We start from the raw sequence: 288358 nt of genomic DNA, 5'->3' as shown, positions 1-288358 counted from the left end.
GTCCACGGGAATGGTACCGGAGGATTGGAGGGAGGCGAATGTTGTCCCCTTGTTCAAAAAAGGTAGTAGGGATAGTCCAGGTAATTACAGACCAGTGAGCCTTACGTCTGTGGTGGGAAAGCTGTTGGAAAAGATTCTTAGAGATAGGATCTATGGGCATTTAGAGAATCATGGTCTGATCAGGGACAGTCAGCATGGCTTTGTGAAGGGCAGATTGTGCCTAACAAGCCTGATAGAGTTCTTTGAGGAGGTGACCAGGCATATAGATGAGGGTAGTGCAGTGGATGTGATCTACATGGATTTTAGTAAGGCATTTGACAAGGTTCAGATTATTATCTGAACCGTGGCCGATTAGGAAAAGGGGAGGTGCAACCAGACCAGGGTGTCATTGTACACCAGTCATTGAAGGTGGGCGTGCAGGTACAGCAGGCGGTGAAAAAGGCAAGTGGTATTGTGGCATTCATAGCAAAAGGATTTGAGTACAGGAGCAGGGAAGTTCTACTGCAGTTGTACAAGGCCTTGGTGAGAACGCACCTAGAATATTGTATGCAGTTTTGGTCCCCTAATCTGAGGAAAGACATTCTTGCCATAGAAGGAGTACAAAGAAGGTTCACCAGATTGATTCCTGGGATGGCAGGACTTTCATATGAAGAAAGACTGGATCGACTAGGCTTATACTCACTGGAATTTAGAAGATTGAGGGGGGATCTTATTGAAACGTATAAAATTCTAAAGGGATTGGACAGGCTAGATGCAGGAAGATTGTTTCCGATGTTGGGGAAGTCCAGAACGAGGGGTCACAGTTTAAGGATAAAGGGGAAGCCTTTTAGGACCGAGATGAGGAAAAACTTCTTCACACAGAGAGTGGTGAATCTGTGAAATTCTCTGCCACAGGAAACAGTTCAGGCCGGTTCATTGGCTATATTTAAGAGGAAGTTAGATATTACCCTTGTGGCTAAAGGGATCAGGGGGTATGGAGAGAAAGCAGGTACAGGGTTCTGAGTTGGATGATCAGCCATGATCATACTGAATGGCGGTGCAGGTTTGAAGGGCCGAAGGACCTACTCCTGCACCTATTTTCTATGTTTCTATGTTCCACACGGTAGGCTTATTCAGAAAGTCAGAAGGCATGGGATCCAGGGAAGTTTGGCCAGGTGGATTCAGAATTGGCTTGCCTGCAGAAGGCAGAGGGTTGTGGTGGAGGGAGTACATTCAGATTGGAGGGTTGTGACTAGTGGTGTCCCACAAGGATCTGTTCTGGGACCTCTACTTTTCGTGATTTTTATTAATGACCTGGATGTGGGGGTAGAAGGGTGGGTTGGCAAGTTTGCAGACGACACAAAGGTTGGTGGTATTGTAGATAGTGTAGAGGATTGTCGAAGATTGCAGACAGACATTGATAGGATGCAGAAGTGGGCTGAGAAGTGGCAGATGGAGTTCAACCCGGAGAAGTGTGAGGTGGTACACTTTGGAAGGACAAACTCCAAGGCAGAGTACAAAGTAAATGGCAGGATACTTGGTAGTGTGGAGGAGCAGAGGGATCTGGGGGTACATGTCCACAGATCCCTGAAAGTTGCCTCACAGGTAGATAGGGTAGTTAAGAAAGCTTATGGGGTGCTAGCTTTCATAAGTCGAGGGATAGAGTTTAAGAGTCGCAATGTAATGATGCAGCCCTATAAAACTCTAGTTAGGCCACACTTGGAGTACAGTGTCCAGTTCTGGTTGCATTATAGGAAGGATGTGGAAGCATGGGAAAGGGTACAGAGGAGATTTACCAGGATGCTGCCTGGTTTAGAGAGTATGGATTATGATCAGAGATTAAGGGAGCTAGGTCTTTACTCTTTGGAGAGAAGGAGGATGAGAGGAGACATGATAGAGGTGTACAAGATATTAAGAGGAACAGACAGAGTGGACAGCCAGTGCCTCTTCCCCAGGGCACCACTGCTCAGTACAAGAGGACATGGCTTTAAGTTAAGGGGAGGGAAGTTCAAGGGGGATATTAGAGGAAGGTTTTTCACTCAGAAAGTGGTTGGTGCATGGAATGCACTGCCTGAGTCAGTGGTGGAGGCAGATACACTAGTGAAGTTTAAGAGACTACTAGACAGGTATATGGAGGAATTTAAGGTGGGGGGGTTATATGGGAGGCAGGGTTTGAGGGTCGGCACAACATTGTGGGCCGAAGGGCCTGTAATGTGCTGTACTATTCTATGTTTTATGTTCTATGTTAAATTCCAATGCATTTCTCCATAATTATTGATTTCAAAGAGCTGTTTGCACTCTGAAGCACTGAGATATGTGTAATTTGTGTGAATAATGTAAATGTTGTGGGCACAATTGATAAGTTTGCAGAAGACACAAATTCAGGTGGAGTTGTTGATAGTATGGTAGATAATCTTAGGCTGCAGAGAGATATTAATGTCTTATTGAGATGGGCTGAAAAATGGCAGATGAAGATTAATCTGTAAGATAATACATTTTGAAGCACTAATAAGGCTAGGAGATGCACCATGACTGGTGGGGTCTTAGGGAATATTGAGGAACAGAGGGGGCCTTGGATTATAAAACCATAAATCATTGAAGGTAGCAACACATGTAGATAATGTAGTTAGGAAGCTATATGGGAACTGGCCTTCACTATGAGCTTTGAACAGAGAAGTGAGGAAGTTAAACTGCAATTTTATAAATCTTAGTCAGATCTCAGCTGAAGTATTGTGTGCAGTTCTGGCCACCATGCTATAGGAAGGGTGTGATAGTGCTGAAGAGGGTGCAGAGGAGATTCAGCAATTTTGCCTGGGATGGAGTAGTTCAGTTAGGAGAGACTGGAGAAGCAAGGTCCACATAGATTACAGAGGTTGAGGAAGGCTCCCCATAGCTGAGATAAATAAAACTAGAGATCATAGATTTAGGGTAAGAGGGTAAGAATAGGGAATATGAGGGGGACCTTCTTCACCCAGAGAGCGGTAAGTACCTGGAATGAACTTCCTGGGAGAGTGGTTGACGCTGGGTAGCTGACCGTATTTAAGGAGTGCCGAGATGAACAACTGCATTGCAGAGAAGAGAAGGCTTGGGAGAAGTGCTAGGAGAGTGGATTATTACAGAAAGTGTACGGTATTGGCATGGATGAATTGGGCTGAACAGCCTCTTTCAATCATGCAGGATCCCATTACCAGGATAAACCCTGGTACACGTATAAAGCTTGTCCTCTTCTTCAGGTGGTTATCTAGTGTCCTCCTTAAAGCCTCTATGCTATTTGTCTCAGTCATTTAGTTCAGTAGAGGTGTTGGTGCGTTTTCTTGGTCAGGACATCGATGTGGTTGGACAGGACAGGCTATTGGTGATGTTCACTCCAGGAGCTTGAAACTCTCGACCATCTCAATCTCAGCACAGTTGCACATGCACTGCCCTCCTTTCTGAAGTCAATGACTTTTGTTTGCTGACATTGAGGGGAAGTTTGCTGTCGTGACGAGGCTCTCCATCTTCTTCATGCAGTTTGACTCATCATTATTTAAGATGAGGCCCAACAGCAAATCTGCAGACAGAGTTAGAGCAGAATGTGGTGATGTCGCGTCGGTGAGTATACAGGGAGTAGGGAGCGGGTGATGCAGCCCTGTGAGGTGCTGAGAATAATGACTGCGGAAATATCGCCGCCTATTCTTACCGATGCGGTCTGCTCAGCGGAAAATCAAGGATCCAGTTGCAAAAGGAGGCATTGAGGTTTAGGAGCTTGGCGAGGGGCTTGCTTGGAATTAGTATTGAAGGCGGAGCTGTAGTTAATAAGCAATAATCAAATGGAAGTGGCTTTACTGCTCCAAAGATGAGTGCACCACCAGGGAGATGGACCCATCCTGCGGTTTCCTCCAGGTGCTCCAGTTTTCTCCCACATTCCAAAGACACATGAATTGGAAAATGTTTTGGGAAGTTGAGTGCACACTATGTTGGAACCTGAAGCTTGCCCCCAGCACAAAAGCAAACTGTGTATTAAAGCAAATGACACATTTCCCTGTGTGTTTCAATGTTTCAATGTACATGCAAAAAGAATGCTAATCTTTATATTTATTTATTTTCCTGAATTTTCATCCTATTTATGTTGCCTTTCCAGACATTTATACCAGTTCAAGTACCGAGTATTAGCAGCTCACTTTGTTAGATTAGGTGCTATGCCAATTCTCACTTGACTGTAGTTCTCCTCCTTCTTACACCACGCTTTAAAACTTTTCCATTACTGTATTCACTCATATTAGGCATACTTTAACTCCGTAGTGGAGACCACTGCTGGCCGCATGTCCTTAGGACATGTACTTAATGGATACAAAGAACTCACATTTACATTACTGATGCACTATCAATTACTCCAAAAGGCTGGAAGTAGAGTAAATACTGAAAGGCTTTTATTAGCAGTAAAATGGATCCACGTCCATGCTGTATGTCTGCCCTGGAGGAGCAGTGACACAATCACCTTTATACAGGGGTCTGTGGGAGGAGCCACAGGAGCAGTCAGCAGGAGGGTGTGTCCAGACAGATAACCCAGTTACAACCTATATACGTGGTTTACCACGCTCTGCCTCTGCCTGGAGCCTCTGACTCTGCCTCTGCCTCTGCCTGGAGCCTCACCCTGTTTGGAACTGTCTGCCTGTGTCCATGCCTTCGCTAGGTAGGTCTGGCCATTTGCCGCTACCTAGCTTTGGAAACTGTTTTGTCGTGTTCAGCGTTCAGAGTAATGAGTCCCGGCCCTACGTCCTGTACCCAAGGAAGGGTCCCCGCTCGATGTTCCATGTTCCTGTTTCTCCCTCGGCCAAGGCTCTGAGTTCTCATCATGTCCATGTGCCTCGCCCAGCACAGGAGTACCTCGCCCAGCCCGGTGCTGGGATTCCCTCGTCCTGTGTTGGGGTTCCCTTGTCCAGGAGTCTCACGTCCAGTCCTGTTGTCTCTCCCTCGACCAAGGCTCTGGGTTCTCACCATGTCCATGTGCCGCGCCCAGCACAGGAGTATCTTGCCCAGCCCGGTGCTGGGATTCCCTCGTCCTGTGCTGAGGTTCCCCTTGTCCCCTCCAGGAGTCTGACGTCCAGCCCTGTGCCTCTCCTCGTCCTGTAGCCATGTCTTGTCCTTGCTGGTTTCTGGAGTCCGAGCCAGAGTCAAGACCCAGGTTGCGGGTCCTTGTCCAGTCTCTGGCTCGGATTCTAAGCCCAGTTCCCAGTTCCATGTCCTGGTTCCCTATCCTAGTCAGGTCCTAGCCCAGGCTCGGAGTCCTTGTCTCATCCGGGGCTGGTGTCATGTCCAGCATCTTTTCTTCCTCTCTTCCCCGGCTTCCTTCTCACGCCTAGTCCTGTTCCTGGTAGTTCAGTGTCTGTGTCTTGCTTTTGGGTCCACTCCCAATGCCCCCCCATTATGACAGACATAACTGCAGAATTGGGCCATTCAGCCAATCAAATCTGTTCCACTATCTTATTATGGCTGATTTATTAACCCTTTCAACCCCATTTCCCTGCTCTCTCTATAAACTTTCACGCCGTCTATTTAAGAACTTATCAACATCTGTTTAAGTATACCCAATAACTTGGCACCAAAGCTATTTCTGCCAATTAACTCCACAGATTCATCACCCTGTATCTGAAGAAACTCTTCCTCATCTGTTCTCAAGGGACTTCCTTCTTTTCTGGTTCTAGGCTCCCCTGCTAAAAGGAAACATCCTCACCTCATCCATTCTACCTATACCTTTCAATATTCAACAGGTTTCAGTGAGATTCCATCTCATTCTTCTGAACTCCAGTCATAAAAAGCCATAGAAATGCTCCTCATATGTTAATCCTTTTCGACTAAGGATCATTCTCATGAACTTCCTCTGGACCATCTCCAATTGACAGCATAGTGGTAGCACAACACTTTACAGTACCAGCAGCCAAAGGCAGGAGCAGATAAACGTGCAGAAACGTCTGCCTTCACTGCCAAAAGCCAGCGCTTTCAGGCTTGACGCGACTAAGGAGGTCTCTGCCATGGGTGGTCCAAAGCCCAGCTGTGAAAGGAGGAGGGTTGGTCTGGGGCTAGCAACCCTGTCCCATAAAAACACAGAGCTACAGAAACACCAGCAGAAGCTCCAAAGACCTCATTCCTGGGAGGGGAAGGACTTTCGACTGATAGGCATAGGAAGTCATGTGGTGAAAGCAGAAGTCAGAGGGCCAAGCAACCTTTGGCCCAGGACAGAGGACCCTGGTGAGCTTCTGTCGGTGAACTATGCCCCATTAGAGGTGATGGGCTTAGGAAGAAAAAGAAGAGACTAGGGACCTTTTTCCACTCATTATTACACATTCCACCTTGTTTCTTTCGTAAACATCTTTATGTCTCATTGATGAAAAATATTTCATCTGAGCTGAACACTCTATTCCCGGAACACTACCAAAATTGCCCTCAGAGAAAAGGATCTTGACACACAATGTTGACTATCAGTTTCCCTCCAACCAACCTCCAGTAAGATGGCGATGTGTTTGGATGCAGTAGCCCCTCGGGGGGCCTACCAAAGGTGTTATTTTTCTTTGTTAAATGTCCATATTACAATAGCAAGACAATTCTAGACTCCAGGAAATCCTGGGTACTGCAGATCGGCTCCATCAGTGAGCAGCTCGCTGGTGGAGGTGCTGGACTGGATGCCGAAGGCGTTGCTGCCTGCTGCAGAAAGGCATCGAAGGCATTGGAGTTGACGTGCGAAGGTGGCGTACGGAGTAGCTGTGGGTAATTTTCTTGGATGTTTCTCTAGCGATCGCAAGGCCCTGTCAAACATTGGTATTGTAAGATGTCACAGTCCTGTTTCCCTTATTTGGTGGTGCAACAGATAGTGGGGGCACTGCATGGCCTCGGTTGTAGCGAGTACTAGGCCTAAGCTGTGGACCTAACTACTGCTGCAGTCCAGGAGAGGAGACACCAGTGGTGGTGTAGCGTGGTATCCTTGCTCTGTTAGGGACTGCCTCAACCACCAGGTCCAAATGTGGCAGATATAGGAGACTGCAGATTCTGGAATATGGAAGAAATGGAAAAATGCCCATGGCAAGAAATGGAAAAATGCTCAACAGGTCAAGCAGCATCTGTGAGAAGTGTTAGGAATCATCCACATTTCAATCGCTTTAGCAGTTCAATTTTTTCTTGCGATGGCAGGAATTTGGGAAAGAACCACTTGAGGTTTCTGTATGGGAAAAAGTCATTTTAGTGTCGATGATTCAGTCGACTAATTTTGTGTCAGTCTTCATGGTGGGTTTATGTCTAAAATGCCAAAGAGAGATGTTAAAGATGCAATGGGAGTGATCCAAATACTGTCACTATAGACGAAGTGATGAGGAATCTCGTGGGCCCACAAGTAGACAAGTGCCCTGGTCGTGATGGGATGCATCTCAGAGTACTGAAAGAAATGGCAGAAGTTACTTTAGATTCATTTGTGACAAATTATCAAAATTCTCTGGACTCTGGGCAGGCCACAGAGGATTGTCTGACATTCAATCAAATCAGAATCAGGTTTTACAAGGGGTGATTGATAAGTTTGTGGCCTAAGGTAGAAGGAGTCAATTTTAGAAAACCAAGCACATTTATTTTTCAACATAGTCCCCTCCTACATTTATGCACTTAGTCCAGTGGTTGTGGAGCATATAGATCCCTTCTTTGTAGAAGTCGGCTTCTTGGACCTCCAGAAGTGGTCCACAGCAGGGGGGATTGGTACGTTTGTGGCCTACAGTGGAAGGAGATGAGTTATTATTCTGCATAATCATAAAGAGTTGAACTGCACGTGCATGTAACAAGAGCTGTATAACTCATCTCCTTCTACCTTAGGTCACTCAGTGCAATTAGAGCTGAATGACAAAGGGTGTGTGTGTGTGTGTGTGTGTGTGTGTGTGTGTGTGTGTGTGTGTGTGTGTGTGTGTGTGTGTGTGTGTGTGTGTGTGTGTGTGTGTGTGTGTGTGTGTGTGTGTGTGTGTGTGTGTGTGTGTGTGTGTGTGTGTGTGGAACAGGAAACCTGTCAGGAGAGTTTTTCAAAGCCATTGCACTGGGACAGTTATCAAAGTCCAGGTCCAGTGATATGAGTAGTCATCAGAGCTGGGGAACCCTTGGTTGCATTCGATGATCATAACTTCTTTTGTGCCATGTCATGCTCTTCACTCTCCATGGAGCATTATAGAATGAAACAACTTCCTGGCCATGGAATTTCACTGTAGATGTGATCCACCCAGTCCACCAAAGCTGACTTCACATGCTAGGACAGGCATGCCCCTATCTCACCTGGGTATGAGTCTGCTGCCTATCCTTGCCTGTTTTAGCCTGCATGTGGAAGCGGTAAACTGGGGTGTGGATGCTGTTGCATGCAATCAGCTACTTGGAAACACAGGTGAGAGCTGAGTGTCTAGTGGAGACCAAAGGAGAGTCAAGTGTCTCAATGGAAACCAGAAGCCCCTTTCACATTGTTGGTAGCTAGACTAGTAGCCAAAGACGCTCCAGTCGGTGTCATGCATCAAAGGTAGAGAAGCAACACACATAAAATGCTGAAGGAACTCAACAGGCCAGGCAGCATCTGTGGAAAAGAGACCATCTTGAACTGAAATGTCGGCTGTTTACTCTTTTCCATAGATGCTGTCAGGCCTGGTGAGTTCCTTCAGCATTTTGTGTGTGTTGCTTGGATTTCCAGCATCTGCAGTTTCTCTTGTGTTAAAGATAAAGAAATGTTTTGCGACTTCTGACCATTGCAGGTTGGTGTCGGATTGAAAGTGAGGGTATTTGTTGAATGCCTACGAGATGGCTTTTTAGAGCAACTTGTGCTTGAGCCTACTTGGGAAAGACTGTCTTAGACTGGGTGTTGTGTAATAACCCAGAGCTTGTTAGGGAGCTTAATGTAAAGGAACCCTTAGGAGACAGTGATCATGATATGATTGAATTTTACTGAAATCTGAGGGAGAGAAGGATACGTGATATGTATCAGTATCATAACGGAATAAAGGGAATTACAGGGGCATGACAGAGGAGCTTATCCAGGTGGATTGCAGGGGGATTCTGGCAGGAATGAGGGCAGAACAGAGGTGGCTCTGGTTTCTGGGAAGAGTTTACAAGGCGCAGGATAGATATGTCCCACAGAAGATGACGTTCTCAAATGGCAACCATGACTGACAATGGAAGTTAAGGACTGCATAAAAGCAAAGGAAAAGGCATATAAGGTAGCAAAAGTGAGTGGGAAGTTGGCTGATTGGGAAAAATTTGAAATCCAACAAAAAGCAACTACAAAAGCTACAAGAAGGGAAAAGATGAAATATGAAGGCAAACTAGCCAATAATATAAAGCGAGAGACTATAAGTTTTTTTTTCAATTATATAAAGAATAAAAGGGAGGTGAGAGTTGATATTGGACCACTAGAAAATGATGCTGGGGAGGTAGTAATTGGGGGGGGGGGGCAAAGAAATGCCAGAAAAACTTAATAAGTACTTTGCATCAGTCTTCACTGGATGACACTAGTAATATGCCAGAGGTCTGTGAGTGTCAGGAAGCAGGAGTGAGTGCCATTGCTATTACAGAGGAAAAGGTGCAAGCCAAACTCAAAGGTCTTAGGGTGGACAAGTCACCTGGGCCAGATGGACTACATCCCAGAGTCCTGAGAGAGGTTGCTGAAGAGACACCGGATGCATTGCTCATGATCTTTCAAGAATCACTCGATTCTGGCATGGTCCCAGAGGACTGGAAAATTGAAAATATCACTCCACTCTTTAAGAAGGGAGGAAGACAAAAGAGAGGAAATTATAGGCCAGTTAGCCTAAGTGTTTGGGGAAAGTGTTGGAGTCCATTATTAAGGACAAGGTCTTGAGGTACTTGAAGGCTAATACTAAAGTAAGTCAAAGTCAGCACGGTTTCTGTAAAGGGAAATCTTGCCCGACAAATCTGTTAGAGTTCTTCAAGGTAGTAACAAGCAGGGTGGACAAAGGAGAGGCAGTGGATGTCATTTACTTGGATTTTCAGAAGGCATTTGATAAGGTGCCCCACACGAGGCTACTTAACAAGATAAAATCCTATGGCATTACAGGAAAGATACTGACATGGATAGCGGAATGGCCGACAGGCAGGGGGCAGCAAGTGGGAATAAAAGGGGCCTTTTCTGGTTGGCTGCCAGTGACTTGTGATGTTCGTCAGGGGTCAGCATTGGGACCGCTGCTTTTCACATTGTTTGTTAATGATTTAAGTTGTGGAATTGATGGCTTTCTGGCAAAGTTTGCGGATAATATGAAGATAGGTGGAGGGGTAGGTAGTGCTGAGGAAGCAATGTGATTGCAGCGGGATTTAGACAAATTGGAAGAATGAACAAAAAAATGGTAGGTGGAAGACATTGTTGGGAAATGTATAATAATGCATTTTGGTAAAAGGAAAAATAATGTGGACTATTATCTAAATGGGGAGAAGGTTCAAACATTAGAGGTGCAGAGGGACTTAGGAGTCCTCATGGAAGACTCCCAGAAGGTTAATTTACAGGTTGAGTCTGTGGTAAAAAAGGCAAATGCAATATTGGCACTTATTTCAATGGGAATAGAGTATAAAAGCAAGGGGATAATGCTGAAGCTTTATAAGACACCAATCAGGCTGCACCTGGAGTGTTGTCAACAGTTTTGGGCCCCATATCTCAGTAAGAATGTGTTGTCATTGGAGAGAGTCCAGAGAAGGTTCACAGGAATGATTCTGGGAATAAAGGGGTTAACATATGAGGAGCATTTGGCAGTTTTGGGCCTGTACTCACTGGAGTTTAGAAGAATCAGAATCAGAATCAGGTTTATTATCACCGGCAAGTGTCATGAAATCTATTAACTTAGCAGCAGCAGTTCAATGCAATACAATAATATAGAAAATAAATAAATAAATGTATATTGAGTATATGTATATTGAATAGATTAAAATTGTGCAAAAAAAGAAATTATATATATTTTAAAAAATTAGGTAGTGTTCACGGGTTTGATGTCCATTTAGGAATCGGATGGCAGAGGGGAAGAAGCTGTTCCTGAATCACTGAGTGTGTGCCTTCAGGCTCCTGTATCTCCTACCTGATGGTAACAGTGAGAAAAGGGCATGCCCTGGGTGCTGGGGGTCCTTAATAATAGACACTGCCTTTCTGAGACACCGCTCCCTGAAGATGTCCTGGGTACTTTGTAGGCTAGTACCCAAGATGGAGCTGACTAAATTTGTGACCCCCTGCAGCTTCTTTCGGTCCTGTGCAGTAGCTCCCCCCCCCCCCCCCCACCCACCATACCAGCAGTGGTGCTCTCCACGGTACATCTATAGAAATTTTTAAGTATTGTTGTTGACATACCAAATCTCTTTAAACTCCAAATAAAGTATAGCCATTGTCTTGTCTTCTCTATAACAGCATCGATATATTGAGACCAGGTTAGATCCTCAGAGATCTTGACACCCAGGAACTTGAAGCTGCTCACTCTCTCCACTTCTGATCCTTCTATGCGGATTGGTTTGTGTTCCTTCGTCTTACCCTTCTTGAAATCAATGATCATCCCTTTCATCTTACTGACATTCAGTGCAAGGTTGTGGCTGCGACTTCACTCGACTAGTTGGCAAATCTCATTCCTGTACGCCCTCTCGTCACCACCTGAGATTCTACAAACAATAGTTGTATCATCGGCAAATTTATAGATGGTGTTTGAGCTAGGCCTAGCCACACAGTTATGTGCATAGAGAGAGTAGAGCAGTGGGCTAAGCACACACCCCTGAGATGCACCAGCGTTGATCATCAGCGAGGAGGAGATGTTATCACCAATCCGCACAGATTGTGGTCTTCTGGTTAGGAAGTCAAGGACCCAATTGCAGAGGGAGGTATAGAGGCCTAGGTTCTGTATCTTCTCAATCAGGATTGTGGGAATGATGGTGTTAAATGCTGAGCTATAGTTGATGAACAGCATCCTGACATAGGTGTTTGTGTTGTCTAGGTGGTCTAAGGACAAGTGAAGAGCCATTGAGATTGCATCTGCCATTGACCCATTGTGGCGATAGGTAAATTGCAGTGGGTCCAGGTCCTTGCTGAGGTAGAGTTCAGTCTAGTCATGACCAACCTCTCAAAGCATTTCATCACTGTCTCAGTGAAACCTACCGAATGTTGAAAGGGCTGGATAAGGTGGATGTGGAAAGGATGTTTTCTCTGGTGAAAATATCCAGAACTGGAGGGCACAGCCTCAAAACTGAGGCGTGACCTTTTAGAACAGAAGTAAGGGAGAGTTTTTTTTAGCTGAAGAGTGGTGAATCTGTAGAATGCTCTGCATCAGACGGTGGCGGAGGCCAAGTTCAAAGCGGAAGTTGATAGATACCTGATTGGCATCATATCAAGGCATATGGTGAAATGGCAGGTGCATGAGGTTGAATGGGATGCAGGATCAGACATGACAGAGTGGACTTGATGGGCTGAATGGCCTAATTCTGCTCCTATGTCATATAGTTTTACAGAGATGCTCACTTCTCATTGCTGCCATCAGGAAGGAGGTATAGACGTCTCAAGGTACACACACAGTGATTCAGGAACATCTTCTTCCCCTCTGCCATCCGATTTCTGAACGGACATTGAACTCGTGAACACTGCCTCACTACTTATTGTTTTTTTCACTATTTGTTTAATTTAACTATTTAATAAACATATATGTGCATATAGTTACTGTAATTCACAGTTTTGTTTTCTATATTATCATGTATTGCATTGCACTATTGCTGCTAGGTTAACAAATTTCAAGGTACATGCCCAGTGATGTGAAACCTGATTCTGATTCTGTACTTAGATTTTCAGAAAGGTTTTGACAAGGTGCCCCAGATGAGGCTGCTCTACAAGCTAGGGGCCCATGGTATGATCGGAAAGGTAGTAGCAGTTGCTAATTGGTAGGAGACAAAGAGTGGGAATAAAAGGAGCCTTTTCTGGTTGGCTGCCGGTGACTAGTTGTGTCCCACAGGGTCCGTGTTGGAACTGCTTCTTTTTATGTGATATGTCAATGACTTGGATGATGGAATTGACGGCTTTGTTGCCTAGTTTGTGGACAACATGAAGATAAGTGGAGGGGCAGGTAGCTTTGAGGGAGTAGAGAGACTGTAGAAGGACTTTGATTAAGAGAATGGCAGATGACACAGTGTCGGGAAGTGTATGGTCGTGCACATCGGTAGAAGAAATAAAAGGGTAGACTCTTTTCTAAGTGGAGAAAAAAAATCAAAAATCTGAGGCACAGGGTTCCCTGAAAGATTAATTTTCAGGTTGAGCCAGTGGTGAGGAAGGCAAATTTAATGTTAGTATTTATTTCAAGAGGACTAGAATATAAAAACAAGGATGTGATGCTGAGGATTTATAAAGCACTGGTGAGGCCTCTCTTAGAGTGTTGTGAGTAGTTTTTGGCCCCTTACCTGAGAAAGGACATTCTGAAAGTGAAGGTTTAAAGGAGATTTATAGAATGGTTCCAGAATTGAATGGCTTATCATTTGAAGAGAGTCTGATGGCTCTGGGCTTTTATTCACTAGAGTTCAGAAGAATGAGGGTTGACCTAATTCAAATCTATCGAATGTTGAAAGGACTTAATAGAGCGGATGTGGAGAGGATCTTTCCTTTGGTGGGAGAATTAAAAACATGACCTGCAAATCGAGGGGTATCCTTTTAGAACAGAGATGAAGAGGAATTTAGTTAGCTAGAGAGCGGTGAATCTATGTAATGCAGTTTAAAAGAAAGAGGTTATTTCTTTAAGATTGTTAAACACAATAAGAACATTTTACAATGAATAAAATGCAGTCTTCACATGTTGCTTTCAATTCATTTATTAGCAGAAGGATAATAGGGATGCAACACACACAAAATGCTGGTGGAACACAGCAGGCTGGCAGCATCTATAGGGAGAAACACTGTCGACTTTTCGGGCCGAGACCCTTCATCAGGGATGTGTAGCATTACAGAGGATATCTCAGTCAAAAGCTAACATATATATATATAGAGAGAGAGAGAGAGAGAGAGAAAAGCAAAAGGATGTTATTTACATTGTGTAAACAGTGACTCTCATTTATGACAAACTACCAAAAAATTCACTGTACAACATACGAGGAAATCTGCAGATGCTGGAAATTCAAACAACAACACACACAAAATGCTGGTAGAACACAGCAGGCCAGGCAGCATCTATAGGGAGAAGCGCTGTCGACGTTTCGGGCCGAGACCGTCAGGACGAAGGGTCTCAGCCCGAAACGTCGACAGCGCTTCTCCCTATAGATGCTGCCTGGCCTGCTGTGTTCCACCAGCATTTTGTGTGTGTGTCACTGTACAACATGTTGGTTTGGAGTTTTAAACAGATTGGCTTAAACATGAGATCAGTTGTTGAAAAGGCTGCGTATAGTTTTTCAGTTCAGGAGGTAACTAAGACAGTCTTCAGCAGTTCTGCTTAAAGCAAGAATATAAGGCATTAGTCCATGTAGTTCTTTTATTAACTGAAGCTATTTACTGTCAGAAATGTTCCAGCCTCTTTTAACAGGAAGCGTGTAACAGAAAAATTGTTCCCCTCAAACCCTCATCACAAACCGTCTGTAGCTGTTTTCATCCAGGACAACTCAAACAGATGTGGTGAAACTATTACAAGTACGGGACACATTGAAACCTCCCCAGCATTTCTCTTTTGGGGTATTATTTGGGATGGCAGACTTTAATTAGTGGAATGTGTAACTATAAAATGCTTGGTCCTGGCTATTAGCAACTTTTCAATAATTGGTTGAAGGTGATTGTAGAGTTAAGGAAGGGGATTCTAGGGTACGCACTTAGTAAGGTGTCAGTCCTGGGAAAGGTTCCTGGGTGTCAACAGTTCAGATCTATCCAGAGTCCAACAGACTGATGCAATGATGAAAAGGGCACGACAGCAGCTATATTTCATTATAAGTTTGAGGAGATCTGCTGTGTCAGTAAAGACTCGAGCACATTTTTACAGAAGTATTGTGGAGAACATTCTAACTCACTGCATCACTGTCTGGTATGGAAGGGCCACTGCACAGGATTGGAAAAAGCTACAGGAAGTTGCAAACACAGCCTGCTCCACCGTGGGCACTTCAGCCTCCCAGCATCGAGGCCATCTTCAAAAGACTATGCCTCAAAAAGGCAGCATCCATCATTAAGGAGCCCCATCACCCAGGACATGCCCTTTTCTCATTGTTATCATCAAGGAGAAGGTACATGAGTCTGAAGACACACACTCAACATTTTAGGAACAGCTTCTTCCCCTCCACATCATGTTTCCTCATGGACAATGAGCTCATGAACATTTAATCCAAAGTATTTTTGTTCTCATTTGCACTATATATTTAATTTTATATGTATAAATATATCTTATGGTAATTTATAGCATATTTCACAAGTTGCACTGTCCTGCTGCTGAAAAACAAGAAATTTCACGACATATGTGGGTGATGATAAACCTGATTCAGATTCAATAACTAGGGAAACTCTAGTTTGAAAGTATTGCCACAACTATATTTCTATCAAATTCCAATGGGACCGTGCCAAAGTGAAGTATTTGAGTTGTTTTCAAAAGTCATGCACTCCAGCTCGATGCCAAGATGTGCACTGGTCCATTTCACAGGGACTGAAAGGCTCTACATTCGTAGGAAAGAGCTGCTGTAAGGGGGAATGACAGGTCATGCAGCAGATATTCTATCCCTAACTGTGACTCACAGTGCTATTGAAAGGAGCTCACTGCTTAGAGAGTGAATTCTTTAGTTTGACCTTATAGCTGTCTAGCATGGCAGAGGAGTGAACTTGGTTTCCAGAGACTGTCAGGCAGATGATAAACCCATTTACCAAATACAGGAATTCTCTTCTTTTAAATCCATTCTGGTGTGTGGGTATTGCAGGCAAGTTCACTGTTTAGTTCCTGTTCCTTATTGCCCTCTAGTGTTTTCTTCTGGAACTGCTAATTTCAGAGATGATTCAGTTTACAGTAGTTCAAACCTAATTTAAATGCAAAGATCTTATTCTGAACGGCAAGGCACTGAGCTTCAATGAATACAGATGCATAATTTCTTGAAACTGGCATTGCGGATAGATAGGGTCATGATGATTACTTTTGGTACATTGGCCTTCATAAATCAAAGAATTGAGTATAGGAGTTGGGAAGTAATGCTGAAGTTTTATAAGACATTAGTGAGTCCTAAGTTGGAGTATAGTGTGGAAATTAGTCACCTACCTACAGGAAAAATTATCAAGCAGATTGAAAGAGTACAGAGGAGATTTATAAGGATGTTGTTGGTACCTGAGGATCTGATTTTTAAGGGAAAGCTTGAATAGATTAGAACTTTATTCCCTAGAATGTAGAAGATTGATGGGAGATTTGATAGAGGGATACAAAATTATGAAGGGTGTAGGGAGAGTAAATGCGAGCAGGCTTATTCCACAGGAGTTGAGAGAGATCAGAAAGTGAGGTCATGGGTGAAGGGTGAAAGGTGAAATGATTAAGGGGAACATGACATGAAACCTCTTCACCCAGAAGGTAATGAGAGTGTGGATTGAACTGCCACATCATTGTTATCATCAAGGAGAAGGTACAGGAGTCTGAAGACACACACTCAACATTTTAGGAACAGCTTCTTCCCCTCCACATCATGTTTCCTCATGGACAATGAGCTCATGAACATTTAATCCAAAGTATTTTTGTTCTCATTTGCACTATATATTTAATTTTATATGTATAAATATATCTTATGGTAATTTATAGCATATTTCACAAGTTGCACTGTCCTGCTGCTGAAAAACAAGAAATTTCACGACATATGTGGGTGATGATAAACCTGATTCAGATTCAATAACTAGGGAAACTCTAGTTTGAAAGTATTGCCACAACTATATTTCCGCCTAACATTATGAAGAAACTTGGTTTCCACCATAGTCTATGGCAGAGCAGTCCACAGATTTACTTCTCGTTATCTAAAGAAAATTCCTCCTTTGAGGCTATGCCCTCTAGTTCTGGATACATCCAGTCTTGGAAACATCCTCAGCACATCCACCCTATCTAGTCCTTTCAACATTTGGAAGGCTTAAATGAGATCCCCTGCATTCTTCTAAATTTCGATGAGTACAGGCCCAAAGCTGCCAAATACCCCTTTCATTCCCAGAATTATCCTCTGGATTCCCTCCATTGACAACACATCCTTTCTGCGATATGGGGCCCAAAACCATTGACAATACTCCAAGCATGGCCTGACTAGAGTCTTACAAAGGCTCAGCATTATCTGCTTCCTTTTATATTCTATTCCCCGTAAAATGAATGCCAACATTGCGTTTGCCTTTTTTACCACAGACTCAACCTGTAAATTAACCTTCTGGGAGTCTTGCACGAGAACTCCTAAGTCCCTCTGCACTTCTGATGTTTGAACTTTCTCCCCAGTTAGATAATAGTCTGCACTGTTGTTCCTTTTACCAAAATGTATTATCATATACTTCCCAATACTGTGTTCCATCTGCCACTTTTTTGCTAATTCTTCCAATTTGTTGAAGTTCTGTTGTAATCACATTGCTTCCTCAGCACTACCTATCCCTACACATAAAAACCAAAGAGAGGGTATATAATAGAGCAAACATTTCTGGGAATTTAGAGCACTGGGAGGCATTTAAAAACCAACAGAAGGGGCAACTATGCAGTCATTAAGAAGGTTAAGATAGAATATGAAGGTAAGCCAATCAATAACATTAAAGAAGATACTAAAAGGTTTCTTCAGATACATAGAGTGAAAAAGAAGATGAGTGAGGGTATTGAACAATGCTGAAGAGACAGTAACAGGGGGCAATGAAATGGCTGATGATAATTACTTGGCATCAGTCTTCAATGTAGTATGGCAGAATTTCCAGGTGTGAGGGGTTATGAAGTGTGTGAATTTACTATAACTAGGGAGCAGGTTCTAGGGAAGTTGAAAGATCCAAAGGTAGATAAGTCACCTGAACTAGATGGTGTACACCCCAGGGTTCTGAAAGGGGTGAATGAAGAGATTATGGAGGCATTAGTAATGATCTTTCAAGAATCACTAGATTCCGACATGTTTTCAGAAGAGTGAAAATTGCGAATGTGATTCCACAATTCAAGAAGGGAGAGAGGCAGAAGAAAGGAAATTATAGGCCAGTTAGTCTGACCTCAATGGTTGGGAAGATGTTGGAGTGGATTGTTTAAGGATGTGGTACTTGGAGGCAGATGTTAAAATGGGCCATAATCAGCATGGTTTCCTCAAGGAAAACCTTGCCTGACAAATTGGTTGGAATTCTTTGAAGAAATTGCAAGCAGGATAGAGAAAGGAGAATTGGCTGATGTTGTGTACTTGGATTTTCAGAAGCCCTTTGACAAGCTGCCATATATGGGGCTGCTTAACAAGGTTTGAGCCCGAGGTATTACAGGAAAGATTCTAGTATGGATACAACAGTGTCTAATTGGCAGGAGTCAAGGTGTGGGAATGAAGGAAGGCTTTTCTGGTTGGCTGCTGGTGACTAGCTGTTTTCCACAGGGATCTGTGTTGGGACTTATTCTTTTTACATTATATGTCAATGATTTAAACAATGGGATTGCTGGCTTTGTTGCAAAGTTTTCAGATGATACAAAGATAGGTTGAGGGACAGGTAGTTTTGAAGAAGTAGACAGGCTACAAAAGGACTTAAACAGATTAGGTCAATAGGCAATGAAGTGGCAGATGGAATAGAATGTCAGGAAGAATATGGTCATGCTTATACAGTTTGGTAGAAATAATCAAAGGGTTAACAATTTTCTAAGTGGAGAGAAAATACAAAAATATGAGGTGCAAAGGGACTTGAGTGTCCTTGTTCAGGATTCCCTACAGGCAGGTTGAGTCTGTGGTGAGGAAAACAAATGTGATGTTTGCATTCATTTCAAGAGGACCAGTATATAAAAAGCAAGGATGTAATGTTGAGACTTTACAAAGCACTGATGTGGCCTCACTTGGAGTATTGTGAGCAATTTTGGGCCCCCTCTCTTCGAAAGGATGTGCTGAAACAGGAGACGGTTCAAAACAGGTTCACAAATATGATCATAAACAGGAGAAAATCTGCAGATGCTGGAAATCCAAGCAACACACACATAATGCTGGAGGAACTCAGCAGGCCAGGCAGCATCTATGGGAAAAAGGGCAGTCGACGTTTCAGGCTGAGACCCTTCGGCAGGACTGCAGAAAAAAAACTGAGGTGTAGATTTGAAAGGTGGGGGGAAGGGAGAGAGAAACGCCAGACAATAGGTGAAACATGGAGGGGGGGTTGAAACAAAGAGCTAGGAAGTTGATTGATGAAAGAGACAGAAGGCCATGGAAGAAAGAAGAAGAAGGGGGAGGAGCTCCAGAGGCAGGCTATGAGTGGGCAAGGAGATGGGAAATGGTGAAGGGGGGGTAGAGACATTACTGCCCCTCAACCTATCTTCGTGTCATCGGGCCGGAGGCCACCCAAATGGAATATAAGGTTTTGTTCCTCCAACCTAAGTGCGTCTATGTCTTATCTTGTTATGGTCTTCTGTGTTGAGTGGTAGAGTAACTCAGCCATGGTGGTATGGTGGAACAGACTCATGGGGCAAATAGCCTTTCTTCTCCTATGTCTTATAGTCTTTTGCTCTATTGTTTCCAAAGTGTTTCCATTAGAAACTCTTCAACTGAACACTGGGAACATTAATATATTGTGAAGGCCAGTGAAATCAAGATGAACTTAAGCACTGTATATTTAATAAGGTAAACTTTACTGCTAAAAGTCCCGAGAAGAGAGATGAGGAAGATTTTCTTTAGCTTGAGGGTGATGAATCTGTGGAATTAATTGCCAGAGATGGTTGTGGAGGTGAAGTCATTGGGCAAATTTAAAGTGGAGGTTGATAGGGTTTTGTTTATAAGGGCATCAAAGATTACAGGGAGAAGACAGGAGAATTGAGTTGAGAGGGATAATAATTCAGTCATGATAGAATGTCAAAATAAACCTGATGGGCTAAATCTCCCAGATGTGCTCCAATGTCTATGGTCTTATGGTCTTGTACACGACTCCACATACTAGAACATGGATCAGCAAGTAACTGTGGAAAGAAGTTGGTGGATCAACCAGCAACAGAGGTTAACCATTCCATTACATGATACCTGACAAAATAGTGAGTATGTCATGAAACTCAATAGGCATTGCATTAGAAACTCTTCAACTGCTCACTTCCCATGTTAATATATTGCGATGGTCTCCGAAATCTAGATGAATTTAAGCACTGTATATTTAATAAGGTAACCTGTACTGCTACACTGGGCAGAGAACTCCACTGACTCTCTTCTCTCTGGTAGAAGCCATTTATCCTCAGCTTTGTCCTAAATCTATTATGCTGAAATATGAGGCAATATTCCCTTATGGTGTTCTCATTCCCAGTCCTGCCTCCATCTTATCTACCCATTTCATCATTTTCAAAGTTTCGTTAAGAACCCTCTCATTCTTTTACATTCTAGTGAGTATTGCCCTTGCCCAAAAAGTTCAACATACGAGGGATGTTTGATGACTCTGGGCCTGTGTTTGCTGGAGTTTAGGTGAATGAGGTGACGGATATACCTGAAGCGTATTGAATATTATAAGGCTTGCGTCGAGTGGGTGTAGGGGAATCTAGGACCAGAAAGCACAAACTCAGAATAGAAAGATTTCTTTTCAGAAGATGGGTGAGGAGGAATTTCTTTAGCCACAAGCTGGTGAATTATTTGTTACAGAGGCTGTGGAAGTAAAGTCATTGGTTGTATTTAAAGTGGAGTTTGATAGATTGTGACTAGTAAGGGCTTGAAAGGTTACAGAGAGAATGGGGTTGAGAGGTAGGTTAACTTAGCCATGGTGGTATAGTGGAGCAGATTTGATGGGGTGAATAGCTTCACTCTTCTCTGATGTCTTAACGTCTTTTGCTCTGTTGTACATGTAACCAGCTATATCATCTTGCTCCCCAAGCCCTGCCCTGCCACCTCTTACTCGGTTCTTTTGTTCTCTAGATTTTTCAGATAATCCATTGCAGCTTCCACACTGAGTATGCTGCTGAGCTGATTGGCGAAGAGGGCATCAGAGGTTCGCTTTGCTATACTGCAACGAACAAAAAAGGAATTCAATGGCCTGGCTGTTGTTGGTAGAAGAAAGGACGTTCTGGCATTAGGGAGACTCCAGAGGAGTTTCAGGAGAGTGATTCCGTGACTGGGAGGTTGAATTATGAGAAGCGTTTGATGGCTCTGGGTCTGCACTAATTGGAATAATGAGAGAGTGGAAGGGAGGGATATAATCTTATTGAAGAAGATCTTATATTGTAGATAGAATGGACATGAACAGGATGTTTCCTACAGCAGGGGGTCCTGGGACCAAAGGGCACAGCCGCAGAATACAATGACATCCCGAGAAGAGAGATGAGAAAGAACTTCTCGAGGGTGATGAATCAAGTTAAATGGTTGTGAAGGCCAAGTCAATGGGTACATTTAAAGTGGAGGTGGATATAGGATTACTAGAAAATGAGGCAGGAGAAATAATGATGGGGGACAAAGACATGACAGATGAACTAAATGAGCATTCTGCATCATTTTTCACTGTGGAAGACACAAGCACTGCGCCAGATGTTGTAGTGTGTGAAGGAAGAGAAATTGGTGCACTTACAATTACAAGGGAGAAGGTGCTTAAAAAGTTGAAAGACCTAAAAGTACATAAATCATTGGACCAGATGAACTATAGCCTAGGGTTCTGAAAGAGGTAGCTTTAGAGATTGTGGCAGCATCGGAAATGATCTTTCAAAAATCATTGGACTCTGGCATGGTGCCAGAGGACCAGAAAAATGCAAATGTCTCCTTTCCTCTTTAAGAAAGGAGGAAGGCAGCAGAAAGGTAATTATAGACCAGTTAGCGTGACCTCAGTGGTTGGGAAGATGTTAGAATCAATTGTTGAGGACAAGGTGATGGAGTACTTGGTGACACAAACAAGATAGGACAAAGTCAACACGGTTTCCTTCAGCAAAAATCCTGCCTGCCAAACCTGTTGCAATTTTTTGAGGAGATTACAATTAGAATAGATAAAGGGGATGCAGTGGATGTTGTATATTTGGACCTTCAGAATGCCTTTGACAAGGTGCCACACATGAGGCTGCTTACTAAATTAAGAGCCCATGGTATTATAAGAAAGTTACCAACATGGTTAGAGCATTGGCTGATTGGAAGGAGGCAGCGAGTAGGAATAAAAGGATCCTTTCTGGTTGTCTTCAAGTGACTAGTGATGTTCCGCAGGGGTCATTATTGGGACCACTACTTTTTATGCTATATATAAATGATTTAGATGATGAAACAGATGGATTTGTTGCCAAGTTTGCAGATGATACGATGATTGGTGGAGGAGCAGGTAGTATTGAGGAAACAGAAGGTCTTGGACAGATTAGAAGAATGGGCAAAAATGTGGCAAATGAAATATAATGTTGGAAAATGCATGGTCATGCACTTTCATAGTAGAAATAATTGTGCTGACTATTTTCTAAACAGGGAGAATATCCAAAGCTCTGAGATGCAAAGGGACTTGGGAGTCCTTGTGAAGAACACCCTGAAAGTTAACTTGCAGGTTGAGGTGGTGGTGAGGAGGGCAAATGCAATGTTAGCATTCATTTCAAGAGGTCGAGCATACAAGAGCAGGGATGTGTTGCTGAGGTTTGGAAGTCATTGGTGAGGCCGCACCTTGAGTATTTTGTATAGTGTTGGGCTCCTCATCTTAGAAGAGATGTGCTGGCCTTGGAAATGGTCCAGAGGAGGTTCTCAAGGATGATTCCTGGAATGAAAGGGTTATCATACGAAGAATGTTTGATGACTGTGGGTCTGTACTCACTGGAATTTAGGAGGATGAGGGAGGATCTCATTAAAAGCTTTCGGATGTTGAAAGGACTAGACAGAGTAGATGTGGAAAGGATATTTCCTATGGTGGGAGAGTCTAGGACAGAAGGGCACAGTCTCAGGATAGAGGATAGTCCATTCAAAACAGAGATACAGAGAAACTGCTTTAGCCAGAGCATGGTGAATTGGTGGAGTGTGTTGCCACATGCAGCTGCGGAGCTCAGGTCGTTGGGTGTGTTTAAAGCAGAGATTGATATGCTCTTGATTGCACATGGCATCAAAGCCTATGGGGAGAAGGCTAGAAAACAGGTTTGAGTCGGAGAAAAAAAGGATCAGCCATGATTGAATGGCAGAGTAGACTCGATGGGCCAAATGACCTAATACTGCTGCTATATCTTAATAGTGTTATCCTATATCTTATATATATAAGAGATATATCTTATATCTTATAGCCTTCCCACCAGGAAGGCCTCAAAGCTTTCCGTTTCTTTCTGGACACCAGACACAACCAGTTCTCCTCCACCACCCCTCTCCTCCAGCTAATAAAACTTGTCCTCACTCGAAATGATTTATCCTTTGGGTCCTCACACTTTCTTCAAAGAAAAGGGGTAGCCATGGGCACTCGCATGGGTCCTAGCTATGCCTGCCTATCTGTTGGCTAGGTGGAACAATCTATGTTGCAAACCTACCCTGGTGACCGTCCCACACTTTTCCTATGCTACATCAACGACTGCATTGGTGCTGCTTCCTGCACCCGTGCTGAACTCGTTGATTTCATCCACTTTGCCTCCAACTTCCACCTGGCTCTCAAATTCACCTGGTCCATTTCCAACACTTCCCTTCGCTTTCTCAATCTCACTGTCTCTATCTCTGGAGATAGCTTATCCACCAATGTCTATTATAAACCAATGGGCTTTCACAGCTACCTAGACTACACCTCGTCCCATCCTGCTACTGGTAAGAATGCCATCCCCTTCTCTCAATTCCTCCATCTCCACCTTTTCTGCACTCAGGATGAGGCTTTTCATTCTAAAACGTGAATGTCCCCCTTTTCCCCTTCCTCTACCATCAATGCTGCCCTCAGCTGCATCTCTTCCATTTTACGCACAACTGCTCTTGCCCGATCCTCCCGTCATGCTACCAGGGTTAGGGTTCCTCTTGTCCTCACCTACCACCCCACCAGCCTCCGCATCCGGCACATAATTGTCCGAAAAGCCCGCCACCTTCAACTGGATTCCACCACCAAAAACATCTTTCACTCCCCGCCCCTCCACTTTCTGCTTTCCACAGGGATCTCTCCCTACTCAACTCCCTTGTCTATTCGTCCCTCCCCATTGATCGCCCTCCTGTCACTTATCCTTGCAAGTGGAACAACTACTACACCTGCCCCTACACCACCTCCCTCGCTACCAGCCAGGGCCCTGAACAGTCCTTCCAGGTGAGGTGACACTTCACCTGTGAATCTGTTGGGGTCATTTACTGTGTTTGGGGCTCCCGGTGTGACCTCCTGTACATCGGTGAGAACAAAGTAGATTGGGAGACCATTTCACTGACCATCTCCGCTCCTTCCGCCAAAAGAAGCGGGACTTCCCAGTGTTCACCCATTCCCATTCCGATATGTCCATCCATGCCCTCCTCCACTGTCGGGATAAGGCCACACTTAGGTTAGAGGAACAACACCTTATATTCCGTTGGGGTAGCCTCCAACCAGATGGCTTCAACATTGATTCTCCAAACTTCCAGTAATGCCTCTACACCCCCCACCCTTCAACATTTCCCATCCCCTTGTCCCCCTCTCATGCTATCTCTTTGCCCACCCATCGCCTCCCTCTGGTGCTCCTCCCCACCTATCTTCTTTCTTCCATGGTCTTCTGTCTCTTTCCCAATCGACTTCCCAGCTCTTTGCTTCATCCCTTCCCCCTCCAAGTTTCATCTATCACCAGGTGGTTCTCGCTCCCCTCCTCCACCTTTCAAATCTACTCCTCAGCTTTTATTCTCCAGTCCTGATGAAGGTTTTCGGCTTGAAACGTCGATTGTACTTTTTTCCATTCATGCTGCCTGGCCTGCTGAGTTCCTCCAGCATTTTATGTGTGTTTCTCAGAAATATGGTTCCAGGATTATCATATGAAGAGCATTTGATGGCTCTGGGTCTGTATTCGACAGGAGCAGACTTGATGGGCCAAATGGCCTTTTTCTGCTCCTTTATCTCTGGGCCTATACTTGCTGAAGTTTAGGAGAATGAGGAGACAGATATCATTGAAACCTTTTGAATATTGAAAGGCCTAGTTAGAGTGGAAGTGGAGGAGTCTAGGACCAGAGGGCACAACCTCAGAATAGAAGGATTTCCTATTAGAACAAAGGTGAGGTGGAATTTCTTTAGCCATGGGCTGCTGAATTAATTGCCACAGATGGCTATAGAGGTCATGTCACTGGGTATATTTAAAGCGTAGGTTCTTGATTAGGAAGAGATTCAAAAGTTACAGGAATAGGGAAGGAAAATGGGGTTGAGAGTTATAAAAAATCAGCCATGGTAATATGGCAGAGCAAACTCGATGAGGTGAATAGCCTAATTCTTCTCCAATACAGTATCTTATAGTCTTTTGCTCTACTGTATATGTAACCAGCAATACCACCACACCCCCTGAACCCTGCCCTGCAACCTCTTACCTATTCATTCCCTCTCTTCGCTTTGCGAGGTATCTTTTGCCAGCTTCACTGCTGAGAGATTTGTTGAGCTCACCGGTGTCAGTGATATCAATCTGTCGCGTTGCTCTATTGGAAGGAACAAAGATATAAATTAATAGAACTTGGTGATTCTGGATTAGGTGTTACGTAATGAATCAAGTTAGATTAGGGGGTTTAAGGGAAAGGAACACTTAGGAGGCAATGATCATAACATGATAGAATTCACCCTGCAATTAGAGGGAGAAGATAAATTCATATGTATCAGTATTACAATAAAATGAAGGGAATTCCAGATGTACAAGAGAGGATCTGGCCAAAGTTGGTTGAAAGGGGATACTAGCAGGGATGATAGCAGAATAACAATGGCTGGAGTTTCTGGAGACAATTTGGAATGTGCAGGATAGATACATTGCATAGATGAAGAAATATTCTGAAGGGGAGATGAAGCAATCATGGCTGACAAGGGAATTCAAAGACCACATATAAGCAAAAGAGAGAGTGTAATGCAGCAAAAATTAGTGTGAAATTAGAGGATTGGGAAGCTTATATAAATCAACAGAAGGCAACTAAAAAGCCATAAGGAGAGAAAAGATAAAATATGAAGGGAAGGTAGCCAATAATATAACAGAGGATATGAAAAGATTTTTCAAATATAAAAAGAGCAAAAGAGAGGCCAGAATGGAAATCAGACCACTGGAAAATGATGGTGGAGAGGTAGTAATGGGGGACAAAGAAATGGCAGAGGAACAAACTATTTTGTGTCAGTCTGCACTGATTTTGATTTTCCAGCAGTATGTTAGAAATTCATGAGTGTCAGAAGGCAGACACTGTTCCTATTGCAATGGAGCAGATGCTTGGGAAGATGAAAGGTCTGAAGGTACATAAATCACCTGGACCAGATGGACTACACCCCAGGGTTCTAAACAAGGCAGCAGAACAGATTGTTGAGGCATTAGTAATGATCTTTCAAGAATCACTAGATTCTGGAATTGTTCTGGATGACTGGACAATTGCAAACCTGACTCCACTCTTCAAGAAGGGAGAGAGGCAGAAGAAATGAAACTATAGGCCAGTTAGTCTGATCTCAGTGGTTGAGAATATTGTTACAGTCCTTTATTAAGGGTGAAGTTTCCAAGTACTTGAGGCACGTGATAAAATAGGCCATGGTGAGCATGTTTTCTGAAGGGAAAATCACCACTTCCCTCACTACCAGCCAGGGCCCTGAATAGTCCTTTCAGGTGAGTTGACACCTCACCTGTGAGTCTGTTGGGGTCATTTACTGTGTTTGGTGCTCCCGGTGTGGCCTCCTGTACATCTGTGAGACCCAGCGTAGATTGGGAGACCATTTCATTGAGCATCTCCGCTCCTTCCGCCAAAAGAAGCGGGACTTCCCAGTGTTCACCCATTCCTATTCCGATATGTCCATCCATGCCCTCCTCCACTGTCGGGATAAGGCCACACTTAGGTTAGAGGAACAACACCTTATATTCCGTTGGGGTAGCCTCCAACCAGATGGCTTCAACATCGATTCTCCAAACTTCCAGTAAGGCCTCTACACCCCCCACCCTTCAACATTTCCCATCCCCTTGTCCCCCTCTCATGTTTTCTTTGCCCACCCATCGCTTCCCTCTGGTGCTCCTCCCCACCTATCTTCTTTCTTCCATGGTCTTCTGTCTCTTTCCCAATCGACTTCCCAGCTCTTTGCTTCATCCCTTCCCCCTCCAAGTTTCATCTATCACCAGGTGGTTCTCGCTCCCCTCCTCCACCTTTCAAATCTACTCCTCAGCTTTTATTCTCCAGTCCTGCTGAAGGTTTTCGGCTTGAAACGTCGATTGTACTTTTTTCCATTCATGCTGCCTGGCCTGCTGAGTTCCTCCAGCATTTTATGTGTGTTTCTCAGAAATATGGTTCCAGGATTATCATATGAAGAGCATTTGATGGCTCTGGGTCTGTATTCGACAGGAGCAGACTTGATGGGCCAAATGGCCTTTTTCTGCTCCTTTATCTCTGGGCCTATACTTGCTGAAGTTTAGGAGAATGAGGAGACAGATATCATTGAAACCTTTTGAATATTGAAAGGCCTAGTTAGAGTGGAAGTGGAGGAGTCTAGGACCAGAGGGCACAACCTCAGAATAGAAGGATTTCCTATTAGAACAAAGGTGAGGTGGAATTTCTTTAGCCATGGGCTGCTGAATTAATTGCCACAGATGGCTATAGAGGTCATGTCACTGGGTATATTTAAAGCGTAGGTTCTTGATTAGGAAGAGATTCAAAAGTTACAGGAATAGGGAAGGAAAATGGGGTTGAGAGTTATAAAAAATCAGCCATGGTAATATGGCAGAACAAACTCGATGAGGTGAATAGCCTAATTCTTCTCCAATACAGTATCTTATAGTCTTTTGCTCTACTGTATATGTAACCAGCAATACCACCACACCCCCTGAACCCTGCCCTGCAACCTCTTACCTATTCATTCCCTCTCTTCGCTTTGCGAGGTATCTTTTGCCAGCTTCACTGCTGAGAGATTTGTTGAGCTCACCGGTGTCAGTGATATCAATCTGTCGCGTTGCTCTATTGGAAGGAACAAAGATATAAATTAATAGAACTTGGTGATTCTGGATTAGGTGTTACGTAATGAATCAAGTTAGATTAGGGGGTTTAAGGGAAAGGAACACTTAGGAGGCAATGATCATAACATGATAGAATTCACCCTGCAATTAGAGGGAGAAGATAAATTCATATGTATCAGTATTACAATAAAATGAAGGGAATTCCAGATGTACAAGAGAGGATCTGGCCAAAGTTGGTTGAAAGGGGATACTAGCAGGGATGATAGCAGAATAACAATGGCTGGAGTTTCTGGAGACAATTTGGAATGTGCAGGATAGATACATTGCATAGATGAAGAAATATTCTGAAGGGGAGATGAAGCAATCATGGCTGACAAGGGAATTCAAAGACCACATATAAGCAAAAGAGAGAGTGTAATGCAGCAAAAATTAGTGTGAAATTAGAGGATTGGGAAGCTTATATAAATCAACAGAAGGCAACTAAAAAGCCATAAGGAGAGAAAAGATAAAATATGAAGGGAAGGTAGCCAATAATATAACAGAGGATATGAAAAGATTTTTCAAATATAAAAAGAGCAAAAGAGAGGCCAGAATGGAAATCAGACCACTGGAAAATGATGGTGGAGAGGTAGTAATGGGGGACAAAGAAATGGCAGAGGAACAAACTATTTTGTGTCAGTCTGCACTGATTTTGATTTTCCAGCAGTATGTTAGAAATTCATGAGTGTCAGAAGGCAGACACTGTTCCTATTGCAATGGAGCAGATGCTTGGGAAGATGAAAGGTCTGAAGGTACATAAATCACCTGGACCAGATGGACTACACCCCAGGGTTCTAAACAAGGCAGCAGAACAGATTGTTGAGGCATTAGTAATGATCTTTCAAGAATCACTAGATTCTGGAATTGTTCTGGATGACTGGACAATTGCAAACCTGACTCCACTCTTCAAGAAGGGAGAGAGGCAGAAGAAATGAAACTATAGGCCAGTTAGTCTGATCTCAGTGGTTGAGAATATTGTTACAGTCCTTTATTAAGGGTGAAGTTTCCAAGTACTTGAGGCACGTGATAAAATAGGCCATGGTGAGCATGTTTTCTGAAGGGAAAATCACCACTTCCCTCACTACCAGCCAGGGCCCTGAATAGTCCTTTCAGGTGAGTTGACACCTCACCTGTGAGTCTGTTGGGGTCATTTACTGTGTTTGGTGCTCCCGGTGTGGCCTCCTGTACATCTGTGAGACCCAGCGTAGATTGGGAGACCATTTCATTGAGCATCTCCGCTCCTTCCGCCAAAAGAAGCGGGACTTCCCAGTGTTCACCCATTCCTATTCCGATATGTCCATCCATGCCCTCCTCCACTGTCGGGATAAGGTCACACTTAGGTTAGAGGAACAACACCTTATATTCCGTTGGGGTAGCCTCCAACCAGATGGCTTCAACATCGATTCTCCAAACTTCCAGTAAGGCCTCTACACCCCCCACCCTTCAACATTTCCCATCCCCTTGTCCCCCTCTCATTCTATCTCTTTGCCCACCCATCGCCTCCCTCTGGTGCTCCTCCCCACCTATCTTCTTTCTTCCATGGTCTTCTGTCTCTTTCCCAATCGACTTCCCAGCTCTTTGCTTCATCCCTTCCCCCTCCAAGTTTCATCTATCACCAGGTGGTTCTCTCTCCCCTCCTCCACCTTTCAAATCTACTCCTCAGCTTTTATTCTCCAGTCCTGCTGAAGGTTTTCGGCTTGAAACGTCGACTGTACTTTTTTCCATTCATGCTGCCTGGCCTGCTGAGTTCCTCCAGCATTTTATGTGTGTTTCTCAGAAATATGGTTCCAGGATTATCATATGAAGAGCATTTGATGGCTCTGGGTCTGTATTCGACAGGAGCAGACTTGATGGGCCAAATGGCCTTTTTCTGCTCCTTTATCTCTGGGCCTATACTTGCTGAAGTTTAGGAGAATGAGGAGACAGATATCATTGAAACCTTTTGAATATTGAAAGGCCTAGTTAGAGTGGAAGTGGGGGAGTCTAGGACCAGAGGGCACAACCTCAGAATAGAAGGATTTCCTATTAGAACAAAGGTGAGGTGGAATTTCTTTAGCCATGGGCTGCTGAATTAATTGCCACAGATGGCTATAGAGGTCATGTCACTGGGTATATTTAAAGCGTAGGTTGATAGGTTCTTGATTAGGAAGAGATTCAAAAGTTACAGGAATAGGGAAGGAAAATGGGGTTGAGAGTTATAAAAAATCAGCCATGGTAATATGGCAGAGCAAACTCGATGAGGTGAATAGCCTAATTCTTCTCCAATACAGTATCTTATAGTCTTTTGCTCTACTGTATATGTAACCAGCAATACCACCACACCCCCTGAACCCTGCCCTGCAACCTCTTACCTATTCATTCCCTCTCTTCGCTTTGCGAGGTATCTTTTGCCAGCTTCACTGCTGAGAGATTTGTTGAGCTCACCGGTGTCAGTGATATCAATCTGTCGCGTTGCTCTATTGGAAGGAACAAAGATATAAATTAATAGAACTTGGTGATTCTGGATTAGGTGTTACGTAATGAATCAAGTTAGATTAGGGGGTTTAAGGGAAAGGAACACTTAGGAGGCAATGATCATAACATGATAGAATTCACCCTGCAATTAGAGGGAGAAGATAAATTCAAATGTATCAGTATTACAATAAAATGAAGGGAATTCCAGATGTACAAGAGAGGATCTGGCCAAAGTTGGTTGAAAGGGGATACTAGCAGGGATGATAGCAGAATAACAATGGCTGGAGTTTCTAGAGACAATTTGGAATGTGCAGGATAGATACATTGCATAGATGAAGAAATATTCTGAAGGGGAGATGAAGCAATCATGGCTGACAAGGGAATTCAAAGACCACATATAAGCAAAAGAGAGAGTGTAATGCAGCAAAAATTAGTGTGAAATTAGAGGATTGGGAAGCTTATATAAATCAACAGAAGGCAACTAAAAAGATAAAAAGAGAGAAAAGATAAAATATGAAGGGAAGGTAGCCAATAATATAACAGAGGATATGAAAAGATTTTTCAAATATAAAAAGAGCAAAAGAGAGGCCAGAATGGAAATCAGACCACTGGAAAATGATGGTGGAGAGGTAGTAATGGGGGACAAAGAAATGGCAGAGGAACAAACTATTTTGTGTCAGTCTGCACTGATTTTGATTTTCCAGCAGTATGTTAGAAATTCTTGAGTGTCAGAAGGCAGACATTGTTCCTATTGCAATGGAGCAGATGCTTGGGAAGATGAAAGGTCTGAAGGTACATAAATCACCTGGACCAGATGGACTACACCCCAGGGTTCTAAACAAGGCAGCAGAACAGATTGTTGAGGCATTAGTAATGATCTTTCAAGAATCACTAGATTCTGGAATTGTTCTGGATGACTGGACAATTGCAAACCTGACTCCACTCTTCAAGAAGGGAGAGAGGCAGAAGAAATGAAACTATAGGCCAGTTAGTCTGATCTCAGTGGTTGAGAATATTGTTACAGTCCTTTATTAAGGGTGAAGTTTCCAAGTACTTGAGGCACGTGATAAAATAGGCCATGGTGAGCAAGTTTTCTGAAGGGGAATTCTTGCTTGACAAAACTGTTGAAGTTCTTTGAGGAAATAACAGACAAATAGACCAAGGAGAATCAGTGGATGTTGTTTACTTGTATTATTAAAAGAACTTTGACAAGTTGACACACGAGGAAAGAAAAGAGCCCATGGTATTACAGGAAATGTACTAGATGTATTGAAGACAACTGACTGGTGGGAGTCTAAAAGTGAGAATAAAGGGGACCCTTTCTCGTTGACTGCTGCTGACTAGTGGTGTTCTGCCAGGTCAGTTTTGGAACCACTTTTTTCACATTTGATGTGAATGTTTGGATGACAGAATTGACGGTATTGTGGCCAAGTTTGCAGAAGGTGGAGGGGCAAGTAGTGCTGAGGAAGCAGAGATTGCCGAAGGACTTATAGATATTGGGAGAGCGGGCAAAGAAGTGGCAGATGGAATATAGTCCGGGGAGTATGGCCATGCACTTTGATGGAAGGAGTAAAGTCATTGATTATGTTCTGAATGGGCAGAACATTCAAAAGTCAGTCATGCAAAGGGGTTTCTGGAGTCTTGTGCAGGATTCCCTAAAAGTCAACTTTTAGGTTGAGTTAGAGGTAAGGAAGGCATATGCACTGTTAGCACTTTTTTTGAGAGGGCAAGAATGTAAGAGCAAGGATGTGATGCTGAGGTTTTATAAAGCATTGCTCAGGACATGCTTGGAGTACGGTGAGTGAGGTATAGTAAGTAGTTTTGAGTCCCTTAACTCAGAAAAGTCGTGTCGGCATTTGAGAGTGTTCAGAGGAGGTTCACAAGAATGATTCTGGGAATGGATGGTTTAACATACGAGTGTTTGATGGCTCTGGGCCTATACTCACCTGAGTTTGGAATAATGAGTGAGGATCTCACTGAAATATATTGAATATTGGGAGGTCTAGGTAGAGTGGATATGGAGAGGATGTTTCCTATAGGGAAACACACACACACACACACACACACACACACACACACACACACACACACACACACACACACACACACACACACACACACACACACACACACACACACACACACACACACACACTTTAGCATTCATTTCAAGAGGACTCGTATATAAAAGCAAGGATGTAATATTGAAACTTTATAAAGCACTGGCGAGGCCTCACTTGGAGTATTGTGAGCAGTTTTCAGCTCCTTATCTTTGAAAGGATGTGCTGAAACAGGAGAACGTTCAAATGAGGTTCACAAATGTGATTGCAGAATTGAACGGCTTGTCATATGAAGAGCATTTGATGGCTCTGGGCCTGTGTTCAATAGGAGCAGACTCAATGGGACAAATGAGACACCTATTCTGCTCCTACACCTTATGGTCTTATCTTGCTGACTGTATTTTGGGAAAGCATGCTGACTGTACTAGACTCGGCCGACACTTATTGGATGGGTTTCATAGACAAAACGTGAAATCGAACATCTGGCTGTACAGAGCATAATAGAGAACAAAGGGATGAGGAGAAGGAGTCGATCATCTGCCCATCACAGCTGCTTCAACATTTAATAAGATTATGGCTGAGTTGACCATGGTTTCAGTACACCTACCTGTCTTTTTCCAAAACCCTCAATTTCCCTGCTATAAGAAAATCTATCAAAGCATGTCTTAAGCACTGTATATTTAATAAGGTAACCTTTACTGCTACACTGGGCAGAAAACTCCATTGACTCACTTCTTTCTGGTAGAAGCCATTTCTCCTCAGCTCTGTCCTAAATTTATTATTTTGAAATATGAGGAAATGTCCCCTTCTTGTGTTCTCATTACCAGTCCTTCCTCCATCTTATCTATCCCTTTCATAATTTTAAATGTTTCGATAAGATCCCTCTCATTCTTCTACGTTCCAGTGAGTATTGCCCCTGTCAGAAAAGGGTCATCATACGAGGGCTGTTTGATGACACTGGGCCTGTGCTTGCTGGAGTTTAAGTGAATGAGGAGGCGGATATATCTGAAGCCTAATGAATATTAAAAGGCCTGGATAGAGCGGGTGTAGGGGAATCTAAGACCAGAGGGCACAACCTCGGAAGAGAAAATTTCTTTTTAGAAGAAAGGTGAGGAGGAATTTCTTTAGCCGCAAGCTGGTGAATTAATTGTCATAGATGGCTGTGGAGGTAAAGTCATTGGGTGTATTTAAAGTGGGGTTTGATAGATTGTGACTTGAAAAGGCAGGAAAGGCTACAGGGAGAAAGGTTACAACTTGAAATTTGATCGGGAGAAAGTCTGACGTGGCGGTACTTCAAAGGAGTGAGGGAAATTACAGTGGTATGACAAAGGAGTTGGAGAAAGTAAATTGGAAGGAGCTGCTGGTAGGGATGTCAACAGAGTAGCAATAGCGTGTGGGAAAAATGAGGAAGGTGCAGTACATGTGTGTTCCAACAATGGAGAAATACTCAAATGGCAAAATAGGACAACCGGGGCTGACAAGGGAAGTCAAAGCTAGTGTTAAAACAAAAGAGAGGGCATGCAGAAAGCAAAAATTAGTGGGAAGACAGAGGATTGGAAAGTTTTTAAACACCTACAGAGAGCAACTAAAAGAATCATTATAAGGGAAAAGATGAAATATGAAAGCAAGCTCGCAAATAATATCAAAGCATTTTCAAGTATGTAAAAAATAAAAGACAGATGAGAGTGGATATAGGACCACTAGAAAATGGGGGGGACAAAGAGATGGCGGATGAACTAAATGAGCATTTCACATCAGGCTTTACTGTGGAAGACACAAGCAGTGTGCCAGATGTTGTAGTGCGTGAAGGAAGAGAAGTGGGTGCACTTACAATTACAAGAGAGAAGGTGCTCAAAAAGCTGAAAGACCTGAAAGTACATAAGTCATTGGACCAGATGAACTGCACCCTAGGGCTCTGAAAGTGGTAGCATTAGAGATTGTGGGAGCATTAGAAATGATCATTCAAAAATTATTGGACTCTGGCATGGTGCTAGAGGACTGGAACATGGCAAATGTCATACCACTCTTTAAGAAAGGAGGAAGGCAGCAGAAAGGAAATTATAGACCAGTTAGCCTGAACTCAGTGGTTGGGAGATGTTAGAGTCAATTGTTAAGGACAAAATGATGGAGTACTTGCTGATCGAGAACAAGAAAGGACAAAGTCAGCATGGTTTCCTTAAGGAAAAATCCTGCCTGACAAACCTGTTGGAATTATTTGAGGAGATTACAAGTAGGATACATAGAGGAGATGTTGTATATTTGGACTTCCAGAAGGATTTTGACAAGGTGTCACACATGAGGCTGCTCACCAAGTTAACAGCCCATGGTATTCCAGGAAATTATTAACATGGTTAGAGCATTGACTGATTGGTAGGAGGCAGTGAGTGGGAATAAAAGGATCCTTTCTGGCTGGCTGCCAATGACTAGTGGTGTTCTGCGGCGGTCGTTGTTGGGACCGCTTCTTTTTATGTATATACAGTATAAATGATTTAGATGATGAAATAGATGGTTTCTGGCCAAGTTTGTAGATGATACAGAGATTGTTGGAGGGGCAGGTAGTTTTGAGGAAACAAGTAGGATGCAGAAGGTCTTAGACAGATTAGGAGAATGGGTAAGAAAGTGAGAAATGAAATACAATGTTGGAAAATGCATGGTCATGCACTTTGGTAGTAGAAATAATTGTGCGGACTATTTTCTAAATGGGGAGAAAATCCAACAATCTGAGATGCAAAGGGACTTGGGAGTCCTTGTGCAGAACCCCCTAAATGTTAACTTGCAGGTTGAGTCGGTGGTGAGGAAGGCAAATGCAATATAAGCGTTCATGTCAAGAGGTCTAGCGTACAAGAGCAGGGATGTGATGCTGAGGTTTATAAGGCATTGGTGAAGCACAAGCAGATGTTGTATTGTATTGTGTACAGTTTTGGGCCCCTCATCTTAGAAGAGATGTGCTGGTTTTGGAAAGGGTCCAGAGGAGATTCACACGCATGATTCCAGGAATGAAAGAGTTATCATAAGAGGAATGTTTGATGGCTTTGGGTCTGTACCCATGGGAATTTAGAAGGATGGGGGGGGGGGATCTCATTAGAACATTTGGAATGTTGAAAGGACAAGACAGAGTAGATATGGTAAGGATGTTTCCCATGGTGGGAGAGTCTAGGACAAGAGGGCACAGGCTCAGGAGAGAGGACCGTCCATTTAAAACAGAGATACGGAGAAATTACTTAAGCTGGAGGGTGGTGAATTTGTGGAACGTGCACGTGCAGCTGTGGAGGGCTGGTCGTTGGGTGTATTTAAGTCAGAGATTGATATGATCTTGATTGGACATGTCATCAAAGGTTATGGGGAGAAGGCTCAGAAATGGGTTTGAGGAGGAGAAAAAAAAGGATCAGCCATGATTGAATGGTGGAGCAGACTCGATGGGCCAAATGGCCTGATTCTGCTCCTACATCTTATAGTGTTATATGGTCTTATGCGTTGAGAAGTAGAGTAACTCAGCCATGGTGGTATGGTGGAGCAGACTCATGGGGCGAATAGCCCTTCTCCTATGTCTTATAGTCTTTTGCTCTATTGTTTCCAAAGAGTTTCCGTTAGAAACTCTTCAACTGAACACTTGGCACATTAATATATTGTGATGGCCACTGAAATCTAGATGAATTTAAGCATTGTATATTTAATAAGGTAACCTGTACTGCTACACTGGGCAGAGAACTCCACTGACTCTCTTCTCTCTGGTAGAAGCCATTTCTCCTCAGCCCTGTCCTAAATCTATTATGCTGAAATATGAGGCAATGTTCCCTTATGGTGTTCTCATTACCAGTCCTGCCTCCATCTTATCTACCCCTTTCATCATTTTCAAAGTTTCAATAAGAACTCTCTCATTCTTCTTCGTTCTAGTGAGTATTGCCCTTGCCCAAAAAGTTCAACATACGAGGGATGTTTGATGACTCTGGGCCTGTGTTTGCTGGAGTTTAGGTGAATGAGGTGACGGATATATCTGAAGCGTATTGAATATTATAAGGCTTGCGTCGAGTGGGTGTAGGGGAATCTAGGACCAGAAGGCACAAATTCAGAATAGAAAGATTTCTTTTCAGAAGATGGGTGAGGAGGAATTTCTTTAGCCACAAGCTGGTGAACTATTTGTCACAGATGGCTGTGGAAGTAAAGTAATTGGTTGTATTTAAAGTGGAGTTTGATAGATTGTGATTAGTAAGGGCTTCTACGTTCCATGAGTATTGCCCTTGCCTGAAAAGTTCAACATACGAGGGATGTTTGATGACTCTGGGCCTGTGCTTGCTGGAGTTTAGGTGAATGAGAAGATGGATATATCTGAAGCCTATAGCATATTAAAAGGCATGGATAGACTGAGTGTAGGGAAATCTTGGACAAGAGGGAACAAACTCAGAATAGAAAGATTTCTTTTTAGAAGAAAGTTGAGGAGGAACTTCTTCAGCCACAGGCTATTGAGTTAATGGCTGTGGAGGTAAAGTCATCGGGTGTATTTAAAGTGGAGTTTGATCTGTTGTGATTAGTAAGGGCATGAAAGGTTACAGGGAGAATGGGGTTGAGAGGTAGATTAACTTAGCCATGGTGGTAAGGTGGAGCAGATTTGATGGGGCAAATTGCCTCATTCTTCTCCTATGTCATAAAGTCTTTGCTCTATTGTACGTAATCCGCAATATCACCACACTCCCCAAATCCTGCCCTGCGACCTCTTACCTGGATCTTGGGTCCTGTAGATTTTCCAGGGATTTTGTGTCAGGATCCTGGAATACTTCCAAAGGGTCGGAGACTTCTCGCTTTGCTGACCTGGAATACATGGGGTACATTTAAAATGGAGACTGATTGGGTTTAGATTAGTAAGGGCATCAACAATTACAGGGAGAAGGTAGGAGAGTTGAGTTGAGAATGATAATAATTCAGTCATTATAGAATGGCAGAGTGAACTTGATCGGCCCAATATCTCAGTTGTGCTCCAACGTGTTATGGTCTTGTACATGACTCCAAATGCTAGAACATGGATCAGCAAGCAAGTGTAGAAAGAAGCTAGTGGGTCAACCAGCAGCGGTGGTTAACCATTCCATTACACAATACCTCACAAAATACTCAGTCTGTCATGAAACACATTAGGCATTCCATTAGAAACTCTTCCATATTTACAGCAAAACAACATTCCTCTAAATGCTGTTCAAAGCAAAAAAAGAGGTTTAAATTGTTTATAGTGGAGTGCAGTGACAAATAGAGTAGTGCGATAAGGGGAATGATTTGCCTTCTCTCCAAAGGCAAACATCTGAAGGCAGGGTAGTGGGATTGGGAAGGGTGATCAATCAGTCATGCTGGAATGGCAGAGCAGACTTAACTGGCTCATTGGCATAAATCCGTTCCTATGTCTTATGGTGTAATGGCCTTCTGGTCAATAGGTGTTCATTACCAGGCATCCTCAATGTGAGGAATTAACAAATTGCATTCAGTAACTGGAATCTATAGCATTCAGGCTACTTTAGAAAGGCATAAACACCTGGGTAACAGATCAAAATGTTCGAGGAACTCAGCAGTTCAGACAACATCTGTTGAAATGAATGAAGAGTCAATGTTTCAGGCAAGACCCTCCTTCAGGACTCAGCAGGATTTCTTCATTGCTTTCCACAGGTACTGCCTGATGTGCTGAGTTCCTCTGCATTTTGTCTGTGATACTTTGGATTTCAAGCACCTGCAGATTCCATTGTGTTTTTGGACCAAGTCATATTTTGAAATACAATGTTACCATGGACAAACTCACAGGGCGCATTGCCTACCTTCGGTCCGAGCTGTTATCCTGTGCCGGAAAGGCCGATCCCTGGAAGCAGAAGAAGTTGAGGAGTGCAAGAAGCGTCACCAAGCAGGAGCTGAATTTGATCCCCATTTCAAAGAGTTCTGTGATACAAAACAACACTTAACTCAATATTCCCCGTTCGCCCTTGCCTTCTCCTCCCTTTCCCTCTCTCCTTCAGATCCCACTCCAATGACCTTTTCTGCTCTGGACGTTGTACTGAACATAGAGTCACAGAGCGCATCTAGTCCGTGCCTATCTACTAAGCCGCTTCGTCCCACCGACATGAGCTCGAACCATAGCCCTTCATAGCTCTCCCGTCAATGTATTTATCCGAACTTCGCTTAAATGTTGAAAACAAACCACTCTTTGGCAGCTCGTTCTACAGTCGCACAACCCTCGGTGAAAAAATTCCCCCTCATGTTCACCTTAAGCATTTCACCTTTAATAATTAACCATGACCTCTAGTTTTAGTCTCATCGAACCTCAGTGGAAAAGAGACCCGTTTCCATTTACCCTATCTACGCCCTTCATACATTTCTATGTCTTTGTCAAATCTCCGTCATTCTCTTACATGTCAATCCATTTTTCCCAGGCACGGGCGTAGGGGATGGGGGTGGTCGGGACGGACAAGCTGAGTTCAAGCAGAAAGAAGAAAGGAGTGGCGACGGGCTCGTCTCGTGCTTAATAACGGCCGTTTTGCATTCGAGATCCATAATGGAAAAAGTTCGTTCGCAAAACTTACGGAAAGGAAGGCGTGTTGCTGTCCGAAGGAGTCGCGAAAGATTTCAGTATTCTCCGAAGCGAAATTCCTGACCGAGCCTCTTTCTCTAGAAGTCTGACTAACAACAGCCTGAAAAACGCTGGTTTTCAAACCGCAGACTCGCCTCCGTCCACAAAGGGCGGTCACATTTTCGTTCCAAGGAGAGGTAACTGATGCCCGGCCAAAGAGATCATCCGCATTCCACCTGGAGCGGAAGCATCTCGGCAGAGCGGAATGACACTTGACATCAAAACCAGACACAGTCGCCGTGAAGTCTAATTGTTTCTCTCGCCAAATTACAACCGCCGCCAGTTAGATCTTCCAATCGCATGACCGTTCCAAGTTCTAAGTTTATTGTCACCTGTCTGTACATATATGAAACCAAATGAAACAATGTTCCACCGGACCTCGCAGACGTACAGCACAGAAAGAAGCAGTTTCGCCCACTATGTATTCGTTAACTCAGTTAGTCTGTTGTAAACTAAGTCTCCCTCCTTCCACACCACCTTCACTGCACCACTTTTAATTTCTACCTACGTCCCCAAGCATTTTATCCAACTTTTTTGTAATTTTTAATCTACATCCGCTTCCCTCCCTGTGCCCTAACATCAGAATTGGAACTACATCATGGGCCAAACTGCCTGTCTTGAACTAGGCTGTTCTATCTTAGACAATAGACAATAGGTGCAGAAGTAGACCATTCGGCCCTTCGAGCCTGCACCACCATTTTGAGATCATGGCTGATCATCTACTATCAATACCCGGTTCCTGCCGTCCCCATATCCCTTGATTCCCCTATCCATAAGATACCTATCTAGCTCCTTCTTGAAAGCATCCAGAGAATTGGCCTCCACTGCCTTCCGAGGCAGTGCATTCCAGACCCCCACAACTCTCTGGGAGAAGAAGTTTTTCCTTAACTCTGTCCTAAATGACCTACCCCTTATTCTCAAACCATGCCCTCTGGTACTGGACTCTCCCAGCATCTGGAACATATTTCCTGCCTCTATCTTGTCTAATCCCTTAATAATCTTATATGTTGCAATCAGATCCCCTCTCAATCTCCTTAATTCCAGTGTGTACAAGCCCAGTCTCTCTAACCTCTCTGCATAAGGCAGTCCTGACATCCCAGGAATTAACCTTGTGAATCTACGCTGCACTTCCTCTACAGCCAGGATGTCCTTCCTTAACCCTGGAGACCAAAACTGTACACAATACTCCAGGTGTGGTCTCACCAGGGCCCTGTCCAAATGCAAGAGGATCTCCTTGCTCTTGTACTAAATTCCCTTTGTAATAAAGGCCAACATTCCATTAGCCTTCTTCACTGCCTGCTGCACTTGCTCATTCACCTTCAGTGACTGATGAACAAGGACTCCTAGATCTCTTTGTATTTCTCCCTTACCTAACTCTACACCGTTCAGATAATAATCTGCCTTCCTGTTCTTACTCCCAAAGTGGATAACCTCACACTTATTCACATTAAACGTCATCTGCTAAGTATCTGCCCACTCACCCAGCCTATCCAAGTCACCCTGAATTCTCCTAACATCCTCATCACATGTCACACTGCCACCCAGTTTAGTATCATCAGCAAACTTGCTGATGTTATTCTCAATGCCTTCATCTAAATCGTTGACGTAAATCGTAAACAACTGTGGTCCCAATACCGAGCCCTGTGGCACCCCACTAGTCACCACCTGCCATTCCGAGAAACACCCATTCACTGCTACCCTTTGCTTTCTATCTGCCAACCAGTTTTCTATCCATGTCAATGTCTTCCCCCCCAATGCCATGAGCTTTGATTTTACCCACCAATCTCCTATGTGGGACCTTATCAAATGCTTTCTGAAAATCGAGGTACACTACATCCACTGGATCTCCCTTGTCTAACTTCCTGGTTACATCCTCGAAAAACTCCAATAGATTAGTCAAGCATGATTTACCCTTGGTAAATCCATGCTGGCTCGGCCCAATCCTATCACTGCTATCCAGATATGCCACTATTTCATCTTTAATAATGTCAGAAGTAATTTCTCTCTGAGAAACTAGCTGCATGGGGAAAAAAGTAACATTCTGCCCTGGGATTAGTACCTGTCATTTTGAAAGCGAGTGTAACGCTTCAAAGTCAAAGTATAATTTCTTGCATGTATTTACAGGAAAGTAGAGAAATACAATATAATACAAAATAATTCATGAAACATATATAACATGAGAAACGTCATGAAGGATCCCACCCACTCTGCTGATTGACTATCCCACTCCCATCAGGGAAGAAGCTACGCAGCGTCCAAGCCAGGCTCACTCGACTCAAAACCAGTTTCTTCCCCGATGCCGACACGTCCACCCACTAACTGGCACCACAACCTCCCACCACTATTTCCATTTTATCATTTTTTGTTAGTCATCTTATGTTCAGATAATAATGCAACTACTGTCATTTTATGTTGTTACGAATGCGGAGCAACTCTGATGGGCCGAAGGGTGCAAAGTCGCCCCCTCCTTTTGGAGAATCGCAAATCGCTACTATTCCAATGCTGTTATCAAGGGAGATGAGAGAGACAGGATAACAGCAAAGGTAGTTGTTATAGACAACGCAGAATACACAAGGTGGAATGTCTCCTATTGACAAAGAGAGAGATTACTGCTATTGTCTCTTGGAGATGGAATTGTGTATTGAGTACTGTACTATTCATTGAAACCCCTCAGGGGGCAACCAGAGTGGTCTGGTTGAGGGATTGCGTCATCCCAACCTGATTGACATCTGAGACCCCGTGAGTGAGGATAAAAGTCGGGTCTGGGGAACACCCCTCAGACACACCAGGAGAAACGCTACGAGATCGGTGGGGGTTTGTGTGTGTGTCCACCCTTGCCTGGGTGACGAGTCCTCCATGGAACAGTCTAGCTAAAGGACGGATACGGATCAAATTCGTAACAAGGAAAGTCGACAAGTTTCTCTCTCTCTCTCTCTCTCTCTCTCTCTCTCTCTCTCTCTCTCTCTCTCTCTCTCTCTCTCTCTCTCTCTCTCTCTCTCCAACAATTGCCACACGGTGATCAGCAACGACGGCAGCCTGTATGAACTGAACTGAACTTTATATTTCCATCGGACAATTCATTATCCCCTAGACAACGATAGAGCTTATTTCTTATTGATGATTATTATACCTGCACTTTTAGGTTTAGTATTGATGACGTATATTATCTGTATATTTGCATTGATATTTTTGTGTATTTTTACTAATAAATACTGTTAAAAATAGTATCATCAGACTTCAACGGCTACTCCTATCTTTGCTGGTAAGACACCCAGTTACAGGGTTCGTAACAACGTACATACAACCAGTCTATGTCGGTAAACTGATGTTATGCATATACAGCTATACTCAACAGTCACTTGTACATTGTGTTAGATAGAATCAATATTATTTTTATAATTATTATGTTTTTAAAAACATCCAATCCAGAGTAGCAATCACGTTGTTCTCCTTTATACTTGTGTACTAAGAATAACAATAAACAATCCCAAACCCTGAATCTCAAATAAACAACTCAGACACATTTCCAAATTTCCACATGTATTCTATTCTCTTGTGGTTGAATGCCACAATTTGCATTTCAAAACTTCCATTTCCTAGGTGAAATGTCCCTGTTATTGAACCAAACTAAAATTGTTGGGGGGTGGGAACCGAACTGAAGAGACTGGGGAAGAGACGGTTGGCTCACAAATAGAGAAAGCTTGGAGACAGTGTGTGAGGGAAGATAGGCAGGTGATAGAGAAGGGACACACTCAGACTGATAGTTTGAGATGTGTCTATTTTAACGCAAGGATAATCCTAAGAGCTTCTGTAGGTATACTAAGAGCAAAAGAATAGTAAGGGATAAAATTGGTCCTCTTGAAGATCAGAGTGGTCGGCTATGTATGGAACCAAAAGAAATGGGGGAGATCTTAAATGGGTTTTTTGCATCTGTATTTACTAAGAAAACTGGCAAGGAGCCTATGGAAATAAAGCAAACAAGTAGTGAGGTCATGGAACCTCTACAGATTAAAGAGGAAGAGGTGCCTGCTGGCTTGAGGCAAATCAGAGTAGATAAATCCCCAGGACCTGACTGATTGTCTACAGAGTCTCTGTGGGTGGAGATTAGGAACAGGGAGGGGGTCAATAACTTTACTGGGTGTTTTTTATAGGCCGCCCAATAGTAACAGGGATATCGAGGAGCAGATAGGGAAACAGATCCTGGAAGGGTGTAATAATAACAGAGTTGTAGTGATGAGAGATTTTAATTTCCCAAGTATCGATTGGCATCTCCCTAGAGCAAGGGGTTTAGATGGGGTGAAATTTGTTAGGTGTGTTCAGGAAGGTTGCTTGACACAATATGTAGATAAGCCTACAAGAGGAAAGACTGTACTTGATTTGGTATTGGGAAATGAACCTGGTCAGGTGTCAGATTTCTCAGTGGGAGAGCATTTTGGAGATAGGGATCATAATTCTATCTCCTTTATAGCAGCATTGGAGAGAGATAGGAACAGATGTGTTAGAAAAGCATTTAATTGGAGCAAGGGGAATTATGAGGCTATCGGGCAGGAAATTGGAAGCTTAAAATGAGAACAGATGCTTTTAGGTAAAAGTACAGAAGAAATGTGGCAAATGTTCAGGGGAATGAATAATTTACTTCAGTATTCACTATGGAAAAGGATCTTGGTGATGTAGTGCTGACTTGCAGCTGACTGAAAAGCTTGAGCATGTAGATATTAAGAAAGAGGATGTGCTGGAGCCTTTGGAAAGCATCAAGTTGGATAAGTCACTGGGACTAGATGCAATGTACCCCAGGCTACTGTGGGAGGCAAGGGAGGAGATTGCTGAGTCTCTGGCGATGATCTTTGCATCATTAATGGGGACGAAAGAGGTTCCAGAGGATTGGAGGGTTGATGGTGTTTAGGACTTTCAATTATAAGTCTATCCTTGTTCCTGAATTATCTACCAAGTCTCTGGGTACAACCCCCTTTGGAACCCTTCCCACACTCGCTAAGACGGCAGTGTCCCCCTCCTTGGCCTCTGCGCCTGTGTTGAGCACCTGGGTTTGTTCCACTGCCACGTCCTTGCAACACCCTGGTCAGAACTGGCACCCACTTGGAGTACTGTGCTCAGTTCTGGTCGCCTCACTACAGGAAGAATATGGAAGCCATAGAAAGGGTGCAGAGAAGATTTACAAGGATGTTGGCTGTATTGGAGAGCATGCCTTATGAGAATAGGTTCTCCCCTTTACTCGCACCATCAATGAAGGATCAACTTTATTCACATCAGCCTGGATTTAGTCCCTGGACTGAGATTTCTAGCTGTAATCCAAGAGATTACGAGGCAAAATAAAAGTGCTGGGTCTGCTTTTGTTTGACATCTATATCAACGATTTGGATGATAATGTGGTTAAATGGATCATCAGATTTGCAGATGACACCAAGACTGGGGGTGCAGTGGACAGTGAGGCTATCGTAGCATAAAGAGTGACTTGGATTAGCTGAAAAATGGTAGATGGAATTTGTTGCAGGCAAATGTGAGGTGTTGCTCTTTGGTAGGACCAACCAGGATAGGTCTCTTACAGTGACCAGTAGGGCACAGGGTAGTGTAGTAGAACAAATGGATCTGGGAATACAGTCCCATAATTTATTGAAACTGGCATCATAGGTGAAAAGCTTTTGGCATTGTTGGCCAGAAAGAACACCAGTTTACAAATCAATGAATTTTGAATGAATTGGGGACAGTGGAGGCAGTCAGACTATTTGTATTTGTTCTTGCTGTGCAGTTGGGGATGGAGGCTGCCATTTTGTGAAGACACTCTGTTCTTCTTTTTGTGAATTTGAATTGCTTGGTTTAATCAGTGTTTTAAAGAAGATACAAAGTTGCTCTAGGTAATCTGCAGAACTAGGGATCATTTTCAAATAAGAAGTAATTTGTGAGGAGTTCTTTGCTTGGATACAACATGCAGGTTTGTGAATGTTGGTGTCTGTTAATTGTCTGGAGTTACTCAAGCTGGTTGCTGATTGAAAACAAAAAGGCATAAATTATCAATTGTCACTTGCTGAGAAGAGGGCAATAAATGAATACTGAGCTGGAGCAGAGCCAATAACAAGGTGTCAACGGTTCACTCAGAGGGTGGTGAGAGTGTGGAATGAGCTGCCAGCATAAGTGGGTCATGTGGACTTGATTTCAGCATTTAAGTGGTTTGAAAAGGTATGGAGGACTTTGGTGGTTGTCGAGGTCAATGGGAGTAGGCAGATTTAATGGTTACAGCCAAAGGGTCTGTGTCTGTGCTGTACTTTTCTGTGACTATATGACTATTTTAAAAGCAAAGATGAAATACTGAGGCATTATAAAGCATTCTTCAGACCACCCTTGGGATTTTGAGCAGTTTTTGGCCCTTATCTAAGAAAGGATGAGTTGACAAGTTTGGCCAGGTGGTTTCAGAATTGGCTTGCCTGCAGAAGGCAGAGGGTCATGGTGGACAGAGTACATTCAGATTGGAGGGTTGTGACTAGTGGTGTCCCACAAGGATCTGTTCTGGGACCTCTACTTTTCGTAATTTTTATTAACGACCTGGATGTGGGGGTAGAAGGGTGGGTTGGCAAGTTTGTAGACGACACAAAGGTTGGTGGTGTTGTAGATAGTGTAGGGGATTGTTGAAGATTGCAGACAGACATTGATAGGATGCAGGAGTGGGCTGAGAAGTGGCAGATGGAGTTCAACCTGGAGAAGTGTGACGTGGTACACTTTGGAAGGACAAACTCCAAGGAAGAGTACAAAGTAAATGGCAGGATACTTGGTAGTGTGGAGGAGCAGAGAGATCTGGGGGTACATGTCCACAGATCCCTGAAAGTTGCCTCACAGGTAGATAGGGTAGTTAAGAAAGCTTATCGGTTGTTAGCTTTCATAAGTCGAGGGATAGAGTTTAAGAGATGCGATGTAATGATGCAGCTCTATAAAACTCTAGTTAGGCCACACTTGGAGTACCGTGTCCAGTTCTGGTCGCCTCACTATAGGAAGGATGTGGAAGCATGGGAAAGGGTACAGAGGAGATTTACCAGGATGCTGCCTGTTTTAGAGAGAATGGATTATGATCAGAGATTAAGGGAGCTAGGGCTTTACTCATTGGAGAGGAGGAGGATGAGAGGAGACATGATAGAGGTGTACAAGATATTAAGAGGGATAGATAGAGTGGATAGCCAGTGCCTCTTCCCCAGGGCACCACTGCTCAGTACAAGAGGACATGGCTTTAAGGTAAAGGGAGGGAAGTTCAAGGGGGATATTAGAGGAAGGTTTTTCACTCAGAGTGGTTGGTGCGTGGAATGCACTGCCTGAGTCAGTGGTGGAGGAAGATACACTAGTGAAGTTTAAGAAACTACTAGACAGATATATGGAGGAATTTAAGGTGGGGGGTTATATGGGAGGCAGGGTTTGAGGATCAGCACAACATTGTGGACCGAAGGGCCTGTAATGTACTGTTCTATGTTCTATGACATTGGAAATGGTCCAGAGGAGGTTCACAAGAATGATACTGGGACTGAAAGAGTTACCTTATAAATAGCATTTGAAGACACTTGACCGGTACTCACTGCGGTTTGGAAGATTGAAGGAGGATCTCATCGAAAGGGCTTGATTAGTGAGGGGAAGACAGGAGAGTTGGGTTGAGAGGGATAATAAATCAGCCATGATGGAATGGAGGGGCTGAGTGGAAGGTCTGAATGATCTAATTCTGCTCCTATGTCTTATGGTCTCTAGGTAATATGTTTTTGTTTGCAACCAACACAACCAGTGTTGTGCTTAGTGCAGCCCGTAGGTGTTGCCACACATTTTGGCGGCCAGCATAGCACATTCACCGTGATCAGCAGAACATTTTCACCCGAAAAGCCTGATCCTGCAACAGTCGCACACAGAAACTGGTAAATGTAAAACTGAGTAAGTTAGTAAATATAACCCACAGTGTTGTGCCAAACCAATTAAATGCCCAACTGAACTAATCCATTCAGTCTCCACCACTGCATACCCATGAACTGATCTAAAAGCTTGCTAAGCCCTTTATCACCTCCCCCTCAGGCAGCCCATTCCAGCCACCCACCACTCTCAGTGTAAAAAAACATGCCAGCACATCTTCTTTGAAGTTATTTCTCTCGCCATAAATGCACGTTCTCTTGTATTATACATTTTGTCTCTAGAAAAAAAATATTTTGCGTCTGTCTATATTAAAAATGTCTAACTTTCTGCCTATACAACATCCATAGTCCTCCATTTTCTGCACATCCATGTGCCCAGATAAGAGACTCTTAAATGCCTCTATCGTATTTACCTCCACTACCAACCCTAGCAGCTCATTCTAAGATTCGACTCATTCTCTGTGCAAAGAAAAAATCCCTTGGACATAGAGGTTGTAACAAAATCATATCTGACATTGAGAGAGGATTCTGTGCGCAACTGTTGCAGGATCAGGCACTTCAGGTGACAATGTTCTGCTGATCATGGCAAACGTGCTATGCTGGCTGCTGAAAAGTGTGGCAACACAGCACAACACTAGTCGTGTTGGTTACCAACAAAAACAACGTATTACCATAAGACCATAAGACATAGGAGCAGAATGAGACCATTCACAACTTCCCTTGGCTCCTCTCACCAGCAGCAGCAATTTTTTAAAAGCAGGTGGGGAATCTCAAATTTCAGACAGTCTATGCGGAGAGGTTAAGGAGGTTGCTGATCACAAATGCATCACAGCTCTCATGCATTGGTGTTCTGGAAATGAATTATTTTACAGATTGGTTTAGATGGCTTGCTTACAGGCAGTAACAGACCCCTCACAATAAGTTACAGGCTAGAATCTAATCAAGTTAGATAGTTAATGTAGAGAACAATGGATACCTGGATTGAGTTTTTATTTTCTGTTTTATTTAGAGATATAGTAGTAATACAATCACTTGAGTTGAGTATGACTTTCTCCCAAGGGTTTATTCCTTTAATGAAGAACATGACTTTGTTTAACATGGGGAGGCAGATAGGTCCTTGACAATCAGGGTCCAGTGGCATGGAATGGAAGGCAACTGGGGACCCTTCCCTGCTACAGCCTCCTCCCTCCTTCACTGCCATTGTGATGAGTCATCACTCTCCGCTAGCTCCACTGTTGAGGTCTAGGTTGGATCGCTCTTTGTCTGGAACTTCCCCCTTGACCTTACCATCATGGGTGACCCTACCAGGAGCCAAGTGCCAGATGACATCACTCTCAAGATCTCAGGCACTCACAAACATCTCCACCACAAGTGGTGATCTTCAAAGAGTTTTTGAGATACGGTACAGTAACAGGCCAATCCAGCCCAGCCAGCCAGCGCTGCCCAGTTGCACTCATGTGATCGATGAACCTACTAATCTTGTCTGTTTTTGTAATGCAGGAGGAAACTGGAGCAGCTGGAGGAAACCCACATGGTCAGAGTGAGAACATACAAACTTACACCATCTAATACAAGAATTAGATGGTGTGGGTGTGGAATAAAGAGTATATAAAAACTTGGAATTAATTCAAGAGGTGAGTGGTATTTATATAGAGCAGCATGGATATTTAAGTGTCTTTGTCCTGAATATTGACTATTTATCCCTCTATAGATGCTGCCTGGCCTCCTGAGTTCCTCCAACATTCTGTCTGTGTTGCTCTGTATTTCCAGCTTCTGCAGAAACCCCTGTGTTTAGAATATTTCATTAGTGGCTATCGGTTGGTAGCTGAGAGCCAGTGACTGCCATCAGAATTCTTTGGAGTTGGTTCATTTGTTGAAGCAGGAAACATGAATGTGCAGGGAAAGAAGGGATATGGACCATGTGGAGATGGAAGAGAAGATGTTTAATTTGGCATCTTGTTTGGCACAGACATACTTGTCTGAAGGATCAGTTCCAGTACTGTAGTAGAACATATTGTTCCTTTCATGTGCTATTACAGTACAGTAATGGGAACTGGCTCTTCTCTGTATTGTCCTATTCTTCTGAATCAAGATGAAAGTTGGAACTTCTCTCCCTTGTGTGTAAGTCCAGTCTGTGCTCCAGCTGACCAGTTGGACAGTCGATGTCCACAACCAGAGTCTTGGCTTAGACATTAGCTGCACATGGTGTGCTCATTAATTTCACAGTGCTGGGCATAGGTTGTCTCCTTGTCTTTCTACCTTACAATAATGAATCCCTAAGGCCATAAGACAAAAGAACAGAATGAGGCCATTCAGCCCACTGAGTCTGTTCCACCATTCCATACTGGCTGATTTATTTACCCTCTCAATCCCATTCTCCTGTTTTCTTCCCAGAACGTTTGTCACCCTGACAAATCAGGAAGCTATCAACCTCCACTTTGAATATCCTCAACAATTTGTCCTCCACAGCTCCCTGTGACAAAGAATTCCACAAGTTCATCATCCCCTGGCTAAGAAATTCCTCCTCATCTCTGTTCTAGAATATTTTGGATTCATTATTTATGGTTGAATTTCTAACCATGAACCTACATCTATGGTAAAACTTCAAATATGATTGTAACTTGAAGTTTCTTCCCAGTTGATATTAAGAATGATTGCATATGGGGGCATCCTTTATTGTATCCACTCATGAAAGTTAAGTCTAAACATAGGTTTATACAGTCAAAATGATACCATTAGCATATTTCCTTTATATTGGTTAACAGGTTAATTTCAAACGTCAAAAGACTATGCTAATAAATCATCAGCTTATGAGCATTGTCTTACGATTTAGGTGAACATGGTCCTCCATCTGTCTTTAACATCCCCTGAACACCGTTGTTCTCATTCTTTTCTCTATGCATAACCGTAATTGTTCTTTTCTACAGAAGTGGCTTGCCATTGCCCTTTTCTGGGCAATGCCTTCACAAGATGGGTGACTCCAGCCATTAACAAAACTCTTCAGAGATTGGTTGCCTGGTGTCAGTGGTCCCATAAGCAGAACTTGTGATATGCACTGGTTACTCATACAACCACCCACCACCTGCTCCCATAGCTTCATATGACCTTGATCAGTGATTGGGGGGGGGGGGGGGTTCCTAAGCAGGTGCTCATTCAATATTGAGGAAATGGCTGAGGCTTTGAATGACTATTTTGTGTCAGTCTTCATGGTGGAGGTCATATCTAAAATGCCAAAGAGATATGATATAGATGGGATGAGAGGTGAGGACCTCGATACAATAGCTATCGCTAAAGAAGTAGTGCTGAGCAAACTTGTGGGTCTGAATTTAGATAGCAAAGCAAATTGTGCAGGAGATGTAGAGAGTCTGCAGAGTGATATAGATAGGTTAAGTGAGTGGACAAGGGTCTGGCAGACGGAGAACAACTTTGGTAATTGCAAGGTAATTCACTATGGAAGGAAATGTGGAAGATCAGATTATTTAAATGGTAAAAGATTGCAGCATGCTGCTGTGCAGAGGGACTTGGGAGTGCTTGTGCATGAATTGCAAAAGGTTGGTTTGCAGGTGCAGCAGGCTATCAAGAAGGCAAATGGGATGTTGGCTTTCATTGCCAGAGGGATTGAATTTAAGAGCAGGGAAGTTATACTGCAATTGTACACGGTACTGCTGAGGCTGCATCTGGAGTAATGCGTGCAGTTGTGGTCTCCTTAGTTGAGGAACTGGCTTTGGAGGTGGTGCAGAGGAGGTTAACTAAGTTGATTTTAGAGATGAGAGGACTAGACTATGAGGAGAGATTGAGTCACCTGAGACTGTACTAGCTGGAATTCAGAAGGATGAGAGGAAATTTTATAGTGTCACGTACCCCGTGACCGGATGGTACCCAGTGACCATCAAACTGGCCACTCCCTGCTGTCTCAGCAGGAATGTTAACGAGCAAAGAAGTGTCCTTGTAGCAAAAGGTAAATAATCAGTGGAGAAGCCATAATATTAAATCATATGTCTCTCTCTTATCTGTATCAGATGCCTCTCCCTCTGTTCTTCATCTCTCTCTCTCTCATTAGCAGCATAGTTCACGGGGGTGGGGGTCAACTCTGGATCCCATCTCCATCTGGTTTTCTCATCACAGATAACACCCCACCCTTAAAAGAATTTTTACCGGAGGGGGAAAAATTCAATAGTAAGGCACATTACAGAGTCTAATATAATACAGAAGTAGTCATTAACTAACAGAGTAACACAGATATACTTTCAAATCTAACACCTAGATAAACAATCAGCAATTACATTGTCAGTACCCTTTACATGTTGTATTTTAATATCAAATTCCTGTAGCAACAGACTCCAACTTAATAACCGTCTATTTTTATTCTTCATGTTAGTCAAAAATACCAATGGGTTGTGATCAGTATAAAGTATCAATGGCTTCTGTGCCGGACAAATGTAAACCTCAAAATGCTGTAACGCCATAATATGTGACAGTAATTCTTTTTCTACAGTGGAATAATTTCTCTGGTGCACATTGAACTTCCTAGAGAAATAAGCCACTGGGTGTTCAATTTCGTCCTCAGCTCTCTGCAGTAGCACTGCCCCGCAGCCTCATTACTTGCGTCGGTTGCCAGGGAGAAGGGTTTCGAAAAGTCAGGTGCTTTTAACACAGGGTGGTAACATAGTATAGTTTTCAGCCTCTCAAAGGCTTCTTGGCAAGGATTGCTCCACACAAACTTTTCATTCTTTTGCAAGAGCTTTGTAAGAGGAAGGGCAATATCCGCAAAGTTCTTACAAAACTTCCAATAGTACCCCACCATTCCCAGAAACCTTCTCAGTGCCCTCTTATCAGTCGGGACGGGAACTTCAGAAATAGCCTGTACTTTCGCCTGCACAGGGGCCAGCTGCCCCTGTCCTACCACATACCCCAGGTACGTGACCGTGGCATGGCCGAACTCACTTTTGGCGAGGTTCACTGTGAGATTGGCTGCAGACATTTGTTTAAACAGTTTTTCTACCAGCTTGCTTTCCTCCAAGGTCACTCTGTAGGGATGCTGCTTAATAGCCTGGCCTGAATTTACAATCACTTCATGCATTGTACATGTGCACAGTCTTAGAATATCAGGGAATAAACCTTTATACTTGTCAGTTAAGGTCTTCAGTTGTTTTTGCTGCTTTGACTGCAAATGTTGAATTTTTCCATCGATAATTTCCAAAACATCAGACATTCTGAGTCTTGTGAAAACTACAGGGTGTTCAGTAAAATGAATTGGTACTCCAGTACTAGACATGACAATCTCCTCCATTGTCCTAACAGTACTCACTGGTGCAGGGTAGCAGTCATAATAACCCTTAATCACATTTTCATTCTGATCTGACCATTGCTCTCTCAGTAAGGTCAAAGGTGATACAATATGCTTAGATCTCAACTCTTTAACTATCCCCTGGAATGTTCTCCATGTGAAGATACTACCCTGGACAGATCGGATTCCTTTAGGTAGACCTACCTGTGTAGAAAATTTTATAAGTGCTTTTACCACGGTCTGGGCCTTGGTGTTCCAGTGAGGCACCATTCCATGGAACCTAGACACAGCACACATGATGGTTAACAGATACTCGTAGCCAGCTGCAGTCTTTGGCAATGGGCCCATACAATCCACTATGACCCTGGAAGATGGTTCACCAAGAACAGGTATTGACCTAAATGGTACTGCTAGGATCACCTGATTAGGTTTTCCTGCACCCTGACAGGTATGACAAGCCCTGTGCAAGTTCACAACATCCTTCCTTAAATTAGGCCAGCAGAATTCCTTCTCACTTCCGTTTACTGTCTTTTCCACTTCAAAGTGGAAGACATATTATAAGCCACATTTAAAATCTCAGCCCTGTAAACTTTCGGGACCATCACTTGATGTTCAATCGCCCAGTCCTCATTTCCAAACCCAGTAGGTGGTCTCCACCTCCTCATCAATATCCCATCTTTCAGGTAATATCCTGCTGACCCTCTCTGAACCTCCTCTTTTGTGAGAGCTGTCTTCTTTAATGCAATAATTTCAGAATCTCTACTTTGCTCTGCTATAAATTCATCCTTTGACAAAGACAAGCCTTTCTCATCCTCCTTACTCTCCAAATCCTGCTGTAACATGAAAGGTAGAAAAGTCTCTGACAAACTTCCATAAATTAAACTCTTGTCTCTGCTAACTGCGCCAGTATCTGTGCGTGGGTTGCCAGCCACGAGCTTGCTCGTTAGCCGTTCCGCTGACTTAATTTCACCCTGGATAGGTGCCAATTTAATGTTTACCAAGCTCAACACCATCTTATGAAAACCATGTTTACATTCTGGAAATTCCCAAATAAACCATCTAATCTGTTTCTTCGACTTTTACTTCGATTCGTCCCCATTGTAATGCAGTTAGGTGGTCTCCCAATCCCAAAACAATCCTTTTTCTCTACATTGTCATCTTGAACAACTGTTCTCCGACCTTGGAGTGGTTTACTTTCAACTTCTAAAACAGAGTTTAACAAGCTGACACATTCTTCAACAGACCATTGTCCTGCAAGCAGGGTCAAAGGTCGTGAAACCAGTCCAAGCTTCTCCAGTTCTTCATTTAAAAATCCAGACACAGCTCCTTCCTCACTATTGTCCATTAAATTCACTTCACCAGCTTTCATCTCATCACTAACTTTTAGAACACCATCTAACACAAGTGACTGAGAATCCTCACTTTCCACTGGTGCCAGGGTTAACCCCTTACTCACTGAACCAAGTCCATCTGACCCAAAAGCATTCCTTTTTAACCAAGTCAGACACCTCAGACCTTAACTGAGTTTCACCACAAGGTTCAGTACCCTGTGAATTCACAGGTACTTCAACAACCTGCACACAGGCAAATGGGACATCTGCCTCTTCTAGGCTTTCAATACCAGTCCCAGTTTCAAATTCCAAGTTCCCCTGATCCTCCCAGTTACACTCTGGGAAACTCCTATCCAGAGTAAACTCAACCTTGCGGGTTAAAACAACCTCGTCTGCTAACCCAGCAGACTCCCTCAAGGTAGCGGCATCCTTTTCAACTCAGAATGCCTTTTCATCATTGGGAACACACTTCTTAAATTCATCAATTACAACCAACTCTTTCAAGCTATATACATCATCAATGTCAAACACTGGACCTCCCAGCTGCAATATTCTTATCTTTTCTAGCTCAAACTGCCTTTTTTCTCTTTCCTTCTCTGCCTCCAGCTTCCTTATTCAGAGCTCATGCTCCCTCTTCCTTTCCTCCTCCTCCATCCTTAATCTTTCCATCTGAAGCTGGAGCTCAACCCCGTTAGGTTTACTTTCCGGAAACAGCTCCAATACTTCTACCTGGAACACCTCCTGGGATACATAATACGTGGCAATTGCTTTCTGTATCTCCGCCTTTCTCATTGCCGGTTTCACCGTCGAGAGTTTCAACTGTCTCGCAATATTCAACAATTCCAACTTTCTGGCATCCTCTAATGCCCCTGAAGTTGGTTCCCTTAGAAATTTGTCAATCTCCATCACTGCTGGTTTCCTTTCTGGTTTTCCACACAACCAGATCAGATAAGGGAATTCACCCCAATCAATTCACCAGCCCCCAATTTGGTAATCAAATCCCAGATGAGCCCCCAATCTGTCACGTACACTGTGACCGGGTTACCAAACCAGCAGAAATGGAATGATATGTTGGAGTCTGGTGGTACTGTAACTAAAAGTGTTTATTAGTAAACTAAGTAATACGGTGTCAAAAATGCAAATATACAGGTTAGGATGATAAATACAGAAGTGTAGGAATAATAATCAAAACCAAGCTCTATCAAAGTCTAGGGGTAGATGAAAAGTCTTAAGATAATGCAGAGCTCAGTTCAGTTCAGTTTGGGTTGAGGTAGTTGCTGTTGTGATGTTGGAGAGAGAGAGAGAGTGAGCGAGACGTGAGCAGCTGCTGCAGGCAAACCCTCCATTGTACTGATGTGGTCATTCGGTTATGACCCCTCTGTTCTCAGCTAGACAGTTCTTCCATGGTGGACTCGTCACTCTGGCGTGAGTGGACACACACACAAGCCCCCACCGGTCCTGCCATCACACTGTGAGCTTTGTGACCGATCTCCCGATTCGGTCCTCCAAGCCCCCACCTTCCTGTGGGTGCACAACACTCTTGCAGTGTCTCTCGGTGTCTCAGCAGACCCATCTTTTATCTCCCCTGATGGGGTATCAGCCATCCATCAACTCCGTGTCCATCAAACTGGCCACTCCCTGCTGTCTCAGCAGGAATGTTAACGAGCAAAGAAGTGTCCTTGTAGCAAAAGGTAAATAATCAGTGAAGAAGCCATAATATTAAATCATGTGTGTGTCTCTCTCTCTTATCTGTATCAGATGCCTCTCCCTCTGTTCTTCATCTCTCTCTCTCATTAGCAGCATAGTTCACGGGAGGGGGGTCAACTCTGGACCCCATCTCCATCTGGTTTTCTCATCACACATAACAATAGAAACATATAAAATTATGAAAGAGGTAAATAAGGTAGAGGCAGGAAAGTTGTTTCCACAAGTAGGTGAGACTAGAACTAGGGGACATAGCCTCAAGATTATAGGGAGTAAATTTAGGATGGAGATGAGGAGGAACTGCTTTTCCCAAGGAGTGGTGGATCTGTGGAATTCTCTGCCCAATGAAGCAGTGGAGGCTGCCTCAGTAAATATACTCAAGACAAGGTTGGACAGATTTTTGCATTGAAGGGGAATTAGGAGTTATGGGGAAAAGGCAGGTAGGTAGAAATGAGTCCATGGCCAGATGTGCCATGATCTTATTGAATAGCGAAACAGGCTTGACAGGCCAGATGTCCTAATCCTGCTCCTATCTCTTATGCTCTTAAAACAGCCCATTATTTTGAATGGGGTGCATGAGATGTCCAGGGAAGTGTAGCACTTTGACTCAAAGAAAGCTGTAGCACAGAAACAAGCCCTTTCTCCCATTGATCTGCACCCAGACCATAGCTCTCCATATCCATCCCATCCATATATCCATCCAAACTTAAGCTTTGAAATCAATGCCGCATCGACAGCTTGAGCTGGAAGCTCATTCCACAATCTCACCACGCTAAGAGAAGGAGCTTCCCCTCATGTTCCTCTTGAACATTTCACCTTTCACCCTTGACCCATAACTGTTGGTTGCAGTCTCACCCAACCTCAGTGGAGAAGGCCTGCTTGCATTTACCCTATCCATTCCCTTCATAATTTAGTATATCAAATCTCCCCTCAGTATTCTACATTCTATGGAGTAAAATTCAAAGCAGTTCAATCTTTCTTAATAATGCAGGTCCTCCGGTCCATGCAATAGCCCTGTAAATTTTCTCTGTATTCTTTCAATCTTATTTACATCATCCCTCTAGAAAGGTGATCAAAACTGCACACAATACTCCAAATTAGGCCTCACCAACATCTTATACAATTTCAACTTAACATCCCATCTTCTGTACTCCATACTTTGACTTATGAAGGTCAATGTGCCAAAAGCTTTTTTACGACCCTCTCTACCCATGACACCACTTTCAAAGATTTATGGACCTGTATTCACAGATCCCTTTGCTCTACTGCCCTCCTCCATGCCCACCACTCATTATGTAATGGTCCTCCCAAATTGCAACATTTTGCACTTGTCTGCATCAAATTCCATCTGACATTTTTCAGCCCTTTTTTCCAGATGGTCCAGATCCCACTGCAAGTTCTTTTAGTTTTTCATACTCTCCACTACACTCCCAACCTTGGCGTTATCTGTAAATTTGCTTTTCCAGTTAATTACATTATCATCCAGATCATTGATACAGGTGACAGGCAAAAATGGACCCAGCATCGATCCCTGTAGCACTCCACTAGTCACAGGCCTCCAGTCAAAAAGGCAGCCATCACTACCACTTCTCCCACAAAGTAAATGCCACATTCCATGGAAGAGAACCCAATGATACAAAACTCCGAAGCTCTCTCTCTTACACAAACTCCTTAGCCACATGTTAAACTGTATAATCATCCTTCTGGCCTCACTGGCTCATGGCACTGCACCCACAACCCTGGAAGTATTGTCCTTTAATTTAGCACCTAATCTCCTGACCTGTCTTTGCAGAACCTCAGTAGTCTTTCTCACTAGTCTTCCTGTACTTATATGGTCGAAATAATTACTTGTGTCACTAGTACTTACATAGACCACGACCTCTGGCTGCTCACCCTCCCACTTATGAAAGCTGAACACTCGATCTGAGATGTCCCAGACCTTGGCACCCAGGAAACAACATCCCATCAGGGAATCCTATTCTCATCCTCCCTTCTGTTCTCCTAAGTGATGAATTCCCTATCTTCACTACTCAGCTGTTTTCCCCTTTCTCTTCTGAGCCTCTGAACCAGACCCAGTGCCAGACACCTGACCACTGTGACTTTCTGCTGTAGGTCATAACCTCAACAGTATCCAAAGCGGCATTCCTGATGTTGAGAGAGGTGACCACAGGGATACACTGAACAGGTTGTTTATCCCCCTTCAACTTCTCGACTGTCACCCAGTTTCCTGTGACCTGCACTTTGGGCATTAACTACCTCTCAATACGTCCTGTCTTGTCTATCACCCCTCATCCTCCTGAATGTTCCAGAGGTCATCCAGTTCCAGTCTCCAGCTCCTTACCATAGTCTATTTGAAGCTGCAGCTGAACATGCTAGAGGTCTCCCTGCCTCCACATCCTACAAGAGGAACATTTAACTATCCTGCCTGGCATCCCTACTACTCTAACAGTGCAATTATAAAGAAGGAAACAATAAATAAATTGAAGAAAATCTACCTACAGCTTTTCACTTTCTCTTAATCATGTTTTTCAAAGATAAACGAACAAATGATACTTGAAGGCAGAGATTATGTTGCATAACTGGTATATTGACATCTAACATTCCCAAATGTTTGTCAGATGGCCTGGTCCTCCAATCCCAGAGAATGTGGGTGGAGGATGTGATCTAGTGATCTGATGGGTGGAGGCTGTGATCCAGAGATCTTGTAGATGGCATATGTGATCTATCGATCTGATAGGTAGAGTATGTGATCTGGCTTGAGGGATCAAGTTACTTGTTTCCTGCTTCAACAAATGAACCAACTCCAGAGAATTCTGATGGCAGTCACTGGCTCTCAGCTACCGACCGATAGCCACTAATGAAATATTCTAAACACGGGGTTTCTGCAGAAGTTGGAAATATCAGCGTTTGTGCATGACTCCACCAGCACCGCTGGCAGCCCATTCCAGGAGCCCACCACCCAGTGTGTACAGAAAGCATTACCTGTACATCTTTTTTACACTGTAAACACAAGAGATTGGAAATCCACAGTTATGCAAGCATGGCTCATGTGAAGGGTCTCGGCCTTAAGCATCAACTGTTTATACCTCTCTGTAGGTGCTGCCTGACTTGTTGAGTTCCTCTAGCATTTTGTGTGTCCTTTAAACTTTCCCCACTCATTGCACGACACACAGTCCTGCCTGCCCTAGCACGCGAAATCTGCTCAGGCAAACTGGGCGATGAGATCGACAGTGAGGGCCAACGGCCAGGAAGGTGGTTCTGCAACACTTCATGGAGAGGGAAAAGCATGACAAAGCGCAGGAATTGTAGTGATCCACTGCAATTGATGAAGACCCCAGTTATGATGACTATTTCTAACACTGTATTCAAACTTCTGAGGTTGAGGGAATGGAACTTCCCCAGTGGAGCAACTTTTCCACTTTAAAAACTCTCCCATACAGGTGTCATCATCAGATACAATGGACAACCAATCGCTCAGAGTGCAAGGACAATAAATTACTATTAAATAAATAAACAGTGGAGAAAATAGTAAAAATGAGCTACCACCAAGGAGACATACAGTCAGTTGTCTAGTTACAGCCTTTCCTCTTCCACCATCTGGTTTCTGAATAGACAATGAACCCATGGACACTACCTCACTAATTTTGTTCTAACTTTTTCACTACTTATTTAATTTTTTTTATAGATGCAGTACATATTTCTTATTGTAACCTTTATTTTCTTTACTTTATGTACCGTACTGCTGCTGCCAAGCAAAAAATTTCAAGACGTGAATGAGTGATATTAAACCTGATTCTGGTCTTCAACTTTAATCATCAGGCCAAAAGCATTGACTGCATATTCCTTCCCATAAATGCATTGTGATATCCTGAGTTCCTCCGATGTTTTGTGTGTCTTGCTCTGGAACTCCTGTAACTGCAGAATCTCTTGTGTTTAAAGTAACTTGATTTAAAAGATGATATTCATTTTTATCTTGGCCTTAGTGGGCAACAGGTTGGTGGTGAAATGTAGCTTTCTAATTAATGCATGGACCCTTGACGTTTGAGATACATGACTTGGATGTGAACGTGTGCTCCATGATTAATAAGACTGAAGATTACGCAAACATGGTGTTACAGGCAATGAGGAAGGATGTCCAAAGATAGATTAGCTGGAAGAATCAGAAATTCTTGGCCCAAAAGATAGAGTTCAACCCAGATAAGTGTGAAGTGGTTCATTTTGGTAGGTCAAATATGATGGCAGAATATAGTATTAATGGTAAGACTCAGCAGTGTGGAGGATCAGAGGGATCTTGGGGTCCGAGTCCATAGGATGCTCAAAGCAGCTGCACTGGTTGACTCTGTGGTTAAAAAGGCATACTGTGTATTAGCCTTCATTAATCATGGAATTGAATTTAGGAGCCGAGAGGTAATGTTGCAGCTATATAGGACCCTGGTCAGACCCCACTTGGAGTACTGTGTTCAGTTCTGGTCGCCTCATTACAAGCAGGATGTGGAAGCCAGAGAAAGGGTGCAGAGGAGATTTACAAGGATGTTCCCTGGATTGGGGCGCAATCCTTATGAAAACAGGTTGAGTGAACTCAGCCTTTTCTCATGCAGGTACAGCAGGCAGTGAAGAAAGTTAATGGCATGTTGGCCTTCATAACAAGGGGAGTTGAGTATAGGAGCAAAGAGGTCCTTCTGCAGTTGTACAGGGCCCTGGTGAGACCACACCTGGAGTATTGTGTTCAGTTTTGGTCTCCAAATTTGAGGAAGGACATTCTTGCTATTGAGGGAGTGCAGCGTAGGTTCACAAGGTTGATTCCCAGGATGGCGGGACTGTCATGTGTTGAAAGATTGAAGTGACTGGGCTTGTATACACTGGAATTTAGAAGGATGAGAGGAGATCTGTTTGAAACATATAAGATAATTAGAGATTGGACACGCTAGAGGCAGGAAACATGTTCCTGATGTTAGGGGAGTCCAGAACCAGAGGCCACAGTTTAAAAATAAGGGGTAGGCCATTTAGAATGGAGTTCAGGAAAAACATTTTCACCCAGAGAATTGTGGATCTATGGAATGCTCTGCCCCAGAAGGCAGTGGAGGCCAATTCTCTGGATGATTTCAAGAAAGAGTTAGATAGAGCTCTTAAAAATAGCGGAGTCAAGGGATATGGAGAGAGGGCAGGAACGGGGTGCTGATTGTGGATGATCAGCCATAATCACATCAGATGGTGGTACTGATTCGAAGTGCCAAATGGCCTACTCCTGCACCTATTGTCTATTGTCTATTCTCTTTGGAGCGGCGGAGGATGAGAGGTGACCTAATAGAGGTGATTAAGATGATGAGAGGCATTGATGATGTGGATAGTCAGAGGCTTTTTCCCAGGGCTGAAATGGTTGCCACAAAAGGACACAGGTTTAAGGTGCTGGGGAGTAGGTACAGAGGAGATGTCAGATACAGAGGAGATGCTGGGAAGCAGCTGAGAAATTGAGGTGAGTGTGCTTTGAAAGGAGCGCGCAGTGGGGAGTCGGGACAGTGTGATCGTGGGACCATCACAGCAGGAGGAGGAGTGAGTGGCTCGGGAGAGCGCTGAGTGCTGGGAAGCAGCTGAGGAGCTGAGGTGTGTGTGCTTTAAAAGGAGCGTGGAGGGCAACTGAAGGGTTAAGCAGAGTGTTGATTAGTCGATTAGAAGGAGTGAGTACTTGAGATAATTGGCAGGGACAAATAAAAGGAGGGGTAACTGAAGGGGAGTGGCTAGTGTGTGAGTAGCTCAGGGTAGGAGTGGAGATTTGAGGCTTTGGCTCGAGAGGCTTCGGTGAGCAGATGCTGAGGATGAGCTTGCTTCCAGTGAGGTAAGGCCAGGCAAGTTCCTCTAATTAATTTAGGAGTAGGTAATGGAGGCAGCAGTTAGGACAATTGGGTGCTCAGTATGCAGTATGCGAGAAGTCAGGGACAGCACAATTGTCCCTGATGACTACTCCCGTAAAAGGTGCATCCAGCTGCAGCTCCTGACAAACTAAGTTAGGGAACTGGAGCTGGAGCTAGATGAACTTTGGATCATTTGTGAGGCAGAGGCAGAAATAGGCAGGAGTTACAGGGAGATTAGGAGACAGGTAGCTGGGTGACTGTCAGGAGAGGGAAGGGGATTAGACAGAATGAGCAGAGCACTCCTGTGGCCGTTCCCATCAACAATAAGTATACCGTTTTGGCTACTGTTGGTGGGGATGACCTACCAGGGACAAGTTGCAGTGGTCATGTTGCTGGCACCGAGACTGGACCCTCAGCTCAGAAAGGAAGGAGGGACAAGAGGAGAGCAGTAGTGATAGGGGATTCGATAGTTAGGGGGACAGATAAAAGGGTCTGTGGGAGAGATCAGACAAACATACTTTATTGATCCTGAGGGAAATTGGGTTTCATTACAGTCGCACCAACCAAGAATAGTGTAGAGATACAGCAATATAAAACCACAAATAATTAAATAATAATAATAATAATAATAATAATAATAATAATAATAATAATAATAATAATAATAATAATAATAATAATAATAAGTAAATTATGACAAGTGGAAATAAGTCCAGGACCAGCCTATTGGCTCAGGGTGCCTGACCCTCCGAGGGAGGAGTTTGAGAATCCCGAATGGTCTGATGCCTTCCTGGTGCCAGGGCCTGCGATATGTCAGATTGAATTCTTGGCATTCTCAGGAGGGAATGTGAGAAGCCAGATGTCGTGGTCCATGTAGGGACCAATGACATGGATAGGAAGGAGGAGGAGGTCCTGCAAAGAGAGTTTAGAGAGTTAGGTGCAAAGCTGAAGGACGGGACCCCCAGGGTTGCAATCTCAGGATTGCTCCCCGTGCCAAGTGCTAGTAAGGCTAGAAATAGGAAGATAATGCAGCTAAATACGTGGCTAAGGAGATGGTGTAGGAGGGAGGGCTTCATGTTTCTGGACAATTGGGCTTTGTTCCAGGGAAGGTGGGACCTGTTCCGATGGGACGGTTTGCACCTGAACTGGAGGGGGACTAACATCCTTGCGGGTAGGTTTGCTAGTGCTGCTCCGGGGGGGGGGGGGGGGGGTTTAAACTAGATTTGCAGGGGGAGGGGAACCAGAGTGTTAGAGCAGATAGTGAGGTGGAGGAATAGAAAGGCCATGCGAGGATTGCATGTTTAGACAGAAATCAAAGGTTTGTACGTGATAGAAATGTTCTCACGTTCATCTATTTCAATGCAATGAGTATTGTAGATAAGGCAGATGAACTTAGTGTGTGGATTGGCATGTGGGATCACAACATTATTGCTATTATGAGACTTGGTTGCAGGAGGGGCAGGACTGGTAGCTTAATGTTCCGAGGTTCCGTCATTTCAGACGTGATAGAGGGGGAGGGATGAAAGGGGAGGAATGACATTACTAGTCGGGAAAATATCACAGCTGTGCGTAGACACGACAGCCCGGAGGGCTTGTCTACAGAGGCCATATGGGTGGAGCTGAGGAGCGGGAAAGGTGTGACCACACTAATAGGGTTGTATTATAGACCGCCCAATAGTCAGAGAGAATTGGAGGAGCAAATCTGTAGAGAGATAGCAGATAGATGTAAGAAACAGGAAGTTGTAATAGTAGGGGATTTTAACTTTCCACTTATTGACTGGGACTCCCACACTGTGAAAGGGCTGGATGGCTTGGGGTTTGTCAAAGTGTTCAGGAAAGTTTTCTAGATCAATATATAGAGATACCAACATAAGAAAATGAAATACCTGATCTCCCATTAGGGAACCAGACAGGTCAGGTGACAGAAGTATGTGTAGGCAAACATTTTGGGTCCAGTGACCATAATGTCATTAGTTTCGAGCTAATTATAGATAAGGATAGGTCTGGTCCTCGAGTTGAGGGTCTAAATTGGAGAAAGGCTAATTTTGTGGAAATGAGAAAGGATCTAGGAAGAGTGGATTGGGGTAAGTTGTTTTTTGGTAAGGATGTGTTCAGTAAGTGGAAGGCTGTCAAAGTTGAAACTTTGAGAGTACAGTGTTTGCATGTTCCTGCCAGGGTTAAAGCCAATAGGGAACCTTGATTTTCAAGGGATGTTGGCGATCTGGTTAAGAAGAGGTGTATAGCAGGTATAGGCAACAAGGAACAAATCAGGTACTTTAAGAGTATACAAAATGTAAGAAAATACTAAATAACGAAATCAACAAGGCAAAGACAAGACATGAGGTTGCTTTGGCAGATAATGTGAAGGTAAACCCAAAGGGTTTCTACAAGTATATTAAGAGTAAAAGGACACTCTTAATATTGGTTCCCTAGAAGATCAGAGTGGTCGTCTATGTGTGGAGCCTCAGGAGATGGCGGAGATCCTAATCAGTTTTTTTGTATCAGTATTTACTCAGGAAATTGGCATAGCGTATATGGAATGAAGGGAGCAGTAGTGTCATGGAACATATAGAGATTAAAGAGGAGGAAGTGCTTGCTACCTTACAGTGAATAAACGTACATAAATCCCCCAGGCCTGACATGATATTTCCTTGGACCTTGAGAGAGACTAGTGTGGAAATTGCAGGGGTTCTAGCAGAAGTATTTAAAATGACCTTAGCCATGGGTGCGGTGCCGGAGGACTGGAGAGTAGCTCATATTGTTCCGTTGTTTAAAAAAGGCTCCAAAAGTAAACCAGGTAATTACAGGCCGATGAGCCTGACATCAGTAGTAGGTAAATTATTGGAAGGTGTTCTGAGAGATCAGATATACAAGTATCTGGACAGCCAAGGGCTGATTAAGGATAGTCAGTGTGGCTTTGTGCATGGTAGGTCATGTTTAACGAATCTTGTAGAGTTTTTCGAGAAGGTTACTAAGAAAGTAGATGAAGGAAAGGCTGTGGATGTTGTCTACATGGACTTTCGTAAGGCCTTTGACAAGGTCCCACATGGGAGGTTGGTTCAGAACGTTCAGACACTAGGTATCCATGGAGAGGTTGTAAACTGGATTCGATATTGGCTGTGTGGGAGAAGACACAGAGTGGTAGTGCATGATTGCTTCTCAGACTGGAGGCCCGTGACTAGTGGTGTGCCTTAGGGATTTGTGCTGGGACCATTGTTGTTTGTTGTCTATATCAGTGATCTAGATGATAATATGGTAAATTGGATCAGCAATTTTGCTGATGACACTAAGATTGGAGGAATTGTGGACAGTGAGGACAGCTTTCAAAGCTTGCAGAGGGACTTGGAGCAAATGGAAAAATGAGCCAGAAAATGGGAGATGGAATTTAATGCAGACAAGTGTGAAGTGTTGCATTTTGGAATGACAAATCAATGTAGGACATACACAGTAAATGGTAGGGCACTGAGGAGTGCGGAGGAACAAAGGGATCTTGGAGTTTGGATACATAATTCCCTGAAAGTGGCATCACAGGCAGACAGGGTTGTAAAGAAGGCTTTTGGCATCCTGGCATTCATAAATCAAAGTATTGAGTATAGGAGTTGAGATGTTACGGTGAGGTTGTATAAGACATTGGTGAGGCCAAATTTGGAGTACTGTGTACAGTTCTGGTCACCTAATTATAGGAAGGATATCAGTAAGATTGAAAGAGTGCAGAGAAGATTTACTAGAATGTTGCTGGGTCTTCATGAGTTGAGTTACAAGGAAAGATTGAACAGGTTAGGACTTTATTCCTTGTAGCATAGAAGAGTGAGAGGGGATTTGATAGAGGTTTACAAAATTATTAGGGGTATAGACAGAGTAAATGAGAGTAGGCTCTTTCCACTTAGATTAGGAGAGATAAATACGAGAGGACATGGCTTTCAGGTGAAAGGGGAAAGGTTTAGGGGGAACATTAAGGGAAAATTCTTCACCCAGAGAGCGGTGGGAGTGTAGAACGAGCTGCCATCTGATGTGGCAAATGTGGGCTCACTCTTCAGTTTTAAGAATAAATTGGATAGATACATGGATGGGAGAGGTCTGGAGGGTTATGGACTGGGTGCAGGTCAATGTGACTAACAGAATAAAGTTTTGGCAAAGACTAGAAGGGCTGAATGGCTTGTTTTCTGTGCTGTAGTGTTCTATGGTTCTATGATAAGTTTTTTACTCAGAGAGTGGTGAGTGCGTGGAAGGGGCAACAGTGGTGGAGGCGGATACGATACGGTCTTTTAAGAGACTTATGGATAGGTACATGGAGCTTAGAAAAATAGAGGGCTATGGATAAGCCTAGTAATTTCTAAGGTAGGGACATGTTCGGCACAACTTTGTGGGCCGAAGGGCCTGTGTTGTCCTGTAGGTTTTCTATGTTTTAAAACTTCGACAGCTTATTCTGCTGCCTGCCCAGCTGAGTTTCTCCAGCATTTCTCCAGTATGTGATGCTTTGCATTGCCAGCATCTGTAGAGTTTATGAAATTATTTCCTGATTGTTCTCTCATTTCTGGACATTACAAACCATTTAAATTACCTTCCTGCCCCTTTGGACAACAATTCAACATCCACATTAAGGTTGCTGCACTGAATCACCCCCTGGACCCAGTGATTATCTGTCAATGTGTAATGTGTGTGCAGGAAAGATATCTGTTTATGATGAGTAAACACCATATATTCTACAAATGCTGGAAATCCAGAGTGCTACGCACAAAATAATGGAGAATCTCGGCAGGTTAGGCAGCATCTATGGAGAGGAATAAAGAATTGACACTTTGGGCCGAGTCTCTTCATCAAGTTTATCAAAGTGCAGTACAGTTAACCCTTGCATTCCTGCTCATTTACCTCCCAGCTGCTGTATCCACTTCTATCTTCCCCTTCCCCCAAATGGCCTCACCCTCCCTTTCATTTTTTGTCTATTCACATCCATCATCCACCTGCCTCTGTATCCCAACTCCATCCCTTTCCCTCTCCTACCTAGCTCAATCTACCTATCAAACTCCTCATTCCACCAGCACCCACTGGCTCCTTGTCTCACCACTTCATTTCTTCCCTTAGTACCAGCCATCTCCCCTCTCCACTCTCAGTCCTGATACAGGGTTCCAACCCTGGTTGACAATGGTTGACAATCCATTTCCCCCACAGAAGCAGCTCAACCCATTGAGTTCATCCAATAGATTGTCTATTGCTCCAGATTCCAGTGTTTGTACTCTCTTGTATCTAAATATAATTTTAATAACACTTATTAAATACTTATTAAACACTTATTATAACACTATTGCATGTGCCTCAATTAGCCTCAGGCAACCAAGTCCAGCTCCTGGCCTTTCTGTGTGGTTTAGGTACTAAGCTCAGGAGAACCATTCCTACTGACAGCGGAAGGGGGAAAGGCGGGTTACTGGCACCAGTCACGTCGGGCAGATGGTGCTTGTGGTTGGTAGCTCAGCTAGGAGAAAGAAAACTTTGATCTCAAACCTCCACTGCCTTGCAGCTGTAACAGTTGTGTATTTAATATTTGAGTAATATGTGAAAATATTGTTTGATTAAATATATGTTGTTGTTTACATATTTAATTATGGGTTATATGTCAAAGTACAATAATGACCTATGTCATCACAGCACCATATTCTGTTTTCCTTTCAGTTACGTTTTGGAGTCACAAAACACAAGAGTGATAGTAAAAGAAGTTTTAAAACAAACCCAAGACAGCTATCTATTTGTTGAAGTGTAGTGAGATGTCCGAATTTTTAAAAATGCATCACATGGTTTCTTTGGAAAAGGAGAGAAATGGTCAAGTTTTAAAAAAAGGCAGAAAACGGGGTTCGTAAACAGTGAGCACCAGGTGATTTTAATCATATATTTAAAGAAGCAGAAATGACTGGCTTCATCAGAAAGATAGATGTGTTCAAAAACATAAAGAGATAACTGGTTGCTGTATAGTGAACAGACTGAGCTGCATTTTGAAGCAAATGAAATAGCCAATGAGAAAAGAAGTCCAGTTTTGCTGAGTGCAGTAGGTGAAAAGGCATAACATTTGCTTAGAAGCTCGACTGCTCCAACCAAATCAGTCAGAAAGAGCTTTTCTGATTTCATAAACGTAATGCAAGAACATTCAGAACTGTTGTTGATTGCAGAATTCTTCAGATTAATAAGTGAAATTTAAATGGAGTCAATTTCAGCATTCGTGGCTGAATTGAAGGAATTTTCTGAGTATTGTCAACCCACTAATGGGTTAATGATGCACTGAGAAATTATTTAGTTTGTGAAATCTTACAAGAAAGCACTCAAGAATTGCTCCCAACCGAAGCACATCTCACATTTAAAGGAGCAGTTGAAGCAGCCGACAGAGATGCGAGTGAGTTGCATCCAGGAATGAAAGTGAGTGTCAATAAAGTTTCAATGCCTGGCTGAACAAATTGTGTCGCTGTTTTGGCAGGGGCTCGTATACACCAGACCAATGAAGACTGGAAGGCAAAACTTGCAGAAACTACAACAAAATAGGACATTTACAAAAAGAATGCTGGGCAGACAAAAATAAATGAACCAGGGAAAAGATAAACTCCTGTGAGAATGGCATTCATACCAGTGAGCTACAACAACCACCAAGCCACATTGGGCTTGTATATAGTAAAGACAGGAGGACTAGCGTCGTGGGTATGTGATTGGCTGAGACAACTAAAACTTGATTGGACACCCATCCACTATTCGCATGCCACGTCCCAGGAAATAGAGCAAATTGAAAAAGAATTAAGAAGGGTGCTGAATGATGCCCCAGAAGTGTTCAAGGATGGCATTGGAAAACTCAAACAGATCAGGAGCAGAATATGAGAGTAGATTGATAAGTTTGTGGCCTAAGGTAGAAGGAGTCAATTTTAGAAAACCTAGCACAGTTATTTTTCAACATAGTTCCCTCCTACATTCACACACTTAGTCCAGCAGTTGTGGAGCATACAGATTTTGGACCTCCAGAAAGTGTCCACAACAGGAGTGATTGATAAGTTCGTGGCCTAAAGTAGAAGGAGATGAGTTATACAGCTCTCATTACATGCACATGCAGTTCAACTCTTCGAGTGATTATGCAGAAAGTTTGAAGTTAATAACTCATCAGTTAATAACTCATCAGGGGTGATTGATGTTCGTGGCCTAAGGTAAAAGGAGATGAGATATTAAATGATTTATAAGATTATGGACTCAGAGCACAACACAACTAATGTGAATATTTTAAACCAAGCATCACTTACTGAGATCACACCACTGACACAAAAGGATTACACAATTGTGCTGAGAAAATTCAAGCAGTGGTGGATGCCCCAAGGCCAAGGGATGTGTCACAGTTGTGGTCCTTTTTAGGATTTGTCAATTACCTGGCTACTGTGCTTTGTCCCTTGAACTCTTCACTACAAATTTGGAAGTAATAGCAAGGCACAATGCAGTATGAGTTGGCTTTCCAAAAGATAAATGAAATGGTGACATCAGGCACTGCACTCACATGTTATGATCCACATTGTCCAGTGAGGCTTGCTTGTGATGTCTTGCCTTATAGTATAGGTGCAGCCTTGTCACAAGTGAATGACCCATAGTCATTGCATCACGTTCCTTACCACTTCAGAGAAAAATTATGCACAGATTGACAGAGAGGCCTTGAGTCCGGTTTAGAGTGTAAAGTATTTCAACCAGGATCTGTATAGAAGAAGGTTTATCCTTATTACTGATCAACAACCACGAGTCTCCATTTTCATTCCACAGAAGGGTATTTCACTAAGAGCAGCAGCATGAATACAGAGGTGGGCTTGGAGATAATAGATCCAATTCAAGAGGATAACTAACTAATCGTGGAAATCCTGATGGATTGTACCACTTACCCTTGTAAAGGAAATACCTGAAAATTTAGAAAATTGGGCACCCCTCTTGATGAATTCCCCTTAATAAAAGCTGAGAGCTATATGCTGCTCAACTAGATGGAACCAAAGTTAAAGCATTGGCTCAAAGTTTTGCCTGGTGTCCCTGAATAGTTCAGCAGATCAAGCAGCTTGCCATGCACTGTTCAGGATGCTAACACATCAAGAAGGAGCCAAGAACATTGCCTCTCCATCCCTGGGAATGGCCAGAATTAACCTGCCGAAGGATCCATGGGGATTTTGCTGGACCGTTCATGGGCACAAATTTCTTGGTGGTAGCGGATTTAACTAAAAGTAGTCAGAAGTGTTCACAATAGTCTCAGACGCTGTTGATGTGTTGAGGAGCTTCATCTCAAAGACTGGTGTTCCAGAACACTTAGTCAGTGAAAATCAGCCTCAGTTTGTTGCAGAACAGTTTCAATCATTATTGAAAATGAATGGAATAAGATATATTACGTATGCACTGTACTACCCAGCTACAAATGGCTTGGTGAAAATGTTTGTCAAGAGCTTGTCCAGAATCAAAAGAATGCACTGTGAGCAACAGAACACATGACACTGACTCTGAATCAGAAGCTCACCAATATCCTCTTTGCATACTCCACAACCAACAATTCACCAGCAATGCTGGTCCTAAGTCACCCTTTGTGCTTCTGCTTGTACCCCTCAAACCCAATCTCAGAAGGAGTGTGCAGCACAAGCTGAGGGCTCCTCAACTAAGAAGGTTTGATGTATCACTCCTGGATAAGCAGTCCTGGTGAGGGACTACAGAGGTGGTCAAAAGTGAGCACTTAGCAAGGTTAAGAACAGAACCGGATTACTCTCCCATGCAGTGGAAATTGTGTCTGATATAATCTGGAGAAGGAAGGCACATGGATCAGTTGAGGGGAGCAATTGCTCAAGAAGCAAGGAGTGCAGAGCTGTCGGAATCACTTCCTGCAGTCGTAGAGTCAACTCCAAGAACCATCACAGAGGAGGTCCCAGAACTTGAGATTGTTTCATAGCCACAACTCTCACCCAGCAAGCAGAGAGATACCCCTTGTCGGAAAAAAATTTTCCCGCAAGAGGAAGAAATCCTCCCCAACGATGAAATCTTTTGGCCTGAATGGGTCAATTTAAAATTTACTATTCTACGATTCTGTGAAGTAGTTGCGCTGTATAGAATACTGCGCATGAATATGTGAGTGTGTATATAAAACACATAACAAGACCCATTCATGGGGAAGGCTTCAGAAATAAACCCTGAGAAAAATCCAGAGCTGGCATCTGTCTTTGGCGTCTCAAGTGTTGGAACACTACAAATCCAAAATTATTGATCTCGAAGACAGAACCTGAGGATAATCGGGCTCCCGGAAGATGTCAAGAAGGGCAAACCTGTTGAATTTTTCTCTAAATTCTTAATGGATGTGTTCAGTTCAAAGGTTCTGGATACTCCTCCAGTGATTGACCGTGCGCACCGCATTTCTCGCTTAAAACCAGTTCCAGGCAAAAGACCAAGGCCAGTTATCCTCCGTCTTCACTATGCTCATATTAAAGATCGTCTGATTCGAGTTGCCCGACAGAAGGGCATGATCAACTTTCAAGAATTCAAATTTCATATCGTGGAAGATTTTAGTCCTGAAGTTTTGAGGGAAAGAATGGCTTTTAAATTGGTGATGTCAGAATTCTTTCAGAAAGGCTTCAAGCAAGCGTTGTTATTCCCAGCGCAACAGAGAGTCGTTCTTCCTGATAATTCTCGCCGGCTGTTTAAATCTCCAGCTGACGCCCAAAGATTTCTCGAGGAACATCACCCTTCTGCTACAAGCTGATGAACGTATTGTATTTTTATTATCTGTCTTTAACAGTTTTTTTATTGTTTTTGCTCTTTTTTTAAGCTAAAAATTAGCTTATAGATTCGGACCTTTCATAATTTGAAGGTCCGTGTGTGTTGACTGATAGTGCAACTACTTTTTACATGTCCAAGTAAACATTTGTTTTTGGTCTCTTTTGAGACTTTTTTTTATTATTATTATTATTATTATTATTCTTTTGATTTCGAAAGCTACTAATTAAATGTTTTAAGTTTGAATTTATTTTTGTTTTATATCTTTTATGTTGGAGCATTCAGACTTTTTAAAATTTCTTTTTTCAAGATGTCGTTTCTTCTTCCCATAAGACCTTAATTTCTTGGACACGTCTCATCTGTTTGGGTATGTCTGTATGAGAGTGCTGGTGTCTTATCGAAATATTAGTATAATGTTACCCTGTTGTATGCTCTAACAGTTTAGTTTTATTCCTCTTAATCTTGTCTTTTTTATATTAATTTTACAGTCTTCTTGTTATAGTAACCCTTTGTTTTGAATATGGGTGGTTTGTGTCTTTTTTTCATTTTTTTGAGCTGCTGTCTTACGAGATGGGGGTAAAATTAGTGTTAGTCTGCTTGCTGGCCCTTCTCTGGCTCTTTCTTGGGATTTCGCGGATGGGGGGAGGGGGTTTCTCTTTTTCTTTTGCTTTTCGCTTAGTTTTTCCTTCATGGGCTGACCTGAAACTACCAAAATGTCTGAAGAGTCGTATCTTCCGGTTCCACTTTGAACCTGCTCTCCTCTTCTGGATTCATGAGTTTACTTTCTGTTTAACCTTGTGCGTTTATTACGATAAACATTAGCAATATGGATAAGACTATTAACTTTGTCTCTTGGACTAAAAATGGTCTAAACCATCTGATTAAACAGAAAAAAAATATTTAAATTATTTCATAGAATGAATGCTAATATTATTTTTGCACAAGAGACTCATGTGAGGAAAGAGGATAGTCAACGATTTTTAGGTTTTGTAAGGGACAACAGTGCTATTTGAATTCCCAAGCTAAAGTGAGAGATGTTTCTATTTTTACAGAATCTTCAACCTCTTTCATTCATTATGAAACAATTTCAGACTCACAAGTTAGATTTTTGCTCCTCACTGGTTTACTTTTTAACCAAAAAGTTGTTTTGGTTAACGTCTATGCCCCGAATATTGATTGTCCCGAATTTTTTAAGTGTTTATTCACATCCCTTCCTAATTTAAATGAGTATATGTTGATAATGGGTGGGGACTTTAATTGTTGTTTAAATCCCTCGATGGAAAGATTTAAGTCTAACCAGGTTCTTCCAAATAAATCGGCCTCTCTCATTAACTCCTTTATGGTTGCTTCTAGAATTTCTGAAATTTGGCAATTTCTACATCCTAAAGATAAAGAATTTTCATATTTCTCTCATGATTATCAGAATTGAATATTTCTTTATTGATCATCAATTTCTTACAGACGTTATTGACTGTAACTATGATTCTATTACTATCTCTGACCATGCACCTTTGAAACTATCTATTAAGACAACGGATTGATCCTCAAGTGTTAAACCATGGCGGTTCAACTCTACTCTACTTCAGGATTCAGACTTTCTCAACTTTATTAGACAACAAATTGATTTGTTCTTTTCAACAAACTCTACAGAAGAGATTTCTAGTGGAATATAATGGGATACCTTTAAAGCATTTATCCGTGGACAAATTTTTTCATACTCTGCTGGAGTCAGAAAACGAATTAACACTGAAATACTTATATTGGTTGATAAGATTAAAGAAATTGATAAGACATACTCTGTGACTCCTAGTAAGGAGCTTTATAAAAAGGGAGTTGAACTTCAAATGGAGCACAGTTTGCTATTATCCTCTTTGATTGAAAATCAATTAATTAAAACTAGGACTCAGTTTTATATACATTGGGATAAATCTGGTAAATTATTGGTTAATCAATTGAAAACTGCTTCGGTTAAACGTCAGATCGTTAAGATCCGTAAATGAGATGGTACTCTGACGGTTGATCATAAAGAGATAAACGAAGTCTTTCAAGTATTTTATAACTCTTTATATCAATCAGAATTGTCTGATGATTCTTCCATAATGAAAGAATTTTTAAGGAAACTGAATATCCTGAAATTAACAGCCAAGGATTGTGTATCATTAGATGCACTCATTACAGAAGCTGAAATAAAAGAGGCTATTTTTTCAATGAATTCAGGTAAAGCCCCTGGTCCGGATGGTTACATTGCAGAAGTTTTTAAATCTTTTTCTTCTATACTTTCTCCTTGGTTATGTAAAATTTTTAAGGACACATTAACTGTAGGTAAATTACCACAATCTTTTTATGAAGCTTCCATTTCTCTAATTCTTAAAAAAAGACAAAGACCCTATTGAATGTGCATCGTATCAGCCCATACCTTTGCTGAATGTGGATTCCAAGATTTTTACCAAAATTTGGCCACCAGATTGGAAAATATACTACCTCAAATCATTTCTGAGGACCAGACTGGATTTATTAAAAATCATTATTCATCTTTTAACATTAGAAAATTAATTAATATAGCTTATACTCCTTCATCTAGAATCCCAGAATGTGTTATTTCCTTGGACACTGAGAAAGCGTTTGACAGAGTTGAATGGCCATATTTATTTAGTACGCTTCAGAATTTTAATTTTATCCCGACATTTATATCATGGATTAAATTAATATATTATAAGCCTTTGGCTTTGGTTCTTACCAATAATCAAAGATCTCCCTTTTTTCAGTTGTTTCGTGGCACGAGGCAAGGCTGCCCTTTAAGTCCTCTACTATTTGACATTGCTTTGCCATTGCTATTTGTGATTCACCTAACATTTTTGGTATTACCCAAGGGGATGAGACATATAAGTTATCATTATACGCTGATGATTTGTTACTATATATCTCTGACCCTGGGAGATCTATTCCTGCTGTTTTATATTTGCTTGCTCAGTTTAGTAGCTTTTCTGGCTATAAACTGAATCTCAATAAGAGCGAATTATTCCCATTAAATATGCAAGTTTCAATTTATAAACATCTACCATTTAAAGTAGTTACAGATAACTTTACTTATTTGGCTATTAAAATTACCAAGAAACATATGGATTTATTCAAAGTTAATTTTTTACCTTTAATTGACCAGATAAAGCAACTTGTTACTAGATGGTCCCCATTGTCTTTGTCATTGGTTGGTCGAATCAATGCTATTAAGATGATAGCTCTACCTAAATTTTTATACTTATTTCAAGCATTACCAATTTTTATTCCTAAATCTGTCTTTGATATTATTGACTCTAAAATATCTTCGTATGTATGGCAGAATAAAAATCCTAGATTAAGTAAAAAATATTTACAGAAGTCTAAGAAGGAAGGTGGTTTGGCTTTGCCAAACCTAAGACTTTATTATTGGGCAGCTAATATTTGATGTTTAATATTTTGGACACAGGACTCGGTGGCAATACAGAGCCCACAATGGGTAAATCTGGAGTGTAAATCTGTACAAGGTTTTTCATTGGTCTCTATCTTAGGGTCTTCGCTTCCCTTTGTCTTCTCTAAACTGAATAAACAAATGATTAACCCTATAGCTAACTATACATTATAAATATGGTTTCAATTCCGTAAATTTATTGGTTTGAATAAGTTCATTTTATCAAGCCCTATTATATCTAACTTTCTTTTTCAGCCCTCTGTTATGGACCAAGCCTTTGTGCTATGGAAAAAGAGGGGTCTAACATGTTTTCGTGACTTATTCTTAGATAATTGTTTCATGTCCTTTGAACAGCTGCCTAATAAATATAATTTGCCTAGAGCCCATTTTTTTTTAGATATTAACAAATTAGAAATTTTTTGAATAATATGTTACAGTCCTTTCAGAATTCATGCCCAATTGACATTACGGAAAAAATTCTAGGTTTAAATCCCTATCAGAAGGGTTTAATAGCCGTCATTTATAATATGATTATGAAAATACAGCCAGGGATGTCAGATAAAATTAAGAATGAACGGGAAAAAGAACTTCAATTTCCCTTACCTACAGAGCAATGGGAGAAAATTTTACAGTTAGTTAACTCCTCTTCTATATGTGCCAAACATGCCCTAATACAATTCAAGGTGCTACATAGGGCCCATATGTCTAAGGACAAACTTGCTTGATTTTATTCCCACGTTAATTCCATTCTGTGATAGAAGCCATTCTGAAGTAGCCTCTTTGACCCACATGCTTTGGTCTTGCCCTTGCTTGCAAAAATACTGGAAAGGTATTTTTGGTATCATTTCAACAGTTATTGAGTATTAATTTGCAACCTCAAGCAATATTTGGCTTACCAATGGTGGATAACAGTTATTTATCCCCTTCAGCTCGGTGGATGATTGCATTTGTTACATTAATGGCTAGAAGATCCATTCTATTGAACTGGAAAGAGATTAATCCCCCAACTACATTTCAATGGTTTTCCCAAACTATATCTTGTCTGAGTTTAGAAAAAATCAGAAGTGTCATTTTTGACCCTTCGGTCAAAACCTGGATACCATTTATTCAACATTTTCATATGAGTTAAACTGACCTTTCCCGAACCTTTTTCTTATCACCTTTAGTTATTTGGATAGAGGTGTGGAGTTATTGACACTACTGTGTATACCTGATATGATACAATAGCCCATGTCGGTTAGGTTAGCTGTTGTTAGTTTTTTTGGGGGGTTTTAATTTTGTAATACACTATGAGTTTGGGAGGTTATTATGTCAGTGTTATTAACTGTTTGTATTTGCATTCCAACCTTATTAATTATGTACTCTCAAGCTCTCTGTATTTGTTGTTTTTTTTCTTATGTTTTGTTTGAAAATTATTTAAAAGATTTAAAAAGAAAAGGAAGTGAATTGGTCCAACACTATAAATGTCGTCTGCACCTGGGTGAATTTCACCTGGACCAGCATCCAGAATGGGTACAGGTTGAACCACAGGGAAAGTCAAGAATTATTTCCCTGCATAACATCACTTCCTTGGTGAATGTCTCAACCGTCAGCTGTTGATTGCAAACAATACAGTTCAGGGTGAGAGGTTCTGTTTTAGATCTGAGACCAACAAATGAGACCCCACTGGCATTACAACAATAAGGCCATAACATATAGGAGCAGAATCAGGCCATTTGGCCCATTGAGCCTGCTCTGCCATTTCTGCATGGCTGATCCAATTTTCCTCACAGCCCCAATCTCCTGCTTTCTCCCCATAACTCTTCATGTTCTGACTAATAATCTATCAACCTCTGCCTTAAATATACATAGAGACGGTCTCCACAGATAGAGGTTGTATCCTCTGGTCTTAGACTCTCCTACCAGAGGAAACATCCTCTCCACATCCAGTCTATCAAGGTCTTTCACCATTCAATAGATTATGTGAATTAGGTCACATCTCATCCTTATGAATTCTAGTGAATACAGGCCCAGAGCCATCAAACTCTCTTCATATTCTTTATTTATTCATTTATGGGTTGTGGGCATCACATATATTACCCCTCCCTAGTTGCCCTTGAGAAGGTGGTGATGAGCTGACTTCTTGAACCGCTGTAGTCCCTGAGGTGTAGGAACACCCACAGTGCTGTTAGGGAGGGAATTCCATGATTTTGACCCAGCGACAATGAAGGAATGGTGATATGTTTCCAAGTCAGGATGGTGAGTGACTTAGAGAGGATTTCCAAGTGGAGGTGTTCCCAGGTATCTGCTGTTCTCGTCGATCTAGATGATAGTGTTCATGGGTCTGGAAGGTGTTGCCTTAGGAACTTTGATATGTTGTTGCAGTGCATCTTGTAGATACTGCAAATGTTTGTCAGTGGTGGAGGGGATTGAATGCTTGTGGAAGGGGTACCAATCAAATGGGCTGCATCGTACTGGATGGTGTCAAGCTTCTTGAGTGTTGATGGAGCTGTACTCATTCAGGATTCCATTACACTCCTGACCTGAGCTCGTAGTTGGTGGACAGGCTTTTGGGAGTCAAGTGGTGAGTTACTTGCCACAGGATTCCTAGCCTTTGACCTGCTCCAGTAGCCACAGTGTTAATATGGCTAGACCAGTTCAGTTTCCTGTCAATGGTAACCCCTAGGATGTTGATAGTAGGGGACTGAGAGATAGTGATGCTACTGAATGTCAAGGGACAATGGTTAGAACCTCTCTTGTAGGAGATGGTCATTGCCTGGCACTTGTGTGGCTCGAATGTTACTTGCCACTTGTCAGCCCAAGCCTGGATATTGTGAGGTCCTATTGCACTTGGGTATAAACTGCTTCACTATCTGAGGAGTCATGAATGGTGCAAAACATTGTGCACTCATTTGTGAACATCACCACTTCTGATCTTATGACGGAAGAAAGGTCATTGATGAAGCAGTTGAAGATGGTTAATCCTAGGCCAAGCTATTCAATCCTGGAATCATTTTCTTTGAACTTCCTTTGAACTTTCTCCAGTTTTTGCACATCCTTTCTAAGATAAGGGACCAAAAACTTCTCACCGTACTCCAAGAAACAGAGCCGAGTCAGCTCACGGAAGACCCTAGAGATCTTGCCATTTTACATCGGAGATGGAAAATGAAAGTCCCACTGTTAAGCAGAGCTTACTTGGCTTGGGGATGAAGGGAAAGGAAGCTATCATGGAGTCCTGGCAAAATCTCACCCATCAGGATCCTGTAATGTGTTGGGTTGTTCCTGTTTTTTCTCGGCATTTTCTGCATTTATTGTCTTGAATTTGTTGATCTTTTGTTATTTATTTTTGACAATTTTTTTGTGTTAACCATCTGGTCCTGTTTTGCCACAATGAACCACCTGATCTGGGGATAATAATTATTATTTTTATTATTATTACTTTTTTTCTTTCATTTGTACTTGCACAGGTTTTTTTGCATATTGGTTGTTGTTGGTCTTTCAATGATTCAATTGTCTCTCTCATATTTACTGTAAATGCCCACAAGAAAATTACTCAGGGTTGTACCTGGTGACATACATGTAGTTTGAAAATAAATTTACTTTGAACTTTGACCTTTGAACATATTAGTGATGCTTTATTCACGATCCCTCTGTGGTACATTCTGACCAGACCAATTGAGTAGAACATCTACAATCTAGTGAGAAATACTGTGGCTATACTTTATTAAGCATTTAAGGAAACTGGGTATATCACCAAAGACTTGCAAACTTGTACTGATGTACCATGGAGAGCATTCTAACTGGTTGCATCACCATCTGTTATGGAGGGGCCACTGCAAAGAACTGGGAAAAAACTGCAGTAGGTTGCAAACTCAGCCTGCTCTGTCATGGACACTAGACTCCTCAGCATCCAGGACAGCTTCAAAAGGCGATGCATTAAAAAGATGACATCCATCACCCAGGACGTGTCCTCTCTTTAATGAGGTGGTCCAGGAGCCTGAAGACACACATTCAACATCTTATGAACAGCTTCTTCCCCTCTGCCATCAGATTTCCGAATGGACAATGAACAGATGTATGCTACCTCTCTATGTTTTTCTTTATTTGCTCTTTCCTTTTAGCACTACTTACTGAATTTAATTATATATATATATTTCTTATTGCAATTTATAGTTTCTTATGTATTGAAATGCACTGCTGCCAAAAAGTAACAAGTTTCACAGCATAAGCCTGTCGTATTAAACCTGATTCTGATTCAGATTCCTGACATTCAAAGTCAGGGCACTGGGGGGGAACTGTGGTTGCTCATTCCTTACTAGCTGAGTAGGTGTTACGCTAGGGTCCTATTGGATAGCTCCACGACAAACTTGTAGGCAAGTGGCAGGGTCTGTGAGGGATGGCAACCATAGCTGCCTGCAGCCTTCCGAACAGTGGTGTTCCTGTGGGCTGAGGCTGCAGTTCAGGCTGGAAGAGGTGTCAGCGCAGAGCAGGGCGGATGAGGATGGAATCCCGTCCAGCGGATCTTGGGTGAATGGGTGGAAAGTGAAGGCTCGGAAGTTCTGCTTCCTGTCATAGCTGTCGGCGTGGTCCTGGGACCACTGACATTGGAAGGTCAGAGTGCTCGCCAAGGGCAGGTTGCTGTCTCCGTGCCTGCCGTAGCTGTTGGTGCGGTAGAAGCTGCTCTGTGTCAGCACTCTTCTGAGTGTACCTCTTCCCTCCCTGATGCACCATCAATAACTCTCTGAGACGTGAGGCGAGATATCGGCTTTTATTGACCGGAAGAAAGAACAAGCAGCAATTGACCACCATGCTACATCCTGGAGACTGAGAGGCAGGGCTCAGGCCCCAATCGCCTTTATACCGGGGTCTGTGGGAGGAGCCACGGTCAGTGGGAGGAGCTACAGGAGCAGTCAGCAGGGGGGGCGTGTCCAGACAGGTATATGTAGTTCATCACACTCCCACAATCTAAAGACGCACACGTTACTAGGTTAAGTGGTCACGTAGTTGTAATTGAGTAGTGTGGGCTCATTGTGCCAAAGGGCTTGGCACAACGTCGTATCTCTAAATAAACAACTGAAGTCAATAAGTACAATTCCATCTTTTGTGGTGATCTCCACTCTTCCCTCCCTCCACATGGTCCTTTCTTCCCTCTCCCTACAGGGCAGTACTGCAGTGTAGCTTTACAGTGCCAGCCACATAGCTTCAATTCCCACAGCTGTTTGTATGTTCTCGCCATTACTCCCCATGTTTTCTCCAGTTGCTACGGTTTCCTCCCACATTCCAAAGACGCAGAGGTTAATTGGTTAGTGAGTTGTGGGCATTCTATGTTGGCACTACAAGTGTGGGGATGATTGCAGGCTTCCCGCAGCACAACCTTTTATTGTGTTGGTTGCTGACGCCTGTGATGCATCTCACTGTATATTTTGATTTTCAATGTACAGTAGGGACTCTAGATTTTTGTTTCTGGTTTCAGATACTATGGTGGACACAGAGCTCTAATCTGAACATCTTCAAGGCTCTCTGGGATCAGCCGGAGAGACAGAAGCAAGCGAGACAGCCAAGGCCGGCAGAAGTTCTGTGGCAAATTCTCCGAGATGTTTGAAACAATCTACCAGCTGATTTTCTTATAAAGCTGCATGACTGTGTACCTAAGAGAATTAATGCAATTCTGAAGGCAAAGAGGGTGGTCACACCAAATATTGATATGATTCAGTTTTTTTTTACTGTTCACTGCTCTTTATAATATTTTATTTTGGTATTTGGGTAAATTTCAATCCATTATTTTTGACTGCATCTTAACTTTCCAAATTTTTTTTTTACATGTGCCTAAGACTTTTGCATGGCACTGTACGTGGGGTAAATAAAGGCAATCTTTAATCTTTCTTCATCATTTACTCTTCATTCCAGTGTTGGTTTGGTACTGACATTCCCAATAATTTAGTACCTAGCAGTTACTGGTTTTCACCCAGGTGGCCTCAGTCCAACTCCTGGTATGGGAAAGGGATGGCTTGGTAGCATGGTGGTTAGAATAATGCGATTACAGCACCAGTGACCCAGATTCCATTCCGCTGCAGTCCGTAAGGAGCTTGTAAAGATGCAGAGGTCCATAGGTTAATTGGCCCACATGGGTGTAATTGGACGCGCGTGGGAAGCATGACGACACTGGCAAGCTGCTCCCAGCACATCCTTGGACAGTGGTATTCATTTACGTAAACACAGAATTTCACTGTGTGTTTCAATGTTATGATGTGCATGTGACAAACAAGGCTAATCTTGAATCTTGAATCCTGACGAAGGGTCTCGGCCTGAAACGTCGACAGTGCTTCTCCTTGTAGATGCTGCCTGGCCTGCTGTGTTCCACCAGCATTTTGTGTGTGTTGCTTGAATCTTTAAGCTTTCTTTATTACCTAGTCTCCATGTAAAGTTTGGATTGGTGCCTGACATTTCCAGTAATGCCAGGAATTCTAAAAATCCCAATAATTTACCATCAAACATCATGGATAGCTTTACACTATTACAGTGCAAGTGATCTGGATTCAATCCCTGCCCCAGTTTGGAAGGAGATTGTACATTCTCCCCATAACTGCATGGGTTACCTCTGGGTGCATTGAAAATTGTAAAGTGTGAATATAAGACTAAAGGTGTTATATTTGAATATGCTCAGTATACGGAATAAGGTAGAGAAATTGTAGCACAGTTACAGTTTGGCATTTATGATGTTGTGGACATCACTGAATTGTGGCTTAAAGAAGACTAAAGCTGGGAGCTTAACGTCCAAAGGCACACATTGTATCAAAAAGACAGGCAGGTAGACGAAGGGGGTGACATGGCTTTGTTGGTAAAAAATGAAATCAAATCATTAGAGAGAAGTGACACAGGGTCGGTCGGTGTTGCATCATTGTGGGCAGAGCTAAGGAACACCAGGGACAAAATGGCCCTGATAGGAATATATACAGACCCCAAAACAGTACAAGGGACATGGTCTACAAGTTACAAAAGGAGATGGGAGATGCATGTCAAAAAGGTAATGCTACGATGGTCATGGGGATCTCAGTGTGTAGGTAGATTATGAAAATCAGAGTGGTGCGTGGAGCCCAAGAGGTGGGAGTTTCTAGAATGCCTACAAGATGGCTTTTTAGGACTGCTCATGGTTGATCCCACTAGGGAATCAGCAATTCTAGATTGGGTGCTGTGCAATGAATTACAGTTGATTAGAGAGATTAAGGAAAAGAAACACTTAGGGTAAAGTGATCAAATTCACCCTGAAATTTGAGAAGGAGAAGCTAAAGTCAGATGTACCAATATTACAACGGAGTAAAGGGAATTACAGAAGCATGAGAGAGGAATTGGCCAGAATTGGTTGGAAAAGAACATAAGCAGGGGAGACAGCAGAGCAACAACAGCTGGAGTTTCAGGAAGCAATTTAGAAGACACAGGATATATACATCCTAAAGAGGAAGAAGTATTCTAAAAGCTAACAAGAGAAGTCGAAGCCAACATAAAAGCCAAGGAGAGGGCATATAATAGAGCAAAGATTAGTGGGAAGCTTTTAAGAACCAACACAAGGAAACTAAAAAAGTAACTAAGCAGGAAAAGATGGGATGCGAAGGTAAGCTGGCCAATAATATTAAAGAGGATATCAAAATTTTCATCAGATTCATAAAGTGTAAAAGAGATGTGGAAGTGGATATTAGGCTGCTGGAAAATGATGCTAGAGAGGTAGTGATGGGGGTCAAGGAAATGGTGGCCTAACTGTAAAAATATTTTGCATCGGTCTTTGCTGTGGAAGATATTAACAGTATACCAGAAGTTTGAGAGTGCCAGGGGGCAAAAGTATGTGAAGTTTCCATTTCGAAGGAGAAGGGTCTTTGGAAACTGAAAGGTCTAAAGGAAGCCAAGTCAACTGGACCAGATGGTGTACACCCTAGGGTTCAGAAAAAAGTGGCTGAAGAGATTGTGGGGGCATTGGAAATGATCTTTCAAGAATCAATTAAATCTGGCATGGTTATGGAGGAATGGAAAATTGCATATGTTACTCCACTCTTTAAGAAGGGAGAGAGGCAGAAGAAGAAAGGAGATTATAGGCCCATTAGTCTGAACTCAGTGGTTGAGAAGATGTTAGAGTCAACTGTTAAGGATGTGGTTTCTGTGTACTTGGAGGCACATGATAAAGTAGGCCATAGTCAGCATGGGTTCCTCAAGGGAGAATCCTACTTGACAAATCTGTTGGAATTCTTTGAGGAAATAACAAGCGAGATAGACACAGAAGAGGCAGTGGATGTTGTGTACTTGGATTTTCAGAAGGCCTTTGACAAGGTGCTTAACATGTTAGAGATCATGATATTGCAGGAGAGATTCTAGCATGGATAATGCATTAGATGATTGGCAGGAGGTAAAGAGTGAGAATAAAGGGAGCCTTTTCTGACTGGCTGCCGGTGAATACCGATTCATTTTACGTTATATGTCAATGATTTGGATGTAGCTAAGTTGGCAGATGATACAAAGGTAGGTGCAGTTTTGAGGAAGTAGAAAGGTGACAGAAGGATTTAGACAGATTAGGAGAATGGGCAAAGAAGTGGCAGATGGAATACAGTGTTGAGAAGTGTAGGATCATGCACTTTGGTAGAAGAAATAAAAGGAATGACTATTTTCTAAACAGAGAGAAAATACAAAACTCTGAGGTGCAAGGAGACCTTGTGCAGGATTCACTAAAGGTTAATTTACAAGGTGAGTCAGTGGTGAGAAAGGCAAATGCAATTTTAACATTTATTTTAAGTGACTGTAAGACATTGGAGCAGAATTAGGCTTTTTGGCCCATTGTCACTGCTCCGCCATTCAAATATGGTTGATCCATCTTTTCCTCTCCTCAATCCCACTCCCCACCCTTCTCCTCATAACTTTTGATGCCATGGTCAATCAACAACCTATTAATATCTGTCTTAAATACACCCAATGACCTGGCCTCCACAGCTGATTGTGGTAAAAAATTCCACAAATACACTACCCTCTGGCTAAAGAAATTTCTCTGCCTCCCACATTTAAATGGATGTTCCTCTATCCTGAGGTTGTGCCCTCTTGTCCTAGACTCCCCCACCATGAGAAACATCCTTTCCACATCTACTCTGTCTAGGCCTTTCTAAATTTGAGTGGTTTCAATGAGATCCCCCCTTCATACTTCCAAATTCCAGCGAGTACAGGCCCAGAGCCATTAAATGTTCCTCAAGGAATAACCCTTTCATTCCTAGAACCAGCCTTTTAAACTCCTGCTTTGCCTTCTTCACCACCAACTCAAACTGCAAGTTAATCTTTAGGGTGTTCTGCACAAGGACTCCCAACTCCCTTTGTATCTCAGTTAATTTGGATTTTCTTCCCATTTAGAAAATAGTCTGCTCATTTATTTCTTCTACCAAAGTGCATGACCATGCATTTTCCAACATTGTATTTCATTTGCCACTTTCTTACCCATCCTCCTAATCTGACGGTCCTTCTGCAGCCTTCCTGTTTCCTCAACATTACCTGCCCCTCCACCAATCTTTGTATCATCTGCAAACTTGGTAACAAAGCCATCTATTCCGTCATCTAAATCATTTATATACAGCATAAAAAGAAGTGGTCCCAACACCGACCCCTGCGGAACACCACTAGTCACTGGCAACCAACCAGAAAAGGATCCTTCTATTCCCACTCAATGCCACCTACCTATCAGCCAATGCTCTTAACCATGCTATTAACTTTCCTGAGATACCATTGGCTCTTAACTTGATAAGCAGCCTCATGTGTGGCACCTTGTCAAAGGCCTTCTGAAAGCCCAAATATACAATATCCACTGCATCCCCTTTTTCTATCCTACTTGTATTCTCCTCAAAGAATTCGAATAGGTTTGTCAGGCAGGGTTTTCCCTTAAGGAAATCATGCTAACTTTGTCCTATCTTGTCCTGTGTCACCAAGTATTCCATAACCTCATCCTTAACAATTGACTCCAATATCTTTCCAACCACTGAGGTCAGGTTAATTGGTCTATAATTTCCTTTCTTAAAGAGTGGAGTGACATTTGCAATTTTCCAGTCCACTGGAACCATGCTAGGGTCCAATAATTCTTTAAAAAAGCATTACTAATGCCTCCACAATCTCTACCACTACCTCTTCCAGAACCCTAGGGTACAATTCAACTGGTCCAGGTGAGTAATGTTCCTTTAAGTCTTTCAGCTTTTTGAGCATCTTTTCCCTTGTAATAGTAACTGCACTCACTTCTCTTCCCTCACACCCTTCAACACCTGGCACACTGCTAGTGTCTTCCACAGTGAAGACTGATGCAAAATACTCATTTAGTTCATCTGCCATCTCCTTATCCCTTGGTATTGTTACAAATGTGCCACAGCTCTGAGGGGCCGAAGGGTGCGGGGTAGCCCCCTCCTTTGTGAGAATCGCAAGATCACTATTAAGTCAGTTCAGGAGACCCAGGAAATGAGAGAAAGACCTGCAGAATCCACAAAGAGTTGGAATGTGTCCTGGCCTCCGAAAGGCGGACCCATTGATACCGGCTATTGTCTCTTGGAGATGGACTTGGGTATTGCATCCCGTACTATGCATCGAAGCCCCAGGCAATGAACCGAGGGGGGAGGTTGGTGGAGGGATTGCATCATCTCAACCTGATTGACACCTGAGACCCTGTGAGTCAGGATAAAAAGAGGGTCTGTGAGAACAGCCCCTCAGACGCACCAGAAGAAACGCTAATGATCCCGTAATAGCAAAACCCAGTGGAAGGCCACATTTGTCCTTTTCCGTTTGCCCTGGAATCGGTGGGCCCTGTACCACGGCAGAACGGTTTTTAGCTAACAACGGAGAAATCAACTCCCAACGACTCTCGAAGGATTGACATCATAAAAGGAATGGGCAAGTTTTAACCCGTCTTTCTCTCCAACCCAAAAGCTGCAGCTTGAATGAACTGAGTGACTTTTATATTTCCATCAGACAATACATTATCCCCTAGACAATGACAGAACTATTTCTTATTGATTACTATTAGACCCGCGCTTTTAGGTTTAGTATTGACGACGTATATTATCTGTATGTTTGCCTTGATATTATTTTGTGTATTTTTATCAATAAATACTGTTAAAAATAGTACCATCAGACTTCAACAGACCTCTCTATCTTTGCTGGTAAGTGACCCAGTTACGGGGTACGTAACAGTATTATTTCTCCGGGTTCATTTTCTAGCAGTCCTATATCCATTCACAAACAAGAGAAAATCTGCAGATACTGGAAATCTGAGCAACACACACAAAATGCTGGAGGTACTCAGCAGGCCAGACAGCATCTAGGAAAAGAGACCAGTCGAAGGGTTTTGGCCCAAAACATCAACTATACGCTTTCCCTAGATGCTGCCTGACCTGCTGAGTACCTCCAGCATTTTGTGTGTGTTACTTATATCCACTCTCATTTCCCTTTTATTTTTTATATATTGAAAAAGATTTTTCTATGCGCTTTGATTTTGTTAGTTAGCTTGCTTTCACCTTTCATCTTTTCCCTCCTAATGATTCTTTTAGTTGCTTTCTGTAGGTTTTTAAAAGCTTCCCAATCCTCTGTCTTCTCGCTAATTTTTGCTCTGTTGTATGCCCTCTCTTTCGCTTTTACATTAGCTTTGACTTCCCTTGTCAGCCACGGTTGTACTACTTTGCCATTTGAGTATTTCTTTGTTTTTGGAATACATTTATCCTGCGCCTTCCTCATTTTGCCCAGAAACTTGAGCCATTGCTGCTCTGCTGTCATCCCTGCCAGCATCTCCTTCCAATTTACTTTGGACAACTCCTCCTTATACCACTGTAATTTCCTTTACTGCACTGAAATTCTGCTGTGCAAGACTTTTCTTACTTTCTATCAAATTTCAAGATGAGCTCAATCATATTATGATCACTGTCTCCTAAGTATTCCTTTACCTTAAGCTCCCTAATCACCACCAGTTCGTTGCATAACACCCAATCCAGTATAGCTGATCCCCTAGTAGGCTCAACAACAAATTGCTCTAAAAAGCCATTCATAGGCTTTCAACAAATTCACTCTCTTAAGATCCATTACCAACCCGATTTTCCCAATCTACCTGCATGTTAAAATCTCCCAAGACTATCATAACATTGTCCCTTAGACACGCCTTTTCTATTTCCAATTGTAATCTGTAGACTTTGTGTCCATCTTCAGATGCAAAAAATCTATCGAAAGTCTCCACCATCGTTTTCAAGTTAAGTCAAGTCAAATCACTTTTATTGTAATTTCAACCATAACTGCTGGGACAGTACATAGTAAAAATCAGACAACGTTTTTTCAGGACCATGGTATTACATAACACAGTACAAAAACTAGACTGAACTACGTAAAAAAACAACACAGAAAAGAAACTACACTAGATTACAGACCTACCCAGGACTGCATAAAGTGCACAAAACAGTGCAGACATTACAATAAATAATAAACAGGACAATAGGCACAGTAGAGGGCAGTAAGTTGGTGTCAGTCCAGGCTCTGAGTATTGAGGAGTCTGAGAGCTTGGGAGAAGAAACTGTTGCATAGTCTGGTCGTGAGAGCCCGAATGCTTCAGAGCCTTTTCCCAGATGGCAGGAGGGAGAAGAGTTTGTATGAGGGGTGCGTGGGGTCCTTCATTATGCTGTTTGCTTTGCGAATGCAGCGTGTAGTATAAATGTCTGTAATGGTGGGTAGAGAGACCCTGATGATCTTCTCAGCTGACCTCACTATCCGCTGCAGGGTCTTGCGGTCCGAGATGGTGCAATTTCTGAACCAGGCAGTGATACAGCTGCTCAGGATGCTCTCAGTACAACCTCTGTAGAATGTGATGAGGATGGGGGGTGGGAGATGGACTTTCCTCAGCCTTTGCAGAAAGTAGAGACGCTGCTGGGCTTTCTTTGCTATGAAGCTGGTGTTGAGTGACCAGGTGAGATTCTCCGCCAGGTGAACACCAAGAAATTTGGTGCTCTTAATGATCTCTACTGAGGAGCCGTCGATGTTCAGTGGGGAGTGATCGCTCCGTGCCCTCCTGAAGTCAACAACCATCTCTTTTGTTCACATTCAGAGACTGGAATATAAAAGCAAAAATGTAATGAAGAGTCTTTATAAAATACTGGTGAGCCCTGACTTGGAGTATTGAGAGCAGCTGTTGGCACCTTAGCTGAGAAAGGATGTGATGTCATTGGAGATGTTTCAAAGGAGGTTCACAAAAATGATTCTGGGATTGAAGGTCTTGTCATATGAAGAGCATTTTTATGGGTCTGGGCTTGTACTCACTGGAATTCAGAAGACTGAGGGGTGACCTCATTGAAACCTATTGAACGCTGAAAGTCTTCAACAAAGTGGATTTGGATAGGATAATTCCTAAAGTGGGAATTTTAAGATAAGGGGACGCAACCTTATAATATAATGCTATCCTTTTAGGACTGAAATGAGGATGTATTCCTTCAGCAAGAGAGTGGTGAATCCTGAGTTCAAAAATCCTCACCACAGGTGGCTGCGGAAGCCAAGACATTGGATGTATATAAGGCAGAGTTTGATACATTCTTGACTAGCTTGTGCATGACAGGATATAGAAAGAGGCAGCAGATTGTGGCAGAGAGGGAAATTGGATCAGCCATGATGAAATGGTGGAGCAGACTTGGTGGGCCAAATGGCATAATACTTCTCCTAAGTCTCATGGTCTTATATATTATAGATCACACAACAGTCTGCAGGATTTACAGTTACAAATTTGTAGAGAGATTGCAGACAGAAATGTAAGTTTGTTACAGCAGGTGTTTTTAGCTTTCCATATATTGACTGGGACTCCTGTACAGTAAAAGGGCTAAATGGGATAGGGTTTGTCAAATATATTTAGGAAAATTTCCTTCATCAGTACATATAATCCCAACTAAAGAGTGTGTCATACTTGACTTGCTATTAGGGAATGAGACAGGGCAGGTGACAAAATTTGTGTAGTGTTACAATTTAAGTCTGGTGATCATAATGCCATTAGTTTCAAGTTAATATGGAAAATAATTGGTCTAGTCTGTAGGTTGAGATTCTAAACTGAAGAAAGGCCAATTTTGATGATATCAGAAATGATCTGGCAAGTGTGAATTGGGGACAGGCTGTTTTCTGGCAAAGGTGTACCTGATAAGTGGGAGACCCCCAGTAGTGAAATTTTGAGAGTACAAAGCTTGTGCATGCTTGTAAAAACAGCAGTTTTAGAGAACTTTGGTTTTCATGTGATACTGATGCACTGGTTAAATAAAAAGGGAGGTCCATAGCAGGTATAGGCAGCTAGGTCAAATGAAGTACTTATGGGGTATAAGAAATGCAAGAGAAGACTTCAGAAAGAAATCAGGAGGGATAAAAGGAAGCATGAAGTTGCTCTAGCAGACAAGCTGATGGAGAATCCTAAGGGATTCTACAGACAGCTTAAGAGCAAGGGACAAAATTGGTCATCTGGAAGATGAGAATGGTAATCCATGCATGGAGTCAGAAAAAATGGGGGAGACCTTAAATGGATTTTTTGCATCAGAATTTACTCAGGAGCTGGACAGAGAGTCTATAAAAGTGAGGCAAATCAGCAGCAATTAGGGATAGACAGCATGACTTTGTGTGTGGTAGATCATGTCTGACCAATCTTACAGCTTTTTGAGGAAGTTAACAGGAAAGTGGATGAAGGGAAGGCATGGCTGTTATCTATAGGAAAGACTACATGGAAAATTTACAAGGATGTTGCTGGGACTGCAGGGCCTCAATTATCCAGAAGAATTGATACTTAGAAGATTGAGGGGAGATTTGCTAGGGGTGTGATAAAGTATAAGGGGTATAGATAGGGTAAATGCAAAACTGTTTCGAGTTTCTGGGCATCATCCTCTGCCACTGAACCACAGCTGAATAATTTTTCTCTTTCCACCCCCTCCCTTACTTTCTCCTCGTAATCTCTGACAACCTGACTAATCAAAAATTTATTAATCTCTGCTTTAAATACATCAAGTGATTTGTGCCAATGAATTCCACAGATTCACCACTATCTGGCTGAAGAAATTCCACCAAAATGATACAATGCAGATGATACAAAGATAGGTGGAGGGGCAGGTAATTTTGAGGAAGTACGGAGGCTACAGAAGAAGTTATGCAGATTAAGAGAAAGGTTAAAGAAATGGCAGATGGAATACAGTATAGAGAAATGTATGTTCATGCACTTTGGTAGATGAAATGAACTGGTTGACTATTTTCTAAATGGAGAGAAAATACAAACATTTGAGGTGCAAGGGGACTTGCAAGTTCTTGTGGAAGATTCCTGAAAGGTTAATTTACAGGATGAGTCTGTGTTGAGGAAGGCAAATATGATGTTACCATTCATTTCAAGAGGGCTAGAATATAAAAGCAAGGATGTAATAATGAGGCTTTATAAAACACTGGTGAGACATCACTTGGAGTATTGTGAGGAGGTTTGGACCCATTATCTTAGGAAGGATATGCTGAAACTGGAGAGGTTTCAAAGGAGGTTCACAAAAATTATTCTAAGATTTACCTGTTTGTCATATGAAGAGCGTTTGATGGCTCTGGGTCTGTATTCACTGGAATTCAGAAGAGTGAATTGTGACCTAATTGAAACCTATTGAATGGTGAAAAGCCTTGATAGAGTGGATGTGGAGAAGATATTTCTTATGGTGGGAGAGTCTAAGACCAGAGGACACACCCTCAAAATAGAGGGGTGACCTTTTAGGACAGAAATGAGGAGGAATTTCATCAGCCAGAGAGTGGTGAATCTGTGGAATTCATTGCCACAGGTAGCTGTGTAGGCCAAGTCATTGGGTATGGTTGAGACAGATGTTGATAGATTCTTGATTGGTCAGGGCATAAATGGATACAGGGAGAAGGCAGGGGATTGGGGCTGAGATGGGAAAAGGGTCAGTCATGATGAAAAGGCAGAGCAGACTCAATGGACCAAATGGCCCAATGTGCTCTTATATATTTTAACCATCTTATGGTCCTATAATAAAGATAATATTGAAATATCTTTCACCGCATACTTTATATTCATAATAATAAAGCTGATTCTGATTTTGATCTTTTCATGGGCATTTTGCAATTGGTAGCGGAGAGAGCCAGCAACTTTAATTTTCTGGGCGCTAACAATATTGGATGACCTGTCGAGGGCCCAGCTCATAGATGCAATTATCGGGAATACACGTTAGCATCTTAAGTTTCTGGGGATGTACGGCTTGTCACTGAACACTCTGACAAACTTCTAAAGATGCACTGTTGGAAGAGTCCTGACTGGTTGCATCATGGTCTGGTACAGCAATCAGAAAGCATAGGAACTTATAAAGCTGCAGAGAGTACTGATCGGTGTACAGTCTATCCAAGCTGACCACAATGTCTTTTCTTATCCAGTCCCATTTGACGATGACTATCTAAGTGACTGTAAACTGTGCAAGTTGGTAAGGTTGTTCAGAAGGTGTATGGTGTGTTGTCGGGAGATTGAGTTCCTGAGCCCTGAGGTAACGTTGCAACTCTATAAAAACCTGGTTAGACAACACTTGAAGTATTGTCTTCATTTCCAGTGACTTCATTACAGGATGGGTGTGGACACTTTAGAGAGGGGCCAGAGGAGATTTACTAGGATGCTGTCTGGATTAGAGAGCATATCTTATGAGGATAAGACATAATAGCACACCTGATAGAGTAAGGTGACTTGATAGAGGCACAGACAGCCACTTATTTCCCAGGGTGGAAATAGCTAATATGAGTGGAGATATTTCTAAGGAGATTGAAGTAAAGAATGGGGAAGTATGTCAGAGGTAGGACTGGACCGGACCGGCTATTTGTCCCATCAGTGAAGAGGCTACATAGCATAAATGCCAGGACCATCAGCCTCAAAAACAAGCAGTTTTTCCCCAAGCAGTAAGATTGATTAACACTTCCCTCCACTAACCCACCCCACCCCATCCCCAATTACCACTACTTTATAATTTCCTGTCAGTCACCTTATGTAGACACTCCTGTGTCTCGCATCACTTTATAGACATATAATCAATTGATGCATGTAAATTATTTCAGCGATTTATATTTATTGTTTTTTTAAAATATCGTGTTCTTTGTGTGTGTTTTGTTTTGTGTTGCAGCAAATCTAGAGAGAGAATTATTTCGTTCTCCTTTACACTTGTGTACTGTAAATGACAAACAATCTTGAGATCAGTCATTATCTTCCTAAATGAAGGCGGAATCTTAGGGGCTAACTAGTTCACTGCAACTTCGTAAAAACTCAAATGGCATTATCAGGAATATTTGTCAATCAAACGTCACTAGTTGGTTCCTTCTAAGTTAGATAGCATTTATAGAAGGAATAAACTGTCGACGTTCTTCATCTGTACTGGAAATCCTTAATTCTTCATTCCTTCCTTCCGCTTCTCTCAGCCCGTGGGGCGTGGTTAGTACTGGACCGGTCTGACGTCACTTTTTTGCCCACAGTAAAGATGGCGGTTAATCTCGCGAGGTTTCGTGCCTTTCAACCGGCGTGGACCTCTTCAGCTTTGGCAGTAGGTGAGGCTTCGGTGAGGCTGTTCGGCGGCATGAATAGACACTAGTTGAGCGAAGTTGGGCACGGATTCGCCGGCATGTTGATCTCCGGGTTAATGCGCGTGTGTCGCCCGAGGTGTTGCACAGATTTCGGTTCAAGGGTAAGGCGGCTTTGCGGCCCAGGCGGGTACCGGGTTATAAAGGGGCGGACGGTGACCTTGCGGTTAACGTGTTGTTGAGCTTTCCATCAAATCGAATACAGCCGTCTAAAACGTTTCCTTTTATCCCAGTCAGTTAAGAAGCGATCTCCAGTTCCGAGGTTGAGGGTTGAACATCAGTCCTCAAACTCTGCCAACATAATCCCTCATTTGCTTTTCTACCCGCTGTTCCCCCAGCAGGCTGTGTTTTGCTCCAGATTCCGGCATCTGCAGTTCCTTATATCCTAATCCTTCCTTTGTTGTGTGTCAGTCTGGTTCCCCTTGGTGTAGTCAAGTTTGGGGACCAGTCTTGATTTAGCGGACAGTGCAGGAAGACGTACCCAAAGCAGTTCAAAGTAAATTTATTATTTAAGTACATACGTCACCATATACAATCCCATAATATAATCAATGAAAGACTGCACCCAACAGGACAGACAACAACCAGAGTGGGGAAAAAATCCAACAAAATATACAAATGCAAAAATAAAGAGAAAAAAGTAATAATTAATTAATTAATTAATTAAGCAGTAACCAAAGTGTTCCCTTACACATAGTTCTGTCACCTGTCCTAACTCGTTTCCTAATAGGAGATCTAATATTGCATCCTCTCTAGTCGGTACCTCTATATATTGATTTAGAAAACTTTCCTGAACACACATTACAAACTCTAACCTGTCTAGACCTTTAACAGTATGGGAGTCCCAAACAATATGTGGAAAATTAAAATCCTCTACTATCACAACTTTATGTTTCCTGCAATTTTCTGCTATCTGCAGATTTGCTCCACCAATTCTCGCTGACTATTGGTGGTCTATAATACAACCCCATTAAGTAAGGCCTTTGACAAGGTCCCGCATGGGCGGATAGTTAGGAAGATTCAGTCACTAGGTATACGTGGAGAGGTAATAAATTGGATTAGAACATGGCTCAATGGGAGAAGTCAGAGAGTGGTGGAGGCCTGTGACTAGTGGTGTGCCACAGGGATCAGTGCTGGGTCCATTGTTATTTATCATCTATATCAATGATCTGGATGACAATGTGGTAAACTGGATCAGCAAATTTGCTGATGATACAAAGATTGGAGGTGTAGTGGACAGTGAGGAAGGTTTTCAAAGCTTGCAGAGGGATCTGGACCAGCTGGAAAAATGGGCTGAAAAATGGCAGATAGAGTTTAATACAAACGAGTGTGAGGTATTGCACTTTGGAAGGAAAAACCAAGGTAGAACATACAAGCTAAATGGTAGGGTACTGAGGAGAGCAGTAGAACAGAGGGATCTGGGAATACAGATACAAAATTCCCTAAAAATGGCATCTCAGGTAGATAGGGTAGTAAAGAGAGCTTTTGGTACATTGGCCTTTATAAATCAAAGTATTGGGTATAAGAGTTGGAATGTTATGGTGAGGTTGTATAAGGCATTGGTGAGGCTAAATTTGGAGTATTGTGTGCAGTTTTGGTCACCGAATTACAGGAAGGATATTAATAAGGCTGAAAGAGTGCAGAGAAGGTTTACAAGGATGTTGCTGGCACTTGAGAAACTGAGTTACAGAGAAAGGTTGAATAGGTTAGGACGTTATTCCCTGGAGCGTAGAAGACTGTGGGGAGATTTGATAGAAGTATATAAAATTATGTTGGGTATAGATAAGAGTGAATGCAAGCAGGCTTTTTCCACTGAGGCTAGGGGAGAAAAATAACAGAGGACATGGGTTAAGGGTGAAGGGGGAACAGTTTAAAGGGAACATTGGGGGGGGGGCTTCTTCACACAGAGTGGTGGGAGTGTGGAATGAGCTGCCAGATGAAATTGTAAATGCGGGCTCACTTTTAACATTTAAGTAAAACTTGGACAGGTACATGGATGAAAGGGGTATGGAGGGATATGGTCTAGGTGCAGGTCAGTGGGACTAGGCAGAAAAATGATTCAGCACAGCCAAGGAGGGCCAAAAGGCCTGTTTCTGTGCTGTAATGTTCTATGGTTCTAATAAATATTGAGATCATAAGATGAAAAGTCCTTGAAAGTAAGTCCATAGTTTGTGGGAACAGTTTAGTGATGGGGCTAGTGAAGTTATTCCCTCTGGTTCAAAAGCTTGATGGTCGAGGGGTCATAACTGCTCTTGAAACTTCTTCCTGATGGCAGCAGTGAAAAGAGAGCATGGCCTAGATGATAGGGGTCCTTGATGAAAGCTGCTTTTCTGTGACAGTGCTCCATGTAGATGTGCTCAATGTTGGGGAGGGCTTCCCTGTGATGGACTTGGCCACATCCACTACTTATTGTAGGCTTTTCCGTACCAGGCTGTGATGCAACCAGTCAATATACCGTACTCTTTCCCCCACATGTCTGTAGAAGTTTGTCAAATTTTTAGATGATATGCCAAATCTTCGCAAACTTTTAAGAAAGTAGAGGCGCAGCCGTGCTTTCTTCGTAATAGCATTTACATGCTGGACCCAGGACAGTTTCTGCAAAATGATATTTATTTTACTTTTATTTATTGAGATAGAGAGCAGAATAGGCCCTTTCAGCCCTTCGAGCTTCGCCCAGTAATTCCCCCATTTAACCCTAGCCTAATCACGGGACAATTTACAATGACCAATTAACCTACCAACTGGTACACCTTTGGACTGTGGGAAGAAACTGGAGCATCCGGAGGAAACCCACACAGTCTACAAACTCCTTACAGGCAGCGGTGGGAATTGAACCTAGGTCGTTAGTACTGTAAAGCGTTGTGCTAAGCACTGCGTTACCAGGCCACCGCATATTTAATGACGTTCTTAAAGAAGCTCCAGCAAAAGAACTGCATGTGCTTAATCAGTATACAATACACCAGCAATCTTACAACCAGTGGGTCAGATGCAAACTCTACAGTACTTCCACAGATAATTGTAAAAGTTGTTTAACAGTTGTTGAGATAAGGAGACTGAAAGACTATCTTGAACTGTAATTGGACCCAACATCATCCTCTCAGCATTTCTGGATGAACGTTGCAGCAGTGTTTGTCCAGAAATGTTGAGAGGATGATGGATTTCAGCTTCTTCCTGACAGAATCAGAGTCAAGTTTATTATCACTGACATGTGTTGTGAAATTTGTTGTTTTGTGGCAATAGTGTTGGGCAATACATAAAATACTATACATTACAATAAGAAATATATATAAATGATTTTATTATATAAAATAAATATTAAAAAATTAAGTAGTACAAAAAGAGAGCAAAAATAGGTAGTGTTCGTGGATCATTATCCATTCGGGAACCTGATGGCACAGGGGAAAAGATATTCCTGAATCATTGAGTGTTTGTCTTCTGGCTCCTGTGCCTCTTCCCTCATGGTAGCAATGAGAAGAGGACATGTCCTGAGTGGTGGGGGTCCTTAATGATGGATGCCACCTTATTGAGGCATTGCCTTTTGGAGATGGCCTCAGTGGGGGAAAGTTAGTGTTCAGGATGGGCTGGCTGAGTTTACAGTCTTCAGCAGCTGTTTCCAATCCTGTGCAGTGGCCCACTCCATACCTGTCTGTTGTCACAGAAGGTGGACTTAAGGCAATTCAAATCACTCCATGTGATTGTCAGGAAGCCTGTGAGGGCGATGGCTATGGAATCTGACATCAACACCGCTAAAGTATGGTACTGTCATTTATTCAACAATGATAGAAATTGCTCAGTTATATCCTGTCCCATCCAAAATAAAACAATCTGATTACTATTTACTTCCAATTATCAGCAAAGCAATTTAAGTTGTCAGTGGTGCAATGCTCACCCAGTTTAGGTTTTGTCAGTTTAGCTTGGTAGGTTATCTCATTATAAGGTGGACCAAGGGGCAGAGTTCAAAAGATGAAGTGAGAATGGTTGCTCTTTACGTCAAGGCAGCTTTTGCCTGATTGTGGCTCAAAGAGGCCTCTACTATTCAGTGGGCATGATTTTGCAAAACTCTCCATTAATTATGTAAGGTTGACTCCTATGGTTCTAGTTTATTATTCCAGCTCTAGGATATTATTGCAATAGTTCCTTTGTCAATGTCCTAAGGATGCATGGAAATACTATGAACTTGGGATTCCCCTCCAAGTTATATAACATTCTCCCGTTAAAAACAATTCCATTTCACCATCATCAGTGGGACTATATCCAGGAATTCTGATAAGAGAACCTGCAGCAAATCTAAGAAATGACTTAACCACCAGCTTCTCAGGGCAAGTAAGAATTGAGCAATGAAGACTTGTATCCAAAGGGCTCACAGGCTTATTCTCTCCTGCCCATATACTAGTGTGGTGTCTTCTCTGGGTTCTGTCCTGCTGTTCGGACAAGACTTAATTCGGGATTGTAATGTGATCAGGTTGCCAGCTGTGATTCTGTGAGGATGATTATCTTTTCAGCTTATTTATAAATGGTTGTTCCCTTATTTTAATTTTTGTGATTCTAGATACCACAACTAAGGGAAACATATACTTGATATTCAGATTCATAAGTCTTGCAGGATTTTTGGTGTTAATGACTCCTCCAGAGTTCAAAGAACAAGAGATTAAAAGCCTAATCCATTGAATATATCATATATCAAACTAGTCATCCCTGAAATCGGTCATCTTGCCAAGCTATAAATAATTGGATTAAGAGATCATTACTCCTGTATTCAAATCCAGTTGTCTTCCAACTCTCCTGCTAAGACCTGTGAACTATTTATTTCAGTGCTTGTGTATCAAGACACCAATATCAGGATCCAAGCATCAACTTTTCCCAATTTTCTCTAACTAGAGAAAGATGCTGCTTTTCTTATAGAAGTGGATAATCTTCAATTTTTCCACATTATATTCCACTGTAAATTGTATAATTTTTCTCGACTGCAAGCAAAGTGGTAATTTCTGAGATATCTGTAGAAATTTGTTTTTTATCTATAGTAGTTGCGCACTATATGGAATTCTTTTCAAGCACCTTTTTCTCCATGTTCTTACATAAAAACTGGTTGACTTTTTGTTATTCCTTTTCATTGACTGAATTAGTAATTTACTCATTTTATATGCCATAATTTTGTTTCTCTTCTGACATTCCTCTTATCCTACTATCAATCACTGCATTTTTTTGTATTTGTTAATTATTTTTACAACTTCCCAATGATAATCGCAGTTTCTTTGTAAGTTATTAACAAAGAATGACTTTCTGTAAGAAACATGCATTTATAGAACTTTTTTTGTAATTTATTTTTTATTGAAGTTCATCTCAAACAAACATTTCCATAAGATGTATTTCAGACATTGTACATATATATCATATAATCATATATATCACAAATCTCCACAAAGTATTTATCTGAGGTATACACGTATAGAAAAGAGTGGAAAGAAAAAAACAAGCAAAAGGAAAAAACTATGTACAAATAGGGAGTGATCTTTTTTTTTACAACATATTCATTGATTTGTGAGAATAAAATCAGGCCTATGAGGCATTATGTAGTTAAACCATTTTTCCCAGGATGAATCAAATTGTTCCAGCTGATGATTAACAGATGCTGTTATCTTCTCCATTTTGTAAATGTCCATTGTAATTTCCATCCATGCATTTAAAGTTGGGCTCTCCTGTGATAACCATTTCCTAGTAGTCTTTTTACCAGCCACCAACAGTATATTCATTAAATATTTATCTCTTTTCAACCATTCTTGAGGAATATATCCAAAAGATATGGTCTTACTCTCTAAGGGTATTTCACATTTAAAGATGTCTTGTAGGGCATTGTGTATCCCCCTCCAATAGTTTTTGATAACAGGGCAGTCCCAAAAAATATGATAATGATTTGCATTTTGATTTCCACAATTTCTCCAGCAAACAGGGAGGTTACTATCATAATAGGATTTCTGAGAGGGTGTAATAAAATATCTTATCAAGTTTTTCCATCCAAACTCCCTCCATTTTTCTGAATTGGTACACTTCCATTGATACTCCATATTATTATCCATTCTTCCTCAGATATAATTATCCCTCCTTCCTTCTCCCATTTTGTTTTAATGTATGAAGTCAAATGTGTTTTAAGATTTGACAACCCCTTATACATGCTTGAAATGATTCTACTACCATTATCTGAATTATATGCTTTTCTAAAGAGCTCTATCAAGCATGTACTTGCCTTGGTTACATTTTTAAGCATCTTATTAACATATTGTCGCATCTGCAAATACTGATGAGAAGCTTGTTTTTCTAATAAGTGTTTCTCTTTAAGCATTTCAAAACTGAACAGTGTTCCGTCTTTCATTATGTTACAAAGAACTGTTATTCCTTTAGCTGTCCAGTCCTTAAATCTAGCATCCAATTTATTTGGTGTAAAATCAGAATCATATGCACACCATTTAAGAATTGCAATATATCCCTCTAGATTATATTCTTTTATAGTAGTTTTCCATATTTTAAGAGTCAATTTCACCCATGGGTTATCAATAGTACTTATGTACCTTTGCAGGTTGTTATCAGCTAAAATTGCTTGTATGGGGATGGGGAGTACCCGCTTCTCAATGTTTGTCCATTGAGTGTCATATGATGGGTTGCACCAACATATCACAGCTCTCAACTGTGCTGTAAAATAATAATATCTAAGAGAAGGTAGGCCCCATCCCCCCTTTTCCTTGCTAAATGCAAAGTTTTGAGATGAACTCTGGGCCTTTTACCCTGCCAAATATACCTTGATAACATCTTGTTCCATTCATTGAGTTGATTTTGGTTAACCTCTATTGGTAGGGGCTGAAAGAGATATAACAGTCTGGGCAGTATATTCATTTTAATAGACCCAATCCTTGAACTGAGACTGAAAAAAGGAATCCGGTTCCATCTTGCCATAGCTTCCTTAATTTTTTTTATATAAAGGCTGATAATTACATTCTGATAATTTTGCCAAATCTTTTGGCATAATGATGCCCAAATATTTGAAAGACACTGTGTGCCATGCCCAGGGATATCTACTTTCAATTTCTCTTGGTAGGCTATAGTAATATGAAAGTAATTGGGTTTTATCCATGTTGATCTTGTATCCTGATAATTGACCATATTGTTCAAAGGATTGCATCAATTTAGGTAAAGAGTATGTTGATTGCCCTAGATAGATCAAAATGTTATCCAGCGTAACTTGCCAATTTATGCTCTGTCCCTTTAATAGTAATTCCCCTGATATCTTCATTTTGTCTGATGTATTGAGCTAATGGTTCCAGATATAATGCAAAGAGTAGCGATGACTATGCACAACCCTGTCTCATGCCCCTTTCTAGGGTAAGACTATTTGATAAATATCCATTGATTTTAATCCTAGCAGTAGGGTTGTCATATAGTGTCTGTATAGTTTTAATAATTGTGTCTTGGAAACCAAATCTAAGTAAAACTCTGTAAAGAAAATTCCAATTAACCGAATCAAATGCCTTTTCAGCGTCCACACTTATCACTATTGCTTCGACTTTATTTTTTTTGTATATGATCCATAATGTGAAGTGTCCTTCATATATTGTCTTGTGTCTGGCGTTGTCATATAAAACCTGTCTGATCATTACGTATCAGTATGGGTAGAAACTCCTCTAATCGTTTGGCCATGATGGAGGTAAATAATCTACAATCTACATTAAGAACAGATATTTGTATAAATGACCCGCATTCCATTTTATCCTTGCCTTCTTTCAGTATAGCTGAGATTATCGCTTCCTTCCAACTGGGTGGCATTTGTGCCTTTTTTAGAGCCCAGTTCAGTGTGGGGAGTAAAGCAGGAATTAACTCATTTTTAAATTCTGTGTACCACTCTGACGTATACCCATCTGATCCTGGTGACTTGCTTAATTTAAGCCTAGTAATTGCAGTTTTTAATTCAACTTCAGTTATGTCAGCAGTCTTCGTTCTATTTTGTTCTTTGCTTAAAGTGGGTAACTCTAGAGAATTCAAGAAGGTGTCAATTTGGGTTATGCTTCCCCCTGGAACTTGGAATATAGAGTTTTATAAATCACTTCAAAAGCTTCTTGAATTTCACTTAGCTTATTTTTTATCATTTTCATTCTTGGGTCCCTAATTCTATGAATTGTATTTTCTGCGAATTTTTTTTCAGTTTCCACGCCAGTATTTTCATTGATTTTGATCCATGTTCATAATGTCTCTGTTTCAGAAACATTAAATTTTTCCTGATTTCTTGCATAGCCAAACTATTAATTTCATTCCTAATTCTTTTAATTTCCCCTAATGTATCCTGTGCCAAATTCAATTTGTTTTTTCTCTAGTTCCTTCAGCCTATTTTGTAATTCCTCTAATGTTTTATTCCTTATTTTTTTCTTGTATGAAGATATCGCTATAATTTTCCCTCTTAAGACATCCTTCAGAGTATCTCATAAAATGGGAGGTGAAACCTCTCCATTATCATTAAATTCTAAGTAGAGACCAATTTATTTTCTACTTTGTTCCTTAAAGTACAGATCATTGAGTAGACTTGAATTTAGTTTCCAAATAGTATTCTTTGTTTGTAGGTCAAAATCAACAGATAATCTTTCAAAACTTCTCAATTAGCTGTAACAGTATGCTCCAAAAGTGGGCATAGCTGTGATGTGGGAAATTGCCAATTATTTTGCACAGAAGATCCCACAAATGACAATTAATATTGATCTGTTAATTTGCCTTATGATGCACAGAATGCAGATTAGAACTTCCTTACCTTTCATATCTCCAAAGAGCTTCTACATCCACCTGAGAGATTAGGAGGAAGCTTGGTTCAAGATGTCACATGAGAGATGCATCTCTGCTGGTACATTAATGTCTCAGCAATGCATTTTAGTGTCGGGCCAGATTTCCTTGCATGAGTATCAACATTGAGACCTAACCCACAATATTATGATCCTGGAAAAATTGCTACCTTTGAGCTGTAGATGACATTTATCACTATATCTGGAGATATTATTGATAGTATTTCTAAGATTCTCTTCCTGGATAATTAACCCATCCATTACATTGCAGAGAAAATGTCTTGAGGCAGAGGATAAGATCTATGCTTACGCAAGCACAATTGGCTGTCTAGACCACTGAAATTTTGTTTTTTATCACTATCAGGCATTTTGACTACACATTATGAACTGTACAACATAGTATTATATGTTCAAAGTAAATTTATTTTCAGAGTACATAAATGCTACCATATACAACCCTGTGGTTCATTTTCTTGTGGGTATGCTCAATAAATCCAATAACCATAACAGAATCAGTGAAGACCAAATCAATTTGGGCATTCAGCCCATGTGCAAAAACCAACAAACTGTCCAAATACAAAAAGAAAGAAATAATAGAAATAAATAAATAATAAATATCGAGAGCATGAGATGAACGGTCCTGAAAAATTTCAGGATGTATATTGTATACATTCCTCTGATATCAAATGTACCTCTTGAAAGTGAGTCATAGGTTGTGGGAACATTTCAATGATGTGGCAGGTGAAGCCTTGGTTCAAAAGCCTTCTGATTGAGGGGTAATAATTGCTCCTGAACCTGGTGGTGTGAGTCCTGAGGCTTCTGTACCACCTTCCTGATGGCAGCAGCAAGAAGCAAGCATGTCCTGTGTGGTGTGGGGAGTCCCTGATGATGGATGCTGCTTTCCTGCGACAGTGTTTTCTGTGGATGTGCTCAATGGTGGGGGAGGGCTTTACCAGTGATGGACTGGCCGTTCAAGCGCATTGGTATTTCCATGCCAGGCTGTGATGCAGCCAGTCAATATATACTCCACTACACATTTATAGAGGTTTCTCAGAAAGATGGAGTACCTCAATCAGGTACTCCAATATAATAACAGAGGAATTTAAAGTTGCAAACCTTCTCCACCTCTGATTCTTTGATCCTACAATAAGGACTAGTTTGTGGACTTCTGGTTTCCTTCTCCTGAAGTCAATAATCAGCTCCTTGATCTTGCTGACATTGAGTGAGAGATTGTTATGGCAATTCTTATAGTTTTAAGTTAAAACTCTATAAATTGACACATCTATTAACCAGTCTCTCTCCTTCCTTCTAGTGATTCTCATTTTTATGTTGGAGTAAACTCCCTCTGCTCCCCTTCCCCAACAACCATTAAACAATTTTAAATTTTATTCAGGATACCCAACTCTATCCAATGATATTCCATCTGAGTGAAACCTAACCTCAGTTTGGAAAACCAATGATCAATTTAAACTCCTGTATCACATTAGTATCATATCCAACATCATCAAAATCAATGTATTTGATTGCAATTGTTATAATCAAAGATGGGCATTAGACAACTAAAATATTTTCTGTCATATACAGTGGATTCTGTTTATTTGGGGCACTATGCTGCTTAATTGGGACAGAAGACTGTTGCCGAACAGTTTCTAAGTACTGTACCATCAGTTGAATGCACCTGTGTGGTTGTTAGACACAACACCATGCTCAGAGCAAACAGTTTTTAAATAGTGTCAGTTGCACATGTTTGTGTTCAAAAAGCAGTGATCTTTGTCACTGATAGCTGGTGAGAAATAAGCAGTAAGACAATTCACAACGGTTTTGCTCACTGTGGTTTTAATCATTCACGCTTGAAGATGCTAGAAATGGTGGAAGTGAAAATGAAATAATTTCTCTTCTTCGACAAGTTAGGAACTATGAAGATTTGGAGACCCCAGTCATCGATAGCATTGTATGAGGCAGTATCTGCATTAGGTGTCTGTGCTGATTTTGTTCATTTACAGTCAATCGAAAGAACATGGCAGCATACAGTGGATGAATTCCTCCATCAATAACTATTAGCAACTAATACACTTTTATACTACTGTCATAGTGTTCCAACTTGTTCTGTATTTCATTTAAATACTTGATCTGTTACTCAGTTAAATAGTAGTTTGTCATTTTTATATCTTTTTAACTATTTCCATGAGACTTTGGCTAATTGAGTGGCTGCTTAATTGGGCCAAAATGTACTAGTCTCAATTAACTGGAATTCACTGTACTTTTTCAAATATCTGTGTAATGTTTTCTGGATATTGACACTTTTTCTCTATATTTTAAAACGTATGATATTGAAAGCATTTTGGAATAAAATTACTTGATATTCTTTAACTTTTGCCTTTGGTCAAAAGCAACCTTATTTTTAGACAATTAGTTCAATAGAATTGTGTGTGTCTGATGACAGTGGGGTGATATTTGCACGTTTCTGTTGGTTTATTTAAAGATGTTCTTTTGTTCCTCTTGACATAGTTAATGTCCATTCTATCTGGAGGAAATGATTTGCCATCGAATCTCCGTCTCCAAGCAAACTTATTTCAGATTGAGAAGAAAGGTATGCTGTTTAATGTTACTTGAGCTAATTAAACTTCAGCACATGGTCAGATGAATATTGAAAGCAAAATACCACATGACAAATCTCAGTTTGCTGCTCCTTAATTTGTAAGAATCATTTGACTTCAGTTCTGTTCCTTCAGTTAGTGAGGAGAAAATTACAAGCATCATCGTGGATAGACATTTGTCTGTCTTGTTAGATTGTCCTAGGTTTCCATGCTTGTTCCTTCACTAAGCAAGTACCACTCGGTACAGAAATTCTATCAAGGTGCTTGATGCATGCATCCTTTTTGTTTTTGGTTCTCAAGTATGGTTCACTTTCTCACAGAGGTGGAGTGCTGTTCAACAGTGTGCAATTTGTGTCTGGATTGTGTTCCCTTGAATTTTGTCTGTTCATGCTGTGGAGCACACAAAACAGGGCTCTCAAATCTGCAGGCTGGTCCCAGAGATGCTTACCAAAACAAACATCAAGTGCTGCTGGTAGATCATTAGCTTGCTCCAAACTTGATGATCTTCCACTACAATGAGACGTCACTGACTGGCACATTCCACACTCCAGTGCTTGCTAAGGGATCCACTATATTGGTGCAGGCAATGCAGACAGAGGCTTAGTGGAGGATTGCAGTCTAAGGTCCTTCTGTCACTGGATATTGAGAGGCTGAGCCCCATGTAGAAGCCACTCAACCACTGGAAATTTGTAGCATCCCAGGAAGCCTCTTGAGAGCCGATAATGCTCTATGCAGTTTGTGTAGTACTGGTAACACTATAATGTATCGACTGAACAGCACTGAGTATAAAGAAAGCCATGTACTTTGGTATTTGTTGATGTATTTTTATGAATAAGGCTTAATTTTGAAATACAAAATTCTCTCAAGGAAATACGGTCTGCCTCAGGAATTGCTGCTGCAGTTCTACACTGCAGTCATTGAGTCTGTCCTGTGCACCTCCATCATTGTGTGGTTTGGAGCTGCCACCAAGCAGGATAGAACCAGACTACAGCGCACAGTGAGGACTGCCGAGCGCATCATTGGAGCCTCCCTGCCCTCTATTGTGGACCTGTACTCTTCCAGGTTGAAGAAGAGGGCGGGGAACATCATAAAGGACTCCTCCCATCCTGCGCACGGACTGTTTGATCTGCTTCCGTCTGGTAGGCGCTTCAGATCCCTCCAGACTAAGACTAATAGGCACTGGAGAAGTTTTTTCCCTACTGCGGTCACTTTGCTGAACAGTTAACTGCCGGTTAACTGTCGGCTAACTATTACTTGGATTGCACTACCTGTATGTATAATCTATATTTTCATTTATATTTATCATTATTATTGTTATGAGCAGAGAGACAACATCTGCCGGAAGTAAATTCCTTGTATGTGCATAGGTACTTGGCGATTAAAGTCTGATTCTGATTCATCTTAACATTTTCAAGTTTCCAGAATTTCTAGGCCCATACTTACAAAAAAAAATTAGGTCTGCATGCAATAAGTGATTAATAGGGAAAAAGTTATTCAAGATGGTAATGAAGTGACAAATAAAATTGGCTTCTTGAAGACAAGGGTTTCAAATTACAGTAACTTGGTTCTTAGTCATTTATTGTGGATAAACTTACCAGCTAAAGCTTAATTACTAGGGTACACTGAGATCAGCCTGAGGCAATGTGTATTTTTTCAGGTTCTTTCTTTCAAGAATTATTACAAAGATCAATTATATTCAACAGATACTATGCATTCAAGAACAGGTGTGGGCAAGATTACTATCATACTCATATTCCACCTAATGTATTTCAGAACCATCCCCAATTGATTCTGGGGCGCCAGTTTTGAGAAAGTGTGAAATTGCTATTCCTTCGCATCTAAAGCCCAGTCAAGTTTGGCTGGAGTCTCTGCGGGGCTATGATGCTGAGAACTTGGGTGTCGTTGAATTACATCCTGATGTCTTTGCAGTACATCCAAGGTATCATAATTAATACTTTTTGAGATTATAATTGAAATGTTAATTATTTACGATTATCTTCATGCTGATGTTTCATCTTCTAATTATAATTTTATTGGTTTAGTATTATTAAAATAAGACTTGAGACAAAGGAATGTCTTCTTTGAGGGTTGCAAATCTCTGGAATTCTCTGCGCCAGATAGCTGTGTGCTAAGCCATTAAGTATATTCAAGGCTGACAATGTTGTTGGAACATAAGCAAATTACGAGTAATAGAGATCAGAGAAAAATGTAGATGTTGCTAATAATCAGCCATGATTCTTAACTGTACAGGTGATGATATGAAATACAATAATTTTTAAAATTTTAAAGATTTAAATTTTTTTAATATTTCAGACTGTTTCAGTTATAATTATTTTTCTGGAAGATGTTTATATTTGTTATTTATTTAATCATGAGGGGATGGGTGAAGAGAAGTGGAGATTTTATTAAATGCAATATCATGGAAAGCCGAGGCTTCCTTTTACATTCTGTAGACAGTTTTCTTTATTATGCTTGTTGAATAAGGTTACACACTGGGATATGTTGCCTAAAATGGTTTAATGATTTATTGCAGTGGATCCTGGAACTTGAATCCACTGTATAAGCGTTTTACCATTTAAATGTAATTTGCTGTTGTTTGAGGAAAGTATATGCTTAGGCTAATTGAATATGTGCTGAACAAATCGCTTCCTGTCTTTGACGTTTGGGAGGGGAAGAGTATGATAGAAAAAATGGTCAAGGCAGTTCCATGAAAAGTTCCTTTGAATGCAGCAAGTCTTGGAAAATGTCTTGAACATTTTACCTGAAGTAGCACCCTACCTTATGTGAAGCAATGATGGTCATTGTATATTTACTGTTGCTTTTTAAGAGAAACTGATACCAAGGATTTTTATGTGCTTTTAAACAGAATTGACATTCTACATGAAGTTGCAACTTGGCAGAAAAACTTTAAAAGAATAGTAAGTAGTCTGCTTTTAATTATTTTTGTAAAATGCTGACTGTTCTGTTCAAAATCAGATTTGATCTCAAGTTTTAAGTGCTCTAGAAATAGAGGTAAGTTATGTAGCTCCTTGAACCCATTTCATTGTTTAATTAAATTATGATTGATCTGTTCACTAATGTTACTTATTGCCTTTCTCCATACAAAATGTATCAAACTCTGTCTTTAAATATTCAGTTGACCCAAATCCACATCCTAGAGTTCTGGGTATTCACAACCTTTTGAGGAAATATTGTATCTGCATCTAATCCACCCAAAATGTAACTTTAAATTCAAGTGGTTGTAAGCTGCTATCAAAATTTATCAATGATGTAAATGAGGACTAGACAAATATTGAGTGGGGATAAATAAGGTGTATTTCTGGCTTGTTTTAACATTTGTAGAGTCATGCTAAAGTGAAGACTCGAGCTGAAGTAAGAGGAGGAGGTAAAAAGCCATGGCAACAGAAAGGAAGTGGTAGAGCACGCCATGGAAGTATCCGATCACCAATATGGAGAGGAGGTAATCATCTATTACTTTAAGCAATTATACAGGGGCTCCCCAGTTTACAACAGAGTTTTGCTCTCAAGAGGTGGTCATAATTTGAAGTTAGAAATGCAGCTGCCTGGCAGTATATTTAATTAAAATCATAACCCAACCAACACTACTGTGTCAAAATCGTGGAATCCCTTATTAGCAACAATCTAGAGTTCCTTCATTGGAAATCTCAGAATGGTCCAAGGAGACGGCTCCATCATCAATTTCTCAAAGGCAGTATTTGATGGGCAATAAGTGCAACTTCACCAGCATTGCTAGCATCAGTTATATAAAATAAATAACCGATGACTTTTTTCACCATTGTTTTCAAGGGTGTCTATTTTTATGTGGACCATTTCTCACACCTCCTCCTTCTTTGGATATCTGTTTTCAACTCAGGAGGCAAACTATCCACTAACATTTATTATAAATTCTTTGACTCCCATATCTACCTGGACTACACTCTTCCCGCCCTGTTGCTTGTAAAGAATGTCATTCCTTTCTTCAATTTCTCTATGTCAGCTGCATGTACTCTCAAGATGAGGCTTTCCATTCCAGGATGTCTTAAATGTCCTTTTTCAGGAAATGTGTCTATTTTTCTACAATAGTTGGAGACGCCTCTCTCATTTTCTTCATTTCTCAGACTGCTGTTCTCACCCCATCTCACTATTCCTCTCTTTTCACCCTACTAGCCTCCAGTCAGTACATCATTTTTAATCTTTTCCTTCAGCCGTAACAATATCCCACCACTAGCCACATCATCTCCTCCATCCCTTTCCACAGATAAGCAACTCTACAGTTCTCTGCTTTTTCCATTTTCATGTAAGTTCTTATGCCTTAAAATTTGTAACACTGTTATTTATATTGAAACAATTGATGCACAACAGCTTTACAGAGGGTGGGTGGGTGGTCTGGGAAAGAATTGAGTAAGTGATAAGCTGGACAAAGATCTGCCCCAAGCACAATAAGCATTGTTTTTTTTCCATAGGTGGTGTTTCCCATGGTCCTCGAGGGCCAACTAGTTATTATTACATGTTGCCCATGAAAGTTCGCGTACTGGGCATGAAAGTAGCTCTCACCATGAAGCTTGCACAGGTAAGTGCATTTTTCATATTCTGATTTACAAAATTTGCATCAGCTTCTTCACTTGACTGTATATCTGGTGCGCTGTCTTTCTAGCTGTGACGCAGAGGTATATTTAACCAGAGTGATTATATTTATAATTACATGTAGAGCAGTTGTTCTTATATCCTGCTCACCCACTTAATGTACTGTCATTCATGTAATGTGGATTAATTAAGAAAGCACCTGACTTAATTTATGATGTAACTTTTTAATAAAGATGTACTGTACTTTTTGAGAGAAATAATTTATTTTGCAAATGTTTTGTAATAGTGAGATCTGGATGCATGGCATTTCTTCTATAAAAATTATTTCTAATAAAGCAAATGATTAGAATCTGCACAAAATTCTATTCATTGCAGTGATTAGATTTCTGACTGAAAAAATTAAGCTATTTAAAAATGTATTCTAATTTCATAGAAATTTATGTGGGTCACCTAGGGGCGACTTGAGTAGCAGCAGTACTATAAATGGATACGATTAAATATTCTTGTTTCAGCCTGATACAGCTAAAAAGCACAACTGCTTCCAAAGCCAGTATGGTCAACAGATGTCTTAATGCGTTTTAATGAACTTTTGCTGTTTAAAACTAATGGAAACAACACTGATTGTGGATGGAAGCACGTACGTATGATTCCACAGAGGAAGCATGGCTGTAGATCAGGGATACAAGTGCGTTTGAGGAAACAGGGTTTTGAAACTACCGATACCGAATATCTTGCTGGTCAACGTGCAGTCTCTGAATAAAATCGATGATCTCAGAGCAAGGGTGCTGAATCAGATGGACATTGAGACCACGTGTGTCCTTTGTTTCACAGAATCCTGGTTAACCCCTTCCATACCGGATGCAGCAATTCAGATCGACAGGTTTTCTATACACTGTCAGGATAGATTAGAGTCGCTCAAAAGCAGAAGTGGAGGAGTATGCCTCATGATCAACCCTTCTTGGTGCACAAATGTATCAGTGCTGTCCCAATCTGCTCACCAGACCTGCAATATCTAGCAGTTAAGTGCTGTCCTTTTTACCTACCACGAGAGTTCTCCGGGGTCATTTTGGTAGCAGTCTACATTCCACCTCAAGCCAATGTCAATCAGGCTTTAAATGATCTGAACAATGGGATCAACACGCATGAAACAGTGCACCCTAATACCCTCACCATCATTTTAGGAGATTTTAATCACGCCATTCTGAAAAAATCACCAAGCAATTACCATCAACAGACCACTTGCAATACTAGAGAAAACAACACACATTGCTACACCACCATCAAGAATGCCTACTGTGCTATTCCACGCCCTCAGTTCAGGAAGTCTGATCACCTGGCTGTACTACTACTGTTTTGAGTATAAGCAGAGATTTAAGGCTGCAGCATCAGTAGTGAGGACCAAGAAAGTATGGACAAGGGAAGCACAGGAACACCTACAGGACTGCTTTGAATCAGTGGACTGGACTGTATTCAGGGATTCATCTTTGAACCTGGTTAAGTATGCTACAGTTGTTACTGATTTCATTAAAACCTGTGTGGATGAGTGTGTGCCTACAAAGACTTGCTGTACATTCCCAAACCATAAACCGTGGTGAACCAAGAGGTAGGTCGTCCGCTGAAGGCTAGATCTGTGACATTCAAATCTGGCGACCCAGACCTGTACCAGAAAACCAGGTATGATTTGTGGAGGGCTATCTCAAGGGCGAAGAACGTGGTTGGAGGTGACATCGGATGTACGATGATCTGGTAGGGTTTGCAAGAGATTACTTCCTACAAAGTGAAACTCAATAGCATGAATGGCAGCGATGCTATTCAACACTTTCTATGCCCGCTTTGAAAGGGAGAATATAACTACAGCTGCAAAGATGACTGCTGTACCTGATGACCCTTGATCTCCGTCTCTGAGGCCAATGTTAGACTATCTTTAAAGAGAGTGAACCCTCGCAAGGAGGAAGGTCCCGGTGGAGTACCTGGTAAAGCTCTGAAAACTTGTGCCAACCAACTGGTGGGAGTATTCAAGGACATTTTCAACCTCTCACTGCTATGGGTGGAAGTTCTCACTTGCTTCAAAAAGGCAACAATTATACCAGTTCCTAAGAAGAATAATGTGAGCTGCCTTAATGACTATCACCCAGTAGCACTCACATCTACAGTGATGAAATGCTTTGAGAGGTTGACTAGACTGAACTCCTACCTCAGCAAGGACCTGGGCCCATTGCAATTTGCCTATCACCACAATAGGTCAATGGCAGACGCAATCTCAATGGCTCTTCACATGGCTTTAGACGACCTGGACAACACAAACACTTTTGTCAGGATGCTGTTCACCGACTATTGCTCAGCATTTAATACCATCATTCCCACAAACCTGATTGAGAAGTTTCAGTACCTGGGCTTCTGTATCTCCCCCTGCAAGTTGAGCATCAACTTCCTAACCAGAAGACCACAATCTGCGCAGATTGGTTATAACATCTCCTCCTCGCTGATGATCAACACTGGTGGATCTGAGGTGTGTGCTTAGCCTTCTGCTCTACTCTCTATATAGCCGTGACAGTGTGGCTAGGAATGACTCAAGTTCCATATATAAATTTGCTGATGCAACCATTGTTGGCATGTCAACATTGTTGCTGGTGATGAGAGGGCATACAGGAGCAAGATATGCCAACTAGTGGAGTGATGTCGCAACAACTTGGCACTCAACGTCATTAAGACGAAAGAGCTGATTGTGGACTTACGTAAGGGTAAGACAAAGGAACACATACCAATCCTCATAGAGGGATCAGAAGTGGAGAGAGTGAGCAGTTTCAAGTTCCTGGGTGTCAAGATATCTGAGGATCTAACCTGGTCCCATCATATCGATGTAGTTATAAAGAAGGCAAGACAGTGGCTATACTTCATTAGGAGTTTGAGAAGATTTGGTATGTCAACAAATACACTCAAAAACTTCTATAGATATACTGTGGAGAGCATTCTGACAGGCTGCACTCCTGTCTGGTATGGTGGGGATGGGGAGCTACAGCACAGGACCGAAAGAAGCTGCAGAGTGTAGTAAATGTAGTTGGCTCCATCTTGGGTACTATCTTCCAAAATATCCAGGATATCTTCAAGGAGCGATGTCTCAGAAAAGCAGTGTCCATTATTAAGGACCTCCAGCACCCAGGGCATGCCTTTCTCTCACTGTTATCATCAGGTAGGAGGTACATAAGCCTGAAGCCACACACTCAGCGATTCAGGAACAGCTTCTTTTCCTATGCCATCCAATTCCTAAATGGACATTGAACCCTTGGACACTACCTCACTTTTTAAATCTATATTATTTTTGTTGTTTGCACAATTTACTTATTATTACTTTTTTTCTCTCCTATATTATGTATTGCATTGAACTGCTGCTGCTATGTTAACAAATTTCATGTCACATGCCAGTGATAATAAACCTGATTCTGATTTATCTATTTAATGACCATATGCTAGCTACTAAGTGAGATGTCTTTTCAGATTCTAAATCCTCCCACCATTGATGGGTTAGAACACAAAACATAGAAATCTACAACACATTACAGGCTCTTCGGCCCACAATGTTGAAAGAGACATCTGTCAATATTTCTAATCTCTGCTATATTGTCCTGATTTAAGTTGGTCATTTTAAATAATTTTAAACTTTTTAACTACCTGCAAGGCTTTAAGGAATAACTTTAGAAAATAAAGATTTGCCAGCATAACTGGACTGGTGCATCATATTCTCAAAGTGTTTCACCAGTTCATTAGCCTTCTGTTTTTATTTTAAATAACATCCACCATCACAATTCCTGTTAACTACTTATTGTTTGGTTTTTAGGATTACCTTCATATTATTGATTCTTTGGAGATGCCCAGCCCAGATCCTCAGTATCTTCGTGACTTGGTATCACATAGGCACTGGGGAGATTCTGTTCTTATTGTCAATGTGTGAGTACTTTTTTTTAATGATGTGAAGGTTAAATCTTTTACAAGCTGGAAGTTAATTTAATTTTAAATCTTGAGAATTGGTACAAGCGTTTTAATTATATGAAAATGTTTAAAGCTGACCCCTTCTATAGTGCCAGTATCTGGTTCTTTCACTTTGCCCTACTCTAACCCTATTTTGTCATTCACAGAACTCCTACCTTGAATCAGACCTCTTCCCTGCCACAGCACCCAAGTGTTGTTATCAAAATAGCTAATGGGAAACTGTAACTTGTCACCCTCTTATCTCTCAAACTGTCTTGTTGATTGATATTCTTGCAATTATTATGGGTATACAAAAGTTACCTATTTGAGGTACACAGAAGATTGGACATGCTGGCTATTGCAGCAAAAATCAAACTGCCTACCATTAACCGAGGGGTCCATGGACACCCAGGTTGGGAACTCCTGGAATAGAGGGATGTCCATTTAGAATTGAGGTCAGAAGGGATTTCTTTAGCCAGAGGGTGGTGAATCTTTGGAATTCATTGCCACGGACAGCTGTAGAGGCCAAGATATTGAGTATATTTAAAGTTGAAAAGTTCTTGATTAGTCAAGGCATCAAATGCTACAGAGTCAACAGAATGGGATTGAGAGGGATAATAAATCAGCCATGATGGAATGGTGGGGAAACTAGACAGGCTGAGTGGCCAAATTCTGCTCCTTGCATGGATGTTAGTAAGGCATTTGACAATGTCATTTATTGTAGGCTTATCAAGAAGATTAAGATGCATGGGAACCATGGTGAATTAGTCATTTGGATTTAGAATTGGTTTGCCCATAGGAGACAAGAGTTAATGGGACTTATCCTGTCTGGAGGTCTCTGACTACTTGTGTTTTACAGGGATCTGTACTGGGATCTCTGTTATTTGTATGTGATGTGGATGAAACTGTAGATGGGTTAGCAAGTTTGCAGATGATGCAAAAATTAGCAGTCTTCTATGCTATCCAAAATACAACTAAAGGATACAATGGGATATAGAACAGATGCAGATATGCACAAGAAACGACAGGTGGAGTTTAACTTGGCCAAAAATGTAAAGGGACATTACACTGTTAATGGCAAGTCCATTAAATGGTGTTGATGCTCTGAGCTCCAAAAAGTTGCTACACAGGTTGATAGGGTGTAAAAGACAGCTTATGGCATGCTTGCCTTTATTAGTTGAGAGAAACTGACTTCAAGAATTGGGAGGTTTTATTAAAAGCTTTATAAGCTGTAGTTAGACTGTGGCTGAAGTATTGCATTCTTTTCTGGTTTCCCCATTATAAAAAATGTTGGAGTTTTGGAGAGGGTACATAAGAGGTTTACCAGGAAGCTGCATGGATTAGACAAATTTAGGTTGTTTTCTGTGGAGCAGCATATGCTCAGGAGAGAGTTGATATAGGTTTATAATATTGAGCATAGATACAGTCGACAACCAGTATCTTTTCTCCCAGAATTGAAATGTCTAATACCAGAAGAGATGCATTTAAGGTGAGCTTGGGTAAGTTCAAAGATGTACAAGTCAAGTTTTTTTAAAACAAAGAAGCAAGTACAAATGGGTCTTAAAGAGGCTCTTACATCAATGTGTAGGAAATGGAGTGATAAGGACATTGTGTAGGCAGAAGTGATTGAGTTCAGTCAGGCATTTGACTGCTAATTTAATTAGTTCAGAACAACAATGTGGGCCACGGGCCTCTTCCTGCACTCTGTAAATAATGGCCTGAAAATGTCATACTTAGTTCTTGATCTGAAGAAAAATGTTTTCCACCCCATTAATACAAGGAGAAAATCTATATGTTTACCCAACCTATTATAAGAAGATATTTTAAATTTAGATGAATCAATTAAATTTTCTATATATTGTGAAATGTATTAACACTTGTTTATTCATTTAGTAATGAAAAAATGCCAGAAAATATTTTGGAAGCAACAAAACATTCCAAAACTATAACAGTGATGCCTGTCTTGGGTAAGATTGTTACTTTAGTATTAACATTGTTTGGTAAAAGTAATTTTGTTTCAAAAAAGGTGCAGAGGGAAGAATAACACAACAGCTACCATATTCAGAACTCTCTTGAAGCTGAATTAAATGATTGTTTCCCAAATTGCACTTCATCAAAAACAATTCACAGAACACTTTATTCCAATTTTTCAATACCAGTTCTAATTCAAAAGTGAATGGCGTTTTTAACATGTTGCCATTCATGAAATTTCTTTTCCTAATTCATTTTGGATTAGGTTTTCATCAAATGATAGGCCAAAGATATTATGATATCAGATTGTTTCAAACAAAACCACAGGCTATAAATTTCATAGAAAACCTACAGCACAATTCAGGCCCTTTAGTCCACAAAGCTGTGCCAAACATGTCTTTACCTTAGAAATTACCTAGGCTTACCCATAACCCTCTATTTTTCTAAGCTTCACATACTTATCCAGGAGTCTCTTAAAAGACCCTATCGTTTCCGCCTCCACCACTGCTGCCGGCAGCTCATTCTACGCACTCGCCACTCTCTGCGTTTTAAGAAAAACACAACTTACCCCTAACATCTCCTCTGTACCTACTTCTAAGCACCTTAAAACTATGCCCTCTCTAGCTAGCCAATTCAGCCCTAGGAAAAAGCCTCTGACTATCCACAAGATCAATGATTATTTCAGATACTAATTTCTGTAAAGACCTAATATCTGAAACTGCTATCCATTTCCAATCTCAATTTTGAAAAGGGAGTGAGGGGAAAACTCACCTTCCAACTATTGTTCCAAGAAAGATCATTTCATGCCATTTTAGATTGCAATTATTTCTGGAACAGGCTCTATTAATTAAAGAAAATGTACAGAATTCATGGCAAGATCTTGTTCATTAACAATAGCTATAGGCTACCCCTGTATTACAGCTATTCAGATTATACAAATTGTCCTTACACACTTCCTAAATCACAAGCTAAACAGTTGAGATAATGGAAAAAAAAATCTTGTAAGGAATTTTTTGTGGGGAAGTAAAACATAAACATTAAATAGGTAATTTATTTCTTTCAACTTACATTTTTGGCACACCTGCAGATGACATATTTGCTTTACATAAAGTCATAACAATACAACCTAATCCCTTCCCTCCACATCACCAAGTAACAAAATGGTCACATAATTTGTTTCTCAATTAAAAAGAAAAAATTCTGGTTGGATTAACTAATCAGAATTGTATCTGAGTAATCAATCACAAGTTTTGTTGGCCCTAATTCAAAAAGCTGCATTGGCCAAAATGGTCAGAGCTCAGTTGCCAGACTATTATTCAAAACAAAATTGTTGCACATTGCTGTGAGCCCCAGGAAGTGTAATCTTGTGTGAATTTGGTACATCAAGGAGTATTATGTCTTGTATTAAAACTTTCGCACATCTTTAATCAAGTCTGCGGTTAAGTTGTATATTACTACAAATTATGGCTTTTAGCAGTGTTATGCAAATTATATTTGAATTTGAGTTAGTTCAGAAATACTCAGAATCACCTATTTTTCATTAATATTTAATAATAACCATCATTCCTTACTGTGTCTTGTGACACAGCAGGCAGCAACCTTGCCCATTTCTTTAGTATTTTGTCTGTTTTTTTACAAGTCTGAGTTGCTAGCATGATGCAGCTGATTTAGTAAAAACAGATGAGAAAGCAAATTATTAAATGCCTTCTAGGAATTGAGATGAAAAACTGGTCAATGTGAACAACCTCTTGTGTGCACTACTGTATAAGCTTAGGTCAACCTGTAATTTAAAAGTAATATTATCGTAACATTGATCACAGCTTTCTGAAATTCTGCTGCATTCTCTTACAGCACTGAATGTTTACAGCATGCTGAAACATGAGACCTTGGTTCTAACATTGGATGCAGTTGGTTTTCTAGAGAAGAAGCTTTTGTGGCATGATACCAGATTCTCCCCCATCTATCCATTCAAACTACCTTACAGTGACTTTTCTTGAGAATAAAATGTAAAAATGGGTTTTAAAAATAAGCTTTTATTTTATTTCAATAAAATAATTGAATTGATTGTCTGCCTGTGTAGCTACAAGGAGCAGAAAACCTTCTGTGGAATAGTTCCATTTGCCAATTCATGTCTAATCTGCCATCGTAATGCAGATCTTTTCTTGTCCGTTGGTACAATGTAGTTATTGGGAACATAAACATGTTGAGGTTTCTGAAAAGCAAAAATCAATAAGTGTTATGCTTTTGATAGTGCCAGTTATCTAGAAGCTTGTATAAAAGCCAAATTAGCAATAAAAAGGAAATCTATTTTCAATAATGTAATTTCAATTAAATAACATGCCAAATAACTATTTGCCAAGTGATATTCAAACATCTTAGAGACATTAAAATGATTTAGTGATTAGAGTTCTATTACTTATCAGATTTTTAAATGATGTAAATCAAATTATAATGACAATCATGATTCAAGTCAATTTGTCCTCTAGCAGTGATTGTGGAAAACTGATGCAGGAAGGCAGTAAGAAAATTTAAAGTATTACATACCCGAGGTAGTTGACTTTTATAAAGCATTTGTTCCTGAAAAAGAAAATTCATAATTGAGGTTTATCCAATAGTGCTAACGTTTTAGACAATGCTATTTCCTTAAGTAGTTTACATACCCTTATACCCCATCGTAATTCTTTCCTATCCTTTTCTCCAGGTGTTTTGAAAGTTTCCCAGTTTCGCTTGTATTCAAAATATCTGACAATAAAAAGTGAAATCTGCCAGTAAAATCCATGTTCAGAAGACTGGATATGAACATTAGCTCTTAAATTTGTCCCCAGTTTATTTAAGAACTCAACTGCAGCATCATAGATACACAAAAAAATTGGGTCTGAAGTTTGTATTAGTGAAAATGATTTGGATGAAAATGTTCCAACTCTGAATTTTTTTCTGGAATTCTTTAGTAACATCATACTTTTAGTCATGGTAGTCAGAATCACACATGGAATCAAGGTGATAAGTACCAGAAACAAACTATGAATTAATTTTACTGCAAAGTATGTAGCATTCATATTTATCACAACAATGGTTGTATAGTTAACAAATTTAATTCTCTCACCTCTACATTCATTTCTTTTCCTTTTCCCTCAGAGTCCCCTAACAATTATCTTTTCTCCTTACCCAAGAAAATAGTGAAAAGGCTAACCCCAATTTTGAAACTGTCAAATACAGCAATTAAACTTGATCTTTCAACTGAGACAAGTCAGGGTCAACATTATTTAAAAGAAATAGAATGTCATTGTGCACGAGATTGTGCTTTGCCTTACAGCTGTAGTAGCCCATGTTCACTGCTGATCCTAAGTGCCATCTATGAAGTTTAAACATTGCCTTTATGACTATGTATGCTCCTGGAGCTTTGCTTTCCTCTAACACCCCAAAAGCATACTGGTTGATAGATTAACTTTTATTATAAAATTATTCTTATGGCTGTTAAGAGAATCAGCCTAATGGGTGTGTGGAAAAATAGGTAGATAAAGTAGCCTCCAGTGATACAAGGAAATATATTGAGAATATGGATTGAGTTCTTTGGTAAAGTAGCTGTATTTGGTCTTGGACACTGAATGCATCTGAACTACTTCATGAAAGTGTAATTGACAGATTAGAGTGATGTGAAGGAAACAGTAGGTACATATAACAATTGTCAAACAGAAAAATAATCCTCAATTGAATTATACATGGAATAGAAATAATTAAAGAAGCCAACACTCACTTTGCCACAGGATCAGTTTTCTTTAAGTTTCTTGTGTGAGGATGATCCATTATTGGTCTTATAACTGCCATATATTAATTTTGAAAAAGGTAAATAACAATGAGAATTTCCATCACATACTAATATCTCAAAGCATAGGTAACAAATTACCAACCATTTCAAGGTTTATTCTAAGCAATTTCCAGATCTCAGTCCTACAAACCAAGTTAAGAAATGTCTGAAGTTTAATGGGATCTTATGCCCAAATAGTTAGTCACTTTTCCCAAACTTCAAAGCCTCACAAAAAAATAGGACCACTGGCAATACTGACCTCAATGTGCCCAGGCTTAGAGAGAAGTTAAAGCTAGAATTTATTTTTATAGGAATGTTACCAAAAACTATTACATCTTCCATAACAATATTTCCATGGGTCAATGAATACACTACACAACTGAGAGCCAGCTTCAGGGAGCAAGTAAAGGCAATATCCTTAATGCAGTGAAAACTAAAGCAAAAATAGAGAACTAGTTCAATGTTTCTGATGACCTTTAAATTTCGATAATACCTTTAGAAAACATCTTTTGACAATTTGTCACACAAACAAGAAGATCTGCAGCAATCCAAAGCAACACACACAAAATAGTGGAGGAACTCAGCAGGTCAAAAGCATCTGTGGTAAAAAGTAAACAGCTGACATTTTGGGCTGTACCCTTCTGCAGGAAAGGAAGGAGTAAGAAGGTATGGGGTGGGTGGGGACAGAGAGAAGAAGTACAAGGTGGTAGGTGATAGATGAAAATGGGGGAGGTGGGTACAGGTGTCCCTCCCCCTTTACAAAGGTAGAACGTTCCTATGAAACCTTTCTTAAGCCGAAATGGCATAAAGCGAAGAACCATTAATTTTCATGGGAAAAATTTTCCTAAAAGCAAAAATCCTCTTTGTAATGCAAAAACAGGTTAGTAATGTAGGTCTTTTGTAAAAGCGAAGTTGGATCAAATGAACATTTGTAAAGCGGGAGATACCAGAGCTAAACGGCTGGAGAAGGGGGAAGTCTGACAGAAGAGGACAAAAGGCCATGGAAGGAAGTGAAAGGGGAGGAACACGAGAGGGAGGTGATGGGCAGGTGAGTAGATAGTGACGGGGAAACAGGAATGGGGAATCGTGAGTAGAGGCAATTACTGAAGTTTGAGAAATCGACGTTCATGTTTTTGATTGTCATCTTTGTTTACATAATTCATTACAGACTATATTCAAAAGTATGTGAATGGCATGCATCATCATACCACATCATATTTACACACCTCCCTGAAAAGTAAAATGAAACTAATGTTATCCCAGCACAATGTTTTTCTTTCAATTAGTTTTATGTTCTGGAGTTACAATACATAAGACTAATTCCAGCAGTTATCGGAGGTTCAAGAAATCAACATTCATGCTATCAGGTTGGAAGCTACTGTTATGATACCAGCCCCCTCCTTTGTGAGAATCGCAAGAGCCCTAGTGAAGGGGGGGGTTCAATGACCCAAGAGAGAGAGAGACGTGCTGAATAGCCACAGGAAATGGGAGAGAGAGGGAGACGTGCTGAATACCACGTTCCACTGGGATGCAGAATAAAGCGACCCTGACTATTGTCTCATGAAGACCACGTGTAAAGCCCTCGGGCAAAGTGGGCTGGTTGAGAGAGAGATTGACACCTGTGATCCCATGAGGAAGTATAAAGGAGGGTCTGGGGGGGAACGACCCCTTTAGACGCACCAAGGAGACACGATAGCGATCCTGTCGTAGCGGGAAGCCATTCTGAAGGAAGCCACGTGCGTTAGATTACGAATCGGGAGTCTGTGGCTGGAATCACGGACAATCGCTTTGAACTAACAACAGGAAAGCCTGCTCTCCTGATTCCACAGCTTTGCTTCGTAAGGACCTGGGCAAGTGTTCCTTTTCTCACCAATCTCTCTCTCTCTCTCTCTCTCCAACACGGGAAACTCAGCGGTTCCCAAACGGCTGAAGCCTGCCGACTTTTGAATGACTGTTATATTTTTCCAAATGGACAAGATATTATCCCCTAGACAACGATAGAGCTTATTTCTGATTGATCATTACTATACCTGCGCTTTAGATTGAGTATTGACGACGTATGGTATCTGAATGTTTGTATTAACCTTCCTTTTGTGCCCCTGTATAAATAAAAACATTTAAAAATGGTACCATCAGACTTCAGTGGACCTCTCTATCTTTGCTGGTAAGTGATCCAGTTACGGGATACATAACACTACCCAGCCAGAATACAAGGTGTTGCTACTCCATCCTGAGTGTAGCCTCATCATGGCAGTAGAGGTGGCCATGGACTGACATGTCAGAATGGGAATGAGATGTAGAATTTAAATGGGTGGTTATCCAGAAATTACACTTTTTGTGGTGGACGAAGCAAAGGTGCTCAACGACGCAGTCTCTCAATCTACGTCGGGTCTCACCGATATACAGCAGGCCACACCGGGAGCACCGTACACAGTGAATAACTCCCAACAGATTTGCAGGTGAGGGAAGAGATGTAGGGGCAGGTGTGGCACTTGTCCTGCTTGCAAGGATAAGTATCAGGAGTGAGATCAGTGGGGAGGCACAAGTGGACAAGGGAGACAGCTTTTCTAACAACTTCTTGCTTTCTGCAGGGATGTCTTCCTAACATGACTATCCCTTTCTCTTTCACCAATCAAATTCCCAGCTCCTTACTTCACCCCCTTCCCCTCTCCCAGTTTCATCTATCACCTGCCACCATGCACTTTTTCCTCCCCTCCCCCACCTTAGTCTGACTCCTTTCTGGACCTGAAGGCAGCTGGAAACATCAACTCTGTAATTTTTTCCATAGATGATGCCTGACCTGCTGAGTTCCTCCAGCATTTTGTGTATGTTGCCTTTGAGAATTTGTACTTTGTATAAGATTGAAATGTGCTCTTAAATTAGAAGAGCATAATTATAAATTAGAAAACATAAAATGTAATCACTCACATGACTTTGGTGCATTTGAGAGACAATTGTAGCCTTCGCCTCCTATAAGATTTTGGTTCCACTACAGCAGAAAGAAAATTATTATTTTTTTTTAAAAGTGACAAGGCTTGTTAGAATGGTCTCAGCAAGCTTTGGAAATGTAAGTTTTATCAGCACAAAATCCCTTTACCATGCAAGTTTAGTACTAAATGTACATCAAGTTAATGGGGTTTGTCAATACACTCCATAATGTCTCACATCTCAAAAGTTATTTTCCATTACTCTATTTCTATATTGAAAATATTACTGATTAAATGGACATGTATAAACTACACAAAGAATTTTATATTGCTCAGCTATCAAATGTACTAGACAAATAACGTCCTTTCCCAAAAAAGCAAGACACTTCAAATTATTTACCAGATCTTTTGTGAAGAAAGGCTGGGCAGAATTTGGTCGCCTTCCGAACACGCTGCTGAATTCTTCACTTTCTGTGTCAGACTCTGCTATATTGCCAAGGGGCTGAAATCTGATCTGTCCAAATTCACTGCCTGCATCTTTTAAAGAAAGTTCGTGAAACAAAAGTTACTTTTGAATTGAATTGACTTTATTACTTACATGAGGAGTAAAAATCTTTACGTTACACCTCCATCTAAATGTGCAATGTGCAATTTATAATAAATAATACGTACAACAGGACAATTGTATCTGTGTGAATTAATCAGTATGGTAGCCTGGTGGAAGAAGCTGTCCTAGAGCCTGTTGGTCATTTATTTTAGCTGCGCTACCGTTTCCCGGATGGCAGCAGCTGGAACAGTTTGTGGTTGGCATGACTCAGGTCCCAATGATACTTTGGGCCCCGTCTTTTTTTAAAAAAAACACACCTGTCTTTGTAAATATCCTGAATAGTGGGAAGTTCACATCTATAGATGCGCTGGGCTATCTGCACCACTCTCTGCAGAGTCCTATGATTGAGGGAAAAACAGTTCCCATACCAGGCAGTGATGCAGCCAGTCAGGATGCTCTCAATTGTATCCCTGTAGAAAGTTCTTAGGATTTGGGGGCCCATACCAAACTTCAACCATCTGTTGTGCTTTTTACACCACACAGCCTGCAAACACAGACCACTCAAACACAGATCCATTTATGTCAATAGGGGTTAGCCTGTCTCCATTTCTGCTGTAGTCCACAACCAGCTCCTTTGTTTTTTGAAATTGAGGGAGAGGTTGTTTTCTTGACACCACCATGTCAGGGTGATGACTTCTTCTCTGAAGACTGCCTTGTTACTATTTGAGACTAGGCCAATCAATGTAGTATCATCAGCAAATTTAATTAGCAGATTGGAGCTGTGGGTAGCGACACAGTCGTTGGTATACAGAGAATAAAGGAGGGGAGTTAAGACAGCCCTGAGAGGGGCACCTGTGTCGAGGGTCAGAAGGGCAGAGTCCAGGGAGCCCACTCTTACCACCTGCTGGCATCTAAAGTCCAGGATCCAGTTGCACAAGGCAGGGTGAAGACTGAGGACTCTGAGCTTCTTGTCGAGCCTTGAGGGAATTATAGTGTTAAATGCTGAACTGTTTGTCCAAGAACAGCATTCTCAAGTAAGCATCCTTCTCCAGATGTATAAAGACAGTGTGTAGAGTTGTGGCTATTGCATCATCTGTCAATAGGTTGTGTTGGTATGTCATGTTTATATTAAAAACAATGCAAAAGTTCTCCAGTATTTTTATAACAGGATTATAACTGACTGAGCAATAGTGAAGAACTCAAATTCCTCTATGTACATGAAAAATCAACTGATGAAGACCATCTTTCTGCCCAAAGAACCACCAAATTTTGCCTTTTCACTCTGAAGTGTTTAATCCAGGCTGTTAAATTTTATACAAATGTTTGTATTATCACAGTTCTCAACAGAACTGTTTCATGAATTAAATGCTTTGCCTTACATATGTATCTACTGCAAATTATTTGATATGAGACAATACAGATGATCATGTTCTGTGACAACTAGAATAGTAGATAATAAGGCAGATTCTTTTTAACCTTCACATGTCTACTATTTCTCATTCTCCTAAAGGTTGCACATTTCACCACTTATGGCTATCTATCTGGAGATTGGAGCAGAGGCACAAGGAGTGGATTAAGTGCAGAGATGTTTTGTCTAAATGTATGCGTGACCAAACAATTCCTTCTGCAATTAATAGACAAGCAAAATGGACACCTAGCACAAGACACCCCTCATCTTGGACACAAAACTGACTCTGGCTATGAGGTTTGAATGGTTCTGAGTGTAGTATCCAAATGACTCGACTTTAACTAGGCAACAGGGTTTCAAACCTGTGACTGATTGCAATGCAATGATCTTGTCTTACGCTTTTAAACACAAGGCATTTATTATTATAAAGATTACCAAGGAGCTTGTAACTCATTTCAGTTATTCCCAAATTAAGGATATGTACAACAAAACATAAAATCCCCTCTAAATAAACAATGATTGTTTCCAAAAGGAAGTTTGAAAAATGATTCACGTTTATTGAGAATAAAATCCTGACCGAAACGATAGTAATGGACATATTTTTAAATGCTATTCAGGACAAGCATGAGCATCAGGTTAAAAGAACTGATTGAAGTATACCTGGTCTGATCCTGTGAATTTATACTGTTTTGACTCAAAATATCTACCTCCTGTCAAAAGAAGCCCATTCCTTTTAACGTCTCACATACATTTATCATTTCAGGACATAGACCAGTACAGCATATGAAAAAGTTATTAAATTAGTAATCAAATGGACAACTAAACTATCTCTTCTGCCTACACAATGTCGATATCCTTCCATTTTCCTCACATTCATGTGCCTATGTAAAAGTCACTTATGTAGCAGCCTCTACCACTAGCACATTCCAGTAACCCACCACACTCTGTAAAAAAAACTTGTCCCTCACACCTCCTTTGAAATACCCTTTCTCACCTTAATGCATGCCCTCTGATATTACACTCCAACCCCTGGAAAAAGATACTGTTTACTCTATACCTCTCATAATCATACAAACCTCATCAGATATCCCCTCAGCCTCCACTTCTCTAGACAATGCCACCAAAGTTTGTCCAACTTCTCGTTTAAGCAAATGCCCTCTAATCAAGGCAGCATCTTTGCAACCCTCTTCTGCACCCTCTCCATGCCTTGACATCATTCCTAATAATAAAGCAACCAGAACTGTTTGCAATACTCCAGATGTAGCGTAACTACAGTTCTATAAAACTGCAACATAATATCCTGACTTTTGAACTCAATGCCTTAACTAATAAAGGCAAGCATGCCATATGCCTTCTTAACCACCCTATCAACCAGTCACTTTCAGGGAGCTGTGAACTTGGACTCCCAAGATTCCTTTGCTCATCAACACTGTGAAGGTAATACAAATTGTTCTATCTTCTTGGCTCAGTTTGTATAGTCCAAAACAAATATTATTTTTATTATCATTGCTATTGTATTGATTTATATACCATTATTTTTTTTAACAATTAGACACTCAGCTTATTTTTTTAGTTGACACCAAGCAACACATTCAGCAGATGGACAGGCTTAGTAGCTCTTTCACAAGGAAAATAACAGTGTAAGAAGCTTACAAGATGATTTGAACGACTGAATTACTATAGATCCAAGACTTGAACAGACAAGCATATCTTATTTTGGGCAATCTGCCTAATGGATTAATCTGCACTATAATAATGAGAAAGGATATGTGTTCATCCAGGAGAGAGAACGCAACCAGCCCATGGCACTTACCAGACTCTGTTTCAGTGACTGTCGACTCATCATAAACATGGAACTGTCCATTTTTCTTACTGCAATGAATTACAGAAATAGATACGTAATGAGTTTTCTAAGTACTCCATAGAAGTAATTGCATCTAATTCCTGCAAATGAAAACTGAAAATCATATACAAAAATGAGAAAATCAGTTACCATATTTTCATACCATTTCCTTTATGACCAAAATTCCTCACCCTATTCTTGAGATTGTGCAGATTTTTTTTTGAGGACGGGGAGACAAAAATAAGGAGAGAAAAAAGCCAACACCATTTAAACCATCAAATGGTATTTATAAAGTGAAATTATGTATAATGTACAGTAAAAAATTGTTTCCCTTTTATCAAAAAGTGGTTGCCAAAATATGTATATTGAAGGATGTATGTTAATCATCATAAGGCTGGCATTAATCGAAACATGTACCCAATTGCAATGTTCAGTTACTTTAGTTGCAGTTGGAATTATGTATATGAATAGCCAGAGAACTGGACAAATCTAGAATTGTGTTAGTATTTAAAACATCTTCAAGAGATTTCTTCAATGAAGAAATTAATTCATTCATTTAATTTACTGCTTACAGAAACAAAATCATGAAAATGTCTACGTTTGCAGAACAACAATGCAATTAGGAAGACTCCAAGAACATTTTTACCATGGAAATAATATATAGCAAATTTTTAATTTGGATATTCACAAAGAATTTTGTGGCTACTTAAGTATTATAAGCGTAACTTTGTAAATTATTAAAATTCTGATTATTTCAATGCTTCAATTTAGTTGGAAAATGTTATTGAAAATTATGAATCCAGTGGTATGAAAATTTAAATGCCATTTAAATATAGATTAATAAATCTTCCTGCTTTCACAAAATCTTTAATCACTAACAAAACTTTAATTGTCAGCTTACATACCGCAATACTTTTCTCTTAATATTAGGTCTTCTGTTGCTTTCAGGGAGTGTTTCAGGGCTGCTTGTCCTGCTGTTCTCAGATTGCATCTGACTGCTGTTACTCTCCTGATCTGGACTTTCCTGGATAATTAACTTAGATGGTGCTGATGTGCTTCTGCACAGATTTGGGGCAACTGTATACCTGCTGCTCTGATGAAATTTTGAAGGGTAACCATGGAAAATATCCCTTTTATATGAAAACTGCAAGCATTAGAGAAGAAGATACAAATTTTAAAATATAATTTATGCATAACCACATCATAAGCAAGTCACTGTACTCAGGTTCTATGGATTAATTCAGATCTCAAGACATAATCTCAACAAGCTGGTGCATTTAGACAGTGTTAATAAATATATTAGGAGAAGTAGGCCATTTGGTCCCTTGACTGTACTCTGCCATTTAACAAGTTCACGGCTGACCTGACTGCAATTTCAAATCGTCTAATTTGAAAATATTCAAGGAATCTGTTTTCATTGCCCTTTGATGGAATTCAAAAGAAATTTTACTTTCATCTCTCTTAAATGGACAACTCTTTCTCCCTGAAAGACATCCCAAAGTATATTACAATTTTATAAACAGTTTGCAGATTTTAATAAAATTAAATCTATGTTCTCTCTCATGTTTTTCTTTCCAGAAAACAATATTTTACTTACCTGATTCTCTTTTTCAGAGCTGAAATCTTGTTGCGGTGTACACTGGGTGGCTAAAATGGGTTGTTCCAAAGGTCTATTTCTCGTCTGTGAAACTTGATAGGAAGTAACCACATCAACTTTCCAAAATAAAAAAAGCAGCATCCTTTCTTCTGCAAACCTTTACCACTTAGTGAATTTAAATACATTACTACATATTCTGTCATTAAACACAACTACATATTCTGTCATTAAACACAAAACGGAACATTTTTTGTTAGGGATGAAATCCTGCAGCCATATAACAAAAACTTAAGATTAGGTACAAGGGACATCAAAATGTACAAGTAAATTGGTTTGAATAATTAAATTTTTGCTTCAAAATTTTCTCTTGGGCAACTTTATCATTATATTTTAAAACGCTATCTGGAATGATTTAAACACTATTGTGTATTAATATAAAAACACTTTTTTGAAATTGATGTGAAATAGGTCAAGAAACACTAGATGTGCATGAACATTCCAGATTTTGAGGAAAGCATGATGAAACAACAGTTCTCCTTTAGCAACTGTTCTTTTCACACATATGCACACAAATGTCACTCACATTATCCTGCTTCCATTCAGGTTTTCTCATGTGGAATCTTTAAATTGAAATGGGTGCAAACAACTTAATCCCATTCAGTTTGTGAAAAGTAATAACAATAATTAATGCCTTAGTAAATGTATTATTTTAATTAAGTATTTTCAATATAAACTACTGAATTATTTAAAATAAAATGTTTGAAATGCACAGCAAGTCAAGCAACATCCATTGAAAGTAAAGCAAAGTAATGTTACAGATCAAAGGCCCCTATTAAATCTAGCCATTTTCCTGTTAAGCAATTTATATTATAAAGAGGAGACACAAGGGATTGTAGATATTGGTTAAAAAAAGTGAGCTGCTGGAGGAATTCAGCACCTATAAAGGAAAATGGACAGTTGACATATGGATAGACATGCTTAGGTGGACTGAAAGAAGGATGATTCATAGTATAAAGATGGGGGGGGGGAACAGAGAACTGGCCAACAATAAATGGATACAGGTGAGGAGGGATTGATTGATAGATGGACTTAGGTTGGGGAGATACAGACAGAAATTACAAGATGCTGAGAGGTGACTGGTGGAGGCAGCAAAGGGCTACAGATGATAAAATCTGACAGGAAAAGGTGATGAAGAGAAATTAAATACGGAGGTATGTGGACAGTTGGGATCCAGTGGGAGGAGGGGAAAGAAACCAAGAGATAGCAGTCTGGGTGGTGGTGGCTTGGAAAGAATGGTGTGTATGATAGGGTCTGGGTTAAACATAGAAAAGTAAAGCACAGTATAGGCCCTTCAGCCCATGATGTTGTACCAACCTTCTAACCTATTCCAAGATCAATCTAACCCTTTCCTCTCTCATAACCCTCCATTTCTCTTTCATCTATTTGCATATCTAGGAGTTTCTTAAATAACCCTAATGCATGCACCTCAACCACCACCCCCAGCAACACATTCCATGCACAATACTATGCAAAAACCCTACTTCTGACATCTCCCCTATACTTTCCACCAATCACCTTAAAAGTTATGTCCTCTCATATTAGCTCATGCCACCCTGGGAAAAAGACATTGGTTGTCCACGATATCTCATCGTCCTTCAAAATTTCTCATTAGACATGTCTCTATCCAAACAGATTCCTAGTAAATTTCATCTATACCCTCTCTAAAGTTTTCACATTCTTCCTGAGGTGACTAGATCTGAACACAACACTCCGAAATGAGGTCTAACCTGAATTTTACAGAGCCGCAACACTACTTGCAGTCTTGAACTCAATTCCCTGACTAATGAAGGCCAACACACCATATGCTTTCTTATTCACCCTACAAAACTGCATGGCAACTATGAAGGAAACTAAGGAGTTGGAGCACAAGATCCCACTGTTCCTTCACACTGTTAAGGATCTTGCCATTAATTTTGTACTCTGCCTTCAAGTTCAACTTTCCTAAGTGTATCACTTTACTTTTCTAAATTCATCTCCATCTGTCACTACTTAGTACCGCTCTGCATCCATTCAGTGCCCTGTTGCAACCTACCATCAACCTTCTACACTATCCATAACTCCACCAACTTCTGTGTCATCTGAAAACTTACTAAACCATGCTTCCACTTCCTCATCCAAGTCATTTGTAAAAATCACAAAGAGCAGCATGGAACAATGTTAGTCAAGAATCTTTATGCAGAAATATTCCATAAACTACCACACTCTGCCTTCTGTGGACAAGCCAATTCCAAATCCGCACAGCCATGTTTCTCTGGATCCCCTGCCTCCTGACTTTCTGAGTGAGCCTGCCATGTCGAGTGCTCACCACATCCACTATTCTACCATCAATCTCTTTAGTCACTTCCTTGAAAAAGTCAATCAGGCCGGCGATGCACAATCTGCTCCTCACAAAGCCACGCTCACCATCTCTAACCAGACAATGCTTCTTCAAATGCCTTTAAATCCTGTCTTTAAAAATTCTCTCCAATAGTTTGCCCATTATTGAAGTGATCAGGAGAGTGAAAACGACAGGTGAAATTGTTTCATTATATTCATGTAAAATGACAGCAGTGGTGCTATGGTGCAGCTAGTACAATGCTGTCACAATCTTTATCTTAGGTGCGTTTAAGCACAGTTTGCACATTCCCCCTGTAACTGTACAGTATCCTTTGGCTCTTCAGTTTCCTCCCTCATCTCCACAATGTGTGGGGTTGGAAAGATAACCAGCACTACAAATTGCCCCTAGTATATAGCTGAGTAATAAAATGTGGATACAGTTGATGAGAATTAGGCCCAAATAAAAATAGGATGCACATAGCATAAATATGCAACTGATTTTATCAGTGTTGAAGAACAGGTTTCCACATTGTACATCTCCATGACTAAGTAGTGTTACAATCTACAGAATTCTAACTCCCAGTCCCTTCAAATTATGGAATAACATGCTTACTAATATTTTAATAACCCCTATAATTGTAACATCTGTCCAAAGCAAGGAATATTGATGGCTCATAGAAGTCCTTCCAACTACTGATACTCTCAAACACAAAATTAAATCTATATTTAAATACAAGTTGAGAAGAATTTTTCACTATTTACATTTAACTTACTTTATCCCAATTTGATTGACAAATAACTTTTTAAAAATCAAAAACTGAGAAAAACTGATTTCAACAAAATTAATTGATGGCTTTACTTTACCACATGATTCTGAACTGGCATTACTGGAGCCTCGAGGCTTTGAATACTCATGTTTGATCAGTTCTTCCAGATCTGAGGAAAAGAAACAGCAATAACATTTAACTGTGGCAACAAATTTTGCTTGCAGCATGACACGAGATCATTATTAATCTGAACTATTAGTTATTACAAGTGGACCACTGATTTTCTGGCACCCTCAGTTCCAGAGCCTTGCTGGATTAAGATTTTTGCCAGGTTAAAAGAGGTCACACAATAATAATGGCAAAAATGGGCTGTAGAAGCTTAAAAAGGATTATTAAACAAAAATTTAATGTAAATTTACTAATTACTGTGCTTACAAAGAATGTTGCTTCTCAGTTATCTTTTTAAACATTTCATTCAGGTGAAGTTGTTGCATGTGATTTGATCTCTCCCTATCTGTTTCTCTAACCCTTTGATTATATCACCAAAAGAGAAAAAAAATACCATTCTATGTAAACAGTGTTTCGCTAAAGCAAATGAGTATTAGAAAAGCAATGAAAGTTGGTAAGAACACTGAGCAAGATCGGGTGATGATTGAATGGATGACAAACCAATCCCATACAAGTTGCACAGCTTATGCACAGAAACACCTTGGTCCACATTATTCAATATTTCAACCTTCTCTTGGATCGATATGGACCGCTGTTTACATTTGACACGACCACTGGTACTTGCACTTACCTTAAAAGCCATAGCTAGCGTTAAATTTAAGTAAAATAAGCAAAAATTAAGCACAAAATATTGGGACTATCACCAACAAGTGCAATGTAAGTAATAAAAATAGCATGCTTTTGTCAAAATGAGTCTCGCCACAGATGGTGCTGTGTGATAATAGAAAATAGGTGCAGGAGAAGGCCATTCAGCCCTTTGAGCCAGCACCGCCATTTGCTGTGATCATGGCTGATCATCCACAATCAGTACCCCGTTCCTGCCTTCTCCCCATATCCCTTGACTCCACTATCTTGAAGAGCTCTATCTCTTTCTTGAGAGCATCCAGAGAATTGGCCTCCACTGCCTTCTGAGGCAGAGCACTCCACAGATCCACAACTCTCTGGGTGAAAAAGTTTTTCCTCAACTCCATTCTAAATGGCCTACCCTTTATTCTTAAACTGTGGCCTCTGGTTCTGGGCTCCCCCAACATCGGGAACATGTTTCCTGCCTCTAGCGTGTCCAATCCCTTAATAATCTTATATGTTTCAATCAGATCCCCTCTCATCCTTCTAAATCCCAGTGTATACAAGCCCAGTCGCTCCAATCTTTAACATATGACAGTCCCAGCATCCTGGGAATTAACCTCATGAACCTACGCTGTACTCTCTCAATAGCAAAAATGTCCTTGCTCAAATTTGGAGACAGACCAAAATTGCCCACAATACTCCAGGTGTGGTCTCAGAAGGACCTGCAGAAGGACCTCTTTGCTCCTATACTCAGCTCTCCTTATTATGAAGGCCAATATGGCATTAGCTTTCTTCACTGCCTGCTGTACCTGCATGCTTACTTTCAGTGACTGATGAACAAGGACAACTAGATTCTTATTGTACTTCCCTTTTCCTAACTTGACACCATTCAGATAATAATCTGCCTTCCTGTTCTTGCCACCAAAGTGGATAACCTCACATTTATCCACATTAAACTGCATCTGCCATGCATCAGCCCACACCCCCAACCTGTCCAAGTCACTGTATTCTCATAACATCCTCCTCACATTTCACACTGCCACCCAGCTTTGTGTCATCTGCAAATTTGCTAATGCTACTTTTAATCCCTTCATCTAAATCATTAATGTATATTGTAAATAGCTGTGGTCCCAGCACCAAGCCCTGCGGTACCCCACTAGTCACTGCCTGCTATTCTGAAAGGGACCCGTTAATCCCTACTCTTTGTTTCCTGTCTGCCAACCGATTTTCTATTCATGTCAGTACCCTATCCCCAATACCATGTGCTCTAATTTTGCCACTAATCTCCTATGTGGGACCTTATCAAAGGCTTTCTGAAAGTCCAGGTACACTACATCCACTGGCTCTCCCTTGTCCATTTTCATGACCGTAAACCACAAGACCATAAAACATAGGAGCAGAATTAGGCCATCTGGCCCATCGAGTCTGCCCCGCCATTCACTCGTGGCTGATCCTTTTTTTCTATCTCCTCCTCAACCCCAGTTCCCAGCCTTCTCCCCGTAACCTTTGATGCCATGTCTAGTCAAGAACCTATCAATCTCTGCTGTAAATACACCCAATGACCTGGCCTCCACAGCTGCATGTGGCAACAAATTCCATAAATTCATAACCCTTTGGCATCTCTGTTTACACAGGACGCTCCTCTACCCTGAGCCCTCGTCCTAGAATCTCGCACCATGGGAAACATCCTTTCCACGTCTACTCTGTCTAGGCCTTTCAACATTCAAAAGGTTTCAATGAGATCCCCCTCTCATCCTTCTGAATTCCAGCAAGTACAGACCCACAGCCATCAGACATCCCTCATATGATAATCCTTTCTTTTCTGGAATTATTCTTGTGAACCTCCCCTGGACTCCCTCCAATGCCAGTACATCTTTTCTAAGATGAGGGGCCCATTGATTTGTGAATCCAGAACTGGCTTGCCCACAGAAGGCAGAGAGTGGCTGTAGACGGGTCATATTCTGCATGGAGGTTGGTGACCAGTAAATTTGCTGATGACCCAAAGGTTGGAGGTGTTGTGGATAGTATGGAGGGCTGTCAGAGTTTACAGAGGGACATTGACAGAATGCAAAACTGGGCTGAGAAATGGCAAATGGAGTTCAACCCAAGTAAGTGTGAAGTGGTTCATTTTGATATTCAAATATGATGGCAGAATATAGTATTAATGGTAAGACTCTTGGCAGTGTGGATCAGAGAGATCTTGGGGTCTGAGCCCATAGGACACTCAAAGCTGCTGCGCAGGTTGACTGTGGTTAAGAAGGCATATGGTGTATTGGCCTTCATCAATCGTGGAATTGAATTTAGGAGCCGAGAGGTAATGTTGCAGCTATATAGGACCCTGGTCAGACCCCACTTGGAGTACTGTGCTCAATTCTGGTTGCCTCACTACAGGAAGGACGTGGAAACCATAGAAAGGGTGCACAGGAGATTTGCAAGGACGTTGCCTGGATTGGGGAGCATGCCTTATGAGAATAGGTTGAGTGAACTCATCCTTTTCTCTTTGGAGAAACAGAGGATGAGAGGTGACCTAATAGAGATGTATAAGATGATGAGAGGCATTGATCGTGTGGATAGTCAGAGATTTCTTCCCAGCACTGAAATGGCTAGCACAAGAAGGCACAGTTTTAAGGTGCTTGGAAGTAGGTACAGTGGAGATGTCAGGGGCAATTTTTTTTTAATGCGAAGTAGTGAGTGCATGGAATGGGCTGCTGGTTACGGTGGTGGAGGTGGATACGACAGGGTCTTTTAAGAGACTCCTGGATAGGTACATGGAGCTTAGAAAAATAGAGGGCTATGGGTAACCCTAGGTAATTTCTCAGGTAAGGACATATTCAGCACAGCATTGTGGACTGAAGGGCCTGTATTGTGCTGTAGGTTTTCTGTTTCTATAAAACTATTCACAATACTCAAGGTGAGGTCTCACCAGTGCCTTATAAAGCCTCAGTATCACATTCTTGCTCTTGTATTCTAGACCACTTGAAATGAATGACAACATGGCATTTGCCTTCCTCACCACCAACTCTACCTACAAGTAGGGTGTTCTGCACAAGGACTCCCAAGTCCATTTGTATCTCAAATTTCTGGATTTTCTCCCCATTTAGAAAATGGTTTGCATGTTTAATTCAACTACCAAAGTACTCGAACATACATTTTCCAATATTGTATTCCATTTGCCACTTTCTTGCCCATTCTCCTAATCTCTCTAAGTCCTTCTGCATCCTACCTGTTTCCTCAACACTATCTGCCCATCCACCAATCTTTGTATCATCTCTAAACTTGGCAACAATGCCATCTATTCCATCATCAATATTATTTATATACAGCATAAAAAGAAGTGATCCTAACACCAACCCCTGCGGAACACCACTAGTCACTGACAGCCAATCAGAAAAGGATCCTTTTATTCCCACTCGCTGCCTCCTACCAATCAGCCAATGCTCTAACTACATTAGTAACTTTCTTATAATACCATGGGCTCTTAACTTGTTAAGCAGCCTCAAGTGTGGCACCCTGTCAAAGGCCTTCTGAAAGTCCAAATATACAACATCCACTGCATCCCCTTTATCTATTCTACTTGTAATCTCCTCAAAGAATTCCGACAGGTTCGTCAGGCAGGGTTTTCCCAGAAGGAAACCATGCTGACTTTGTCCTATCTTGTCCTGTGTCACCAAGTACTCCATCACCTCATCCTCAACAATTGACTCCAACACCTTCCTAACCACTGAGGTCAGGCTAACTGGTCTATAATTTCCTTTTCGTTGCCTTCCTTAAAGAGTGGAGTAACATTTGCAATTTTCCAGTCCCCTGGCACCATGCCAGAGTCCAATGATTTTTGAAAGATCATTTCTAATGCCACCACGATGCTACCACTTTCAGAACCCTAGGGTGCAGTTCCATTGGTCCGGGTGACTAATGTACCTTTAGGTCTTTCAGGTTTTTGAGCATCTCTTTCTTGTAACAATTACTGTACCCACTTGTCTTCCTTCACACACTACAACATCAGGCATACTGCTAGTGTCTTCCACAGTGAAGATTGACGCAAAATACTCATTTAGTTCATCAACCATCTCCGTGTCCCCCGTTATTGGTTCTCTTGCCTCATTTTCCAGCTGTCATATATCCACTCTCATTTTTCTTTTACTTTTAACATACTTTTACTATCCACTTTGATATTACTTGGAAGCTTGCTTGCATATTTCATCTTTTCCCTTCTAATGATTTTATTAGTTGCTCTCTGTAGGTTTTAAAAAACTTTCCAATCCTGTATCTTCCCACTAATTTTTGCTTTGTTCTTTGCCCTTCCTTTTGCTTTTACAATAGTTTTTACTTCCCTTGTCAGTGAAGGTTGTACTATTTCACTATTTGAGTATTTCTTCATTTTTGGATACGCATGTCCTGCCCCTTCCTCATTTTTCCCAGAAACGCACGCCATTACTGCTCTGCCGACATCCCTGCCAGCAGCTCCTTCCAATTTACTTTGGGCAATTTCTCTCTCATACCACTGTAATTTCCCTTACTCCACTGAAATACTGCTACATCAGACTTTACTTTTTCCCTATCAAATTTCAAGTTGAACACAATTATATTGTGATCACTGGTTCCTAAGGGTTCTTTTACCTTAAGCTCCCTAACTGCCTCTGGTTCATTACATAACATTCAATGCAGTATAGCTGATCCCCTAGAAAGGCTCAACGACAAACTGCTCTAAAAAGCTATCTCTTAGGCATTCAACAAACTCTTGAGATCCACTACCAACTAGATTTTCCCTACAGACCTGCATGTTACAATCTCCCACATGCCATCTGGTGGCCATCCAGAAAACTACATCTCGTAATTTCATCCAAATTAAAAAGAGACACTGTACCATCAGTTTCTTGAAAATTGGTGGTCAACCTGTACTACCATACCTTATTAGCCTTTAGCTGGTTGGTGGCATACACACCAGACTTTGAGGCAAGTGGTCCCAAGGTCGAATTCAGCTAGCTTCATGCGTGCTTTCCGTTAGCACTGGGCTGAGCATTGAGCTAGCAACTTGGCCTTGTAAAAATGTCAAAAATGCTGAAGAAATGGCAAGGTTGCCACCCAATGTGACACAAGGCACAGGATGGAACAACAACCAACCTTAATAGCCTTATTTTACCTTAAAGAAAGGTATTCCAAAATTTGGTGGAGGAGAAAAGCTAGGAATATTAATCATGCCTGGCGCTGAACTTAATGGAGTTCTTCAGTAAATTAACAGTTCACGATAGCTGTTATAGTGTAACAAGCACCTTCTCACAAGAGGTACTGCATGGTGCTTGATCTTAGAATCAGTCAACAGCACCTCATATTCCACTTACCTAACCTTCTGCAGTCAGGTTTTAAGCTGAATTTTAAACACCAATAGTTTAAAATAATCCATGTAGACTTGGAATGGCAATTTCTACAAGATCATATGATCTGCAATACTCCATTAATTATCTCCTTATTCAGGATAGAATTAAAATTAGAGACCCATCCCTAATTCACCCAATGGTGACTTTCTAAGGGTGTAAAGAGATTACTCATGGGAACAAAGTTATTGTGTACAACTACTGTTCGGTGTAATATAACTAAATTACCTTTTCTGAACTCTCGAAGTTGATGTTGTGGGACATTGTGGTAGCCCAACAAACTCAACTGCTCTTGAATATCTTGATCAGTGAAGTTAAGTGCAGCCATTACTGAAGAAGAAACAAATAAGTTTTGACTTATCAGTTTTAGTACTTTCAGAATCAGAATTTATATCACTGCCGTATGTCGTGAAATTTGTTTTGTGGCAGCAGTACTTTGCAACACCTAATAAAAATACTATAAACTACAGTAAGTATATATACTGTATATTAAAAAATAGAATTAAAATTAGAGACCCATCTCTAATTCACACAATGGTGAATTTCTAAGGGTATAAATAGCGTACTCACGGGAATAAACAACTACTGCTCAATGTTATGTGGCCTGGGGGAATCAGAGGATTGGGGCAAAGTCAACTACCTGAATAAATTTTAATTAAAACAAGAAACAGTGGCAACATCTGAAGAATCAAACAGGGGTAACAGATGACGATGAAGTAGCATTTACATTAGTAATCGTGCATAAATACTGCTGACTAAATTTCCTGCAGCAGATCCATCCCTTTTAAATTGTTTAAATTATTTTAAAAGCGTTGACTGCGTCAAATACCCAATTCAATTCGTTTCCATAAAGTGATGGAATGTTGTACATTACGGCTTAAAAATCCTTCAGATGTCCCAATACATCTGTTTAAAATATTCATAGTGTAAGTCTCATACTTAGAGCAACAAAACTTTGACGTCTCGTGGGTCTACCGACTTTGTTTGGATAGCCACCAGTGCCGATTGTGGACATCAAGATTCTAAATTATACAAGAGTTTAGTTTTAGCATTCACTGATCATGTCCTGAAGCAGGGTTTCGGCCCGAAACGTCCACTGTTTACTCGTTTCCATTGATACTTCCTGATCCGTTGAGTTCCTCCAGCATTTTGTTGTGTGCTGTTTCGGTTTCCAGCATCTGCAGACTTTCTCGTGTTTATATTTTAATTGTTTTACTGCCCCCTGACTAAGTACACAACACCATCGCCAACTCACCTCCGCGTCCACCATCTCAACACGACATTACATTGCCGCTTCGATCGCCCACCCTCAATTATAACCACCACCACTCCTCTCTCACCCACCCCATCAGTACCGTCATCGACCGTTCCGGTTCTGCGATGTGTCCGGGCCACGGTCCGCTCGCTCACCGACTGCGGCAGGTCACCCTTTGCTTTCCTGTCCCAACAAGACCAGCCGCCGGCGCGGGCCCACCCGCGGGAAGGCACCAACGGTTCAAACGCCGACCGTTGAAACCAGCCGGCCGCCGGCGTCTGCGCATGCGCCGCTCCCGCAGCCGCGCCTGCGCGGATACGTTGCCACCGGCAACCGGACGGGAGCGACCCCGGCGGCGCTACCGGTCGCATTAGCTCCAGGCAAGTCTCCGGTAGAGACATCCCATTCTTAATGCGAGTAAAACAAAATGTTTGTTCGGATGACATCTCAGATTGCAAATAACTTCCACGTAGCAGGGTCATGCAATCAGCTCGTCAATGCCTCAGAATACCACCACCAACGTTACCTCTTTTCATATCTTGCAAGTCAGCTCTCAATGAAGCAGACATCAAGGATGAAACCCCAATTGGTAGCCACGGTATTTGGGGAATAATCATTGGATCAAGCATCAGAAGTCCACAACTTTTCAAAGAACGCTCTGGTACCTATTACCTTCATTTTATCTGTAAACTGGGAGTTTAAATACCTTTTCCAAAACGTGCAACCAATAAACAATCAGAGTAATACAGAATGGAAACAGGTCCTGCAGCCCAACACGACCATGATGCCCACCAAACTAGTCCCATTTACCTTCATTTGGCATATAACCCTCTAAACACCTCCTATCCACGTACTTATCCAAATATCTAATTTCCTGTAAATGCTTGAAAATAAGCAAATCTCAAGGTGACATATACGTACTTTGATATTGTACCTGCCTCAACCACTGTCTCTGGCAGCTCATTTCACAAAGTTGTCCTTGGGTCCCTTTTAAACTTGACACTTCTCACTTTTTATTCTGCTTCTGGGGGGAATGGGGATTCACCCTATCTATACTCATCATGATTTTATCACTCCTCAATTTCCTGTGTTCCAAGGAATAAATTGCCAGCCCAACCTCTCCAGATAACTCAAGCTCTTGAGTCCTGGCATCAGCCTTGTAAATTTCTGCACTCTTTCCAGTGTAATGCCACCTTTCCTGTAACAAGGTGACCAAAACTGCACACAATACTTCAAATGCAGCCTTGTAGAACAAAAAGTGTTTATACAAAAATTACATATTGCACTGGCCCAAATAATCTGCACTGTTCTCCTCCTTTTCATTTATAAAGATTAACTTTATTTGTTACATATGCATTAAAACATGCAGTGAAATGTCTTGTCATCATGGATAACACAGCCTGAAGATGTGGTGTGAGCAGCCCGTAAGTGTCATCATGCTTTGGGCACCAACATAACAGTCCCACAATTTACAAACCCTATATCTAGACACTAGACACTAGACTACAACAGCATAGTACAGGCCCTTCGGCCCTTGATGTTGTGCCCACCCATATATTGCTTAAAAAAAGTACTAAACCAATTACCCCGTAACCCTCTATTTTTCTTTCATCCATGTGCTTCTCCAAGAGGCTCTTAAATACCCCTAATGTTTTAGCCTCCACCACCATCCAGGCACCCACAACCCTCTGTGTAAAAAACTTACCCCTGATGTCTCCCCTAAACTTCCCTCCCTTAACTTTGTACATATGCCCTCTGGTATTTGCTGTTTGTGCCCTGGGAAACAGATACTGGCTATCCACCCTATCTATGCCTCTCATAATCTTGTTAGATAAGGTTCTATATCTTTGGAATGTGGGATGAAACCGGAGCTTTCAGAGGAAACCCATGTGGTCACAGGGAGGACATAGAACTGCCTTACATATAGTGGCAGATATTGAACCTTGATCTTCCAGTCTCTGGCGCTGTAAAGCTGTATGCTAACTGTTATGCTACTATGCCACCCAGATGGGCCTTACACTAAATACCAGCAAAACTAAGGTCCTCTATCAGCTCGCCACTGCCTCAGAGTCCCGCCACCAACGTTACCTCTTTCCATATCTTGCAAGTCAACTCTCAATGAAGCAGACATCAAGGATGAAATTTGTTGTTTCGATGCACCAACAAAACCATTGCTTTCAGACAAAAGGGTGCATGAACATTAACGTCTTCCCCCAGGCTAGCAATGTCAGCATCAAGGCCTGAATTGTACTCACCAGGCTTTGATGTGTAAGTTACATCATTTATATCCCTTACTCTGAAAATAGGTCAATCAGATTTGAGCTTGATTAATCATCTCTAGAGAATACCAGAAGGACAGACGAAACGATTCATCAAAGTGTAAATATGAAAAAATGTAACACACCTCTGAATCATGAGAATCTCTGGCCTATGGCTGTGTTATTTTGAAACTCAGTGAAAATGGTAGGAAGACTCATTGACTTGCAGAACACCCACCCACCTGCCTCTTGTGACAGGATTTGTGTACACTGGCCTCCCCAGCCATGTCAGATCCCATAATACCAAATGAAAGGATTAGATTTTTGTTCTGACGAATTGTTTTAGAAGTAGTAACCAAACACAGTTTGTTAAAGGATGATAGGAGAGGGGAGCAGAGCAGATTTCTTAAGAAAACAAAGCAAATTGTTTTTATTTGTGATGTACTCCATTACAATGGAGTAGGAACAGAAATGTTAGTAACTTGAAAGGGAAATTGAAATAGAAATCATACAGGGCTATGAGAAAGGCCTCCAAGAGGACCACAACCTTTTCATAGTTTGAAGGCTTGCGTGCCTCAATGACTTGGAGAGCTATATTGGCTGGAGTCAGGGCCTTGTGCTATGGCTCTTATAGGGTTACCCATGCCAAACAGGTCAAAGTGTAGAGGACAGACTAAGAGTGGTCCACCGGTCCTCCAGGTTAGGGGTTTAGCTCAGGTCTCACAACACAGACTGGTAAAACAAAATTGTTATGGAAACAGCAATGAAGAATCCTTCTACATCTAAGTATGACAGTATTCCTGAGTATCCATGCAGGTCTTGCATGACTGACAGGAGTGAAAACTGAGAGGATGCTACTGACACAATGAAAGAAGCTCTGAACATCACTAGTGATGGTGAACCTTCATTGCTGCTCTAAATGCCAGCAGTGTTAGAGGCAGTAAGTAAGTATGGGGAAAGAACAATCCAACGGGATTAAATGGGACAAAAGCCTTTATGCTGCAAGGTTCTCTAATTTTATAAAGTCTGGTTTTATCATTATTTTGAATAACGTACTATAGTATTGTATAATAGAATCAATCTGACAGAATAAGTGATTTGTACAAAATGCAGATTATTAATTAAACCTACTTGGTTCAAGAGCAATACCAGGAATTATATCAGTTCGGTCTGGAAATAAACAATCTACCTGTAAGATAATTATGAAACAGCAATCAGTACAATGAAGATAGTTTACAAATAAACTTTAGATAAGAAAAATCTTATCTTTGCTCAACATATCTGAAATATATAATTTGATTCATGTGAATTACTTGCTGGATTCTTTTAATATCATTGAAAGTATCCAGTAAATAATTCACTGGGCATGCTGGATACTTTCAATGATATTGTAATTATCACAAATATAAGTGAATTACAAATATTCACTTATATCAAATTATTCCAAAATATGAATTTTAGAGTTTTAGTAAAAGGCAGTGCCTAGCTGTGGAATACATTGTATTGATATATAAAATGATCACACCCAATTAACTCTATAAAGAGCAACACACACACAAAATGCTGGAGAACTTTTGAAAGTCAGGCAGCATCTGTGGAAGGGAATAAACAGCTGAGATCCTTCCTCAGGACTGGAAAGGAAGGAGGTAGAAGCCAGAAAATTAAGTTTGGGCAGGGGGAGGAATACAAGCCAGCAAGGTAAGATCAGATGAGGGGGAAGATAGGTACAGCCTCTCTACATCAGCGAGACATGACACAGATTGGGGGACTGCTTTGCTGAGCACTTTCACTCTGTCCATCACAAAAGACAGGATCTCCAGTGGCTACCCATTTCAATTTGATTTCTCATTGCCGCGACATGTTTGTTCATGGCCTTACTGCATTGATGAAGCCAAACTCAGGTTGGAGGAGAAACACTTCATATTCCATCTGGGTAGTCTCCAACCTGATGGCACGAGTATTGATTTCTCTAGTTTCTGCTAATTACTCTCCTCTCCCTCTTCTTTCTCTTTTTTTCATTCCCATTGTGGTTCTCCTCTCATCACTGCCCATCATCTTTCCTTTCTCTCATCCTTCCCTTTCTTCCATGGACCACAGTCCTCTATGAGAGTCTTTCTTCTTCAGTCCTTTACTTCTAACTATCAGCTCCAAGTTTCTTGCTGCCCCCAACACATTACTGACTTCATCACCTCCAGAGATCTCCCATCTACAACCTCTAATCCCATAGTTCCACTGCCCACATGACCACAGTCTACCCTGAGGAAGGGTCCCAGCCCAAAATGTCAACAGTTTACTTCTCTCTATAGATACAGCCTAACTTGGTGAATTCCTCCAGCATTCTGTGTGTTTCTCCAGATTTCCAGCAACTGCAGAATCTCTAGTGTCGACAACTCTATATTGAATCCAGAGTCTGACTTTAAATTGTGAGCATTGTTGTTACAGAATTGAGTCGCTCTGCTGTTATGATCCTTGAAAACAGAATCATATCCATAAAATAACATTCAAGGTTCCTTTTACATCATCCTTAGGGTCCAGCCTCAACCCCTGCCTTCTTCAAATTGACTCAAGATCTTATGAAATCTTTTATCTTGAAAGGAAACTTGGAATAGGAAATCTCTGCTGAATTCTACTTGTCATTTGCTCATCAGTAATCAGTCTGGATTAGAATAAGGTTTAATATCAACTGGCACGTGTCTTGAAATTTGTTGTTTTGTGGCAGTAGTACATTGCAATACATAATTTAAGAACTATAAACTGCAATAGATATATAATTAAATAAGTAGTGCAAATAGAGAGCTAAAAGTAGTGAGGTAGTGTACATGGATTCATTGTCCATTCAGAAATTCAATGGCGGAGTGGAAAAGCTGTTGCTAAAACTTTGAGTGTGTGGCTTCAGGCTCCCTGATGGGAACATGTCCTGGATGACAACACAACAACTGGAACTTAAATCAAAGTACAGATGTCATAATTCTGCCATGGATAGCCCAAAGCATGGCTACAAAAGGAGGAGGGTGGCATGGAGCTAGCAACCCCTTTCCTTAAAAACCTAGAACTTTAGAACAACAATAGTTTCAACAACCTCATCCCTGGGAGAGGAAGGATACATATGAAGATGGGCTACATCTGAATACTGGCCCTCTTGTGAGCTGCTTTCGGCGTCTTATGTCCCAGTAAGGTGATGGGTTTAAGAACAAGATAGATACCATCCAAAAATGAACAAAAAAGCCAAATTTCATGGCATGATCTTCATCAATTTTCCTACCATTAACATTCTGAAAGGTCATCATTGATGAGAAACTCAACTGCTCCAGTAGGAACACACATAAAGTACTGTATTAACTCAGCAGATCATGAAGCGTCAGTGGAGAGAATGAACAGTCGATGTTTCAAGCCAAGGTCCCTTCTGAATGCATTGCCCTCCATTTTCTCCTTCCTAATCCCAATCTCATCATCAAACGCACAGATAAGGATGGTGCTGTTGTAGTCTAGCAGACTGACCTCTAACTTGCTGAGACCAGACAGCAGTTCTTAGACATCTCCTCTTTCCCCTGAACCAGGAATCCACTGAGAAGCTTCAAGCAACCATCTACTACACATCATTCATCACTTCTCTCTGTAGCCTCCAGCATCAGCTCCTCTGCCTCACTGCCTGTTTCTATCCCAGTCCTGATGCAGAATCTCAGCCCAAAATGCCAATAGTTCATTTCTTTCATAAATGCTGCCTGACTTCGTGAATTCCTCCAAGTGTGTTTTGCTTCACATTTCCAGCATCTGCAGTCTCTTGTATCACTGCTGAGTTTGCTGAGAAAGCGGTCATTTGTCTTTGATATCTAATTAAAATATTATACATAAAAATTATAAATAAAAACATAAAATATTATACTAAATTAGAAGCACTAAACTCATGAATTTCATCAGAACTCCCTGTGCAACTGGATCCTTCATTCCCTCACTGGCAGACCCTAGTTAGCACTGATTGGCAACCACACTTACCACAAGGACAGGTACACCATAGGGCTGTGTGCTTAGCTCCCTGCCACACTCGTTTAATACTTACGATTGTGTGGCTAAGTACAGTTCCAGCCCTATTTTAAAGTTTGCATTGTTGTTGCTGAATCAAAGGTGATCACAAATTGGCATATAGGAGGGAGACTGAAAATCTAGTTGAGTGGTGCCACAACAATAACCCCTCAGTCAAAACAAAAGCTAATTATAGTAAAGGAGGAGGAAGAAGAAGAAGCCAGCGATCCATAGCCAGACTTCATTAGGGGAACCGAGTTGGAGAACCTTAAATTCCTTGGCATTAACATATCGGAGATTCATTTCTGGGATTAGTATGCAAGTGTCATCACAAAGAAGGCATGACAGTGTCTCTACTTAGAACTTTGCACAGATTTGGCATGCCACCAATAACTTTGACAAACTTCTATAAATGCCCAGTGGCGAGTTTCCTAACTGGTTGCATCAAGACCTGTTATGGAAACACCAATGCCCATTATTGGAAAAAGCTACAGGAAGTGGTGGATACAGTCCACTCTATCACAGGCAAAGCCCTTCCCACCTTTGAGTACATTTACATGGAGTGCAGCAACAAGAAAGCAGCATCCATCATCAAAGATTCACACCAACCAGGCCATGCCCTCTTCTCGCTACTACCATTGGGCAGGAGGTACGAAAGCCTTAAGTACCACACCACTAGGTTCAGTAACAGTTATTACCCCCACAACCATCAGGCTCCTGAACCGGCATGGATAACTTCAATTACCACTTCTCTGAACTGATTCTATGACCTACAGACTCATTGTCAAGGACTCTTTACAAGTCATGTCCTCTGTATTTTTTTATTTGCACAATTTTTTTGCATATTGGTTGTTTCACTTTTCATCTGTTTATAGTTTTTCCTGAAATTCTTTTGTATTTCTTTTTTCCTGTAAAAGCTGTCATACTGCATACATACTTTGATAACAAATTTATGTTGCACTTTGAATTCATTGGGATTGTCCAGGGAGCTATTTCTATAGGTTTTTCCTGTATTACATGTTGGCATGCAAATCATCCATCAGATACAATGCCCTCTTGGAAGTTTTCATGCTTTGTTGTTTTACATCATTGAATCATACTGGATTTAATTTGGCTATTTTTTATACAATCAACAGAAAAAGACTTTTGTGTCAAAGTGAAAACAAATCTCTACAAAATAATCTAAATTAATTACAAATATAAAACAGAAAATAGTTGATTGCAGAAGTACTCACCCTCTTCAAGCCAGTATTTAATAGATGCCCTTATCTCAGCCACTGAAGCTTGTAACTCCTCAAGTTGTCATAGGCCTTCTTCACTAGTCCCCTTCTTGCATGGTCACTCAGTTTTTGAGGACAGCTATCTCTAGTCAAATTTACAGCTGAGCCATATTCTTTCCATTTTGTGATGACTATTTTAAATGTACTCTGTAAAACCATAAGACGTAGGAGCAGAATTAGGCTATTCAGCCCATCAAGCCTGTTCTGTCATTCTATCATGGCTGATCCTGGTTTCCACTCAACCCCTTACACCTGCCTTCTTGTCATATCCTTTGATAGCCTGACTGATCAGGAAATTATCAACTTCTGCCTGAAACAGACCTAAGGACTTGGCCTCCACTGTAGTCTGTGGCAGAGCATTCCACAGACTCACTCCTCTCTGGCTAAAAAAAATTCCTCCTTACCTCTGTTCTGAAAGCTGGCTGGTGGCGTAGTGGCATCAGCACTGGACTTTTGGGCGGAAGGTCCAGAGTTTGAATCTAGCCGGCTCCCATGCACACTTTCCATCCGAGCTAGCAACTCGACCTTGTAAAAAAGAAATTGCCTGCTACAGAAAAATCAACAGCAAAAAGTTGATGGCCTATGCTCTTTCGTGAGTTGAAAGGCAATTTCTCTTCTCTCTCTCAGTTCTGAAAGGTTCCCCCTCAATATGGAGGCTGTGCCCTCTAGTACTGGATAACCCCACCAGAGGGAATATCATCTCCACATCTACCCTATCTTGTCTTTTCAACATTTGGTAGGTTTCAGAGATCCTCCTACATTCTTCTATATTCCAGTGAGTACAGGCCCAAAGCTCTCAAACATTCCTCATATCAAAAGAACACCCCTTCTTTCCTAGAATCATCCTTGTGAACCTCCTCTTGACTCTCTCCAATGACAACACATCCTTTCTGAGATATGGGGCCCAAAACTGTTGACAAAATTCCAGGTGTGGCCTGACTAGTGTCTTATAAAGCCTCAGCATTATCTCCTTGCTTTTATATTCTATTCTCCTTGAAATAAATGCCAACATTGCATTTGCCTTCTGTTAGGTACCCCTAGGGTTTATATTTTCTGTGGACAACCACTTTAAAATGTCGGGAGAATGAGAATGGCTTTTTGACACTGTTTATGCTGCTAACGAGAGAGAGAGAGAGAGAGATTATTTAGTATTATGGCTTCTTCGCTAATTGTTTACTTTGCTTCAAGGACACTTTCTTTGCCTGCTTGTGTGGATTCCTGCTGAGACAGCAAGGTGGTACCAGGTGATGGACAGCTGATGAATGGCGGGTACCCTGTCAGGGGAAATAAAAAGCAGGTCTGCGAAGACACAGGCAGACACACCACGGGACACTGAAAGAGCATTGTGCACCCACATGAAGGTGGGGGTTTGGAGGATCGATTCGAGGGAATCGATCAGAGGCTCACAGTGTGTGAAGGCAGACTGGTGGGGGCTTGTGTGTGCGTCCACCCTTGCCTGGGTGACAGGCTTACCACTGAAGAACGGTCGTGCCTGGTACGAAAGGGTCACAGTCAGTGACCACAACAGGACAATAAGACAACAGAAGGTTTGACGGCAACTGCATCACCTCTCACTCTCTCTCTCTCTCTCCAACATTACACCAGAACTATCTCGACCTAAACTAAACTGAACTCTGCACCATCTTAAGACTATTCATTTACCCCTAGACTTTGAAAGAGCTTGGTTTTTGATTCCTATTTCCACACTTCTGTATATATCATTGCTAACCTGTTTTATACATATTTGCATTTTATAGTACTGTATTACTTCATTTACTAATAAACACTATTAGTTTAATACCAGACTCCAACGTATTATTCCATTTCTGCTGGTTCGGTAACCCAGTCACGGGGTACGTGACACTTCTTTACCACAGACTCAACCTGTAAATTAATTTTCTGGGAGTCTTGCCCGAGCACTCCTAAGTCCCTCTGCACCTCTGATGTTTGAATTTTCTTCTCATTTAGATGGTTTGAGATGTGTATTTTATGGCAAGAAGCACCATGAACAAAGTGGATAAACTTAGAGCATGGATCAGTACTGGGAGCTATGATGTTGTGGCCATTACAGAGATTTGGATGGTTCAGGGGCAGGAATGGTTACTTCAAGTACCAGGCTATAGATGTTTCAGAAAGGACAGGGAGGGAGGCAAGAGAGGTGGGGGCGTAGCACTGTTGATCAGAGATAGTGTCATGGCTGCAGAAAAAGGGGAAGTCATGGAGGGATTGTCTACTGAGTCTCTGTGGGTGGAAGTTAGAAACAGGAAGGGGTCAATAACTCTACTGGGTGTATTTTATAGACCACTCAATAGTAACAGGGACATAGAGGAGCAGATAGGGAGACATGCTCTGGAAAGATGTAATAATAACGGGGTTGTTGTGGTGGGAGATGCTAATTTCCCCAATATTGATTGGCATCTCTCTAGATGGGGTTTAGATCGGGTGGAGTTTGTTAGGTGTGTTTAGAAAGGTTTCCTGACACAATATAAGCCTACAAGAGGAGAGGCTGTACTTGATCTGGTATTGGGAAATGACCCTGGTCAGGTGTCAGATTTTTCAGTGGGAGAGCATTTTAGAGATAGTGATCACAATTCTATCTCCATTACCATAGCATTGGAGAGGGATAGGAACAGACAAGTTAAGAAAGCGTTTAATTGGAGTAAGGGGAAATATGAAGCTATCAGGCAGTAACTTGGAAGCATAAATTGGGAACAGATGTTCTCAGGGAAATGTATGGCAGAAATGTAGCAAATGTTGAGGCGATATTTGCGTGGCATTCCGAATACGTGTGTTCCAATGAGACAGGGAAAGGGTGGTAGGGTACAGGAACTGCTGTGTACAAAGGCTGTTGAAAATCTAGTCAAGAAAAGAAGAAAAGCTTATGAAAGGTTCAAAAAACTAGACAATGATAGAGATCTAGAAGATTATAAGGCTAGCAGGAAGGAGGTTAAGAATGAAATTAGGAGAGCCAGAAAGGGCCATGAGAAGGCCTTGGTGAGCAGGATTAAAGAAAACCCCAAGGCATTCTACAAGTATATGAAGAGCAAGAAGATAAGATGTGAGAGAATAGGAGCAATCAAGTGTGACAGTGGAAAAGTGTGTATGGAACCAGGGGAGAGAGCAGAGATTATTAATGAATATTTTGCTTCAGTATTCACTATGGAAAAGGATCTTGGCGATTGTAGGGATGACTTACAGTGGATTGAAAAGCTTGAGCATATAGACATTAAGGAAGAGGATGTGCTGGAGCTTTTGGAAAACATCAAGTTGGATAAGTCTCTGGGACCAGATGGAATGTACCCCAGGCTACTGTGGGAGGTCTGTGAGGAGATTGCTGAGCCTCTGGCAATGATCTTTGCATTATCAGTGGGGACAGGAGAGGTTCCAGAGGATTGCATGGTTGCAGATGTTAGTGTATATGGATTTTAGCAAGGCATTTGATAAGGTACCCCATGCAAGGCTTATTGAGAAAGTGAAGAGGCATGGGATCCAAGGTGACCTTGCTTTGTGGATCCAGAATTGGCTTGCTCACAGAAGGCAAAGAGTGGTTGTAGACAGGTCATATTCTGCATGGAGGTCGGTGACCAATGGTGTGCCTCAGGGATCTGTTCTGGCACCCCTTCTCTTCATGATTTTTATACATCACTTGGGTGAGGAAGTGGAGGGATGGGTTAGTAAATTCGCTGATGACACAAAGGTTGGAGGTGTTGTGGATAGTGTGGAGGGCTGTCAGAGATTACGGTGGGACATTGATAGGATGCAAAACTGGGCTGAGAAGTGGCAGATGGAGTTCAACCCAGATAAGTGTGAGGTGGTTCATTTTGGTAGGTCAAATATGATGGCAGAATATAGTATTAATGGTAAAACTCTTGGCAGTGTGGAGGATCAGAGGGATCTTGGGGTCCGAGTCCATAGGACACTCAAAGCTGCTGTGCAGGTTGACTGTGTGGTTAAGAAGGCATATGGTGCATTGGCTTTTATCAACCATGGGATTGAGTTTAAGAGTCGACAGTTAATGTTACAGCTATATGGGACCCTGGTAAGGCCCCACTTGGAGTACTGTGCTCAGATCTGGTCACCTCACTAAAGAAAAGATGTGGAAACTATAGAAAGAGTGCAGAGGAGATTTACAAGGATGTTGCCTAGATTGGGGAGCATCCCTTATGAGAATAGGTTAAGTGAACTTGGCCTTTACTGCTTGGAGCGGCGGAGGATGAGAGGTGACCTGATAGAGGTGTATAAGATGATGAGAGACATTGATCATGTGAATAGTCAGAGGCTTTTTCCTCAGGCTGAAATGGCTAACACGAGAGGGCACAGTTTTAAGGTGCTTGGCAGTAGGTACAGAGGAAATGTCTGGGGTAAGTTGTTGTTGTTGTTTTATGCAGAGAGTGGTCAGTGCGTGGAATGAGCTGTGGGCGATGGTGGTGGAAGCGGTACGATAGGGTCTTTTAAGAGATTCCTGGATATGTACATAGAGCTTAGTAAAAGAGAGGGCTATGGGTAACCTTAGGTAATTTCTAAGTACATGTTCAGCACAGCATTGTGGGTCAAAGAGCCTGTATTGTGCTGTAGGTTTTCTATGTTTCCATTGTTCACTTTACCCAAATGCATTATCATACATTTCCCAAATTCCATCTACCACTTTTTTTGACCATTCTTCCAATTTGTTAAGTCCCACTGCAATTGCATTGCTTCCTCAGCACTACCTACTCCTCCACCTATCTTCATATCATCCACAAACTTTGCCATCAATTCCATTATCTAAATCATTGACAAATAATGTGAAAAGTAGTGGTCTCAATACTGACCCTTGAGGAACTCCACTAGTCACTGGCAACCAATCAGAAAAGGCCCCTTTTATTCCCACTCATTGCCTCCTGCCAGTCAGCCATCCCTCTATCCATGCTAGTATCTTTCCTGAAATGCCATAGAATTTTACCTTGTTAAGCAGCCTCATGTGTGGCAGCTCATCAACTGCCTTCTGAAAATCCAAATAAATGACATCCACTGCCTCTCCTTTGTCCACCCTGCTTGTTACTTCCATAAAGAATTCTAACAGATAACTACATGCTCCAAAGGATATTTAGTGATGTGGAAAATTTCTTGCATCCATCTGCTGACTTGTGCTTTTTGCGGAGTTTCTTGGAGTGTATTTTTGTCTTCATGGTGTGGTTTTTGTCACGATACTTACTCACCAGCCATTGGACCTTCTAGATGTATTTTTACCACAATCAATTGAACAGCTTAATTGCACATGGTGATCTCAATTTAAATAATTATGTAATAATAAAATAATATAAATAAATAAATAAAATAATAAAAAATTAAGAACTTTTTAAAAGCTATTATTAATGCTTTTTGAGATAGTGATTTAGATGCATATCATATTTTTTACTGAGTTAAGTATTGTATGTAATTAGTTTTGCTACAACAAGTGTATGGGACATTGGAAAAAAAGTTGAATTTCCCCATGGGGATGAATAAAGTATCTATCTATCTATCTATCTATCTATCTATCTATCTATGTGCCCTAAAACTGATTGGCTGTACCGGTGATGATTTGGTATTTCATTTTAAAGGGGCTGAATATGACTTATACAATCAATTACTTTGTGTTTTATTAATTAATTTAGATCACTTTATAGAGATTTATTTTTCTTTTGACAAGAAAGAGTCTTTTTCTGTTGATCAGTGTCAAAAAAGCCAAATTAAATCTACTGTGATTCACTGTTGTAAAACAATAAAATATGAAAACTTCCAAGAGGGGTGAATACTTTTTATAGGTTTTGTATTGTGACAGAGAAGTAATAGGTGTACAGGAAATATATGTAGTTTCTCAAATCATTGATGTGCACTTTTATGACATCAACAATTCAATCTTTGAAGTTATCCAATCATCTGTACCTTCTAACTTTCTTTCATCTTATTTCTTAATTTATTCTGTAAACTACTTGACACCTTTGCTTCTCATGTAAGGTGCACTTTGATGGCTACATACTCAAGTATTCTGATGAGAATCACACAATGCATCACGCATGACTCATTCTTTTTCCTTCTAATTGTAATCTTTTCACTATTGTCTCTAAAAACAAATTATTGTCAAAATGAGGGTTAAAGTAAGTCAGTGACAATAATTTAAATGAGGATATGGATCATATGCAGTTGTCTTTATTGTTGTAGGATATTCATTTACAGACATTTTTGTTAAAATTTTATTTAGATTTTCTACTTTCTGTCATGGTCTGGACCATGGATTTCTCATTCTTATTTCTTTTTTCCCGTGTTCCATTGGGCGCCTTGATTAAGGCACCTGATCCTCACTTTGAACTGGCAGCTTAAAAGGATCCAGGGACAGCTGTTCATTGCTGGGCCATCACCAGAAACACGTCACCGGAAACCAGTCATCTCACCTTAGCCGCTGCGGCTATGTTCATCCTGGGACTGCCGAGACTTGTGGACTCTAGTTGCTCTGGTGCCTGTGGCTGCTTAGCGAATTCAGTCGTTTTCGTGTCCAGCTGAATTGCCGGCTGTTTTGCCGCTGCTCTGAGTAAGGTATGAATTTTTTCGTTCTCATGGCCGGCTGAAGACTTGCTGGCCATTTGCTGTCACTCTGAGCAAAGATACAAATGGACTGTCGTTGTGCAGTTTTGTCTCTCCTCATTGTCCAAGTCTTTTCCAGCTGAGTAGATCTGGCTGTTTGCCGCTACTCTGAGTTGGGTATTCTGTCCCCTCATTGTTCAAGTCCCTTCAGCTGCGTAGGTCCAGCTGTTTGCCACTACTCCGAGTTGGCTATTCTGTCTTTTCATGGTCCAAGTCCAGTCCAAGTCCAAGCTCATGGTCCAAGTTCTGAGTCCTAGTCAAGATCCAAGTTCCGAGTTCAAGTCAAGATCCAAGTTCTGAGTCCAAATTGAGATCCACGTACCGAGTCTGAGTCGAGATCCAAGTTCCGAGTCCAAGTCAAGTGCAAGTCCAAGTTGAGATCCAAGTCAAGTTCGAGTTCAAGTCGAGATCCAAGTCAAGTTCGAGTTCAAGTCGAGATCCAAGTCAAGTTCTGAGTCCAAGCCAAGATCTAAGTCAAGTTCTGAGTCCAAGCTGAGATCCAAGTTCTGAGCTCAAGCTGAGGTTCAAATTCCGAGTCCAAGCTGAGGTCCAAGTTCCAAGCCAAGCTGAGGTCCAGGGTCCAAGTCCAAGTCGATTCTGGGTCCAGGTTCCTAGTCCAAGTCAAGTCCGAGTCCAGGTTCCTAGTCCAAGTTGAGTCTGAGGCAAGTTCAAGTCCAGGTTCCAAGTCCAAGTCCTAGTCCAGGTTTTACCAGTTTGTTATCTAATGTTTACGTCCATGTTGACATTTAGTCCTCCATCCTGGCCTTCCTAGTAACTATCAATAAACCCAATTCTGTTTATACTATTTCTGTGTCCTGTACTTGAGTCCACTCCCAACGCCCCCTTGTAACACTTTCTGCATTACCCTCAGACAAAGAATACTAAAAGGTATACTAAAATTGTAATTTGCATCCATAAAAATATGTTGCAATCTTTATCAAAAATATTTAAACTACATTATGCAGCAACAAACTTCAATGTATGTTAGTGCAGACAAATTGTGTGTGTGTGTGTGTGTGTTTGTTTATGGGTGGGTGAGAGGGAAAAAGGGGCTTGTATACCTGTTGTTTTGTTGCTATTAAGTTACCATAGAACCATAGAACACTACAGCACAGTCCAGGCCCTTCAGTCCTCCATGTTGTGCCGAGCCATATAATCCTTAAAAAAAAGTACTAAACCCACACTACCCCATAACCCTCTATTTTTCTTTCATCCATGTGCCTGTCCAATAGGCTCTTAAATACCCCTAATGTTTTAGCCTCCACCACCATCCCTGGCAAGTCATTCCAGGCACTCACAACCCTCTGTGTAAAAAACTTACCCCTGATGTCTCCCCTAAACTTCCCTCCCTTAATTTTGTACATATGCCCTCTGGTGTTTGCTACTGGTGCCCTGGGAAACAGGTACTGACTATCCACTCTATCTATGCCTCTCATAATCTTGTAGACCTCTATCAAGTCCCCTCTCATTCTTCTACACTCCAAAGAGAAAAGTCTCAGCTCTGCTAACCTTGCTTCATATGACTTGTTCTCCAAACCAGGCAACATTCTGGTAAATCTCCTCTGCACCCTCTCCATAGCTTCCACATCCTTCCTATAATGAGGTGACCAGAATTGAACATAATACTCTAAGTGCGGTCTCACCAGAGATTTGTAGAGTTGCAACATGACCTCTCTACTTTTGAACTCAATCCCCCTGTTAATGAAGCCTAGCATACCATAGGCCTTCTTAACTACCCTATCAAATTGCACAGCGACCTTGAGGGATGTATGGTTTTGAGCCCAAAGGTCCCTTTGTTCATCCACACTCTTAGGTAACTGACCATTAATCCTGTACTCAGTCTTCTGGTTTGTCCTTCCAAAATGCATCACCTCACACTTATCCAGATTGAACTCCGTCTGCCATTTTTCTGCCCAACTCTGCAGCCTGTCTATATCCTCTTGTAACCTTCAACAACCTGCAACTCCATCCACAACTCCTCCAATCTTCGTGTCATCTGCAAACTTATTCACCCATCTTTCCACTTCTACATCCAGGTCATTTATAAAAATCACAAATAGTAGGGGTCTCAGGACAGATCCCTGCGGCACTCCACTAGTAACCGAGTTGTTCTCTTGAACAATGTGGGTATGCCATGTGTGACAATATATGTGGGTTGCCCCATTGTATTAGTTGTTAATGCAAATTATGTATTTCACTGTATGTTTCAAGTACATTATACATTAATAAAGTTTTGGAATGATTTCAATCAAATGTTAAGTTTCTAATTTTCTTGATAAATTCTTAGAACTGTGGTTATTATCTTAAATTATTCATTATGTCAAACATCCCATTTGTATTATTAATGTTTATTTAAGAAAATGATGGAAATTTGGCAACTATTTATTTTAAAATAGTTCTTTGGAAAAGATGCATTAAATCAAGTCATTTGTCAAGGGAGGATACATAATGGGTGCTATTCTGACTCATACTTTGTTGAAAGCTTAGCAACTAGGTGATGTTTTTCAAATGCACAAATCTATTGGTAGTATTTTTCATAATTAAATATTTACATTATTCAGAAAGAAAGCATAATAAACCACATAATATTTAAAACTTCTAATCTGTAAACATATAAGAGATTATTTAATTAAATACTTTGTCCAGTAAAGAGAACATCATTATAAAGGACAAGAAAACTCTTGCAGAATCTAACACGAGGATAACATTAGCTTTTGCAGTAGTCCACCAAAAGCATGTTTAAACAACAGCAAATAACCCTGTGGATTTGTACTGAAGTAAATAAAAATGCATTTCAACAAAATAATCAATGAATATGTTCAAATCACAAAAAAATCAATTAAGAATTTGAATTTTGAGTTAAAATGTTGTCGAAATTGCTATCAGGAAAAGTTACCATCACTCTCTTAAAATACATCTGGTTCACCAATCCTTTTAAATTTCTGCCTCAAAAGGAAACTTCTTAGATTTATCTCCTTCTCATCTTTGTGATCCAGAGAAATTCTTCACTAATGAGGTTCACACTATCTTTTCCTCTGAGGTACTCAATTATATTAGAGCACTAATTAGACAAATAGGATACTTACTTTCTTGGAATAACCTTTAAAGGTGTATAATTATCTAGTTTGAGTTAGGAGGATCATATTCAGTGGCTTAGAGTGGTGACATAATAAATATGGATTTCTGCATTGGAGGATATCCAATGTGACCCCACTTTACTTGAAAAGAGGCAGAGAGAGACACACACAAACAGAGGGAGCAAAAGAAAGAAAAAAATAAGAAAGAAAGAAAGAAAGAAAAATAAGCATGGAATGTTAGCTTAACATTAGTACATGGGAATGCCGAAATTTGTAATGAAGTATAAAATAACAGAATGCCTTGAAGAAAACACTGGGATTGAACAGAGGCCAGCTAGATTTAGGAAGGGAACATTGTGTTTGATTAATACACAGGAATTATTTGAGGACATGACTACCAGGGTACATTAAAAGGGAACTACTGGATGTGGTGTACATGCGTCTCCAGATATATGAAATTACTATTTCTCAGCTACTTATTGTTGAAGGGCATCGTGATGCAGTCTGAGTAGGTTGGAAGAGGACCTTTGTCTTGAAAGTAAGGCCCATCCTGTCCAATGCTTCAGTGAAGAACCTGACGGTAGAATGCTGCTTAGCCTCCAAATGGGTGAAAAAAAGAGATCTATTTGCATTCTATATTTGACTACTGATGTTCTGGTGACCTGGGTTTTGGAGTCCAGCCCTCATCAAAATGTGTTTCCCACTTGTTCTGAAGATGAGCTCCATTCTTGTGGAAAAATTGTTGAAAATAAGTTGCAACATTGCGGTCATATAGTCAAAACTCAGTATAACAACAATTCTGCCATTCCCATTTTACACTTCCTCAAGACAAATCTTTTGTTATTTTCACTGTCTATTTATCACCTCCATTTCCCTTGCACTTCATCATTTTGCTATTTAATCTCTCCCACTTTCCATTATACAATTTGAAAATGCTGGAAGCATTCTACAGACCAAGGAAACATGATGTTTCAAATCCAGACCCCTTGTTTGAACTGGGAAAGAGAGAAATTAAGTTTTCATCAGCAGACAAGTACTTTTATATACGTATATTTTCTCCTACCTTCCAGTTTGTCACAAGCTCATTTTAAATTTTTTTCTGTTTATCCTCCTTGCTTTCTAGGATTTAAAATTTCTCAGTCATTGTCATTGAAACATTAATTCTGTCTCTCCCTCCATATATTTTGCCTGACCTGTTGATTATTTCTAACAAAAGTTCAGAGGTATATTTCCACTGTGGGCTTCGGTACGAAGGATTTTGAGCTCAAGGGAACGGGCACATATATTGGGAAAAATCTGCTACATTGGTCTTTCAACAAAACAACAAGATGTGAAACAAAATGACTTGCGACAAAGATTCAGAACAATCCTAACTAACATTAATCTAATTCTTAGGGTTCGTTCATTCACGCGATAAAAGGACGAAGAGGATCTGGGCGAATTCCGTCTCGAGGTAGATTATTGAAATAAATATCAACGAACACGTAACAGAAAACATTTATGTTTAAATAATGAAATCGAAATATTTGCGGAGGGTATTACTTTCGCTCGGTTTCATAATCCGATTTAAAGCAACAGTGATAGTTCGTGAGCCTCATTCTGTTCACCTGAATGAGGTGAATAACTACAGAGAGCGCGCGTCCGCCAGAGTACCTCTCGAGAACACATTGCGCATCGCACGATGAAGTCCCAGGAAGTGGAGTCCCATTCATATACATACCTCTCCACACCTCCCGCTTCAGTTCACTTCCAGCAACGTTCCCAACCGGCCTCTAAAGATCGCTCGCATGGCGACTCTTGATTCACTGGACGCTCAAGTGTCTGGAGGTAATGTTCACCTGTGCTGCGGCTGTTGCTGTTTGTGTCACGGTTTGATTTTTATCTTTTTTTTTAAAAAAATAAGGATAATGCGCACAAGCTACGTTGTATTTTGATGCGTATGGTCTTACATTAAGTCTGACATTTCAGTCGCTTTCCTTTGTAAGGCGTTTATTGGTGTTTACTTTCATTCCAATGCGTAGAAGCATAGAATGTGATCACTTTTAATTTGTGCAACGATGTCATGTCAGTCGTCGTGTGTTGGTGATTATGAAGAAAAAATGTGTTTGATTTAATATTGCACTTCCCCATTATCCGTTCTTGCAAGGAGGTGTTTAGAAGGTCCTTGCTTTCCAGCATTTACTCTTCTAATTAAACTCCTGCTCTGATAGAATAGAAATAAATTCCACTTAATTGCAAACAAAGTTTTTTTTACTTCTACTAAGTACTTTTACTAATTCTTTTATATTGCTGTTACAGGCAGCAATTAACCCAATATAAAACAAATGTAGCTGTTCCCCAAGTTAAATATTTTGAGTGAACCAACACAAAACTTTAGCTGCAATTAGAATGTTCAAGACAATTTTAATTACAGTATGACAGAAAGCCAAAGGTTTGGTACAGAAGTGATTTAGCAGAATACACTATAGGATGAGGGATTTCATTCACTTGGATAAACAGGAGGAACAAAGTAAACTGTATCTGTTTGGCAGAATGGCTGAGAATGAGAGGGCACATTTTAAAAATGACCAAGAAATGAGCCAGGTATCATGAAGAAATAACTTAATGGCCTGAAAGGGAAGCAGATTTAATTGTTGCTTTCAAAAGGATATTGGAAAGATGTTTGAAGAAGACAAAAAAAAAGCAGGGCTTGTTAAAAGATTGACTGGTTTGCTCTTGCAGGAGATTGATCTGGGGCTGATGGAATGAATAATGTCACCCTTCTTAGTGCAGATTTTGTTTGTAGTACTGTTTCCACAAACTATACCATGTAAAAATGCTAGTTTTACCTGAATTTTGTAGCTTAACAGAGTTGGCGTAGAGGATTTTTGGTTTTTCTTGCAGAAGAAAATACTTAGTGACTTGTGAGGAGCAAATATAGAGACTTCAGGTGAAAAGATTAATTATCTAAAAAAATCTATTTTGACTGTCTAATACAATGTTCACAGTAGTAGGATGTTAGTGTTCCATCTCCAATGACTCAGATTCCATCCTGCCTCTGGTGCTGTCTGTACAGATTTTGCACATTCTTTCTATAATTGCGTAAACTCTCTATGGATGCTCTAATTTCCTCCCACACCCAAAAAACATGAGAATTAACAGGTTAATTAGCCAATGCTAATTGTCCCCAGTATGTAGATGAATGGTACAATCTGGGGGAGGAGTTGTGGGAATGTGGAGAGAGAAAGCATGGTATTATTTCCAGTAATATTATTTTGTCTCAAATATATTATTAAATTGCCCTGAATTTTCTTGGGTTTGGATCTTTTCAAGTTGGGAAATCTGTGTCGTACAGCCAGGTGTAGTTACCTGAAATTTTTGCGACAGATAACCAACATCTTTTCAGTCTGGTAGTCAAATCTGCCATAATGGTCAATGATAAGAGCATGCATAATTACATGGAATCATAGTAAATAAATGGGGTTGATTAAAAAAACAACACAACAACAAAAACAAAAATCTAAACACAAGAGTTTCTGCAGATGATGGAAATCCAGAGTAATGTACACAAAATGCTGGAGGAACTCAGCGGGTCAGACAGCATCTATGGAAACAAAGAAATGGTCAACATTTTGGGCCAAGAAGCTTCATCAGAATTGGAAAGGAAGGGGGAAGAAGCCAGAATAAGAAGGTGGGAGGAGGGGAATGAGTACAAGATAGAAAATCTACAAGCTATGTAGATGGAGATGGGGGAAGAAGTGAGAAGCTGGGAGGTAATAGGTGGAAAAGGTAAAGGGCTAAAGTAGGAATCTGGTAGGAGAAGAGAGTGGATCATGGGAGAAAAGGAAGGAGTAAGGCCACCACAGGTAAGTGATAGGCAGGAGCCAGAATGGAAGAAGAGGGCAGGAGATGAAATTACCAGAAGTTAGAGAAATCTATATTCATGCCATCATGATGGAAGTGTTGCTTCTCCAACCTGAGCGTAGCCTCATCGTGGCTTATCTCTGTAAGCGGAGGATGTGCCACATCTACCAGTTCATCTCCATTCAGGACCCAAAACAGTCCTTCTAGGTTAGGCAACACTTCATCTGCAAGTCTGTTGGGGTTGTCCACTGTATCTGGTGCGCCTGATGAGGACTCCTCTGCATTGGTGAGACCCAATGTAATTTAGGGGACCACTTTGTCAAGCACTTTCATTCCAATCGCAACAAGCAGGATTTACCAGTGGTTAACTATTTTCTTTCCAATTCCCATTCCCATTCTGACATGTTGGTCCATGGCCTCCTTTACTGCCATGATGACACCACTCTCAAGTTGGAGGAGCAACACTGCATATTCCATTTGTGTAGGCTCCAACCTGATGGCATGAACATCAATTTCTTGAACTATCGGTAATTTCTCCCACTTCTCCTTACCTCTTCTTCATTCAAATTTAAGTTAAATTGTCATTCAATACAGCTAAATGAAATAGCATCCTCCAGGGCCAAGGATCTTAATATCCAGCGGTGTATAGCAATTGTAAAAAAGTAATTTTGTAAAAATGTTGGACTTGGAGAGCCACTGTGAACCCTGTTACCTCTTCTTTTCTCCTCACCTGCCTATCACCTCCCTGTGAGTACCCTCTTCCTTCCCTTTTTCCCATGGTCCACTCTCTTCTCCTACCAGGTTCCTTCTTCACCCATTTATCTTTTCCACCTATTACCTTCCAGTTTCTCACTTCATCCCCCCATCCACCCACCTGACTTCACTGATTACTTTGTAGCTTGTACTCCTTCCACTCCCCCCCCCACCTTTTTATTCAGGTTACTTCCCCCTTCCTTTCCAGTTGTGATGAAGGGTCTCGACCTGAACCTTGACTATTTATTCCTTTGACTATAATCTCTTCCCACTCTGTCTCCTGTAAAAATGCCATTCCTTTTTCTCAAACATGAGGAAATCTGCGGATGCTGGAAATTCAAGCAAAACACACAAAATGTTGGTGGAATGCAGCAGGCCAGGCAGCATCCATAGGAAGAAGCACAGTCGACGTTTCGGGCGAAGGGTCTCGGCCTGAAATGTCAACTGTGCTTCTTCCTATAGATGCTGCCTGGCCTGCTGCGTTCCACCAGCATTTTGTGTGTATTCCTTTTTCTCAGTTCTTTAGTCTCTGCCACATCTGTTCCTAGGATGTGGTTTTCCATTCAGGACATTAGAGAGATCCTCCTTCTTCAAAGAACAGGATGTCTCTTCCTCCATCATTGATACTGCTCTCACCCACATCTCTTCCATCTCCTGGACATTCATACAAACCTCATCTTCCCACTGCCTTAATAGTATTGGAGTTCCTCTATGTCATGAACCTCTGCATTCAACACATCATTCTCCGTAAAGGTATCTTACTAGCAAACATATCTTTTTGTCCCCCACCCCTCCAATTCTGCAATTCTGTGGGGATCCTTCCTCCATGGTTCCCTCGTCCATTCATCCCTCTCCACTAACCTCCTTCCTGGCACATATTCCTGCAAGCGGCCAAAGTGCACCTGCCCACTCACCTCCTTCCTCCTCTATCCAGGAGCTGCAAAGCCCTTCAAGGTGAGGCAACTCTTCACCTAAGATTCTGCTAGGATTGTCTATTGCATCTGATGCTCCTGATGCAGCTCCTCTACATTGGTGAAACCTGTTGTAAATAGGGGGAACACTTTGTAAAGCACCTCTGCTCCATCCACCAGAAGTGGAAATGCCTGGTGGCCAAACATTTTAATTCCGATTCCCATTACCATTCCAACATATCGCTCTATGGCCTCCTTTTGTACCACAGATTCCATCTGGGTAGCCTCCAACCTGATGGCATGTAAATTGATTTTGCCCTTCCAGTAAAAAAATCTCCTCCTCCTCTCTTCTATTCCCCACTCTGGTTTCTTACCTCTTCTCACTTTCCACTGGTACCCCTGCTCTTTCCCTTTCTCCTAAGGTCCACTCTCCTCTCTTATCAGATTCCTTTCTCTCCAGCCCTTCACCCCACCTTTTTATTCTGGCATCTTCCCCCTTCCTGAAGAAGGGTCTTGACCCAAAACATCGACTGTTTATTCCTTTCCATAGATGCTGTCTGACCCACTGAGTTCCTCCAGCACTTTGTATGTGTTACTTCAGGCAAAATCTACTCGAATAAACATGTCTGAGGGTAAGAGGGAATTGTCTTGCTGTGTTCCAATTCTATGCTCTAGACAACACTGCACTCCAAGTTGCCTAAAATATTACATGGATGACAATGAGCCAGGGGCACAAGGAAAGAAAAACACAAGATCCAGTTTCCTAGAAGGATAACTTTCTGAGAGTAATCACAGCTGCAAACTCATCTGAAGTGCTGTTTATATAGCAGTAAGTAGCTGCACCTTTACCACCTTACTTGCCAACTGTAAGAAAGTAATTTTCTTTTGAATATCACCTACAGTAAGGCAAGAATGCAGAGCAAGTGTTGCTGTCTCAACAGGATTTTACCAGAATTTGGCAACTGTGCATTGAAATTGTTATAAAATGATTGTTTCTTTATCTCAGTTATTGTAGTATCATTGAATAGTGCTTATGTCCATGAGTTTTATTTTTATTTAACGATACAAGCTTGGAGTAAGCCCTTCCTGCCCTTTGAGTCACACTACTCCAGCAACCTCACAACCCTGATTAAACCAAAGCTAATCAAGGGATCAATGACCAATAAACCTACCCAGTACTTATTTGGACTGTGAGAGGAACCCAGAGCATCTGGGGAAAACCTATGCATTCCATATAGAGACTCCTTATAGAATGGCACTGGCATTGAACTCCAAATTCTGGAACAACCTGAGCTGTAATACTGTTGTTCTAGCTGCTATGCTACCATGGTGGCCCATTCAACCACATTTCCCTCTGTGTCACACTTTTCTGGAAAATAATAGACACTTTTGCTTTTAATCTTTAATATAGTAACAACAGAAGGCCACTTAACACTCAAGCCTGCTAATTTAGTTAGGTTGTCTTTTTTCATTTCTTAACCTTATTTATCAAAGATAATTCCATGCCATTGTCTACTTGCCTGACCATTATGACAAAATTTGATCAGTGTGTAATTTGGCATTGCTAGCTGGAACTGTCCTTGGCACAGATGTGATATTTTTCAACATTAACGGTAACTGGCTCATTTCCCTCTGCCTTTCAGTGAGTAGTAAAGGTCTTTTCATGACTATTTGGATTTACCCAGTTAACTAGAAGCAGATCCAAAGCGTGTAGTCAAACGTCGAAGTCCAGAACTTAATCAACAACAATGCAGAACTTGCTCAACAATGCTGAGCAGTGGATCTGTCAATACACTCTACAAATAGTCTTCACTGAATCCAGTGTCAAATTTCAATTTTAGGATAAGATCTTAAGATATTGGAGTAGAATTAGGCTTTATGCCCCATTGAGTTTGCTCTGCTGTTTTATCATGGCTAAGCCATTTTTCTTTCAGCCCCAATCTCCTGCATTCTCCCCGTATCCCTTCATGCTCTGACCAATCAAGAATCTATCAAACTCTGCCTTAACTGTACTTAAAGACTTGGCCTCCATAGCCACCTGTGACAACAAATTCCACAAATTCACCACTCTCTGGCTAAAGAAATTCCTCCTCAGCTCTGTTCTAAAAGGACACCCCTCTATTCTGAGGCTGTATCCTCTGAATAGACTCTCCTGCCATAGGAAACATCTTCTCCACATCCACCGAATCAAGGACTTTCACCTTTCAATAGGTTTCAATGAGATCACCCCTCAGTTTTCTGAATTCAAGTGAATACAGGCCCCAGAGCCATCAAGTGCTCTTCATATGACAAGCCATTCAATGAACTTCCTTTGAACCCTCTCCAGTATCAGCACATCCTTTCTAAGATAAGGGGCCCAAAACTGCTCACATCGTATTTGCCTTCCTCACCACTGACTCAACCTGTGAATTAACCTTTAGTGAATCCTGCACAAGGACTCCCAAGTCCCAAGTCCCTTTGCACCTCATATTTTTGATTTTTTTGTCCATTTAGAAAATAGTCAACCCTTTTATTTTTTCTACCAAAGTGCATGACCATACACTTCCCGACCCTATTTTACATCTGCCACTTTTTTACCGATTCTCCTAAACTGTTTGTCTTTTTGTAAGCACACAGATGAAGAAAAGATGGAGAGCAATGTGGGAGGGAAGAATTAGATTGATCTTGGAGTAGGTTAAAAGGTCGGCACAACAGCATCAGACAAAGTTCCTGTACTGTGCTGTACTGTTCTATGGTCTATTTTTACTGACAACGCAGTGACACATTTAGTAGTGCTGCTGCTTCAGAGCTCCATTGACCTGGGTTCATTCCCGATCTCCAGTGCAGTTGTGCGGGGCTTGCTTCTCATTGACTATGTAAGTTTCCTTCAAATGTCTCAGTTTCCTCCCATGTTCAAAGGACATGCAAATTGGTAAGTTAATTGCCCTCTGTAAAATGACCCTAGTATGTAGGTGAGTGATAGAATCTGGGGAGAGTTGAAATGAATATGGGAGGTAGGAATAGACAGAGCATTTGGAGATGATGATCATAATAGCATAACCTCACTAAAGTTATATTCAGCTGTGTCTGTCTGATAGGAAGCTGAGAGAATTTGATATCAGGTAATGTTCCTCAGTCTGTAGTGAAACACACTTGCAAAAAGAATATTCTGCAGTGACTTAAGAATAGCAAGTGTTCAGTGAACATTCTGAATGCCTAGAAGAACATTCCTGCTCCTCATCCAGCAGTATTTGTGGGAAAAAAAATTTAATTTTTCTTCAACTTCTTCTAGTCAGTTAGGTCATACAACAATTAGGACTGAACCATGTAAAGTTTTCATGACAGATTATGGCTGTGGGTTTTGTGTGATTGAGGATTTGGAAACTATTAGCAGACTTCATCTTGGCAATGTTTTAAAGCATAAGTGTCACTTATTTGCAGCTGCATGCTATTGATTGCTGCTTCCAGCAATTGAGGAAATAGGTGATTCTCACATTGGTAGTCTGGTATTGTGATGGATAGCTGAATTCTCTGTGGTAGTCTAAAACTTGTGGCATTTTTCTGTGACTGGCCATGAGGTGTTTTCTCGAGGATATTGTTTCCTGACCTTTAACCCCTTGTGTCAAGCCTCTGTTGAATATTGGTGAGTTAATGGCACTGAGCAGTTCCACAATGGCTTCTCTTACTTAAACTGAGGCACATCACTGAAACCAACCTCCTCTACATGGATTCAGTCTACATTTCTCGCTGCATTGGTAAAGCAACTAACATAGTTAAAGATCCTTCTCAGCCCTGACTTTCACTCTTCTTCCCCACCCCCCCCCCCCCCTCCTCTGGGCCAAAGGTACAAAAGCATGAAAGCATAAACCACCAAGCTCAAGGGCAGCTTTTATTCCACTGCTATAAAACTATTGAATGATCCCTTAATATGATAAGATGGACTTTCGTCCTTATGTTCTACCTCTTTATGTTCTTGCACCTTATTGCCTACCTGCTCAACCTTTCAGTTGCCGTAACACTTTATTCTGCATTATGTTATTGATTTCTCTTGTACTATATATCTGAATGCAATTTTGTAATTAATTAATCTGTGTGAACAGTATGGAAGATAAGTCTTTCACTGTACATCAGTAAGTACATGTGACAATAATAAACCAATTTACCCTGGTTGAGAGATTATTGGAGTTGAAAGCACGGGTTAATTTATTGGTTTTCTGTTGTGTCTATGGATTTTAGTTAGGCATTCGACAAGGTTCCCCATGCTTGGCTCATTCAGAAAATCAGGAGGCATGGTATCTGACTGCGTAGATTTGGTTTGCCCGCAGAAGGCAGAGAGTGGTAGTAGATGGAGCATTTCTGCCTGGAGGCCCATGACTGCCGTTGTTCCACAGGGATCTGTTCAGCAACCACTAGTCTTTATGATGTTTATAAGCAAATTAGATGAGGAAGTGGAAGGGCAAGTTCACAGATGACACAGCAGTTAGTGATGTTGTGGATAGTTTAGAAGCTTGTCGTAAGTTTCAATGCAATATCAGCAAGACGCAGTATGGGATTGAGAATAGAATAGAATTCTATCTAGAAATGTGTGAAGAGATACACTTTGGAAGGTTGAACTTGACGGTAGAGTACAAAGCTAATAGCATGGTTCTGTGTTGTGTCAAGGAACGGAGGGATCTTGGGTAAGTTGAACGGTCAGCACAACATCATTGACTGAAGGGCCTTTACTGTTCAATGTTTTTTAGACTATTTTTCATCTTATAGTTTAAATTTAAACATTAACATGCTATAGTTATTGTTCCAGATTAATTTGCAAACAGAATTCCTCTAATAGATTTATTTAATTGCCAATAATTGGATATAGAATTTCTTCTATCCTTGCAGAATTACAAACTTAATCGTTGATATAGAAGTCCTTACGTAATCAGAAGGAGATTTATTATCATTAACATATGATATGAAAATAATTGTTTTGTGCCAGCTTTACAATGTAAAGACATAAAAACCTATAAACTACAAAAATAAATAAATGGTATAAAATAAAGAATTGATTGAGGTATGAGTCATTCAGAAATCTGATGGGAGAGGGAAAGAAGCTGTTCCTGAATCAATGAGTATGAATCTTTAGGCTCCTATTCTAGCTCACATAAGACCATTAGATGTAGGAGAAGAATTAGGCTGTTTGGCCCACCAAGTCTGTTCTGCCATTTGATCATGGCTGATTTATTTTCCCTCTTAATCCCATTCTCCTACCTTCTCTCTGTAACCTTTTTACACCCTGATCAATCAAGTACCTATCAACTTCCACTTTAAATATATCCAAATGGCTTGGCCACCACAACCACATGTGATAATTAATTCCGCAGATTCATCACCCTTTTTGCTCAAGAAATTCCTCTTCACCTCTATTCTAAAAGTATGTCTTTCTATTCTGAGGCAATGTCCTCTGATCCTAGATTCTCCTACGAATGGAAACATCTTTTTGATATACACTCTTTCTTGGCATTTCAATTTTTAATAGGTTTCAATGAGAGCCCCCTCATTCTTCTAAACTCTGTGAGTACAGGTCCAGAGCAATCAAATACTCCTCAGATGTTAATCCTTTCATTTCTGGAATCATTCTCATAAATCTCCTCTGGATCCTTTCCAATGCCAGCACATGCTTTCTTAGATATAGGGCCCAAAACTGCTCACAAAACTCTAAATGTGGTCTGACCATTGTCTTTTAAACTCTCAGCATAAAATCATTGCTTTTATATTCCAGTCCTCTCGAAAAGAATGGTAACATTGTGTTTGCCTTCCTTACTATAAACTCAACCTCCAAGTTAATTTTTAGGAAATCTTGCACCAGGACTCCAATATACCTTTGCATTTCTGGTTTCTGAATTTGTTTCCCATTTAGAAAATAGTCTATGCCTTTATTCCTTCTACCAAAGTGCATGATGATAGTAACAAAAAGAGGATATATCTCAGATGGTGAAGGTCCTTTACGATGGATCCACCTTTGCCACTTGAAGATGGGTACCATGGTGATAAAGTGGTTAGTGTGACACTGTTACAGCTCGGGATGTTGGAGTTTGAAATTCATAGAACATAGAAAATTTACAGCACAATACAGGCCCTTCAACCCACAAAGCTGTGCCAAACATGACCTTACCATAGAAATTACCTAGGGTTGCCCATAGCCCTCTATTTTTCTTAGCTCCATGTACCTATCCAGGAGTCTCTTTACAAGACCCTTTCGTATCTGCCTCCACCACTGTCACCGGCAGCCCATTCCATGCACTCACCAATCTCTGTGTAAAATAAATAAATAAATTAATTAATTAATTAATTAAAAAAAAACTTACCCCTGACATCTCCTCTGTACCTACTACCAAGCACCTTAGAACTGTAACCTCTCATGCTAGCCTTTTCAACCCTGGGAAAAAGCCTCTGACTATCCACACTATCAATGCCTCTCATCACCTTGTACACTTCTATCAGGTTACCTCTCATCCCCCATTGCTCCAAGGAGAAAAGGCCAAGTTCACTCAACCTGTTCTCATAAGGCATGCTCCCCAATCCAGGCAACATCCTTGTAAATCTCCTCTGCACCCTTTCTATGGTTTCCACATCCTTCCTGTAGTGAGGCGATCAGAACTGAGCACAGTAATCCAAGTGGGGTCTGACCAGGGTCCAATATAGCTGCAACATTACCTCTCAGCTCCTAGAATTGATGTAGGCTAATGCACTGTATGCCTTCTTAACCACAGAGTCAACCTGCACAGCTGTTTTGAGCGTCCTGTGGACTTGAACCCCAAGATCCCTCTGATCCTCCACACTGCCAAGAGTCTTGCCATTAATACTATATTCTTCAATTCCAGTGCAGTCTGTAAGGAGTTTGTATGTTCTCCCTGTGACAGTGTGTTTTCTCCAGGTGCTCTGGTTAATGCCCACAGTCCAAAGACTTACAGTTAGTAGCTTAATCGGCCATTGTAGGTTGTCCTGTGAGGAGGCTAGTGTTAAATAGGTGGGTTGCTAGGCAGCACGGCTGGTGGAATGGAAGGGCATTGCATGCTGTATCTCCAAATATATATACACATTTCCTTGATGGTGGGGAGGGTTATGCTCCTAATGGAGCTGGCTTTGCCTATAGCACTCTGCGTCCTTTTGAGATCCTGTGCATTGAAGGTTCCATACTTGGCTGTGATGTAACCAGTCAGAATGCTCCCATTGTACATCTATAGAAATTTGTAAGAGTATTCGGTGACATACCAAATTTCCTCAAACTCACAGAGTCATAGATTCTACAGCACATAAACAAGCTCTTGAGCTCATCTAGCCCTTGCTGAATTATTAATCTGACTAGTCCCATCGACCTGCACCTGGATCATAGCCCTAGCCCTCCACTCCCCTCCCATCCATGTACCTATCCATACTCAAATGTTGAAATCAGACCTGAATCTACTACTTCCACTGGTCGCTCGTTCCACACACTCACCACTTCTGAGTGAAGAAGTTTCCTCCTCGTATACCCCTTAAACATTTCGCCTTCCATCCTTAGCACATGGACTCTAGTTCTAGTCTCAACTCAGTGGAAAAAGCCTGCCTGCATTTACCCTATCTATACCCCTCATAATTTTGTATATCCCTATCAAATCTCCCCTCATTCTCCTATGCTTCAGGGAAAAAAGCCCTAACCTTTTCAACCTTTCCCTATAACACCAGTCCTCAAGCTCTGCCAATGTCCTTGTAAATTTTCTCTTTACTCTTTCAATCTAATTGACATCTTTTCTGTAGGTAGGTGAACAGAACTACACACAATACCCCAAATTAGGCCTCACTAACACCTTGTATAACTTCAACATAACATACCAACTCCTGAACTCAATATATTGATTTATGAAGGCTAATATGCCAAAAGCTCTCTTTACAGCCCTATCTATCTGTGACATCACTTTCAAGGAATTATGGCTCTGTACTCTCAGATCCCCGTGTTCTACCACACTCCTCAGTGCCCTGCCATTCATTTTGCAAGCCATACCCTCTTCAACACCTCATACTTCTCTGAATTAAATTTATTTGCCATTTTTCTGCCCATTTTTCCAGCTGGGATCCAGATCCCGCTACAAGCTTTGATGGACTTCCTTGCTGTTCACTATGTCCCCAATCTTGGTGTCATCCACAAATATGTTGATCCAGTTTACTACATTATCATCCAGATCATTGATATAGGTGTCAAAACAACAACAAAACCAGCACAGAACCCTGCAGTAAACCACTGAACACAGGCCTCCAGACATCTACTACCACTCTCTTTTTTATGTTTGCTTAAGACCATAAGACATAGGAGCAGGATAAGGCCATTTGGCTATCAAATCTGCTCCGCCATTCAATCATCCTCTCCTCAGCCCCACATCCTGACCTTCTCCCCATAACCTTTGTGCCATGTCCAAACAAGAACCTATGAAGCTCTGCCTTAAATACACTCAGTGAACTAGCCTCCACAGCTGCCTGTGGTAATAAATTCTGTAAGTTCACCACCCTCTTGCTAGAGAAATTTCTCTGCATCTTTGTTTTAAATGGATGCCCTCTTGTCCTCGACTCCCTCACCATGGGAAACATCCTTTCCTCAACAGGAAAACAGATTATTATCTGAATGGTGGCCGATTAGGAAAAGGGGAGGTGCAACGAGACGTGGGTGTCATTGTACACCAGTGGGCATGCAGGTACAGCAGGCGGTGAAAAAGGCGAATGGTATGTTGGCATTCATAGCAAGAGGATTCGAGCGCAGGATCAGGGAGGTTCTACTGCAGTTGTACAAGGCCTTGGTGAGACCACACCTGGAATATTGTGTGCAGTTTTGGTCTCCTAATCTGAGGAAAGACATTCTTACCATAGAGGGAGTACAAAGAAGGTTCACCAGATTGATTCCTGGGATGGCAGGACTTTCATATGAAGAAAGACTGGATCGACTAGGCTTATACTCACTGGAATTTAGAAGATTGAGGGGGGATCTTATTGAAACGTATAAAATTCTAAAGGGATTGGACAGGCTAGATGCAGGAAGATTGTTTCTGATGTTGGGCAAGTCCAGAACGAGGGGTCACAGTTTAAGGATAAAGGGGAAGCCTTTTAGGACCGAGATAAGGAAAAACTTCTTCATACGGAGAGTGGTGAATCTGTGGAATTCTCTGCCACAGGGAACAGTTGAGGCCAGTTCATTGGCTATATGCAAGAGGGAGTTAGATATGGCCCTTGTGGCTAAAGGGATCAGGGGGTATGGAGAGAAAGCAGGTACAGGGTTCTGAGTTGGATGATCAGCCATGATCATACTGAATGGCGGTGCAGGCTCTAAGGGCCAAATGGCCTATTCCTGCACTTATTTTCTATGTTTCTATCTACCACGTTGAGGCCTTTCAACATTCAAAGGGTTTCAATGAAATCCCTCTGCATCCTTCTAAATTCCAGTGGGTCCAGACTCAGAGCTATCAAACATTCCTCATATGATAACCCTTTCATTCCTAGAATCATCCCTGTGAACCTCCTCTGAACCCTCTCCAATGCCAGCACATCTTTTCTTAGATGAAGAACCCTAAACTGTTCACAATGCTCAAGGTGAGGCCTCACCAGTGCCTTATAAAGCCTCAGCATCACATCCCTGCTCTTGTATTTTAGACATCTTGAAATGAATGCTAATATTGCATTTGCCTTCCTCATAACCAACTCTACCTGCAAGTTGTTCTGCACAAGGACTCCCAAATCCCTTTGCATCTCAGATTCTTGGATTTTCTGCCCATTTAGGAAATATCTACACATTTATTTCTTCTCCCAAAGTAAATGGCCATGCATTTTCCAACATTGTATTTCATTTGCCACTTTCTTGCCCATTCTCCTAATTTGTTTAAGTCCTTCTGCAGCCTACCTGTTTCCTCAACACTACCTGCCCCTCCATTAATCTTCATATCAACTGCAAACTTGGCAACAAAGCTATCTATTCCATCATCTACATCATTGACATACTGCATGAAAAGAAGTGGTCCCAACACTGACCCCTGCGGAACACCACTAGTCACATGTAGCTAATCAGAAAAGGATCCTTTTATTCCCACTCGCTGCCTTCTACCAATCAGCCAATATTCTAACCATGTTAGTAACTTTCCTGTAATACCATGGGCTCTTAACTTTGTAAGCAGCCTCATGTGTGGTACCTTGTCAAAGGCCTTCTGAAAGTCCAAATATACAACATCCATTGCATCCCCTTTATCTATCCTACTTGTAATCTTCTCAAAGAATTCAAACAGGTTCATCAGGCAAGATTTCTCATGCAAAACCAATGTTTAATGTAATTTACTACCTCATGCGTGATTTGCCCACAACTCTACTCTCTCAACATCCATGGAAGTGTGGCTAGAGACATCTCAAATATCATCTATAACTTTGGCAATGACACAACTATTGGTAGAATTTCAGATGGTGATGAGGTGGCGTAGAGGAGTGAGATATATCAGCTGGTTGAGTGGTGTCATAACAACAACCTTGCGTTCAACATCAGTAAGACTAAGGACTTCAGGAAGGGAAGGTTGAGGTAACACTCTCTAGTCCTCATTGAGGAATTAACAGTGGGAAGGGTCAGCAGTTTCAGATTCCTAGGCATCAACATTTCTGAAGATCTGTGCTGGGCCCAGTGTATGGATGCAATTAGAAGAAGGCATGGCAGTGGCTACATTTCATTCAGAGTGTGAGAAGAATTGATATGTCACTATGACACTTGCAAATTTCTACAGATGTACCATGGAGAGCATTCTAACTGGTTGCATCTCCATCTGGTATGGAAGGGCCACTGTACAGGATCAGAAAAAGCTGAAGAAAATTGCAAACTCTGTCAGCGCCATCATGGAAACCAGCCTCCCCAGCACTGAGGACACCTTCAAAAAGGTGGTGTCTGTGATCAAGGTTCTATCACAGAGAACATGCTGTATTCTCATTGCTACCACCAAAGAGGAGGTACAGGAGCCTGAAGCCACACGCTGAATGTTTTCAGAACAGCTTCTTTCCCACTGCTATCATATTTATTGATAGATAATGAACCCATGTTCACTACCTCACTATCTTAAAAAAAAAATTGCTTTATTTTTGCATGAATTATTTAATTTTTAAATATAATATAAATATTTAATATCATGCATATTTCTTATTGTAATTTATAGTTTTTTATTATGTCTTGGAATATACTGCAGCTGCAAAACACCATATTTCACAACACATGCCAGTGATATTAAACCTGATTCTGATTTTGAATTCCCTACAACTAAACCTTCTTGACCAACATTCCCTGCAGAACCTTGTCAAAAGCCTTATAAAATCCATGGGGACAGCATGCAATGCTTTGCCTTCATCAACTTTCCTGGTAACATCCTCAAAAATACTCCATATCATTGGTGGTGTCTAACTAATCATGCACATAACCATGTTGACTGTTCCTGATCAGACTCTGTCAATCCAAATACTTATATATCCGGTCCCTTAGAATACCTTCCAATAATTTACCCACTTGTTGCACTGTGCTCTGAACTCATTAGGATCACTGGCCTATAATTTCTTGGCTTATTTTTAGAGTAGTCAGTGTTATCGTTATCAGTAAGGATGACAAGGAACATCTCCAAAATCTCGAGACAATGTTAAAAAGATGAGAAAATTATAGGCTCAGATCATGATGCAACAAGTGTGAATTCTTTAAATCAAGCATCACTTACTACAGCTACACAATTGATGCACAAGCATTAACCAAGTGTGCTGAGAAAATTCAAATAATGGTGGATGTCCCAAGGTCAAAGCATGTGTTGCAATTGTGGCCTGTTTTATGATCTGTCAATTACTATAACAAGGGGTGTGCTCTGCCCCTTGAACTCATGGCTACAGATTGGGAAGAACTGGCAATGGAAATGGACAAAGCAGTGTGAGGTGGCTTTCATAAAGATAAAGAAAATGCTCACATCGGACACTGTGCTCACACATTATGATTCACATCATCTAGTGAAGCTTGGCTTAATGCCTCATCTTATTTGTAGGTGCAGTCATGTCACATGGTATAAATAACAGAAGTGAATGCACCATAGCTTTTTCATCACATTCCCCTATCACCCCAGACAAAAATTACACACTGGCTGACAGAGAAGCCTTGAGTCTGGTTTGGGGTGTAAAACGTTTCAACCAGTACTTGTATGGGAGTAAGTTTACCTTCATTACTGATCATCAACCATTACTGCCCCTTTTCAATCCACAGAAAGATGTTCCACTAACAGCAGCAGCACAAATGCAGGGAGGGGCTCTGTTTCTTGGAGGAGTACAATTACAAGATTGAATTCAAAAGGAGGACTAATCTTGGAAATGATGATGGACTGTCCCGTTTACCCTTGGAAAAGGAAATACCTGAACTATTTATATAAAAAAAAAGGACAGTCCGCTTGGCATATTCTCCCCAATGCAAATTGAAAGTCTCCCTATTATGGCAGAGATGATCCAAAGAGAAGCCAGAAAAGACCACACACAGTCTCAGGTCCACATGGGATTTCACAATGGCTGGAATGTGCAGCAAAAATTCCAGTTCCCCCATTTTTACCAGCACTGGGATAAAATTACCCTTGGTGGAGGTTACTTTATGTGAAGATTGAGATTTGTTGTAACATCCAAGCTTAGAAATAAAGTATTGGAGAAACTTCATGCTGGTCATCTAGCCATGTTCAAAATGAAAGCACGGGCTCAAAGTTTTGCCTGGTGGCCCGGGGTAGATGAGTAGATCGACTAGCTTGTCATGCACTGTTTAAACATAACATAAGATATAGGAGCAGGAGTAGGTCATCTGGCCTGTCTAGCCTGCTAAGCCATTCAATAAGATCGTGGCTGATCTGACTGTGGACTCCTTTTCACCTTCCTGCCTTTTCCCCATAACCCTTAATTCCCCTACTATGAAAAATCTATCTAACCTTGTCTTAAATATATTGAGGTAGCCATCACTGCTTCATTGGGCAGAGAATTCCACAGATTCACCACTCTTAGGGAAAAGCAGTTGCTCCTCATCTCCATCCTAAATCTACTCCCCCAAATCTCTATTTGGAATGGCAACATGTACAGAAGATGCCAATGGTGGCTCCTCTCCATCTCTGGGAATGGCCTGCAAAGCCCTCCCTGGCAGAGGATACGTGGATTTTACCGGACTATTCATGGGCACAAACTTCTTAGTAGTAGTGGATGCAGCTACAAAGACAAGAAAATCTTCAGATGCTGGAAATCCAAAGCAACACACACAAAATGCTGGGGGAGCTCAGCAGGCCTGGCAGTATTTATGGAAAAGAGTAAACAATCAATGTTTTGGGTTGAGACTCTTCATCGATGTTGTTGAAGGGTCTAGGCCTGAAATGCCAACTATAAGCTCTTTTCCATAGATGCAGCCTGGCCTGCTGAGTTGCTTCAGCATTTTGTGTGGGTTGTAGATACAAATTGGGCAGGAGTGTTCCCAAAAGCCTCCACTACAGTTTTGCACACTGTGTTGAGAAGCCTCTTCTCAAGGATTGGTGTTCCAGAACACTTAGTGATAATGGACCACAGTTTATTGCAGAACAGGTTTCAGTCATTCTTGAAAACAAACTGATAAGACAAATTACATCTGCACTGTACAACCCAACTACAAATGACTTGGTGGAAAGGTTTGTTTGGAGTCTAAAGAATACACTGCCTGCAATGCCAGCAGGACACAATATACTGACACTGAATCAGAAGCTCACCCATTTCCTCCTTGCATATCGCAATGCAACACACTCCACAACCAACAACAACATACTGTTCTTGGGTCATCCCTTGAGCTCATGCTTGGATCTCCTCAAACCCAATTTCAGAAGGAATATGCAGGGCAAACAGCTGAGACAAATTGAGAGCTCCTCAAACAAGGAGACTTGATGTTTCACTCCTGGGAAACCAGTCCTGTTGGGGGAACTACAGAGGTGATCAAAAGTACATACTTGGCAAGAATAAGAGTAGAACTGGACCACTCTTCTAAACAGTGGAGATTGCATCTGATGTCATCTAGAGACAACACATCAATCAATTGAAGAGAGCAGATTCAATTGTTAGAGAAGAAAGGTGTCCAGAGCTGTCAGAACCACTTTCTATAGTCTGAATCAACTCCTACAACCACCATGGAGGAAATCTCAGAATTTGAATTTGCTTCACAGCCACAAGTGTCACTTACCAAGCAGAGTGATCCCATCCCTCATCATAAAAGGCATTATCCCCCAACAGTAAGAAATCCTCACAGCGATTAATTCTTCAGGCCTGAAAGGAACAATTTAAAATTTACTATGCTATGGTATAGTAGTTGTATTATATAATATATTGTGAATATAGTTGAGATGCATTCTATATTGAGTTGGAGTTTATAGCTAACTAGGGAGGAGTGTTGTGTATTTAATATTTCAGTAATATTTTAGTAATAGGGCAAACATTATTTGAATAAGCTTGGTTGTTTAAATAATTCATTACATGTTATATGTAAAAATATGTACGAATGGCATATGTCATTAAGCTGCCTCGTTATAAGTAAAAACGAAGTCTGCACACATTACTCGGGTTTCCTTATTTTTCTTCCGATTCATTTTATGTTTTGGAATTAGAAAACATAACATTCTTCTCCTCTGTAATCTATATACAGCCCATGACTTCACTGCTGTTTTACCTCACTTCTATAGATTCTGTGTCTGTCTCCCAAGTAAACACAGATGCAAAAACTCTATTTAAGATCTCTGCGTTGCTTCTGGCTTTATGCATATACAGTACAACCAACCAGATCTTCAAGTGAACTAATTTTGTCCCTTGCTATCCTTTTGCTCTTAATACTATATCTGTAGAAGCCCTTGGGATTCTCCTTCACCTTGCCTGCCAGAACAACCTCATCCCTTTTCACCCTCATGATTTCCTTCCCAAGTTTTCTTGCATTTTTGTACTCCTCAAGTACTGCATTTGTTCCTTCCTGTCTGTACTTGCTATGTACCTCCTTCTTCTTAACCAGGGCCTCAATACTTCTGAAAAACCAAGATTTCGTAAACCTGTCATCCTTGCCTTTTATTCTGACAGGAACATACAAGCTCTCTACTCTCAATATTTCACTTTTGAAGACCTCCAACTTACCAAGTATGCTTTTGTTAAAAGAACAACCTGTCCCACTCCAAACTTACCAGATCCTTTCTGGTATCATCAAAATTCACTTTTTTCCAATTTAGAATCTCAGTCTGAGGATCAGACCTCTCCTTAATTATGTTAAAACTAATGGCTCTTGAGGAAATATGGTCTGCCTCAGGAATTGCTGCTGCAGTTCTACACTGCAGTCATTGAGTCTGTCCTGTGCACCTCCATCATTGTGTGGTTTGGAGCCGCCACCAAGCAGGATAGAACCAGACTACAGCGCACAGTGAGGACTGCCGAGCGCATCATTGGAGCCTCCCTGCCCTCTATTGTAGACCTGTACTCTTCCAGGTTGAAGAAGAGGGCGGGGAACATCATAAAGGACTCCTCCCATCCTGCGCACGGACTGTTTGATCTGCTTCCGTCTGGTAGGCGCTTCAGATCCCTCCAGACTAAGACTAATAGGCACTGGAGAAGTTTTTTCCCTACTGCGGTCACTTTGCTGAACAGTTAACTGCCGGTTAACTGTCGGCTAACTATTACTTGGATTGCACTACCTGTATGTATAATCTATATTTTCATTTATATTTATCATTATTATTGTTATGAGCAGAGAGACAACATCTGCCGGAAGTAAATTCCTTGTATGTGCATAGGTACTTGGTGATTAAAGTCTGATTCTGATTCTGATTACTAGATGCAAAGTGGTTCCCTACACAAACTTCTGTCTCATTCCATAATAGGAGATCTAGTATTGCATTCTCTCTATCCGGGATATCTGTGTACTGTATAGATTAAGGAAACTCTCCTGAACACCTTTGCTAAACTCTCCTAATGAAGTAGAGCTGCTGCAGGCCTTCCTCATGACAAACATCAATACGTTGGACGCAAGATAGTACTATGAGATATGACTCCAAGAATCTTGAAGCTGCTCAACCTTTCCACCACTGACACTTAATGAGGACTAGAGTGTCTTCTTTCAACTCCCCCCCCCCTTCCTTGATCACAAGGAAGAATGTAAATAATGATATATTGCATGTAAATTATAATACATAAATGAGGATGTTCATTTTATATTTTTCTTTTCTCTGAAAGAAAATATGGAATGGAAAGTTTCAAAGAGCAGGCAGTTATAATAGGAGTTGACATGGTAAATAGAATGCAGAGTTCGATTAGAGTTTACTGGAGTGTGATCAAAAAGGAACTGTTAGTTTCTTGAATGCAAGTTCTTTATAAAGATTATTAAAAGGTGTGTTAAACAATGAATTACTGATGACATGGCTGTAGAGCTGTATAATTATCTAATAGCATAATGACTAGCCATTTTCAATATCTTGTTATTCCAATTTTTGGCAAGTGACTTATATAATTTGAAATTAGCTTTATAATGGAATACTTACCCTTTTAATCATTCAATGTCCTCAAAGGTAGGTTACACTGGAAAAATGTAATTATCTTTTAAAAGTGTTGATTGAACAAAATTATCTGGATCTGAGGCAATAAATGGATTTGGCAAAGTTAGTGCAATTACAGATAGTACATGCCTGCGTATTCCATTTTGAAATTCTCCCTGAAGTAATTTTCAGTGTTGGAAGAAGATTATCTTTAAATCCAGTGATCTGAAAGTTAAGTTGTGGGCTTGAATCCATAGACCTAGTATTCAATCTGCTTCTACAAACATAAAAGTGTAAACCAAACAGCTACAGTAGCAACAATGTGTTTTTGCCTTTGGGGCAGTGAATTAAAAATAACTTACAAGGCCTTGTTCCTGAAACTTGGGATGCATTACACTTCCTTTGCATCACAGCACTGCTTTATTTATACTCCATGTGAAATCTATTACAATCTTTCTTCAATAGTACTTTTAGTCCAAATGTACCTGTGCTGACCAACTGACTGGAGTATACAAGGACATCTTCACTATTTCACTGCTGCAGCTGAAGATTCCCACCAGCATCAAAAGGACATCAAGAAGAGCCTGAGAAGAGTAGAGTGGCCTGCCTCAATGAGTATCACCCAGTACCACTCACATTTACCGTGATTAAGTACTTTGAGACATTGCTCGAGGCAAGAATGAATTCCTGCCTGAACAAGGACCTGGACACGTTGCATTTTACCTACAACCTCAACAGGTCTACAACAGATGCAATCTCACTGGCTCTCCATTTGAATTTGGAGCACCTGGACAACAGAAATATGTTAGGTTGCTATTTATTGATTCCAGCTCAACATTTAACACCATTGTCCCATTAATACTAATCAACAAGCTTCAAAACTTGCACTTCTGTATCTCCTTTGGCAACTAAATCCTTGGCTTCCTCATCAGGGAAAAACAGTGCAGGTCAGTGATAGCAACTCCACATCGCTGAAAATCAACACAGGGACACCTCAAAGGTGCTTACTTAGCTCACTGCTCTACTCTGTCTACACTCATGACTGTGTGGCTATGCATAGCTCATATGTGATCTATAACTTTGTCGATGACACACCACTATTGTTGGCAGAATCTCAGATGGCGATGAGGAGGTGTACAGGAGTGAGATAGATAAGCTGATCAAATGCTGCACAACAACAACCTTGCACTTAATGTGAGCAAGCCCAAGGAATTGATTGTGAACTTCAGGAAGGGGAAGTCAGAACACCAGTCCTCAGTGAGGGGTCGGCAGTGTAAAGGATGAGCAGCTTCAAGTTCCTGGGTGTTAATATGCAAAGGCATCTATCCTGGGCCCAATACATGATCGCAATCACGAAGAAAGGCATGCCAGCAGCTATACTTCATTAGGAGTTTGAGGAGATTTGATATGTTACCAAAGACTCTTGCAAATTTCTACAGATGTATAGTAGACAGCATTCTGACTGGTTAAATCACAGCTTGGTATGGAGGCTGCAATATGCAGGATCAAAAGAAGCTGCAGAAGTTTGTGAACTCAGCCAGTTCCATCATAGATACAACCTTCTCCACCATTGAGGACATTTCCAAAAGGCCGTGCCTCAGGAAAACAGCATCCTATCATTAAAGACTCTCTCACCAACCAGGACATGCCCTCTTATCATTGCTACCATGGAGGAAGTACAGGAGCTTGAAGACCTATAGTCAATATTTTAGGGACAGTTTCTTCCCCTCCCCCATTGTATTTCTGAACAGTCTATGAACAATTCCTCTTATGCACCATTTACTTATCTATCTGCTATTTATTTATTTATTGCAACTTAGAGTAATTTTTATGTCTCACACTGTATTGCTGCTGCAAAACAAGTTTCAAGACATATGCTAGTGACAATATACCTGATTCTCTTGGGTTTGCATTATCAGGAGATTGGCTAGGCTAGGACTGAATAGTCGGTATCTAGAATGAGCTGTTGGGAGGAGATGAACATAGAACATAGAATAGTACAGCACATTACAGGCCCTTCGGCCCACAGTGTTATGCCAACTCTCAAAACCTGCATCCCATATAATCCCCCACCTTAAATTCCTCCATATACCTGTCTAGTAGTCTCTTAAACTTCACTAGTGTATCTTCCTCCACCACTGACTCAGGCAGTGCATTCCACGCACCCACCACTCTCTGAGTGAAAAACCTTCCTCTAATATCCCCCTTGAACTTCCCTCCCCTTACCTTAAAGCCATGTCCTCCTGTACTGAGCAGTGGTGCCCTGGGGAAGAGGCGCTGGCTGTCCACTCTGTCTATTCCTCTTAATATCTTGTACACCTCTATCATGTCTCCTCTCATCCTCCTTCTCTCCAAAGAGTAAAGCCCTAGCTCCCTTAATCTCTGATCATAATCCATTCTCTCTAAACCAGGCAGCATCCTGGTAAATCTCCTCTGTACCCTTTCCAATGCTTCCACATCCTTCCTATAGTGAGGCGACCAGAACTGGACACGGTACTCCAAGTGTGGCCTAACTAGAGTTTTATAGAGCTGCATCATTACATTGCATCTCTTAAACTCTATCCCTCGACTTATGAAAGCTAACACCCCATAAGCTTTCTTAACTACCCTATCTACCTGTGAGGCAACTTTCAGGGATCTGTGGACATGTACCCCCAGATCCCTCTGCTCCTCCACACTACCAAGTATCCTGCCATGTACTTTGTACTCTGCCTTGGAGTTTGTCCTTCCAAAGTGTACCACCTCACATTTCTCCGGGTTGAATTCCATCTGCCACTTCTCAGCCCATTTCTGCATCTTATCAATGTCTCTCTGCAATCTTGGACAATACTCGACACTACCTACAACACCACCAATCTTTGTGTTGTCTGCAAACTTGCCAACCCACCCTTCTACCCCCACATCCAGGTCGTTAATAAAAATCACAAAAAGTAGAGGTCCCAGAACAGATCATTGTGGGACACCACTAGTCACAACCCTCCAATCTGAATGTACTCTCTCCACCATGACCCTCTGCCTTCTGCAGGCAAGCCAATTCTGAATCCACCTGGCCAAACTTCCCTGGATCCCATGCCTTCTGACTTTCTGAATAAGCCTACCATGTGGAGCCTTGTCAAATGCCTTACTAAAATCCATGTAGATCACATCCACTGCACTACCCTCATCTATATGCCTGGTCACCTCCTCAAAGAACTCTATCAGGCTTGTTAGGCACGATCTGCCCTTCACAAAGCCATGCTGACTGTCCCTGATCAGACCATGATTCTCTAAATGCCCATAGATCCTATCTCTAAGAATCTTTTCCAACAGCTTTCCCACCACAGACGTAAGGCTCACTGGTCTATAATTACCTGGACTATCCCTACTACCTTTTTTGAACAAGGGGACAACATTCGCCTCCCTCCAATCCTCCAGTACCATTCCTGTGGACAACGAGGACATAAAGATCCTAGCCAGAGGTTCAGCAATCTCTTCCCTTGCCTCGTGGAGCAGCCTGGGGAATATTCCGTCAGGCCTCGGGGACTTATCCGTCCTAATGTATTTTAACAACTCCAACACCCTCTCTCCCTTAATATCAACATGCTCCAGAACATCAACCTCACTCATATTGTCCTCACCATCATCAAGTTCCCTCTCGGTGAATACCAAAGAAAAGTATTCATTGAGGACCTCACTCACTTCCACAGCCTCCAGGCACATCTTCCCACTTTCATCTCTAATCGGTCCTACCTTCACTCCTGTCATCCTTTTGTTCTTCACATAATTGAAGAATGCCTTGGGGTTTTCCTTTACCCTACTCGCCAAGGCCTTCTCATGCCCCCTTCTTGCTCTTCTCAGCCCCTTCTTAAGCTCCTTTCTTGCTACCCTATACTCAATAGACCCATCTGATCCTTGCTTCCTAAACCTCATGTATGCTGCCTTCTTCCACCTGACTAGATTTTCCACTTCACTTGTCACCCATGGTTCCTTCACCCTACCATTCTTTATCTTCCTCACCGGGACAAATTTATTCCTAACATCCTGCAAGAGATCCTTAAACATCGACCACATATCCATAGTACATTTCCCTGCAAAAACATCATCCCAATTCACACCCGCATGTTCTAGCTTTATAGTCTCATAATTTGCCCTTCCCCAATTAAAAATTTTCCTGTCTTCTCTGATTCTATCCTTTTCCATGATAATGCTAAAGGTCAGGGAGCGGTGATCACTGTCTCCCAGATGCTCACCCACTGACAGATCTGTGACCTGACCTGGTTCGTTACCTAATACTAGATCTAGTATGGCATTCCCCCTAGTCGGCCTGTCAACATCCTGTGACAGGAATCCATCCTGGACACACTTAACAAACTCTGCCCCATCTAAACCCTTGGAACTAATCAAGCGCCAATCAATATTTGGGAAGTTAAAGTCACCCATGATAACAACCCTGTTATTTTTGCACCTTTCCAAAATCTGCCTCCCAATCTGCTCCTTGGTATCTCTGCTGCTACCAGGCGGCCTGTAGAATACCCCCAGTAGAGTAACTGCTCCCTTCCTGTTCCTGATTTCCACCCATACTGACTCAAAAGAGGATCCTGCTACATTACCCACCCTTTCTGCAGCTGTAATAGTATCCCTGACCAGTAATGCCACCCCTCCTCCACTTTTGCCCCCCTCTCTATCCCTTTTAAAGCACTGAAATCCAGGAATATTGAGTATCCATTCCTGCCCTGGTGCCAAGCAAGTCTCCGTAATGGCCATTACATCATAATTCCATGTATGTATCCAAGCTCTCAGCTCATCACCTTTGTTCCTGATGCTTCTTGCATTGAAGTACACACATTTTAGCCCTTCTACCTTACTACCTTTATACCCTTTATTCTGCTTCTCTTTCCTCAAAGCCTTTCTATATGTTAGATCTGGCTTTACTCCATGCACTTCTTTCACTGCTCTATCGCTCCGGGTCCCATCCCCCTTGCAAATTAGTTTAAACCCTCCCGAACCATGCTAGCAAACCTACCAGCAAGGATACTACTCCCCCTTGAGTTCAGGTGCAACCCATCCAATCTGTACAGGTCCCACCTTCCCCAGAAGAGATCCCAATGGTCCAAAAATCTAAAACCCTGCCCCCTGCACCAACTCCTTAGCCACGCATTCAACTGCCATCTCCTCCAATTCTTACCATCACTATCACGTAGTACTGGCAGCAATCCTGAGAACGCCACCCTTGAGGTCCTGTTCTTCAGCCTTCTGCCTAGTTCCCGAAACTCACACTTCAGGACCTCATCCCTCTTCCTGCCTATGTCATTGGTCCCAACATGTATCACGACTTCTGGTTGCTTTCCCTCTTGTACCAGGATGTCGTGCACCTGGTCAGAGACATCCCGGACCCTGGCACCCGGGAGGCAACAAACCATGCGGGTTTCCTTCTCACGTCCACAAAATCTCCTGTCTGCTCCCCTGACTATAGAGTCTCCAATGATGACAGCTCTCCTCTTCTCTGTCCCATCCTTCTGCACCACAGGGTCAGACTCAGTGCCAGAGGCCCTGCCACCGTGGCTCACACTTGGTCGGTCGTCCTTGCCAACAGCATCCAGGTCGGTAAATTTATTATTCAGGGGAATGGCTACAGGGGTGCTCTGCACTTCCTGTCTACTCTCCTTCGCTTTCCCCCCTCGGATTGTCAACCAACGACCTACTTCCGGCTGCCTAGGTGTGACTACCTCCCTGTAGCTCTCATCTATGACTGCCTCATTCTCCCTTATGAGTCGAAGGTCATGCAGCTGCTGCTCCAGATTCCTCATATGGTCTTCCAGATCGCCCAGCCGCAAGCACTTCTGGCAGATGTGACTCTGAGGGAAAGGGAGTTCCCCCAAGACTGCCACATCTCACAGGAGAGGCACATCACCGTCTCAGGAGGCATTGTAAAGACTAACTGGGAACAGGTTCGTCCTCCGCCTCTTCTCGTCGAAGCCTCTCGAGTCAAAGCCTCAAATCTCCACTCCTTCACTGGCCCACTCACTCACTGGCCGCTTTCCACAGGCCGCTCCACTTGATGGAGGCAAGATCAGTAACAACACTAAAGAGGCATCTGGACAGATACTAAAATAAGAGGACCATAAAGCAGTATAGAATTAATACAGGGATTAGTATGGATAGGTATGATGGTCAGCATAGATGCTGTGGACTGAAGACCCTGTTTCTGTGCTGTTTAATTCTATGAACTGCATAAGCTTGCAAAACAATATATTTCAAACACAATTTTTGTGCTATTTTTATGATACACCTTGCATCATAGGTTTGCATGTTAATTAATAGAGGAATGAACTGAGTCAAAGCTGTTGCACGTACAAGACCTGTCCAAAATTACTGTGTTAATCAAACTGACATCCAAGAATTGTAAATGGTTGCATCTAATTGGTGTGACTACTGCCCACAGGTAGAGAGCTGTAGTTAAATCATAGCCTGTGAAGTCATGTCTGAAGCACACTGGTAAGACTGGTTGAATGAGTTATTAATGTTGCAGTGGTCATTACTTTTCACTGTCTTCTCAGTTTAGAATTTCCAAATGTTTCAGTTGCTACAAGTCAAATTTTGACAGCCTGCAGACCTAGGAGGAAAAATACAACATTAAGACAACAGAAAACAGGAATATTACACAAACTATGGCACAAGCATAGCAAATAGATTTTGAATGAAGTCGTTGATTAATTGTGCATTGGCATATGAATTAGTACTGCTGCAGACCTTGCAGTAATGGACAAAACAATGAAACATCATGGTTAGTGACTGTAGCTACCCATCACTAAAGATTTATAATTCATCAACTTATAATAGGACAACACAGTAGCGTCATGTTAGTGCAACGCTTTACAGTACCAGAGACCAAGTTTCAATTCCCACCGCTACCTGTAAGGAGTGTATGTTCTCCACATGACTGTGTGGGTTTCTTCCGGATGCTCTGGCTTCCTTCTACAGTCCAAAAATGTACCAGTTGGTAGCTTATGTGGTCATTGTAAATTGTCCACATGAATTAAATCAAGGGATTACTGGGCAGGGCAGCTCAAAGGGCTGGAAGGGCCTATTCTACGCTGCATGTCAATAAATAAATAACGTTAATGGAGAAGGACTGGTTGAAGCAATTCAAATTAGATTGGTTTCTATACTGTTTAATTCTATGATCTACATAAGCTTGCAAATCAATATGCTTTAAACACAATTTTTGTGCCTTTTTATGATACACCTTGCATCATAGGTTTGTGTGTTGATTAGTAGACAAATGAATTGAGTCAAAGCTGTTGCACATACAAAATTTGTCCAAAATTACTGTGTTAATCAAAATAAGGAGGGCACGGAGCGATCACTCCCCGCTGAACATCAACAGCTCCTCGGTAGAGACCGTTAAGAGCACCAAATTTCTTGGTGTTCACCTGGCGGAGAATCTCACCTGGTCCCTCAACACCAGCTCCATAGCAAAGAAAGCCCAGCAGCATCTCTACTTTCTGCAAAGGCTGAAGAAAGTCCATATTCCACCCCCCATCCTCATCACATTCTACAGGGGTTTATTGAGAGCATCCTGAGCAGCTGGGCTCTCACAACCAGACTATGTAACAGTTTCTTACCCCAAGCTATTAGACTCCTCGATACCCTGAGCCTGGACTGTCACCTTGCTCTATTGTCCTGTTTATTATTTATTGTAATGCCTGCACTATTTTTGTGCACTTTACACAGTCCTGTGTAGGTCTGTAGTCTAGTGTAGCTTTCTCTGTTTTTTTACGTAGTTCAGTCTAGTTTTTGTACTGTGTCATGGTCCTGAAAAACATCTCATTTGTACTATGTACTGTACCAGCAGTTCTGGTTGAAATGACAATAAAAGTGACTTGACTTGATGACATCCCAGATGTCTTAGAGATCCCTCAAAGATGCATTTAGCACATTGTTGGAATTGATTACATTTAACGACAGCAGTGCTGAAATAATAGGATACAATGCATACATTTGAATCAGATCAGTTACAAACCCACTCTAGGGCAATTCCAGACAAGTCCCAGATGCCTTAAAGAGTAAAACTGAGAAGCAAATGGATAATGTTTAACAAAAGAGCGTGCTTGAGAAAATTGTCGAGAGTGAGTGGGCCATTCCACAAATGGTTACACCAAAGCCCTTCAAAAATCATGTGGTCATAGATGAGAAATTCTGCTGTCCACATTGTAAAATTTTTACATTGAATTTCCAAGACAAAAAAAATCTGCCAAGTAAACAGGATGAAACATATTCAAAATATTAGAGTTCTCCCAAGTATACAATAATATCAACGATGATGGTCAGGGAGCAGGATCATCATTTTATACAAAGGTTACTCTATTATTTTTCACATAAGGATAGATATAATCTTGCAAGGAGTGAATCATAGCTTTTCTCATTAAAGCGGTGATTCACTCTGTGTAGTTCTGTGTCGGTAGTCCTCTGTAATATATGTTATATGTATTTGATCCTCTAATTATTTGGGATGGGATGAAGCAAGCCAGGACTCATAGAACAGTGTAACTCAGAACTTTTTTTTTAAAAAAAGCTTACTGAATTGAACACACTGCAATGAATATAATGTAAAACTTAGGAAATACTATAACAATGTATTTCAGGAAGTACAAAAGAATTATAAGATGAAGGGTTCTATGATTGTTTTAATTACAAGATATAATAACGTGCCATATACTGCTGTAATTTTGGTCTTCTAACTCTTAACTGGTTATAATTTCAACTCCTATCTAATTAGCTGTAACTCTGATTTATAGATGCAATTTACCATAGTGTTAATCATTATAAATTGCTCATGTTTTCCCCTGAATGTTAACTTTTAAAATACAAAAGAATCAGACTGGTAATAAAAAAATTGACTTAATCTCCTGCTTTTTTGATTGTCCTCAATACCTGAATTCCATTTATTCCTTGTATCTCCTAGCATTTTGACCAGTTCTCGTGTGTCATCAATATGAATGAAATTCCATCCCCCTTGATTCCGTACCTTCCCAACTACTATATCCGCAACACTTCTCACGTTCTCGATCTCCTCACTCACTTTCAGTTCCTTGGCACCTCATTTTCATCGTTGTGATCTACAGTATTCCCTATACACTTCTATTCCTCCATCAAGGAAGCCTTAAAGCTCTCTGCTTCTTCCTCAATAAAAGACTTAATAAGTCCCCTCCTCCACCACCCTTTTCTGTCTGGCAGAACTGGTCCTCACCCACGATAATTTCTCCTTTGGCTCCTCTCATTTTCTTCATACTCAAGAGGTAGCTATGGGCCTCAACTATGCCTGTCTTTTCATTGGCTAGGTAGAACAGTCCATGGTCCAAGCCATTTCTGGTAGTGCTCCCTAACTCTTCCTCCGCTACATTGGTGTTGCTTCATGCACTAATAGTAAGCCTGTCAATTTCAACAAATTTGCTTTCAACTTCCACTCTGCCCTTCAATTCACTCAGTGCATTTCTGGTACCTCTCTCCCTTTCTCAACTGCTTTGTCTCCATCTCTGGAGACAAACTGTCCACCAACATCTTTATAAACCTACTGATTACCATGGCTTTCTTGACAATACCTCTTCCCACCTTGTCTCCTATAAAATTGCTATTCCTTTTTCACAGTTCCTTTGTCATTGCCATACCTATTCCCACAACAAGGTCTTCCTTTCCAGGACATCAGAAATGTCATCCTCCTTCAAATAATGGGGTTTCCCTTCCTCCCCCATTGATATTGCCCTCACCAGCATCTCCTCCATTTCCTGGATATCTGTGCTCACCCCATCTTCCCACTGGCTTATAGAGTTCCTCTTGTCCTTACCTACCACCCCATGAGCCTCCATGTCCAACACATCATTCTCCATAAGTCCCACCATCTCCAAAGTGATCCTACCATCAAACACATCTTTACCTATTTTGCCCGCCCCCCCCCCCCCCACTCTCCACTTTCCATAGGGAACACTCTCTCCATGATTCCCTTGTCCATTCATTCCTCCCCACTAATCTCCCTCCAGGGACTTACCTTTGCCAGTGGCCAAAATGCTCCACCTATCCATTCACCTCCATTCAAGGACCCAAACAATCCTTCCAGGTGAGGTAACACTTCACCTGCAAATCTGCTGGGGTTCCCTATTCTATCTGGTGCTCCCGATGTGGCCTCCTGTACATTGGTAAGATCCATTGCAATAATGTAAATCATCAAGAACCTCCACTCCATCCACCAAAAATGGATTTTCCTGGTGGCCAAACAATTTAGTTCCAATTCCCATTCCTGTTCTGACATGCCAATCCATGGCCTCCTCTTGTGTCATGATGAGGTCACCATCAGGATGGATGAGCAACACTTTATATTCCATCTCGGTAGCCTCCAGCCTGATAGCATGAATATTGTTTTCTCCATACAGTTTAAAAAATCTTTTCTCCTCCCCTCTTCCTTCGTTCCCCACACTGGCCTCTTATGTCTTCTCACCTACTACCAACTCTCCCTGGTGCTCCTTCCCCTTCTTTTCTCTTATGATCCACTCTCCTCTCTGATCAGATTCCTTCCTCTTCAGCCCTTTACCTTTTCCACCCACCTTGCTTCACCTATCATCTTCTAGTTACCTGCTCCACCTCCCCCACCTTTTTATTCTGGCGTCTTCTCCTTTCCTTTCCAGTCCTGAGGAAGGGACATAGCTTCAAGATTCGGGGGGAGTAAGTTTAGGACAGAGATGAGGAGGAACTGCTTTTCCCAGAGAGTGGTGAATCTGTGGAATTCTCTGTCCAATGAAGCAGTGGAGGCTACCTCAGTAAATATATTTAAGAGAAGGTTGGATAGATTTTTGTGTAGTAGGAAATTAAAGGCAATGGGGAAAAGACAGGTAGTTGGAGATGAGTCCATGGCCAAATCAGCCATGATATTATTGAATGGCGAAGCAGGCTCGAAGGTCCAGATGGCCTACTCCTGCTCCTACTTCTTATGTTCTTATGTACCTCCCCCTTCTTAACCAGGGTTTCAATATCTTCAAAAACCAGATTTCCCTAAACCTGTTATCCTTTCCTTTTATTCTGACAGATATAAACTCTGTACTCTCAAAATTCACAAGTACACTTTTGTCAAAAGATTTCTGTCACCTGCCCTGTCTCCTTCCCGAAGAGGAGATATAGTATTGCACTCTCTTTAATTGGGACTTCTATGCACTGATTACAGAAACTTTCCTGAATACATTTGACAAACTCTTTCCCATCCAGCTCTTTTACAGTATGGGTGAATATGTGGAAAGTTAAAATCACCTACTATAACGACCTGATGTTTCTTGCCACAGTCTGCAATCTCGCTACAAATTTGCTCCTCTAAATCCTGCAAACTGTTGGGTGGTCTATAATACAATCCCATTAATGTAGTTATACCTTCTTCCTCAGTTCTACCCATAAAAAGCCTATTGACTGAACACCGCTGTGACAATTTCCCTGACTAGTAATGCATCCCTTCCCCCTTAATCCCTTCCACTCTATCACGTCTAAAACAACGGAACCCCAGAACATTGAGCTTCGAGTCCTGCCCCTTCTGCAACTAAGTCTTACTCATGGCATCTATGTCATAATTCCATGTGCTGATCCATGCCCTAAGCTCATCCACCTTTCCTACAATACTTCTTGCATTGAAATATATGCAGCTCAGAACATTAGTCCCACTATGCTCAATGTTTTGATTCCTGACCTTGTATGTAGGCTTAACAATATCTTTGTCCACAACCACTCTACTATCTGTTCTGGCACTCTGGTTCCCATCCTCCTGAAACTCTGGTTTAACCGTCTCTCCCCTATGTAGCAATAACATAACTTCCAACTAGGATATTAGTCGCCATCCAGTTCAGTTGCAAACTGTCCCTTCTGTACAGGTCCGCCTTTCCCTGGAAGAGAGATCCAAAACTCTGAAGCCCTCCTTCCCGCACCAACTCTTTAGCCACAAGTTAAACTTCCTATTTCTGGCCTCACTAGCTTGTGGCACAGATAGCAATTCTGAGATCACAACCCTGGAGGTTCTTCCTTTAACTTAGCACCTAACTCCATGAACTTACTTTGCAGGACCTTGTCACCCATCCTACTCATGTCATTGATACTGACATGGACCACGACCTCTGGCTCCTCACCCTCTCACTTAGGAATGCTGTGTATTTGTTCTGAACTGTCCTTGGCTTTTGCATCCAGGAGGCAACAAACCAATTGGGAATCTTGTTCTCATCCACAGAACCTCCTTTCTGTTCCCCTAACCAACAAATCTTCTGTCACTACAGCTTGCCTCTTCTCCCACTTTCCATTCTGAGCCACAGATTCAGACTCAGTACCAGAGCCTCCTTGGTAGGTTTACCCTCCCATCCCCCCTTTCCACTGCCCGGCCCTGGAATATTATCCAAAGTTGTATACTTATTATTGAGGGGAATGGCCATGAGGTACTCTGCAGAGACTGCCTATTCTTTTTCCCTCTCCTATCAGTCATCCAGGTAGCTGCCTCCTGCAATTTAGGAGTAACTACCTCCCTATAGCTCCTACTATCACTTTCTCCTGTATGAGCCGAAGGTCACTGAGCTGCAGCTCAAGTTCCTTAACACGGTCTCTAAGGAACTACCACTCAATGTCTTCATGAGACGTGGTTATCAAGCAGACTGGAGGTCTCCCAATGTTCTCACATCTCACACAAGGAACATAGCACTAACTCTGGACCTATTCTCAGCACACTTGCGGGTTACTGACAGAAAAAGAAAACTTACTGGAAACTTACTTTGGGTCCTTGTTTGTGCTTGTCCAAGCCTGTTGAGCCAAAGCCAGATCACTCTAATACTGCCCCACTCCAACAATGCACTCCACTTACACCTCCTTTCTTTTTATTTACTCAAACAATGACTTACTCTTGACAAGACTTGCAGTTTTCAAATGGCTCCCGAATTTGAAATCTGGAAGCCATTTGGTAACTGTAAATCTCATATTACAGCCTTCTATTTTAAGCATCAGATTAAGAAAACATAGAAACATAGAAAACCTACAGCACAATACAGGCCCTTTGGCCCACAAAGCTGTGCCAAACAGGTCCTTACCTGAGAAATTACCTAGGGTTACCCATAGCCCTCTATTTTTCTAAGCTCCATGTACCTATCCAGGAGTCTCTTAAAAGACCCAGTCGTATCCCTCTGCACCATCATTGCCTGAAGCTCATTCCATACGCTTGCCACATCTCCTCTGTACCTATTTCCAAGCACCTTAAAACTGTGCCCTCTCGTGCTAGCCATTTTATCCCTGGGAAAACGCCTCTGACTATCCACATAATCAATACCTCTCATCATCTTATACACCTCTATCAGGTCACCTCTCAACCTCTGTTTCTCCAAGGAGAAAAGGCCGAGTTCACTTAACCTATTCTCATAAGGCATGCTCCCCGATCCAAGCAATGCCCATATAAATCTCCTCTACACCCTTTCTATGGTTTCCACATCCTTCCTGTAGTCAGGCGACCAGAACTGAGCACAGTAATCCAAGTGGTGTCTGATCAGGGTCCTATATAGCTGTACATTACCTCTCTACTCATAAACTCAATCTCATGATGGATGAAGGCCAGTGCACCGTATGCCTTCTTAACCACAGAATCAACCTGCACAGCAGCTTTGAGTGTCCTATGGACTCGGACCCCATGATCCCTCTGATGCTCCACACTGCCAAGAGTTTTACCATTAATACGATATTCTGCCATCATATTTGACCAACCAAAATGAAACACTTCACACTTATCTGGGTTGAACTCCATCCTCCATTTCTCAGCCCAGTTTTGCATCCTATCAATGTCCCACTATAACTTCTGACTGTCCTCCACACTATCCACAACACCTCCAACCTTTGTGTCATCAGCAAATTTACTAACCCATCCCTCCACTTCCTCAACCAGGTCATTTATAAAAGTCATGAAAAATAGGGGTCCCAGAACAGACCCCTAAGGCACACCACTGGTCACCGACCTCCATGCAGAATATGACCCGTGACTTCCGTGACCAAAGATGGAAAGCACTTCTTTGCCTTCTGTGGGCAAGCCAGTTCTGGATCCAGAAAGCAATGTCCCCTTGGATCCCATGGCTCCTTACTTTCTTGCATGGGGTACCTTATCAAATGCCTTGCTGAAATCCATTTACACTACATCTACTGCTCTACCTTCATCAATGTGTTTAGTCACATCCTCAAAAAAATCAGTCGGGCTCGTAAGGCACGACCTGCCTTTGACAATACCATGCTGACTATTCCTAATCATATTATGCCTCTCCAGATGTTCATAAATCATAGAAACATAGAAACATAGAAAATAGGTGCAGGAGTAGGCCATTCGGCCCTTCGAGCCTGCACCGCCATTCAGTATGATCATGGCTGATCATCCAACTCAAAACCCTGTACTTGCTTTCTCTCCATACCCCCTGATCCCTTTAGCCACAAGGGCCATATCTAACTTAAGATCCTGCCTCTCAGGATCTCCTCCATCAACCTACCAACCACTGAAGTAAGACTCACTGGTCTATAATTTCATGGACTATCTCTACTCCCTTTCTTGAATAAGGGAACAACATCCGCAACCGTCCAATCCTCTGGAACCTCTCCCGTCCCCATTGATGATGCAAAGATCATCACCAGAGGCTCAGCAATCTCCTTCCTTGCCTCCCACAGTAGCCTAGGGTACATCTCATCCGGTCCCAGTGACTTATTCAACTTGATGCTTTCCAAAAGCTCCAGCACATCCTTTTTCTTAATAGCGACATGCTCAAACTTTTCAGTCCACTGTAAGTCATCCCTACAATCGCCAAGATCCTTTTCCGTAGTGAATACTGAAGCAAAGTATTCATTAAGTACTTCCGCTATCTCCTCCGGTTCCATACACACTTTTCCACTGTCACACTTGATTGGTCCTATTCTCTCACATCTTATCCTCTTGCTCTTCACATACTTGCAGAATGCCTTGGGGTTTTCCTTAATCCTGTCTGCGAAGGCCTTCTTACGGCCCCTTCTGACTCTCCTAATTTCATTCTTAAGCTCCTGCCTGCTAGCCTTATAATCTTTTAGATCTCTGTCATTACCTAGTTTTTAGAACCATTCGTAAGCTTTTCTTCTATTGACTGGATTTACAACAGTCTTTGTACACAATGGTTCCTGTACCCTACCATCCTTTCCCTGTCTCATTGGAACGTACCTATACAGAACTCCACGCAAATATCCCCTGAACATTTGCCATATTTCTTCCGTATATTTCCCTCAGAACATCTGTTTCCAATTTATGCTTCCAGGTTCCTGCCTGATAGCCTCATATTTCTCCTTACACCAATTAAACACTTTCCTAACTTGTCTGTTCCTATCCATCATTTTGTGGGCTGAAGGGCCTTTATTGTGCTCTAGTTTTTTTCCCATGTTTTTCTATCTCCAATGCTATAGTAAAGAAGATGGAATTGTGATCACTATCTCCAAAATGCTCACCCACTGAGCGATCTGACACCTGACCAGGTTCATTTCCCAATACCAAATCAAGTACAGCTTCTCCTCTCGTAGGCTTATCTACAGATTGTGTCAGGAAACCTTCCTGAACACACCTAACAAACTTCACCCCATCTAAACCCCTCGCTTTAGGGAGATGCCATTCGATATTTGGGGAATTAAAATCTCCCACCACGGCAACGCTGTTATTATTACACCTTTCCAGAATCTGTCTCCCTATCTGCTCCTCGATGTCCCTGTTACTATTGGGTGGTCTATAAAAAAAACACCCAGTACAGTTATTGACCGCTTCCTGTTCTTAACTTCCACCCACCATAGATAATCCCTCCATGACTTCCTCCTTTTCTGCAGCCATGACATTACATCTGATCAACAGTGCCATGCCCCCACCTCTTTTGCCTCCCTCCCTGTCCATTCTGAAACAACTAAAGCCTGGCACTCAAGGTAACCCTGCCCTGAGCCATCCAAGTCTCTGTAATGGCCACAACATTATAGCTCCAAATACTTATCCATGCTCTAAGCTCATCTGTTTTGTTCATGATACTCCTTGCATTAAAATAGACACATCTCAAACTGTTGGCCTGAGCGCGTCCCTTCTTTATCACCTGCCTATCCTCCCTCTCGCATTATCTCCAAGCTTTCTCTATTTGTGAGCCAACTGCCTCTTCCTCCGTTTCTTAGGTTCGGTTCCCAACCCCCAGCAATTCTAGTTTAAATTCTCCTCAAAAGCCTTAGCAAACCTCCTCACCAGGATGTTGGTCCCCCTGGGATTCAAGTGCAGCCATCCTTTTGTACAGTTCACACCTGTCCGAAAAGAGGTCCCAATGATCCTGAAATCTGAATCCCTGCCCCTTGCTCCAATCCCTCAGCCACGCATTTATCCTCCACCTCATTCTATTTCTATACTCACTGTCACATTGCACAGGCAGTAATCCTGAGATTACTACCTTTGTGGTCCTGCTTCTTAACTTCCTTCCTAACTCCCTGTAGTCTGCTTTCAGGACCTCCTCCCTTTTCCTACCTATGTCGTTGGTACCAATATGTACCACAACCTCTGGATGTTCACGTTCCCACTTCAGGATATCGTGGACGCGATCAGAAACATCCCAGACCCTGTTATCTGGGAGGCAAACTACCATCCGTGTTTCTTTCCTGTGTCCACAGAATTGCCTGTCTCACCCTCTAACTATAGAGACCCCTATCACTGCTGCCATCCTCTTCCTTTCCCTACCTTTCTGAGCCACAGGGCCGGACTCTGTGCCAGAGGCACAGTCACTGTTGCTTCCCCCAGGTAGGCCGTTTCCCCCCCCCCCCAGCAGTACTCAAGCAGGAATACCTATTGTTAAGGGGGACAGCCACAGGGGTACTCTTTAGCATCTGACTCCTGCCCTTCCCTCTCCTGACTGTTACCCACTTATCTATCTCCTGAGGCCCCAGTGTGACCACTTGCTCCTCTCTATCACCTCCTCACTCTTCCTGACCAGACAAAGGTCATTGAGCTGCATCTCCAGTTCGCTAACGCGGTCCCTAAGGAGCTGCAGCTCAATGCACCTAGTGCAGATGTGGCTGTCCGGGAGGCTGGTAGAAAAGTCTTGTGATATCTCTGAACATGTAGGATAAGACTTTGATCAGTTTTTGGTTTTCGTTGTTAAATCAGACAACTCAAAGTTTACTGCTTACATAACCAAGATAACCTGTTGATTGTCATGAGCACAAAAGATGAAAATCTTTTGTGCAATATGAAGTTGATGTGAAGTGAAGCAAATGTGTATAATGCATAGGGAAGCATATCTTGGTTTGAGGGTTGATGCCATTTTATCTGTCACCATAAGCAAGAAAGCCCTTTGGAGAAAGGTCTTTGAAGAGCATAGCTTACCTTTCCATAGCAGGGACTGGAGCTATTTGGCATATGGAGGCAAGATAAGGATGTAATTGAAGGAAATAAGCCACACACCAACCAGGGGAAATTACTTTACTAAGTTGAAAGTATCATTGGTTGATAGCTTGTAGTTTCTATTGACTTTTAATAGCTGTATTGTGGATGGTGATTAACCGTGAAATTAAGGGATTTGAACAAACGGTCAATATCTATAAATGCTAGTCAATTCTGTATAAAGTTAGCATTTCTCTGTTCAAATTCAGAACAGTGTGGTGACAAGGACAATTCTGTTCTTGTGCACAAGTACATAAAGTGTGATTGAGCAATGTTGCAAATTTTCAGAGTTCAGTTTTTTGGTGATTAATTTAAAGCTGGCAGATGGTGCACCAATTTATAAACTATAAAACTAAGTACTTTTTAAAACCCAAGTATTTTTGCTTGTACTGTCAAAGGAATGAATGAAATTATGTAGGAGAAAGCAGTTGGAGGAGTAATGGTAGCAGTCAAGAAATCCTGCTTTTACTAGGCAAATCCTTTGTCTGGATGGTAGGTTAGGGTGATATTACTTGACTACATGTGTGGTGGCTTAATCTACTCTGTCAATGTTAGGCTTGGATATTTTACCGCACACAAAGCCAAAGGTGTTGTGTGCAGTAGATTTTTTTTTTCTGGGGTCCCCCATCATTGTTAATAGTAGATTGTGGAAAGATAAGAGGTAAAATGGCATTCAACCAGAAACTCAAAATGGACATTGTGGATAGAGCATAAGTGCTCCAGAAAACAGTCGCCCATTCTACTCTTGGATTCTCCATTTGCATGCACCAAACACAGTAGATAAGTTTGGAAGAGGTCTGGTTGAACGTCTGTCTCACTTGCTCACTTGGAGGGTCTTTTAGGTCAATGTGTGGTACTCAGGAGGAGTGAAGGGACAGGATTTACATCTCCTACGATGGAAGGGGAAAGTGGCAAGAGGTGGGAGAGATGTGCAGACCAGGGATTCACAAGGAGAGCAGTCCCAGTGAAAAGCAGAAGGGAGTGGGGTTGGGTGGAGATGTGACTGAGGACCAAGAGAACTCTTCTGTATCTTCAGAGCAGCATTAAACTGTAGATGCTGGAATGAGTTGCAATGCCCGTGGTTACCTCTTTAATTTCTGGAAAGCAGGAAGAATAAAAATTGTTGATAGTGAGAACAAGTTCTGTTAAGGGTATGTGTGTTAATGGAGGGGAACTGGTTGGATCTTTGATTAAGAAAGAAACCTCATGCTCTAACACCTTCCTGATGGGGTATAGAGTTTATAGACTGGATATCCATGGAAAGGTACAAACAAGCTGGATGAACTCAGCAGGTTGGGCAGCATCCGTTGAAAGGAGCAATCAACGTTTCGGGCCGAGACCCTTTGTCAGGACACAAGGGTCTGGACTGGACACAGGACACATATCCTGACGAAGGGTCTCGGCCCGAAACGTTGACTGCTTCTTTCAACGGATGCTGCCCGACCTGCTGAGTTCATCCAGCTTGTTTGTACATGTTGATTTGACCACAGCATCTGCAGTGTACTTTGTGTTTTGTTATCCATGGAAAGGATTAGTCAGATGGAACTAGAGAATTGGAAGTTATTGGAGGGCATGAGAAGTCCCTAGAAAAACTATATGCCAAAGTTATAGAAACAGGCCATCAGAAAGCTTTTGCAGTTATGGAATAGACAAATCGACATTTTCAGAGAGTATATACAGTCGGCCCTCCTTATCCATGGGTTCCGCTTGCGCGGATTCAACCAACCGCGGATTGGGAAAACCTGGAAGTTCTCTCTAAAGCACTTGTCGTTTCAGCATGTACAGACTATTTTTTCTTGTAATTATTCCCTAATCAATACAGTATACCGACTATTTACATAGCATTTACATTGTATAAGGTATTATAAGTAATCTAGAGATGATTTAAAAGTACAGGCAGTCCCCGGGTTATGAAGGAGTTCCGTTCATGAGTCCGTCTTTAAAATGGATTTGAAGTCGGAACAGGTACATCCAGTATTATTTAGCGTCAGTTAGTCAAACGTTTGTCTTAGTATATAGTACATATTTTACCTTTCTATGCATATAAAACACTTAAGAAACATATGTATTTCAATAATCAAACCACTGCGTTGCTTAGTAATAATTGTAGCTTTCATCGGGGCAGGGCCTTTCTCACTTTATCCATTAAAATTGTTCCGATCGTTGACCGACTGTAGCCTAATGCTTTTCCAATGACCGATGGCGTTTCACCTCTTTCTGATCACTTTATTACTTCCACTTTATTTTCAATTGTGATCGTGATTATTTTTGTGAACAGAAACACTGCGAATTCAGAGCTGTGCCGGGTCCTAAAGACCACTGCACTGAGACAGGTTAAATAAGGTCTGGGGTTCTGCTCGGTCCTAAGGTCCACCGCATTGAGGCAGGTTAAATAAACGACTTGAGCATCCGCTTTTTTTGGTATCCGCGGGGGGCCCCAGAACCAATCCCCTGCAGATAAGGAGGGCCGACTGTATAGACATTTGTGAATAAAGGGATAACTATTTCCTAATACTAATCAATAGTCATTTACAGGGAATTGAAATTAATCAAGTTACCATGAAAGAATGTACAATAGATAGGTTAAAATCTATGTGCATGTTGTGGTTTGCCTGAAGAGCTTGTTTTTGACAATGACCATCAGGTTCAATCTACTCTACACAAACCATGAAATTAAAAATATTGGGATACATGCTCATACGTTCATATCATTGGGCCTCAAATGGAGAGGCTTAAGAGATCAGTCGAAATGGTTATGGATGCTCTTGAGAAGCCAGAAGATTTAAAAATCATCTGTCACCTTAAGTAGAAGTGTAAATTCTAAACACAAGAAATTATGCAGAATCCAAAGCAACATATATAAAATGTTGGAGGAACTCAGCAGGTCAGGCAGCATCCATGGAAATGAACAAACAGTTGATGTTTCGGACTGAGATCCTTCTTCTGGAGTGACTATGATGCCTGACCTGCTGAGTTCCTCCAGCACTTTGTGTATGTTGCTGAAAGTGCAAATTACTAGGCTTTTTCATTGCCTCCCTTCTGCATTACTTGCTCTTTAGAGGACTTTTAAAAATAATTGAGCCATCAATTGTTGTACTGCCCGAAGAATTCTGGCACATCAATTTAGGTTGGATTAGATCATCCTAAATTATTGCCCAAATTAAGGTCCTGTTCAGGTACTATAGCCAAAAGTCTTTTAGGTTGTTCATGTGCATTATTTAATTAATAACATGGGTTTTAAATTCTGTAGCATTTAGTTTTCTTCAGGCTTGTGACAAAGAAAATGTATATTTTGATACTATAAAGGTGATACAGTATTTGATGAGCTTACACTCAAAAGATAATTCAAGTCAGACAAACACATTTCTTCACAGCTCACGTTCCTCACTTCAAAGATTTTGACTTGTAGAAACCTGCTTAGCAAAAGCTTTCAACTGCAGCGTGTTAATCCATTTAGTGCAGTTAGAACATGAATAAAGCCATAAGCACCTTTCTTATCCTTTTATAAAGTGCATTTATACAATCAGTCTTAATTGATGGTGAGAAATATGTTTCATGATCAAAGATTAGGTAGTTTTCTCTCATCTATTTTCATCTCCGCCCTAACCTTACAAGATACTGCAACATTTATGTGACAGTTTTCTTTCCTACAATTTATCTAAGGCATTGATGATCATTCTCAGCACCAACATTTGTTGGAAAAGAAGTACTGTAATGTAAGTATTAGATGAAGAGGTTTGGCCTTCCTTATGATGTCCTTTATGGATAAAGCATCTACTGACAAGGTTAATTAATGAGTAATTGACACTTAGACAAGCTACTGGTAGGGTGACTCATCAAGAAGCTCACTGACATTCATATCTATAGGATAAGGAAAACAGATGGTTAATAGAAAAAAATGTACCAGCAAACACCTTGAATAGACAATGAAAATGACCAATGTCTTGCAATCTCTTGAAAAAACTTTAGCAATGACATTGAAGTTTATTTATTTGCTTTAATTTAAAATGCACCCCAGGGGATTTTCCAGATGGGACAGGAGCAGGCATTGAATAATTTTGCAAGGATGAATGAAAATAGCTCTGTCACATGCAATATGCAGTTATTAAACTTACATTGAAGACCAAAATAGTTTAGGAATGGCTAACTTCATATATACAAAAAGCCTTCATAAGTAACTAAAGCAAAACATGCGTTTCAGATCAAAATTCCTTTGTCAGATCTGGGGAAGAGAGAAAAGTTAGAATCCCTTGTATTTAAGTTAGATTTAAATTGCAGAAAAGGTGGCAAAGAAATAGATAGCACAAACCTGCGGCCAGGGTTGCCAAGATTAAATAATGGTTGATAGATTAATGAGGAAAGTTAGAGAAAGTGAGTGCGAGGTAGGGCAGTTAGAGAGAGAAGATGAGAATAATGGAACATAGAAGCTGCAAAGTGCAGAGCTGTAACTTAGTTCCTCTGCAAAAGGTTCATCAGAAACACCCAGAAAGGTTTCTATCATTAACTGCTAGTTAATTATTCAGTTAAATGCCGCAGATTCTTAACACCTGTTATGCTAGTAAATCTCATTAAGATCCATGCAATCATCTGCTTAGATTTGATCCAAAGGAGGAATTAACTTGGAAAAATTGAACATAATACCTATAAACAAGCTACTAAACTCTTAACAATCTCTTCATGTAACAAATGATACGGAAGACAGAAAAAACAGCAAATCCTGAATTAAAATGTGTATCTTCCTTTAAAACCCAGATAAGACCTACATATGAAATAAAGTAAAGCTTGTATTTATAATGTCAGTATATTTTATGACATTAAGTGAAAACAGACAGCAAGTGCAGCAGCCATATTGCACACAACAGTATTCTCAAGTTTAAGTTCAAGTTTATCGTCAGCTGACTGTATAGCTATGCTTAGAACGAAACAGTGCTCTGGACCACAGTGCACCCACAAATCATATATCACACACAGCACATAAACGAAAATATTACTATAAATACGTTAATAAAATAGAATTCAAAATGTGTTGAGTGTGTAGCACAGGTAAGCAGTGAACATCCCACTGTCCCATTTTCAACCTCTCACTGCTATGGGCAAAAATTCCCACTTGCTTCAAAAAGGCAAAAATTATAACAGTGCCCAAGTAGAATAATGTGAGCTGCTTTAACGACTATCACCTGGTAGCACTCAAATCGACAGTGATGAAATGCTTTGAGAGGTTGGTCATGACTAGACTGAACTCCTGCCTCAGCAAGGACCTGGACCCATTGCAATTTGCCTATCACCACAATATGTCAATGGCAGACTTAATCTCAATAGCTCTCCACACAACTTTAAACCACCTGGACAACACCTATGTCAGGATGCTGTTCATCGACTATAGCTCATCATTTAATACCATCATTCCCACAATCCTGATTGACAAGTTGCAGGACCTGGGCCTCTGTACCTCCCTCTGCAGTTTGGATCCTTGACTTCCTAACAGGAAGCCCACAGTCTGTGTGGATTGGTGATAACATATCTTCTTCACTGACGATCAACACTGGTGCACCTCAGGGGTGTGTGCTTAGCCCACTGCTCTACTCTCTCTATACCCATGACGGTGTGGCTAGGCATAGCTCAAATACCATCTATAAATTTGCTGATGATACAACCTTTGTTGGTAGAATCTCAGATGGAGTTGAGAGGGCGTACAGGAGTGAGATATGACAACTAGTGAAGTGGTGCTGTAGCAACAACTGGCACTTAACATCAGTAAGATGAAAGAGCTGATTGTGGACTTCAGGAAGGGCAGGATGAAGGAACACATACCAATCATCATAGAGGGATCAGAAGTGAAAAGAGTGAGCAGTTTCAAGTTCCTGGGTGTCAAGATCTCTGAGGATCTAACCTGGTCCCAACATATTGATGTAGTTATAAAGAAGGCAAGACAGCAGCTATACTTCATAAAGAGTTTGAAGAGATTTGGCATGTCAACAAATATACCCAAAAACCTCTATGGATGTACCGTGGAGAGCATTCTGATGGCCTGCATCATTGTCTGGTATGGGGGTGGGGGGGAGGAGGGCTACTGCACAGGACCGAAAGAAACTGCAGAGGGTTGTAAATCTAGTATCCATCTTGGGTACTAACCTACAAAGTACCCAGCATCTATTATTAAGGACCTCCAGTACCCAGGGCCTTCTCTTTTCTCACTGCTACCATCAGGTAGGAGGTACAGAAGCCTAAAGGCACACACTCAACGATTCAGGAACAGCTTCTTCCCTTCTGCCATAGATTCCAAAATGGACATTGAACCCTTGGACACTACTTCACTTTTTTAAATATACAGTATTTCTGCTTTTTTGCATGTTTTTTAAGCTAAACAATGTACATATACTGTAATTGATTTGGCTTTATATTTATTTCATTTATTATTAATTTTTTCTATATTATGTATTGCATTGAACTGCTGCTGCTAAATTAACAAATTTCACATCACATGCCAGTGATAATAAACCTGATTCTGATGTGACCTTGATGGTGGCAGGGCATTCATTAGTCTCACAGCCTGAGAGAAGAAGCTTTTACCCAGTCTGGCAGTCCTAGTCCTGAGGCTTCTGTACCTTCTTCCTGGCGGTAGTGAGTCAAATAGATTGTGGGATGGGTTGAGATCCTGGTCAATGCTGTGGGCCATTTGTCTCCCATACTCCCAGTAAATGTTACAAATAGGAGGAGAGAGACCCCAGTGATCCACTTGATGGTTTTTACTGTCCTCTGTAGCGTCTTGCATTCTGATGCCTTGCAGCTTCCACCACATAATGATGTTACCAAAAAGGACACTCTTGATGGTGCTCCTGTAGAAAGTTGTTAGAATGGGAGCACGGAGCCTTGCACACCTCAATCTCTTCAGAAAGTGTAGAGATTGCTGTGCTTTCTTTAGTAGTGATGTTGTTAGATCATCTGTTACGTGCACATCAACAATCTTCATGCTTTCCACTCTGTCCACAACAGAGCCGTTGATGTGCAATGGAGACTGTTCGACCTGTGCCTTCTTGAAGTCCACAATAATCTCTATTGTCTTGTCTATGTTGAGACTCTGGTTGTTGTTCTCACACCCCTTGACAAGCCTCCCAACCTCCTCTCATTTTTGCTGATGAGGCCAACCACTTTATTTGGTTCTACAAAAAAAAGCAAATAAAAACATAAAATGGGATAGGCCAATCAGTAGGACCATGGTTGATCTTTTATCTCAACAGCACCTAAATGCTTTAATCCTATATGCCTTGATTCGCCTTTATTTCTGAATATTCATCACTCTTTGATTTGAATACATCCAGCAGTTTTTAATAAATGGTGATAAATGTTTACTATTAAATAGCCGTTATAGAGAAGTGATTGCAAAATGGCCAAAGTTGCAAAGTAAGTTACCTCAAGATTATAAACTTGCAAGTTATATAATCTGTAGTATCAAATCTTTGTAACAGATAACAGAGGTATAGAGGAAGAGAAAATAGATGTGATAGTTAAGAATGGGCAAACAGAGCATAAGGATTAAAAGATTAGATGTGGAGTCAAATTGGATAGTGTTGATAAATAGCAAAGAGCATAAATAGGAGCACCCTAATAGGTGGGAAATGAAGGGCATGGTGTAATCAAGACATAAGGAGTTTGTGTGCTGAGGGTAATAAAATACCTTAACTTGCAGGTTTATTGAACAAACCAAATTAGCAGTAATTGTTTGAAGGATAAATTCAAAGAGTTCTTCTCAATCACTATGCCGATGTACAAGTTATTTTAGAACTATACAACAAGAAAGGATGTATGAATAATCTAACTGCCAAAGAAAACTGCAGATGCTGGAAATCCAAAGCAATAGCAGAATCTGTTGAAGGTACTCAACAGGTCAGACAATATCTTTAGAGATTAAAATAGAAATAATGTTTCAGGTTGATGATATGACATCTAAACTGGAAAACTGAGAAAACAAGCATACTTCAAGTTGAAGAGAGGGGAGTAGGCTAGAGAAGACAAAGGAATATCTGTGACAGAGTGGGGAAAATGCTGTTGACACCACCAAGAGAGGGAGAGGTGTACTTGTTAACCATCTTTCTGAAGGATTGTAAGTAGAGGGAGATGTGATGAAGTAGCTGATGGAAATCCAATATAAAGTAGAATGCTGTAAATACTCATCAAATCATACAGCATCTTTGCAGAGAGAAAAACTGAGTTAATGTTACAAATGGAACACTACATCAGAACTAGCTAGCTGTAACACAAACAGGAAAGGCCAGTTATCTGAAATCATTGAACTTTATGTTGAGTTCTGAGGTCTGCAATGCACCCAAGTGAAAGATGTGCTGTTATTTATTGAGCATGAGTTGGGCTTCATTGAAAAGTGTAGGAGATCAACGTTCTCTCAAAGCAAAGGCTTATTGCGAAGTAGTTAACCAATGCATTAAGTTTCTCAAATGTAGAGGAGACCACATCATGAACACCAAATGCAATTTACCAAATTAAAATATGTGCAAATGAACTGCTGCTTCATTGGAAGGACTATTTGCATTCTTGATTCTTGATTTGGAAGATTTATTGACCAGTATAGAATTGCTCCTAGTAAACTGGTGAGTAGTAGAATCTGGGAAGAATTGAATAAAAAGAATGGGATTAAAATGGAATTACTGTAACTGGGTGCTTGGTAGTGTGACCTTGTAGGCTGAGAAGTAGTTCTAATGCTTTATCTCTTTTTATGATTCATACAGGCCTAATGCATGAAATGGGATTAGCATTGGTAGGCATCATGGTCAGTGTAGACAGAAGGGCCTGTTTCTATGCTCTACTATGATTCTGTGATTCTAGATAAAGATCATGATCATCCTCTGAAATGGAGATAAAGATGTCAGTGAAGGGTCAAGAAGATTCAGGTATGTACAAGAATTGGCGGGAAAATAGTTGAGAAACCTTGAGATAAGGGGCTTTTAAGGAAGAATGATCTTAACATGATAAAACTTTTATATAAAATTGAAAAGATATGTCAACGAGTAAGTACATATAGCTAACCCTCAGAGGATTATTACATAATTTAAAAGTACTATATATCCTTTAGGGCATAAAAACCATCAGGGAATATGATCTAACAATGAATGTTAAAACTTGTATTCTATCAAAGAAAGGATGAGCGAGAGGGAGAGAGAGAGAGAGAGAGGGGGAGGGAGGGAGAGGGAAGGGGAGAGAGTGAGAGACCACCACACACAGAGCAAGCAAGAGGGAGAGAGAGCCTATCACATGCAGACACCTTCCTTTGGCAGCAGCAAGAGAGAGGCTGGCAGACGGTGCTGAACACCTACTTGCCTTCTGCTCGCACCTCAATGACTTCACACTTTAATAAGCAAGAACGGTGAGAAATGGAGTCAATCATGGGCTCATGCCCCACCTCCGGGCTTCTTGGCTTCAAGGTCACATGTTTCACTCAAAACCTCACGGAGCTCTCTCAGAGACAGCAAAGCACCAGATCGCTCAATTGGCCCAAAAACACTACAAAAAATGTAGATCACAGGCTCCAACAGTAGCAGAACCACACTTGAAAGAAAAAGATGTAAAAGAAGTGAAAGAAGTAATTTCATGAACCATCTGGAGGATGTTGCCCTTGGTTGCGTTATTTTCTCATCTTCTTCAGTTTACGTATTGTTTCAGAGGTGCATGTCGTAAAATGGAGGTGAAGCAGCAAATCCAAGTTTTTGTTTTATATTTATTAATACACACACACACACGGAAATAGGCTTGTTTAATGAATAGTTTGCATGTGTATTATCAAATCATATATTTTGCTCTTGTCTCTACCATTCAGATTTAAATAGGATTGTGATGCGCACCTACTCAGGTCATTAGCCTTTGTACTAAAGCATCTATATGAACTCTTCTCTCAAGCGGTATTCATCTCAAGCTGAGATTGTAAACTCTGAATTAAATAGGGAGATGACAATGTTTTTTTAAATAAAGAATTTGTCAAGGAGTGTAGTTAAAATGGCATAAATGCTGCTCCTAGCACACTGCAGTGCACAGATCAGCTTGTTCCTATCATTGATGCCTTTTAATTGTAACATGGAAGTTGTGAAAGAAGCAGGACATTACTATATTGAGCTGCAGGACTGAATGCACTTTGTCTTGGGGTCGTCAGTGACTCACGGTTATTTTATTTCACTTCATGTTTTGACTTTCTGCAGATGTGCTTTACTTATTTTGGAAAATACTGGGATTTGTGTGGATATAAGTTGATCAAAGTAATGTAAGACTTGAACAAATTAAAAATAGAATAATTTTGAAAGGACTAGTATTCTTGTGAGTCCTGCAATGGCAGAAATAGATTGGATGCAGGACGTTTATTTTTTGCTGAAATGTTGATTTACTGAGTAGTTTAACCCCAACTGCTTGTAAGATGACTACTCAATTTGCATGTATTTTCAAGTAATTATTGGGCCTGTTTCTGACATAGGAGATGGATACATAATTAGGGATTAGTTCTTCCATCCCCTATACCAAAAATGTCCTGTTCCTCTGGTGTGTTCTGTTTGTTGAGTGCACTGCAGTATGTCATCAAATTCACCTTAAAATATCATCTAAAAAGAACAATATATAGTGCCTATTGTTGCACCATCAATAACTCTCGGAGACGTGAGGTGAGATATAGGCTTTTATTGGCTGGAAGAAAGAACAAGCAGCAAGTGACCACCACACAACATCCTGGAGACTGAGGACGGGGCTGTGCCTCCAATCACCTTTATACCGGGGTCTGTGGGAGGAACCACAGGAGCAGTCAGCGGGGGGCGTGTCCAGACAGGTATATGTAGTTCATCACACCTATAAAAAGTATTCACCCCACCTTGGAAATTTTCATGTTTTTTAGTTTTACAATGTTGAATCACAGTGGATTTAATTTGCCTTTTTTGATGCTGATTAACAGAAAAAGACTCTTTCATGTCAAAATGAAAATAGATCTCTAAGAATTGAAAATACATGTGTGAAAATACATGTGGACTAAGATGTTAACTGTCCTGTGCTATCACCAGTGGGATCATCAGTTGATCTGCCACCTGTCTTCAGGAGTTTCGGCCCGCTTATGATCAAGACTCCCTCGAGGAGGTGGGCCAGCAGTGCTAAAGCACCACCTCCCACTGATGAGCTTAACAACTTGGCATCTGCCTCTACCAGAGTTGTTGGTCGCTTCCATCCAACAGATAGCCTACTCTTCAGGTGTCTATGCAGCTACTGAAGAGTTTACAAAAGATGGATACACTGTCTGACTATCTACCCCTCTGGATGTATTTAGTCCACACCCATGATGATCCTGCCTCAGCTACAGCCCTGCTGGTTGACTTGATTTCTCTTCTAGTAAAGCCAAGGTCATGCAGCCACTTCTGGAAAGTGAACACAATAAAGTCACGGCACCCTACTTCGAATGGATAGCATGAGACCTTCCACCCTCTGTCTCTGCACTCTGATCTTAATTCTGCATACTTGGTTAACTTGCACTCATGGGCTTCATCGATGTTGCCTTCCCAGGGGACCGTGAGTTCACCAATAACCACTTCTCTACTGGTGTCAGACCAAACGATTATATCTGGACGCAATGTGGTGAAAACTATTTGCTCCGGGAAACTGCCTTTCCCATCCAGGTCGGCCATGACACACCAATCATTAGCTGAAGAAAGTATGCTTGATCGTGGGCCTGTGCTGTACACCCTTAACTTAGAGCCTTCTTTCACAAATGATATGCGATGTTCTGTGCAGCATGGGGCATGAGATAAGTTGTGCTGCAGTACTCCCTGCTCCACCGCTTCTGTTACAACTTTGAGAACATCGTTATGTCTCCAAGTGTACATGCCGCTGGAAAGATTGACTCTGCATGCACTCAAAATATGCTGAAGTGTTCCATTCTCACCACAAGCAGCATATCTGTCTGTCTTATCTTCATACCAGGTGCTGAGGTTGGCAGGTGTTGGGAGCAGGTCATACGTTGCTCTATATAGAAAAGAAATGTGGAGCAGTTCCATCTGCCACAGGACATTCCAAGATAGATGTTGTTGTTCAACACTTTCCCACCAGGTCCAAGCTGTTTGTTTGGTCAGGCCAGCTGCTTTAGCTAACCTCTTCTCCTCTTCTACCTCTCGTATCTCATGTGTTACAAGCTCACGACGCTCTTTACCTGTAGAAGATGACCACCACTTGTGGGTTGTCCATCCAAGTCCCTGGCAGCCCAGCTGGGTAGCCCCAACTGTCTCCTTGTGCTTCAATCTAGACTCTGCCTCATCAACTGCTACATGGGCTGACCACTTCCTGCCTGATCTCACATCTGGCTGGGTGTTCTTGATGACAGGGTCTTTTGAGTCTCGAAGCATCAAGAATGATCCTACCTTGGCTACCTTGACCTCTTCAACAAGGGATTGCACTGGGATGGTAAGCTTTGTCTGGCTACTGTGGATTGCAATATTAGTGAGGCTGCTCGGTACTCCAAGCCACTTCTTCACATACTTGTTGATCTTCTGTTCCATTGCCTCAGCATGGGACCTTGCCACTTCATAGACAGTTAGTGGCTACATTATCCGTGGCATCAGTCCATACTGCAAACCACACTTGTCGACAGACATCAGACCTTTGCTGATCTGTTCTCCTGTCTCTTGAACCCTCTTGGTGTCTCTCAGCTTCTCTGTGTATCATCGCCCAAGGCTCTTAACTGGTTGGTCCTGAATGGATGGAATCTCCTCTCCACAAAGGGTGAAATGAAAGTCAACCAGCTTTCCTCTCCTAAGAACAAGGCTCCTAGACTTCTTGGTCTTGAACTTCATTCTTCCCAATCCATTAGCTCCTCGAGTCTAGATAGCACACTTTCCACTGCCTCCGTGCTAGGACCCAAAATGATGAGATCATCCATGAATGCTCATATTGGTGGTAACTCCCCTCCTCCATCAAGTGCGACACCTGGTCCCACTGATTCTGCAGCCCTCACAATGACCTCCATGGCTAACACAAAAAGGATGGGTGAAATCGCACATCCCATTGTGATTCCAACATCCAAACTCTGCCACCTAGTTGTAACCTGCTGAGTGGCAAACCTCATCTGGAAATCGTTGTAGTACTGCATAATGAGGTTCCTCACCTTAGCAGGAATCCATAGGAATTCCATCGCAAACTCAATCAAGACATGGGGAATGGAACCATACGCATTTGCAAGATCAAGCCAAACTACAGCCAGATTTCTTCTAAACCTTTTTGACTCCTGGATGGTATGCCATATCATATTAGTATGTTCAAGGCATCCCGGGAAGCCTGGTATTCCTGCCTTCTGCACAGATGTTTTTACCAATCCATTCTCTATCACAAATGAAGATATTCTTTCTGCTAGAATGTCAAACATAATCTTTCCCTCTACATTCAGAAGTGAAATTGGTTGGAACTGATTCAATGTAATAGAAATCTCTTCCTTCGGGATGTATACTCCTTCCGCCACACTCCATGACAAAGGAACAACACCTTTTCTCCACACCACCTTTAACAATCTCTACAAGTATTTCCTTAGCTCTTCACATTTCTTGAACACCTTATACGGCACTCCATTAGGTCCTGGCACTGAACCTGACCTTGCCTTTTTGATGAACCACGTGACTTCTGCTAGTTTGGGTTCTGACAGATCGAACTTCGCTCCTGGCTCGGTAGACTTCACAAATCCAGAGATGTCAAGCAAAGGAGCCTCCGGCTGTTCATTAGAGTAAGTGCTTGTCAGGTGATCCTCAAGTTCTTGTTGAGAGATGTTAAGCTGCCTGCTCTTATTTTGTTCAAACAATCTGTTTGTGAACTGGTGAGGGTTCTCAAAGAATGCCTTTCTTGCCTTCTCTCTCTTCTTTCTCTTTTTACGCTGTGACTCTGCACAACGGAGTGATGCTAACTTTATTTGAAACTGCTGTCAGAGATCAGCAAGCCCTGGCTTGTCACCCTCACTTACTAGCTTCCACCTCTGTCTCAACAATCTAAGCTCTTTCCTCAACCTACTAATCTCCTTCTGGCACCTGCTTTGTTGCTGTGTAGGCTTTGCTTTCTTCAACTCAACTAAACCAAACCTGTACTTTCCAACATTATAAATCATATCAGCCATCACTTCCAACTTTCTCTTTGATGTTCCCCTGAGAGTGTTCTCCAACATCATACTGATATCCTCATCAAACACATGCCAAGCCTTCTCATCTGCCATTGCTGGCCACTTGACCTTCCTCTTCTTCTCTACCACCTCACCACCACCATCATGCGAAGGATCTACCTGGGTACTGTGGTCTGCAACCTGACCTGAGCTATCTCTTGTCTGACCTGGAGCATGATGACTCTCTCCAGAGTGAATCACTGTGGCTTGTGTATAAAGTGATCTAATTTAATTACAAATATACAACACAAATATTTGATTGCTTAAATATTCACTTCCTTCAAGTCAGTATTTAGAAGAGATCTCTGTTGAGATCGTTAAGAGCACCAAATTTCTTGGTGTTCACCTGGCGGAGAATCTCACCTGGTCCCTCAACACCAGCTCCATAGCAAAGAAAGCCCAGTAGCATCTCTACTTTCTGTGAAGGCTGAGAAAAGTCCATCTCCCACCCCCATCCTCATCACATTCTACAGAGGATGTATTGAGAGCATCCTGAGCAGCTGCGTCACTGCCTGGTTCGGACATTGCACCATCTCAGATCGCAAGACCCTGCAGTGGATAGTGAGGTCAGCTGAGAAGATCATCGGGGTCTCTCTTCCCACCATTACAGGCATTTACACCACACGCTGCACCCGCAAAGCTAACAGCATTATGAAGGACCCCATGCACCCCTCATACAAACTCTTCTCCCACCTGCCATCTGGGAAAAGGCACCGAAGCATTCAGGCTCTCACAACCAGACTGCACAACAGTTTCTCACCCCAAGCCATCAGACTCCACAATACCCAGACTCTAGATTGACATCTACATCATTTATTATTATATTGTAATTTGTCCTCTACTGTGCCTATTGTCTTGTTTATTAATTATTGTACAGCCCTGCACTGTTTTGTGCACTTTAAGTAGTCCTGTGCAGGTCTGTAGTCTAGTGCAGTTTTTATGTTGTTTTACATAGTCTAGTGTAGCCTTGTGCTGTCTCACATAGTCTAGTGTAGTTTTGTGTTGTTTCATGTAGCACCAGGGTCCTGGAGGAATGTTGTTTCATTTTTACTGTGTATTCTACCAGCAGTTTATGGTCAAAATGACAATAAACTTGACTTGAGGTGCACCTTTGACAGCAATTACAATCTTGAGTCTGTATGGATAGATCTTTATCAGCTTTGCACATCTGGACATGGCAATTTTTCCCCATTCTTCTTTACAAAACTGCCCAAGCTCTGTCAGATTGCATTGGGAATCGTGAGTGAACAGCCCTTTTCAAGACCAGCCAAAAATTCTCATTTGGATTGAGGTCTGGACTCTGACTTGGCCACTCCAGGACATTAACTTCATTGTTTATAAGCCATTCCTGTGTAGCTTTGGCTTTATGCTTGGGGTGATTGTCTTGCTAGAAAACAAATCTTCTCTTAAGTTGCAGTTCACTTGCAAACTGCATCAGGTTTTCCTCCAGGATTTCTCTGTATTTTGCAGCATTCATGTTACCCTCTACCTTCACAAACTTCCAGAGCCTGCTGCAGTAAAACATACCTACAGCATGATGGAGTCACCACCGTGCTTCATGGTAAGGATGGTGTGTTTTTGATGATGTACAGTGTTTGTTTGGCTTATGCCAAACATAGCATTTAGTTTGATGGCCAAAAAGCTCAATTTTGGTTTCATCAGACCATAGATTCTTTTTCCAGCTGACTTCAGAGTCTCCTACATGTCTTCTGGTAAACTCTAGCCGAGATTTCATGTGAGTGTTTTTTCAACAGTGGCTTTCTCTTTGCCACTCTCCCATAAAGCTGCAACTGGTGAAGTACCAGGGCAACAGTTGTTGTGTGTGCAGTCACTCCCATCTCAGCAACACAAGCTTATAACTCCTCTAGAGTTGTCATAGGCCTCTTGATGGCCTCCCTCACTAGTTCCCTTCTTGCACAGTCACTCAGGTTTTGAGGATGGCCAACTGTGCCATATTCTTTCCATTTCTTGATGATTGACTTAACTGTACTTCAAGGCATAGTCAGTCACTTGGAAAAGTTCTTTTATCAATCTCCTGACTTGTGCTTTTCAATAACTGTTACTTGGAGTGCTCTTTTGTCTTCATGGTATAGTTTTTGCCAGGATTCTGACTCACCAGCAGATGGACCTTCCTGATACAGGTGTATTTTTACTACAATCAATTGAAACACCTTGACTATACTCAGGTCTCCAAAAGCAGATTTCCATTTAACTAATCGTGAACTTCTAAAACCAATTGGCTGCAGCAGTGGTGATTTGCTGTGTCATATTAAAGGGGGTTGAATATTTATACAATCAATTATTTTGTGTTTAATATTTGTAATTAATTCAGATCATTTTGTAGAGATCTGCTTTCACTTTGACACAGAAGAGTCATTTTCTGTTGATCAGTATCTAAAAAGCCAAATTAAATCCACTGTGATTCAATGTTGTAAAACAATAAAACATGAAAACTTCCAAGGGGACGAATGTTTTCTAGAGGCACTGTATTCCATTTGATTTGGAAGATATGCCATTCTTTAGTCAGATTTTATTCAGCATTATACAGCTAACAATAATACTGGGATTGTAGTAGCTATAGGGCAGATAGAGACATCTCCTTAGATTAATTAAAAAAGGCTATATTTCAAAGTTCAAAGTAAATTTTATTATCAGAGTACTTATATGTCACCACATACAACCCTGAGATTCTTTTCCGTGGGCATACTCAGCAAATCTATATAATCGTAACAGCAACAAGGTCAATGAAAGATGAAGTTGAGCGTAGAAGACAACAAACTGTGAAAATGCAGATCGAAATAAATAGCAATAAATAACGAGAGCATGACTTTAGATGGTGATGAAAGGGTATACAGAAGCAAGATATACCAGTTAGTTGAGTAGTGTCGCCGCAACAACCCTGCACTCAATTTTGTCAGCAAAACTGAAGAGCTGATTGTGGACTTCAGAAAGGGTAAGATGAGGGAACACAAACCATTTCTCATAGAGGCATCAGTAGTGGCTAGAATGAGCAATTTCAAGTTCCTGGGTGTCAATATCTCTGAGTGCCTAACCTGGATGCAACATAGTGATGCAGCTATAAAGAAGGCAAGACGGTGGCTATACTTCATTAGGAGTTTGATGAGATTTGGTTTGTCAACTAAAACATTCAAAGACTTCCACAAATATACCATGGAGAGTGTTCTGAATGGCTGCTAGTAAAATTAGTCAGCACCATCATGGGTACCAGCCTCCATAGTATCCAAGCCATCTTCAAGGAGCGATGCCTTAGGAAAGTGGCATCCATCATTAATGATCCCCACCACCCAGGTCATGCCCTCTTCTCATTGCTACCATCAAGAAGGAGGTATGGAAACCTGAAGGCACATACTCTTTAAAGTGAGATCATTTGTTGGAATATCTCACAAGATATACCGTATGTAGTTATCCTTTTTTGATCAAGAGCCTGATGGCTGAGGTGTAGTAACTGTTCTTGAACCTGGTGGTGCAAGTCTTGAGGGCACTTATACCTTCTACCTGATGGCAGCAGCTAGAAAAGACCATGGGTAGTAAGGATCTTTGATGATGGATGCTGTTTTCCTACGATATTGTTTCATGTAGATGTGCTTGATGGTTTGGAGGGCTTTATCCATGATGCACTGGGCCAACTCCACTACTTTTTGTAAGATTTTCCATTCAAAGGCATTGGTGTTCCCATTCTAGGCCATAATGTAGCCAGTCAATACACTTTCCACTATACATGTATCGAAGTTTACCGAAGTTGTTGATGTCATGAAAAATCTCCACAGATATTTGGCTAAGCATACTATATACTGTATCTTATAAGAATCCTGTAAATATTGGTATAATCTGAAACAGCTAATTTCTGAAAAATCTATTTAATGGAAAAGGTATGATTACAGAAAAATATTTTCATTTTCACACTAAAAGCAAGAATTCTCTGTGACTCTGACACTATTTTGTCTTGATATTGCATAACCGATATCAATGAATTTCTCTTATACCAATATTTTGCCCAGAAAAAGTTCTTCGTTTTACTTCTAGATGCAAAATCATTAAATCTGTGCACTGGCAAAATATACTTGCATCTTGTGCAATTTTGGCTAATAGTCTTTTCATTAGCTAGTTGTGAGTTTTAGTCTGTTTACTTTTGCCTTTATTGAGTCTATGGAAAGCAAAGATGCTTGCTTCAATCTTTTCACATCTCACGATCCATCGATTATCTCCATTTCTCTGTATGTCCCGGGAAAGGCAAGACAAAACTATGCTTAATGCTTGAGTTTTATGCCAAAAGTTCCTCTCCACTTTCTGACAGGATAATCAACAGTCCCTAATGCAAATTATTACTTAAATGGATTAAATCTACAAAATGTAGTATGTAAACACAAATTGCCAAGCAGGTGCAGCAAGTGGTAATAAAGAATAATGGAATGATGGTCATTATAGCAATTGGTATAGAGCAGCTTTTCTCAACTTTTTTTGTCCTGGAGGAACCCTTGAAATAATTTTCAGATCTCAGGGAATCCCTGCATAAAAATTATTATATCTACAGGCCACAGTATGTTAGCGTGATGAGTAAATTGTAGATACAATAATCCAAAAATAGTTGTCAATGCTCTTTTGAGTAGAGAATGACATTTTAGCCAGCCTTTCTTGAATAGAACAGGTAGTTAAGCTCAGCAACACACACACAATGCTGGTGGAATGCAGCAAACCAGGCAGCATCTATAGGAAGAAGTACAGTCGACGTTTTGGGCCGAGACCCTTCATCAGGACCCTTCTTCCTATAGATGCTGCCTGGCCTGCTGCGTTCCGCCAGCATTTTGTGTGTTGCTTGAATTTCCAGCATTTGCAGATTTCCTCATGTTTGCGTAGTTAAGCTTAGCTTACCTTTCCTGAAATTGTTCTTTCTTCCCTTTCATAATTTCAAAAAATCTCATAAGGCAAACATAATAGATTTCTGTTTTGAATAAGACTTGAGACTTTCTGATATCCTTCCTCACTCTCAAGCCCAAGCAGCAGTGGAAACATTTCAAGGTTTCCTTTTGCAACATGATTTTTTTCAAAGATTCAGTTTCCCTTTAAATCCAAGAATCTTGTCTCTTAAAGTCAAAACATTTTCTCCAGCGCCTTGCAGAGACTTATTCAACTGGTTCTTATGATGAAAGATGCCTGCTAAGTAGGCTAGTTACTGCAGCCATTCTTCATCTTCAAAGCACTCAGCAAAATCTGGCCTACTATTTTCTTTAAAGTAGTCCTGTAACTTACCTTTTGGCTCAAACACCCCTGCCGAGAACTCTTCCTCTCTGCTAAGCCACCAGATTTCTGTATTTAGCAGGAGATTGGTGTGCCTTTTGACCAGGTTTTCACACAGTTTTTGAAACATTCTTGAGTGAACTGATCTTTGTTTAATAAAGTTAACCATTTTTGTAGCATCATCCAGAACTTTTTCATTTCATCTCCAAGAGTTTTTGACATTAGCATATCTCTCTGAAGAAAGCATAGTATTGTGACGACGTCAGGATTTTCTTTTTTTACAAGTGAAATGAAACTGCTCACGGAGCCAATCATTCATTGATGGGGCACCATCATTTCAGATACCAACATATTCCTCCAAGACAGACCTTTTGTTTCCTGATATGAAGACAGAACATTAAATATATCTTGTCCTTTGCTTGTTTTGGGCAGGTCTTTGCAACAGAAAAAAGCTTTCTTGAATTTAAACATCATTTACAAATTTTGTTTTTCAGTTTATCACACAAAACCTCTTCAACATCATGTGACATGTCATCAATACATCAACTTAGGAGGTACAGTTTGAGGGTGAGCCTTTTTCAATCTCTTGTACTGGATCTTCTCCTGAGACAGGGATTAATAAAATATAAAAAAGAACATCATAATAAATAACTAAATGAGAAAACAGCAAAAATACAAAAACTTAATACAATTCACTTCTAACCCACGCAATTCACCTTTTGCAACATTTTTAACAACAGCAAAGTGGCAGGCCAGCAGCTGAGCCACAAAGTGTAAAATTTCCTTCTTTAGAATGTAAATTTCCCTCCAATTTTCTACTACACCAATAGAGTTTGTTCGCTCCCATAAGTCAATCAGTAAGGGGAAGTTAGGGGAGGTAATTTGGGAGTGAGAGACAGACATCACAGCCCAAGTTGGGTGAGTCTATTCAATGCTTGGAAAACACACTTCACACTCCTCATCTGCCTACCGTCCTACCCTCCATGCAATACAACGCTCACCAATTATGAACTACTTGCATCAAAAACTGGGAATAAATATGGTCCTATTGTACAGTGCCATACTGGGCTGAGAGACCTCTAACGAGATCTCTAATGGAGCTGCTTGGTCACTGCCCACTACTGCGATTGCTAGCTTTGTGCGATTCGTGAAGTACAAAAAATTATGTTTATTTTTTTAACCACAGTCTTTCATGGAACCCCTAGTGCCTCTTATGGAACCCCGGTTGAGAAACCCTGGTATAGAGTATAAAAATCTCGATTTTTATACTTCTGGTGTACCCTGTACAATTTTCATCTCAAAGTTTTAATACATGTTTGCACTGGAAGTAGTGCAGAGAAGATTCACCTGGTTGACTCTTGTGATGAAAGGGTTGATGTGTGAAGATGCATTGAGTAGACTGGACCTGCACTCAATAGAGTATAGAAGAATGAAAAATAATCTTATCGAAATATATACGATTCTAAGGGGGGGGGGGGATTAATTGGATAGATGCTGAGAGAATGCAATGAGGGCTCCTAGAAGAAGGTATGCCCAAATCAGATTAATTGCTTTTTTAAGAGACCAAAAAATCTTTGAAATTCATTACCCCAAATAATATAGAAAAAATGTAGGAAAGTGGTGCTGAATCAATCTTCATTTTATTGAATGGGAGAGCAAGCTTAAGAGGCCAGTTGGGTTGCTTGTTTTTCTGATGTTCTTGTATTCTAAATTCTTCATGATTTCTATGATAATTAACCGTGCCAGCTTCCTACTTTTCTCCAAGTCAACTGCGCAAATTTGTAACTTTCCTGATCAAACACCATTATGATTACCAGGTCTGCAAGGGGATTTATTTTGATTTTGCAACTTTGTTAAAACTTGAAATTTATTTGTACAGGATCATCTCCAAACATGTACATGCTATTCACTGTTTTAGATGGCTTATATCATGAAATATTGGATTTTCTAGCTACAGTCATGTAGTTTCATGTATAATATTAATATTTTTATCTTATCCAAAAATTTCTTGCTTATTGATAAAAGATATTAAGTTGAATATACATGCAGCAAGTTGGTCCAAAGGCAGATTCTTATTCAGTGCAATACATTTCATTAATTGTTCAATAAAATTATCTCTAATATGTTCACTTGTTGAATGGATCAAAGAAAAGTATTTGTTTCAATCTGTCTTTAAAATTTGTTGTGAACCAATGTGAGAGAAAGAGAGATCGGTTGGCAGTGAAAAAAACTAAGATGTTGAGAATTTCTTAGAAACACAAGCTGAGAATACCAATGAGAGCTAGCTGTATTTACTTTTCAACCAGTGGCCTAGAAATTTGGACACATGGTGCAGTGATTTCTGATCCTAAACATGATTTTCTAATGTTATGGGGACCCTTTCTGAGTTATTTTCATAATCTTTGAACTGTTATTAAAGTATGGATCTGAGCCTTTATTAATATAATATTATATGGTAGGGTATTTCTTTTCTCTTTGTTTCACCAACCAGCTCATTTTGGTAGTGGGGTAGATTCTTAATAAAATACAATTATTTTATTTCATTCCATTTCATAATTCAATCTTTTTTTCCACATGATTGAGTTGGGTTGAGTGCAGGTTGGTGGGACTCGGTGAGAGTAAGCGTTCAGCACGGACTAGAAGGGCCAAGATGGCCTGTTTCCGTGCTGTAATTGTTATATGGTTATATGGTTTTTTTCAGCAGTATAGATTTAGAACATAGAACATAGAAAAACTACAGTACAATACAGGCCTTTCGGCCCACAAAGCTGTGCTGAACATGCCCTTACCTTGGAACTGCCTAGGCTTACCCATAGCCCTTTATTTTTCTAAACTCCATGTACCTATCCAGGAATCTCTTAAAAGACCCTATCATTTCCGCCTCCACCACTGCTATCGGCAGCCTATTCCATGCACTCACCACTCTCTGTGTAAAAAAACTTACACCTGACATCTCCTTTGTACCTATTTCCAAGCACCTTAAAACTATGCCCTCTCATGCTAGCTATAAATTAGAACATAGTACATAGAATAGTACAGCACATTACAGGCCCTTCGGTCCACAATGTTGTGCTGACCCTCAAACCCTACCTCACATATAACCTCCCACCTTAAGTTCCTCCATATACTTGTCTAGTAGTCTCTTAAACTTCACTAGTGTGTCTGCCTCCACCACTGACTCAGGCAGAGCATTCCATGCACCAACTACTCTCTGAGTGAAAAACCTTCCTCTAATATCCCCCTTGAACTTCCCTCCCCTTAACTTAAAGCCATGTCCTCTTGTACTGAGCAGTGGTGCCCTGGGGAAGAGGCACTGGCTGTCCACTCTGTCTATTCCTCTTAATATCTTGTACCCCTCTATCATGTCTCCTCTCATCCTCCTTCTCTCCAAAGAGTAAAGCCCTAGCTTCCTTAATCTCTGATCATAATCCATACTCTCTAAACCAGGCAGCATCCTGGTAAATCTCCTCTCTACCCTTTCCAATGCTTCCACATCCTTCCTATAGTGAGGCGACCAGAACTGGACACTGTTCTCCAAGTGTGGCCTAACTAGAGTTTTATAGAGCTGCATCATAACATTGCGTCTCTTAAACTCTATCCCTCAACTTATGAAAGCTAACACCCCATAAGATTTCTTAACTACCCTATCTACCTGTGAGGCAACTTTCAGGGATCTGTGGACATGTACCCCCAGATCCCTCTGCTCCTCCACACTACCAAGTATCCTGCCATTTACTTTGTACTCTGCCTTGGAGTTTGTCCTTCCAAAGTGTACCACCTCACACTTCTCCGGGTTGAACTCCATCTGCCACTGCTCAGCCCACTTCTGCATCCTATCAATGTCTCTCTGCAATCTTCAACAATCCTCTACACTATCTACAACACCACCAACCTTTGTGTCGTCTGCAAACTTGCCAACCCACCCTTCTACCCCCACATCCAGGTCGTTAATAAAAGTCACAAAAAGTAGAGGTCCCAGAACAGATCCTTGTGGGACACCACTAGTCACAACCCTCCAATCTGAATGTACTCCCTCCACCACAATCCTCTGCCTTCTGCAGGCAAGCCAATTCTGAATCCACCTGGCTAAACTTCCCTGGATCCCATGCCTTCTGACTTTCTGAATAAGCCTACCGTGTGGAACCTTGTCAAATGCCTTACTAAAATCCATGTAGATCACATCCACTACACTACCCTCATCTATATGCCTGGTCACCTCCTCAAAGAACTCTATCAGGTTTGTTAGGCACGAGCTGCCCTTCACAAAGCCATGCTGACTGTCCCTGATCAGACCATGATTCTCTAAATGCCCATAGATCCTATCTCTAAGAATCTTTTCCAACAGCTTTCCCACCACAGACGTAAGGCTCACTGGTCTATAATTACCCAGACTATCCCTACTACCTTTTTTGAACAAGTGGACAACATTCGCCTCCCTCCAATCCTCCGGTACCATTCCTGTGGACAACGACGACATAAAGATCCTAGCCAGAGGCTCAGCAATCTCTTCCCTCGCCTCGTGGAGCAGCCTGGGGAATATTCCGTCAGGCCCCGGGGACTTATCCGTCCTAATGTATTTTAACAACTCCAACACCTCCTCTCCCTTAATATCCAGAACATCAACCTTACTCATCTTGTCCTCACCATCATCAAGCTCCCTCTCATTGGTGAATACCGAAGAGAAGTATTCATTGAGGACCTCGCTCACTTCCGCAGCCTCCAGGCACATCTTCCCACTTTTATCTCTAATCAGTCCTACCTTCACTCCTGTCATCCTTTTGCTTTTCACATAATTGAAGAATGCCTTGGGGTTTTCCTTTACCCTACTCACCAAGGCCTTCTCATGCCCCCTTCTTGCTCTTTTCAGCCCCTTCTTAAGCTCCTTTCTTGCTACCCTATACTCAATAGACCCATCTGATCCTTGCTTCCTAAACCTTATGTATGCTGCCTTCTTCCACCTGACTAGATTTTCCACTTCACTTGTCACTCATGGTTCCTTCACCCTACCATTCTTTATCTTCCTCACCATTTGAAAATTGTTTGAAAATTTGAAAATTGTTTTTATTTCTCTCCCCACCCCCGATCAAAACTATTAGCAAACATTTTGAAATACAGCACACTGGAAATTTGAAGGCATATACTGTCAGAATTCATGTATCTGATGCAATTTCCATAATAGACATGTATTAAATAATGACATGCATCCTTTAAACTGTCTCTTGAAATATCAGTGAATATTGCCTCAGGATAATGTATCATTGGGCATTCATGGACAATTATCTTTTAACAATGATATTATCTGAGTATTGTCTGCTTAGGTATATTTAGAGTCATGCAGCATAGAATCAGGTCTTTTGGCCCAACTGCCCCATAGAGACCAACATTCCCATGTCACTTTAAACCTTTCCTACCGATGTACGTACCTGTCCAAGTGTCTTTTCAATGTTGTTAATATACTGGCTCAATGAATTGCTCTGGAAGCTCACTCTGTAAGTGTGCCACTCTTTGTGGACAAAGTTGCCCCCCAAGTTCCTATTAAATCTCTCTCCTCTCATCTTAAACCTATGATGACAACCCTTCATTCTTTTCACTGTCAGGTCTAATCACCTGGGGATGTTATGTGGTTTGGAAGAATCAGGGCATGCATCAAGAACTGGGTGGAATGGATAGCCAATGTAAAGTAGAAACGGGATATGAGAGTAGTGTTCTTTTTCATTTACAGGAAAGAACAAGGTCATTTGGTGCAAGCTGATCTATTTGTTACTGTACAGAATCTAAGTGTGATCTGTTGCCTGATTTTATACATCAGCAATCACTCTTTCCACTTCCTCTGGAGATCAGTAATGGCTCATGGTTGTAGAAATGAAGTATACCCATGATTGCTCTCATTAAGATGTATAGCTACACTGGGCTGCGTGTAGAGTCTCAGCACATAAATACCAAATATCAATACATGCTGAAGTTCTTTTCATTAGGGATGAATCTTGTACGTTACAATGGACTGTTCCAGTCAGTTGAACCATTCATAACACCTGTCCTTTGTAGAAAACTTTAAGCAGTACAGCATGTTGACTGCAAGTCTGTACACTGCGTGAAAAATCCCTAAGGCTGTGGGTGCAAAGAAATAGTGGATCCTGTCAGTTGGAACCCTGAACAGATTGCCAAAATCAATTGGTGGAACTTGGAAAGAAAGACCCTCCCTTTCTTACATTTAACAGCAAAGGATAAAAATTTAAGTCAAGGTTAACTTATAGGGCTGGAACCTGCTCAGCTGGTCTCCTTAAGGTTTTATTGTAGCAAGTTCTCATTTGTTGTGAAAGCCAGCTCCTACACAAGTACCTTCAAACTATGCAAGCCATAAATGAAGTTTAATTGAAAGCTATGCCCTACACTTCTGAACATCTGCAGGAGCTAGAGAAGGATCAGTCTTAAATTCCACTTAGATATCTATTCCTTGCCTTTGTATCTGCCACCTTTCTATGAGCAAGCAACTTTTATTACAGTGGCCATTAATTTTGATGGTCTAATTAATTTCCTTTTACTTTAAGTTATCATTTAATTGGCTAGGCAGTGAGCTCCCGGAGCAGGAACCACTGTCATAAAGAATCGCAGTTTGAGTGCAGCTGTAGATCACGGACTCCGACAGAACCTATCAATCTTGAAAAGGAACAAGGGGACATTAAAGAAAAAAAAAAATTAAAGCTGCCTTGCAGATCAGCTTGAAGAAGCCACCTTCTGGTGACATCTTATCTCCGCCTTTCTGGATTAACATAAGTCTGCATTGCCGGTGTTGGTCAGTCCCAATGGCAAAGGACTTTCACATAGTTGGCTCCTTCCAGATTAGAGGTGGAAATATTTACATTGAGGTGCTCCTCAATTCTACTGATAAAATCAGAATCAAGTTTTTCTTCACTGACATATGTTGGTGGTGTTTTGCAGCGGCAGCCTAGTGCAATATATAAAATTACTGTAAGTTACAACAATAAATAAATAGTGCAAAAGACAAATAATGAGGGAGCGTTTATGGACTGTTCAGAAATCTGATGGCAAAGAGATAGAAGAAAATGTTATGTACGGGTCTTCAGGTTATTGTAGTTCTTCCCTAATAAATAAATAAAAGTAAGGCAAAGAGGGCATGAGGGTCTTTAATCATGAATGCCACCTTCATGAGGCACTGCCTTTTGGAAAATGTGCTTGATGGTGTGGATTTTTGTGCCAATAATGGAGCTGGCTGAGTCTCCAGTCCTGTGCAATCTCTTTTGATATCCTGTGCATCCTGTGCTTCCATACCAGTCGCCAGGCAGTACTGCAAAGTCTGATGTTCTGCTTTTACACTATCACCAGTCTGACAAAATTTGACATGTATTTTGGTTAGAATTTTTTTTTGTGCAAAATTTTCCTTCCCTACTTCCATGGAAGATCTCTAGTTTTCTTTGCTATCATCTGGTCAAGATTTTGCAGACCTGATGTCTCCGCCAAGATTGAGGCCGAGACATAGTTGTTTTAACTTCATAGGGGTGGTTGTATGTTTCAACGTACACGTGATAAATAAGTCTAAATCTGAAATCTGAAATTTACCTTCTACAAATATATGTCTGAAATTCATTAAGATCAATTTCAGCACATTACATTGAAGGAGCGATAGTAAATTTATGTGCTTATTTTGTTACAACTTTCAAATGCTTGCTATTTTGTCTTTAACAGAAATTCCCCGAATTGCTGTTGAGGATACAGATCCTAGTGCCCCTCCAGAAAAGGTATGGCTGATGTATACCTCATGAACTTTATCAGGACTTGCCCATTTTTAATATGCGGTGGATTTTGCTTAATTCATTTGTGGATGGACACTTGGCCTCACAGTCTACCCACTATGATCTTGCACTTTATCTTTTAACTGCACTGCACTAGTTCTTGTGGTAACTTCTACACTTTATTCTGCATTGTTACTTTTTTTTCCACATTAGCTAGTTCAATGTACTGTGTAATGGTTTGATCTGTATGAATAGTATACAAGACCAGTTTTTCACCATACAAATCTTGCTACATGTGTCAATAATAAACTATGCCAATACTATTTAATTATCTTGATGACAAATTGTCAGCTTCCGTACTGCTTGTAAAATTTTGAAAAATTCTTTTGGATCTATAAATTATATTGATCCATACAACTCCTGTTGCCTCCAAATTCAGGGACTGATCATGTTTACCCAGAAGGTATTGAACTCACTGCTAAAGCCCAAAGAGTTTCAAACAATGTGATGTAGATCAGAGTGAGTTCTGACCACAAAGCTATTCTGGAAAACCTTTGACAGCTCACATCCCAATTTTTGCTATCTATCAAGGTGTTAAAAATTTACAATGTTTACAAATGGCTCTATAGAATGTAGAACATAGAACAATACAGCACAGGAATGTTGTGCGATGTTGTGCCGATCCACATTGCCAAATCAAACAAGTCCCGAAAAAATCCCTTCTACCTACACAAAGTCCATCTTCCTCATATTCATGTGTCCATCTAAGGGTCTCTTAAAAGCCTCTGATATACTGTATTTACCTCCACTGCCACACCAGACAGCATATTCCAGGCATCCACCACTATGAGTAAAAAAAATCCCCCTCACGTCCCCTTTGAACATATCACCTCTCACCTTCAATGCATGCCCTCTGGTATTGAGCATTTCTATTCTGAGAAAAAGATACTTCCTATCTACTCTATCTATTCCTCTCATAATCTTATAAACCCCAATCAGATCTCTGCTCAGCCTTCGTTGCTTCAAACAAAACAACACAAGTTTGTCCAGCCTCTCAAGATAGCAGATGCCTTCTAAACCAGGCAGCATCCTGGTAAACCTCTTCTGCTCCCTCTCCAAAGCCTCAATATCCTTCCTATAGTGGAGCGACCAGAAATGTATGCAATACTCCAGATGTAGCCTAACATAACCTCTTGATGTTTGAACTCAGTGCCTTGTCTAATAAAAGCAAGCATTCCATAAGCCTTATTGGCCACCCTATCGACCTGTGTAGTCACTTCCATGGAACTATGTATTTGGACCCCAAGCTCTTTCAGCTCAGCAACACTATTAAGGGTCTTGCCTTTAACAGTGTACTGTCTCCTTGCATTTGCCTTACCTAAGTGCAACACCTTACATTTATCTGGGTTAAACTCCATCTGCCATTTCTCTGCCCATGTCTGCAAATGATCTATATCGCACTGTATTCATTACTAGTCCTCTACACTATCCTCAACTCCATCAATCTTGGTGTCATCCACAAACTTACTAACCCACCCATCTACATTGTCATCCAGGTCATTTATATACATCACAAACAGCAGAGGCCACAGCACAGATTCCTGTGGAACACCATTAATTACAGACGTCCAGCTCGAATAAGTCCCTTTAACCACTACCCTCTGTCTTCTATGTGCTTGACAATGGCCAAGAACTTTTCATGGTCCCTCCTGGTTTTCTTTAGTTCTTTTCTGGTTTCTCTATCTTCTTCCTGTGCTCTGTCTGATCCTAACTTCTGAAACTTTTTTCTTCTTGACTAAATTCATCACCTCTCCAGATATCTAAAGTTCTCTTACCTTTCCATCCCTGTCTTTCCTTCTAACTGCAGCATACCTTCCCTGTACTCTGTGCAATTGATCTTTAAACACCCTCCACATGACTGATGCTAAAAAATAGTAAGTGGAATGTGATCAGGACTTGAAAATTATTGGCACCTATGTTGAAAAATGGCAGCAACATCCAGCAAAGTCCAAACAATTATAGGAATGATAGTTTGTCTTAAAAATACTTATTCAGGTGTGAATCAGTGGTAAGGATGACATCTCTGCGAAACTGTTATTTCTCAACATCTACAGTGCAGAATTCTGTGCAAGCGTCTTAATACATGATGTATTACTGGAAGCTATGAATGTTAACAATCCATAACTGGACATTGTTAAATGGAGGAAAAGATACTGTCCAGAACTTAATGGAAGTTCTTGTGCACTGTTTTGTTGCCTGATTTGCAAAGCAACAATGGTGGCACTTTAAAGGTAATTTGTTGTTTAGGGAAAACATATTGAAGGTATGAAAGGTGCCATATTAATACACCTTCTTCATTGCCACACTACAAAATAATGTCAGTGACTTGCACTTTGTACTTAGGGAATTTACTGATTACTTAGATTCTTGAAATATCTTCTTTCACAGGCTATGTTGCATGCTTGCTACTTTGAGCACCGTACCATTTGGTAATTGATTTAATATTGCCACATGTACCATGAAATAATGAAAAGTTTTTGTTCGCATGTCATCTAGACAGATCATTCAATGCATAGGTACATCAAGGTAGCTTGCAAGGAAAACAAAAACAGAATGCAATATATCAAAGTTCAAAGTAAATTTATTACCGAAGTATATACTGTATATGTGTTAGTGATGGGGAAGGCGCAGTGCAAGTAGATCAATAAAGTAGAAGGGCCATGATGAGGCAGATTGTGAGATCAGGAATTCATTTCTAGTATATAAGTGTTCATGAGTGTTACAACAGCTGGATAGAAGTTCTCCTTGAGCCTGGTGGTATGTGTTCTCAACCATGTATCTTCTGGTCGTTGGAAAGGGATGGGAGTCGTGAAGAGAGAATGTTGAGACCGATTCTTGTTGATGCTGGCTGTTTTTCTGAGGTAGGGTCAGTTGTGCTGTGAGGATTACATTCCTTGACTTCTCTAGTGCCTTTAACACCATCCAGCCCAAGATCTTAAGGCACAAACTAACGGAGATGGGAGTAGACTCTCACATGGTGGATTGGATAGTGGACTACTTGACAGATAGACCTCAGTATGTGCGGTTGGGAGACTGTAGGTCTGACACGGTGGTCAGCAGCACAGGGGCGCCGCAGTGAACCGTACTCTCTCCGGTCCTGTTCACCCTGTACACATCAGACTTCCAATATAACTCGGAGTCCTGCCATGTGCAGAAGTTCGCTGATGACACGGCCATAGTGGGGTGTGTCAGGAATGGACAGGAGGAGGAGTATAGGAAACTGATACAGGACTTTGTGATATGGTGCAACTCAAACTACCTGCGTCTCAATATCACCAAGACCAAGGAGATGGTGGTGGACTTTAGGAGATCTAGGCCTCATATGGAGCCAGTGATCATTAATGGAGAATGTGTGGAGCAGGTTAAGACCTACAAGTATCTGGGAGTACAGTTAGACGAGAAGCTAGACTGGACTGCCAACACAGATGCCTTGTGCAGGAAGGCACAGAGTCGACTGTACTTCCTAAGAAGGTTGGCGTCATTCAATGTCTGTAGTGAGATGCTGAAGATATTCTATAGGTCAGTTGTGGAGAGCGCCCTCTTCTTTGTGGTGGCGTGTTGGGGAGGAAGCATTAAGAAGAGGGACGCCTCACGTCTTAATAAGCTGGTAAGGAAGGCGGGCTCTGTCGTGGGCAAAGTACTGGAGAGTTTAGCATCGGTAGCTGAGCGAAGGGTGCTGAGTAGGCTACGGTCAATTATGGATAACTCTGAACATCCTCTACATAGCACCATCCAGAGACAGAGAAGCAGTTTCAGCGACAGGTTACTATCGATGCAATGCTCCTCAGACAGGATGAAGAGGTCAATACTCCCCAATGCCATTAGGCTTTACAATTCTACCGCCAGGACTTAAGAACTTTTTAAAAGCTATTATTAATGCTTTTTGAGATAGTGATTTAGATGCATATCATATTTTTACTAGTTAAGTATTGTATGTAATTAGTTTTGCTACAACAAGTGTATGGGACATTGGAAAAAAGTTGAATTTCCCCATGGGGATGAATAAAGTATCTATCTATCTATCTATCTATCAATAGATGAGAGGTTGTTTTCCATCTGGATCAAACTGCATTCACAACTCTGAAATTTCTTGCAGTCTTGTGTAGAGCAGTTGTCATACCAAGATCTGATACATCCTGATAGGTTTCTATGGCACATCTGTAAAAATTGATGAGGGCTATCAGGGATATACAAAATTTTCTTAGCTTTCTGAGGAAGTAGAGGTGCTAATATGTTTTCTTGGCATAGCATCCACATTGATGGACCAGAACAAACTGTTGGAGATATTTACACCAAGGAACTTGAAGGTCTCAATCATCTGCACCTCAGCACCATTGACACAGACAAGGATGTTCAGAATGTTTGCTGGTAGTTTTATTAATAGCAGCAAAGCAAGAAGTGAATATTTCTAATATTCAGTTGAAAAAACCTTTGACTGCTACCTATTTCTCCTCAAAACAGAGTACATTCCTGTGGAAAAATACAGATGGGCAGATTGTGTATTGGTAGAATTAGGCTACCTTTAAATCATATTTCTCACTTGATAATTTATTATGTTGATACTAGGTAAGTGGCCTGCCGGTGGCCTAGTGGCATCAGCGCCAGACTTCGGAGCGGAGGCTCCCGATGTCATAAGGTGGGCAAACACGAGGAAATCTGCAGATGCTGGAAATTCAAGCACCTTATGACACACACAAAATGCTGGTGGAACGCAGCAGGCCAGGCAACATCTATAGGAAGAAGCGCTGTCGACGTTTCGGGTCCTGACAAAGGGTCTCGGCCCGAAATGTCGACAGTGCTTCTTCCTATAGATGCTGCCTGGCCTGCTGCGTTCCACCAGCATTTTGTGTGTGTCATAAGGTGGGCGCTGGGAACGGACCCAAATGCAAGACACAGACACTAAAGTACTAGGAACTGGACTGGACTAGAGTTAAGGATGGGGACAGGACACAGACTAAGAGCTGGGACAGGAACACAGACTTGGGCTAGGACTTTGGCTAGGAAAGTGGGACCAGGACAAGGAACTGGAAACTAGGAGCCTGGGCTTGGACTCCAAGCCAGAGACTGGACAAGGACCCAGAACCTGGGTCTTGACTCGGGCTCGGACCCCGGAACCAGGTGAGGACATGACGTGGCTACAGGACTGGACATGGCTTGGGTTCTTCGAGGCTTGTCTGTAGGACTAGACATGGAACTCCTGCACAGAATGAGGCACATGGACAGGACAAGAACCTGAACCCTTGACTCGATCTTGGGACACCTAAACATGGAGCCTCAGTCTTGAGAGAGAGAGACGGGAGCACGTAGCCTCGGTCTTGAGAGAGAGAGACGGGAGCGTGGAGCCTCGGTCTTGAGAGAGAGACGGGAGCACGGAGCCTCGGTCTTGAGAGAGAGAGACGGGAGCGTGGAGCCTCGGTCTTGAGAGAGAAATGGGAGCGTGGAGCCTCGGTCGTGAGAGAGAAGGGAACACGGACATGGAACACAGAGCCGGGACCCCTCCTTAGGAACAGGACTTGGGGTCAGGGATCTACAGAGTCAGGACCCCTCCTAGGGAGCAGGACATAGAGCCAGGACTCATACACAGAACACAGAGAGATGGTTCCCAACACAAGTTAGCGGCAAACGGCCGGACCTACCTAGTGAAGATGTGCACACAGAGACAGTTCCAAACAACGATAGACAGTTCCTTATCTAGACACAGCAAGGCTCTGGTCTTGCTCCAGTGGTAGAACTTAACAGCGATACATGCAAGGCTTCAGGAGGAAGGGGAAGAGAACAGTCCAGCACTGAATCATCATCTTCTTCTATTTGCAGCAGTTTAGATGCATCTAGGTATATTACTGCCCTCCGCAGGATGTACAATTAATTACAGAATTTCAAGAAACTCAAATTCTCAAATATAAACTAGTCGCACGTAGAAACAGAATAATAAACTTTTCAATCAGATGGTGGTTCTCTTGGAGGCCAAACAAAGATTTAATAGAAAAACAAAATACACTTAAGTCAGACAGCCTCTTGGACAATATTCTTCTTTCAATTTTATATAGATTACAACTCAACAAAACATGCTGAACTGTCTCTGGACTACCAGAGTCACATAATCCAGTTGGATGTTTTCCTATTATCTTTAAGTAATAGTTTAGCCCACAATGCCCCCAGCCTAAGTCTTGTTAATTTCACCATATCTCTATGATTTAAAGGGTAACAGTCTGAGACCTTTTTAACTAGAGGGTGACTAGAAAAGAAATGCCTTCCCTTTAATTCATTTTCCCAATCCTCTTGCCATTTCTCCTCTATGCCTTTTTTATCCTGCTTCTCAATTCTGCTCTGCCTAGGGGTATTCTAATTCCTACTTGCCCACTCTGTAAGGAAGACTTGGCAATGCCATCCACAATTTCATTTCCCTCCACCCCAGCATGCAGGTATCCATGTAAATCTAACTTCACAACCCATCTTCCCTATTCTAAACAAAGCTAAGAGAATCTCAATAACTATGTCAGGATGAGCTTTTGATTTATTCCCTTTTATAGCCTCTAAGGCAGCAGCAGAATCCAAACAGGTGATAACCCTGCATGGTTGAGAGTCTTCTATCCACCATAAGGCCAGAAGATTGCTAATAATTCTGTGGCAAAGACAGAAATACCATCTGAAACCCGGTGACTAATCTCAACTCCAAACTGAGACACGTACATCCCAAATCCTGCCTTACTGCTCTCTGGGTCCACTGAGCCATCAGTAAAAATCTTCAGATAAGATCCCCATTTATTATTTAAATATTCATTTACAATCAACACTGTTGAAATTGTTCTGCTTCCTTGAGGCTGAAAAAGGAGGAATAGGTCTACTTCTGGTTCTGGCAAAAACCAAAAAGGAATGGGTGGCAAGCAAATTCAGACAGCTATGTCCTCCTCGATCAGTTTCAATTTCACAGCCCAGATATTAACCAAATCTAAAAATGGATATCTTTTAATTTTACTTTGGTGCTCCGACGTCTCCTGCAAAAGACATTTTGATGGACAGCTGTGATTGAAGCCATTTAGTTTTACCCAATACTGCAGGCCCAACTTAACTCATCTTAAATGTAGAGGTACTTCTCCCATCAGCACTGAAGCTTCTTCTTCTTCCTCCTTGAGTTTTTATGGCAGTTGGCATCCACACTGTTGCATTACTGCCATCTTCAGGATTTACTGTCCCTCATTGTCCATTCACTTGACTGCCTAAAGTCATCTTCCCAGTCCCGTCGCCCTTAAAAAACTAAACAACCATTTCCTCCCCACATTCCAATAAACCTTTAACGCTGTTCTCTACCAGTCCTATTTTGTGTAATTGTTGTAGCATTTGTTGTCTTTCCTGTGCAAATTTCCGGCATGAAATAAGGATATGCTCTACTGTTTCAGTCTCCTGACATAGATCGCAAAAACCTGTTGGATGTTTACTTATGATGGCCAGAGTACCATTAAGGTTGCTGTGCCTAATTCTCAGTCTACTTATAATTACTTGCTCCTTCCGCTTTACTCCCCTACTCCTTCCCATATCTACTCTGTTCTGAATTGAATGTAAATGTCTTCCTTTTATTGCTCCATCCCAATGCTGCTGCCACTGTTGATTTATCCTTCTCCACACTATGCTCTTCCCTTCTGATTTTGATAGTTTAATATTGACCTCTACAGATCCTTTTTTGACTGCTGCTTTTGCCAGCTTATCTGCTGTCTCATTTCCCATAATACCCAAATGTGCTGGAACCCACATGAATGTGATATTTTTGCCTTGTCTAGCAAAAACTGCATAAACACTCAAGCAATCCATCGTTCGCTTGCTAATTTCCACTTGATAACTTGGCACAACAATTGCAGACCCTGTTGCACCTGTTTCTGGATCCTTTGATCCATCCGTAAAAATCTACGTCTTTATACTTACATTCCCTATACCTATGATATTCACTGAGTATATCAGCCGTTTTATTACTGCATTTAATCTTAAGCAATTCCAAATCTACCCAGGGATTTTCTAATACCCAGAAAGGTCTGACAGGCCACACCACACTTGGACAAAACTCTTTAACATATACACCCATATCTTTTGATGTTTGTTCTCCTGTCTAGCCAAAACTTTCTTTTTGTGTCCTTTTCTTCTCCCAGCATGTCTCCAACACCCTTTTTTTGTAGGATGGCTATCACCATGCCCCCTTAAATTAATCCAGTAATTGGCCTCCAGCTGTTTACGTCGCAGCCCCAATGGCATTTCATTTGCTTCAACTTGGAGTGCACACACTGGGGAAGTTCTAACTGCTCCCAAGCACATCCTTAGAGCCCGAGCTTATACGATATCCAGTTCTGCTAACACAAATTTTGCTGCTGACCCATTTACAATACTTCCATAATCTAATCTTGATCTTATTAATGCTACATAAATATACTTCAGTGATGCAAAATCAGCACCCCATTCCAAACCAGCAACATACTTCATGACATTTATCACATTTTTACTTTTAGTAACTACTTATCTAACATGTTCTCTCTATGTTAATCTCAAGTCAAAGTGCGCTCCCAAAAGCCAAAATCTTTCAACTCTCTGCAGGTTACTTCCATACAGAGTCAGATTAAGTCCCCTGAGCTTTTTCCTTGTAAAGAACATGGTTTTTGTCTTCTCCACTTCAAATTTAGCACCCCACTTTGTCCCCCGCTCTTCAACTTGATTAATTCCATCTTGCATTTTCATAACTATATGTTCAGTATTTCTCCCTCTTTTCCACAAAGCCCCGTCAATTGCAAACAATGACTTCCCCACTTCTATTGGTATATTTACGAATATATCATTTATCAAAATGGAGAATAAAGTTGGACTCACTGCACTCCCCTGAGGCATCCCGTTTTCTACAACATACTGGCTTGATAGCTCTGATCCTATCTTCACCTGAGTAGTTCTCCCATTTAAAAAGTCCTTAACCCAATTGAACATTGCCCCCCCGATTCCCATTAAATGCAGCTTGATTAGGAGCCCCTTTTTCCATAACATATCATAAGCTTTCTCAACATCAAAAAAAACTGCAACCACTGTCTCTTTATTTACTTGTGCTTTTCTTATTTCATCCTCTAGACACACCTCTGGATCCAGAGCATTATGGATCCCATCCTTTTTATCATCCCCCACACCTCTCCATCTCATCACTGACCTGACTTAGATACCTATCACTTTTTTCCAGAAACTTCACCCAATTGACTTTCACAACGATCTATTTCCCACCTATATTCTCTGTGACCAATGAGGCAGAAATATTTATCTTGTACCAGATTAGGTAATGATCACTTCCTACAGTTCCTTCTTGGTACACTAACCACTCACATACTGATGCAATAGAGTTTGATACTAATGTAAGATCAAGCACAGATTCTTTACCTGTATTAACATCGATTCTAGTACTACTGCCATCATTTAGGCACAATAAATACTTCTCATCTAGCAACTCCTCTATTACTTGACCATTGATGTCTGTTCTGTCGCTCCCCCATAATACATTATGTCCATTAAAATCACCACACCAAACAACATTACTACTATTCTGCCCTTCTATCTCCTCAAGCTTGTTTAACTCTAGCCTTTTGCATGGATTATAATAATTCACAATCACCAACTCTTTCCTTTCAGCCCATACTTTTACTACCACATACTCTTGTTCACTTCCTATACCTAGTATTCTATGAATACCTTGCTTTACATAAGTTACACATCCTCCTCCTCCCCCCTTTCTCCTGTCTCACCTTACTGCCTCATAACCATAAAAAACAAAATCTAAATTAGATTTTAGCGAGGTCTCGTGGATACACATACCATCTAGCTTTTCTCTCCTACTAGCTATGAAACTGCTTGAAATCTTGTCCATTACTAATCAGGCTTCTTGCATTCCATTGAAGAAGTAGCATTATTTGTAATATCAACCCACACATACTGCCTCTTGACTTGACTGTACCCTGAGTTCATCATTTACTTCTTCCCATTTTAATCCTATCATACCCAAATGGTGCTCTGCAGCTTTCACAATAATCTGAATCCTTTCAGTTTTAGATTTGATCTCACAAGTTGCATTTACCACTCCTGCTATAAAGGTCACCAATTTCTTCTTCTCTATCCATATATTCTTATCTTGCCTTTCTTTAGCTGCCACTTGCTCTTTGCTACATCCTCCCTCATTCATTTTCTTCTGTCCTGCCAACTTGACTGCCTCAGCACGAGACTTTTTCCTTCACCCTTATCTTCTGCACCTCCACCTCTTTTTTCACCACTTCACTTCCCCAGTATGCTACACTATGGTTACCTCCACAATTACAGCACTTTGGTCCCACTCCCTCTCCACATTTTCCGTATTCATGTTCCCCACCATACCTTGCACATCTTCTTTCCTTTGCACACTTTGGCCACATGCCCAAACTCCTGGCAATTGAAACACCTCATAGGTTTTGGTATATATTCTCTTACATTGTATCTCAGAAATCCAACATATAACTCCTTTGGAGGCACCTTATCCTCAAATTCTACCAGAACAGTTTCAATCTCCCTTTTCTCTGCTCCACTTGTCATTCTTTTCACACTCTTCACTGAACTATTCCTCACCCTTAAGTTCTCCACTAGCTCCTTCATATTAACATTGAGGGGAACCCCAGAGATCGCCCCCTTGCAACCATTGACCCTTTGTGCTCCAACTCTTACAACCCTGGACACTTTGACTTTCCCAACATTAGTCACCTTCATTGCCTTCTCCATCTGCTCTTTAGTTTTACATCCTATCAGCAGGTTTCCATCTCCTAAAATTCTCACATGACTCACTTCCCCTACTTGCCCTCTGATGATTTTTGTTAGATTAAGCAGATTGATTTTCTTTACTCCCCCTTCCCCCTCAAATCTTACCACTACATTTAGCAATTTTGCCCTTGGGGCCCTTCTCCTCAACTTCTCTTCACTCATTTTCCAATCCACCTACACTAGACCCACCTCCTTTCTTTCTCTTCCGATCCATCACCTTCCTATTCTTAGTCCCTCTTCCCACTCAAACTCCGTGATGATGTTGTCACCCTCAGTCTCCCTCCCTGCCATCCTATCAGAGTTTGCAAGGAACCATGTACGAATATCATTCTGGACCTATACAGGCACGTTAGTCAATATTCCCTCAGAATGTCTCCCACAACACCCCAGCAGTTCCTCAGCCCCAAGTCCAGCCCTATTTGTGAGTTTCACTCTACAGGAATTTTCATCTCCCTCCTCCTCAGCACTGAACCTGAACCCGAACCCAGGAGCTGTTTATGTAGCCAGCCCAAAATGAGAATCATGTGCCTCAATTAAGGCACCAACTGAACAAGGGAAAACCAGAAAACCTGGAATAAGGATTGATGGACCAGTCTGTGAACCAGAATGCGGACCTCATGGACCGGACCATGACACCCGAGTTCGAATCCAGCCGGCTCCGTTGCCCGCTTTCCATCCATGCTGGGTTAAGCGTGGAGCTAGCAACTCGGCCTCAGAAAAACAAGAAAGCCTGCTAAAAAAAAAAATGCCGTCACGACAGCATCCTGATGATTCCACTTGGAGTTAAGGGCTTTCTTCTCTTCTTCTTCTAGGTGAGTATTAAAAAGCTCATATTTTGTTCAGTATCTCTCACAACCATTTTTTCCTCAGTGAAGAATGTTTTACCCTCCAGCACAAACACTAGAAACATGGAAGTAGAAGTAAACCATTTAACTTATGCAACTTTTTTTGTGTTCTTCAACATGATCATGATGTAATCCTATTTTCCTAGATTTATTCCCAGGCACTTCCTTATTTCATATACTTGGTCGGAAGAAATATATAAGCCTCAGATTTAAAATAAACAGTTGGCACAAGTGACAAATTAACTGCCATTTGTTAGAAGGGTGTCTTAGTTTACACACCTAAAACTATCCTGATCACTCAAAACAAATTACTTGTAAAAAAAAACTTCTGTTAAGACCAGTTTGCCTTTGTGACATGCTTGTCAAATCTCTAGATGAATAAAATCTGACACTTTACATTTGCTTCCAGAGCTTTTGTATGCAATTTCTGCTACAATCTAAAATCTTGAAAATTTTCATCCAGAATTCATTCAAATGTTTTCTATATGCTCCATGTACATGCATAGTGTATTTTGGGCCACATACCAGTGGCACGTGCTGTAAAAATAAATGTGAGGACAAGATTATAGCCAGCACTTTTCTGATAGACTGTAAATACTTATATTAATACTTTTATCTTTCTCTATCCACAGATTGAAAAATATCCTATTCAAGCTACGGATCACAGTATTTCCATCAAAGGTATCTTCACCAAAAAACACATCTGCAAATCTCACCTAGCCTAATAATATAATCGCAATGTGTTTTACATAAAATTCAAATTGTCATTTTTTTGCATAATCAGCATGTTCAAATATCATTATATTCTATCAACAGCAATGTCAAACTTAATGCTAGCTGAATATCCTAGGACAAAGAAATGGACCACTTTAAAATCATTCATCTTGAAATTGTGCTGTGATGTTAATAAATATTTAATTAACAATATTTTAAAATAAAGACATTAACCCATTAAATAAATCTTTGATTTAAAACAAATGAGTCAGGACCTTGATAATGGGGTAAGAAGGTTCATGATTCAACTTATAAGCTTATTTTAAATAATGTGCTATCAGTGCTGCTTGATTTTTCATCCTCACTGTTGCACAATTGATAGAGAACCTGTTTTAATGTTACATCTTTTGAGCAACTACTCATGACAGTCCATAAAGACTTTTCAGATAGCTTTTCAATTTTTACTTTTGATAATATGTCACGTATTCCATCTTTCTCTGATAATATGAAATGGGACAAAGACATGTTATATAGAACTAGACAGAGCATTATTGAGAACATTAATAGAATTTATTTTTTCAAAAGGGAAATTGTACATTTTTCCAAACAAATCTGGAAATGCACGTTAAATTTAGAATTGTTTTGCTAAACAGAGTATTAATTTGGAGGTTAAAAATTACATAAAGCTAACAAGATTCTGAGTTTTTAATCGAAAGAAAATCTTGCATTTATTTTTCGCCTTTGTGACCTACAGAAGTCCCTAGTGTAGGTAATGTATCAGTAAACTTGCTTACAACAAGCCCTGCAGCGAATTATGCAATAAATGCAAGAAAAGCTATTTTATGAGACATCTTGACAGAGTGATAAATATTGACCAAGTATTACCGCACCATACTTCACCAAAATTATTCCAGTATATTTTATGTCCCTCTGAAAGGGAAGGCAAAACCTCAGTTTATTGCTTCATCCAAGTGATACCCTGCCCAGCGTTATAGACTATATGACCGTAAGATATAGGAGCAGAATTAGGCCATTTGACCCATTGAGTTTGCTCCACCATTTCATCATGGCTGATTTATTTTCCCTCTTCAGCTCCAATCTCCTGCCTTCTCCCTCTATGCCTTTATGCCCTGACCAATCAAGAATCTATCAACCTCAGTCTTAAATATACATTAAGACTTGGCCTCCTCTGCCACCTGTGGTAACAAATTCCACAGACTCACCACTCTCTGGCTAATGAAATTCCTCTTCATCGTCTTTCAAAAAGGACGGCCCTCTATTCTGAGGCTGTGTCCTCTGGTCCTAGACTCTCCCACCATAGGAAGTATCCTCTTCACATCCACTCTGTCGAGACCTTTCAACATTGAATAGATTTTAATTGGGTTACTTCTTATTCTTCTGAATTCCAGTGAATACAGGCCCTTAGCCTTCAAACACTCTTCATGTAACAAGCCTTTCAATCCTGAAATCATTTTTGTAAACCTGTTTTGAACTTTCTCCAGTGTCAGCACATCTTTTCTAAGGTAAGGGGCCCAGAACTGCTCACGATACTGCAAGTGAGGCCTCATTAGTGCTTTAAAAAGCCTCAACAATACATTCTTGCTTTTACATTCTGGTCCTCATGAAATGAATACAAACATTGCATTTGCCTTACTCATCACCAAATCAAGCTACAAATTAACCTTTCGGGAATCATACACAAGGATTCCCTTTACGCTCAGATTTTTGAATTTTTTTCTCCATTTAGAAAATAGTCTATCCTTTTATTTTTACCAAAAATACATGGCCATACACTTCCCAACACTGTATTCCATCTGCTAAGTGTTTGCCCATTCTCCTATTCTGTCTAAGTCTTTCTGTATCATCTGTACTTTCTCAAAACTACCTGCCCCTCCACCTATCTTCGTATTACCTGCGAACTTTGCAACAAAGCCATCAATTCCATCATCCAGGTCATTAACATTTAACATAAAAATAAGTCCTAACACAGAACCCTGTGGAATACAGTCACCAGCAGACAACCCGAAAAGGGTCCCTTTATTTCCACTCTTTGCCTCCTGCAAATTGGCCATTGCTCTCTCCATGCTAGTATCTTTCCTGTAATACCATGGGCTCTTAACTTGTTAAGCATGTGCCTCCAGGTACCCTGAGACTTCCTTACTAATCAACATCTTCCCAGCCACTGAGGTCTATAATTTATGGCCTATAATTTCCATTCTTCTGCCTCTCCCCCTTCTTGAAGAGTGGAGTGACATTTGTAATTTTTCAGTCCTCTGAAACCATTCCAGAATCTAATGATTCTTGAAATATCATTACTAATGCCTCCACAGTCTCTTTCACCATCTCTTTTCGAACCCTGGGGTGTACACCATCTGGTCCAGATGACTTCTCTATCTTCAGACCTTTCAGTTTCCCAAGAACCTTCTCTCTAGTAATGGCAACTTTGCACACTTCTGATCCCAGACACTTTTGAACTTCCAGCGTACTGCTAGTGCCTTACACAATGAAGACGGATGCAAAATACTTGTTCATTTCATCTGCCATTCCCTTGTCCCCATTATTACCACTCCAACACCGTTTTCTAGCAGTCCAATATCCACTCTTGCCTTTCTTTTACACTTTACATATCTGAAGAAACTTTTGGTATCCTCTTTAGTGTTATTGTCCAGTTTACTTTTGCATTTCATATTTTCCTTCTTAATGACTTTTTTGGTATATTCTGTTGCTTTTTAAAAGCTTCCCAATCCTCTAACTTCCCACTAATTTTTGCCCTATTTGGCTTTGACTTATCTTATTAGCCACAGTTGTGTCATCTTTCCTTTAGAATACTTCTTCCTCTTTGGGATGTATATGTCCTGTGCCATCCAAATTGCTTCCAGAAATTCCAGCCATTGGTGTTCTGCCGTCATCCCTGCCAGTGCTTTTTCCAATCAATTCTGGTCAGCTCCTTTCCTGTGCCTCTGTAATTCCCTTTACTCCACTATAAAACTGATATATCTGATTTACCTTCTGCTCAAACTTCAAGACGTATTCAATCATGTTATGATCACTTGCCCTTAAGGGCTTTTTTATGTTAAGCTCTCTAACCAATTTTATTTCATTATACAACACCCAATCCAGAACAGCTGATCCCTAGTGGGCTCAACCACGAGCTGCTCTAAAATGCCATCTCATGGGCATTCTAGAAATTCCTACTCTTGGGATCCAGCACCAATTTGATTTTCCCCAACTACCTGCATATTGAAATCCCCCATGACTATTGTAACATTGCTCTTTTGCCATGCATTTTCTATCTACAATTATAATTTGTAGACCACATCCTTACTACAGTTCGAGGATCTGTATGTAAATCCCATCAGGGTCTTTTTACCCTTGAAGTTCCTTAGCTACACCCACAACGATTTAACACCTTCTGCCCCATGTCTCCTCTTTTTAATGATTTAAGTTAAAAATGCATTTAAAAAAAAGGAAGTATTGCAGAGCTAAGATGAGTGGGAGGACAGATGATTGGGAAGTTTTTAAGGAACAACAGAACTTAACTAAAAAGACAATACGGGGAGAAAAAATGAGGTACGAACGCAAGCTAGCCAGGAATATAAAGGAAGATAGCAAAAGCTTTTTTAGGTATGTGAAGAGAAAGAAGATAGTTAAGAACAATGTTGGGCCCTTGGAGAATGAATTGGGTGAAATTGTTATGGGAAACAGAGAAATGGCAGAAGAATTTAATGAGTACTTTAGATCTGTTTTCACTAAGGAAGACACAAGCAATCTCCCAGATGTTTGGATGGGCCAAGGACATAGGGTAACAGAGGAAATGAAACAGATTGACATTAGGAAAGAAACGGTGATGAGAAGACTGATGGGACTGAAGGCTGACAAATCCCCAGGTCCAGATGGTCTGCATCCTAGGGTACTAAAGGAGGTGGCTCTGGAAATTGCGGATGCATTGGTAATCATTTTCCAATGTTCCTTAGATTCAGGATCAGTTCCTGAGGATTGGAGAATGCTAATGTTATCCCACTTTTTAAGAAAGGAGGGAGGGAGAAAACAGAGAACTATCGACCTGTCAGCCTGACATCGGTGGTAGGGAAGATGCTAGAGTCCATTATTAAGGATGAAATAGTGGCATATCTAGATTGCAGTGATAGGATTGGGCCGAGCCAGCATGGATTTACCAAGGGTAAATCATGCTTGACTAATCTGTTGGAGTTTTTCGAGGATGTAACCAGGAAGTTAAACGGGGGAGATCCAGTGGGTGTAGTGTACCTCGATTTTCAGAAGGCATTTGATAAGGTCCCACATAGGAGATTGGTGGGTAAAATCAAAGCTCAGGGCATCGGGGGGAAGACATTGACATGGATAGAAAACTGGTTGGCAGATAGAAAGCAAAGGGTAGCAGTGAATGGGTGTTTCTCGGAATGGCAGGTGGTGACTAGTGGGGTGCCACAGGGCTCGGTATTGGGACCACAGTTGTTTACGATTTACGTCAACGATTTAGATGAAGGCATTGAGAATAACATCAGCAAGTTTGCTGATGATACTAAGCTGGGTGGCAGTGTGACATGTGATGAGGATGTTAGGAGAATTCAGGGTGACTTGGATAGGCTGGGTGAGTGGGCAGATACTTAGCAGATGACGTTTAATGTGAATAAGTGTGAGGTTATCCACTTTGGGAGTAAGAACAGGAAGGCAGATTATTATCTGAACGGTGTAGAGTTAGGTAAGGGAGAAATACAAAGAGATCTAGGAGTCCTTGTTCATCAGTCACTGAAGGTGAATGAGCAAGTGCAGCAGGCAGTGAAGAAGGCTAATGGAATGTTGGCCTTTATTACAAAGGGAATTTAGTACAAGAGCAAGGAAATCCTCTTGCATTTGTACAGAGCCCTGGTGAGACCACACCTGGAGTATTGTGTACAGTTTTGGTCTCCAGGGCTAAGGAAGGACATCCTGGCTGTAGAGGAAGTGCAGCGTAGATTCACAAGGTTAATTCCTGGGATGTCTGGACTGTCTTACGCAGAGAGGTTAGAGAGACTGGGCTTGTACACGCTAGAATTAAGGAGATTGAGAGGGGATCTGATTGCAACATATAAGATTATTAAGGGATTGGACAAGATAGAGGCAGGAAATATGTTCCAGATGCTGGGAGAGTCCAGTACCAGAGGGCATGGTTTGAGAATAAGGGGTAGGTCATTTAGGACAAAGTTAAGGAAAAACTTCTTCTCCCAGAGAGTTGTGGGGGTCTGGAATGCACTGCCTCGGAAGGTAGTGGAGGCCAATTCTCTGGATGCTTTCAAGAAGGAGCTAGATAGGTATCTTATGGATAGGGGAATCGAGGGATATGGGGACAAGGCAGGAACCGGGTATTGATAGTAGTTGATCAGCCATGATCTCAAAATGGCGGTGCAGGCCCGAAGGGCCGAATGGACTACTTCTGCACCTATTGTCTATTGTCTATTAAGTTCATTTTTTACCAAACAGAGCCATGCCATCCCCTCTGCATTCCTGCTTGTCCTTTTTGATACAATGTGCATCTTTGGACATTAAGCATCCAGCTATAATCTTTTAGCCATGATTCAGTGTCCCGTTACATCAGACATTCCAATCTGTAACTATGCTACAAGTTTATCTAACTTATACTGTACTCTGTGTGCATTCAAATATAACCCTTTCAGTCCTGCATTCACCCTTTCCAATTTTGTCTGCCTTTTATATCACAACTCATCCTGTTGACTGCAATTTTTCCCCATCATCAACCTCTCCTTGCAAGGAGTCTATCTACACACTGCCCCTCTATGTAAACTAACTACCACATCCTCAGCACTACCACTTCAGTTCCCATCCCCCTGCCAAATTAGTTTAAACGCTCATTATAGCACACACTCATCGCTTGAATTTAAAAATAAGCCCACCAGTGTTGCTCTTACATGAAGGAGATAGAGAACCATATAACCATGTATCAACTACAGCAAGGAAACAGGCCATCTCGGCCCTTCTAGTCCGTGCCGAATGCTTACTCTCACCTAGTCTCACCGATCTGCACTCAGCCCATAACCCTCCATTCCTTTCCTGTCCATATATCTATCCAATTTTACTTTAAATGACAATATCAAAACTGCCTCTCCCACTTCTGCTGGAAGTTCGTTCCACACAGCTACCACTCTCTGAATAAAGAAATTCCCCCTCGTGTTACCCCTAAACTTTTGCCCCCAACTCTCAACTCATGTCCTCTTGTTTGAATCTCCCCTACTGTCAATGGAAAAAGCCTATCAACATCAACTCTATCTATCCCCCTCATAATTTTAAATACCTCTATCGTCCCCCCTCAACCTTCTACACTCCAAAGAATAAAGACCTAACTTATTCGACCTTTCTCAGTAACTTAGGTGCTGAAACCCAGGTAACATTCTAGTAAATCTCCTCTGTACTCTCACTATTTTGTTGACATCTTTCCTATTATTCGGTGACCAGAACTGTACACAATACTCCAACTTTGGCCTTACCAATGCCTTGTACAATTTTAACATTACAACCCAGTGACATGGTGTCATGACTAACCTTTCCCTCAAAGTCAACAAAACAAAGAGCTAGTCATTGATTTCAGGAACGGTAGTGCACATGCTCCTGCTTACAACAATGGTGCTGAAGTCAAGGAGTTTCTTGGAGTTAACATCATTAATACTGTCCTGGTTCCACCACATTGATGCCAATGCCAGAAAAGCTCATCAGTGCTTCTACTTCTACTAGAGGTGAAAAAAAATTTGGTATGACCTCTTTGACCCCCACCAATGTTTATCTGTGTACTGTAGATTGCATCCTATATGGGCAAATTTTAATGAGTGAGGCAATATACAGTATAGAAGACCCTTTTCAGAAGGATACAACATTGGATCTCTTTGAGAATGGGGCAGGGTAAAAAGGGGCAGTTAGGGAGTACTTTGGCTCTAGTGACAGAAGTCCTATTAGTTTTAAGATAGTATTGGAAAAGGATCAGTCAGGTCCACAGGGACAACATGTTTCTATTAGAGTGAAGGCAAGTTTAGGGAACCTTGGCTGATGAGCGATATTGAAGCTCTGGTCAAGAAAAAAAAGGAAGCATACATAGGGTTTAGGAAGTCAGAATCAAACAAATAACTATAAAAAGATTAGGAATACTCTTAAGAAGGATATCTGGAGGGAATAGAGGGCTTGAGATGGGTCTGGCAGGTAAGGTTAAGGAAAATCACAGGAGGTTCCGTGGCTATATTAAGAGCAAAAGGGTGGCTGGAGAAAGACAATAGGTCCTCTTAGAGATCAGCAATGTCTTGATCCACAGGAGATGTGTGGGACTTCTTATAAATATTTCTCCACTGTGTTTACCAAGGAGAAAATTATGGTTGTTCAAGAGATAAGGAAAACAAGTGGAGATGTTTTGGAGCTTATTCATATACCAGGGAAAAAGTGTCTGTAGCCTTACAGCGCATTGAGGGGATGAACCCACAGGGCTTGACCAAATGCATCCTTGCACTTTGTGGAAAGCTAGAAAGGAAGTTGAGGAGGTCTATGCAGAGCAATTTGTTTCATCATTAGCCACTGCTGAACTTCTGAAAGATTAGAAGGTGTCTAATGTTGTTCCATTGTTTAAAAAGAGTAACAAGGACATGTCAGGGAACAACAGACCGGTCAACCTGTCATCAGTGGTGGACAAGTTTCTAGAGGGTATTGTGAGGGTTAGAAAGAGTTTGATTAGGAGTCAGCATAGCTTTTTGTGTGGAAAAAAATGAACCTTTCAGAAGTTTTTTTGAAAGGTAACCAAAAGATGAGGGTAGAACAATCTTGATCACTGGACCAAGGAGTGGCAAATGGCTTTCAATGCAGATAAGTGTGGGATGATACATTATGAAAAATCAAATCAACAAGGACCTATTTATGAATGATAGTGTACTGGGGAGTATAATGGAACAGAGAGACAGGAGTACAGGTGCACAGTTTATTGAAAGCAGTGTCACAGGGAGATAATCTGGTGAAAAGGCAATTTCCTCAGTTCAGGCAGTGAGTATTGGAATTATGCTGCAGTTGCATAAGTCATTGATGAGATGGCACTTTGAACACTATGTACAGATTTGCTCACCATGTTATAGAATGGTGTGGTTAAATTAGGAAGAGTGCAGAAAAGATGTACAAAGACGGGGCCAGGACTAAAGAGTCTGGGTGTTAGGGAGTGGCTGAACTGACTAGGTCTTTATACCTTCAAATGTAGGAGAATGAGGTGTGACCTTACGGAAATATTTAAATCATGAGAGGTAAAAATAAGGTGGAAGGTAACAGTCTTTTCCCCAATGCTCTGTCACCATATCGTCTGCTTAGCAGAGATGTATAAGATATGGCTCAATAGTGTCATGGTAGTGTTTCTGGATTTTACTAAGAGGCGCATCAAGAAATATTTATTTCTTGTGTAATATATCTGAAGATAGACGATGTTGAGGGGGGTGGATGTATTTCATACTGAAGTTATTACAGTTTTGAGTAATGCCACCTTTCAGCATTTACTAATGCTCAATTAATATCATTCACAGGTGCTTCAGATCTCCCAGTACAGGATACAACAACTGTTAACCTGGAGCATTTAGTTGCAACGCCTTGGACAAGACGGGTAGAGACAAGTTTATCTCTGCTTTATTACCTTCTAAGTTAAAAGCTTATGCAAAGATTAAATTTCAAAGCATTCTGCCCTCAGCTTAGCCAGCATGTTGAAAAGATGCTTTAATTCAATTCTGCTCCACCATTCGATCAAGGCTGATTTATTTTCCCTCTCAACCCCATTCGCCTGCCTTTTCCCTATAACCTTTGATCTCTTTACTAATCAAAACTCTATCAACCTCCACATTAAATATACAGCCATCTGTAGAAATTAATTCCAGAGAATCACCACCCTCTGGCTAAAGAAATTCCTTTTCATCTCTGTACTCTGTACCCCAGTCAGTTTAGATTGACAACATCTCCTCCACATTCTCCATCAGCACAGGTGCACCACAATGCTTGTGCTTAGCCCACTTCTCTACTCACTTTAAGCACAGCACCAATGAAATAGTCAAGTTTGCTGACGATACCACTGTCATTGGTCGAATGAAAGGTGGTGACATATCAGCATATAGGACGGAGTTTGAAAATTTGGCTGAGAGGTGCCACAACACCAATTTCTTACTCAGTGCAAGCAAGACCAAGGAGCTGATTATTGTCTTCAGGATGAAGAAACCAGTGATCCACGAGCCAGTCCTCATTGGAGGTTCCAAGGTGGAGAAGTCAGCAACTTCAAATTTCTTGGTATTATCATTTCAGAGGACCTGTCCTGGGCTCAGCAAGTAAATGCAATTACGAAGAATGTACATCAGCGCCTCTACTTCCTTAGGAATTTGCAAAGATTCGGCATGACATCTAAAACTTCAACAAACTTCTATAGATGTGTATTGGAGAATATATTGACTGGCTGCATCATGGCCTGGAATGGAAACACCAATGCCCTTGAACAGAAATTCCTACAGAAAGTAGCAGATGAGGCTCGGTCCACCCTACCATTGAGCACATCTATTTGGAGTGTTGTCACAGGAGAGCAGCATCCGTCATCAAGGACCTTCACCACCCAGGTCATTCTCTCTTCTCTCTGTTGTCATCAGGAAGAAGGTACAGGAGCCACAGAAATGGCCTAGATAAGGAGGAAGGAGCACCTTTTTATCCTCATACAAAAATCTAATAGCAAACTAATGTTTACACTGCCTTAACAGTGGAAAACATTGCCTAAGGATCCTTGCATTACAGAGAATAAAGAAAATCTCTCACAGAAAAAATGGGAGATCTTCCATTTTGATAAATATAAACTTTCCATTCACACTTGAAAATGACATTTGGCTAAAATGCTGAACAGTAAAAACACCTATATTAGAATTTTGTTTATTGTCTACACTGCCTACCTTATTGCTATAACTTTAAACAAACTCATCTCCAAATTCCTAGACCTGGGACTCAATACCTCTCTTTGTAACTAGATCCTTGACTTCCTGACCCACAGACTGCAATCAGTAAGCTTAAGAAGCAACACCACCACAGTTATTCTCAACACTGATGCCTGACCTAGGGTGTGTCCTTGGCTCCCTACTCTCACAACTGTGTGGCCAGATTCTGCTCTTACTTAATTTGCAAGTTTGCAGATGATACCACCATACAGGGCCGCATCTCAGATGACAATGAGTCAGAATACAGGAAGGAGATGGAGAGCCTACTGTCATGACAACCTTTTCAACGATGTCAACAAAACAAAAGGTCAGGTCATTGACTTCAGGAAAAGGCACGGTACACATTTTTATCAATGTGAATGCATTGTGGCTTGGTATGGCAACTGCTCTGCCTGTGACCACAGGAACTGCAGAGTTGTGAACACAACTCAGCTCAGCATATCATGGAAACCAGTTTTCCATCTATGTACTTGTGCATGGTAAAGCAGCCAGCATAATCAAAGAGCTCAGCCACCCCAGTCATTTTCCGTTCTGCATCAGGCAGAAGATGAAAAAGCCTGAGAGCATGTGCCATCAGGCTCAAGGACAGCTTCTGTCCTAGTGTTATTAGACTATTAAACTGTTTCCTAGTATGATAAAAAGGACTCCTCACTTTAATATATTTCAGAATAGCCTTGCACTTTATTGTCTACCTGCACTGCAGTTTCTCTTTAACAGTAGCACTTTATTCTGCACTTTTTTAAAACACTGTTGTAATGAACCGATCTCTGTGAAGGGTATGTAAGTCAAGTTTTTTATTGTGGTACATATGCCAATAATAATAAACCAACTAATTTGCCATTCTGACAACTTCCTTCCTTGTGCACCAATCTGTTTGTCAAATGTCTTTCCTTTTTTCACTTAATTTTCACCTGATGAAGGTGAAACCACTTTTGCTTTTCAGGATTTTTACTACCATACTTAATTTTGACTGGGAATATGAGGGATTGTGGTTACTCATACCCATAATTAGGGTCAATCAAAGTTGAACATATAACACAGGAACAGGCCCTTTGGCCCATAATATTGTGCCAACCTAATTGAATTAGTAATCAAATACCCACCAAACATCCCTTCTGCCTACAAAATATCTATATCCTTTCATTTCATGCACATTCATGTGCCTATGAGCCATGTTCTTTGACCCCAAGATCCCTCAGCTCATTAACACTGTTAAGGGGCTTTCCATTAACAATGTAACAATCTCCTTATTTGATCCCCCAAGGTGGAAAGTTTCACATTTGATCAGGTTAAACTACCTGCCATTTCCACGCCCATATCCGTAACTGATGTATGTTTCGCTGTTTGGCAGAGAGTTGTGGAGCATTTTCCATATGACTGCAGGAGCAATGCTTCTGATCCTTTCATGTTCAGTGTGATTATAAACTGATTCTTCCATGAGTGACCAGCAACAGTTGAGATTCAGATCAATGTAATTGAAAATCTTACCAGAAACTAACTTTGGATTTTATACAATTATCAACTGAGTGAGCTGAAAGTAATAAAAACAGCACAGGGTGTGTAAAATTATTGCACTATATTGTCTATATGTTATTAATAAGTGTTGTTAACTCATTCAGAAATGGCTCCCTTCAAATTTGTGAACACCACTTTTGCCAGAATAACATTAGTGTTTTGACTGCGCCACAGAATTTCTAAGTCCATAGAATTTTGCAGTTCAGTATTTGTCCCCAAGTTACAGATCCATGTTGGCCATGCTTACCATAATACTAACTTAATTGTTCTATAATTTCATGCAGCCTGAAGAGAATGAGAGTCTGCACATCAAAGGAGACTGTTTATCAGAAGAAGGTAAAAGAACCTTTTTTTTACAATTCCATGGTCTTAAAATTTAAATCTGTTTTTATTTGGGCTGTAATCCAGTGTCACATTATCAATTATAATTTGACAAGCATTGCACTAAAAAAATACAAACCAAGTTTTGGTTGAACTACCAGTTACCCTCAATATTTCTTCTGCATTTCTGTTTTTCAATTTTTTATTTGTAGCTACCTAATTATTGGGTGGGTTGAGTAATTTTTTTGTATCATTCTCTGCATCCAAAGTTATAGACAAACTAGAGAAGACCATGGGTATAAAGTCTTGTCCTGGAGTTGTGGAGAAACTTCTTCCTAAAGCAATGGTTTTAGATGCCGCTGGGGAGGTAGGACACAGTAATCTTCAGGGGAATAACAATACATATTTGTGTTTCCAAATAACTAGGATGTTTTCAAATGTGCTCACTAAGACCTCGCATACATCATGTGATGCATGTGCATTTCCTCCAACATTGGAAGCAGTCGTCTATCCATGTCAGGCAGGTATCTTGATGAACTGCCTCAAAGGCAGACATGCATGTACCAAATGGACGCCATGCCAAACCCATGTTGTAACTCCAAGGCCCTTGACAACCAGCAACATTCATATTCATAGAAACCTCTGGGTGTGTAATTGGTATGGAAAACATGTGATGCATTTTGGATTATAGTAGGGTGAATGTAATCAGGTCTATCTACAGATTATTTTAGTTACTATTGTTGCCATTGATGAAATATAGACCATAAAACGTAGGAGCAGAATTAAAATTATACTGACACATTCAGATTCCTTACCACATTTGAGCTCCTGTATGCATTCACAATCCAAGAGACCTGAAAAAGCAGTCATGAAAAAGTGGGTGAGAACTAAAAATATTCAGTTTTTTGTTTTTTTTTTAACTTTTACTACAATTGATTTTCTTCCAGGGGAGAAAATTGAGGGGATAGTCTGCAGCTGCTAACTATCCCCTCAACAGATACAGTACATTGGGTGGAGTGTTCAGAATCAGAATCAGGTTTAATATCACTGGCATATGTCATGAAATTTGTTGTTTTGTGGCAACAGTGCATTGAAATACATGGTAATAAAAACTATAAATTACATAATTACATGAAATTACATTGGAGGTGTAGTGGACAGTGAGGAAGGTTTTCAAAGCTTACAGAGGGATCTGGACCAGCTGGAAAAATGGGCTGAAAAATGGCTGATGGAGTTTAATGCAGACAAGTGTGAGGTATTGCACTTTGGAAGGAAAAACCAAGGTAGAACATACAATGTAAATGGTAGGGCACTGAGGATTGCAGTAAAACAGAGGGATCTAGGAATACAGATACAAAATTCCCTAAAAGTGGCATCACAGCTAGATAGGGTGGTAAAGAGAACTTTTTGGTACATTGGCCTTTATAAATCGAAGTATTGAGTATAAAAGTTGGAATGTTATGGTGAGGCTGTGTAAGGCATTGGTGAGGCCGAATTTAGAGTATTACATGCAGTTTTGGTCACCGAATTACAGGAAGGATATTAATAAGGTTGAAAGAGTGCAGAGAAGGTTTACAAGGATGTTGCTGGGACTTGAGAAACTGAGTTACAGAGAAAGGTTGGATAGGTTAGGACTTTATTCCCTGGAGCGTAGAAAATGAAGGGGAGACTTGATAGAGGTATATAAAATTATGATGGGTATAGATAGAGTGAATGCAAGCAGGCTTTTTCCACTGAGGTTAGGGGAGAAAAAAACCAGAGGACATGGGTTAAGGGTGAAGGGGGAAAAGATAAAAGGGAACATTAGGGGGAACTTCTTCACACACAGAGTGGTGGGAGTGTGGAATGAACTGCCAGATAAAGTGGTAAATGCAGGCTCACTTTTAACACTTAAGAAAAACTTGGACAGGTACATGGATGAGAGGTGTATGGAGGGATAGGGGCCAGATGCAGGTCAGTGGAACTAGGCAGAAAAATGGTTCGGCATAGCCAAGGGGGGCCAAAAGGCCTGTTTCTGTGCTGTAATGTTCTATGGTTCTATAAGAAGTATATACAAAAAATAAATTGAATAAGTAGTGCAAAAAGAGAGTGAAAAATACTGAGGAACTGTTCGTGAATTAATTGTCCATTCAGAAATCTGATGATGGAGGGGAAGAAGCTGTTCCTGAAACATTGAGTGTGTGTCATCAGGCTCTTGTACCTCCTCCTTGATGATAGCATAGTTGATCACCTGTCTGTAATTTTCAATGTCAGTGTTTTTAAAAAAAAAAGTGAGGAGCTTTGTACAGGTAGAATTTCTTGTTGAACTACCTCAGAGTATAATAGGTCCAAATATTTTTGAAACATTTTAGAATTATGAGAAGGCATCTATTTGCCACAATGAATGTGGGATAGGGGAAAGAGGATTGGAACTTGGGGAAAGATCTAGACCCAGCAAACAGAAAACTCTCTTTCTGGTCCTTTGGAATTTTCAGAGAATAAGCTCTGTGATGCACCATCAATAACTGGTGGTCAATTGCTGCTTGTTCTTTCTTCCAGCCAATAAAAGCCTATCTCTCGCCTCACGTCTCCGTGAGTTATTGATGGTGCATCAATTTTATTGGCTGGAAGAAAGGACAAGCAGCAATTGACCACCACACTGCATCCTGGAGACTGAGGCCGGGGTGGTGTCTCCAATCGCCTTTATACCAGGGTCCGTGGGAGGAGCCACGGTCAGTGGGAGGAGCCACAGGAGCAGTCAGTGGGGGCGGGGGGGGCGTGTCCAGACAGGTATATGTAGTTCACCACACTCTGAATATGAGAGCGGGCAATATGCTAGAACTACAAGGCTTGTTAGATAGAAGCTTGAGTATTGTATATAGTTCTGCTCTCTGTGTTACAACATAGATGTGATTATACTAGAAGGGTTGCAGAAGAGATTTAAGAAGATGTTGCCAGAACAGGTAAATTACAGCTATAAGGAAAGATCGGATAAGCTAGAGCAGAGATGAAGAAAACCTTATTCAGACAGCAAATAGCATGGGCCAAGAACTCACTGCCCTGAGTGACAGAAAATGCTGTGAATTTCTAAAATATGTTATCGTAATATGCTGTTCGACAGCAGATTGCCAGAATGCTAAAAATATTTTACCAAAACCAAGAGGAGCACCAGAAAAGCTAAGAATAACCCTGTAGTTTAGATTTTGTTGTTGTGATCTGAAAATCCCTCCCAAAACCCAGTAGCATGTGTTTAGCAGGTGTCCTATGAACTATTCTTTATGTTCAAGCCTAAATATTATGTGCCTGCTTGAGGGCTATTTTAGAAATCACTTTATTTTGTTTTCCATGAATGACTTGATGCGCACTTTCCATATGTTGTTTTCAGTGATAAATGCAGGCACTAGAAAATGTTGTGACGAGCAGTTTTCTAAATCTATTCTTTACTTCTCACTTGCAGATATGAAAGACAGTAAATCATGCAAATATTGTTTAGAAACATGCAGAAACTCATTGTTAACTTCAACATGCATCACTCCTCCTTGCATTGGTGACATGATGAATGATGAAGATTTGTTGTACACACTGAGGTTAAAGCTGGATCCACACCACCCAACCATCAAAAACTGGAGGAACTTTGCCAGCAAATGGGGCATGACCTATGATGAACTGTGTTTCTTGGAACAGAAGCAACAAAGTCCAACTTTAGAGTTCTTGCTGAAGAATAGCGACCGAACTGTAGCACAGTTGATAGAACTCTGCAGGTTTTATAAGAGGGTGGATGTATTGAAAGTGCTGGAGGCATGGGTAGAGAGAGAGTGGCCTAAACAGTGGCATACAAAATAAAACAAAGGTAAAAGTGTTTCTGCCAATTTGTGTCAATTATATATAGACAGATCTCTGATGTTTTGGTGCTTTTTAATGCTCAGTGCTAAAACTTTTACAAAGTGATAATTAGAATTGAGGAGCATTAGGAAGGGTGATAGAATTGTGTCCTCTTAAGTGTCTGTCTATATGTCTGCAGCTCTGACTGTTCCTTTACCCTTTAAAAATGTAGTTCTTTTTACATTGGAAACGTAAGGACAATCTAGACAGGCTGAATTATCTGGTAAGGCTGAATGTGCTTGTTTAGGTCCGAGAAACTTAGAAAATATTTTAAAATCATAATGGATTAAATGCTACTTTTCTGCATAAAACGCTGTTTTGCTGCTTGTTTTAAGCTATAACTTGAAATACTGAGAGTACACATTTGCTGTCATTTTTCAGTTAACACATAAAGCTTTGGAAGCACATCAACACAATAACTTAAAGTAACTTAAAGCCCATCAGAGGAATTCTTGATAGTTTAGAAATCTAACATTTGAATCCAATGAAAGTAGGATGGTAGTGAACATTCTGTGTACTTGTTGCAAAAATTATGGCAGAAATATATAATGTGAATGACCCTTCCAAACTGCCCATTTTCAGTTTAACATTAATCTCCTGCTTGGTTTAGAAAAAAGATGTCATTGCAACATTCATTATCATAAATATTTCCATGAAATAATAGATCAGTGAGTTCAGAACAAAATTTGAAGAAAAACCTTTATATTATCCATTTAAGAATATACAGATAAAGTGCTGGCAACATATTAAAACTGAGTTGAAAAATTTGATCATCAAAGAGACCAATTTAAAGCTAATTATCCCACACGTGGTTGATATAATATTCCCATAAATATCATTATTACATGGTTACTTCAATAAAAATTGAGTCTTTTACATTAGAGTAAAGCAATAATATTTAACACATAAGACTGACATTTCAAGAAATATTTAATATATTTCAAAGTTTACATTTTCAAAACTTTAAAGAAACTATTTTATACATCAAATTTGATATTGAAGAATTAAGAAAATGCTGTACAAACCTGATCACACGCATGCTCTCTCTTTCTCTCTCTCTCTCTCTCATATATACTGTATACACTTTAATATTTTAAACAGGTATCTTTAGCTTATTCCATATATTATCTGGTATGGTCATTTCTATTAAATATAAGTTTGATGTATGAAGTTTTGCGCAAGATTGACAATTAAATATGTGATTATATAATTTTAGACTTCATCATGTCAATAAAATGACTTGCAGATTTTTAGGAGTCTGTGAAAATTGAAGCATGTTTTTAAGCAGGGTCCTAGTTTAGAAGTATCACCTTCAAAGAATGCCAGAATTGATTTGACTGTTTTGTGGTTATAATTTTTTTTTAAACTTTTGCCAAAGTTTTATTCTGATGGATATCTAGCATCCTTTGAAAGAGTCTATGACACACCTCTTTAAAGTCTGTGTGTTTTTTAGGGGGTTCTACGTATTTATCACCAAAACAAAAATGGTAAAAGTCCGAATATGCCAAGGATCCAAGGGAAAAGAAAAGACTGAAAAAGCCCTAATCTCAAAAAATAAGGATGGAAGTAGGCAATCAGTATGATTCCAGAAGCAATCTTTTTGCATGAAGTATTCCTCCAGAAGGTTACCTTTATGTTTGGGTTCATTTACTAAACTTAATTTCATGCAAGTTCCTTACTCTAGCCCATCAGAAAAGCTAGAATTAGTCATAGAAATGGACAGTTTGGCCCACCAAGACTGCACTAACCACAGAGCATCCATTCTATTCTCCCTACCTTCCCATCAACTCACTAGCCTACACGTGAGAGAAAACGGAGAGCAGCCAATTAACCTACTAACCTGCATGTCTTTTTGATGTGGGAGGAAACCTGATCACCCAGAGGAAAACGTGGTCACAGGGAAAGGTTGCAATTTCTAAACCGTACAAGGTTATGACTGGCCCAGGCTCATTATTGCTGTGAGGAAGCAGCTCTAGCAGCTGAATCACTATGCCTGCTACAGACTTTGAATGTGGATCCATGATGAAGTCAGTATTCCAGAATAGCCTAACTTACTGCTATTCTGAATTTAATAATGTTCCTTCTTTTTATTAAGTCTGGCTGAATACAATACATCAAAGATTAATCCTTTTGCTGAGGCTGATTTAAAAGTATTATATACCTGTTACAGAAATCAATCATGCCTTAATAATAATTTCCTTCAGTTATCAGACACAGAAAACTCAAGCTCTGGGAATATAGATTTTGTTGTAAATGTCCCAGAAGAATTTGCTTCCCTGGCCTTTGTGAAATCAACTGATCCCTTTGATTTATGATTAAAATTAAATAATTTTGAGAATTTGAACTTACTTTTTTTACTGATGGAATCAGCATTGACATTCATTGTGCTGGAAGATTTTGCTTGTAAATTAGCATTGTATTTTCCCTGTGCCGTTGCATCATCAAGGTCAGATACAGATGATGACCTTATTTTAAATGTTTCTCTTGAAAATTTATTCTCATCTGTACTTAGTCTAACTCTGGGAACAGAAGGATTTGGCATGTTCACATCAACACCAACTTCATGAAACTCGCCATTCAAATCTGGAGAACTAACACCACTTTTTGTATGCTTAGCACCTATGTTTGCACCTTTCAGTTTTCTTTCAGGCATGTCAATACCTGCACCTCCTTTTATATGTGCAGTAGGTAGGTTGAGATCTACATTTCCTGGAGACACATTAAGTGAAGGCTTCTTCAAACCTGAGCCTTTTGCACTTATATCAGGAACTTCAAGGTTCATGTCAGGCATATCAAAACCTACACCATTTTTAGGATTTTTAAGGTCTATATCTCCCTTAAGGGATGGAGCATGTATTTTAGCCTTAGGAACATTCAAATTACCACCTACATTTAGGGAGGGTTGTTCCATTCCTGAAATTTCCACATTAGGTTTTTTGAAAGTTGGAACCTTCAATTTTGCATCTACATCACTTGTCATGGTTGGTGTTTTCAAACTGAAGTTAGTATCTGGACTTGACCAATTTGTGCTAGGCATTTTAATATCCATGTTTCCATTTGAACCTTGTATTCCAAAATCTGGAGTTTCATAATTACCCTTAATATTAGGGCTTTGCACATCAATGCTAGGCACTGAACCACTAACATCCAGATCAGGTGCTTTGGGACCAGACATTCGGAAAGAAGGCAATTCAACCTTTGGCATTTTAAACTTTCCCTTTGCATTAGGCACATCAACATTAGGACCATTGATGTCAACATTTGGGCCTTTGAGATCAACTCTTGGACCTCTGATATCCCCCTGAAAGTCAGGAGCAGAAAGATCTATCTGACCTTTTGGTAGGCTCAGCCCATTATCAGGACCTGACAATGACAATTTATTACTTGGCAATTTAATTTTGGGTAATTCAAACTTTCCTCCTTTAAGTTCTGCATCTGGCAAGTCTGCATCTATTTCCCCTTTGGGAAGTTTCAAATTAACATCTGGACTTTCAAAATTTCCCTTAACATTTGGACCTGACACATCAATGCCGGGTGCTTTTAATGAACCATCAAAATCCACATCGGGTCCTTTGGGTCCAGATAGTCCAAAGGAAGGCATTTTCCATTTCCCTTTCGTGTCAGGAAGATCAACTCCTCCTTTAAGGTCAACATCAGGAGTTTTTATATCTGCCTTAACATCTGGTATAGACATGTCCAGTTCAGGCCCTTTTGGTTTATTTCCAGAGAGGGAAAATGTAGGTTTTTTGAATTTTGGGAATTTAAATTTTCCTTCTGTACCAAAGCCATCCACTTTTGGAGCATTTATGTCAATATTTGGACCTTTGAAATCTCCTTCTACTTTTGGAGTAGAGAGGTCTAACTTTGGTGTTGATAAGTTTAGGTCCACATCTGGAACGGAAACATTTCCTCCAGACATATTGAATGAAGGTTTCTTTATGCTTGGGCCTTTCAGCTTTACATCAGGAACTTCAAGATTCATATCAGGCATATCATAATCTGCATTTAACTGTGGTTTATTAAAGCCTATGCCAGGAGTTCGGATTCCTGCTTTAAGATCTGGAGCTGAAATATCAGCATCAGGTAGTTTAAGATTACCACCTAAGTTCACATTAGGTCCTTCAATTCCAGAAATGTTTAAATTGGGTTTCTTCAGTTTTGCATCTAAATCTCCTGTCACTTTAGGTGCTTTTAAGTTCAGGCTTGTGTCTGGAGTTGACAAATTTGCACTTGGCATCTTAAACACTGGCATTTTAAATTTTGGTTTATTAATCTCTGCCGTGGGAATGTTGAGGTCAATGTCTCCTTTTGGAAGATTTAAGTCAACATCTGGAGTGTCAAAATTCCCTTTAATATTCGGACCAGACATATCAATACCAGGGCCTTTCAAGGAACCATCAAAATCAACATCTGGGCCTTTGGGACCAGATAGACCAAAGGAAGGAATCTTTAAGCTTGGCATTTTAAACTTTCCCTTTGCATCAGGGCCTTCAATGTTAGGACCATTGATGTCAATATTTGGGCCTTTTAGATCAAGGTTTGGACCTCGGATATCTCCCTGAATGTCAGGAGCAGAAAGATCTATCTGACCTTTTGGTAGGTTCAGCCCTTTATCAGGACCTGACAATGACAATTTATTACCTGGCCACTTCACTCCTGGCAATTTAAACTTTCCTCCGGTAAGGTCAGCATCAGGCAAATTTGCATCCATTTCCCCCTTGGGAAGTTTCAAGTTAACATCTGGAGTGTTAAAGTTTCCCTTAACATTTGGACCTGACAGATCAACATCGGGAGCTTTTACTGAACCATCAAAATCAACATCTGGGCCTTTGGGACCAGATAGACCAAAGGAAGGTATCATTAAGCTTGGCATTTTAAACTTTCCCTTTGCATCAGGGCCTTCAATGTTAGGACCATTGATGTCAATATTTGGGCCTTTTAGATCAAGGCTTGGACCTTTCACATCAAGGTTTGGACCTCGGATATCCCCCTGAATGTCAGGAGCAGAAAGATCTATCTGACTTTTTGGTAGGTTCAGCCCTTTATCAGGACCTGACAATGACAATTTATTACTTGGCCATTTTACTCCAGGTAATTTAAACTTTCCTCCTTTAAGTTCTGCATCTGGAATGTCTGCATCTATTTCCCCTTTGGGAAGTTTCAAATTAACATCTGGACTTTCAAAATTTCCCTTAACATTTGGACCTGACACATCAATGCCGGGTGCTTTTAATGAACCATCAAAATCCACATCGGGTCCTTTGGGTCCAGATAGTCCAAAGGAAGGCATTTTCCATTTCCCTTTCGTGTCAGGAAGATCAACTCCTCCTTTAAGGTCAACATCAGGAGTTTTTATATCTGCCTTAACATCTGGTATAGACATGTCCAGTTCAGGCCCTTTTGGTTTATTTCCAGAGAGGGAAAATGTAGGTTTTTTGAATTTTGGGAATTTAAATTTTCCTTCTGTACCAAAGCCATCCACTTTTGGAGCATTTATGTCAATATTTGGACCTTTGAAATCTCCTTCTACTTTTGGAGTAGAGAGGTCTAACTTTGGTGTTGATAAGTTTAGGTCCACATCTGGAACGGAAACATTTCCTCCAGACATATTGAATGAAGGTTTCTTTATGCTTGGGCCTTTCAGCTTTACATCAGGAACTTCAAGATTCATATCAGGCATATCATAATCTGCATTTAACTGTGGTTTATTAAAGCCTATGCCAGGAGTTCGGATTCCTGCTTTAAGATCTGGAGCTGAAATATCAGCATCAGGTAGTTTAAGATTACCACCTAAGTTCACATTAGGTCCTTCAATTCCAGAAATGTTTAAATTGGGTTTCTTCAGTTTTGCATCTAAATCTCCTGTCACTTTAGGTGCTTTTAAGTTCAGGCTTGTGTCTGGAGTTGACAAATTTGCACTTGGCATCTTAAACACTGGCATTTTAAATTTTGGTTTATTAATCTCTGCCGTGGGAATGTTGAGGTCAATGTCTCCTTTTGGAAGATTTAAGTCAACATCTGGAGTGTCAAAATTCCCTTTAATATTCGGACCAGACATATCAATACCAGGGCCTTTCAAGGAACCATCAAAATCAACATCTGGGCCTTTGGGACCAGATAGACCAAAGGAAGGAATCTTTAAGCTTGGCATTTTAAACTTTCCCTTTGCATCAGGGCCTTCAATGTTAGGACCATTGATGTCAATATTTGGGCCTTTTAGATCAAGGTTTGGACCTCGGATATCTCCCTGAATGTCAGGAGCAGAAAGATCTATCTGACCTTTTGGTAGGTTCAGCCCTTTATCAGGACCTGACAATGACAATTTATTACCTGGCCACTTCACTCCTGGCAATTTAAACTTTCCTCCGGTAAGGTCAGCATCAGGCAAATTTGCATCCATTTCCCCCTTGGGAAGTTTCAAGTTAACATCTGGAGTGTTAAAGTTTCCCTTAACATTTGGACCTGACAGATCAACATCAGGAGCTTTTACTGAACCATCAAAATCAACATCTGGGCCTTTGGGACCAGATAGACCAAAGGAAGGTATCATTAAGCTTGGCATTTTAAACTTTCCCTTTGCATCAGGGCCTTCAATGTTAGGACCATTGATGTCAATATTTGGGCCTTTTAGATCAAGGTTTGGACCTCGGATATCTCCCTGAATGTCAGGAGCAGAAAGATCTATCTGACCTTTTGGTAGGTTCAGCCCTTTATCAGGACCTGACAATGACAATTTATTACTTGGCCATTTTACTCCAGGTAATTTAAACTTTCCTCCTTTAAGTTCTGCATCTGGAATGTCTGCATCTATTTCCCCTTTGGGAAGTTTCAAATTAACATCTGGACTTTCAAAATTTCCCTTAACATTTGGACCTGACACATCAATGCCGGGTGCTTTTAATGAACCATCAAAATCCACATCGGGTCCTTTGGGTCCAGATAGTCCAAAGGAAGGCATTTTCCATTTCCCTTTCGTGTCAGGAAGATCAACTCCTCCTTTAAGGTCCACATCAGGAGTTTTTATATCTGCCTTGACGTCTGGTATCGACATGTCCAGTTCAGGCCCTTTTGGTTTATTTCCAGAAAGTGAAAATGTAGGTTTTTTGAATTTTGGGAATTTAAATTTTCCTTCTGTACCAAAGCCATCCACTTTTGGAGCATTTATGTCAATGTTTGGACCTTTGAAATCTCCTCCTACTTTTGGAGTAGAGAGGTCTAACTTTGGTGTTGATAAGTTTAGGTCCACATCTGGAACGGAAACATTTCCTCCAGACATATTGAATGAAGGTTTCTTTATGTCTGGGCCTTTCAGTTTTACCTCAGGAACTTCGAGATTCATATCAGGCATATCATAATCTGCATTTAACTGTGGTTTATTAAAGCCTATGCCAGGAGTTCGGATTCCTGCTTTAAGATCTGGAGCTGAAATATCAGCATCAGGTAGTTTAAGATTACCACCTAAGTTCACATTAGGTCCTTCAATTCCAGAAATGTTTAAATTGGGTTTCTTCAGTTTTGCATCTAAATCTCCTGTCACTTTTGGTGCTTTTAAGTTCAGGCTTGTGTCTGGAGTTGACAAATTTGCACTTGGCATTTTAAACACTGGCATTTTAAATTTTGGTTTATTAATTTCTGCTTTGGGGATGTTGACATCAATGTCTCCTTTTGGAAGATTTAAATCAACATCTGGAGTGTCAAAATTCCCTTTAATATTCGGACCAGACACATCAATACCAGGGCCTTTCAAGGAACCATCAACATCCAGATCTGGTGTTTTGGGTCCAGATAGACCAAAGGAAGGCATCTTTAAGCTTGGCATTTTAAACTTGCCCTTGGCATCAGGCACATCAAAATTAGGACCATTGATGTCAAGATTTGGGCCCTTGAGATCAAGGTTAGGACCTTTGATATCCCCCTGAAATTTGGGAGCAGAAAGATCTATCTGACCTTTTGGTAGGTTAAGTCCTTTATCAGGACCTGACAATGACAATTTATTATTTGGCCATTTTACTCCAGGTAATTTAAACTTTCCTCCCTTAAGTTCTGCATCTGGTAAGTTTGCATCTAGTTCCCCTTTGGGAAGTTTCACGTCAATATCTGGACTTTCAAAATTTCCCTTAACGTTTGGACCCGACACACTAGGCATTTTTACAGAAGCATCGAAATCCACATCGGGTCCTTTGGGCCCAGATAGTCCAAAGGAGGGCATTTTCCAATTCCCTTTCATGTCAGGAGGATCCACATCCGGTATAGACGCATCCAGTTCAGGTCCTTTTGGTTTATTTCCAGAGAGTGAAAATGTAGGCTTTTTAAATTTTGGGAACCTCATTTTGCTTTCTGCACCAAAGTTGTCAGTTTCAATGCTTGGAGCTTCAAGATCAATATTTGGTGTTGATAAATTCAGGTCAATATCTGAAATGGAAATAATTTTCACATGTTAATTAAAGATATTTTTAATATTATGATTTTGTTTTTCATTTAAAGCATCATGTTTCTTTGTCTTTATTGCACCATTTGCACTCATCCCATTTCTTGAAATATCCACGTCAGTAGATCTTTTCTCTGCTGAACCACACGTAGGTATACTACCCACTATTGAATATTTGCTAATTTGTTCACTTTATTTTGAGATTAAATTTGGAACTGTTAGTTTGCATCTGTTACTTAAAGATTAGGAGCAATTTTATTTCTTCTTAACTTTTGAGGTACTGTACATTTAATTTTAGGAATATTTTATATTGCAGTTTTTTTGTATTGATTAAGATCTTAATGATCATTTTGCCCCCAGTAAATAAAATGTTTGCTGGATGATAAATATGCAGGTTAGTAAATTTTAGTTACTCGCTAGTATTATCAAACTGCACTTATCTGGAAGGCTTCTCTGTAACTCAGCTTGCTAAATCCAATTTTCCTCACAGGAAGATTGAAATTCCATTAAATCTATCATCTACGATATTAATCACTATACCTCTTTTCAGCTCAGATTATCAGTGGGTGTTGTGTTTATGACATTTTGCACATCAGTAAACATTGTAACACACATATTTGTTTTGGTCATTTTTATTGCAGTATTGAAAATCTACAGGTTCTCCTGATCATAAATTTCACCCTCCACCATCAATCTGTGAGCTGCACGTAATACTCCAAATTTGGCCTCATTGATATCTTATACCACTTCAACATAACATCTCACTCTTGTACTGCATTTTTCTGATTTATGAAGTCAAATGTGCCAAAGGCTCCCTTTATGGTCCTTTCTACCTGTGATACCACTTTCAGGGAATTATGGATCTGTATTCCCAGATCCCTCAGTTCTACAGTACTCTTCATTGCTCCACTGCTCACCATGGAAATCCCAGCTTGGTTTGTCTTCCCAAACTGCAATACCTCACACTTGCCTGAATTAAATTCCATCTGCCATTTTTCAACCCATTTTTTCCAGCTGGTTCAGATCCTACCGCAAGATCTGATAGCTTTCCTTGCTGTCCACTTTGCTCCCAATCTTACTGTCATCCACACATTTGCTGATCCAGTTTACCACATGATCATTAATATAGATGATAAACAGCAACAGGCACAGTACCAGTCCCTGAAGCTCACCACTGGCCATTGGCTTCTAGTCAAAAGGCAACCATCTACTATCACTCCTTGGCTTCTCCTGCTGAGCTAATTTTGAATCCAGTTTACTACATCCTCAATGCAAGTGACTGAAATTTCTAGACCAGGCTCCCATGGTGGGATTTTGTCAAATTCTTGCTGAGGTCCATGTAGACAAATTTCATTGCCTTTTTCTCATCAACTTTCTGCTAGCCTCCTTGAAAAACTCTATGACTGGTTAGATGCAACCAACCATCTTGACTATCCTTAATCCTGTCTATCCACATAGCCCTTCAAGTCTGCTCCGCCATTCCATCATGTCTGATTCCGGTCCCCACTCAACCCCGTACACCTACCTTCTCGCTGTATTCTTTGATGCCCTGGCCAACCAGGAAACAATCAACTTCTGCCTTAAATATTCCCATGGACTTGGCCTTCTCTGCAGTCTGTGGCAGAGCATTCTACAGATTCACTACTCTTGGGCTAAAAAAAAAATTCCACCTTACCTCTGTTCTAAAAGGTCATCCCTCAATTTTGAGGCTATACCCTCTAGTTTTGGATACTCCCACCGGAGGAAACATCTTCTCCACATCCACCCTATCTAGTCCTTTCAATATTCGGCAACTTTCAATGAGATCCTCCGTTCTAAATTCCAGTGAGTACAGGCCCAATTAACCTACCTGCAATGTCTTTGGACTGAGGTAGGAAACCAGAGCATTGGGAGAAATCCCATGCATTCCATGGGGAGGACCTACAGAGACTCCTTACAGAACAGCACCGGAATCGAAGTCCAAACTCTGAAATACTAAGAGCTGTAATAGCATCGCGCTAACTGCTACACTACCGTAGTGCCCAGTGGATGCAAAATATCCATTAATATCTCCCCCCTTCTCTTTCAGCTCTATGCAAAGGTGACCATGCTGATTTCTCGAGAACCAAATTGCCTTGCTAATCTTTTGCTCTTAATATATTTTGTAGAAGTCCTTGTGATTCTCCTTCATCTTGCCTGCCAGAACAACCTTATGCCGTCTTTAACCCTCCTGAGTTCCCTGTTAAGTGTTCACTTATATTTCTTATGCTCCTCAAGTGCCTCAATTGTTTCTTGCTGCCCATACTTGCTGTGCCAGCTCTGGCAGACTGGGCAGATGAGACCCACAGTGAAATCCAATGACCAGGAAGGCAATACTGCAACGCTCCCTGGAGGACAAAGGGCATGACAAGGCATGGAAGCCATCGTGGTCATCCAGGGCAAACAAGGAAGATCCCAGTCCGTGATGCTTCTTTGTACCACTGGACCCAGGCTTTTGCGGTTGAGAAATTGGAACTGCCCCAGTGCAACAGCTTTTCCACTTTAAAAACTCTCCTGCTCAGGTTTCCTGTCATCATTGACAACGACGAACAACCATCTTGAGGCCCTTCTTAACCAAGGCCTCAATATCCCTTGAAAACCAAGGTTCTCTAAAGCTGTTAGGCTTGCCTTTTTTTCTAGCAGGAACATACAAAAGTCCGTACTCTCAATATTTCACTTCTGAAGGCCTTTGGCAGAAAACAACCTGTTCCAATCCACACCTGTCAGATCCTTTCAGATGCCGTCAAAATTGTCCTTTCTCCAACTTAGAATCTCAACCTGAGGACAATTATTGTTCTGCATAAATATCTTGAAACTTATGGATTTATGATCACTAGATCCAAAGTGTTCTCCTCTGCCACCTGCCCAGTCTCATTCCAGTATCACACTCCCTCTAGTTGGGATCTCTAGAAGATTAAATTTAGAGAAAGTTTCCTGAACACATTTGATGAACCCTGTCCATCAAGTCCTTTCCTAGTATGGGAGTCCCAATAAATACATGAAAAGTTAAAATCACCTACTATCACAAACTTACTTTTCTTACCACCATCTACCATCTCTTCATAAATTTGTCCCTCTAATTTCCATTGACTATTGGGAGGTCTATAATATAATCCCATAGTAGCCTCAGTAGACGATTCCTCCTGTTTGTTCTGTCTGAGTACTGCCATGTTATTTTCTCTGATGAGTAGTGCCACCCTCCCCCTTTAATTCTTCCTCCTCTATCATACCTAAAACCACAGAATCCCAGAACACCTATACGATTAGTTGATAAATTTGCATGTACGGCTCAGTTTAAATAGGTGGTTTTGATGTTTCAGGTCCAGTTGGTAACAGAAAAATCAATTTGGAAACCTAATATTGAATAGGTATTTACTCCTTAAAGTTCAACATTTACCTAATACCCCTGATACTGTAGGTGAGTTTTTTGTACAAATAAGTTTTTTTAAAATATTAACTATTCTGAGTCAACAATTTCAAAATCTAAATTATATTCTGTGCCTTACTTTGGACTTAAGAAATTTGTCTTCATGGATGCACATTTTTGAAGTGGAGTGCAACCAACTTTCCCTACAGTATTATATATTTAGCTGTACTGACTAATGGCAAATTCTAAGCACTTATTTACCCGTATTTCCCTTTATTTCCCTTGTTACATGTATTTAATTCAAAATAGGAATGTGAAGACATTTTGTTTTAATCTGGAGAGAATTCATTGTTACCTTTGACTTTTGGTGCTTTCACGTTGAAGTCTGTATCAATTGCTGAGATATTTGGTCCATGTAAATCGGCCGAAGGAGTTTCAAACTTCGGGGCTTGAAAATCTGCATTTGGCATATCAACATCAAAACCCCCTTTTGGAGATTTAATCTTAATCCCAGGAGCTTTTAAGTCAGTCTTCAAGTTTGATGATGGCATTTCAAAACTCGGATCTTTGAATTCCATATCGGGCATCTTAATTGCCCCCTTTGGTGATTTAATATCAAACTCAGAGTTTATCAATCCTGCTCCAATCTTTGGAGTTGAAGCTTTCACATCAGTCAGTTGTATTTTACCTTGCGGACCACTGATATCAAAGTTAGGTGTTTTCACATCGATAGTTGGTGAAGCCTGTAGTTTTGCATTAAAGTCAGAAGAAATCTTCGGTCTACTTACGTCAATTGAAGGTGTTTTTCCATTGATATTTAGGCTACCAACACCTGTACCTGTGTTTGCCAGCTTAAGATGGGGCTTGATCTTGCTGTTGTACAACTTTAAGTAAGTTTGATCACTACATCCCTGTAATTTAAATATGATTTTAATGTAAACATACATAATTTTGATATGCTTAACCATTTAAACATATTGTAGATCAAAAGCAAATAACACTTTTTACCATATAAGAATTCTGTAATCCATAATCTGCACCTTTTGCATTCAATTTCAGACTTTTTTTGTATGGTTCAGCATATTTCAGTATTTTGCCAACTTCTTCACTACTTAGGTTGTCAAAATGTATTGTTACTGCATTCAGTTGATCACCTACAAAATAATAATAGTAAGTTCTGTTTAACCTGTACAGCCTCTTTCTAAATTATAACATCTTGAAATATATGTATTAGTTATATTTGTTCAAAATATTAATTCAGAAACAAAAACACCAGCATTTCCACCATAAACACAAGCTGGAAATCCAAAGGAGCTCAGCAGGTCAGGCAGCATCTATGGAGAGAAATAATGAGTCGATGTTTCAGGCTGAAGCCCACATCAGGGCATTACGTAAGATGAAACTTAACAAGCAAATGTAATTGCCTTTCATTTTAAAAAAGCATTGAAGTTCATGCAGTGACTAGAAAATGACAGTTGAAAGCCGAAGGTAATTCAAAAGAAAGGGAATGCTATGTTAATTATTCTAGTTTTACATATGGCTATAGTCCCTTTGAATAAAGGCTTGCAGAAGTTAGTAACATTACTTAGAAATTGATACAGTTAATTGATATGTTTCAAGCATTTATTGTGTTAAGTAGGAGCATACACCATTAATGTTGTCACCCCATGAACTGTCTCTCGTGCCGGTAGAGATCCCAGGGCTGGGAGGTACTGCCAAAGTAGCCTGTACAAATAAAGTGTATTTTGTAGGGGATACACATTGCAACTACTGCGTGCTAGTGGAAGAAATAAGTATTCAGGGTGGTGGACCTCATGACAATTAGTGGATTGCTTTGCCCCAGATGTTGTTAGCAGTGCATTCAGTCAAGTAATCGGAAAGTATTCCATCACTCCTTCCTTGTGTAGATAGGCCTTGGAAAATCAAAAGGCAAGTCCCCTGCTGCAGGATATCCAGCTTTATCATTGGAGTATTTATATGCCTGCTACTTTTGAGTTATTTTTCTCTTATGGTTGATTTATTTTTGTATTATCAAGCAATGGTTATGGAGACAAGAACTGAAGATATCGGCTGAAGAACTGACTGCATTTCTGGCTTGCTCCAGTGCAGTAACAACACAAAGATTTACCCAACCCTAAGTGGAATCAAATATATCCTGTTCAAACACTTACTGCCCATTATGCCACTGGCATATAGGGCAGCAATGAAGGTCCTCCATCTGTCTGTCCATGGCCAAAAAAGCAATTTTGGTCTTGGTCTTAGCAGTGTTCAGGGCTTGTGCCCCTAGCCTTCTTCCAGTTTTCGCTACTGTCAGCCATGCAAGTTCTGAGTGGAGACTCGGGAATACCTTTGCACAAAGATGGTGAAGGATTCTTCATTGCTGTTTCCAAAACGGTTTTGTTTGACCAGTCAGGATTGTTGGCTCTGAGCTGAACCCCTGAATCTGGAGGACTATTGGGCCATGCGTAGTCTGGCCTGTACCCTTTGACCTGTCTGGCACAGGTGACCCTACCAAGAGCCAGCGCACAAGGCTGTGACTCCAGCCAGCATAGCTCAGCTCTCTGAGACATGAGATCCACAAAACCAGGACAAGGTTGTGGTCCTTTTGGAGGTCTTGCTTGTCGAATGCAGGACAAATTCAATCCAGCTAATGACCTGATCTACTGTCACTCATCAGCAAAGGTATGGAAGGTATGACTGATAAAGATATCAAGTTGCAATTACTCATCAATAATCTCCTTACAGATCCCCGTTTACTTGCCTCCAGACCTCATTACACCCTTGGTCCAAACATTACCAAGGAGCTGAAAGTTAAAAAGTATGGCGACATCAAGGCTGCATTCAGCTAAATGTGACATTAAGATGCCCTGGTAAATCTCAACATCAATGGGAGAAAATGCAGTGGCTGAAGTCACAGCTGGTGTTCCTCAAGGCAGTGCCCTGGGATCAGTCATCTTTAGTATCTTCATCAAGGACCTTCCTTCCATCAGAATGTTCAGTTTCATTTGTAGCCCCACAGATCAATTGAAGCAGTGCATGCCTGTACAGGGTAGTTCAGGCGTGGCTGATAAAAGACAAGTAACAAGTGTGCCCAGCAGTCAGCATCCCCAGTAAGAAAGAGCCTACACGCCTACCCCCGATAACCAAAGATGTTATTATCATTAAGTCCAAAATCATCAAGATCCTGAAGGTCACCATTGACCAGAAGCTGAACTGGACCAGCAGATTCACCTTTTGTATCCAAAGCCTTTCCTCCATAGAAATACAACAGCATGATGATAGGGAGAACCCAGAGGGATGAATACATGCTATGGAACATGGAAGAGGGACTGTGTGTACCTGTCTGCCATACATGTTGAACACACCATCCACAAATTAATAAATCTAGTGTGTTTTTTGTCTGAATGTTTTGTTCCCATTGCAATGATTTAGTTTTGTTTACTAGGTTACCCCACAACTTGTATTTCCAATTTAATGTTACACATTTAAAAACAGTTACCTTTCTTCAAGGTACCAATTCTTGCAACTGCGGAGTCTTTCTGTATGTCCCTGATTATCACACCTCCACTGGGTGAATCAGTGAGGGTAAGGTCATCAGAGAGATCTCCTCCACCCCTTGGCAGAACAACTGCTGTGCCAGAGTCCATACTGAAATTCTAATTCAAGAAGAAAGATCAGATGTTAAATGCTTGCAGTGATCCATTTATGATCAGTAAAATTATTTTTTTTTTGCTTATGGAGCACAGTTCAAAACAAAGTAATGCCCCTTCCTCCATCCCCACTCCAAATCTCACTTCATGGTATCAATGCTAATGAAGGCTGGAGTGGAAGGATGGGAAGGGGTGATATACCAAATGCCTACCCCCATTCCCACCACAGCCATAATTTTGTCTATATTACAAGAAAGACGAAACTTGCTTCTCATTCTGTTGATTATATTTGTACATCTTATGTTAACACATACAAAATGTGAAGGGCCTCAGCAGATCAGGTGACCTCTGTGGGAAAGAGCAAACAGTCATCAGCTTGGGCTTAGACCTTCCTTCAGACTGGGCGAAGATGCCCAAAATAAAAAGGTGGGGGGGAGGGGAAAGAGGAAGGTGATAGGTGAAGCCGGGTGGGTGGGAAAGGTCAAAGGCTGAAGAAGAAAGAATCTGATAGGAGAAGAGAGTGGACAGTAGGCAAAATGGAAGAAAGCGGGGAGCTGGGGGGAGTAATGGGCAGAAGAAGTGGGGAATAGAGGAAGGGAATGTTCAACTGAAGGAGAAATTGATATTCATGCCATCACGTTCCCAGAGGGAATATAAGATGTTGCTCCTCCACCCTGAGGGTGGCCTCATCTTGCCACAAGAGGAGGCCATGGATTGACACATCGGGACAGGAATGGGAATCAAAATGTTTGGCCAGCAGGAAATCCCACTTGTGGAAGATGGTGTGGAGGCATTTTCATTGCTTTGGGTACTTTTGACCTTATCAACCATGAAGCAGGTATTAAAGCTCCTATTCAAAATGGCGTATTATTTGTAGGGGACATCAGAAGCAGTACAGCTCCCTTGCATCAGCTATCCTTTCCCTGCTCGTAGACCAACCGTTTGGGAGTTGTGCTGCAGACAGCTTTCACAAATTACTGCAATGAGTTAAACGTATCGAACAAATAATTTAGCTGAGGCCTGCCAGTGAAGGAGGACTCCCGCTATTGTAACCTCCATTTGGTGACAGACCATTTGGGTGAAAATATACATCAAAAGAAGTTTTGCCAAAAAAAAACAGAGGCCGTGAATGTATGGTCAACAGAAAGCAACAGACATTATATCCTCAGTAATATTCTGGTTGTTACCTTGTAAATGATACATACCATTTTATCTTCAGTCGCTTCTCTTCCAATCTAAATCCTGGAAGACAGAGAGATAGAATGAACATTTGTCCATTACATCACATCTTTCTTACTGTTTCTCTACTCCTATTTTTCTGCAGCTTCTGATTTGTTTCCATAAATATCAGTTGCCTTTGGCAACTTTGTGGCATTTCTTCAAAGGTGAGCTAAATGTTGATTACATACGAGTTACTGTATTTGCATGTTGGGATATCAGATGCAAATCTTACATGGACCTGCAGTTAGATCACATGAAGTTTGCTGTAAATTCATCCTCTTTCAATTAAAAGATGTCCAACCTCTGGATTTCCTGCACACAGATTAATTTTAAATCACCATATTTCAGTTGTATGAGGTACGGACGGTGTGGATAGCCAGCACTTTTTCCCAGGGCGGCAACGGCCCCGGGATCTTAGAGGAGATCCCCTGAAGGTAAGTGGCGGAAAGTGAAAAGGCCAGCATTGCTCTGCTGGGGGAATTGTCTAGGCTCATAGACTAAGCATATTTAAGAGTCTCTTAGATAGGTAAGAAAAATAGAGGGTTATAGGCTATGTAGTGAGGGAAGGGTTAGATTGATTGTGAAGTAGGTTAAAAGTTCAGCTCATCATGGGCAGAAGAGGCCCATACTGCTCTACGTTCTGAGTCAACCGTTCAATTCAAGGTAACTTTTACTATTCATTTCTCACAAATTATGACAGTTCTGCAGTATATATAAGACCTCTGATTTTGGCTTCATTATTAGCGATTTAAATTCTATGAAGTACAATTTAGGAGTTTGTAAAGGAAACCTTAGGTTTGCATTAACTTTGCTCCCATTAACCCATGCCTGCCCAAGATCATGCTGTATTTAATAATGAGGGTAAACAAATCTGATAACAGAGCTTTCCATACTCCCTCCATCCACAGAGAGAAACATTTTAAGTTTGATGGTAACAGAAGTAACTCCGGATTATAGTTATCACAATGGGACTATCAGTTCACTAAGGAGCGGTGAATTCTGATGAATGGCAAGTACCAATGCCCAAGAAGAACAGGGTGAGTTGCACCAACAAATATTGCCCAGTTGCTCTCACACCTACTGTGATGAAGCGCTTTGAGAGGTTAGTTACAGCTAGAATTAACTCCTGTCAGTGCAGGGACCAGGACCGACTGTGATTTGCCCACTGCCACAGCCAGTCCACTTTGGACACAATCTCACTGACTTTCCACTCTGCTTTGGAGCACCTAGACGATAGCAAAACGTACATGAGACTGCTTGGCATTCAACGCCATCAGTGCTAATTAACAAGCTTCAAAACCTGGGCCTTTGTACCTCCCCCTGTAACAGGATCCACAACTTCCTTATCGGGAGATCACAGTGCAGATTGGTAATAACATCTCCTCCTTGCTGACAATCAACAGAGGCACACCTCAGGGATGCGTGCTTAGCCCACTGCTCTACTCCCTCTACATTAATGACTATGTGACTAAGCACAGCTCAAACATCATCTATAAATTCAACAGTGACACTACAGTTGTTAGTAGAAGGTGACAAAAAAGCACACAGGAGCGAGACAGATTGGGTAGTTGACTGGTGTTGCATTCAATGTCAGCAAGACCAAGGAGTTGATTGTGGACTTCAGGAAGTGGAAGTCCGGAGGACACACACCAATCCTCATTGAGTGGTCAGTAATGGAAAGCATGCAAGCTAAGTTTCCGGGCATCAACATCTTGAAAGATCTATCCTGGGCCCAACACCTGAAAGCAGGACATGCAGCATCTATGGAGCAGAATTAACCGTTGACGTTTTGGGCCGAGACCCCTCATCAGGACTTCTGATGAGGTTTTATAAGTCCTAATGAAGAGTCCTAGCCTAAAATGTTGATTGTTAATTCCTCTCCACAGGCACTGCCTGATACAGTTCCTGTTCATTTTGGACTCCTCTGTTCTCTGTATTATACTTCATGGTCCACTAGGTGGCGGTATTACATTGATAATGACTTGCTGGCGATTAAATATAAATACACTGGTTCACAATCATTTGAGACTGAAATGTACTGATCATGACGACATTTTGTACTAGACAGTGCACATATATCCTTATCAGTTTTAAATGATTCCATAATGTAAAAAAATGACCACTTTTATCTATTCAATGTACATCACATGGGACATTGTGAAAAGGTAAATGAAACAGGTGGATTTATATAAAATCTTTCATATGCTTATCACAATGTTCAACGCACATCACTGGCTGTCCCCAGGTTACAAACACCTGACCTATGTGGACCTTCAGATGAATGAGCTCCTATACAGTATATTCAGAAGTCCAACATACACTCAGTGGTCGCACTGTTAGGTACCCCAATAAAGTGGCAACTCTGGGCATTTCAGTGTGTTCATGGTCTTCTGCTGCTGTAGCCCATCCACTTCAAGATTTGATGTGTTGTGCATTCAGAGATGCTCTTCTGCACACCACTGTTGTAACTCATGTTTACTTAAGCTACTCTTGTCTCCCTGTCAGCTTGAACCAGAATGGTCATTGTCTCCTTACCTCTCTCATTAACAAGGCATTTTTGCCCACAGAACTGGATTTTCTTTTAATTCTTTGAACCATTCTCTGTAAACTCCAGACACTGCTGTGCATGAAAATCGCAGGAGGCCAGCAGTTTTGGGATATAAAAACCATCCTATAAAAAACATTCTACAGGGGTTTTATTGAGAGCATCCTGAGCAGCTGCATCACTGCCTGGTTCGAAAATTGCACCATCTCGGATCGCAAGACCCTGTAGCAGATAGTGAGATCAGCTGAGAAGATCATCAGGGTCTCCTCTTCCCGCCGTTACAGACATTTACACTACACGCTGCATCTGCAAAGCGAACAGCATTATGAAGGACCCCACGCACCCCTCATACAATCTCTTCTCCCTCCTGCCATCTGGGAAAAGGCACCGAAGCATTCGGGCTCTCACGACCAGACTATGTAACAGTTTCTTCCCCAAAGCCATCAGACTCCTCAATACCCAGAGTCGGGACTGACACCAGCTTCCTGCCCTCTACTGTGCCTATTGTCTTGTTTATTATTTATTGTAATGCCTGCACTGTTTTGTGCACTTTATGCAGTCCTGGGTAGGTCTGTAGTCTAGTGTAGTTTTTGTGTTGGTTTACGTAGTTCAGTGTAGTTTTTGTATTATTTCATGTAGCACCATGGTCCTGAAAAATGTTGTCTCGTTTTTATTGTGTACTGTACCAGCAGTTATGGTTGAAATGACAATAAAAGTGACTTGACTTGATCCTGTCTGGTACCAACAATCATTCCATGGTCAAAGGCATTTGGATCACATTTCTTCCCCATTCTGAAGTTCAGTCTGAACAACAACTGAACCTCTTGACCGTGTCTACATGCGTTTATGCATTGAGTTGCTGCCACATTAGCTATTTGCACTAATGAGCAGGTGTACAGGAGTACCTTATAAAGTGGTCACTGAGTCTATGTAAATATCTTTGTTCCTATGAATAACTGAACTAGTTTCCTACGTCCACTTCCAGTAATTATACTTTCATATCAATCTAGTGTGCTTTTGATGTCATCCACTACAATACTGTGGAAATACGGTCTCCATGTGAAGTAATTTTTGTCTATTATCCCACTTTCAGACAAAATCGGTTTATGGATTCCTGTAAAACTGGAACTTATGCACCTAGAGACCAATTATGTACAAAGGTTTGTATATCTAAACCAATTATTGTTGCAAACTTGGAGTTGCAACAGTCCACAATGAACTGCCACAAAAGGAAATGTAATAGTTTCCAGATAATCTACTTTATGGAGTGAGTATTGGTCAGGCCTTCTGAAAACACCTCTTAATTAAACATAGTGCCATGGGTTTTTCAGAAAGAGCATAGAACAGTGGAGCATGAGCAGGCCACTCGGCCCACAATGTTATGCTAATAATACTTAAGATTGAGAGAGCAAACAGGAGAATGGTTTCACTCCAGTTCAAAACATCCTGAAAGGAAAAGAGGTGGCTGTTGAAAAAGCAGATGACAGAGGAAATTAATCCTGTGCAAAACTGACCAATGCACATCATGAAAGCTCTGAGATTGATCCCAACCCTGAGATTTGTGATGAGATATGACTGACAACCTGAAACATTAACTGTTCCCCTCTCAACAGAAACTACCTGATCTGCTGAGTCCTTATATTTAAACGTTAAATTCTCATTGTTATTAGTTTGGGGTACCTGTCCTGGGTCCTGCACATATGTACAATTAGGAAGAAAGCACAGCAGCACCTCTCCTTCCTTAGGAGTCTGTGAAGATTCAGCATAATATCCAAAACTTTGACAAACTTCTATAGATGTGTGGTGGAGAGTATATTGACTGGCTGCATCACAGCCTGGTATGGAAACACCCAATGCCCTTGAGCGGAAAATCCTTCAAAAGGTGGTGGATATGGCCCAGTCCATCATGGGTAAAGCTCTCCTTACACAAACTGTTGTCACAGGAAAGCAGTAACTATCATCGGAGTTCCCTGCCACTGTGCTCTCTTCCTGCTGCTGCCATCAAGAAGGTGGTACAGGAGCCTCAGGACACACTGTCAGGTTCAGGAACAGTTATTACCCCTCAGCCATTGGGCTTTTGAACCAGAGAGGGTAACTTCAGTCAGCTTCACTTGCCCCATCACTGAACAGTTCCCACAACCTATGGACTCACTTTCAGGGCTCTTCATCTCATGTCCTCGATATTTATTGCTTATTTGTTTATTTTTTTTGTATTTGCAGTTTGTTGTCTTTCACACACTGGTTGAACACCCAAGCTGGTGTGGTCGTTCATTGATTCTATTATGAATTTTTGGAGTATGCTCGCAAGAAAATAAATCTCAGGGTTGTGTATGGAAATGGAATGAAACAGGGCTGGGATTGGAAAGGTGAACCAAGAGGGAAGAACAAAGGAATCCAGGTGGAAAGGTATGAGAACGATGGAAAAGGAGAGGGAACCTGTGTGAACAGGTGGGATTGAGAAAGGAACGGCATTGGGTTTGGGTTATTTAAAATAAGAAAGTTCAGTGTTCACACCACACTGTATCTACACCTACCTACATTTTCCTGCATTTGGTCCATATCCCTCTCCTCTGTTTTTATCTGTGTACTTGTCCAAGTGTCTTTTCTTAATGTTCTGTTTGAAGCTGCTTTGCCGCTTCTTCTGGCAGCTTGCTCCATATACCCATCACCTGTGTATGGGTAAGATTGCCCCTCGTATCTCGTTTAAACCCCTCTCATCTTAAACCTGTGCCCTCTAATTTTAGACTCCCCTATTCTCAGTAAGAGAATGACCAGCCTTTTATGCTCCTCGTGATTTTATAAACCACTTTAAGGTCACCCCTTAACCTCCTGTGCTTCAGCGAGAACAACCCCAGCCTATCCAACTTCTCCTCGGAAGTAAACCTTCCAATACAAGTTACATCCTGGGATATTGCCGCTGCTTTTTTCTAATTACTGATTTCATCTGCTTAAATCATCAATCAGTTTTTGTGACCCACTATCAACTTACCTGGTTTCAGTTAATGTAAAGTCAAAAAATACAGAAAAGTTCGAAGTAAATTTATTTTCTAAGTACATATATGCCACCATATACAATCCTGAGATTCATTTTCTTGTAGGCATACTCAATAATTCATAATAGAATAAGAACCATAATCGAATCAATGGAAGTCTGCACCAACTTGAGCGATAAACCAGTGTGCAAAAAACAAAGAAAGCAATAGTAATCATCTTAAATAAACAAGAAATATCGAGAATAAGAGGTGAGGGGTCTTTGAAGGTGAGTCCATTGGTTGTGGTAATACTTCAGTGATGGGCAAGTGAAGTTACCTCCTTTGGTTCAAGAGCCTGATGGTTGAGGGGTAGTAACTGTACCTAATCCTGGTGGTGTGAATCATGAGGCTCCTGTACCTTATTCCTGATAGCAGCAGTGAGAAATGAACATGACCTGGGGGTGGGGATCCCTGGTGATGGATGCTGCTTTCTTGTGACAATATTCCATGTAAATGTGCTCTACGGAGAACTTTACTCATGATGGACTGGGCTGTGTCCACGACTTCTTCCGTTCAAGGGCACTGGTGTTCCCATACCAGGCTGTGATGCTGTTATGCAAACCAACTTATGGAAACACAAATGAAGAAATTGTGCAAACATAGGAGCACAAGAAATGCCCGAAGTGTGACTTGTTTACCATCCCAGCCCATGGGCTTCCTTCCTCTGAATGCTATTCTCAATACCTCAATTGATATCTTGCTTTAACTTCCCTCTGCTCACTCTCCTAAAAACAAAGCAAAGAAGTGATGCAGTCAATCCAGCTCACTTTCTAGATAGCGATAAATCAATGACTTTGCTGAGGAATCTATTTCATGGACCATCGTTCCACCAAGGAGGATGATTTTATGTGACTGAAATTCACTTATTTCTAGACAAAAAAGTTTATTATTGAAAATAATAATAATGTTTCCATAGGTGACTGTGGAGGCCAAGTCATTGGGTATATTTAAGGCAGGGTTGATAGGTTCGTGATTAGTCAGGGCATGAAGGGATATGGGGAGAAGGCAGGAGATTGGAGCTGAGAGGGAAAATGGATCAGCCATGATGAAATGGCAGAGCAGATGCGATGGGCCAAATGGCCTAATTCTGCTCCTATATCTTATGGTCTGAATACTAGAAGTTAATAATAGAATAAACGGCCCTATCTTTCACATTACATTAAGGAAACTATTAACCATTTCAATGTAACCTAGAATCAAAGACTCTGCTCTTTAATTAATTCTGGGGTGCATAATTTCAAGTACAATTATTAATGCTAAATCTTTGAACTAAATCAAGTTTCTTTTCATGCAATGAAAATAAATTAGAGAATGCTTCAAATGGAATAGACCCATAACCTAGCACACAATAAAAAAGAAAACTGGGGAAAAAGTAATGGACGTAGAAAATGAAGTACCCTTTGTTCACATTTCTAATCCAATTTTCATTTTACTTTGTACTCCTGTCAAAGAAAAGTATTATTAATCTATCGCAAGACCTATCAAATCTTTACAATCAATATCCTCAGCTTCAAGGACTGCCTACGGAGAAGAAGAAAAATAACTGGTATGCAACCCAGTGTTGCTGAAAGGTATCTGCGATTGTTTGTTAGACGGAGAAGAATGTCGCCTGTGTAGTGAGATTTACAACATTCTTTCCTGCCCTACATCAACATGCAGAGTAAATACTACTTGTTTTGTTGGGAAGCCTTATCAAATAACAGAGTCTGAAAGACCTGATTGTACCGTACAGTGGCATTTTGCTACTTGGCTGGACTCTCCTTGGAGTTCAAATAAAGGATGCAGCGATTCAAGGATTAGCAAAGACTACTCAACCATAGAAATTCACCCATTTGATAAACTAAATCTCCATTGTATCAATTAGCCAAATGCTTTTATTTTATTACTTCACTGGCAGGTTATTGTTTTCAACGAGTAAAGAACTTCTCTCAGGTATCAGTTCTAAACTTACGAGTCTGCTGGTTTCAACTTGCATCCAATGGTCTCACTTTCTGTTTCCATTGGGAGCTCCTAATCAGGGTTCATGTTATCCACATATTGGATAATTCTTTGTAAACTTCATTAAATTTTCCTAAAGCTACCACAGGCTAGCCTCAGACCTGGAACTTCTTTAAGCAATTGATGGCAGAAGATTCTGAGGCAAACACCTGTAGTGATACTTCAGCGCAGTAGTGAAGGAATACGGCACTCTCAGGGGAGCCATATCGTGGATCTGGCACCAGTTTGTGGCCCTGTCTGCTCTGTCTCAAGTAGATGGAAAAGATCCCCCAACACCACTTTGAAGAATTTAAACATTCAAGTACATGTGTTATCAAAGTATGCATGCAGTACACAACCCTGAGATTCGTCTTTGAGCAGACATCCTCGAAACAAAGAAAACCCTGGAACCCATTCAAAGGAAAAGATCAACCCCTCCCCTCCACCAACATGGAAAAAAAGGACAAATCTCACAAATTATTCAATTCAGCTCAGTTCAGTTCAATCATTAGCCACAGACCGTCTGATCAAAAACCCAGAACAGCAACAAATAAAAGTAGTGACCAGGAATACATCATAACATGAAGTACAGTGTCCAGTCCACAAACCGCATTGTCCAAACCTTGCCCGAGACCCAGGACTTGAGTGGAGTTGTGCTTAGTGTTCCAGCCAGCATTTAACCCTCAATCAACTTCACTAAAATTGAAATCCAAATCATTTGGGAGTTCACTGTGCTTGAGTTGCCTGCCAAGTCTCCCAAGTCACAAATTTGAAGTTCAGTTGATCAAATGCCAGAAGTGGTGGGACATTCAGTGAGGACTGGAAAGGGCCAGATACAAGTCCTTGTTCTCCATCTTTTTTTTCCTGACTCCATTCTAATTCAAGGAACTCTGGTGTGCCAGAGGGCAATCCTCAAGGATTTACCACTTTGTGGACACTGGTAACAGCCGACATTGACCCATCTAAAGAAACAAAATTCATTATGGAAAGTGGCACTTGGGAGGGGTGGTGGGGGTATGATTTGTTTTCCTAAAGCAGGTAAGTGTAATTACCATTGTAGATATTTATTTTGTGCAAAGAACGTGGCTGTTCAGCATATGGCCAGGAGACTGGGAGAACACAAAGTAATCCTCTAAACGTTTGTGCTCCTTATGCCCCTTTGCAGAAGCTGGTATGCATCACATTCTTGGACATACTGGCCATAAATCCTTCAGATTTCTGGCAATGATATCCTGAGATGATTAGCTTTGAACGACCAAACTCTCTATACAGTTAGGTCAGTGAATGGTCTTTAAACTTCCAAAATTTCTTGCAACCCACCCCCACCCCCAGACCCTCACCAACTCCCACCACTTCAGTCTTCACCAAAATTCTCATAGGTTTAATTTTTACTAGGATTCTGAAAACCTCACTCAGTGAAAAAGGCTGCCTCTCGGAACTCTCAAATTCATGACATATGGCCATGTTTTACGCAGTGGCAGAAAACTGATTTCAGGTAGTCAGGGGTAAATGTGGTTTTTGTCTGGTCGTTGTTGCAGAAAGGTGGAACAAGTGGAAAGCAGCATAGCATAACTCTGTTTTTTTGGTTTTGCTAAAAATTAATCATTTAGTATTATAGGTTGGGTGGCGGGGTGGAGGTATGTCTCTACCGGTGGAGGTGCCAGGGCAGTCCCTTCCTCTGCTAGCCTGCAGGCCACCCTTGGGTAAGGTGTGGCAACTGCTTAGCCCCTCCTGCCCCCAATCAGGGTCATGTGAAGCCACGGGAGCAGGCAGTTGATGGTCGTACCAGCAGCTGGTGCACATCTCAAGTCCTGCTTATGAGACCACTGACACCAGGCAGACAATCTCTGAAGAGTATTAATCATGGCTGGGGTCACCCGTCTTGTAAAGACACTGCCCCGAAGAAGGCAATGGCAAACCATTTCTGTAGAAAAATTTGCCAAGAACAACCGTGGTCAAAGACTATGATCGTACGACACAGCACATAAGGATGATGATGGGTATTATAGGATACTTCAAGATATTAGATGTGGCACAAACAGCAAATCATTGTGGACTTGGGTACAGTTACTCAGCTGTCTGTTACAAAACTAGTAATCAGAGACACAAGTGTATGCCCCACTGTTACAGCTGGGAAATCTAATCACCAAGGGTTAGCAATTTGCTTTAAAGCTGGATTCCAGCATTACTCTCCTGTCACACGTTATAGCAAGCTGAAACACTGGGGGACTGTCAGAATTCCGCAAAAGATGATCAAGAAAATATAAAATTGATGGGTAAATCAGCAAAAGTTTCAATGGGTGTGTAAGCAGGAACTTGAAGCAAAGTTAAACTTGGGTTTCGTATATGCAGAGGCAAGAGGAATTAAAATGGGGAATAGAGAGATTAACCATGATTTGTAATTGTCTGCATGGTAGGAGACTGAAAATAAAAGCAAAATTGTGGAGAACCAAGAGTATGCTTAGAATGATGACGTTACTATCTAGGAGCTAGATAGGTATCTTATGGATAGGGGAATCAAGGGATATGGGGACAAGGCAGGAACCCGGTATTGTTAGTAGATGATCAGCCATGATCTCAAAATGGCGGTGCAGGCTCGAAGGGCCGAATGGTCTACTTCTGCACCTATTGTCTATTGTTTCTAGTGTTAGGAAAGGAAATGGTTCTGCAGAGGTAAATGAGACTGAAATCTACAAATCCTCAGAACCAGAACTCTCTCTGACAACCTTTCAAAAAGAAGCAGCCAAAACAATGTGGATGAATCCCTTATGGTCCTGCTGAATTTCTCAGGTACCTGAACAATTATCACAGTTTGAAAGATGGTAACATTATCCAGCTACTTAAGAGATAGAATAGGCCAATTGTCCAGGCTCCTAAGAAAGGAGGGAATGGCTTGAATTTATGAAAAATGACCTGCCAATCCAACCTAGGATGTCCCAGAGGACTTGGTAATTTATGAAGTACCTTGAATTGAGATCACTGAGACAGTACTAGAGCACAGAGCTTCTGCAAACAGCGTTGTGTTGGACATTTAATATTTTAGATGTTTTGAGTAATTTTGTATATACATTGATGATTAAGCATTCTTGTTTTTTAAAATAATTCATTACAAGTTATATGTACAAATACGCAAACTATGCATCATCACGCTACCATGTCATATATGCATGCCTCACTTAAAGTAAACTCGAAGTTACACCCGCATTTTGGACTCCTGTATCTTCCTTTGAATTAATTTAATGTTTTGAAGTTACAAAACCATATCACATTGTGCTTATAACGAAATGATCTTGTGGTAATTTTGCCTGAGGAGACAATATTGGTCTAAACATCAGGGAGATCTTCCCTATTCTTCAAAATTGTGCTATGCTCTTATTTTACATTCATCTTAGTTACTAACAGTGCCTCAACGTAATGTCTCACCCAAAAGACTGAACTGCAAACAGTGCAGCAATTGCTTAATGTTTCACCAGAGTGGCATCTAGTTCTTTATACTCATGGATGTGGAATTGGATTTGAATCTAGGGAGTGCTACCAAAGTTGACACATGTCAATTTTAGATTAAAGGCAGGAATCTTTTATTGAAGGACTGATAATAGAGCAGCTGGTGAGTCATAATAATGTTGAGCAAAGTCAACAGACAATGTGCTGGAGGAACTCAGTGTGTCATGCAGATCTGTGCGAGAAAAGAAATTGTCAAATTTTGGATCCAAGACCTGCCTCAGGACTGTTTTTTTTGTTCATATCGACTTAAAACAGCTTGAGAACAATTTCATTGAAGTGTAGATTTAAACTAACCAGGTCCTGAAGTTAAGGCAAAGTTAATATTGGTTAGTGAAAGGAAATTGTGTTTGATGCCTGCTAGATTTTTTTTTGAGGTTGAGACCACTAGTTAAGGTAGACAACAAAGTGTATCTATATTTAAAATAAAGATTTTACACAATGATGGAGGTCTTATGGTGGACGGGGATTATTGGTGAATGGCTGATTTCTGGACTGGATAAAAACGAATAATCAAATTTTCTAAATGATTGGTGCTTGGGTTTTTAATCTATATTAATGACCTAGACTTTGAATTACAAGCCACAATTTCTGCATTTATGGATGTTATAAAACTTGGCAGATTTTGTGAAAATAACAGTAATAAATTACAATAGGATTTAAGTGGTCAAACACATATCAGATGAACTTTAATGTGGAAAAATGCAAGGTGATACATTTTGGTAGGAAGAATGTGGGAAGACAATATAGAATAAAGTTTACAGTTCCAGAGATGCTGCAGGAGCAGAAGGACCTGGGGCACATATAGAGTCATAGAGTCCTTTACGCAGAAAAGATAGTTGCAGACCAGGTCAAGAAAGAATAAAAATGGCACGCATAATTATTTAATAATATAAACATGCTGGATAAAAGCAGAAAAGTCATGCTGAATCTTAATAAAACATTGGGTCCTGTGTCAGCATATGAGATGGATGATGTGAAGACAGTGGAGAGGGCCCAGAGAAGGTTTATGAGAATGGTTTGTGAAATGAAGGATTGTCGTTAAAAGCTTTGATTAGAGAGTCTGTGTCTGCTTCGTTTGAGAGGAGAAGGCTAAAGGAGATTTAATAGAAGCACGGCATATAAAACGATGACGAGTTTAGACAGAGAGGGACCGTTCCTTTTGGTGGATGAGGTCAAAGACCAGAGGTGACAGGTATAAATTAGTGGCATGAGGGAATGCTTTTTTCCAGCAGTGTGTATCGGAATCTGGAATGCACCCTCTGCAGATGTTCTGTTATGTTTTCTCAGAGGTGGAGGAAAATTTGCAAGGCTACAGAGAAAGGAACTGGAGAGTTGATCTGGAAGAGAGCATACCTGTTCACGATAAGACAAATGGCTTGAATGGCTTTCTACTGCGCCATAGCCGTTTGTCTCCATGGAAGACTTAGTGTAAGGGGTTAAACACACTGGACTGTGATGAAGAGAAGAACCTTAACTCAAACAATTGTGAATCCTTTGAATTTTTAAAAAAATGCTTTTGTCAATTTTCAGTCATTGAGCATATTAAGGAGAGAACAAACAGCAGATTATTTAATCCTGTGGAAACCAAGGAATATGGAGAAATTAGAGGAAGTAGCGTTGAAGTGAATGCCAGGTTAGCTCAGCAGGCCAGGCAGCATCTATGGAAAAGAGTCCTGATGAAGGGTCTTGACCCGAAAAGTTAGATATGGCCCTTGTGGCTAAAGGGATCAGGGGGTATGGAGAGAAAGCAGGTACAGGGTTCTGAGTTGGATGATCAGCCACGATCATACTGAATGGCGGTGCAGGCTCGAAGGGCCGAATGGCCTACTCCTGCACCTATTTTCTATGTTTCTAAGTGAAATACAGTTGTTCTTATTTAATAAAGAAGAAGTCTCAATGGGTCTAAATGGCCCACTTGCTTCTATTTCATATCAAGGTTCAGTTTGTCACCCTTAAGTCAAAAAAGAGAGAGAATTAATACAATAAACCCAATATCCTAGGGGTCACATGGTCTTAGCTTAACTCCCTGCCTAGAGGTTGCAAGTTTGCGAATTAGTTACAGGAGCATCTCTTGCAATATTTCAGTTATGCATTATTGTTCCACCTGCTGAAAATGCTGTATGTATCCATTCTGAAAACATTCCAAGTTGAGGTGTGGTCAGAGGGTGGAGAGAAAGAAATATCATTTAACTGACTCACAACTTCAAATGTCTGTATTAACCGTAATAATTATCTTTCCAAATCCTTCCTCAAGTTCCTCCATTAGCAAATAATTATACTATAACATATAACATACCTACAGTATCAATCACAGCTTGGAAAAATAAATTTTAAAAGTGCAATTAAAAAAATTATTTTACTTATACATGAGCACTCAAAATGCTTTAACGTACTTTGGCATGATACCATATTCCCCTCTACAGCCATTAATACACTGAGCATTCCGATCACACTTTCTAAATAATCTGAGGTATTTGGAATTTTAGACTAGATGAAAAGGTAAATAAATGCTGGAAGCCCCTTTCTGATTCAATCAGCATTCAGATTCAGATACAGATTCATTAATCACATGTATATTGAAACATATACATTGAAATGCATTATTTATGTTAACAACCAACCCGAGGACAGGACAGGACGGAAATCAGCCTTTTCACCCCACCAAGCATCTGGTTTGAATTCCAAAATCTGTACTGGCATTGACATGCAATAATGTCAGAAGTGCTGTATTTTGGATTAGATTTTAAACCAAGTCCTCCAGGTAAACATATAAAAAAACTTCCATTGCACATTTTCACAGTATGTATCCCTGTAATATTCTTCAACCAACGATAATAATGTATTCCTTAGGAGCTTTGGAAATTGACTGTCGTGTTGATAACTTATACTTTAAAAAGTGTTGTAAAGTCCTTCATGATAGCTCAGGGCCTTGATAGGCACCATAAATGCCCATCACAAACAAGAGAAAATCTGCAGATGCTGGAAATCCAAGCAACACACACAAATTGATGAGGAACTCAGCAGGCCAGGCAGCATCTATGGAAAAGAGTACAGTCGACGTTTCGGGCCGAAACCCTTCATCAGGACTAGAAATCGCCAGTCCTGATGAAGGGTCTTGGCCTGAAACATCGACTATACTCTTTTCCATAGATGCTGCCTGGCCTGCTGAGTTCCTCCAGCATTTTCCTCCAATGCACACAAATATATATGCTCATTATTGTTTTTATGCTTTGATCTTCATCATTCTGTTCCTTTCAGTTATTGGAAGTAATCCCAAGGAATCTAAAGCATGAGTGATTTAAAACACCTTGATCAAATCATGCTTTATTTTCATTTTTCTTGACTTATCAAATTTACATCACTATCCTAGTAAATCTGTCGCCTGAGCACCGTTATGCACACCAGTTTCAGTTCCTACTGTTGCATGCTTGGAAGTTTTTTTTAATCAATATCATTATCGACAGTCATCTTTTGTCTCAATAGTTCTTTTTTTCTGGCAGTCTAATTGGCACCTGCCACATTTGGAAATTTCCCTACTCTCTTGTTCATATGCTCATCCATGGTTTCCAAAGGCTGTTATTTTGACATTGCCCGGAGGTTTGGATCCCATTAGACCCCGTTGTCGACTACACAAGAAAACCAGAACCAGAATTATGTTTAATATCACTAGGTTATGTTGTGAAATTTAGTGTTTTGTGGCAGCAATGCATAATAATAAAAAACTCTAAATTACAAAAAGAAATATATGCATATAATTAAAATTAGGTAAGTCATGCAAAAGAGAGCAAAAAAAAAGCGAGATAGTATTCATGGGTTCATTGTCCATTGAGAAATCTGGTAGTGGAGGGGAATTAGCAGCTTCTGAAACATTGAGTGTGTGTCTCCAGGCTCCTGTACCTCCTCCTTGATGTCCTGGGTGATGGGAGTTCTTAATGATGGTTGCTGCCTTCTTGAGGCATTGTCTTTTGAAGATGTCCTCGATGCTGGGGAGACTATTGCCAATGATGGAGCTGACTGAGTTAGCATCGCTTTGCAGCTTTTTCCGATCCTGGGGAGGTGGCCCATCCAGTCCAGACGGTGATGCAACCAGTTAGAAGTCTCTCTGTGGTACATCTGTAGAAATCTGCGAAAGTCTTTGGTGACATAACAAGACTCCTGGAGAAATATAGCTGCTGTCATGTCTTCTTTGTAATTGCATCAAAATGTTGCACCCAAAATAGATCTTCGGAGATGTTGACAGCCAGGAACCTGAAACTGCTCACCCTTTCCACTGCTGATCTCTAAATAAGGTCTGGTGTGTGTTCCCTCAACTTCCCCTTCCTGAAGTCCACAATCCATTCCTTGGTCGTACTGACTTTGTTGTTTTTGTGACACCAGCTGATCTATCACATTCCAGTATGCCTCCTCATCACCACCCTTTGTTCCAACTTAGTTTTTTACCTTCAAACTGTTCAGTCGCCTGCAGTAGCCTCCTGTATGATACAGAGTAAAAGGTTTTCCATCCCTATATTCATCTCATTAATCAGACAAATTCTGTAGATTGACCCTCCATCTAATTATAGCACAGTTCCAGTAGAAGGCTTCTTACCCTATCACCTAAACTTCTAACATTAACCTTCTGAATATTAGAAAGATCAAGGATCATCTTTATTCACCATTTACATGTATTAGGAATTTCCTGACATGCAAAGAAACAACAATAAAAAAGAATTACAGTAAATAAAAACAAAGTTAGAGGTTAAAGCACGGATATGGAATAAAATGTACAAATATACATTAATATTGGCAGGTGCCACTTAGCACAAAGTTAAAACACAATTACAACCTTATTATTTAATTTTGCTAGAGGGTTGCAATTTTTAAAAAAAGAATGATAAGGAGAAGAAATTTCCCTATCGTCAATAGCAGATGATGTGCTTCAAAACAGCAGCCGAGCATTCTACCTTGCCTTACAAAAGTGAAGGAAACTGAAATGTGGAAGGACCTGTAGCACGTCTGACAAAAGATTGTGTTCCTGACTAGTCATGCTAATCTCCAAACAACTGAGAAATCCACTTACAGTAGTATTCACTATCTATCCTAGAAGGATAGATTCCAAACAATTGGTTTATTGATCATTACAGAATGTCTTTCTGGTGTTTCCCTCCCCCTAGCATCTCCCGTCCCCTTTTCCCAACCCTGATTCCCCTCTCCCTGTCCCTTCCCACTCTCAATCCACAATGGAGACCCATATCAGGATCAGGTATATCACCACTCACACGTCATGAAATTTGTTTAATTTTTGCATCAGCATTACAGCGCAATACATATAATTACTACAGTCTGCGCAGAAGTCTTAGGCACCCTAGCTATGTGTACGTGCCGAAAACTTCTGCCCAACACTCTATGTGAGATTATTGTATTTGTGTCATCTCTTTAAAACTGGAATAAGATGAATCCTGTCCTACCTGAAAACCAGTTCCACAGACTTTGCTATTGCAAATTAGATCAATATTCTTTTTTTGAAGCCAAGGAATACTAGGTAATTTGCATTCTGTCTTTCTGTCTAAATAACTAATTTCTGTTCGGACAGTTCACCACTGTAACCTGCACATATTAAATCCTTGGCCGTGTTTTGGCGGAAGAGTCAATTTGATCAACCTGGTTCGTAAATAGGTAGTGCACCTGATGAATAGATATTCAACTGGTCTGGTACTGAGCCCAGGGCAGAAATAAAAACAGACCAAGGTTAAAATTGAAAATTATTTGTGTATGCACTAAGAGAAAACCTTTTACCTGCCAGCCATGACAGATTTCTTTAGTAGTTACTATATGATGAAGGCTCAACGTTCATCTAAGTTACAAGATTTCTTTGAGTAGAGTAAAGTCTCTTACCTGTTGCGCTCCCAACTCTAGTTCTCCTCTGCTGTGTGGTGTTGTTCCCTCCAACACTGCAGGTGCACTGGAGCAATTATACTCTTTACCCGCTGTCTCTAGCAACTTCAAAAGTCACCAGACAGGTTTATCAGAAAGTACACTGGGTAGGTGTGTTTTAAAATCCCCTCAAGGAGGGGCCTGAACGCACACACAGATACACGTGCTCTGGTTTAGTCATTAAAGAATTCAACGTAACAGGCAATTCCTGAAACCAACAGTTTATTTGGTTTTTCTCACTGGACAGTAAGATTGCTCTTTCACGTGTTGCAGTTCACTTCGGGAAAGTTTTACCAGGTCTGGAATGACATTACCTGAGATTACACTTCACAAAGCACCTGGATTGGAAATCTCTGACGCGAAGCATTTATTACAGTTAAATAAACAATCATCTCCGCACTCCTTCACGGAAGGGGAAACGAGCCCAACAAGGTCTCAGACTGAATCATAGGGTGGGACATCTTCCCTGACTATTTGTAATCAAAAATGCCGGTGTTTATTGCAGCAACGTGGGGCTGAGTTAAAAGATTAACTAAGTTATTAATGAATGAAGGAATGGCCTGAAGCATGCTTTCTGATAGTTATTCCCGAGTCCTTGAAAGCTTCCAGAAGTGAGCTGATTTTTTTTTTACATGGGGCAGAGCTGGCAGTAACCTCCTGGCTGCCTGACGTACAGAGACCTTATCACTCAGCCCCAACACCTGAAAGGTAGCTCTGTCTCCCTCTCTGCTAGTATTAAACACCATTACCAGAAGAATTTGAGTAAATGGCTTCTATTTACAAATTTTCATCACTGCTTACGAAAGCCCAAGTCTAGAGTCAGGCCAATCACAAAATAAGAGGCCCTGCACAACAACATAGAATTACATCTTGAGCAGTGAACGTAAAGAATTCTCACAGAATCTCAGGAATTATCCACCTCAGAGCTAGGACTGTGGGGGAAAGTTAAGATTCAAGATTGTTTAATGTCATTTCCAGTACATTAGTGTAAAGGAGACTTACTCCAGAGTCCATGCAGCTCAAAAAATGCGATAAGGTAAAGAAAACAATAAAAAACATAAATAAATATAAATTCATAAGACAGCTTATATCCTAAGATTAATTGTATGTTCATATAGTGATGCTAGCCATAGGAGTGTCCGAAAAACATGGTAACTGACAGGAAATCATAAAGTAGTGGTGATTAGGGATGTGGAGGGGCAGGTTAGTGGGTGGAGATGTTGATCAGCCGTACTGCTTGGGGATAAAAATTGTTTTTAATTCTGGTGGTCCAGGCATGGAGTTACGTAGCCTCCTCCCTGATGGGAGTGGGACAAACAGTCCATGAGCAAGGCAGGTGGGATCCTTCATGATGTTACTGGCCCTTTTACTGGCACATTTCTGTCTATATGTCCTTGATGGCAGGTAGGCTGGTGCTGGTGATGTGTTGGGCAGTCTTGAGAGTTTTCCTGTCTGTCGCATGCAGTATCTGTACCATGCAGGATGCAGCTTGTCAGGATGCTCTCTACTGTGCATCTGTAGAAAGTTGAGAATATGGACATGTGTACCTCAGCTCTCTTTAGTCTTCTCAGAAAGTAGAGATTTTACTGAGATTTCTTGACTGGGTAGATGTGTTCTGAGACCGTGAGAGGTTGTGCAAGGTGTGCACTCCCAGGAGCCTGACACTGCTCGCAGTTTCCACCGCTGTGCCGCCGGCGTAAAGAGGGGTGTGAGTGATGCGAGTTCTCCTGAGGTCAATAACCATCTCCTTTGCCTTGTTGATGTTGAGGAAGAGGTTGCTGGCCTGGCACCAGGCCTCGGGCTCTTCCACCTCCGCTCTGTCGGCGGTCTCATCATTATTGGTGAGGAACAAGCACAGATGAGTCCTAGGGTAAAACAAACATGATTATATTGAATGGCATGACAGACTTGGGGATGGGGGGTTAAAGAATCTACTCCTCCTATTTTCTTATGAAAGCTGAAGTGAAACCCCAACCCAATACAAATCTGATTGTTTTTATTTGTTGTGATCCAGTTACGGCCTCTCATCCTATATATAAGTAACATTCTTCTGTTGTCATGGAAACAGTTGGGCCAGAACATGCAACAAGGCCACATTTATTCACAAGCCGTTCTGCTTTCAAGCCCTTCTTTGATTTAACATCTCTTCTCAGGAGACACAAAGCCCATTCAACCATTCTGGACAGATGTAACTTCAGATAACAACCTGCACATCTAATAGATCCCCTCAGTCCCTCAAATCCTTGATATACTTTGGCAACCAGCAAAGTACATTGTACTTACTGTAAGTAAACCAAGGTTTGATATACTTAGTTTGGCACAGTATCTCTGCTTTTCATTCTCTCTTCTCCTCACTCCTGTTGGGCAGAAGATACAAAAGCCTGAAGGCATGTACCACCAAGGTTGTAGACAGCTTCTATTCTGCTGTTATCAAGCTCTTAAATGGACCTCTTGTACGATAAGGTGGATTCTTGGCCTCACAATGTACCTTGTTATGATAGAAACATAGAAAGTAGGTGCAGGAGTAGGCCATTCAGCCCTTTGAGCCTGCACCGCCGTTCAGTATGATCATGGCTGATCATCCAACTCAGAACCCTGTACCTGCTTTCTCTCCATACCCCCGATCCCTTTAGCCACAAGGGCCATATCTAACTTCCTCTTAAATATAGCCAATGAACTGGCCTCAACTGTTTCCTGTGGCAGAGAATTCCACAGATTCACCACTCTCTGTGTGAAGAAGTTTTTCCTCATCTCGGTCCTAAAAGGCTTCCTCTTTATCCCTAAACTGTGACCCCTCATTCTGGACTTCCCCAACATCAGAAACAATCTTCCTGCATTTAGCCTGTCTAATCCCTTTAGTTTCAATAAGTTTCAATAAGATCCCCCCTCAATCTTCTAAATTCCAGTGAGTATAAGCCTAGTCAATCCAGTCTTCCTTCATATGAAAGTCCTGCCATCCCAGGAATCAATCTGGTGAACCTTCTCTGTACTCCCTCTATGGCAAGAATGTCTTTCCTCAGATTAGGGGAACAAAACTGCACACAATATTCTAGGTGCAGTCTCACCAAGGCCTTGTACAACTGCAGTAGAACCTCGCTGCTCCTGTACTCAAAGCCTTTTGCTATGAATGCCAAAATACCATTTGCCTTTTTCACCGCCCGCTGTACCTGCATGCCCACCTTCAATGACTGGTGTACAATGACACCCAGGTCTCATTGCATCTCCCCTTTTCCTAATCGGCCACCGTTCAGATAATAATCTGTTTTCCTGTTCTTGCAACCAAAGTGGATAACCTCACATTTATCCACATTAAATTGCATCTGCCATGAATTTGCCCACTCACCTAACCTATCCAAGTCACCCTGCATCCTCTTAGCATCCTCCTCACAGCTAACACCGCCGCCCAGCTTCGTGTCATCCGCAAACTTGGAGATCCTGCTTTTAATTCCCTCGTCTAAATCATTAATATATATTGTAAACAACTGGGGTCCCAGCACTGAGCCTTGCGGTACCCCACTAGTCACTGCCTGCCATTCTGAAAAGGTCCCGTTTACTCCCACTCTTTGCTCCCTGTCTGCCAACCAATTCTCTATCCACATCAATACCATACCCCCCAATACCGTGTGCTTTAAGTTTGCACACTAATCTCCTGAGTGGGACCTTGTCAAAAGCCTTTTGAAAATCTAAATATACCACATCCACTGGCTCTCCCCTATCCACTCTACTAGTTACATCTTCAAAAAATTCTATAAGATTCATCAGACATGATTTTCCTTTCACAAATCCATGCTGACTTTGTCCGATGATTTCACCTCTTTCCAAATGTGCTGTTATCACATCTTTGATAACCGACTCTAGCATTTTCCCCACCACCGATGTCAGACTAACCGGTCTATAATTCTCCGGTTTCTCTCTCCCTCCTTTTTTAAAAAGTGGGGTTACATTAGCCACCCTCCAATCCTCAGGAACTAATCCAGAATCTAAGGAGTTTTGAAAAATTATCACTAATGCATCCACTATTTCTTGGGCTACTTCCTTAAGCACTCTGGGATGCAGACCATCTGGCCCTGGGGATTTATCTGCCTTTAATCCCTTCAATTTACCTAACACCACTTCCCTACTAACATGTACTTCCCTCAGTTCCTCCATCTCACTAGACCCTCAGTCCCTTACTATTTCCAGAAAATTATTTATGTCCTCCTTAGTGAAGACAGAACCAAAGTAGTTATTCAATTGGTCTGCCATGTCTTTGTTCCCTATGATCAATTCACCTGTTTCTGACTGTAAAGGACCTACATTTGTCTTAGCCAATCTTTTTCTTTTCACGTATCTATAAAAGCTTTTACAGTCAGTTTTTATGTTCCCTGCCAGCTTTCTCTCATAATCTTTTTTCCCTTTCCTAATTAAGCCCTTTGTCCTCCTCTGCTGGTCTCTGAGTTTCTCCCAGTCCTCAGGTGTGCCGCTTTTTTTTTTTGGCTAATGTATATGTTTCTTCTTTGGACTTGATACTATCCCTAATTTCCCTTGTCAGCCACGGGTGCACTACCTTCCCTGGTTTATTCTTTTGCCAAACTGGGATGAACAATTGTTGTAGTTCATCCATGCGATCTTTAAATGCTTGCCATTTAAAGATCTTGCACTTAATTGTGTACCTGCACGACACAGCTGCAATAGTTTTTACACTTTGTTCTGTATTATAGAACATTAAACAGCACTTTTCTTTTGTTCCTTATGCCCCTGGTGTTTAGGGCAGCAACGAAGATCCTCCATCTCTGGTGGCATTCACGGCTTCCTTCATCGTGGCAGTAGCTCCTTCTCCATTTACTGCAAGTCCCGGGTGGGGACTCGGGAATACCATCACACTCAGATGTAGAAGGATTCCTCATTGCCATCTCGATCAGGCTTGTTAGCCTTGTGCTGGAGGTTTGGTAGACCGCTCTTAGTCTGGCCTCTACCCTTTGACCCATTTTGCATAGGTGGCCCTTGTGATGAACCACATATACCTGTCTGGACACGCCCCTCTGCTGACTGCTCCTGTGGCTCCTCCCACAGACCCCTGTATAAAGGCGGTTGGAGGCACTGCTCCTCCCTCAGTCTCCAGGATGTTGTGTGGTGGTCTCTTGCTACTAATTGTGGTGTCTTGCAGCTAATAAAAGGCTATCGTTCACCTCCTGTCTCCGAGAGTTATTGATGGTGCATCAGCCCTACCAAGAGCCAAAGCATAAAGCCCTGACTCCAGCCAGTGTAGACCTCCTGATCATTGAGGCATGCAAGCCTCCAAACTATGACAAAGCTGTGGTCCTCCTGGGGGATGAAACGCATAGGTCAGATCCTTCGGCCCACAATGTGCACTGACCTTTAAAGCTGCTGTGAGATCAATACTCCAAAGATTGTTACTACATCACCTTGTTCTACCTCAATGCACTGTGTAATAATTTGATCTGTATGAACACTATGCAAGACAAATTTTCACGGTATCTTGGAACATGTGACAATTAAAAGCCAGTACCAATTCTATTCAGCAAAAACAACTCCTTACTAATGACTGCTCTTTTTGGCTCATTAACCTGTCTACTGCTGTTAGTAATGTATGCAGTTGATCTCCAGGATCATTTTGTTCTTAACCAAAACACATATTCAAATTTAGCACGTCATATGAATAAGCCAGATGGTCTGACATCCACTCGCAGGGAGGTTTTGGAGTCAATGTGCAGCTGACTTCAAGCCTGCCAAACCCACAACTGGGCCAATGCTGTTCATCACAACATGGAAGCAGTCATGTGACCAGATGTCAGGTGTGTGCTAAAAGCATCACTTACATTTCCTTATAAGTTATTGACATGGAAACACTTCATGATGTTTCTCAGCTGTAATCTTTTTTTAAGTATTGGACTGGGCCCCATACCCACTCCTCCACTTAAGATAAGAATACAGCTTGAGATCTCCAAGTGACACACACAAAACGCTGGAGGAACACAGCTGGCCAGGCAGCATCCATGGAAAAGAGTAAACAGTTGGTGTTTCGAGG

At 41.1% G+C, this 288358-nt stretch overlaps 5 protein-coding genes across 8 annotated transcripts; 2 read left to right on the top strand and 3 right to left on the bottom strand.

Annotated features, from left to right (window-relative positions):
• Window positions 1-13811: 13811 nt before the first annotated feature.
• LOC140729975 (uncharacterized) lies at window positions 13812-46930 on the bottom strand. The gene is made up of 7 exons (XM_073050148.1): window positions 46820-46930; window positions 38443-38560; window positions 37367-37456; window positions 30488-30592; window positions 27994-28098; window positions 25510-25614; window positions 13812-13948 (listed from the first exon to the last, which is right to left on the bottom strand). The coding sequence occupies exons 1-7, from the start codon at window positions 46914-46916 to the stop codon at window positions 13942-13944; spliced, it is 627 nt and encodes a 208-aa protein (XP_072906249.1). The 5' UTR covers window positions 46917-46930; the 3' UTR covers window positions 13812-13941.
• Window positions 46931-91966: 45036 nt separating this feature from the next.
• Window positions 91967-116067, top strand: mrpl4 (mitochondrial ribosomal protein L4). Of its 2 annotated transcripts, none has more exons than XM_073050543.1 (9): window positions 91967-92175; window positions 103393-103474; window positions 105255-105420; window positions 106348-106399; window positions 106824-106941; window positions 107945-108051; window positions 111901-112010; window positions 113925-113998; window positions 115854-116067. In XM_073050543.1, the coding sequence occupies exons 1-9, from the start codon at window positions 92113-92115 to the stop codon at window positions 115997-115999; spliced, it is 918 nt and encodes a 305-aa protein (XP_072906644.1). In that variant the 5' UTR covers window positions 91967-92112; the 3' UTR covers window positions 116000-116067. The 2 variants fall into 2 exon arrangements, with proteins under 2 accessions (XP_072906644.1, XP_072906645.1); XM_073050544.1 differs by having other exon boundaries at window positions 92001-92038.
• On the bottom strand, window positions 116016-137037 carry hyls1 (HYLS1 centriolar and ciliogenesis associated). 3 transcript variants are annotated; one of them, XM_073050542.1, is made up of 12 exons: window positions 136795-137037; window positions 135668-135769; window positions 129370-129441; window positions 126130-126221; window positions 125438-125676; window positions 124503-124561; window positions 121135-121271; window positions 120736-120796; window positions 117757-117820; window positions 116663-116744; window positions 116547-116579; window positions 116016-116214 (listed from the first exon to the last, which is right to left on the bottom strand). In XM_073050542.1, the coding sequence occupies exons 2-12, from the start codon at window positions 135765-135767 to the stop codon at window positions 116083-116085; spliced, it is 1071 nt and encodes a 356-aa protein (XP_072906643.1). In that variant the 5' UTR covers window positions 135768-135769; window positions 136795-137037; the 3' UTR covers window positions 116016-116082. The 3 variants fall into 3 exon arrangements, with proteins under 3 accessions (XP_072906643.1, XP_072906641.1, XP_072906642.1); XM_073050540.1 differs by having other exon boundaries at window positions 126130-126245; window positions 136784-136974; XM_073050541.1 differs by having other exon boundaries at window positions 126130-126245; window positions 136850-136945.
• An 18609-nt stretch (window positions 137038-155646) lies between these two features.
• edaradd (EDAR-associated death domain) lies at window positions 155647-249031 on the top strand. Its single transcript, XM_073050147.1, has 6 exons — window positions 155647-155759; window positions 220530-220582; window positions 232911-232959; window positions 241545-241621; window positions 244778-244829; window positions 248251-249031. The coding sequence occupies exons 1-6, from the start codon at window positions 155720-155722 to the stop codon at window positions 248634-248636; spliced, it is 657 nt and encodes a 218-aa protein (XP_072906248.1). The 5' UTR covers window positions 155647-155719; the 3' UTR covers window positions 248637-249031.
• A 325-nt stretch (window positions 249032-249356) lies between these two features.
• LOC140730306 (neuroblast differentiation-associated protein AHNAK) lies at window positions 249357-282394 on the bottom strand. The gene is made up of 6 exons (XM_073050539.1): window positions 282292-282394; window positions 265344-265380; window positions 263988-264144; window positions 261497-261642; window positions 260844-261399; window positions 249357-257087 (listed from the first exon to the last, which is right to left on the bottom strand). The coding sequence occupies exons 2-6, from the start codon at window positions 265344-265346 to the stop codon at window positions 250876-250878; spliced, it is 7074 nt and encodes a 2357-aa protein (XP_072906640.1). The 5' UTR covers window positions 265347-265380; window positions 282292-282394; the 3' UTR covers window positions 249357-250875.
• Window positions 282395-288358: the final 5964 nt, after the last annotated feature.

Source organism: Hemitrygon akajei, chromosome 7 (assembly GCF_048418815.1).
Source record: "Hemitrygon akajei chromosome 7, sHemAka1.3, whole genome shotgun sequence".
NCBI classification, from domain to species: Eukaryota; Metazoa; Chordata; class Chondrichthyes; order Myliobatiformes; family Dasyatidae; genus Hemitrygon; species Hemitrygon akajei.
Note: the sequence above shows the minus strand (reverse complement) of the source record. Positions and strands in the feature narration are given on the sequence as shown.

Excerpts from the sequence above, each read along its gene's own strand:
- LOC140729975 (XM_073050148.1), bottom strand. The coding sequence starts at position 46,916 with ATGGCTGATTTATTATCCCTCTCAACCCAACTCTCCTGTCTTCCCCTC. Across the intron at positions 37,457-38,442 it reads GATAACAGCTCGGACCGAAG|GTCAGCAAAGCGAGAAGTCT; the intron begins GTAGGCAATGCG and ends CATGTATTCCAG. Across the intron at positions 28,099-30,487 it reads CGAAGAGAGGGAATGAATAG|AGCAACGCGACAGATTGATA; the intron begins GTAAGAGGTTGC and ends TCCTTCCAATAG.
- hyls1 (XM_073050540.1), bottom strand. The coding sequence starts at position 135,767 with ATGGCTGCACTTAACTTCACTGATCAAGATATTCAAGAGCAGTTGAGT. Across the intron at positions 129,442-135,667 it reads ACTTCGAGAGTTCAGAAAAG|ATCTGGAAGAACTGATCAAA; the intron begins GTAATTTAGTTA and ends TCTTTTCCTCAG. Across the intron at positions 116,745-117,756 it reads AAAACTGATCCTGTGGCAAA|ATATTTTGAATACAAGCGAA; the intron begins GTGAGTGTTGGC and ends TTTTATTGTCAG.
- mrpl4 (XM_073050543.1), top strand. The coding sequence starts at position 92,113 with ATGTTGATCTCCGGGTTAATGCGCGTGTGTCGCCCGAGGTGTTGCACA. Across the intron at positions 92,176-103,392 it reads GCACAGATTTCGGTTCAAGG|TTAATGTCCATTCTATCTGG; the intron begins GTAAGGCGGCTT and ends CTCTTGACATAG. Across the intron at positions 113,999-115,853 it reads AACAGTGATGCCTGTCTTGG|CACTGAATGTTTACAGCATG; the intron begins GTAAGATTGTTA and ends ATTCTCTTACAG.
- edaradd (XM_073050147.1), top strand. The coding sequence starts at position 155,720 with ATGGCGACTCTTGATTCACTGGACGCTCAAGTGTCTGGAG. Across the intron at positions 155,760-220,529 it reads GGACGCTCAAGTGTCTGGAG|AAATTCCCCGAATTGCTGTT; the intron begins GTAATGTTCACC and ends TGTCTTTAACAG. Across the intron at positions 241,622-244,777 it reads CAACGCCTTGGACAAGACGG|CCTGAAGAGAATGAGAGTCT; the intron begins GTAGAGACAAGT and ends AATTTCATGCAG.
- LOC140730306 (XM_073050539.1), bottom strand. Across the intron at positions 261,400-261,496 it reads GATTACAGAATTCTTATATG|GGATGTAGTGATCAAACTTA; the intron begins GTAAAAAGTGTT and ends TTTAAATTACAG. Across the intron at positions 257,088-260,843 it reads GAAAGCACCAAAAGTCAAAG|ATATTGACCTGAATTTATCA; the intron begins GTAACAATGAAT and ends TTTCCATTTCAG.